The sequence below is a fragment of the Pempheris klunzingeri genome, chromosome 13 (assembly GCF_042242105.1).
Source record: "Pempheris klunzingeri isolate RE-2024b chromosome 13, fPemKlu1.hap1, whole genome shotgun sequence".
NCBI lineage: Eukaryota > Metazoa > Chordata > Actinopteri > Acropomatiformes > Pempheridae > Pempheris > Pempheris klunzingeri.
Genome location: NC_092024.1, coordinates 2,453,461 through 2,697,253, shown reverse-complemented (window position 1 = coordinate 2,697,253; position 243,793 = coordinate 2,453,461). Strand labels below are relative to the sequence as shown.

General features: G+C 43.1%; 8 protein-coding genes across 12 annotated transcripts in view; 4 read left to right on the top strand and 4 right to left on the bottom strand.

Annotated features, from left to right (window-relative positions):
- Positions 1-3,196: 3,196 nt before the first annotated feature.
- Positions 3,197-28,283, bottom strand: LOC139212381 (SR-related and CTD-associated factor 8-like). 2 transcript variants are annotated; one of them, XM_070842920.1, is made up of 20 exons: positions 28,162-28,283; positions 27,120-27,203; positions 11,565-11,609; positions 11,244-11,405; positions 10,687-10,843; positions 10,421-10,548; positions 10,050-10,226; positions 9,883-9,962; positions 9,654-9,774; positions 9,126-9,257; positions 8,830-8,939; positions 8,412-8,605; positions 8,202-8,302; positions 7,787-7,900; positions 7,368-7,524; positions 6,852-6,982; positions 6,522-6,663; positions 6,392-6,439; positions 6,037-6,252; positions 3,197-5,873 (listed from the first exon to the last, which is right to left on the bottom strand). In XM_070842920.1, the coding sequence occupies exons 1-20, from the start codon at positions 28,189-28,191 to the stop codon at positions 3,958-3,960; spliced, it is 4,245 nt and encodes a 1,414-aa protein (XP_070699021.1). In that variant the 5' UTR covers positions 28,192-28,283; the 3' UTR covers positions 3,197-3,957. The 2 variants fall into 2 exon arrangements, with proteins under 2 accessions (XP_070699021.1, XP_070699022.1); XM_070842921.1 differs by lacking the exon at positions 28,162-28,283 and adding an exon at positions 20,787-20,880 and having other exon boundaries at positions 27,120-27,184.
- A 1,062-nt stretch (positions 28,284-29,345) lies between these two features.
- LOC139211704 (connector enhancer of kinase suppressor of ras 3-like) lies at positions 29,346-74,781 on the bottom strand. The gene is made up of 25 exons (XM_070842033.1): positions 74,730-74,781; positions 58,654-58,817; positions 54,293-54,495; positions 52,984-53,071; positions 49,337-49,378; positions 48,332-48,451; positions 48,126-48,185; positions 47,257-47,325; positions 46,998-47,144; positions 45,473-45,597; positions 44,740-44,927; positions 44,552-44,638; positions 43,964-44,223; positions 41,576-41,613; positions 39,724-39,766; positions 35,483-35,536; positions 34,927-34,966; positions 34,211-34,380; positions 32,854-32,927; positions 32,537-32,608; positions 32,377-32,441; positions 32,141-32,265; positions 31,595-31,931; positions 30,961-31,151; positions 29,346-30,761 (listed from the first exon to the last, which is right to left on the bottom strand). The coding sequence occupies exons 1-25, from the start codon at positions 74,779-74,781 to the stop codon at positions 30,558-30,560; spliced, it is 3,018 nt and encodes a 1,005-aa protein (XP_070698134.1). The 3' UTR covers positions 29,346-30,557.
- A 2,567-nt stretch (positions 74,782-77,348) lies between these two features.
- Positions 77,349-83,938, bottom strand: qpct (glutaminyl-peptide cyclotransferase). Its single transcript, XM_070842785.1, has 7 exons — positions 83,797-83,938; positions 81,722-81,868; positions 81,080-81,361; positions 79,799-79,966; positions 79,125-79,224; positions 78,546-78,662; positions 77,349-78,461 (listed from the first exon to the last, which is right to left on the bottom strand). The coding sequence occupies exons 1-7, from the start codon at positions 83,926-83,928 to the stop codon at positions 78,280-78,282; spliced, it is 1,128 nt and encodes a 375-aa protein (XP_070698886.1). The 5' UTR covers positions 83,929-83,938; the 3' UTR covers positions 77,349-78,279.
- A 537-nt stretch (positions 83,939-84,475) lies between these two features.
- mocs3 (molybdenum cofactor synthesis 3) lies at positions 84,476-91,341 on the top strand. Its single transcript, XM_070842784.1, has 13 exons — positions 84,476-84,645; positions 85,638-85,770; positions 85,882-85,974; positions 87,332-87,452; positions 88,004-88,082; positions 88,312-88,425; positions 88,527-88,635; positions 88,735-88,797; positions 89,286-89,449; positions 89,654-89,701; positions 90,268-90,364; positions 90,490-90,597; positions 91,028-91,341. Exons 1-13 carry the CDS (start codon positions 84,553-84,555, stop codon positions 91,183-91,185), a joined length of 1,380 nt encoding a protein of 459 aa, XP_070698885.1. The 5' UTR covers positions 84,476-84,552; the 3' UTR covers positions 91,186-91,341.
- Positions 91,342-92,189: 848 nt separating this feature from the next.
- On the top strand, positions 92,190-126,529 carry prkd3 (protein kinase D3). Of its 2 annotated transcripts, XM_070842339.1 has the most exons (20): positions 92,190-92,295; positions 93,195-93,362; positions 93,487-93,856; positions 110,380-110,518; positions 113,895-114,026; positions 114,634-114,791; positions 115,643-115,835; positions 115,927-116,004; positions 116,095-116,281; positions 116,794-116,917; positions 117,144-117,221; positions 119,989-120,265; positions 121,466-121,518; positions 121,904-121,976; positions 122,100-122,206; positions 122,342-122,503; positions 123,355-123,453; positions 123,536-123,803; positions 124,238-124,323; positions 124,924-126,529. In XM_070842339.1, exons 3-20 carry the CDS (start codon positions 93,569-93,571, stop codon positions 125,095-125,097), a joined length of 2,676 nt encoding a protein of 891 aa, XP_070698440.1. In that variant the 5' UTR covers positions 92,190-92,295; positions 93,195-93,362; positions 93,487-93,568; the 3' UTR covers positions 125,098-126,529. The 2 variants fall into 2 exon arrangements, with proteins under 2 accessions (XP_070698440.1, XP_070698441.1); XM_070842340.1 differs by lacking the exons at positions 92,190-92,295; positions 93,195-93,362 and having other exon boundaries at positions 93,441-93,856.
- Positions 126,530-136,877: 10,348 nt separating this feature from the next.
- foxa2 (forkhead box A2) lies at positions 136,878-139,440 on the top strand. The gene is made up of 2 exons (XM_070842382.1): positions 136,878-137,162; positions 137,872-139,440. The coding sequence occupies exons 1-2, from the start codon at positions 137,091-137,093 to the stop codon at positions 139,042-139,044; spliced, it is 1,245 nt and encodes a 414-aa protein (XP_070698483.1). The 5' UTR covers positions 136,878-137,090; the 3' UTR covers positions 139,045-139,440.
- Positions 139,441-233,503: 94,063 nt separating this feature from the next.
- pax1a (paired box 1a) lies at positions 233,504-238,140 on the bottom strand. Of its 3 annotated transcripts, none has more exons than XM_070842531.1 (5): positions 237,940-238,140; positions 236,681-237,310; positions 235,454-235,587; positions 234,659-234,917; positions 233,504-234,151 (listed from the first exon to the last, which is right to left on the bottom strand). In XM_070842531.1, exons 1-4 carry the CDS (start codon positions 237,941-237,943, stop codon positions 234,660-234,662), a joined length of 1,026 nt encoding a protein of 341 aa, XP_070698632.1. In that variant the 5' UTR covers positions 237,944-238,140; the 3' UTR covers positions 233,504-234,151; position 234,659. The 3 variants fall into 3 exon arrangements, with proteins under 3 accessions (XP_070698632.1, XP_070698630.1, XP_070698631.1); XM_070842529.1 differs by having other exon boundaries at positions 234,704-234,917; XM_070842530.1 differs by having other exon boundaries at positions 234,704-234,860.
- A 1,255-nt stretch (positions 238,141-239,395) lies between these two features.
- Positions 239,396-243,793, top strand: part of nkx2.2a (NK2 homeobox 2a) — a 35,194-nt gene continuing 30,796 nt past the window's right edge. The window contains 1 exon segment of the mRNA XM_070842823.1: positions 239,396-239,447. Coding sequence (XP_070698924.1) covers positions 239,445-239,447 — 3 coding nt within the window. The 5' untranslated portion in view covers positions 239,396-239,444.

Here is a 243,793-nt window from a genome sequence, read left to right as displayed (position 1 = left end):
GGACTGAAGATAGATGGCCCTGTTTTCTGCTCTGACTCAATCTCTCCTGCTCATTTATTTGCGTGAGCGGGCGCACCAACACAGACACCGTCTCTCTCTCCGCTTGGCACAGACGCCACCATTTGAGAATATGATATCTGGGTATCTGGCCATGGCAGATAGAGGCTGATTTTAGTCTGGAGGCTTTGGGAGGCCTAATCAATAGCTTTAATCAATTAAGAATGCAGCAACTGAGAAGCTGCAGAAACGGGCCAAGTCTCACACTACAAGGACCCCATTCCATTTATCACAGCGCTCCTGTATCGATCGGAAAAAGGTTTGGAAAGAGGTATCTGATGAATTAATTTCAGCGCAGTGGTACCATGAAGATTCAGCATGGCAGCAATTTTCCATGCCCTTATCCTAATGCTGAGCCCGTTGTTGTTGTTTCAAAGGAGGAATTTTCAGACTTTGCCGTGGCACCAGTGGGCTTTTATTTGTCTCAGAGAGAGTGAAGCACAGAAGGTGAGAGAGGTGTGCACTGCAGATTTCGAGCTGTCGCACTCCAAGAACCCAGTCCGCACAGAGGAGTGTGCTTTGTAACGACGAGCGCTGCAGTACCACACTGACCCCAAATGGTCAGACACGGTACTGACACTACAGACACACAGACTGGAGTCCTCTCATGGGCAACAGGAGAACAGTATATGTTGTGGAGATGAACCACTTGTCTTTAATATCGCTAAATTAAAAATACTCCTTGTAGAGCAAATTATGCCTGGAAGTTGGATATCTTCAGTACATATCCGACTCAGACACTCACAGTTTTTATGATTTCCCCACATGCCATATTAAAACCCATTAACAAGCTAAATCCCAACTCTCATCATCCTGTCTAATTGACTTCCTCACAGCAGGGAACTTCTCCAGCTCTGACCTACAGTAGAAACCGCACATTAGCACGACTATCTGGGCATGAATTAGCAGTGTGTCATTATTTCGTGCCATTATGGTGGAGGTGCTCTCATTAGTTGCCCATTCTGGGGTAATCCTTCACTAAAGGTAAGGTCCTCTATGCTTTGTTCCCACGAACTTGGCCAGGGGTTTATATGGAGTATTACATGGCAGTAATGTGCAAACAGCCTGGCACAGGACAACCATTGGACCAGACTGGAGTCAGGACTGTGTCTGCTGGTTATACTGGCCGTACTGTGAGGCTTGCAGAGAATAAAGTACACAAAATCAGACCCTAACCCATCCCTAAGCTATGAAGATATTTCATTTTATCATGATTTCCAATTAGAACCGCCTACATTAGCAGACATGCCCTTTGTTGTGCTGCAGTTAAATTACTGACGGATGCTGGCCCTCCGTAGAGTGAGGATTTATTTTTATTGCCGTCCAAGGGAGAGCTAGCCAACTGCTGAGTGTTTGTGCGTCTGTTCGGGGCAGATAGTGGTTGATTCAAAGTCTCAGCCTGTCAAATCTTTCTGTGGGGAGGTCAGCAGGTGGCTGGACCTGGCTGACTGCCCGGGCCTTTGGGCGCTAGGTGCAAGCAGGGAATTTATAGACTTTATAGAGTCACACTAGGAGACACACAACTATACATTTTCAGCTCAGCTTTGGCCCCTAATGGGTCTCTAAAATGCTAAATCCGGAGCTTAACTATGAAATATTTTTTCCTGTGCATTAACGTTTGGATTAGCAGGCTAAGCTCAGGTGTAATTGAAAGCATTATGCAGCACACTGAGCTGCTCTTCTCTCATTGTTTTATTTCTATAAAAATAAAAAGCGCTGAAGCGGCATCAGTAGACACAGTAGATGTAGGCGACTGTTTTAATAAATCCTCCAGCTCGTGTTTTCTGACACTAGCTGGGCCATAAATGAGTATAGAGGGGAGCTTGGGGCTAGCTTGTGCTGAGCAATCACTTCCTCCGGCTGTAGCAGCCGGGTGTGTGGCAGCACAGGGTGGAAGGGGGTAAAGCATCGTCTCCTACTTCCTCCTCGTCTCCCTCATTTGTATGTTCTCTCCTTACCCTTTTGTTCTGCTGAGGTAGTGCCAGATGGCTGCTTTTGGGACTAGTTTTTTTTAAATACAGAAACTGTCCTTTGTGAGTAATATGCACTTTGTTTCAATTCAGCAAATAATTTGACTATTTTAGTGAGAGGGCATGGTAAATATCCGCACCTTTATTGCTAGGTGTGAAATACAGTATTTGTTGCAGTGTTTTGACAGTGTGGAATTGACCTTTGTTCAGCATTTCAGGTCTCATGGGAGCTTTTCTCAGGATAGCAGTATGTTATTGCATCTACGGCTGAAAGATTTAAAAAAAAATCTAAAACACGTCTACAGTCTTCGTGGTTTTAGTCTCAGAGACTAAAGGATATGTGCTACTTATTTCAATACATGAACTGGTATTCTAGACACACTTTACATATAGATCTAAATCTCCATGCTTTCATTGGTTTAAACTGCATGTTTCTGGTTTAAGTATTTAGGTTATCTCAGTTTGAAGCTGCAGTGTTGATGTGTGTGCAAGAGTTCATCTGATTGGCCTGGGTCAGCATTCATGACAATAAGAGGGGTAAAAATCCGATGCACCTTCAACTTTTATTCAACATCACAACTCCTGTAGTAGACATTTGGTCTGAGAGAACAGCAGACTATGGATTTCTAGTAGTATGTCTCAACAGAAAAGCACTACAAGTATGAAATGAACAAGAAAGACAGGAAGGTTAAAACATGGCTACAGGCCTGCATGCACAGAACGATGGAGTATAATAGACTTGTTCTCCTAGGTGAGTGCTGTACAAACCAGCCCAGCTACCATTCAAACGGTAGGCCAGTCAATTCTGTGCAGGTAGCATTGTGTTCATAGAGCTGTCTGAGACTGAGTTGCACGCAGTCTGGTGTACATCACACAGTAGTGTTGGGTAGCATCATGAACTACAAATCCATTCAAAAAGGCACAATCCCATCCTCAACAGTCACCCAGCAAAAGCTTAGGGAAACATACAGGCTGAAGTCATCAGAAACTAAAAACTACAAGTCCCACGGTTGCATCCAACAAAGTGCTCTGTGGATGGATGGTATAGCAGCAACTTGAGTTACGAGAACGTCAAATCGGCTGAGGTGAAAGCACACAATGTGTAAGAGTCTGTAAAGCAGTCTTAGTTTCCACTGGTCCTGGGTCAGAAAACAGTCCTAAAGCAAGTGTTTTAAACAGACAGAGCATGTTTATTTCAAACTAAAACAATGTACCCAACATCAGAACATCCCTCTGTTCATTTTTCTTTTTCTTCCCCCTGGCATGTAATTTTCTGTTTGTGTTGGAAACAAATTACAGACATTTATTTTGGGGACACAACATTTTCATGTTTTCATTTTAAAAATGTTCATTTTTCCAATTATAAGCAGCTGTACTGGTCTCACTGAATGCAGACTATTTGTTCTGCTTAGAAACATTGTAGGACACCACAAAAGCATTCATTGAAAACTTTGCAGCAGCAGTTTAAAAGAAGAGTAGACAGAAATGGGGCCAGCGACTGCCATTTTCAAGTAACCCTACCGTGTTCAATCCATTGTCTGACAGCCAGGATTTTTTACTCTCTTCCATAGGAAGGTCAAAGCTTATTTTCCCCATATACACTTGAAACATTTTGGTAGGCAATTCAATAAAATTCGCCAAGCTTAGATTAATTAAAACGGGTGGGGTGGCATTACAACTTAAAAAAGGAAAAAGGAAATAAAAACACAAACAAAATTGTCTATCAATAAATCAGCTAACGAGCCTTCTATTTAAGTACACTGGTATTTGTGAAAGATAAAATCATTTGTTATTGTTATCAGACAATAACTGGTGTGAGTCAGTATTCGCCATGTCCCGTGTGGTGGTGGTGGTGGTGGTGGTTTGCTGACATGAGTACAGAGAAGAAGAGACAACTTTACAAAATGATCTTTTACCTACTGAGTGATGATTATGTCCCCTCAGTGTCTGTGACAGTGTCTACCACTGGCTGACTCGCAGCTTCCTCCATGGTCTCACTCTGTTCACTGTCTACGTCCTTAGGAGAGGAGAGCTGCTCCTGCTGCTGCTCCAGTTCACTTTCAGGGAGCAGAGAATCGGAGGAGGGTTCTGGAGTGGGCTCAGGAGAGGGCTCGGGAGAGTCCTCGGGAGTGGGGTCAGCCACAGTGCTATTGTCCATCCCAGGTCCATTGACCCACTGGGGTTGGGGTGAGGAGGCCATGTCTTGTGACTCCTCCTCATCCTTCTGTGGGCTTTCCTGCTCCTCCAGAGAGGGAGTCATCTCTTCAGGGGGGCTGGCAGCTTGTGTGAAGGCCACAGGTGAGTCCGGGGATGAGGCTTCAACCAACAGTGAGGCTTGGCTTGGTGTCTCACTGTCTGGAGAAGCCGTGGTTTTGGAGGGGGACTGGGCCATGGGCTGGGATGGCGATTCTGTTTGCGGAGAGGTCTCAGATTGTGGCGATGTCTCTGCCTGAGCGAGAGCCTCAGTCAACAGGTTCTGGCCCTTGCTGTCAGGTGAGCGGTCAGGTGATCGGGCTGAGGGTGGTGACTGTGCCTGAGGTGTCTCAGACAGAGCTGGGGTTTCTGACTGGAGCTCGGCTGTTGCTGTTGGAGACTTAATCTGACCCTGAGGGGACGGCTGGTTCAGACCAGAGAGAGGGGGCTTGGCCTGAGCTTGAGGCAGGAGTGGGGATTGGAATCGAGGCTGAATCTGGGGGTTCAATTTGAGTGGTGCAAGAAGTTTGCCTTGATTCAGGGTCAGATTGGGATTAAGAGGTGGAGTTGGAAGCAGAGGTGTGGGTAGAGGGAGAAGAGGTGTCCAGCTCCCACGTTCACGTTCCCTCTCACGGTCTCTGTCTTTCTCACGGTCTCGGTCACGTTCTTGCTCTCTGGTGCGGTCTCTGCCTCGCTCCCTGTCCCTGTCCCTCTCACGGTCGCGCTCTCTCTCTCGGCTGTGGCGGTTACCATTCATCTCCCTCCTGAAGTCAAAATCTCTTTCATCTCTGTCTCTTTGCCTGTCCCACGGGCGTCTTCGGTCATCTAGGTCCTGATGTAGTTCACTTTCAAAAGGTGCTGCAGCACCACCACTACGATTCCAGGTCTGTGGCCCCCCAACAGCTCCAGCATTTCCTGGAACTCCAGCTGCTCCTCCTGTTGTCCCAGGACGGCTGTCAAAGCGGTTGGGGAAGTTCTGCCCAGGTGTCGGGCGCTCCTCCTGGAAGCCTTTTGGAACGGCAGGGGGCTGCAGGCCTCCTCGCATGCCATCTCGTTCATCAAAGTCCCCTCTGGTCTGGTTCCAGCGGTTATCAGGAGTGAAACCTGCAAGGGCCTGTAGACGTCCCACAAGGCTGGTTCTGGCTGGCTGAGTTCCTGGGGTCTGGAGCAACGGAGGCCTGCCTCCTCCTCCACCTCCTGCTCCGCCGCCACCTCCAAGGGGCTCCCTATGCTCAGGTGGTGGGGTCCTCAGCAGGCCTGTGCTCTGCTTTTCCATCGGAGGGAAGCGGTAGTCCTGGTCTTTGCCCTCATCAGCCCCAGAGGAAGACTCATCTTCTGTCTTAGATACATTTTCATTGGTAATGTTAGGGGCCCTGTTGAAGGGGTCCAGCTGAGAGAAGGGAGCCCTGGCACGGACTTGAGTCTGGAGGGAACTGTCGAGGAGGCCGACGGCCTGCTGGGTGGGGCCCTGCTGCATGAGAAGTGGGAAGCGGGCTGCAGCACCAGGTTGGATGAGGTTAGGTCGCACATCCAGAGGAATTAGTCCAGGCATTCTCTGTCCAGCCAGACCAGACTGGTGCAGCGTGTGGGTGAGGGAAGCTGTCGGGTGCATGCCAAGGAGACCCATCCCACTGCGGACTGCATTCTGCATGCCTGAGGACAAATCACAATGACAGAGATCAGAGGTAAAATATATTCTTGGCTAAATGCAAATAACTTTTCTGGCCACATATAAAACACTCTTAAATACAAATATTCTATAAGATACAATCAAAGTGTCCACCAGAAAAAAAAAAATCTGCAAGCAAAATGTTACCTTGCAGTGTAAGCTCTGCAGCATCCATACCCTCTGCAGACTGTGCTGTTTTCTCATTGGTGGCTTGCTGAGTTTGGACTCCCACTGGGTTAAACACACCGGCTCCAGGGATGGCTGAGGCCATGAAACTGGGGATGCTGGTTGGAGGAATCATAGCACCAAATGGTGATTCCTTGATAGCGTCTTGGCTGGTTGCCACCGAAGGCTGCACTAGAGCTATAGATGGGCACAGGAGAAACAACAAATTTAATTCATACTATTAAATTCCAGCTGAATGCCTTGAGAGGACACACTGTCAATATTCAAAACTATATGCAAGTCTTAGTCACAAGGGAAGCCTGTCACAAATACTCACAAGTAGTTGCTGAGGCCATGGCTGCTGTCTGTGCTGCCTGCAAAAAACCTGCACAAACAACAAAATAATTTGGTGTAACTGTGTAAAGTTCTGTATGGCTGATCTTTACATGACTGTTTGCATCATTTACCTGGCGGAGGCTGTGAAGCATTGAATCCAGCCCTTATAAAGGGGGGTGGTGGCCCATAGCCTGGTGGGGGTATGCCCATGGTGACAGGGAAGGTCGGAGGCACCAAACCTACTGCACTGGGAACAGCCTGGGCCACTGGCAGCTAAAAGTTATCAGAGAGTGTACATACGTTGGTTAAGTTAATCGTGTAATTGCAGAGTTATATGGTTCACAGGTTACTGACTATGTCCCAGTTGCCCAACTTCTTGGACACAAAGATGCACAACACCTTTTTACAAACTGTATTTCACCGGAGATTTTTTTTTTTGGGGGGGGGGGCCCGTTCAGTACCTGTACAGGCATCATGGTGACCTGCTGGCTGTAGGTCTCAGTCTGGGTGTTGGATACCGCTGTAGTCTCAGAGCTTACTGGCTGACTTGTAGCCTCCTTGGCTGGTTCAGTGTTCTTAGCTGCTTCCCACTCTGCAAAAACATACAAAAAGATGAAAACAAAATAATCTCATCCAATTCTTTGTTTAGATTTGGGAGTTTAGTTGCATTTTTCCAACTCAATCTTTGTCTTCGTTTTTCTATCTGGGTGGGGGCTTCCCGGTGGGATTTCTTAAAGGATTTTGGATTTACCAAAACAAAACAAACAACTGAGCGAATGGGGTGGAAAACAAATCCAGTTGGATGATCAAATGCCAAGAAGTGCCTGTGTTTGGATATCTGCATTATGCTTTCATCACATTTATACAAAGTTTCCTGTGTATCCTACTCATATTTAAACAAACATTGCTACTGAGTCAACAGACCAACTGTTCGTGCTAAAGATGGAAGCTAATAAGTAGATAGGGTTTCTTTTCACCATCATTAACGGTCTCCTGGTCAATAATTCCTCCTTCAGCAAAGCCATCCAGGTCGTCCAGCTTCACCTTCTCCCAAGGTATGTAGGTGACGCCCAGGTCCACGTCCCAAAACTGCTTGTACTCCTGCTTTACCCCCTTATTCAAAGCCCATGCAATCTGGATCAGATGCACGCGCACACGCACACACACACACACACACACACACACACACACACACACACACACACACACACACACACACACAGAGGTCAAGAAACAGCATTTTTTCAAAGTCATATGCAGGAGCATTCAAGCATCCATGTGCTTGGAAAGCTTAACTGTCTCTGACGTTTCACCATTGGAGGTCAATGGAAAATTACATTAGAAGAAACCACAAGGAGAATGAGAACACAATCAAATTATAAAAGGTAATGTGTACCTTGATGATTTTGGAGCCAATCTTAAAGGAGCCGGTGCTGAGCTTCTGGCGGGCGCGGTATGCATCCTGTCTGTGGACCATACAGATGTAGGCACAGCCTCTGGGAGGGATCATCTGCAGACACACACACACACACACACACACACACACAGATTACATTACACAGAACACTGGAAGGTTAAACAACCACACAGTAGAGAATGACAATAGACTTAAAGAGAGAGAGAACACAGCATAAAGAAATGACAAAGAAGTAAAATAGATTGGAGGGGTGGGGGGTTGTAACAGAAATATGGGAGATAGTTTATAAACAGCTTACAATCAGTTAATGGCAAAAACAAATTTTGGAGATGACAGAGATGGCTGACATGCTGTAACTAAATGGGAGAGTTGGAAGATAAAGAGGTTTACTTACATTGATAGACTCAATCTGGCCAAACTCTTCAAATAAGTTGGTGAGGTCTTGCTGAGTGGCCTTCTTGTCCACCTGGCCCACCCACAGAGTTGTGCTGCACACTGGGTACAGGTAGCAGGAAAAACTAGTATTACTTATCAAAAATACACTGACAGCAAATAACTATAGAAATATTCTAAAACAATGACTTTCACGACAACTTCTACTTACCACTTAGAGTCTTGGATCGTATGGGAGGCAATCCTTTCTTCTGCCGCTCCTTCTCCCTCTCTCGGGCGCGTCTCTCACTTGAGTAAGACCGTGATGACTTCCTTTTGCGGTCCCTGGAGCGTGAGCGTGAGCGCTTGCGGTGTTTACGTTTGCGTGAGCCAGAGCGTGACCTGGACCTTCTCCTCTTTGGAGACCTACAGAGGGAAAACGAAGAGAGCTTCCAGTCAGAATCAGTTTCATACAGTCATCTGTGACACTGCTGCATCGTCTGACATTCAGGGCAAACAGTCAGCACTTTTCTAATGAGGTTAAAAGATCAAAGCTTCTTCAACTGATAAAACAGCCAATTCAGCGATATGCCACACACATTCAGAAAATCTTGCCACAAAATATGGTTTCAAATATAAGTGGGACTGACCTTGAGCGTGACCTTGAATGTGTTCTGGAGCGTGTGCTTACAATCTTCTTCTCCTCTGCCTCAAAGATCTCCTCCTCCATACCGTCGGGGCCCTCGTCCAGATCCATGTCCTGAAACAGACGGAGTCATTTCAACAACTCTCTACACAGAAAAACAACCAGTTATATGACTGTAGCTAAATAAACATTACTTAGTGCAGTCATTGTGAAGAGACATTTAATCAATTTACAAAGGTAAATAAATACAGCCAGGGTATGAATGAATATGATTTGCATGTTTGCACAGGCCAGACATACCTGCTGCTGGTTGTCTATGGAGTCATCCAACTTGTTCTCTGGCTCAGGAAGCTGTGGCTGGCTGCTGCTCTGAGAAGTTGCAACAGAGTTCTCTTGCCCAAAGATTGAGTCCTGCCCATCTATGCTCATTGCCTGGAAGATCAAAAAGAGCAGTATACCTCTTGTTAGTAACGTGTCCTTTAGTAACGAGGCACCTAAGCAGAGGGCACGAACACATCCACTTAAATTTCTTTAACTGGGGCCCTTTGAGGAGCTGGCAGGTCTTGTGGTGTATGAGGGACATAAAGATTTGGGCTACTGTACTAAAGCCTATTGCATGTCTAAGTAACACTAAAAAAAATTTGTTTTAATACATTTTTGCACAGCTGAATGTATTTGTAAAGTAACTTATGCTAGTCACTATCCGGTATGTTTAACATGGAGCACCTTGGGGGGGGGGAATATTCATCTGTTAAATCATCAGTTGTGGAAAAAAAAAAAAACATTCTTTGGAAAACAGTGATCTGTGTGTGCAGTGTGTGTAACTACCTTCTGTTGGTGCTGCTGGTGCTCTAAAAGCTGCTTCTGAAACTGCTCCAGGTTCTGCTGTTGTAGCTGCTCAGCCAGCTGATGGAAGAGGGAGCTGTTGATGGGCTCTGACACCATGGGCCTGAAAGTGGTCAGCAGCAGGATTAGATCAGTGGAGGTGGCTGATACAGTGAAGATAGTTTTAGTCTCTGGGAAATGTCAGCATGATCATTACAGACAATCAACTCACAGCTGAGATGATGAGGTGTCCTTTTTAGACTCTTCACCGCGTTCAGAATCATTCCCAAAATCAAAAGGACCCAGAAGTTTCTGTGAGAATCCAACAAGATAATCACATTAGGAGTGATCAGATGAAGCAAGGAATAAGAAACTTTTGGTTGCTGGCAGCAGCATTACCTTATTAAAAGAGGAGACCCTCTGCTCCAGGGGGTTGAGGCTGTTCGCAGTCGCGGCTGCAGTGAGTTGAGCTGTCAGAGCCTGCAACTGCACCACCAGGCCAGCATCCAAGGCCTGCAGCAGGGACGGCTGGGGCTTCTGCTGCTGCATCTGAAGACTCTGCACCAGCTGCTGCAGCTACAACAGGTGATACAAGGAGGATTTGACACATTTCTAACACCAACAGCTACACAAACTGAAAGCTACTCAAACACAAGGACAAAGTATTTCTTTACTGGACATCAATATTCTTAGGGATTATTATTTAGCCATAAGCAAACATTTTCAGTCTTACAGTTTAACTGAGATGCTGGGTGGACATGATCACTAACCTGCTGGCCCTGGGGACTCTGTAGGATCTGTGCCACAGCAGCCACAGTGTCCGTGTTGGTAATCTGGGAGGCCCAATCTGGCAGACCCTGGACTATGTTAGCTGGGGTGGCTGGTGTAGCTGGGGTGCCTGGACACACGGACACAGAGGTGTTGTAGTATGAACCGTCAAGTAAACACATTACATTGTGGCGTCCAACAAGTTATCCGGCCACATTCCCAGTGTATGTATGTGTGTTTCACTGTGCTTGTGTGTGCTCTGACTGACCAGGTGTAGTGTTATTGACTGGGGCAGCACTGCTGGGCATGACTGGTGTGACGCTGGGAGGGGGGATCCCTGCTGCCATGTCCAACAGAGGCTGGATGATGTCACTCTTGAAGACCGCATTCTTTTGCCACAGGTTGAGGACTCGCACAATCTTACTCTGGAAACACCAATAAAGATTAAAAACACAACTGTCATATAGCAGTAAAATGTAGTCAAAAATAAGGGCAGCCTGACAATTTAAGAACAATTGTTGAACATATCTTCAATGTGGCCTTAAGAGAGCTGCAAATTTCCTTTGCCATTAAGGTTAAAATGTGTCCTTTCCTTTTCACAGGCTAATCAACAATTCCTCATATATAATGATATACAGACTGCCATACACACATCAAGTGAGGTAGAATTCCCTCACGTACTCGCAACAATGCAATAAGATGAGCACAATGCCAATCCCTGATCAAAAACACCCATTCCCACAAAACTGAGGCATATATCAAAGTGTCCAATATCAACTCTCATGAAACCACTGGCCACAGAAAACCTATTATAAACTGTCTGACCTTGTCATCTGAAGGGCAGCGGTAGAGGTGCTGGAACGTAGGAATAATGTTCTTGCTGAAACGTGGGGCAAAAACATCCTTCTCCGTGCCAAACTGGTGTCGAGACTGCCTTACAATCGAGTCGATGACGTACAGCCCTGGGACCTTGTATTCTGGTTTGCACTGTTGATAGTGAAACAGACAGTTGATGTTATGATATTTCAATAACAAACTTTTGACTGAATTCATCATCATACTTATTAAAAATTCCAAATGTCCTTAAAAGTTGTGTACATTCAGTATGGTTTAGCTCCCAGAATACTCATTTGACATATAGCACACCTTTTGTATGAACTTCTCCACACTCTGGACAACGTGCTTGTAGAACTGAAACAGAAGCAAAGGAAACATTGTGAGTGAGGTGAGCAGCAATATTTCAGAGCACAGTTTAAGGGTGTTTTCACACATATGGTCCAAATCAGGGACCAATTTGTGACAATGATGCATGTTGCCTCAAGTTTTGTTTGCGTTCACACACAGTGAGGAAACGGCTTGGTTGGTAATTGTCCGCATTTCCATGAGGGACAGTTTGCAGGAGTAAAGAATAACTTGTCACTTTCAAATTTCATAATGGTTGACAACTACGCATGTTGAACTTGGCCTAGGTCCTCGTTTATTAACGTTAAGAAAAGTATGAGCTTTAATATCATTTCATCTTCCAAACTGTTTTTATCATCAAACAGAGAAGCTTACAAAGGACAAATCAATAAGACTGAAGGTAAATTTTCAGTTGCAAAGATGCAAAGCATTGCATAATCAGTTTTTTCGAAGATATTTCTAAGTTGGGATCTAAACTGAACGCTTGGCAGGGAGTGGTGTTCAGCACTGTCATCTCACTGCTAGAAGCTTCTGGGATCTAACCCACCGGCCGACTTGGGCCTCTGTTTGGAGTTTGAATGCTCTCCCATAGGGATGTGCTGTGATTTTCAATTATTCAAATAGCCGTTAGATTATAAAAAAAAATCAAAAAGTTCATACGATTATCATCTTGTTTTAAAAATACACAAACAGTCTCTGACTTTTTGGTTGCTTAGGCAGCCTGAGGCTGATTTCATCCAGCTGGGCGTCCACGACCAGATATTAGCCACAGCCTCAGGTAGCCTGAGATATAATGGAATTCGAATAGTTCACAGTAACAAACGAATAATATTTTTGCATGAAATGCACATCGTCTTTCACTTAATGTCAGCCCCACCCAGTGACCCTCAAAGGATAAGGAAAACAGACAATGGGAGCCTGCCAATGGATAAATGAACACTCAGCATACATTGAAAGATGTGGGCACAAACAGTCAGTTTTTTGTTGCTAAGGCAGCCTGATCACATCCAGGATCCTGGATCACATCCAGCCAATCTTTTCACAACCAGACAAGCTAAGTTAGCTTAGTTCTGATCCTGGCCCTCACCCCTGTCCTCCTGGGGTGCTCACCCCTCCAGCTGCAGTGCTTGGTCGGGGGGGACAGAAGACGTCATAGCGTGCGTATGACTCAAGGTCTGCTCTAATCCTAGCACTTAAGTCAAACGTGTAATTCTGCCTTAAGTAATATGTATTTCAGCAATAAAGGCGAAAATATTGGCCGGTAATAAAAACAACAATGCAGCGAAATTTTAACTAACTGCGTCCGCTGCATCTGGTGGCAGTGTTGTGTATGTGCATGTGCAAGGGTGTGTGTACTATTCAAATAAACTTTGAATACTTCACAGTGACTATCAAATAGTATTTTAGCTTGAAAGACACATCCCAAGGTAATAGAAGCAACCTAAACCTCTGATGTACTAGTACTCCTAAACATGTACACAAGTTGTGTTCATTAATATAGTCTACAGCCTTACTGGATTTAGTCCATATACTCTTTGGTCAAATACGGCCATTACAACATCAGAGTTAGTGAGCAAGAGGTGACTGGACTCTCAGCTGGCAGTTAGAGAACGCTCCAGATACTGGCCTGTAATTGACAGACTAGTTAGCTCACATATTGGAGATTTATTTAAAAATGTATAATGTTGTTGTTGTGGGGAGTGAGAAGGAAAAGGAAGTGCAGGCAGCACTAACCACTACTCACATCCTGGGGGTTGGGAACCTTTGCTTTAATCTATAAACCTGTGACAGCTCTGCTGTACTGTCAAAAAGAATTCATACTACAGTAAATCAAGTGAGGATAAAATACATTCATGCAGTTCATACGATCTAGAGGGTATTTTCAGAGGTCAAAAATGTACAAAAGCACTGGAATTCATGGCCTAGCAGTGGACAAGAGACGTCTTTGTTGAACCTGTATACATTAATACATTGGCACTAGAACACAACTAAAAGAATACATGTTTACCCTTTTCATAAAAACTAACATCTCTTTAATCCATATCTAGAATCAAGGACTTCGACCAAGAGGGCTGCAGCACTTTGCAGTTGGATTTAAGTTCTATAATCAGCCAGCAGATGGAGTCAAAGTACAGTAGACTGAGAAGGCAGAGTTTAAGGTTGTTCAAGTAAGAGTACAGTCATTAAAAAAAAGAGAAGTCTGTAAAGAAACTGCATGCATGCTCACATTTTGTAAGCCAAGGTCCACATAAAAGGTAGTGAGGTGTCATTGTAAGTTGTAATCAAATTCCTACTGTGTATTTATGGCATTTGTAACTAAGTGTGCAGTGGTATTACATGAGTTAAGTTAAACTGACATCATGAACAAATCAATAATAATGACAATAAAAACACTAAGCTTTCAGCTACGTTCATCAAAGAGCTCAGCCAAGGAAACAACACATGGTCAGGAAAACTTGAACCTGGTGGCAGAATAGAACTGCACAAATAGTGGTGTAAAGTCTGAAGTCTTAGAAACATCAGACCTGTGGCAAAGCCAATACGCCCTTTACAGAATCAAACATTCCAACACCCATCAGATTGTTGCAAGTCATTTTTGCACTGCATTATATTTCCATAACAAAACAAATGTAACGTAACCTTGACACACTGGAAACGTGTCCCTTGTTATACCATTTAATTCTCGAAAGTCTGTGTGTGAGATTTGCAATCACTGAAAATTAGCAGTGTACAATAGTGGGAACTAACCCCTGAAAAGCTGTTGAGAACTGAAAAGGTCTGAGAACAAGAACTTGAGAGGACAGACCCTTTCTTTAAAGAAGCCAACTCAATGACAATGTTAGCAACATCCATAATAAACCCATACACACAAAGGAGATAAAGGTTACCCCCATTAATGTGGTACAATGTTCAACACTGACCAATATTAACAGGCAAAACATGACAGCTTGATAATTAAAAGTGACAAATGTATTACTTAAGGCAACCAGGGTCTGAAAGTGATTTGAAGAGCCATTCCAGTGCAGTCTGGGGATGGTGTATAAAGACTCTGAACTGAAGGGTCAGTGCAGAAGGACTGTCTTTTTGCTCCTCACAGAGTTGTTGTCTCTTTCAAAGAATCATCTTTAGTGTTAAAACACTACTGAGATGACTGCACTAACCAGCTTGCAGCTGCCACTAACAATGGTTCTTCACTACTATGCTCACTATCAATACGTGTCATGATATTTATAAATATCATCATAAATTCACACCACATCTTAGATAATTAGCCAGTGAAGTAGGCAGAATGCACAGCTGTGTTTAGCCTAGCTAGATAAAAGAAGAGCTAAGTTACTGTATCTGTGTATGGTGTTTATTTACAGATAGAGTGCATGAAACTGGCTGAAAGATAAGACATTGAGTAGAGACACAGTCTTGAAAAATGCAGATTATGAAATAAAATGCCACGTAAAATATCGAGCAAAAATGCCATCATGAAATAAACACGTACTAACATAAGAATACAATAGTAAAGTCTTATTTTAAAAATAATGGTTTAGTTTTAACAGGTTCTTTAACTAAACTGGTTACTGGCATGTAAACATACTGAGTCACAATGTGGATGATCAAGTGAGAAAAGCTGTGGATCCCGATGAGGAAACAACTTGTTGAAAGAGGAGTTGGTCTTTTTAAAGACGAAAACTGCATTGACTTCAAATAGTTAAGATTTCAAATGTTTTACATATTGTCAGTAAAAGCCTCATTTCTCTCACTGAATAAGACACTTTTTCATCCCTTCATATCAACATATATCATAAATTTTGATGAAATATTACAGTGTTACTGTAAATGTTCAGCAACATAGAGCTGCAAATCAATGATACAATGGAGATACAATTGGAGATTATCTTTTAAAATTAAATCCAATATTCCCTGACCATAAGCATGCGGTAACCCTAGTCAACACAAGAAAAACACATGCTCATACACTAGCTGCTGCAGTGTGAGCATGTCTCCAGGCAACTGAACCAGCAAACTGCAGAGCCTGATTAACCCTGAAATTCCACCAGACTCGTCTGTGTTGCGTTCTGGCTGCAGTTTGATTTTGTTCCATCCTACGCGTGGCTTCATATCCAACTGGGAGCGACTTGCTCAGATTTTGCTGATGATTTTTCCTTAATTCTTGTGCTTCTAACATGAGCAAGCAGGTTAGGTTTCTTGTTTTGTGTTTTGATTGTGTTTATTGTAGGCATTTCCTACTTTGTTGTGCTGTAGCCTACGGACAGCAGACTAAAGTCAAAGAGTTTTTCCACTTGCAGGACAAATCTCTCTTTTCCCTTTGTGTTAAAAAACCCCTGACAAGGTGGCGTCTGGCCTGGTGCCATGGGTTATGACAGAATATTTGATATAGTGATGGGATATACAACTGGGAGGAGACACGGGGTGTTTTATTTTGAAAAGCGACTGGATCCTCTTTTTTCTGTCCGACTTTCTGCCTGTCTGACACAGCCGGGCCACGGCTTTGGTTAAAACTAGAAAAAGTCAGGATTTCGAGCAGAGTGAAGAGCTGACCTGCATGTGGGACACTTCTGAAATGGCCACGGCACTTCTAGAGGAATTTGATTAACTGAAGTTGGCATGATCAGCTCTGACTGCCGTGTTGCTACACAATGGAGAGGCCCTCGTTGGGATTTGGTCTCAAGTTTATTTAAAAGGGGGAAATGCGCACTCTCAGAAACCCATAGGCTAAATTTCACAAACCTGACGTTAGGTATATTTACATGTAACTGAGTGCTATGACCAAGTGAGCAAGATGAAGGAACATGGAAAAGAAATAAACGATTTAGATAGCAGCACAGCTTAAAAGCAGGCCAATTACTTCATGCTTTGGTGGGATCTGTCCTTGACCGAACAAGTGGGATTCCCCCTACTCTGAAGATTGGGTTCATAAATAAACAGACCTTTTTTTTTTTTAATGGAAACTCTAGGCAAGGTTTTACTTTTAGGTTAAACAGTGGTTATAAAGCAGTAGGGTTAAACAAGCTGGCAAACATCCTCTGTTTGCATGTTGTTTTATCGAGTCATACTTTGGAATTTTTGAGTGCTGTGAGAACCCAAATTGTCAGACGGAAGAAATTCTCCGACAACCTGCAAACAATCTCTGCTGAGACATAAACTACTTATGAGTTACAACATGAGAATAAAATAAATGGTACTAATACTCTTTTGGCAGTGGAGGGGGTTAAGACAGTAGCTAGGGATGCACCGATTGACCAGCCAGTGACTGGAATGGGACGATTTTAAGCTTGATCTGCAATGACTAGTGACCGGCCCATCAGCCTCAGATACAGTCCATTCTGAGTCGATCCACTTGCACAAACGCACCAGGATTCACCTCATTCTCGTGTACAGAGCAACAGACTTGTCACACATGGGCGGAAACATGTCAGCAGTGTGGAGCTTATTCACCGTGAGTGACAGACATTAAACTTGCAATAGCACACTATGGCGGTGACATCAACCTTCTACTAGCAATGTGGAACTTGGACGTATGAAACAGCATCTCGTCAAAGGGCAGAAGGAGCTGATCTTAAAGTTAGTTAAACAGTCAACTGACAGCATTATCATATGTACAACAAATAGTAACCCACAACCATCAACCTTTTATGTGTTCCTTCAAATAATAAGTTGTAGGAATTTCTGTCCATCTGTGAAAATCTTAACTGTTCAGGCTCAGCTCTATGCTATGAATGTGAAGTTTCTATTGTTTCTGTTTCAAGTTATTTTAAGTTATTCTGGCTGATGACATCACTGCTCCGGCTGAACGTGAGTGGAACTATCCTGAGAATCATGTGACATCCAGGACATTAGGCACCACGAAGAACAACAAACCTGTAATATTTCTGTCCCAAAAGGGCCGGACTGAATCTCACCCAGCGAAATGTACGTGCATGGAAACAGGGAACAGTGTGGGTGAGGTTGTAGGCATTAATTGCTGGAGCTAGCCTGTGTTGCCGGCCATCAAGGCTAGACCACGATATCGTACATTACACAGCTATCAAAGACTTAATTGTCATTAAGCTCTTTCACTGTCCTTCACTCACTGTCTGTATGATTTTTTGAGCAGTCAAATAAACAAGGATATAAACTACAGGCCTTTTTTTGCAGCACACATTTCTACTTTTCTTTGTAGGAAACGCACACGTGTTGGTAATAACTTGTTATCGATGGCTTTGTTGTTGTGTCTGAGTAAGCAATGACAGTGTGACAGTCAGCCAGCATGCCCAACACCAGCATCCTGTAACCGATGCAGCTAAATGGAATTCAGCCATCACTGATTTTATCATTTACAATTGTTACATGTCAAGATGTCTATCAATATTTGGTGAATGAGATGTAAATCCCAACCCCTTTATAAACTGGCCTGTCATTTCGCATGTCAAAGTTCAATCAGACTGAGTTCTACACATAGTGACAGAAGCAGGTTAATAGGCAGGTTAATTTGTGCGTTTTTGCAAGGAGAGTCAAAAAGATAATGGCAATAAATCAGTGTGTACATGCTCACAGGGCCATCATCAGCCTTAATACGTGAGAACACCTTTGAGGGTGTACAATGGGTCTGCAGCACCTTCAAGGTCCTATCATGGACTAATGCAACGATTACTTGTATTTCTTAAAGAATATGGGAATTCAGTGCTGGTTATCTTGTGGTTCAAAGAAATTAATTACAAAATCCAGAAGAAAAACATGCTGTGCTTCCTAGAAAAAGAAATAATTGAATCAAATACATATCTACACATATCCGAGTGCATCTTAAGAGCTCCATTTGATACATCAGCTCATAGAAAACTAGTAATCATCAATAATTGCTCTCATGGTTTTTAGTCAATATAAGTCACATGGATTGTAAAGTTCTGCCAACAAATGGCACATGACAAAGGAGCAGATGCCCCATATCCCTGCTGACAGCTGATGCAGTAACACTGCTGCTGGTATTGTCATGGCTGTCAGTGCCCTTTAGAAGTCAGGGATCAAATCAAGTACATCTGGTCCTAAATGAACCGGAACATAAGCTGCTTACTGAAGTGAGAACTATGTTTAGTTTATTACTTCTAATGCACATAGGACTTATTTAAGTTCATCTCACCTCTTTGTACAGATCAGTCACACACTATTTACATATCATTCTAGGCAGCAATGGTTGCTACCATGTGTACTGTGTTTAGGACAAAAGACACATAATACAGAGGAAATTAGAGGTAAATAAAAAAGACAGATCTCTCTCAGTAGAGCTCAACAACACTACCAACAGCAGCTAGAGGCGGACAAATTGCATCACTGATTATTGATGGGAGATAATTTACTCCAACTTGTTGCAATAACAATTTTAATATTTCTGAGTTCTGTTCAATTGTTAGTAACCTTCATCTCCTCTTGTGCCTCTACATGCTTGCTGATGTTAACAAATACAAAACCAAAGGTACATTTGGTACAGGTTTAATTAATTTATCAGACTTCTACTGATGTCAGCTCATGTAATGGCTGTTGTATTTTAAAAAAAAGCATGACCAATGAGCACGAAAGAAAGAAGAATGAGATTGAGAAAATGTCCAGACAGTAGAGTGCAGTTCACTGCCACTACTTTCCTCTTGACTTAAGTTTGACCACCCGGCTGTTACTTTTTATTTGAAATTGAAAAATCCCAAAAATCTGAACTCCGCTGCCTTATCAGTAACCAAGTCTAACACAGGGAACACACTGCCTATCTCTACCTGTGTGTGACAGCTTCCTCTCTGAACAGGTGCAGCTCGCACGTGTGGCTCATACAAACACAGTGGTGGTGCTGCTGCACCTATATCATATTGTACAGGTACAGACACTGAAACTGTAGTGAAAGATATATAATGTTGCTGGTATGGTGTCAATGATCACGTTTCATTTTTACTTTCAATTTTTGCTGTGCAGTGTGCGTGGCACAGAAAGAATAAGCAAGACAAGCGGCAGCCAAGCCGCACTGCTGAGGCGGGCTGTGGCTGCTCTAGCCGGTCAGTGTAGATGGAGAAGAAATAATTGTCAGGTTCTGTGACGCACATGCGTTGCTCAGGTAGTTCCTGGAGTAATGCAAAATGGAGGAAACTAGTGAGGTGTGCTGAATGGATAACCATGACACCACACTGTCCAAGAAGTAATGTGTGAAAGCATTTAGGATTCAAGACCAGAGACGGAAAAATCATGGATAAAGATAAAGCTGTCTGTTGTCTGGTTTTTTTTGAAGAGTAACATTATAATGACAACACATCTAGAGTCATCCGTTAGCTCATCTCTCACATGAGGCAACAGAGGCTCAACGAATGAACTGGAACTACATCAACTCTACAAAATACTTTAGGATGCTACATCGCTTGTGGTAAAATTAATTAAAAGGAATTATGTGTGAGCTCTCATTTTTTTCAAACTTTGTTTTTTGAAAAAGCAACAGTTAAAATCAGCACTTGAATTGCATCTTGATAAAACTGGATCAAAACATTAGATATCTAGGTCCTTCATATGTGCCAACACAGAAAGTAGAGCCACCATGTGTGTGTAGACATGAACCAGAACCACTGCTGCTCTGTCAAATCAAACACAGAGTTTATGCACTATTAAAACAGACAACCCTCAGGGATGAATGTGATTAGCATGTTAATACATACTAATGTCCTATTAATGCTATATTGATAGTTTTCTCTTGACCAACTCTCTAACTCTAAAATTACATTCTGCACAACACCCAAAAATAATCTGTCTTGGACCACTCCACCTCCAGCAGCCTACGTCGTGTGAAAATCAAGTGTATCTATGTGACGTCCTTTATGTTGATTGATGTGATTGTTCAAGCTACATCAATATGCACTATAAAGCAACACAGAAACTATTCTGACTTGGCTACCAAGACAGAAAAGAAAGAAAAGGCATCAACTAGACCACAACAATACTGTCACCAGACAAATCAAAAACAAAATTAATAAGATTGCACCTTCAACCTCTAACACAATCAAGAGCTCAAAAGCCAGCAGCAACCACTGTATGACAACCAGAGGGGAAGTGTAGCCCACAGCAGCAGCTACAACAAAATCCCCCTTTCTCTGGGTGTGTGGGAGCAAATTAAGCTTCAATGATTTTAGTCTTCGTCCATCTTCCTTTTGAAACAACCCATACTCCTACCTAAGCTGGTTAGGGATTCTCTTATCTCTTTGTAACTCTCTCCACCCCATCCTCCTGCTTCACTTTCAGTGCTTTGGGGGAGCTGGGAGAGCTGCTGAGGGAAGGGGAAACGGGTGTTATTCACAAGCAACAAAAGGCACAGCAACACCAAAAGCACAGCAGTTCTTTTAGACACCAGAGTACAAACAGGACATGGAAAAAAACATCATCAAAAGATTTATTGTTAAGAACTGGTAGCCTGGACTGGTGCTGTCAGGCCTTGAAATCTTCAATGAATTTGCATGTTGTTATAATAAGGAAAAATATCTTCAAACTTGACCTGTATCCCTTCAACTTCTCAAAAAAAATGCTGAGCCGCTTTCATGTGAACTAAAATCACAGATAGTCATAGGGACATGGTCAGTGTTCATTGATCAACCTTTTTCCTCTAAGAGGCTTTTGATGGGCCTAGAGTGGAGGAAACCATCTGTGTAATGCAGTGCACAAATTAACATTTCAATATATTACATATACCGTTGCACCTGAAATTATTCAATATTAATATAATTATTAATCATTCAATTATTCAACACAATGTCACTTTTAATGACTACTGTGGTCTCTTAATTATTCAACCCCCTGAACAGAATCCCTTATTTGCACAAGCACTCATTTGCAAATCAGGTGTCTCAAGCACACCTGATGCAACTAATGAGGCCCTTGATTAGTTGCATCTTCAAATACCTGGACTGCCCAGGGGTTTGTTGGAAAAGTTAGTTCTAACAGTTTGCAAGTTCAAAGCTAAAAAAGACACTGGCTACAGTACCGGGATGTGGCAGAAAGAGGAAGCGAGGAACGGCTGCCACCAGATTTCTGAAGAAGCAAGTGGCCAAAAACCCTCGAGTGACTGCAAAAGACCTGCAGCAAGACTTGGTGGCAGCAGGCACTGAACATAATAAACGCTGAAGGCCTCCATGCCCAATCTCCAAGACGTACACCACTACTGACCCAAAAGCACAAGACAAGTCGGCTCCAACATGCTTGAAACCATATAAATAAGCCACAGAATTTTGGGATTCTGTTCTGTGGAGCAATAAAACAAAACTGGAACCTTTCAGGTCTATGGATCAGCGGTATGTCTGGAGGAGGAAGAACGAAGCATACGCTGAAAAGAACGCCCTGCATACAGTGAAGCATGGCAATGGCTTTGCTTCTTCTGGCACTGAAAACCTGCAGCATTAGGAGGGCAGGATGGATTCAATCAAGTATCAGGAAATCCGAGGAGAAAACGTCACGCCGTCTGTGAGGACGGGCGTCATTGCACCTTCTAACAGGACAATGATCCCAAGCATACCTCAAAGTTCACCAAGGCTCTGCTTCAGAAAAAGTCCTGGAAGATACTAGAGTAGCCGTCACAGTCACCTGACTTGAATCCCATAGAAAATCTCTGGTCGGATTTGAAGAACGCAGACAACACCATTATATAACAATATAAGAGAGCTGGAGGCTAGTGCCCATGAGGAATGGGCTGAGATTCCTCAGGAACGCTGTCAGAACCTGGTGTTTGGCTTTGAATCACATTTGCAGTAGGTCATAACAGCAAAAGGGTGCTCTACTAAGTACTAAAGATGCCTGTCAAGAAGGGGTTGAATAACTTTGTGACTGCAGTAGTCATTAAAAATGGCATTTTTATGTTGCTTCTTAATAAAAACACACTCATGTGCATTAAAAAGTTTGTATGTGCTTACAAATGCTCTGGTTACGGCTCATTCATTTCAGTGTTTAGTTACTGACTCCACTGTGTATCACACTGAGACATGTTGTCATACAGAGAATTGAAAATAAAAAGATGAAGCAACCGAAATATCACGATCTACCTTCCACATGTGATCCACAGACAGCTATTGTTAAGACGGCAGATAAATGCTTTTGTGGTGTTTTGTTCAGTCTGACTGTGGCGCCGTTGAGTTGCACTATCAATTAGACCATTTGCAAGATTTGAAAGGGCAGACCACCGACGAGGTGACCACAGAGTTCTCTAAGTGAAAGATGTTTAGTGTCATGTTAAAGAAAATTTTCAAGAAATCTAACTTCCAATGTCTTTGAAACTCCAATACAGCATTCAAACATAAACTAATGGCTGGGTTGCATCCATTGCCAGTGATGGATGCTGTATGGCTGTTATTCTGTCTAACAGGGTTTTTCAGCTCACTGTATCACGCCGGTCTGACGTAACAGCTAGGTTTCTACTTTAGTCAATTTAGTGGTCCACACAGGCCGCACAACAGCTCACGTCTCACTCCATTTACATGCATGACCATTACCCCGAGCTTTTTAAGTTTTACATGTATAACTACAGTGCTACAACAACTTGAGTGACCACAGAGCAGTACTGTGATTGAACATGTCGAGTGTGGACACTGGCAGAGGACTGAAGCGGCTGCTGTATAGACAGTGGTTCAATACTTGCAAAGAACCTGCAGTCATACTGTTTCTGCTCCAAAGATTTTTACCACTCATAGTTAACACTCGCATGTACAAGCGTTTCCACTGTTGTTCTCTCGTCTGTGGAGGCGCAAATAGACCTGCATGAAATCAACCAGTCCGCTCTAACAGAACACTGAGCCTTTAGCGTGGCTTTCAATCTGAGCAGAAGCTCATTAGCAGAGACGCTGTAGTTAGAAAGAAGTGCTGAGATTTGACATGTCACAGCAGCTAAACCACAGGTGTAAAGAGTACAATTTATCATGGCTGGAATCTGTACGGGAGCTTGGTTTCAGGGTCCTGCTATTGAGAATGCAAGCTCACTTCCACACTGTTCTAACTTAGTGGGACACTTGAATAGACAGGTGCCATCATTAATGTTAGAAACATCTGCTTTTCCAACCATGAACAGTCAAAATCTCTGTGAATAAGGCCCATTTCCAAAAGTACTAATTTATACTCAATATTTTTATATGGATCAGAAAGTTTTTGTATTCAAGTTTCAATAAATTAAGTTCAAATTTACAACACCATAGCTTACACATGAATTTCTGTGCAGCAGCAGACTCAGCATGTGAATACGCCAAACCAGCAGACTTTTCAGTGATCTGAGCCTTCAACTGCATCATCTTACAGACCATGATGCCTTGCTGTAGATTTAAGTATGTAACAGTATATAAAGTAGTTCAAATAAACACAGCCTTGAACATCTATAGCAGTAATATGCAACATACACATACTCGTACTCATACTCTAATGTACTTAATTGAAATCTTAATTTAAATATCTGTTACTAAACACAATGCCACCATATTAGTGATACATAGTTTTTAGATTAAAAACTAGTGCCCCGACAGATTCTGTGACACTAGAGGACCAACTTTATGAAAGAGACCATATATTGTCAGATGGGGTGTTTATTCTCTACAGACAGACCTACACGCTAGAGCCCATCACAACATTTAAATAATTTGTATCTGAGAAAATAAGGTCAAAATTCTTTGTTAACTCACTGTCCTAATACTATGAGGGCAGACAATTTGCCAATATGTCTACCCATGAAAATATATATGTGAATGAATGATGAGAACATTTATAGTGGTAATACAGATTAAATTCCTATTCAAGTCACAGGATACGGGTATACAGACTGTAGTTTCTATGATAACAGAGTCACTGATGGAATCGTGGCATTGAGAATATAAACAAGCTATAATACTGATTTCATAGGACCTTACATTAAGTCGGTGCTAAAAGCTGATAGGAGATTTGAATACACGACTATGTAATGTGTTTTTGTAAACGAGTCACTCATTTAACACACATTAAATAATGTTATCTACACTCGGCCAAGTATGTTAACAGTCTTGACATCATGGCAATCAACCCTAGTGTTCGCCTGGCTTTTACCTTTAAAGAACACTGACCTCAGACCTGCGGTGTTCTTTTATGGCACTTATGGGCTCCTCACCTCTACTCTACTCGACTCTACTCTGCTTGGTTTCGGTCGTTTTTCCATTACAATTGAGTACCACGTCAACGTGGGTGGGGTCGTCATAGCAAGGCGGCCCCAAACTCCAGTGGCGTAATTTGTATGCGACACAAACACAACACAACTAAGGACATGGAGTGTTTGGTTTGTATGTAGCCATTTACCTCGTTCACAGAAATAATAAAAATGTACGGTCGCTGTTGCCAGGGTTTTAAAAATGGCGGGTTTGATTATTGTGAACGAGTCGCTCTCATGACTCATCCAGTGACGTCACTCCCTGGCCAATCAGTGGCCTGCAGTCTGTTGATGTCACATTTTCGTCTTATCTCAGCTCGCTTGGAACCCCGGCTGAGTAGGTACTAAAAAAAATACCTGGTACCAGGTACTATCACCTAATGGAAAACCCTAAAAACCGAGTAGAGTCGAGCCAAGTAGGTGCTAGTAGTGTAGTAGCGCTATTACAGTGGTAATACAGATGAAATTCCTATTCAAGTCACAGGATACGGGTATACAGACTGTAGTTTCTGTGATAACAGAGTCACTGATGGAATCGTGGGATTGACAATATAAACAAGCTATAATACTGATTTCATAGGACCTCACATTAAGTCGGTGCTAAAAGCTGATTGGAGATATGAATACACAACTATGTAATGTGTTTTTGTAAACGAGTCACTCATTTAACACACATTAAATAATGTTATCTACACTCACACAAGTATGTTAACAGTCTTGACATCATGGCAATCAACCCTAGTGTTTAGTCGTCTGGCTTTTACCTTTAAAGAACACTGACCTCAGACCTGCGGTGTTCTTTTAGTGTGTTTGTATTTTAACCAAAAAATTGCTGCTAGTGAGCTTTCCAACCATTGTATCTACGTTTCAAACCAACAAGCTAATGTTAGCTGCAGAGCTGGAGGCTGCAGATCAAGTAGATAATTCATTTTTGACAGTTCCTTTGTTTATTTCTATGATTTCAGCAAAGATTTGTTGATAACAATGTAGCATTATCAGACAAAAGATAAGAGTGCATCCCCTGGACTTGTCAACAGTGAGTTTACTATGTCCTTTGTGTTACAGACACTGGACACGTACCTAGCAACATCACTAATTAGTACATACTTTATAATAAGTAAAATACCACACAGATCTGGTTTAGCTTTCTGGTTTTCATATACTAAAAAGACACAATTGCTTAAATATTGCTTAAACCCAAACATAAGAGTGTGATTTGGTGAAATAGACTCCCCCTAGTTACTACAGAGTCCCACTGGACCCAAGTCCTGCTGAAGTCCTCTACATCATGCCTCCAGAATCCACATTAACTGTCATTCTTGCCCACACGATGGGCTACGCTCGTTGTGCGGCGTAGCATCTGTGTCCCATATGGAAATTCTGATTTAGCAAAAGGCAGGCAGTACATGGGCTCATGTGCATCATACTAACATGCTCTAGCTTGCTCCTCGCATCTAAATTCCTTCCACCAATTCCACGATGCTTTCTTACTGCCTGCCTTATTTGTGCACCTACCAACTACATGCTAGCGTGACATGAGTTTCAGCCTCAAGACTTCACAGAAGAACTAGATCCCTTTGCATTTGTAGATAATACTATTTTTCCAGTTATTTGTGAAAGGATAAATCATCAGATGTTAAAAGACCTTACAAAAGCGATTCGCAGTCTAGCAGAAAACTGCATAATTTAACTGTTATTAAAAAACTAGATCATGTTTATTATCCGCAAGCCAAAATAGGTGTCAAACAATGTGCTAGGTTTTGTGGATGAGTTTACTTGAGCTCACATTGCTTAGTAATGGATCCACACACTGACATAAGGAGATCAGCAGACTGTAAAACTACAATGAGGGCAGAAAGCCACTCTCGACGTGATTTTAGTCTAGATCTGCATTTTTATCATCGAGAATTTACCCGTAGCTTGAATTAAGTCTTTTTGATTTCAACCACAAATTTGACTTCCTTTAATAAAATACTATTTAGATGTTTAAATGGTGATTAACATATATTTTGCATTATTCACGTGATGTGCTGCAGTGCAGTTTGTGACTAAAACAGTCGGATCTTTGTCAAAAATAAAAAGTCAATATCTGTTCCACATTTTGCTAAAAACATAAATAGATGCATGCATTAAATGTGCTTGTCATTTTTTTAAAATAATACATATTCAAATACTGGTTGTGGACTTAATGTCTCATGAGTAACTTTACCTAAGTTTAAACATAAAACCACGCTCACAGCTGGATGAGCACAGGCTGGAGCATGGCTATTTGTCTTAACATAAGAACTGGAGAGTTTTTGCCCTTCACAAGCATGTCTTTATTCCCCCATTACCTGCCTCTTCCTTTAATACTACATACTTACTTTTATAGCCTTGATTCCAGACTTGGTGATCTGGGTCATCTTGGCCTTGGAGATGGGCGGCTTGTACTCGTTCAATGAGTACAACTGAAAAATGAAATGGGACAACAGAGAACATCCTGTCATATGGTGTAATTATCACAGCATAACGTTTACAGTCATTCAACGCCTATATGAACAATCAGTAGTCCGCAGCATCAGCCCCTCTCGTCGCAAGTATTGTTAACCATCTGCAAAACCTTCATTTTGAATACAGTTGTGGTCAGAGAAAAACCGAGTCCATTAAGAGGCCAGCTACTGGGCTTGGCGCTGACTCGGGTTATTTGCTTTGGTGCTATCATTATGACAAAACAACCATTCACGGTTTAATTGCTTTCAACTATGGATTTTAATCTGCACTCGCTGTTATGTGATGATGAAGTTAGCATTTCCACTGATGACACCGAAAAACAGGCAGACTTTGGTGCCACTGCAGACAAATGGCTGCGCTACTAGCTAGGAGCGCTCCGACAGCTAACCAGTGACCCAGCTACATAACTGTGCGGTCTCAAGCCGTTTCTATTATGTGCAGATGTAAACCCAGAAGCTGTGCTAATTCGGTCCGAATTACATTCTAATTGTGGTCCAGTAAAGCGGCAGTGAGTGGGATATTTCGCCCACGTCCATGTTAGTTAGTTAGTTAGTTAGTTAGCCCAGCAAGTTATCACGCAACTGAGGCGGTTTTGCTAACTTGTAGCTAGCTAGCTAGCTAGTTACCGTTTTGCACCAGTCTGTGGAAAATATTTGCTCATAGTCTGGCGACCTCACACGGTGTGTGTTAGGAAACATGTTGTCTTCACGGCTACAGTCCAGACGGTTAGTATGAATTAGACTCGGAAAACACTGCCGCTGTATTGTTGTGTACAGACAGCGGCCTGGTGAGACTCTAACGTTACCCTCCTCTCCCTCTCTGCTACTTGATGCTAACGTTAGCCAACAAGCTGCCGCAAATGTGTAACATTGTCTAGTGTCTGTGTCCAGAATGTCGCGAGGGCTTCAAACAAACCTCATTGTTAAATGCTTTGACGGCCTCCATAGTGTTGTACTTCGGCTCGCAGGTGACTGTAAATATTCACAGATATCTCCTCAATAACCGGTTTGAGACATGCATGCTCGACGTTTAGTGAGATGGAGGAGACTGCCAATATGGCGCACAGCCTCAATGGGACATCTGCAGAGAGCCCAGCGACCCCCAGCGGCGCGTTCAGGGCACTACAAGCTGGACCACAGGGTGCCGTGCGTGTGTGTGTGTGTGTGTGTGTGTGTGTGTGTGTGTGTGTAAACGCACACACACACACACACACACACACACGGACACGAGTCAAAATAAAGCTGCAGTGAATAATGGACGTTTTAGTAGCAGACGCGTTTCCCTCAGGGGGAGGTGGAGACCAAAACAGAGCTAAAAAAGTGAATATTTCACTTAACATTCATCAGGTGGACATTCACCAGAATCCAAATGAATGCTGATGTTGCTTCATGTCTTCTAGATGTGTAAATAGGAAACTGTTGGCTCACAAATGACCAGTATTAACTCACTAAATATTAATCTATAAGGTCATAATATGTAAAAGTGGTGTTTGATTCTTTTCCACTGTCCACAAGGGGCTAAGAATTCAGATGCAGGTAAAAAAAAAAAACTGTAAAAAATGATACCATGCCGGCAATATTAAATAATCTGCAATATTTATAAGCAAATAATTATATAAAGTAATTAAAACTGAAATAAGGAGCACACTTTCATCTCTATCTCACCAAGCTTTAACTGCTCAACGACCTATTTTCATCACGTTATTTTAATATGTAAGATTAAAATGCATTTTGTTCCTTTTGTTATCTGATCCAAAAGGTTTGAATAATCTTTGGCGTTTGGTTCCCCCCTGTGTTAAAAACAGGAAGTACATCAGTGCTCTCCTGCCTGTGCTCCTCTTCATGACTGACAGCTTCACTGTTTGTGACTCTTCCTGCAGCTCATCCACCACCTCAGATGCTGTGAGGAATTCTGTGTTTTCATCAAACGTGCCTTGGCAGCTTTGCTGGTGCTCAGACAGCCCTTCATCATCTATCAAGTATGCTTGATGTAAATACTCATGCACCCTTTGTTAATTTTTCTAATAAAACCTTCATAGATTCTGACAGTCCACTGGCCCACCAGAGGGCCAGTGTGCCACTGGTGGAAGATGTTCACTCTTGTGATAATACTTTATTTCCCAGTATACAAACAAGCGCAATGACTTTCATACCAGAACCGACATCAAAGAAAATTTACATCACACATCCATGTACAACTATTTACATCAAGTTAATATTTAACATGCACAGCAGGTGAAATGTAACTCAGAAAAAAATGCACGCTGTGTGTCTGGAGTTTGGTTGGGCCCCCACCTGGAGGTGTTGACACCAGGTGTCAGAGGCCCCAGCTTGGTGTGAGTTTCCTAAATCTGTTGCCCTCTGTGGTTGTTTAACTGTAACTAGTACAGGGTTTGGGTCTACCATTAAAATAACATTAGAGTTTTTTTCTTCCTGAGAGTTATCCACCATCCATCCTGTATTAAAATGTAAATAAATCAATACTACTACATCTGTCTTTAGTCCAATAGACTGCAAATAGCATTGATATTGATTAGCGATGAGGTCTATCACATTTAAAATAAAAAGAAGTTGCCTGTTACTGTCAATGTTTGCAGTAAGGCTGGAATTACAGAAAGTGTGTTTCAGTTCAGCAGAATACATAATTACAACCTTGACTGCTGAAAAATGAGGTGATTTCTATTATCTTTAAATTACATTGCAGTAACAATGATTTGACACGTTGACTCTTAAAAGGTAAAATCTGAAATTAGCATTATGACAGGCACTGGTGTATGATGAAGTATGGCCATACAACTTCTACAGCGAACAACACACACACACACACACACACATCAATCATTCAAAATAGTTGCTATAAAACAGGTAACAGTGGTGCACGGCACCAGTAACTGACAGGATACAGCTCAAAATGTCTTCTCTACCGATGAAACCAAAGTAGATAAAACATACAGTAAAAACGTGTTTCCATGCAGAGAACAATGGATCCGTTATTTCAACATGCTCCATCATTCCAAATATCAAAACTATTTATGCATAGGTTCGTAAAATTACAACACAAAAACAATCTGTAAAATTTGCTAACCTTACAAACAGTAAAAGTAACACTAAGACACATTTCACATTTTAATGTGACCTGCTAATCATGTAATGCCTAATGGAACTAAAAACACTCTTCTTCATTGATCCAGCCACTTGCTGAATCAGTCCACTGATACAGAACAGTAACCTCAATTGAAAACAGCAGTGTGTGTGTGTGTGTGTGTGTCTACAAAGTTTACAGGTGGGATGTCCTTAGAGTCAAGTCAGTCTTTACAAACTGGTCTCGACCACTGGAGCGGCAGTGACTGATGCAGCTCCAGCTTTTGTGGCCTCCGGCGCCACCTGTTGGTCTTCTTCAAGGCAAATCTCCTGCATCAAGGGCGCATTGGCCTCCTTCCACTCTCTGAACTTGTCCGAGGTGAGCTCCGGGTCCGACAGCAACTGCTCTATCGCCTGTAGGTCTGCCTCTTTCGACTGTGCCAAAAAGGAAGAAGGCATAATGGGGGGAAAAAAAAATTAAGTGACAGCACAAAGCTCTCCGAGTTCTAACACAGAGTTTACACTGCTTTGCAATTCACATGCCAGCTGTACTGTAATAGTGTAATATGAAATCAGTAATGTAAGAACAGCAGAAGAGCAGTGGAGAAAACAGATTATGAAAGAGAAAATGTACCTTTAATGTGCTGTTGAGAGTCCTGATGAGGTGCAGTCTATTGTTGACCGTCTGGTTTTTACAGCGCTTTATGAAGGACGCCCTGAACTCCCTTTTCGTGGATGGTTTACGATCTCCTATTGGCGAGAGGCTGGCCTCTTTTAGATGAATATACAGCTTCTCCATCTCGTCTGAGCTGCTCCCATGAACCTCTGCAACAAGATAAAGTTACATTGTATCATCATTATGCATATCAAAAAGATTGCATGGAGTCACTGCATGTTCCCCAAGACGCACAGACAGCAAAATGCGGTGGAGTCAGGGAACTGAAACAACGCACAGATCGACAATATACCAGCGCTGCTTAGCAAAGCACAGATGGGTCACAGAAAAAACAACACAGGGAACAAAACGCATCACTGAAACTGAAACTGAATGAAAGTGTGCCATGTTCCCTTGAGAACAGAAGTTAACCAATGTGATGACAACAGAAATCTCAAAAATACTCCTTTACTTAAACTGAAAGTTTGCTCAATCATAACATAACATAACCCACTAACAGAAAATGATCCCACCGTTTAGTAGTGAGTGCAGAAAGTATCGTAGTAAGTAAACGAGTCCACAACCAATTAAAAGGAGGAAGATAAAATCGCACCTGAAACGACCGTCTGTGCCTCCCCCTCCGCAGCAGGCCTCGCCCCGTCGGACCCCGTTTCCGGAGAGTGCGGGTGTGACGAGCTCTCCGCCGCCTGGGTGTCATCCCCCTCGTCCGCCACCTCTTGCGGGGTTTGATGAGAGTGCACTTGAACCGAGCACACCACCGCCGTTTCCCCGGTGGGAGGAGACGCCTGTGAGACCAGGTCCAACCAGGACTGCCGGTGTTTGGCGAGAGAGGAGCCGGAGCTCTGCGACGTCATCGTGCTGACGGGCGACGAGGGCGAGCCGTTGGCTTCGCTGGGCACCGCGGACGAGTAAGGGGGAGGGAGGGTACCCTGAAAGACAAATCCAGCACTGTCAGATGGAATAATCCACCATGAATTAAAAAGGCTTTTCTGCGCTTCAATCGCATTTGGAGAGAAATAAATCATGTGCATTTTAAATATGCAGCTCTACCAGAGTTAATACAACAAAGTGATTCACTAACTACGATATTGAGCGAATGGCAGCTCCCTGTCTAGCTGAGACCAGAGAAGTGACTGACCTGATGTGTGCTCCCAGGCGGACCGGATGCATCCACGGAGTCCCTCAGGGTTTGTTCGGAGTATGGTGGAGGGGGAATCTCTGTGCTTTCAGCTTCTTCGTGGTCACTGGCTTCACTATAACACTCTGCATAGGTGACACACACACATGCACAAAGTCAGAATTCAGCCCTCGAATCAAAATGACCAAACTTTTCATTCAAGAGCAGCTAGCAGGAAACAGAAACACACTGCTCACCGACGGCAGTGTTTCGTTCTGCTGGCTCGTACTGAATGGAGGCTAGCCCGAGCTTATTCAACCATCTGGGGGAAAAAAAAAAAAGAATATTCAAATCAATAACATTTCCCAAAACACCCTTAGAGGGACGTATGCAAAGTTGTGCTTCTGTGCGACTTACAAGTTCATCTCCTCGTGGCTCTCAGCAGCAAAGTAAAACATCATGACTTGTGGGTGACAAGCTTTGAACGCGCTGTACGAGGAGAAGAGACAGGATTAGCACAGACAGAGCAGCATTTGTGAGAGCCGAGTTAAAGCCGATGCTCTGCTTCATTGATCATTTTGAGTTCTAGCGCTGTGAGTGGGAACACTTTCCATGTCATTCAGGTCCCCGAACAGATATTGATATAGGTCCTTACTAATTCACACAAATGTGGTGGGTGGCGCTAAGTGACTGACATGAACCAGGAACTGAATGCAGTACAGCTATGGGCTTACTGTTTCTTCTTGCACTCCATGGCTCTGTCAATCATGAAGTTAGTGAGGTCAATGTAGCCTTCAGCCTTTTCCGCCTGCAACACACAGATTGAACAACAGTGAGCGTTAAAACAGGCTAATGATTTCACACCACTTCCTGACAGTGACGCCCGTCGTTGAATTGCAGCAGGCAACTTCTTCCATTTTCTCCTGGCGTGCCCTGGCGTCATCATGTCAGTAAATCAGACACGTCGGCTGCGTGCGGCTGAATCAGAGCCTGACGGGCCATTAGTGACAGCGTCGCATTCAAGAAAACACACCGGCGCTGCTCTGCGGTTTCTGCTGTGACAGGCTGGTCTGGAGACAGCTGTGCCACAAACAAGGGTGACTCATCAGCAGCAGCCCCCCCCGCGGTGTAAGTGTGAAAATGCGTGATGTGTTAAAAAAGATTCAGTTTAGATTTGGTGTTTGCTCTACTTTGCAAAACCAACTACAGCAAAACTACTTTCTTACGGAGGTGCTAGAACTGAGTTAGATTGGATCTGAGTGTAATGGATGGAAATGGCTGCAGCTTTTTTTGGTTTTAGCTAAATGCCACAAATGAGCCACTCCAGCGATTTGAACATAAGTTAGTACATTATATTTTATTCTTTCCTTCAAAAACTTGGGTTGAATTTAAATTAGAATTTAAATGATTTAATTGGTTAAAATGCATGTCATTGTAAACTGTAAACTGCAGACAGAAGTGAGATGTAACCAATGCAGACTGACCGAGTTACTGCTTAGCTTTGGTGGACAAAGACCAAAACCATCATCACAATAAACGTGGTCATTGTGGTTTATTTCCCCTCCAAATGCTCTATTTATTCCAGTTGTTGTGCTGTGCAACATTACAAAAAAAAGTGAAAGTACTTTGATTGTGATCATTGTGATTTATATTGCTAGCCACCAAGCCACCAAACCGAGTGCAACAGACAAGCTGGAGAAACCCGAAAGTGTCGAGAGATCAACTAAGACATTGTTGGTTTTAGTCTTTTCATGGGGTTTGTTGGCAGTAATAATGATAACAACAGCAAATATCCCCAACTGCACAGTTTAAAAAGAGCACCATAGAGAGAAGGAGACAGAAATAACAGAGCATGTCACAGCCCGAGGAGAAACCAGCAGAATAACAGACGTCACTGTTCTAAACTCCTCTGAAATCATCCTGTTTTTGGCTTCTATCTATTTCCCTCTGATTCTCATTGTTCCATTTAATTGTTACACTCAATTTCTATCTTTGCATTTTTTTAAATGATTCTTTGGGGGAAAAAAATGAAGAGTTTTTCCCTTCAGACATACGGCTGCATACGTGTAAATGAAAGGCCATTTTACTCACCAACTGGTTGGTGTACCAGTAGAGAGACGTCTTCTTCAGCACAAACCAGTACTTCTTCCATTTGATGCCCAGAAAGCCTTTGCTCTCTTTCTTCCTGTACAGCCAGCCCTGGTGGTCTGGCTGACCGAGCTCCTTGACCGAGATCCGTCTTCTGCTCATCGTACCATTTCCTGCGCACAGAAAGCACACGGACATGAATGCGCTGAGACCTCCTGCCCTTTGTTCGCAGAGAGGCGAAAAGCCACAGCAAAGCGACGGCGTAGCATTAGAGGAAGCAAGTAGCTGCAGAGTCGAAAATCCTAAAACAGTCAAAACATTTCCATTCGGGTGGAAATAGGTCACTGGGTTTGGTCAATAACCAAATGAATTCTAAAAATAACACCGAACAAACCCACACAGCATCCAGAACAGTCAATTCAGAAGTGCTGCGCTGCATTCAGCCTACCTGTTCTTCCAGTGAGTGAGCCAGCGTGAACAATAACAACACAAAGTGTCACAACTCAAGTAAGCCTGCCTAAATGATCCGAGGCGCCGCCACGGAGAGCTAACATAGCAGAGAAGTGAAGTGAAAGCAAGCCAGCGTTGTCTAAAAAGCCCTCTGCACACGCCAATTGCCCTGCCACTTAACACACGCCCACAGAGGGTCCAAATTACAGCTGAGGGCGCACACAGAGACAGTGTGTGTGTGTGAGGAGAGCTCAAGGCTGACAACTCACCTCCCCGGCTCTTCTTCTTGGATTTGTGACGGAGGGAGACCTTTGGGGGGGGGGGGGGAGAGAGAGAGAGAGAGAAAAGCGTCAGGTCAAAGAGTCAGAGGCAGGAGAGCAGCACATTAGCAGTCTCAGACCCCACGGCTGAGAAGAAGAGGCTGTCTGGAACATCCTGTTTCGCACACTGAGTGTCACATGCATGAGTTTCTCTCTGCCCTTCTCTCCATCTCACACACACATTAACACACCCCCCTCTCCTCGCTGACATCCTCCTCTGTGACTTTCTGCCTTGTGCTTTGCCGCTCTCTGCTCTTTAGCCCCGAGCTCTTTTAACTCCACAACTAATTCAGCTAAGACACTAGCAGCAGAAACCGAGCTCAACAATAAGCCAGCGAGCCACCTGGGGGGAGTATAACCCCCTCCTTTACTTTAAATGTTTAACTTTGTCATCGTAAAATAGGAGAAGCAGAAGTAGTTCCACCACTAAAAAGGAGAGTAGCACGAAGAAGGCCGCCCTCTGCCTCAGTAAATGTCAGCCAGAGAAAAAGGAAGAAACACTTACAGGGTTGTAGTCATCAGCAGCCATAGAGGGGGGGACAGATATGGGGAAGGCAGCCTGTTGGGAGAAACCAAAAGAGACACCTTAGCTGCAGATGCACAGATTGACAATGTTAACACCCGCAGCTAAATGGGCAGAAAGAAGTGTGAAAAGAGGAAGTGACGCCATGAGCGAACGGCACAGATGATGTTTCTTCTTGTTTTTTTCTCTCTCTTTTTTCTCTTTTGCAGCCTATAAAAAAAAAAAACTGAATTGAATTGAAAGTGAGCAGCAAAAGCTGAATTTCCTCTTCCGCGGAAAGGGAAGGCGAGCGAGAAATGCTGTTGAAAAAAATGTGAAAAGTTAAAGCTTACAATCAGCACTGACTCACAGACGGTGTCCCTGTCAGCAGCTCAGCCTGTGACACACACACACACACACACCACCTTGAAGTGCTGAGGAGGAAAAGGCTTCTTTGTAGTGTCACGGCTAAAAAAAAAACAGAGCTTCTTAGTCGTGTCAGGCACATAGAAAAATATACGTCTTACAATCTAAATCATCAGTGACGCGACAGATATTGAGAAATCTAAGCTGCCATTATTGACTAACTTCCTCTGCATGCTCAAGTTCCTTATTCTGGCAGTGACAGAGCTGTATGGCACAGACAGAGAGGATATCACAGACGCACAATACTTAACAGTTATCATGGTGCCACTTTAAAAAAAAAAAAAGCCTTTCATGCTACAACACAGCAGAAACCTGCGGTCATGTCTCAACCACCCATTACAAACATGTCCCTGAGAGTCTAGTTATCATACAGCCTCGACATCACACCTTGTCGCACAAGACAAACCGGCCTCGAGGTCAGGAAATGTACAAAGCCCAGGTGGCGGTCTGGTCACCGGGGCTCAGGTCCTGCTGCAGTTGTTCACATTCAATCATTCGGCGTAAAAAAAGTCAATCTACAAATGTCACCGTTGAGAAGACAGACAGAACAGGAAGACTCATACCTGGTGCTCCAACACTTCAAGGGACTCACTCCAAGTCCAAACACACGGCAAGGTATCAGTGTCCTGTTACTCTAAAGGCTCACACAATGAGAGCAGGCGATGGCTGAGAGCTTTTATCTGAACTAAACCTCTGTGTATCAGTGTGTGTGTGTGTGTGTGTGTGTGTGTGTGTGTCTTGCACAACACAGCTGCATCATATCTTGTTTTCCGGGTGTTTTGAGTTTGCTGGCTGCCAGTGGGACCTACATGATGATCACCACAGAAACCACAGGACAAGCCTGACCCTGAGTGTTAGGTAGACCAAGTTCCTGTGACATTTTTTTATGCAGGTGTGAAAAACCAAGTGTCATTTTAGTTCTGGCATTGATAGAGGACGACTGTAAATGTAATCTTTGATTGGAGTACAGTCTGCACATGTTATCTGTGATACTTGTGTCATCTCCTCAGACTCACAGTGACAGCAGCTCCCTGCAGAGAAGTGGAGGAGGAACCGAAGCCCTGCAGGAGCACTTTGGTTGTTCAGGTGCATTTGGGGGCCAAATTTAGTGCTCACACCAAATAAAAATGTGAAATGGAATTTATACAAGAAGCAAATCAAGCAAAACAAAGATTGTTCCCATCAATAAAAAAATATTAAGCAAAGGCACGTTTTAACTCGTTTTGTTAAATGACGTAAATATTCTCTATATTTCATTTGACCACTCACACCGCAATTTGAACGTTCAAACACAATTTAGCCACAAGTTTTAAAATCGTTAAGGGCCACGGTTACGGTACCTGCTGCCACCACAACCTCCACGAGTGGAGCTTGGCCCGAAAGCTCTGCTCAAAGCCTGACCAAAACTCGGCGAGCATGTCGGGAGAAGACAAAGAAAAAAATTTCAAAGAAAGCCGGTTGGTTTCAGGTGAGTTCATGTCCCCTTTGGGTGTTACCCTCATTCTTTTCTTCACGGAGGGAAACACCCAAACTCAAGCCGAAGAGACAGAAATTGCGAGGGCACGTTTTTGTCGTTCACTGCAACAACAATTAGTGAGCTGTTCTTTATTTACTCACATTAAATCTATAGTTTGTCTCAACAGGTCCGCGCAGTTCTCACTCATCACCACTAGATGTCGCCACGTTCGCGCTATGTCGCAACCTTACGCCCCACCAAACTCAATGCAAAAAACAGAACATTTAAGGGACACAGAGGCACAGCAGATGTATGGGGGAATACATTCACAGTCTTTTCTCTTTAAGTTACAGAACCCCTACTGAATACATTTCACATATCTAAATGAGTGTGAGGACCCAGCAAGTTGACTACTAAAAAACTTTTTTTTTTTTCCTTTTATTGCCATGAGGCAAATTCACCAAATGCACTGTGGTTTCCCTCAGACAGGAGGAGAAAAATAAGTGTTTCATGTTACACAGTCCATTCAGGACGCTCTGAGGCTGCGGCCTGGCGATCAACACCCTTCGCTGTCTCTGTGGGGAGCAGGGTTTGTAGCCATAACACCGCTGAAGGAAGTTGTATCTGCACAGAAGCTTGGATGTTCTGGCCTGTGCTGGGATGGCGGTAAACCAGCAGACACATTCCTCAGTCCTGCGTTATTATAGTCTCCATTTCATTTCTGCTTAAATAGACAGGGGCCTCTTCTCTCTTTCCACTTGCTATTGTGCTGCAGCGAGTGGGATGAAGAGACTACGAAGAAGAGACCCCCCCCCACCCCCTTTATATCTCTCCCATTCTCACACTGTAGCTTCCTCCTTGCCTCCCCTCCCATTTGTCACCCCATCATTCTCATCCATATCAAGTAACTTCCTTGTATTCCCTCCTCCCCCAAAAGCTGCCCCTTTGACATTTCAATTAAACGTGTTGAATTAAATAAAAGATTTCAACACAATTCACACTCTTCTCATTCCTGCGATGAGGGGAAAAAGTCTCAGCATGCCACTTAAGGGTGATTTAAAGGGGCATTTCGCTGGAGCTGTGTTCGGGTGGAAGTGAGGTAATCTTGCCTGCGACTCATGTCAAAGCGAGTCGGGGGATTCATGGGAATGCAGATTGGTCACACCATTGTGGCACTCAATCTCCCATCACGATCCATGCTGAGAATTGTCATGGCACTTAGCTAATGCCCCCCCCTACCACACACACACACACACACACACACACACACAGACACACACACACACACACCTCCTACCCAGAGATTGTGTGTGTGAGGGAGGGAAATGAGAGAGGGGGCAAACAGAGTGGCTATTATTCAGCAGGGAAATCTCACACAGTGTAAAGGGGGAAGGGTGCAGGGCTGGAAATGATATCAAATTCTCCCCCGCGCTGCATGCCCCTCGCTTGCTGCCGGTTGTAACTGCCCGGTGGCCCCTGGCACTGGTCACCGCCTCAGTTTAGGATCTTGCTCATCGTAGCTCTAGATGCAGTACCGTTAATGACAATTTGGTTCTAAATGCACAAAATCCGTTCATGTATTCACACCAATAACCCACGGTGAAGCCGGTGATCAGAACAAAGGCTGTGACACACACCATTCATTCCCCCTCTCTATCCTACAGTGTGTATAAACACTGACAGCAGGGTCAAGGTTTTCTTGTTTGGTGCAACAACAAGTCGCCACTGGACCATAAATCTGTACAAATGTTATTTGCTCACATGCCACTACGGTATACGTGCCTAATCCATCTGACCCCTGTGGAGGTGTATGTGCCACTGAGGGATTGGCAGTAATTCATGGTACTGTGGTGTGTGTGTGTGTGTGTGTGTGTGTGCAAAGACAGCACAGGGATCCATAGTTTGCTCTTGCAGTTGCTTCACATGCACACTCAGTGAGGAACAAGACAAAGAACCTCCAGCCCTGCTAGCAGCTCTGTGCTGCAGTGCTTGGAGCTAAACGCTAACAACACAACCACAGTGCTGACATGTTTAGCAGATGCGTTACCGTACTGCTCTGGTGGTTTGTGTTTGATAGAGAGCTACACAGACTGTGTGTGTGTGTGTGTGTGTGTGTGTGTGTGTGTGTGTGTTGTCATATCTTGAGAAATGTAATGGGCCTGTAATTGAGGCTCTCAGTTACACCTCCCCCTGCCGAGGCTGAGGCCAGTGGCATTCCTCACATCACACAGCGGACTAACTCGGCCCCTCACACGGATGTATGCAAATGTACACACATACTGCACGACCACATACACATCGTTCTTCAGTGGGACTGATCACGTTCACCTCTAGACAGACTGACCTGACACAGTATACTTACTGCTTGAGAGAAGGACCAGGATCTTATTTGGGGTTGATTATACCTGCAAGAGACAAAGAAAGTCAGCACTCGCCGTTTGAAACAGACCACTAGAGCTGATGTGAAGCATTTCTTCATGGTTAAGTTGTCTTGTACAACCAAGGAGCTTTTTCTAACCGTCATACTTCAGATCAGACAAAGTGTCTCTTGAAAATTCCCAACACATACTTATTGCCTCCCAGCTCATTTGCAACCGCTCATTATCTTTATCCTTGCTCTGATATGGCCTCAACAAAACAGATTGGGGCTGTTTAAGGGTTGGCATTTAGTCGCTGTTCCAGTGGTTCTGATAATACCGTTGGCAACCAGCCACAGCAGCATGGGGAGACAAGAAACTCGTTCCCAATGCTCAAAATACTCGATGCACCTCAGCCGGGCCTCACCCTGCAATTTCAGGGGATGAAACTGTCTCCGGTCTCGTTTTTCCGGCCCTTCGATTGCTAGCATTTTGGTGCTCTCCTCCTCCTGTCATCCATAAATTTACACATCTTTGTCTCCTCTGTAAATTACTAGTTAGCTAAAGGAAATACTGAAGGTTTTCTCCTTTTTTTTTTGCAGGTGTTGCAACTTCAAATACCTCCGTAGACGTGCTCTGCTCTCCACCCGCACAGAACGGCCCCCGCTTTTTTGTAGTTGGTCAAATTGATGGCTTTGACAAATTACATAGAAATAGAATAGATGCACCATCACATTTTATGCTTTGTCATGAGGGGAAAATGAGGGGATTGTTTTTACGCATTAACAAGCCCAAATTATTATGACACTTGATTAAATCCACTGCCAATCAAATTCCCCTGCCTGCATCAGTGTTCATAAACCCCTCCAAGATTTATTATAGCATTTCTCTATATACTCTAAATGTGAGTAATGTGTTTTGATTGAGCGTGCGACAAACCAGATGCCATGGGTTTGTGTGCAGCTCTTAGAATAGAACTCCTGGGGAGGGAGGGGGGTTATTGTGCGAGGCGTTTAGTCATCGATCATGGCGTTAATGTGGGGAGTCACACCTCCTCAGGCCCTGCATACGAGACCGCAGGAAGCACAGGGGCCACGGATGAGGAACAGCGATCGTCGGATGTCGTCACGTTTCACAGTGGGATGGGGTTATTTATAGTCGGAGGCAGAGAGGAATCAGGATTTGTCATAACAGTGACATTTCTTAAGATTCTCGTGGCATGAGAGGGTGTCTTGGGGGTGGATGGCGAAGGATGGACACGTTGGCGTGTGGGACACGTTGGAACATTTTGCATATTGGGGCTCCTGAGAGATAATAATGTCTCAGAAAAGAGTGAAATATTTCTACCCATTTAGTCAAATTTATTTAGCATTCAAATGAGGGAAAAGGTTTGTACCGCTCTGACAAAATGGCTGTAAATGATCTGCAGTGGGTTGAGAAGGAAGATTTCTTTCTTTTTAACTGTTTAAGCATTGCTGACAAGCTCATCTCATAGGGAAGAACTCCTTTTTTCTTTATGTCTTATTGTCAGAGCGAAGCAGAGCAGTGACACAAAGCAGTTTTAACTATGCTGTTGCAGTTCCGAACAGTCACAGGCAAACATGTATAGTTTTCACCCCTTTGTCTGTCTCACTCTGTGCTCTGGAAGCACGGTTGTCTATGGCATATTTTCCCTGATGATAAAAGCAGGCCACCCACTGACCCACTGTTTTAACAAGATTCCACAGCCTGCTGACCGTCACTCCCTGTGGGAAAATCAGACCCACCCTGTTCTTATGTTTCTCATCTGACTTATAGACTACATGAGACTGTGTGTGTGTGTGTGTGTGTGTGTGAATAAGAGCAAAAGGTGCTTACCGGTTGAGGAAGTCACTGCTAGAGTGCCAGTCAGGTCCCTGTGATACATAAAGATTCATGTGTTAACGCATGTTGGAGATGGAGTCCAGTCCTCTGATACAGCTGCTGTGAAAGTCTGAGCTGGATTGAGGTGCACTAACACAGCCTCAAAGCTACTTGCTGTTCGTACGTCGTTTTAGGATTATTTTTGGTATTTTTGCTCATTGTTAACATCCAACATTTGACTTTGATGCGATGATACTTAAATGTTAACTGTAAAACTGAGGCATCTTCTCCTGCAGGACACATTTAACAGCATGTGACCTTGGATCTCAATTACGCACAATGTTTTGCTAATTTTCTGCTGTGGCAACATGGAACTCCACTGTAGGATGGGGGGAGAAAGAAACAGAACAATCGGCCCATTCACATTTCTCTGATTATGATTTGTGATCAGTGAACAAAAACACACTCCTCATGCACAATCTATCAATAGTCATTCCCATGTAAGCCATTTGTGATGTACAGCACGACATGTTAGTGGTTAGTAAACTTAGCAGTGGGTTAAACAGAGTGCAGGTAGTATTTAGGCAGGCCGCAGGTTTTCACAAAGTGCAAATTAGTGAGGACCGCAGGCAACTACAGCTTGGCAAGCTTAGGCAGAGCAAGACACAGGGAGGAAGAATGGAGGAGAGATAAGAAAAGAGGCCCATCTCCATCAGTAAACTGACGCACACAGAAACGCAGGCAAAGGGGAGAGGGGGGAGAGTGGTGGGTCGTTCTTGACAGCAGTCAGATCTTCAGCTCCGTGGTGAAAGCTGCTGATCCTTCGCAGGGAAACACTTCTTCTAAATCAATAAAAATGGCAAAAGCTGTCAGGTGAAGTAATCCTAACCTGACGTTTAAATGTTTAAAAGGCAACATCTGTGCGGGAATAAGATCCCCCTGATGGAAAACCTGCTTTGACCATATGGTCTCCCAGCTGGAATTTAAAGTTCATCAAAGCGGCCTGTAGTTACATAAGCATCACCATCTGAGACACAGAGAAAAGGTAACTTGACATTAGCTATCCTCTTTCACCGCATGCTTAAAAACAGAGGCAGGGTTCACCTCAAAGGTCAAAGCAGGTTAGAAAGCCAGCCAGCTCAAGAGTGGAAGGTAAAAACAACTAAAGCTGCCCTTCACTGACAGTTATGTTGTGATCAAATATTTTTTAAACTGAAACTACAGCAACGTAGTTCAGCAAGGTAGTTTTCAGAGAGAAATAACATCCCGCATGCTACATTATAGTTACACATTAAGCAGTAATTCCACACCCAATGGTAAAATGAAGACAATACAAAAGATCACTGAAACCAACTGCAATTTTTAATAAAACGCTATTCAAAACTTACAAAAGGCAGATAAAGCAACAATAGACACATCTTCCCTGTATTTTCTTAAATAATACTGTCATTCAATCTTCTGTGTTCTGTGGTCTTTCCAGCGTGAGCTAATAGAAGGCCATTTGACTCGTGTGGTTGAAAACACTGGCTTAGAAAGACCATTTATTACCGTCAACCAGCTGTATGCATAGGCCCTTTAGGTGGGTAATTGCAGAGTAAACTGAAACACAGGATATAAAAGTTTACTGAATAGAGTGCATAGCTTTAAAACCAGCACAAATATTTGCTAGTGACAAGATATAAACATCCTTTTACCAGCCAATGCAGCGTTGTCAACTCAAGTGATTATAAAAATCTTTCTGAAGTATATGCATAGCTTAGAGAGGCAACATTTGGCAGAGGGCAATGTGACTATCGCATCACAATGGTGGTGGAAAAGAAAACATGTATAGTAAAAGCACAGTTTCACTAACAAAACATGCTGTTTGCTTCACTTAGTTTTACTTTTATAACTTATTTATGCAGATAAAATCAAAATAAGCAAAATAGCTGAAGTGATATCAGGTAAGTTTTCTTTGTATTAAATAATGGTACCAGAGAGCATTTCAACCGAAACATGACATAACTTAATATGTACAGAAGAGTCCATAGACAGCACACAAGGCCAAAGTGTCCTAAACCTGAACAAAGTGGATCCTCTTGAGGCAGAGATAGGACTTGTAGTCAGAGACGAGGCGGGTTGTGGGCAGTGTTAAAGGGGCGATGATGTAATGTAGTGAGTACTAAAAAAGCAAGTTTGGTTGAGGAGTAGTAGTTGGTAGTAGTAGTGACACCAGGGAAATGGGGTTTTGGGAGAGAGGAGTGTGAGAAAGCCCGAAGCTGCCAAAAAAAAAAACAGCTGGACGTTAAAAATAAAAAATAAAATCAAAGGCACTGAGGAAGGACACAAGACAGGAACAGGAAGCCCCGGACAGGAAGCGCATCATCAGTGAGTCAATAGCTTAAGCCGCGTGATCCAACTGACCAGTAGTGAGCGTTCTGCCGTTGTGCGCTTGGAGCTGGGGGCCATGGGGGCCATGGGGGCCTTCCTCGTGTCCTCCTGGTAGGGGATGGTGGCGCTGTTGTGGAGGTCTGAGTTGGAGTAGTAGCGGCTGCCCCTGATGTGGTCCACTCTGATGAGGTGACGCTCCCCCGCAGGCCTGTAGGGTGGAGACACCGAGGGGACCTCCTCCGCAATGGTGGGGATCCTCTCGTTGCTCAGGTATCTGTACAGCAGGTCTTCACCTGAAGCACAGAGGCAGTGAGGAGTCAGCTTATCAACTGCATTAATGGGGAGGGGGGGGCACTGTTTTTAGTTTCTTTTCTTCAAAATCATCCTTTTATCATCTAGTTGGTTGGAAATGTACCATCATCGGTGGTGAATATGTAATCATCTTGATTCTCTTGACAACTTCAGTGTGCTCAGATGCCACTTGTAGGGGAACTGATGACAGTGTAGTGCGCCATCATCATTTGTATGAAAAAGTATCCGTGTTTAACCATGAGAAAGTAATCCTTCAATTGAGTTATAGGCATGACATTTATCAGAAAGTGAAAGCATGCTTGTACAAACCTTTCCTTCCGTGTGTCCAGGGCTTAGCGTAGGGATCTACAATTCCAACACAGGTGTCTGCTGGCATGGAGAGGGGCCGCGGCTTCCCTAAAGGCAAGAGTTTAACATTTATCAATGCATTATTCTGAGCTAATATTTCTTTGCAGTACCCGGAGGTAATAAGATTCCCTGAATGAGAGAACACTGACCACGTGAGGGCTTGTGCTCCCTCATTCTGGGCTGGATCACGTTGGCCTCTATGGGACAGCCGCCACTGAGCTTGTCGTAATCTGCGATGGTGCAGCGTCTTCTGCTCTCCTGGTCCAGAAAGGAGTTGGGTGACTCTGAGCCCTTTGGTCTTTTACTAATGCTGCAGAGGGACTCTGTTCTCCCTTCTCTGTGTGGAGAAACAAATGTTCATTTATTCATCATGCCACTCCACAGTTTACTGGACAGTATACAGCAGGATACCACAACTATTATAATACGTCTAACAGGGCTACAAGCTTTCATATTAGTATGAAGTCTCAAGCATTTGAAGTGAATGCAGCCACGCTCTGTCATCTTCCTGGAGGTGGAGGATGAAACAGCTGTTGCGTAAGGACTATGGTGGGACTGGTGGGAGCAGAGTGGGCTGAGGACGAGCAGAACAGAATGTGCAGTAGGAGGGGAGGGAGGTAAGGCGATCACGGGTCCAGGACACACTCATTATCCACTTCCCTCAAAGGCCTGGGTGAGGAAGTGTGGCAAAGGTTGACTAGGGGTGACTGGATCACTCACTGCAGGGGGGGTGAACAGTTGGTCTCTCTCCATCTTGCTACTACTTCTTTGAGCTGTGTCGTGGCTTGTGCTTTATGTTACTAACTTTTAAAACTCAACGTGGTGAATATGACTAAACCTCATAAAATGCCAAAGCTGGGCAGATGGAATGGGACAGCTCACCGCGGGGTGTATGGCATTTGTGGAGGAGGGGGAATGTACAAGTCCTGGATAGCCGGCTTCTCCTTTCTGGTTGATCCGTTAGCTGAGCCACAGGGGGACTGGGCTCTGATCAACGAGGAACTGCTCTGAAAAATACAGCACAATAACAATAGTCAATACTGTTAACTTCACATACACTAATTAATAAGTGAGGGTGGGTTTTCTGTTATCTCACTACTGCTTCTCGTGTACGTACACAGTATATCACCCTACTGTCAAAACAAATGAAGTCATTCCTTGCTGTTTTTTATCCCAAATTAAGACTAAATATGACTTGCTGGCAACTGGGAGGAGTTTACCGCATGTGGTGGGACTTTTAAGTTCTTGTGTACGCGTTTCCCTGGGTATAAGCTTTCTTGTTTGAGGTATGGAAAGATTGTTAGTGAAGTCCAAAATAGCCCACAAGACATGTACTTAAAACTGCACTCATTTACCACAGTTATGTTTCCCAACACTCAACAACTCTACGACGCTGCCATTCTCATCAGATGTAAATGATACGTCTGACGAGACAGTGTCGTAGATGTGATAAATCAAGGACAAGTTAAACATCCGATTTGGGATCTCATGAATCACCCCCCCCCCCCTTTTCCCTCTCCAAAACAGCTCCCATGTGTACAAATTATACAGTATTACAAAGCCAGTGTCATTCACTCCTGAATCAGGGTGTGTGATTTGTATCTGGTTTGCCTTCTGGAGCCTTATTATCACAGATAAACCGAGATGGCTAACTCTGATATCCCTGACTACTTGTTAAAACGAGATGCTGGTGGACATGTTGACATTGGCCACCCTTGTGTAAAGAGGCTCTGTGTTGTTCTGAGAAACCCACTCTTATCTGATATCGTCTCGTCTTGCCTTCTCGGGCTATAAAACGGGCTGTGCATGATAAGACAATGCCAGAGCCTGAAATCTGGTAGTCTTAGTTTACAACAGGCTTATTGTCTCCCTGTCTGTTTCAGGGGACTCAGGTGTGGAGATGTGGTTAAAAGCTAAGGCAGGCTTAATGTGTTCACATGAGGGAGCACGGCCAATTGGATTACAGTCACATAACTTCATTAGCTCACCATTTATCAGCTACCCCTGACCTTTCTTTTGGGGTGTCTTCTCTTGAAAAAAAAAAAAAAAAAGAAAAGAAAAGAGAGACAGAACCCAAATAACATAAATTATCTAAAGTCCTATAGTTTTCTTCTGACAGCACTTCTAATACACCAGATACAATCTAACCACTGTAAGCTGGCAGCTTTATCTCCCAGACTGAATGACATCATAGGACTTTGTTTTCCCGTGATGTTGCACATTAACAAAAACTCAATGTTGTCTTCAATTCAGCTGGCAGCACTTTCAGGGTGGCTCCGCGTCACTTGTCTGAACTTGCTGTTTTAGGACCAACTCCCTAAAAAGCTGATAATTGGTTGACAGTGACTACACACACAGGCTTTTGTTGATCTTCCGTAATGACAGGATGAAGCGTGGGTGCATGTACCTGTGGCACTGGGGGCTTCCAGCGCATGTTCTTCAGTGGGGCAGGTGTAAAACCTGTTGTGCCTGTGGGCCTCTTCTTCAGGAGTAGAACCACACCTTTGGGGTCTTCCCTTAGTTTGATGACCAGGTTTTTCAGCTGCCAGCCCACCTGGTTGACAGGATGAGAGCAAACACAAACACACAAACGCTCCATTAATGTGTCTACTCAAAATGTGTATGATCTAATATGTAGATATTTGGAGTCAAAAAAAGGTTCTTGCCACTGTCTGCTGGTTAACCTGGATCACCTCATCACCAGCATGGATCTTCCTGGTCAGGTCTGCTGGTGACTGAAGGACAAACCAAGTAAAGATCAAAGCTGATAAACACTGACACTTGCTAATACACAACCCATTATTCACAAAACCTTGCTGAAACTGGAGCTGCTTTACGGTCATTCCTGCCTGATTTCACCTGTATCTGCATGTGTGCGTCTCTATCCAAAAGGCAAATATCTGGTGAACAGACACTCAAAGTTCAAATCGTGAGAAAACACAGACACCGTCTGTGTGTATTAATATCAGTTGAATTGTTTTTCATGTCACACAGACATTAAACAGGATTAACTAGTTGCTATTGTGATGATGAGGTCCTGATTCACAATTAAGGACCGGAGGCGTGAGGATCCGACCGTGGCGGTGACGCTGGTGTATTAGTCACTGACAGGTTGTCACGCTGTGGGGAAAGGTAGGGCTTGTTTTTATGGAGGCTGTTTGTGATATTTATTGGCTATTGGAGTTCAGAAACAATTCTCTTTACTCTCTCTGATACCTCAGTGTTCCCTCAGTAGAGGAGGAGGAGAATGAAGAGGAAGATGAGGAGGAGGAGAGCACGATGTTTTTTCTACAGAATCAGATGCTTGTTCTTAAGAGAGAAAACTGATGTAGTAAAAGAATTTCAAAGTTGGTTGGCCATACAAAATGTAAAAAGGCATATTATAAATTACATAAAAGACATATGATGCAACTGGCCAAATGCTGCGTTGTGAACTACAACCAGTTTCTCTCACTGTATTTTCAATGGTGAAAAAACCCTCCAGCACAGAGAGGAGCTGAGTGTCTTCTTGTGGTCAGTGTTTTGTCATACTTACATGCTCTGTGGTTCCCGTGATGACATGTAACCCATCATAGGTAGACTTGATGTACATCCCCTGGGGCAAAAAAATAAAGCAAACCTCATTTGTGGTTTTGGTGAAAATATAATATTCCCAGTGGGAATGACAGAAATGGAGGAGGTCACAATTTGACACACATTGCATGCATTCCTGGCCTGCACAAATCTCCCAGCATTCCTTACCAGACCCTCTCCGGGTTTGATATTGGTCAGCTGGACTTCCTCCAAGCAGGCCGACTGGCTCATCAGGGGGTCAGAGGTGGTTCTCACGGTCTGATCACAGATGCTGTTCAAGATCTTAGACTGCAGAGGAAAAGGCAAACAACATGCAGCAATGAATAATACGAAAAGCTTATTAGAATGTGTGTAAACTGTGGTAAGTATTGTGGTGTTGCTCCTTCGATAGCCAGTGGTTGACAGGTTAGAACAGGTCAGCTTATGCCGATACTTGTGACACAAGCACCTTATCCTTCATTGGCTACCTGTCTTCCACCCTGTGTGCAAGGCTTAATGGTTAAAAAGGAAAAGGTGTGCTATTAACTGGATGTACCACTGCTCACACAACACTGAAATCAGGTCTGTGTCCACCAGCCATCTTTCTGCTTCGCCTATTGCTTGCTTCAGGATAAAAACTGTCATTTGTCATCATTTGAGGTTTTTTTTCTGTGATATCTCATTTTTGTTTTGAATTGATGTAGAGTTCAACTTGTGGAGAAAAAAGGACGTATAGAAATGAGAGTGACAAAGGAAATTAAAATACAGCTCCAGCAGAATAAGCAAAAGAAGGTGACAAAAGATGAGGACAAAGACCACAGCAGGACAAAGCAAAATTGGATGAAACAAAGGAACTCAGAACTCAGAACTCAGCTCTAATGTGGACTGAGAGAGAGACAGAATGCAAGGGGACGCCCAGTCTTAGGCCAAGGGGCCTGGAGAGTGTCAGCTACAGGAAACACTGATTGATGGCCTGGGCGTATTAGGACCGCCTCCTCTGCTGGCGACCGTATAGACCCTTCTGCTCTATTCACTCAGAAAATCGACCATGCAGCTGAGAGCGTGTCACACAATCTCTGTGTAAAAAGACATTTCACCCAAACGATCAGCCAGAGCTTTCCTCCCTATAGAGGGACTTCGGGCTCTCATTTAGTTTACATTAAGGGAAAGAGAGAAGAGATGGAGTATACTTACAACTTCCAGGATCTTCTCTTCCATCTCGTAAACACTGCAGTCCTGCGACAAAGAGGACAGTGATGACAGATTAGGCTTGTGAGCAGTAAACAACAGGGAAGAGGAAGAACTTATTCAATGGCTTAGAGAGAGAAAAAACATAGGGGTTGGGTAAATACGATATAATCAGCATTCCAGATATAGAACTGAGAAAAATGGAGAACAGCCACAAATAAACAGCTTTAAGACTCAAATTACCTCTCTGACTAAATTCTGGGGAGGCTATAATTGCATAATGCCCCGTGTGGTTCAGTAAACTATACTGGAACGTAAATACCACACCAACACTCATATAGTAACAATGTACGGATGGCGTGGTGGGGAAAAGCTCTCCGAATAGTGCTTAGGTTTTCTGCAAACATTCAGATGCATCGCTGCTTTCCACCATTGGAAGTGGGTGGGCTCGTGGAGGCGGGGGTTTCTGGAGGCAAAATTAGACCAAGTAGCTGTGATCTTGGTCGTCTGGGGGAAGGAACCAACAACAAAATCTGCAAAGTCAGCTGGGAGACTGACCACTGTCTCCTCCAAGTGTCCCAACACAGCACTCATAGACTGCAGCTGGACTGGACACAGCTGAGGCAACAGCCTACCCTGACAACTGTGTTGGTAGTGCTGAAAGGGCCTCTGGTTAGACAGGGGGAGGGGGAGGGGGGGGTCACAATATGTGTAAGGGGGCCCTGCCTGTTTATGGATTTGACTCTCTGCTAGGAATACCCCACGGGAAGCCATCCATCAAAACACAGGTGAAACGCTTCTGTCAAAACTAGAGAGCACACGGGGAATCTACTTCAATGAGTCTCTTATTTCCAACCCACAAGCTTTTGTCAGTGCAAAATAAAGGGAATATGGTGTTGTGGCTCTCACAGTATTAGTGACATGCATAGGCATGTGCCATGTACAAAGCCAGCTCTGTTGCTCTTTGTAAATCCATTGTGCAGACAGCACAGTGGGGGGGTGCAAGCTATGGAAATATTTTTCCATATTTCCGTAGCTTACACATTCCGCTGAGCTTGGCCTGTCATACTGCTGGTCTGTTTGTATTGACAAGATTTGCATGACTGTCTGTGGCCGTGAGCGTAGTTTCACATCAAAGCAGAACACATCCATTGCTCCCTAAATATTATTTTCAATCTGGGCTTCAGTGCCTGTTTGAAGGACTATACTTTTTTTGGTTAAGTCACACACATGTGACTTTGTCACGTTTTCCCTTACTAGGGGGGAAAATGAAAAGCCACTATAAACAAGTTAAGTTAAAAAAGAAACGATCATAAGAGGTTTCATTTGACATATATTGGTCCCAAAGACATGTTTCCATACAATATATTTTCTAAAGTCGGCCAAGAACATACGGTGGTTTCAGAAAGAATTTGGCTATTCTTATGTAAACATGGGACTGCATATTTCTCTCAGAGACTGGCCCGTGTTTGGATGACTACATTGTTGACTGAGCCAAGAGGGATGAACTAAAAATACAAATACATATTTCGATGTTTAGAGGTCGTGAAACAAAACAGTATCATTACATGCAGCAGACATGGATGGCTTGGCACATCTCCCACCAAGCTTTAACATTTATGGAACCGTTCTCTTGTTTCACAGTACCATCTAATCAAGTGAATACTATATCACAGATAATCCCTCCAAGATCTGCTCGTGATATCCAAATTAATCCCATATCTTTGTCAAAACCAAAGTCCCTCTGGTAGACAGGAGCCAGATCAGAACTAAGCGCTGAGAGAGGCTGAGGGACAATTCCCTGGGTGTACTGATCCCTCACGTTATGGACTTGATCCCACAGCCGGTGTGGATCAGATGACTCTGTGTACTGCTCTCTGGGCCTTTGATCTGCCACCAGAGCGGATTTGCATGGCCGAACAATGAAGTGGCCGAGAGAGAGAGCAGTGCTGGCACAATGCACAAAGCTGGACTGTAGCTGCCTTCACACTGCAGTGAAATACGGTGCACGGACTGCAAAACTTTAGACCTGGCCTCCTGTTATTGATAACGTATTAACATATGTATTTATACATATATATTTATAATTTAGTGTTTGGCTTGCATAGTGGAATCTGCTGAAAACAGAGAGGAATACACTGCACAGATAAAAGGCACAGGGGATTGATGAAAAATGCGTCCTCTGAAACAAAATGACCTCCATGCTGACAGGTCAGCCAAGATGCGCGATGCGTTCACAATTTTATGGCCGTGTCCCATTGTGTGTGTACACACAGGCTTCATTCAGGCAGAACACATAAATTGTGTGATCTGAAAAGCCCTAATTCTTGGCTGAAGTTCATGAACGAGCTGGGCAAACCTCACGCTGTCCTCCCCCATCACAAAAATAATCACTGGGGCAGTTCACTGTGCAACCCATTTTACCAACCAGTGGCTCATGCTCCTGCCTGCAGAAACCAAAGGGAGTCTGAATGTTCTAAAGAACTGAGAAAGGAAGAGAGTCTTCAAACTCTGTGTGTAAAGAGTTGGGAACAAGCAGTTGCATCCATGGCTAGCTGTTGCAACTAACACAGGGCCAAACTGCAACTCTGCTCGAGACGTTCGAGGAAAAACTAATCGCTCCAGTCTTACAAGACTCTTTCAGCACCTATCAGGAGTTTATTTTACACCATAACCTCTCCACTTCACAAGGCAGTGTGGGAATGTATACCCCCACTTCTCCTGGATGACCATGACCGAGACACCCACAGTAAATCACTGGAGGCGCTGAAATCCCACACTCTGGCGAGGAAATGGGCACTCTGGGAAAGGAATTTATTTTGATGCAATAACCCTCTAAAAGTGACACCTGCAGCCTCTGCAGCCACTTTCACTGGCTGTGTAAAATGAGTTGCTTGCAGGGCTTCGGTTGAGTCGAACCCTTCAGGGAGAACAAATTGTACATGCAGGCTAATGGCTTTACTGAAGAAGAGGCCACTCGCCAGCTGCCTTTGTTTAACACGCATGTATGACCAACCACTACTCATTGTATGAAACGGACAGAAGCAGCCATCCAATTGCATCATGATGCAATGCTAGAGCAATTCTCCGCAGAAAGTTGTGAACTGTAGAGGCTGTGTCCTGATGCTCTGTTTTAACCATCTATCTGGCAGTCAGATGGACCACCTCCTCATCCCTGTATTAAACCTACACACAGGAAGCACTTTCAGACAGTTTGGTCTCCCGCTGTGAGCATCTCGGAGAAGCAAAAACAGGAACCACATGGCCGAGGGAGTACGGCAGCCTGGGGAATGTTGGCAGCCATCTTTGTGTGCCAGTGGGTTTTATGAAACTGGAAACACAAAAGCAATGTTTACCATTAAACGTCCCCCGCACTAAGGGGGTCTCCTCATTAGCCTGTACGAGGAGGAAAAGATCCTAAGACAACATCAGCATTTGTAATACTGCGCTCAGACTTGGCTTCAGGCTTATGTCATGGCTGCCAGGCCACATTTCCAACAACTCTCTTCGTCTACACTTCATCCTGCATGTCTGTGCCCCCGGGCTGGTATGTGCTCAGTGGGAAAAGCTATTGTGTGTGTGTGTGTGTGTGTGTGTGTATGTTTCCCAGAGGCTAGCTACACGTGCGCTATTGAGCTAACTAGCGTGCAGACCTGTTGAACTGTGGTTGTGAGCTCCAGGCACAACTGAATGATCTTGTTCTTGGTGGCTGTGAAGTCACTGATCCCTGTAAGAGGCGTCCTGCAAGCAGACAAAGGAGGAAAGGGAGAACATTAGGAACCAGGGATGGACTGCAGAGTTGTACTGAGATTTGTTTTACTCACTCAAACTGCATGACCGCATCATTTTGAAACAGAAGCATATGACAACAACGTTTCATATTATCTTTTTAATATTATGCTTTGGTGTTTGACTTTATTTGATAGCTACAGTGAAGACAACAGAGAGAGGGGCACAAGGCTGCCAGCTGGTGTCGAACCAGCAACAGGTGCCACCATGTAGTTACGTGTTCTGCACTTTGGCTGACTGGTAACAGACACTCTAAATATGTAATATAGCTTTACAAAAAAGAACAATGTTCAGTTTTGATTGACACTGTCAGACAGGTACTAATTTAACTTTATTACTGCAATGGTATTGAACCGCACTACGTTACAGAAAGAATATAAGAGAAAGAATATGTGGCAGAGCTGTACTGGATTGCATTAGATTGTATAGGTGTAGCCGATAAACTGCCCCGGGAGCGAATGTCTACAGTGATATACTGATGTGGAGACAGCTATAAGCTACCAACACTATTCTTCATAATAGACTCAGTGAACCTTGCTCTGATTACTGTGTTTGGGTGACTGGCCAAAAACAGACTTGGTTGTAACTCAAGAATGTCACTGTTCTGGTGCTGTTTTCTCCCCTTTTCTGTCTCTTTTTGTCCTTGACTCCATCTAAAACATGTACTTATGAACCCATAAATAACTGACACACAATGACGTTTTGTACATTTCTTAATAAAAAGTGAACTTCACAGATGTAGTAATTAACATTTAGCACAGCACTTTTCAAGACTGTTACGCTGCTTTCATCTCAGCGTCACAACTCCCATTTCTATCATGACGTCACCTCAAAAAGCATAATTTTAGCCAGCTAACACTTAATCCTGGCAACCTGCTTAACCTGCTTTTATGGTGTAATGTGTTTTGGAGCGGGTCACCAAGAGGGCAGTGGGGACTCTACACTGTTAACATAGCCGGCAGCAAGAATATGTGCTACTGCTAACTTTTTTAAAATGTCCTTTGTGCCAAAGGTGACTGCCGTCATCTACCTGCTAAGAGAACCAATACAATTTTAAGCTTCTCTACATGTGCATGTGCATCTTGTCGAAGCAGTGGTCTTATATAGAGTCCTTCTCATATCTGATCTGATTCAGAGTGCACAGGTCGGCGGGGGTTGTAAAAATGTCATTACCTGTCGAGCCAAGCCAGGAGGCTCTTTGCAGCACCGATCAGCTCCACCACAGAGGTAAGGAAGTCGTTGGGTGGCTTGCGTGAGGTGCTGCCATCGTATGCGGGGCTTTTCCGCCGGTCAGACGTGGCCATGTGTAGACTGTTGGTGGCAGCTCTCATCCTCATAACCAGATTCTTCAAGTTGTCTGTCTCTACGCCATAGTTCTGAGAGGGTAAATTAATGAGCAGATTAAACAAGGTCAAACAAAAATGGGAAAAGCACACACTAATGATTGAAGCAGGAATGAGGTATATAATTATATAATGTCAATCAAACTTAAGATCAAATCATCCAGCATCCTGACCTGGGAGGTACGGAACTACTTTGGTACAATAGTCTTTTATTCCCCAGAAAACATGTTGTTTCCTGAATAATAAGGGGCTGCAGTAATTTCTTTGACACATTTGATTTTAGTGAAATTTCCCCTTTTGTCTCTGGGTTTGGCCCGGAGCATGGAGGGAGGGTGTGTGCGCGTGCCATCACCTGATTCCTATCAAGCGGAGCAAAGTTTGCATTCTTGAGCCTGGGTTTGTTCCTGCTTTTGCATTCCTCTAATTGATAGGTTATTCACATGCACAAAACAATTGCACCCTGAGCTTTTCAAGGGTCACTAAGTACAGTGCAGTCAAGCTATGAACTAAACTACGGGGTACTCAGCTGCAACCACATGCACATTTGTTTCTTGACAGGTAGAGTGTGTGTCTGAGACTGAGCATGACCACTTGTCAAATATTTTAAAGAGCTTAAAGTCTTTGCGATGTTTTGATTGAATGAATTGGTTTGGAATAATTTGTTGGTTAACGGTAAGTGGAGAGAGGGTAGCCTGGCTCCTGTCCTGGTAAATATCAGCTTACATGGTGTTGCATCGCTGCCAGCAGTGCTGCTCCATGTGTGATGTGCCAGGAGCTAAATGTGCTTTGCGAGGAGTAAAACAGCACGTGTTTGGGAAACAACAAAAGAGATCTGCAAGTGATTAGAGGCTACTTTTATTCCACTGCCTCTCTCCAACATGGGCACAAAAAAAAACATAGAAATCATTTCACTCGTGTCAGTCCCCAAGGAATCACTGGAAGAACTAAACTAGTCAAACGGTAGCTGTAGGCAGCCTTACTCACTTGACATGAAATAGATTGTTGGAACATCATAAAAGATAAACAAACACACTCTGGGGAAATATACGGAAAAAAAAGCAAAGAAATCATTTGATGGTTTGGTCTCTCAGTCAGTCACTCACACAGTGAAAGTGGAACTGTAGCACAAAGGCAGTGGGAGCATTTTCCAGATCAAACGTCTCTCCTGGCTTTTTCATTAGCAGGCTAATCACACAGTCACAGCAGCTCTAACTGGCCCACAGATGTCCGGCGAGCTTTTGTCCCACACTGCCAGCTGAGCTAGAAACCACGTCTGAGCAAAATCTGCGGTCCCAGTCCAATTTTTCATTCTCATAACAGCAATTCAAGCCAAATGTACGTTATTTCAGTGCCTTTTACGCAGATACTGAGTTAATCTAGAATCAAGATGGCAGTTTTTTGTCTCGGCTCTAGTTGGGGCTCTTTGAAGGGACTACATATTGGTATAAGTGTCCTCAGGAGAAATGGAGAACGGCTATCACAACACAGGGCTTCCTGCCCTCGCCACAGGCATTACAGGGATCTGACTTGACTATAAAAGAAAGATACAAATGCCCGTAGGCAAATGAGAGAGTGAGAGAGAGTGTGTGTGTTGGTGTAATGTGGCACTTAAGGTTAAGTGTTATACTATACCATGGGACAGATTACCCCGAGGCAACGGCAAAATACATTTCCAGCAGCTTGTGATGAGGCCCAGTGATCTCTCATATACTATATGTTCAATGGCTGCTGGAGAAAGCTTGTGTGTGTGTGTGTGTGTGAATATCACGTGATTCTGGTCACTGAGGTCGGGAAATAAATAAAAACGTGTTGGGTTTCAACACCGACTCTGCAGAAGACATCAAGGCTCAGAGAAGTCCAGTAAAATTAATTGAAATGTTCTCTCTTTGTCCCTAGACGGCCGTTTGCTCTTGATAGCTTTTGGGGGGGAGAGAAGCATGAGTACGAATGTTTCCTTCAGGGCTGTTGGGCTGTATGTTGGGCCATCAGTCATCATGGTTTAGACTTGAAACTGCTAATGGGAAGGCTTAGGTCCCTGAATGTGAACGGTACCACGATAAGGCGAAATCTTTATTATGCGCGCACATGCTTAAATGTTTAAAATTCAAGAGCAAAGCCTAATAAGCAAAGTGTCGCAAAGATGAATATGACTGCATCAGCAGGAAGTGTCTGACCGAACAGTAAACAAAGAGAAGAGAGGGGGGAGAGTGTGAGAGCGTGTGGGGGTTTTGGGTGCTGGTGGCCTGTGTTCCTGTCAGTAGCAGTGACCTTGACTCAGTTAAAGCTAATTAAATCGGGGGGCCTCACTTCCTCCCATGGGGCCTGTGGAAGGCCAAGGCCTCATTCTTAATAAGGAAACCCCTAACGGACAAAAAGCATTTAGCTGGACTGATTCAGTCAGAGGTCAACGGTTGCTGAGAGTCAAGCCTTTTTGGCCTAAATTGCCACAGTGAAGCCTCACCAAATTGCATAAGACTATACAGCACATACAAACACACACAGACAGCATTTCAAACTAACAGCATGTTTTGAAGGGAGACTGAAGTTCACATGCAAAGAAAGGGGTTTATTTAAAAAAAAAAAAAAAAAAAGGAAGCACTTTGAGGCCAAATTTATGAAGCAGCTTGAGAGGAATATTTCACTGTGCTGATGTCAAGGCTCTAGAGGTGAACAAAATATCTGAGTACCATATGGTACAAATTCTATGATGAGTAAATCTATCAAAGCAGAAAAGGCAACCATACATGTGCCAAGTGCTTCCAGGTGTCCTCTTCCACAGTGTTACAGGTAGAGGAGATTCTGTTAGCAGGTACAGGGCAGGGTGCTAATCTTTAAGAATCAGAAAAACTGGCAGTGTATAGAGTTAGGTCTGAGGGAATGAATCAAATCTTAATGTCCATGTCCCAGTTAAACCTGCACAGTCTGGTCTGTTGATTGTATATCATACTAGCTCAATATATGTGACCCCCAACACAAAGGAGCCACGAAATGATAATCAAATGCAAGCTAAGCGATGAGGTGTGTTCTGGCCATACACTAAATCACATGTGTTAACTGTTCTTGTTTTACTCACAGTAAATGTGCACTATGTTTGTTGAATGTGTATTTTTGCGCAGTCACTATATAAACTGTTCTGACATTATGTAAACAAAACGAAGCATGTGCCTGCTTCACGTGGGATGCTAGATACCCATCCATAGCTTCGGTGTGCTGAGGCGGGAGATCACTGAAACAAAACCCACCTTTTTGAGCCATAAAAAGCATTGAACCGAACCCATCTGACCTCCAGATTTCAGTTCAGCATCAATGCAAAATGCAGCCTCGTGTAGGAGAGAGAAGATTGGACTTCTGTGTTTCTTCAGGGTAAATATAATTATGTCCCAAACGGTTAGTGTAAAGCATTTTAAGAGAGCATAAAGACAGAAATGCTGACACTGATCAAAACACTGGGACCACAATCTGGAACTTTTATGACACAGGAAGTGATAAAACTCAAAATCGAACCCATCTGCTTGAAAACCTGGTTCTCTTTGAGTTCTCTTTGAGTTCTCCTGAACGTTTTATTTCTCTTTTCATGCTCACTAGTGGAAGGCAGAGACATTTTTGTTGGCAGTTCTTCTTGGAGCTGCGATGATGGACAGGGGGGTCAGCTGGTTCACTCACTGAGTGTCTAATAAGAGCCAAACGGGGTATCTATAATGAACAAAGAGCGATGGCTCAGGTGAGTAGATGGCTGCAGCTGTAAGAATGACCTGCATAACGTTTCTGTCCTGTTTGCTTAAGAGAACAGGGACTAAAATACAAAGACAGCCTGAGTATGTACATATTTTGTGCGTGAAGGAGACTTTCCATGGAAGGCAGAGTGGAAAGAGAGCTGTGGTCTTTTCTATCAAACAGATTGACCTGTCACGGCTTCAAACTGTCAAATCGAACCTTTCGGACCTGAACTCTACTCTTCTGAGTGACATAGCTACTGCCCAATGCTTCATGCGTCGTGGTGCCTCCACACCCCGCTGAGCTGTGGGGGAAATGATGAGCCTTTCCGCATTGCTGGTTCCTTTAGCTGCCGAACCAGAAACCTCAAATCCTTCCTGAAGAAACAGTCTCGTCCCACAATGGCGCGTTCACCTGCAATGTCCCTGCTACTGCATTTGGACACATTCAACAGCCTCACAGCAGAGATCTACTGACCAGAGCACAGAGAAGATCGACAGCCTCCAGCACCAGTTCCTGGTGTCCAATCCTGGCCACGCCGAGCTCCTCCAGGTCTTGATGTGTGATCTTAAGGAGCTGCTCCCCACTGATCTTCTCCCGCTCAAAGTTGCTCACATACTGCTGCAGGCTGTCATCCAAACCTGGGAGCACAAGATGACAAAGGCAAATACAGGGACTCATTAGACAAACATTGAAAACACAGATCAGTCTGTTACTCTCGAAAGTTTCAGTTCAACTGTCATTTGCATGGATGAAAACTCAATTTGTCATCTCATTTTGCCAACTTCAGATGAACAACCGTATTTGTCACTTTGATTAGCATGTGTGCTGCTAGGATGTGTGAGTGTGAACAGTGCAGATAAGGAACAGGTGTGACTGCTATCTTTGCTAGATAAACACACTATAAACAGAGTAACGGTCGAGACCTCTGAGTCTGTTGTGCTGGTTAAACAATGGACAGCTATATTTGTGAGTGTGTGGACGTGGGTGTGGGCGTTTCAATAAACGCCCCAGTGTCAGGGGCATCCCCTCACTACTATTTGAGTCACCGAAAACAAATGAGGTGGACGGTTACACCACCAACTGTTCTGGTAAACGAACATACAAGGATGTAGCTGACGTGAATATAGTGTGTACTGCGACAGGCTCCTCTCATACAGCAGGAGCTCTACAGCGCACATTGCCATAAACAAACTCACCAACATGCCCTCCCTGTGCACGCAATGGATCTTCATCTGGAGTACTGTTAAGACAGCACAGTGAAGGACAAGCCTTTGTTGTGTGTGCGCATGTCTTTGTATAGTTGTGAGAACAAATTTTGGTTTTAAACCATCGTTGTGAGGACAATCCTACATTGTGAGGACTATTTGCCTTTTTCTCACAGGGCTATTTGAGGGCTAAGACTTGGTTTTAAGGTTAAGATTAGAATTAGGTTCAGGTTAGGTTTAGGCTTTTAGTCGTGATGGTTAAGGTTAGAGTAAGTAGCTCGGGAATGCATTATGTCAATGAGCATCTTTACGACTATACAAAGATAAGTGTGTGTGTGTGTGTGTGTGTGTGTGTGTGTGTGTGTGTCTAGCTGTGGGTGTAGAAGAAAAACGCCATCTTTCTCCCCATCAAAGAGTGCACAGATAGGGGGCAGCTGCAGATACATGGCCCCGTGCCCTGCTTCCCTAAGAGACCTGTCAGCTGAAAGACAAACTCAACTCTCTCTACCCATCCTGCACACACACTTAAATTATATTCTTCAGTGCGAGACAGGATTTGGCAGATCTATTTTCAGTTTGACATTCACGTCACGACTTTTTTTTCTCATGAGCGTGTAACTTAACAGCAGATAGCTGCCTCCATATAAAATGTGGGGCACATAGTTGTCAGTGAAGAATCTCTGGGTGTGTTCTGTGGTCACTGAGCCATTTTTGTGAATGGCACCTCATATCTTCATGCCTCTGTGACACTAACTCTGGACATGTGTTGCAGGGACAGAAGTGTGTGTGTGTGTGTGTGTGTGTGTGTGTGTGTGTGTAGTAGTAGTAGTAGTAGTGCTGTAGCAGTATCATATTAGTGAACTTCTGACCAAACAAGATTATATTGCATGTATCTACATACATAGTAAGAACAATAAAGCACAAACCTTATATTGTGAGGTGGGTTGTTTTGTCACTGAGTTTTTGAGTTAAACTCTTCAGAAATAATATCTTAGTGTAAAGATTTTTATTGAACTTTGTTGCTAAATTACTCATGAATATCTAATACGATAGAAAAATAATATCTCAAGACACAATTTGAGGGGAAATAAGTAGGCATTCAAGGTTAGGTCAAACACAGGCTGCAAAATAAAGTGAATTAAATGCAAATGCAACAACACAAGTAGAACAAACCATTGTATCTAAACCAACCATGAATTCAGTTTCTATAGACGGCACTTTGCAGCCTGTGCATACAGCTGATAACCAATTCTAAACATCCTCAGAGTAGCCTCAGTAGAATTAACCAGAGGAGAGACAAAACTTTAAAAATTAAACAAAATAAGATAAATAAAAAACTATGGAGCAACAAGTATTATTAGGCTACATAAACAAAATGACTTGTTCCTTTTACACACTGGGAAGCATGGACACACACACACGCCCAACAGTCCACTCAGCCTTTCTGTCCCACTATGACCAGTACAACTGCCCTTATTATTGGCGTGATCCTTCATTTTCATGCATTGTTGCACTGTTCACTTGCTGATAACCCCACAGCCCGACTGCTGTTCTGGACCCCTCACTCCCTCCGACAACCGGCCTGTCAACATGTATCTTCTCCAGCGTGTCAGCTGAGCGCAGAGTGACTTCGAGCTCTCTGGAGCTCTGCACACCTGCAGCTGCAGACACACCATTCAGACTCAGCTCCTTTTTTTTTGTTCCTTTCTGAGAATCAGGATCAGCTTAACCTGCCAAGTATGGCAACAACAAACACAGTGCAAATACTACATACACATACATACTTGAACTGGTAGATCTCAGCAGACTGGCATGTGTAAAAGCAGATTCTGGTTCCAAAAAGGTTGGGCACACCTGGTCTACACTGAAGTTTTTCAGCTAACTTGGAATACTAAGTTGTTGTCTGATAAATTCTGGTGCACTTTTTTGTTTAACTGAATATTGCACAGGATGAGCAGACTCAAGTACCGTGCTAACACAGATGAAGAGCTGGATTACTTCCTTGATTGCATCCCTTTGAAATGTGTTTATTATAGAAATCCTCATCACAATCGTCCTACACATCAGGATATACTGCATTGTGTAGCCCTTGGGCTCTCCCTACCTGCAGACGACTGCCTTCAAGGCCATTAAAATTCCATTATGGCATCAAAGTTCACTTAGAAAGTGTTTTCAATCCTTGAGAAAATATCTGTGAGAGCTCAAGTCATCCCCACTGAATCAAAGGGAAATTCCATCATGACTTGTTAACCATTAGCCTTCACACGAGTCAAGTCCAGTTAGGCTCATTAGATTTTTCTCATTCCGTGGCATGCTAATTCCACGGCAAGGCTTCAGAGAATTTTAGAAAGCTTAACCCCTGACTGGCCAGCAGTCTGCAAGGGGATCCACTTCACATAGCAGGACTTAAAGGGACTGAGCGCTGCCCTGCACCCAACACAAGCCAAACACAAACACTGGGCCAGTCACTAAATGCCATCAGATGAAAACAAAGACTTGAATCCAGAGAGGGGCAAAGTTTCTCCTTCCTGCTGCGTAAAAAGGCATTTCCTGTGGAATGGTGCCACTCTGCTCACCAACCAGAAGAAAAAGGGGCACAAGGGAAGCTTGTGGTTCAGCTGACAATAAGACTGAGGCTTACATTGTGTGCGGTTGTGTGTGTTTTAGCTCTGTTATTCTAAAGTCTAACAATATTATCCAGAAAGAACAGATATGGGAAAACATTCTGCAAAGAAATGGAAATGGTGGGAGGAATGAATCTGCATCCGCTAATTGATGAATGAAGGGCCTGTCCTCTTCTCTAGGCTGTTTCCACTTTCATTCATTCATTCATTCATGAAGTGAAGTGCCCCCCCAGTCCTAGAAGTCACACTTTAGACAGCTTAGAAATTCCAGGTCACTCTAGGGTCCAGACTGATCTGCATTAGCTTTGAATTTGAACAATTGTAAGTGTGTTTCCGTGCATCAGAGAGGGAGAACTACCACGAAAACGGTACAAGTGATTAAGAAATTGGGTAAATGTGCACAACAGTGCAAATGTGTTATTCTCCCACTGAATTCAAGGGCCCCAAAAGGAAAAGTACCACAGGGATGTCTCCCTCTGGACTCAAAAACTGACACCTTCTGAATAAGAGTCTGCTTACAGTGAGGCCCATAAAACATTTATTGGGCCTCAATCAATGGCTGCTGGGGTGTGTGTGTATGTGTGTGAGACTATCAATTTCCATTAAAGCAAGAGCAACCAGTAAAGGAGATAGAGTGTCACGTTATTGTGAACTGAGCGCAGGGGGAGGCACATGGGAGGGCTGTGTGAATGCTTTTCAAAAGCCTGCCCAGGATGAAACGCTTTGGAGTTTTATGGCCTCTGTGAACCACTTGGCAAATGTCTTCGAACCAGAGTGACTGGGTGTGACAGTGTAGCAGACGCACACACACACACACACACACACACACACACACACACACACAAGCACACCTTCTTCAAATGCAATCTTCATTGCCTTCATTGCCCCCCAAATTTCATTATGATTACAAGTTGACTGAAAGGATTCAAAAGAGACTGAAATGACAAATGATATTACATACTACACATGAAAGCCTGGTGAAATAAACCAACTCTGAGTACATTAGAAAAATGATTATAGTGCCATCATTCACACATGGTTAAAAAGACCTTCCTTGCGTGAGGAAGAAGAAATCTGTCATAGTCTGTGACAAATAAACAAGCACAGAATCGGAGATGATCGGTAAATGCCTCTGTGTGTGTCCCAGTATGACACCTGCTGTTCACTGTGAGGTCTGTCTTACCACCCACCGTCTCCCATTCAGTAAACAGTGATTACGTGTAGAACAGGTTATCAACGCAACAGTTTCAGTGTATAGATGCATACTCGTACAACCGCAAATTTCTGGACAGCTGGGAAAGCAAGAACCCCAGATACTCCCGGCTGGATGCAACAAGTGGACCCAGGCCCCGTTGGAGGCCTTGGAGCTCTGCAGCCTACTTAAAGGCTGTGTAAGCACACATTTTTGGAAATGTAAACACCAGAGCCCTTCCGCTTGCAAATGGCTGGTCTATTCCTGTAATCATCTCAGCATCTCCCATCCTCACAGAAGCACAAAAACAGCAGACAGTGTCAAATGTGGCCAAGTTCGTACATGAGAGATCAGAACCCCTTTTGTTTGGGTGATGAAAAATTCATTAGGCTAGCAAACAGGTTTCAGCGCCATCCTCAGACAAAAATGTTGACCAATTGTGACCAACAATGCGTTCACTGCAGCTTTTAGTTGCCAACCTTTCGTTCTCAGGGGTCTGATTACACCAAAAAAAAAAAAAAAGGAGCGAACAGTCTTTAACCTCCTTCAGAAAGGAGGAAACAAGCTCCCTCCTCTTCACTTCCCCCGCCTTTCAACCCCTCCCTGTGCTCCCAGTGGGAGCTAGAGCCACCCTGTAACACACACACAAACACGCACAAACAAACAAAAACCAATATCCCCACTGAGGGGGCCAGTGGGAAAGCTACTGGGCGTAGAATAGCAAAGCCACTGTAACTCTGCTGTCTTTATTTGTCAGCCCGGCCTCTGAATCTGCAGGGAAAGGCCAGGAATTTGACTCATTGTTCTCCACTGAGCAGCCTCATTGTGGGAATTCACAGCACCCGGGCACAATGGTCTCTTGCCGGTCCAGGCCGTGCTGTAATTAGAAAGAAATAAAAAAAGCTCCTCTCGGCGACTGCTAAGCTATCCTCTAATGCATGACTTCACTGGATAACAAAGCCTGTACACACACACTGGGCTGGCTCCTCCAATGGGAACTGGGCCTAGTTACACAATGGTGCTCTACATCTCTCCATCGGGCATGTTGTGTCCTCATCTAAGAACACTAAAGAATGTCATAGCTTTCTAAGGGACACCTCACTCCTAAAAAACTGACAGTACGGCAAAGGTCTGCGTTATTGTGTCATGTTTTGAGATAATGGCCTTAATATCTACCCAAGATATTCCTGCAACAACTGAACCTGCACTGATAGCTTTGGGCAAATCTTGGAGAACTTACAGGCTAGTTTACCCCCAGTTCTATCGCTCTCTGACAGCTTAACTGGCTATGACCCTATGCGACCCAGGTTTTAATCTTATCGTCGCTTCCTTCAGCTAACAAAGAGTGTTTTACTTCATGTAGCCTAATCTTTAACACAGACAACTACAAAATGGCAGTGACATGTCCCTAGTGGGCTTCCTAAGTGAGAACAAGCAGCTGAGGCTAGTCTGTCCACAGGCAGACAAAAGCAGCTCTGTCTCTTACAGGGTGATGGATGATGACTGATGACGGAGGAGGAGGAGGGGGGGTGTCAAAGTTCACGGGGCTGTCGTCGTTGAAGCACATCAGCAGCTATGAGTGCCAGCCCCTGGGCTTGGTTAATCCTCACCTCTGGCAACACACAACCCCCGTCACCTCGTCAGATTTCCAAGTTTGAGGTTCACGGGGTGGGCGGCTCGGTTAGTATTGACTGGTTGCGAGGTGAGAGATGGGGTTTGGAGGCGTTGCAGGTCAGAGTGAAGGAGGCTATGAGAGGCATTTTGGCTGTAGCATGACTTGATACATGATGACTTCTGGTCACATGCAGATCAGATGAGAGAGGAAAAACTAAATATATTGAGAGAGAGCTACTAGACAGAGACATAAAGCAAACTGCTGCAGGCACATGAGTGAGTGTCTTTGCAAACCTGCAGCTACCAAAACAGTTATTGCTTAAGCTAAGGGTGTGGGGGGGAAAAAACTGAAAAACTGGTTGTCTGGGTCACTGAGTTTGCACCTGAAACATTCTTTCACATACAGTTTCTTAACACCAACCATGTGGCCAGTATCTGTTAGTTTCAGATCCTTGCACACACACATTCACATAATAGTAAGGATTCTCAGCTAGATTGAGTAAAACACACATTTGTACATGTCAATAACACGGAGTTTTACTGTTTTAGTGGGAAACCTGGCTAACATCCATGCTACTGAGCTGTATGAACATGTCCACCTTTTTATTCTCAGACCTTTTCAAGGCAGACATTTTAGCTTGTCGTCGTATGGAAAGCACAGTGAGGTGGAATTAATGACTTGAATGTATTCATTCATTTTGGGAGATACTCGTTCGCTTTCTGGGAGAGCTAGATGAGAAGTTTGGTGCCACTCTCATATCTGTCTATTAAAAATAAGGCTATAGCTTAACCTAGCACTTAAACCGGGGAAACTGCTCTGGCTCTGTCAATTGGTAATAAAAGGCTTTGCACTACACTAAACTGACCATTCCTTTAATACTGGCTCTGTTCCATTACGGTGGTTAACTCAGGCCATGCCAATGAACCAGCATGCAAACTAACAGGGTCCTGGACATGAACAGCTTACTGTAATGCAGGGCTAATTAAGGACATAATTACACCTGTGCTCCTCCTGTTATGTAATATCACAATGTCAGCTGTAAATCTCCATGTAGTTGCGACTCGAGTACTTATAATTGGTGACAAACAGATTAATTCAAGGACAGCACAGCAATATTAAGGGGCCGTTTTTAAAAGCTGCGAGTAAACAGCCTGTTCTTCCTGCAAAAGGATATGAGCCAGAGTCAGGAACAGTGTGTGCAGGTAAGTGGAGCCGGTGCTTGTGTGTGTGTGTGTGTGTGTGACAGGGACAGGAGCAGGGGTTGGAGCAATAACCTCTCAGGACAGCATAAACACCCGTCAGTCTCCAGCCAGTGGGCCGCCCGGCCACGCTGCAGCTTGTTACCACTCACATAAACACCCACTAAAGAAAGCAACTAAGACTTCAAAAATGTTTCAAACCACCCCTCCTCCTCTTAGTCCTGTTCCTGCTTCTCCACCCACCACGATCCTACGTCTTTCCTGACCCCCTCAACTGTTCATGCTGTTGTGGTTCCGCATGTTGATAAGTATCCCAAGATAGGCACAGCCTTTGTGTCTTGAAAGAGCACGATACAATAGTGACTGGAACTTTTGGAATTTGGGAATGTCCACTATATCAAGCTTAATCACAAGTGTGAGAAAACATTAACGAAAGCACCACGCCTGTGTGGCCGAAGAGTCACTGCTGAAGATGGGATGTTGTACAGCAGACTGTGCTCTGTGTGTGTGTGTGTGTGTGTCAACAGGACACTCACTTTGCTGCGACGTATAGATCATTTCCCAAAAGACAAAACTATAATTAAAGACTGTCCTTTCTTGCAAAGCGACAGAGATGGAGGGGAAGAGGAAGAAAGGCGGGGGAACAAAAAGGCAGAGACAGGAAAAGACAAGGAAAGACAAAAAAGAAAATTACCGCTTTTAAGAGGTGACATCCCCCCCCTTCAAACTTAGCCCTGGGTTCAAAGCCATAGCCACCGAGACGAAAACAGGTCAGGAACAAAACACAGCGAACTCAGTTTAGTGCTTTTATCCCATCACATGTATGGGGTAGGACCAGGGTGGCCCTGCGTACTGATTACAGAGCAATTTACCAGCAACGTAATAGCTGCCTATGGAAACCACAATAAAGATGAACAAGGCTTGGAGGAGGAAATGTGCCCCACTCATTTAGTTTGCCATGGGAAAAGTGTGCTAGCAGTCAGACTTACACTGCATGTGGATATATTTTCTTGAATGGCAAAACCTTGTGTTATTGTGCGATTATGTTGGATAATGATTTTATTAGGCTTTTATGAAACAGAAAGATGTGACAGACAGAAACAAGCCGTTAATTAAACTGCAGATAGCTTCATACTGCCCCTGTGGCTCATATGGTTGAGTGTAGTACTGGCTCGTTCCTAATGTGGATCCCCATAAGCATCTTTGGATAAGAACCTGCTAATTGCCATAAAGCTCCCAGAGGGTAAATCCCCCTGAAATCTTGTTAAAAAGCCTGGCTGAAAAAGTAGAAGGAAAGATTCCAGTGCCAAGCCAAGCAAGGATTTACTCGATCAAAACCGACAGTGGGTCTATCTCTGACCCTGGCACAGTGGAGGTCCGCTCCTCAGCCTGGCCAGTCCACACGCAAATCTGAGCTTGCTGGCTGCTTTCTACCCCGGCTGAACCCAGCAGGAGCACTTTGCTGTGGCAGCAGAAAGCGCTGCTGCTGGTCACCCCCACGGTTGCAATGGCTGCCAACAAAGAGCTAAATCACTGGCTGGAGCTGTAAATAAAATTAAGGTTACTATAGTGACAGGGGAAGTGGGAAGGCGTTGGGGAGAATGGAGGTTTGGGGAACATGGAGGAGTCTGGAGGGGAGAGAGGGAGAGGGAGAAGAGAGAGGAGAGTGTGACCACAATCCGATGATTTACAGCTGGCTTGTGTCCAGGTCAGGGGAGGAGGACACGGGGGTCAAAACGATTGAGAGCATCATTAGCCCGTCTATCCTCTCTGTTGCGGACCAATCAAAACAGCACACGCAGTTACAAAAAGACGCGTACACTCCATTCAAAACACAAAGCAACTAGACATTAGCTTTGCCCTGAAAATTCTCAATGACTCATTTCTCTTCGTGACGAGTGAGTGTAACAAACACGAATGAATGAATTATGCAATGTAAGACATCTCACGGCAGCCTACAGGCTGGAGGCAGCTGATCCCGTTCTCCCTGCTACGAGAGGGAGGGTGGGAGTGGGTGAGTCATCTTCAATGAAAGGTAGCAGTGAGCGACAGTGTGTCACCCGCAGGCCAGGACACAGCACCGATGACGAAGCCGTTCAGATACACATTCACACAGAGCATGTTGTGCCGTCTACTGACTCTCTGGCTTTATCGTTTAAAGATGTGTCCTTTCATTTAGTTTTAATGGCTCTAAGCCAATGATGGATTCCGCGTGGACACACACACACACTCGCACTAATCTCTCCCACCAGATAAACACACTCCGCCCATTTCCAGGTGAGGCTTGTTTGTCCTGTTGCCGGCACCTGCTGTGGGTCTCCCTCAGAACCGTGACAGATTAAGAAAGGGACAGTCGTGTTCCTGTAAATGATAAATGTGCTGTTGAGTGGAAAGACTGCTGCGTACAAACAGACACGAAGGGCAGGTGAGAGGCTTTTCCCAGGTGACTGCACCAGCGGAAACAAAAGGACGGATCCACAGAATCTCTCACGACTGTCTATTCAGGCCCTGAATTTTCTCAAAGCGGAGCCACCACTCCCTGCTTAAACAAATCCAAACCCCACATTCTTTGTGTAACCTATAGAATTGAGATCAAGAGAGCCAAATTGTTTTGTCTGAAACTTTCTGACACTCGCAGCCTCTGGCAAAAGCATAGATGATTTTTTTGCTCGGCAGGTTGAGAGCTTTCAAATGGCAAATGGCAAAGTACATCTGTCACGGCTGACTTTTATTCTCATAAGTCATCTGCATGTGAGATGCTTTTTTTTTTTAAGGGTAGGAACCTCAAATGGGAAATGGGAAAGTTCAGAGGATGATGAACGGCGAAAGAAAATCCCCAGAAAGGCATGACTTCACTGCTCGGTGCTTGTGGAATTTTCCTGTGGACTTCCTAGGTGACTTTCAACCATAACCAAATGAAAACAGAAGCTTGGCACAGTTGTGTCCCCTTATCAGCATTAGCCTTCTCCATAACAGAGTAAAATGTGCTTTTGTCTGCTGTAGACCTGCATGGAAAACCACGGGGTGTCCCTTTCATCGTCCAGGTGTTTTTTTTAGTTTACTTGTTAAAACAAACACTTTCATCCATCCCACCATTAGAGGAGAAATGGAGCCATGCTGATAGCGGTCCTCAGGGCTCATCAGTGCACTATCAATGCTGTAAAAACACACACACACACACACACTGACCCATTACAGCTGCCTTATCTATCAGCACTCTAATGTGACAAGTCAACAAGAGAGTGTCACAGCAAGTGAAACCACCAACACAAGAATGGAGACCTACAAACAATAACAGCCTCTATGCAATGTCGGCTTGACACCAAGACGGTGATTGAATTATGATGTGGCTATAAAAAGAATGGAGTGCAAAATAAATGGGCCACATTAGTTTATAGTTAATACTAAAAGACCGTATTTCCTATAGGGGCGGTATTTTTTTTAACTCTGTGAATAGCTGGACAGGAATCCAGCCTGTCTCTGTGGAGGACTGGGGAAATATGGACTAGTCTGAACATGTTCTGAACAAGCTCTGATCTGGCGTCCACCTAAGTGCCCTGCTAAACCCAAAAGTGGGTAACAGTTCATAAAACTACAGATCACTTCATAATCATAATGACATTACACTCCATTACAGTGTAAGCTGGTGGCAGGATGAAAGAGCTTTGTGTGTATTTGGTTAGCGAGCGGGACCATCAACTCGACTGAGTTCAGCTTTTTAAATCCGTTAAAAGCAACTGGTGGCCCCAAATGCAACAAAGGACATGTGTGACCTGTTTTGACTGCTCACTCACAGACCTGCTGGCTTGGTTTGGTAGTGGAAAAAAAAAAAAAACAGCAGTTGACTGCATTCCTCTCATGTTCTGTGGTTATTTGAGCATAACTGCATTAGCAGTGCTTTGATAGCTATACCAACACAGCCATTCGCTCCTCTTTTTCTTCCCTGCACATGTTTGAATCACCATACAAGCAAGCGGAGCCCTGGTGCGGTAGCCATTTGAGTCTTTAATATACTGAAAAAACTTCAGTCACATGACAGTGAGAGCGAGCCTTGAGGCACAATCACGGCACGCAATAAACCAGTGAGTGTGGGCAGGAGCCACACTTGACATCCCAGCGCAAGGGGTCAGTCAGCATGTGACCCATATTTGCACTTGCACCAGCTGTGCCACCTCAGGTTGGAGCTTTTATTCCCTTGGCTTAAGCGAGGCACTTCCCAGGCCAATGCTCTTAGGGTAGAGCAGGGCCAAATGGCTTGCAGGTCCTGCTAAGATGAGATCATCTGGGAGATTTGCAATGCACGTTTTAGATTTGAATGAAAAGCAAAGTGGTGTAGCCCAGGTTGGCAGGCATACGATGTGACACTTGGTCTCCTCTCCTGGCACTGAGAGAAGAACCGTTGATTTTGGTTTACTGGTGAAAACCATCACCCCGGTAAAGTGCTGCACACATGAAGGATCATCACTGGATTAACAATACACTAGTATGAAATTAAATTGGTTACAACACAGAGTCTTTGTCCCCTCTCGATTAGATTACAACAGCGACATTAACTATTAACGATTTTCTCTACAAGCCCCCATATGTTGGAGCTCCTGAGGCTATAAGGCCAGGACACCAGGCCGTGTGAGAAACAGGCCGGGGAGGAGCCGACAGGGATGAAACCATGACAGTCCCCTTTCAGTCTCCTCTCCCCAGGGGGAATCCTCTTACAGCACTTCCCCTGAACTCTAAAGGCCACTTTCTATGGAAAGGTAACATGGTTATCTGCCCATCAATGGAACACAATGGGTGAATTTTAAAAGCTGAATGACCAGAAACTGGTAAATGACAAAGAGGGGTCTTTAAACTTTTGGATGTCAAAGGAAGAAAGACTTTCAGTTAAATCAATTATTTCACATTGTTACTTCCTTGTATACATGTGTCCACTGGAAGGGGCATAAAGATTTCCACTGTTCTTGAAGCCAAAGCTTGAATAAATTTAACAGCAGTTTTCCCTGATGCATAGACACACAGCCTACAGACTATGGGTTGCTACGATAGATTAACGATGCCTGTGGAGGCTATCCAAACACAGAGCTCCACTTGTCTGATAGAGCCGCCATTAAAACAGAGGCAGTGGATGCCTTAATAAGGGTGAGGTGTCTGCACATCGTCTGTTCACACTCCAGTTTAGGGAAGTCTCTTTTTTAGCCCGATAAGAATCATGGGCCATCATTGCCCACACCTCACTATCACCTCTAAAGATAAGGCTGCTGAGGGTGCCCATCAGTGGGGTCATTCAGCATGTGCGGACTGAGACACAATGCTGTTATTTTTCCAAGCACACACTTTGTCGAAGACAAAAGCACATTCAGCACATGTTTGCCACCTCTCTGACAAGCTAACTGCCTCCTTAGCACTTTGGTGCCATTTGAGAGGCAGGATACAAGCACACACACACACACACACACACACTTGCTATCATCCACATGACATCAGGCAAGCCAGCTGTGTGACGTAGGTAGGAGCACATGTTGAACCTACATCTGAACGTTCATATCAGACTTCTAGTTACGGGACAGGTTCACACGCAAGACACAAATCCATAACTGTAGTTCCATACACATCGCTGATAAGCTAATGAAGCCAAGCCTTGCATAGATTAGATGTGTGTCAAACAGGAGTGTTTGCTCTGAAAAGAGGCATGAGATAGATTTAGGCCACTAGATCAGCAGGACTTTAATCATGGCCTCTTGCTCAAAATAAACCCATCGCTAAAATTCACATGCCTGATCCATGCCCAGATACAGGGCTTTGAAATTTGATTAGCCAGTATTTAAGTATAGAAAGTGCTGGAGGACATCCAGCGTGTACTGAACTGCTTGGTAAAGAACTGAAGCCACTCAGTCAAACAGTAGTTGTGCAGGTTTGCATGTTTGGGATGCCTTGTTAAAACCTGGCAGCCACAGCCCCAGTAACTACAAAGTGGACAATTGGGGAGGGAAAAAAAAAGAAAGCATGTTTGGTAAATGAGAAACTATTCAGCTGAGTTGGAGCTAAACATTCCCTGAGGAGTGCCAGCCCTCCTCAGCTGAAGCGGTGCCCATGTGGACTATATTTGGAAAATGACCAGCAGCATATGGTTTAAACTTTTGACTTTGTCAACACAGGCATGTGGGTCACTGTCTTAATGTGACTGGATGTAACCACAACAAACCCATAATTTAATTCACTTGCTGATTAAAAGACATTGTGCTGTGACATCTACACTGTCAGTAGGGCCTAATGTTCCCCACACATGACATATGGAATAACTATCACATGACACCACATGTTCAGCTGGAAGATCGGAGCTCGCGGTGAAGGAAATGTGCCCGAGGGCATCTCCAGTCCCCAAACAGAAAACAACAGAGCTTAAATTGAAAGAACCAAAGGCCCTTTCACTGGCAATAAACATCCACCAACCACCGCTTGATCTCCTTGAACAATGCAAGTGATTAACAACTGCCTCAATACACAAAAACAGTCCCTGTCCTGCCGGGGAAAACAACCTGAGGCGAATGAGAGCAAAGATCTTCATACAGTGTTGTCTCAGAGTTGAATCTTACTTCTTTCACACAGAGCAAAACAACTCCAGAAACACCCTTGTTTGCCGTTGGTGTAAACAGGTCAACACGAGGCTGTGACCCTGCTCTCCACGAGGTTTTTACTTGGGATCCTGCTGCTTGTGCTTGGTGCGATGAAAGGATTACACAAGTTGTTCTTCGGTCACACAGCATCAGTGGTTGTATGCTATGTTGTGGCTTTGTACTATACAGCAGTCGCTGAGGACACCACAGGCTCGTCTCTTTTCCACTGACACTGTTTGCGACCTCTGGCCCTCTCTTAGCCACATACTTTGCTGTTTTGGGACACTAAGATGTTAAATGTGACTGTGGAGCACAAGCTGTAGTTTTTATCTTTTCCAAATATACCCTATTCAGGACAAATTTCCCCTCCAGCTCTGTTGAGTGGTCCAAATTATGACAACGAGCTGAACTGTATTTTGACTTTTAGTTGAGAGCTTCATTCGTTTTGCAGGACTGACAGCTTAGGGGCAGATCCAACGTCTTGCAAAGTAATTGTAGCCTGCACCCTCTGAGTACGCCTCTGACCAAAGCAAATGGCTGTTTTGCCTTTTAAGACCACAATGGGGGAGAGCTGCATTTCGTGGGATGACTTTGCAAGACTCCATCATCCACTTTGCTGAATCCCAAGTGTAAAGACAACAGACCTGATATTTAGCCATTACTTGGTATGAAAGGTCAAGTGCTGACGTCCCGTGTTCAGGTCCATGTCCAGCAGGTTTGTATGTGAAAGGGATATCTGAAATATTCCCGTGAATGGTGTGCTGTCATTTCAGTTAGTTCTCTTCTACCATGTGTGTAGGGCTGTGCAAATCCACTGGTTTAGACCCACAGAGACAACTGCTGAGTCAGATTTGCAGGAGACTGACAGCAATGGGACCTGACTGACAGCAATGGAGCCTGTGTAGACAACTAATCCTCCATCCATGCGTGCCATGGCCGGGCTCTTTTCACTGGACGCACTCAAACTAACCCCTCCACAATCCCCTTTAGCTCCGAACTATGGATGAGCACTGGGAGGCATGCCTCAATCAGCAGTTACAGCGCTCCAACGCTGCCATAGCTCCAAATAATGACAAAAGAGCCTGGCCTTCGATGCAAATTATGACACAGAAAAGGAAATCACCGATGATTTGTTGTGGAGAACTTTCCAAATGTCTTTGACACGGTGAACTAAAGGCAAACAGCTTTGTTCCACTTCTGGCCACATAAACAGCCTGTTACTCTGTTTGCCATGTAATACACACACACACACTTGACTTTTTCTCTGCGTTTGGAGCGAAAGCGCTCGGACTATTTCCACCCATACTTCACATACCATCTGGTGTCCCTCAGCAGACATACCTACGCTGTGACTGAACTCAGATTCGAGGCGTGCTGATGTCATTACCATAGCCGGCATTCCTCTCAGCTTCTGAAGCCAGAGTGGGTTTTATGGAGTGTCAGATCTTAAAAAGCACTAACACAGAGCACAAAGTGGTTCATCATTATGACATCCTCAAGAGAGAGAGGGGGGGGTCACCAGGGCAGTGATTTCAAAACTGTGGCCAACAATCAAACAAGCAGTGGTTAACTTCCACATCAATGTTACTTCATTAAAACCAAGGAGGACAATGAGCCTAAAGACTTGGTGTCATTCCTCTCTGGTTGAAACATCACAGCCGAGGGGGGGGGGGGGTCCAGTGTTACTGACCTCTGACAGACACATCAGGAAACCAGAGTGTTTGGGACTGAATCTAACGATTCTGTGCCAACAACACAGAGCTGGAGTCGACTGGAGCTTGAATGCAACGCGTTAGTAAGACTGAAACAAGCTCTCCGAGCCAGAGGACGGGGGACACGGCTGATAGGAGTGACTTTGCCCAACTTGCTAGCATCTGTAAGGGGAGGGGGGCGCCAGAAGGAGCCGCAGTCCCATTGTTGAGCTCCCGTGCGGAGGTATGCTGACACACAGGAGCAGTTTCTACGAAACTAGCTGCAGGTAGCCGAGCAGGGACCGACAGCTGGGACACGAAAGCTCCCGGAAAGCAGTAATGTCGGTAATTAGCTACTGTTTCTGTGAAAAAACCTATGAATGAAGGCTGAACGCGGAGTGCTCCACACTTACCTTTCATCCACTCGACAACTTGCTTCGGCGTCCACTTGGTGATGGGCTCCATGGCGGCTGCGCCCCTCCGGCAGAGACACCGAGGCCAGCAAAGTTAGTTTCTACAGTTTAAAGAAGGAAATGTTACGGTCACATTCTCCGCAACAGGTCGATGCTGTTCGTCCGCTTGTGTTCACACACTAACTCCGCTCTGCACACGCGTGACTGGCTGGGGGCAGGACTGGACCCCCCCCCGCTGCTCCTCACCGCCCGGTCTGGGATCAATGCTGCGTTCACGATCTGCAGGGAGTGCTGGGAAAGAACACACTCGGGCGCAGAATATCAACCCAGCGAAACATGATACACCTTGCTTCTCTTAGACACGGACAGGCTTGAATAGTCTTATAGCTTATTTTGTATTCAAATAAACGATTAAAACAAAATAATCTTGTATCTTATTTTGTTTTCACATTTTATTTGAACAATTATATATTCATATTTCAGACGCTTATTGACACCATCATTTATATCACGATGCTTTCTATGCAAGTCAATTTAAATTTTATAAAAGACAATTTTATGATAATATCTGACTAAATCCGCTTTAACACCCATCACTTTATGGCATTTATCTCTTCGGCCGACATCACAGCAGGACTTTACGGGGAGCACCTGAATGTGCCGTGTAATGTTGGTAGTTTCTGTGTGATCACCGCTCTCGTTTGAAACTGGAGGTGTGAGAGCATGAAACAGTGTGCTGCCCGCTTCATAGTTTGCTGCTCCTGAAGAAAAAGCTATGCAAGAGCACACAAATTATGTGTCAACACGACTTAAAATTAAAGATGATCGGATAAGTTTGCACAAAGCGTGTTAAACGTCTCATTGCTTTCCACGGATGTGTCAGAGCTCAGGGAAATATGACATTAAGTCATTGGTGTGATTGCAGCTGAGTTTGTTATAATATTGGCAGTCACCAAGACACAATGCCTGTGAGAAAACCACCAAGAAGCCATCAGTGTAGTGAATGTGACTCACTGCTGCTCTCTGTTGGCTACTTGCTTCTTTGCAAAAGTCATGTAGCAGCAGGTTTCCCTACAAACCCCTCACACATGCTCACAGTAATGCTTCACTGTGTGTGCAATCTGAGTAACTAATCCAGAAAACACCCCCAATACAGTAATGCAATGCAAAGGAGTCAGACAGCTGTCCCAGCAGCACAGGAGAGTCCATCCACAGGCACAGGGATACGCAGGTAGAGAGCTTCCACTGTCTACATTTTTAAATAACTGACATAATTAGATGATGTGATTTTCCCTTGACGTGTGAGAAATTCATACATTTGACCAAACACCATGTTATTGCCTATTAAATGTGTAGCATGGTGAAGACTGGGACTAGTGAGAGCTACTCTACAGGCTTGTTGTGTGGCTGCAGCTTGCTACTGCACAAAAGATTAGACAGCAGAAAAAAAAACATGTCAGGTAGATAGATTGTTAGGGAATATTAAAAAAAAAAAGGACCTTCTTAAGTAGAAAAAAAAAGAGTTTGCATTGTAAGTGTTGAAACTCAAGTAGTTTTATCATTACGGTTCGTGACATTAAGTGCCCTTTCCTGGCTTATTGTTTTCTATGTGAAACACACCTTGCCCTTCCCATCACTCCATCACTGTACAGCTGGAGGCTGTTGTGTACCCTGCACTGTAATCAGCTGCAGATTAAAGCTTGGCTGTTATTAAACCTGGGCACGCATCAATTTAGTGTCAGGCAAAAACACAAAACAAAAAAATACTGGAAGCCTCAAATACAGTGCCATACAACAGTTTGTTCTGTCTCTCTCCTTTTTCCTTGTTCCAACATGCTGCTTGTCTCGCTGCTTGGACAGAACCGAGACATATTTTTGAACAAGTCTTTTCTTGGGATTAAAGTTAATTAAAGATGTTCTTACTTGTTCTCAACTGAGTAATTTTGTTGATTACTGACAAACAGAATGCCTGGAGACAGCTTTCATAGAAAACACGACATTAAGCTGACAGAGACAAAGACGGTAGAAGTACGGATGAGTATTATTATTACAGTGCAGTATAATACAGTTTACAAGTCAGTGAAAGCATTAAAACACACAGATTGCTCAACTCTCTGGCATTCGGGTGGAAAGCAAACACCACATAGCGATCTAAGGTGACTAATGGCCCTTGAGGCACTTATACTTTTAATCTCCTCCAGGTAAAGATAGACAGTATATTGGAGTGCGTTGTTGCCAGGCATCGCAAATATTTCCGACTGCAGCGAATGGCACGGTCAGATCCATGTTCAGTTCTCAGGGGCTGGATTGAAAGTGGATTTGGGTGGTGTGGAATTCAGGGTAGCCCCCCCCCCCCCCGGGAGGATTAAGTGAATCATGGGATTTGGTGTTGAGGTGAGGTGGAGGGACGGAAGGGAAGGGGATGGAAAGACCTGAGCATCAGATCCAAGACTGGTATCGGCTATTCTTGCTGTGTTAAGTTAGAATAATAGACAAAGTGAACACGTCCTCATACGACAGGTCCCCTTAGATAATCACACTGACCAAGCATCAGAACAAAACCAACATCTTTATCCACAGAAAAACAAAGACTTGTGAAGATAAGCAAATTCTCTCTCATATTCTTAATCAACATTTATTTCAGAGTGAAAACACAGGAAGTCCAGTTTTGGCACTGTATATTATTCTGGAAACCACAGTATAACTTGGGCTTATAATGTCATACAAACAAAGGCAGGCACATGAAACATCAGCACAGGAAGTTATCCACTTCACTATCTAAGAAGACAGGATATGAAGAGCTCAAGATGTTGTTATAATACAAAGAATCCCACTTCCTGCTGCTGACAGGCTTACTCTATAAACACTGAACAGATTCACTGCAGGAGAGGAAATGTCACACACTCTGCAGATAAAACACACAGGGTGACACCGTCTCACATGCGTCGCCCCCACATATATCATGTGGCCACACATTATACATGTGCAGAACAGATCAGGGATTCTGGATGTTATTCCTTCACTATGCTCCTGAAATTATCAACAACTTTGGATACTTTCATGTATGTATTTCAGTGTTGCCGGGGAAATCTGTAAAATAAAGGTATCACAGCATTTTAACTGCTCACAATTATATATAGTTTTTCCCTCTGAGCTCTTTTCCCTCCTCTTTGAGGCACCACGCCCTCGACTTAAGACACTAAGATGCCTCCTCGCAGTGTAAAGGAGGGGTTTTGGCTGATATAAAGAGAGCAGTGTAGTAAAAAACACACAGGAGATACTGTGTGCTGGGGCTAGAAGGGAAGATGAAACTTCAGTCTTTTAGTCTCTAATGAACACATTTGAAAAAATGTCACATACCCTTACGTAAGCAAAAATACGCTAAGACGAAGATTTCTAAATAAAAAATGTGTTCGTTCGTGTAGATCATCCAGCGGCTCCCATCTGATACAGTGTAGTGTGTTCTTTCGGTGTATAAAAAGAACAGCTGAACATCTTTACAACAGTGAAACATCAAAAGGAAGCTGTAAACTCTAAGATGGTTTTTTTCTTAGGGGGCGTTCTGTGGGTTTGCAGGGGGGGCGGGTCTGACGTTGAGGTACTCCAGAACAAAAATCTGCAGAATCTTGTTGAGGTTCTGAATGGAGGAGCGATCCAGGTTCTGCTCGTTGTCGTCGAACAGGTGCCACACGGAGGGGAAGGGGGAGGGGATAAGGTGGAGGATACGCACACCTGACAGAGAGGCACAGGATGAGGACTGAGCTACACCATGCATGTGATCAGAACCGCAGCAGTGGCGTTACTTGATGTGTATACCTCTGTTCAGGAACGGTATATGATCGTCTAGAATGCGGCCGACGGGTCGATCAGGCCAGAAATATTCCACGCTGTTAGGATGATTCACCAGCTGGTTCATGGAGTGCAAACGCTTTTCTGAGGACACACAACAATTAAAAAGTGTTGAAGTGTTAGTTCAGGTTGAGAAAAAAAACAATCCTTAGGTATTATCTATTAACAGGTTTATAAGTTCCCTTCATCAGGCCTGTATGGGTGTTATTTGATCAACTTTGACTGACAGTGTCGGCAACATAAGCAAACAAGCACACAACTGTCTTTTTCATTCAAATACTCATTGGTACACAGAAAAAGGTGAGATCAGTTTTTTCAAACAAGCCCCGCTCACTTGGAAAAGTGTTAAAAAGCATGAATAAAAACACAGAACATCTCCACAGTGCAGTGATGGCAGCACAGCCATGATGAAAAGTGTCTGGAATATGACAAATGTATTAATGACTAGTGATTCAGGAGACTGATGCTGTCTGTGGCACACCTTCACCAGCCTAAAAAGACCTGCATGGCGTTTGCAGTGAAACAGCGAAACCTCTGATTACTCACCAGTGTTCTGCAGTCTGGAGAGCCAGTGTGTTGTGCTGGGGAACTGGTTGCCGAAGCGCGGGCTGGGACCCCCGATCAGGTCCAGCAGCATAAACAGATCCTGGAGAGGAGACAAGGAGGGGCGTGAGGGGAGGGGGGGGGGGGGGGTGATGCTGGTGAGCTCTCGTGAGAAACTCTCTACCCATCCAGAAGATACGTCCCTGACAGGACGCCCATTCCCATTACAATCACACCTCAGAGCCGCTGCTTTGAGGCTGACGTGTGAACGTGCTTTTCTCTGCAAAAGGTTCCTTAAAATGTTGTCTGCTTTATCTCCGTCTGGAATTTGTTGTGCTATCTCTTCTGTGCTGGGAGACAGTAACACACACCACTTCATGTGACAGCTTGTTATCATAGCCTGTGTAATAAATGGTGCTTGATATGAAGACACCCAAGCCTCCCAGATGATGAAATGCGTGGCTTTGAGAGGTTTTTTTTAATGAAAAATTATTGAAGACATGCGCCTCCCCTGCCTGGGTCTCTGTGTGGGCTTTGTGTGTGAGAGGAGATCGAGGCTAAGCAGATTCTACTAACTTGATATGAGCAAACGAAGTGGTGATCTTGAGTGTGATTAAGAGATTATGCGCACTGTGGGTGTTTCGTGGCAGAGGAGAGCGAGCAGAACTGTGATTTACAATGCCGTGTAGCTGGTTGGTGCCTGTGGCTCCAGCCGGATGTGGGGTCGCCTCCATCTTCTGGGCCAGGTGGCGGGACCCATACAGGGAGTCTGTGTCGCTCCACTGGAAAAGAGCCTCCTCTCCATCAAAGAAGAGCAACTGCAGGGTCAGGTTGGGGCTGGAGCTCTACAAGGGAGGCAGAAGGAAGACTCAGTCACATGAAATGCATTCCCAGGGTTTTGCTGCCGCCTAGTGGCATTAAAGGTGAAGTGACACAAAGACTGCCTGAGGTTTCTTTTCCTCTGTGTGGAATATTCATTTGATTATTTAATATTGTAACATTTCTCCAAAAAAAAGCTTAATTCATGTTACAGTTTCTTCAGCGTCATTTATCAGCCGTGGTATTGACTATGAGTCCGCCTCCGTGGCAGCTAATGTATTTGTATTCAGTGTGATTCCTGCTCCCACAGTGACCTTTGTGACCGACAGCCGAGTCTGATAAACATGCCCCTTGGCTGATCTCTCCCTGTCACGGGCCCTGTCACTGTCCGCCCAATAGACAGGCGTCTGAGCCCAACAGGAAAAGGGCAGAGGAGCAAGCTGCATGAATACTAACCGTTTTCCCTTTGAATCACTTGTTTATGGAGCAATTAAACACTGTTAGCTGTTGACTCCTATAAAAGAAAACCAATAATTACAGCTTTTGTAATTAAAATGTTGTTGTCTATGAATTTGACATCTACAAAGGGATATGCACATTTTTCTTCTCCTCAGTTAACTGATCCTGCTAACATGTGTTAGTGTGTTGCACCTCAAGCCTGATGTAGTTTATTCACCTGTGTCCTGGATCCAACATGGACACTGCAGTGTTTTTTTTAAGGTAAATCCCACATGGATGCAGCTGACTTGTTACTCCAGTCTGAGTAACATGTGCTGAAAAATACAGTGCCCAGCTGTTTTTAGGAACATACTGTGTTTTTAGACAAGATGTTCGCTACATGATCAGTTTTAGTGACTTGAGGAAATCTACAATGATGTTCACCACATTCTGCGCACTAGTCTTGTCTGGCCTACATTTTCCGTGAGCTTACTGCCATTGCTGTTGTTGTTGTACGACTTGCCTGTGATTCTCAAGTCAGTGCTGACCACAAGCATGAAAGCTGAAACACACCCTCAAGTGGTCTGAGTATGGCTGAAAAGCCTATTTAATGCTCACAGACAGACAGATGGATCAGTAATGCAGATATATCCTTTAACTTGTTCTACGTTGTAGCTGTAAGTCACGTGCTACGTCACCACCTTCTGAGCCTTCAGCTCTTCATCCAGGGCTCGTGCCAGCTCCAGCATCATGGCACAGGGAACGGCAGAATCAGTGGCGCCTTGGAACTCCCTGCCGTGCCATTCCGGCGGGTAGTACTTGGAGTCGTAGTGACAGGCCAGGACCAGGCGGCGCTTGGCTGATGGGTTGAGGGTGGCAATCAGGTTATTGAAGGGCAGGACGCCATAGGGGGTTTCTGACAAAAACTTATCCTCCGTCACTTCCCAGCCTGCTCCGAGGGAACCGAGGGTTGTTTTGATGTGCTGTGAACACACACAAACACTCAGTCAGTGCCTCACCTTATCACCACCTCACTAATTAGCTGACTTAAGTCTGTGGCCGTTAAGCTTGTGTGAGGACGTGTTTCTGATTTAGACCTGAAAATGAAACAACATTTCTGTGATGACTCCCTGAATTGGTTGTATTTCTTACTGAACCATCATACTAGGACATAAAATATGAAGGAGCCAGTGTGCTGTTTATCGTGCCTTTAGATGCTATGGTGTTATAAATAAAATAGCCTTTTCCATTAAGGTAAAAGTGGGGAAAATACGTATTTCCTGTACAAGTGTTTCTGTAGTTGGAAGTGGTCCAGTCGTGATACTGTGTGTAAATAAACTCACCTCCTGCACTGCCTGGCTGCCTGCAGAGCCTGGGTACCTGGTAACCAGCAGTGGCCTCAGGTCCCTCTGCCACATCTGCTCCAGGTCAGTGTGAGACACGGCGGTCCTGATCTCATCTTGTGTTAGAGTGAGAGATTGGTGATGGAGCTGAACGGGGGCCAGAGGACACAAACAAGACGGTACAAAATGGATGAGAAACAGCGTAGAGCAAGGTAGCCATTAGGGCCAGTAAACATCAGCGCTGTGGTCAGATTACTGTGATCTAGGCTGCTGTTAATCACTGCAGTGTTGCAATAAGGATATGGAACAATTTCCAAATCAGTGGCACAGTTTCAGATCAACAACTTCTGAAGAAATAATGTGGATGACACATAGAATACATAACCACTGTCACAGCACTATGTCATGTTACTTTAAATCTGCCAGCAGAGGGAGAAAAAAAAGAGGAATTTGTCTATATATATAGACAAAAACATACAGCTCAGCATAAAAAAGCAGCGGTTTGATCTTGTGGTGATTGTATTAAACATTGTGTTTTAGACTCTAACACCTCCTCAGAGAGAGCCAGTGTGAATAGATGCTGATTGAGTGGCTTCAAAAACACACAAGGGCTACTTTAGAGATGCAGGGATCTATTGAATTGAGAGGCAGAAGAGTGAAGGCTGCTTGTTAACATGCTGTTAGTCTCTCTTGCTCTGGGAAATAGACATAATTATAGGAAGGAAAAAAAAAAAACTTTGCACAATTTAAGGAGCACAATATGGATTTGCCTTCAGGTTTCAGGCTGTAGGTGTCAATTCCATGTGAGCTAAATTGCAGCAACAGGTTAAAAAAAAAAACATATTGATCCTCTGATCCCAAGCCTCTTTTTCATTTGGTCTCAAAGTTCACCTGCCTAGAGCCACGGTTGTCTTGGTTACAAACTGAACTGAGAACAAGGACCGAGAGCGGGAGGGAGAGAGCTGATGGTGAATATCAGAGCACGGTCAAAGCCCATTTGTACGTTTTACACTGCTTCAATCAATTATGTTAACCATCCATTATTCTGTTGATTATTTGTTGATCAGTCAATAAAGGAAAATGGTGAGAAACAGCCATCACATACAAACAGCACACCCAAAGCAGCAAACAGCACATCATCACATTTAAGAAGCTGGAACCAGCAAACCTTTGACCGGTATGGTATGAGACTCTTCAGGTTGAGCGATTGTTATGGGAATTCATCGTTGGTATTTGCTCTTCCTTCTAATTTGGTTTCACTCTCTCAGACAATAGGGGAGGACACACTCCTTCAGTCATTACAACTGAAGCATTACCATCCACTTGCAAAACACGTTCCCAATACTGAGTTGGGCCCGAACTGACTCACCCTGTAATTACAGAGCAGCATACGGTGCAAAGGGCATCATTATGTGGTCACACAGACTGAATATAGTTATCCAAAGAGCAGGGGTTCACTGGGCACAGAGAGAGTTAAAAAGGGGGTCCACTTAAGGTCTATAAATACCAAGACCTGCAATTGGAGGATCAATGATGATGACTGTGCTACCATAGCAACAGGGCGAAGAGGAGAGGAGGAGAAGAAGAACACAGATGAGGAGCATGAATGGCCAGGCATACCCAGGTGGATCTCAGGAGAATTACACAACAGCACAGAGGGATGTTGGCATATCATGAATAATATATCATGCATATCAAAAACCGATATTGGGAACTTATAGCTTTCATTTTATCCTCATAAACAGTATAGGAACTTTGAATCTTCATCTTGAAAAGGAAACGCTTGCAGAGACAGAATATAAACAGAACTGAACTATTTTTCATATGATTCAAAATTATTTTTGAACAAAACAATTAAACATATTGAATTCAGATGTTTTTAAATGGTTAAAAAGGCAAACGAGATATTTGGAGTGGATCAGTGATTAGAGGTTTGTCAGAAGTAGGCAAAATGAAAACACAATCATAGAACACTGCATGTGGCAAGTTTGTAAAAAGGTTTCACTTCTTTAGACGGTTACATTTATGCCAGTGTGGCAGCATGTTAAAACAACAGACCCTCTTCATTTCTTTACCTTCTCTTGTGTCCAGGGGATTCCAGAGGAGCAGTGGATGAATGTCACCCACACGGCCACAGTGTAACATAAACGCATAATGAAGGAGCTGTGGCTTCGCTCAGCCATCGCTGCTGACGCTCCTCTCCACATTCCTGCCTGTCCTCGGTGAGAGCTCACGGATCATGTGAAAAGCAGGAGGGAGGACCCGAGGCTCTCTAAACCACCGCGCGTCACTACACTGCTATGTGTGTGTGTGTGTGTGTGTGTGTGTGTGTGTGTGTGTGTGTGTGTGCCTCTTCCACTCTTAGGAACCTCATGGGTGTCATGGGTGCAAATAATAGCACACCGACCCCACACCTTCCTTTGGTAGTTTCAACAACAGACCAGCACATTTATCACCTACAGCCTGCTGGTAATGAGGCAGACTAACCGGACCCACTGTGTTTTTTGATTTAAAAAAAAAAAAAAAAAGATAATAATAAAAATAAATAAATATTTTTTTTTTTAAATAAATAAATAATTCTTATTTTCTATTTCCTTTCTAAGAGTAAACCACACCACTAGATATTAACTTATTAACTTTTTGGTGAAAGTATGCGGAGCACTTTGCACGTCAGCTACCACGTGGTCTCGTTGTCACGTGGTCGACCCGGAAGTTTGTACCGTGTGTGTTCATAATATGACAACACGCTGCCGTTGTAGTAGCAGAATCACATCAGTAGCATCTTTTTTCCCCTTCAGAAGAGCGGTGTTGTTTGGTCCGTGGCAGCAGCCATGGCTCAGGGTGTGTGCTGTCTGCGGGCACAGCTCAGGGAGAAAGAGGCAGAAATTGCTGCTCTGAAGAGTAAACTGGCACAGCTGGAAAAGGTACGGAGAAGTCTTACTGAATGCTCAGGTTACTTTTATCACAACAGGTAAATGCTATTAGTTGTCCGTGTTTTTAATCCAGCGGTTTAGCATTTATGTTGCAGCTAGCTGAAACGTTACTGTAGCACCTCTGTAGTCCACATAAAGTCAGCACACCTTCCTCACAGTCTGTCCTGTAAGGTAACGGCAGTAACATTACCGTTACTCCTACCTTAAAACAAACCTGGGCACTGGGACTCACTGAGCTAACTAGCTTGTTAGCTAGCCAGTGAACTAGTGACTGTAACTGTCTTAAAGATGATGTGTAGCTGTGGAAAGATGAAACATTAAAGCACAGTTAGAAACAGAGAAACTCACACACAGTACACACAGACTTTAGTGTGGCTCCTTATAGCAGGGACACACTCATCTACGTGTGCAGGTGCTGCTGGGTAAAAACCAGCACTGAAAGCGTAATTAGGTAATTGATCATCTAAATCTGACAACAATTATTTAATTACTGGGAGTGAATGCACAACACCCACGTGAATATCCCATCAGCATTGCATTAGTAGTACAGCACTAAATGCCTACACACCTGTACAAGGAAATGTGTAAAAGCAATATGCAGTGTTAATAGATATTCATAGAGTCAGAGGATTTTGAGCTAAGAAATAAATCAGTGCAAAACATGCAAAAGAATAAAAACCTCTTTATCTCCCGTTATTGTCACAAAGGGGAGATAAAAACAGGCGTTTTAAAGTGTCCAGAATAAGCCTGCCTGAAATGCTAAAGAAGATATCAGTAAGCTCACTACCAGCGACGTAAATCTGTCTCTGTGAAGAGCTTTTCCCACATAGCTCCATATGTCAGACATATGGGCAGGAGACGGATGTAAAGAGAGATAGAAATGTAGCTCATCATATCCTAGAGGCAGATTGTTGAGGGCTGTGATGTTTAAGCATATGTCTTGTTTGATAATTGGTTCCTGATCTGATCTGATCCGTTCTCAGAGCCACACCTCAGTCCTCGAGCTGCATGGCAAAGTGATACCCCTAACCCCCCTGAAAGCCAAACCAGCCCTCAGCAATGAGGACATCATGCGGTATAGCAGACAGCTCCTCCTGCCTGATCTGGGTGTGCAAGGTACGGCTGGCTACACACGGTGTTATTCTCATATACACTACGGTAAGCTTTGTGCCCAGTGAGATCTATGACATGACTGAACACAACAGAGTGGATCTTGTGTGTCCAAAGGTCAGCTAAACTTATCCAAGACCTCAGTGCTGGTTGTGGGCTGTGGAGGACTGGGCTGCCCCTTGGCACAGTATCTTGCAGCAGCAGGCATCGGTAAGTATTCTAGTTGATTAATGCTCAGCGTGATCTTGTGCCAAACAAATCTTTAACCTTTCTGTCACTGTCCTTGTCATGAATGTGCTATATGGGCATCAGTAACAGCTGAGATGTCAACAATTAGTCTTTTCCTTTTATATAAGGAGTAAAATTAGTAATCTGGTAATCTCACCTCCCAGTAGCTGCTAACCTACAGCCACCTTTTGCTTTGATGACTCTTTGATGCTTTGCACACTCTTGGAATTCTCTTAGTCAGCTTCATGAGGACGTCACCTGGAGTAGTTTTCAATCAACACATGAGCCTTGTCACGAGTTAATTTGTGTAATTTCTTACCTTCTTAATGCATTTGAGACCATCAGTTGTGCTGTGCAGAGGTTGGCTTGGTGCACAGTTCTATACAGTGAAAATCCCTCTGTTCCAATCCACATTATGGAAAGAAGCACTCAACTAAGTAAAGAGAAATGACAGTTATTATTACTTGAAGACATGAAGGTCAGTCAATCCAGATAATTTCAAGAACTTTTAATGTTTCCTCGAGGACAGTCGCAAAAACCATCAAACGCTGTGATGAAACAGGCTCTCATGAGGACGGCCCAGGAAAAGAAGACCAAGGGTTACCTCTGCTGCAGAGGATAAGTTCATTAGAGTTAAATTAACAGCACCTCAGTTTAGAGCACATAAATGATTCACAGAGTAGCAGACACATCTCAGCATCAACTGTTCAGAGGAGACTGTGTGAATCAGGCCTTCATGGTCGAACTGCTGCAAAGAGGCCACTAACTGAGGAAGAAGAAGAAGAAGAAGAAGAGAATAGTTTGGGCCAAGAAACACAAGGAATGGAAAGTTTTCATTTATGTTTCCAAAAGAAATATATCACACCACCGCTTTTGAGTGCTATATAATTAATAAAATCAGGTGCACTGGCACAACTCTGAAGAGACAGAAGTAGATTCACAAATTCTAATTTAAGATTTACTTATTTTGTGAGTGTTTTTCTTTTGCAGTTAAAATGATACCACCTGTTACCTCAGGTAAAACTACAGCTTGGCTGTATCTAAGTGGTGGAAATGGAAAAACTAATGCAAGGGGTAGGGGTAGAAGTTTGTGTAGAGTCGGTGTACCGTTCAGGGCCACAGTCACTCCTTGTGTCCAGTGGTTAGTGGATACAAATTTTAAGAAAATGCAACAACCGAGAAGCACAGATAAAAAAGTGTCAGTAAAGTCTGCCAAAGAAAAACCAAACAAAAAAACAGTCCAGTTTATACCCTGGTTTAATCGTCAAGGTTCACCTCCATCTGGGTTTCACATTTATTCTAAAAACTCTGACTGAGTTGTTGGTTTGTGTCTCTGCAGGGCGTCTGGGTCTGCTGGACTATGACGAGGTGGAGCTCAGTAACCTGCACAGACAGGTGCTTCATGGGGAGGACAGCCAGGGCCAGGCCAAGGCTCTGTCCGCTGCGCTGGCAGTTAAAAGGTACTGACTGGCGCCTGGGCAGCAAACACTGAATGAAACATTATCCAGTACAGCCTGTGCACTTGTGGCAAACTTGCGCAAACAGACCTGAAACAGAGAAGTTAGTATTTTGATATTATTAGAAAATGTTCTGTAACTATGATAAATGGTGTATTTCTGTGTTTTTTGTGACCCTTTGGTTGCTGTGTAATGCATGTTGGCGCTCTCCAGTCTCACCACAGGTTATATTTGGTTGTGTATTTCTCCCCAGTCCGCAAATATTGTGTAAACATGTCATTTTACGGACTGTTTTTGGTGCCTCTCTCCCTCACAGTGGGCCTACTGTGGTTAACATACACACTGTATAACCATGACCACATGAGGGGGCCATTTCTCTGACTAGCAAATACCTCATACAGTTTGGATGCTGTGTCACCCATTTGTGTTTTTACGATGCCTCTTTGGTGATAAAGGTGATAAAGATCAGGAGGGGGGAGAGAATAATGGGGGGGACCAAACCAGACTTCTTAGGACATGCATTAATGTTTCTGAATGTGACTTTATGTGTGCAGATTGAACTCAACAGTAGAGTGTGTTCCCTACCACCTGCAGCTCTCGTCAGAGAACGCCTTGCAACTCATTCAACAGTATCCTGCTGCAAATGCCTCAACCTACATCTGCTACACAGACCTGCCTCTTGCTAGTTCTTTGTCGTGAGTCTATCTTACAGCTGCCGTCCACCAGGTCTCCCTCCGCCTCATGATTGCTTTTGTTGCATGAGGACAATTTCAGATATTCAGTTGGGAAATGTGTACATGTGACTTAGCAATAACCAATACCAATGATATGATTACACCTTGACTTTGCTGACCTCATGTATGACATTGTGGCTGATTGTTCAGACAACGTGCCCACTCGTTATCTAGTGAATGACGCCTGCGTGCTCGGCGGCAAACCTCTGGTGTCAGCAAGTGCCCTGAGAATGGAGGGGCAGGTACGGTAGAGAGGCCTCTTACTTGCTTCATTGTGGCAAGAGGACATGAGCTATTCTACATTTGTAATGTTACTTCACTTTATCTGACTCTGTGTGTGCAGCTGACAGTATATAACTACTGTGGCGGCCCCTGCTACAGATGCCTGTACCCGGTGCCCCCACCCCCCGAGACGGTGACCAACTGTTCTGACGGAGGGGTGTTAGGAGTGGGTGAGTCTTGTCCCCTAACTTGCCCCAAAAACTGTTACATTTGCACAGAGCACAGTCTGTGTAAATGATTGTTTGCAAAATGTTCCATTTTTCTTTTAGTTCCAGGGATAATGGGCTGCCTCCAAGCATTGGAAGTCATCAAGATCGCCTCAGGACAAGGCTGTATCCTTTTGGTTTTCCGTTCCCAACTCCCACATTACATACAGTACATCAGAGTCTTGTGTCGAGCCATCTGGGTGAATCACCAACGAGCTGCTGAAAGGGTTTTCGTTGTAGCAAAGTTAGGGGTGAGAAGTGTGTTTTGTGCCCATCTGATAAAATAAAGCAAAAAGAGGCTGTTTGTGTCTGCCGTTCCTACGAGAACCCTTATGAGGCTGAGGCTTGTGATTATAGTATTCTCTTATACTGAGGCTCACATCGGAGAATAGACTTGCCCTCTTCTTCCTTCTTCTCCATTGTTATACACAGACTAACACCTGGCCCTTATGCGTCAGCCGGGGGAAGTTTTGTACTATTTTCCTCCCAAAACGCCTGTAAGTAGCGACGGCGCTCCCTACACAAACGGGGGAGACGTGCCAGCCGATTCTCTGAATCTTGCAACTTGGTGATGCTTTTCGTAAAGTGGCCTTTTTCCTGACCCGGCCTGACAGCTTCCTGCGGCCAGCAGCTGGTGATGTTTGATGCTCAAGATGCCAGATTCAGGTCCATCAAGCTGCGTCCCAAGCAGGCCAGCTGTGCAGTGTGCGGCGAGAACCCCGGTGTAACCCAGCTGGTGGACTATGAGGCCTTCTGTGGGTCTGCTGCCACAGATAAGGTTGGTCATAGCAGGCGAAGATGACGGGGTACCTTATATTATGGTGGTCATGCCCATTTTCACAAGAATATTACTTTTCAGGCAATAAGAAGTGTGCCTTACATTGGCTGGATTTTGCTGTTTAACATGGCACAGTACAGTGTGGGTAATTATTCTCTAATCCCGGGAAAAATCTCTCATTGCCTGATTTCCCATGTGTTTCAGTGCCGCAAACTCAACCTCCTTTCCAGCGATCAGAGGATCACAGTACAGGTAGAGAGCACATGTCCCGGAACAGTCTGCCATTGCGTGCCTCCCCGTGTTTAGCGCTGTTTATTGTATGATTACTCACAATTTTCTCAGTTTTCATGTGCATTCATAAACTGATTACATCTCAGCACGGACCCAGCCCCAAATGGGAAATGACTTAAAATGAGCCTGTAGATTTTCTATGGGAAAGAATAATATGTTCTGTTTGGCACTGAGAGCAGTGGTAGTGGATTGCATCTGTTTATGTTTCTGCAGAACTGGCGCTTTCAAACCCGCTGAGTCATTAAGTGCAGAGATGGGGATCATGATTGATTGGGCCGTAATCAGGATTGTGCAAGGGGCTCCAGTTAGAAACAGTTTTGTTTCCTGCGATTTAAGGAAAAGCAGTTAAAATGTTCATATCGTTACACAAATACAAATCAAGATTTTCTCTGAGCAATTTTGGTTTCCCTCTTTTAACCGTTGATATAAATCTATGTCATTTGCCAAAAGATAAAACCACATTTCACACTTGCATTTTAAAGTTATTAATATTTGTGCACTAATGGGTAATTTAATGTAAATTCCAGGATTATAAATCGATCGTGGACAATGCAGAGCCCCATCTCTTATTGGACGTGCGCCCTCTTGTGGAGGTGGACATATGCCACTTACCTTTCTCTCTCAGTATCCTTTTCTAGTGATGGAGGCACAAAGTCAGGCTCGTTTTGTCACAATTCTGTATTGTCTGTTCGCGTTCATCCCGTTTTTCCCCCCTTTCTTTGTGATTACTCTCCTTATGCTGTCACCAGACATTCCCCTCTCGAGTTTAGAGGAGAGGAAGAGCGAACATATCCGATTACTCCAGGAGAGAATCAGCCAATTGAGGCAGCAGATGGCAGGTGACTGCCGGCCTCCAGGTAACATGTCAAAACACCAGACAGGGTCCGTACGTGCTGTTTGAAATGAACAGGCATGTAGAGCCAGTGGTGCATATTCACAGCCCACTGTGCAGTCTCATACTGGCTTATTTTGGACAGCTAGTAGCAGGTTGTAATGGGGTTGCTAGGTGACCCCTTTTCCAAAACACGTACGGTCAACCTGAGCAGCTGGCCTGCTTTAGAGAACTAAATATTCAGAGCGTTATTTCGGTGATGTCCTGTATATTCACTCTGATGAGCTTTCTTTATCAATGAGCTAAATTTAGCCTTGTGGGGTTTTAACTCTGCTTGTAATACAGTCTCACCGACTCTGTGGGACTGATGGGTAATATTAGTGTTTCTACAGCTCCAAATCTCAGTTTGTCTCAGATGTTTCTCTGTGTGTTCTCTCCACTGTTCTCTCCTGCAGTGTATGTGGTCTGTAAGCTGGGTAACGACTCTCAGAAGGCGGTGCAGGTTCTGGAGAAGATGAGTGGACCAGAAGTGGACAGTATGACAGTGAAAGACATCTGCGGAGGCCTCATGGCCTGGGCGAAGAGAATAGACCCCACTTTTCCACAGTATTAAAACTCTTGAAACGCTTTTCTGTTGATAAAATCCGCAATCTGCTTCTCATCCTTGATTTCTTTAATGTTATTTGTATCCGCACTAAACAGTGTGCTTTCACATAACTTGTCTTTGAAGTCATCACTGAATTGCAAAGTCTCACATCCCAAATGTAACAATGAGCCAGTTCTTCGAATTTGTTGTGTAATCAGTTCATTAAAAACATGAGCTGGCAGTTAGATAACACGTAAGCATCCTTGCAAAATCTGCTACCTCTTCCTGTTTTTCTGTCGATCCTTGGAGTTCAATAGAAGGCTTCCTCAAATCTAATGAATTAAACCCACACGCTCCATGTCAGGGTCCTGAAGCAGACACAGTGGCCCTCATACCCATGTTTCCCATGTAAACCCCTCCTAAGCTGTCTATATGTTTACAGACTGGAAGCTATGATCAGAAAAACTCCCACCTCTGCTGTCTTTGTGGCCTGTTCATCAAAGTGAGGAGAGATCACTGCATTCCTCATTTTGCAGGGGACACATAGGAAACCCCTTCACGGCCCCTGGGAACTTCTAGACCCCACGCTGGAAACGAGCGCATTCACAAACCGATCCAGCTCGTGCAGAATAAAGGTTTTTTTTTTGCTTGACACCAAGTTGAAATAACGGAAAAGAAAAGCACATGCGCATTGGTTGGAGCTCCGTCGGAGGCGCCATTGCTTCACAGCGACTGTAGTTCAAGTTTCCCTCCCCACACATGGAAAGTCAGTTATGCGGATATGATAAAAAGACTCCAAGCCCCAGCGACGGCTGCTGCTCTGTTCCTCGTCGAGCGGGGGGAGTAGTCACAGCTGGAAGGATAATAAGATGCGCATGAATTTACAATCTGGAGTAAAAGATAAGAGAAAAGAAATGGACAGCTCGGTTGGTCTCCGCGCGCCCGTGTGGGAAACTTGTGTCGGTATTTGTTACATGTAGGCTGCTGCGACGCCGCGCCGTGCCGGGCCGGGCCGTGCCACTTGTAGAAAGTGCAGAATAATAAAGTTCAGACTCCGCTTTCCTCAGTTGATGGAGTTACAAAGTTTCTTCAGCCCGCTCACAATGGAGAGAAAAGCGCCCTTCGCTGGCTGTGAAGGTAAAGTTGTGTTTCACGTGTGTGTGTTGGGTCAGTCGGGCTCCGCTACACCGAAGTGTCCCTGAGAGGCTGAACTCAGCTCTTGTATAACTTGTTTTGCTGGCATTCTCGGCTCGGGTTGTGTTCTGCCAGCGAGCCAGTCTGAAGTGGGAGGGGTGCAGATGTTCGGAAGCCTCGCTTCCAGATGTTAGCGAGAGGCTCGTTTCTTGTAAACCCCCAGAAATGATGCGCGTGATCTCCTTTTACCTGTCTGTGAGGCTGCTGCGGGACTGTTTAGCGCGCGGGCACGAAGGCCTGCTGCGGGGAGAAGTTTGTTAAGTTGAGCAAAAGTCAAAGAAGAGGTCGGCAGTGAGGTGAAAAGTAATGACACAGTTGATAAAAGTTGAAGTCATGGCTCCTTTAGCACGGTCCACTCGGAAGGAGCCACAGTTAGCTTAAAGCTAACCACAGGCTTAGCATTCAGAAGCCAAAACAGTGCAGGACAACAGCAGAGCAAGCAACTATCCAACAGGTAAGCTGGAGGTCACACTCAATGCTCCAGGTGGCAGATCCTGAAGAGTCAAACACTGATTTCATGGTCTTCATTGTGTAAATGATGAGCCTGGCTGTGACTCTCACATTAGTAGCTGAGATGGTGAAATCCATTGACTGGGTGCAGACTGAGGAGGCAGGCTGGCTGAAACGTGTTCCTCTAAATGAAATCCACTCAGAAGTGTCCACAGTGGGAAGAAAAGCAGCTCCTTCATTCATACGTCCAGCCTGTAACGCAACAGTCCTCTAATGTGCACCAGGCCTCTACTGTCTCTATTGTACACAGATACACAGACAGGTGAATACTTTTCTCTTTATAAAAATAGCCCTGTGTGTGTGTGTGTGTGTGTGTGTGTGTGTGGTGACAGGCTTCCTGTGGTCAGAGTGGATTACTGACCTCAGTAAGGAGAAGGAGCACCCCTCCAGGATATGAAGTTGTTTGCAGTGATTTTACTGCAGACGTCTGTGGATTGTCCAGAGACGTTTTCTCCATCACCTGCCCATCTAGTGCATGAGTGTGTGTTGCGTGAGCTCAGGTGGGCAGATCTGCTATTGTTCTTTTTAATTTATGAATAACGATGTCACTTTGATGAAAACGTACAGTGCTGACTCACTGCGGCTGATGAGGACCAGAGATTATTACCAAGAATCTATCCGCAGACATCCAACTGTGCTTTTTTCTGCCAGCCTTCGCTAAAACCTCCACTATTCCGCATTTCACGTTGCCATTGGAAGAAACCCAATGTCTGCCTCCTCTCCCCCGTCCTTACCTCGAGCCTTCCTCCACTCTCTCCATCCGCACCACCCACCCTCGCTGTCCACCCTGTCACCGAGCCCGCCCGGACCGCTCTACACGCGGCTGTCCAACGGCAGTCACAGCGTCCCCAGCCCGACCAACTCCCGCAGCTCTTTCCATGGGGTGTCCTTCCTGCTGCAGATAGGACTGACCAGAGAGACGGTGAATCTGGAGGCCAGTGACCTGTCGCTGTCCTCTGTCAAGGACCTGGTGTGCTCCATAGTGGACCAGAAGGTAAGGCTCTCCTGTCATTCAAGCTCCCTTACATGATTCACACTCAGTGAGAAAAGGACATCTCTACTGAAAACATGTTTTCCTCTAATGTCCTCTGAAGCGAAAGGTGTCCCACAAACACATGCAAGCCTGTTACAATTAGCCTGTTTTCAAACTTCAGCAGCAGTACCGAAGGCAGTAGGTGGCCAACATGATGCACCAATATGTGTTTTGCCATCTTCCACTATATTCATCTGTTTAGGTTTTGTTTTCCAAAGCGCACATCTGGGCCTTGTGCCCCGAAATGAGTCAAACACCGCAGAAGCATGCACACAACAGCTCTAACGCTCCTCCAGTTACAGAACACACTCTAGTAGTTCCAGCTATTTACTTTGTGGTGTAACGTTACTGGACTTATAGGATGCACGCACACACACACACACACAGACATACAGACATACAGACCTACTCGGTGGTTTTGCTCTGCCTGTGTGATGTTGGACCTGCTTTATTTTCCATGACACTGGTAATGTGTCGTAATGACACTGGAGAGTAGCCTCAGCATAAGAAGTGGCTTTAGACACGAGGGGAGGCTGCAGCGTTCAACGTCATTTGCCATCTCATATTTATATCCTAAGTGCAAATCAGCGGCGCCAGCTTTAATTAGCCTCCTCTTGTCCGTTTGTGCTGAAAGTGGTCGAGCAGGTTCGTGTCTGCCAGTGTGTGTGTGTGTGTGTGTGTATAACGTGCAATGTAAGAATGAGGGTAAAACGGTTAAATTTTTGTTTCTAATTTGAAGCACTCCCATATAATAAGCATTGTGAAACTACAACACCGCAGATGTCATCCCTTTTTATATGAAGTGGTTTTTTTCTGTCAGAGAAAATGTGCTCATTGTACTGCTACAAAAACCAAATAAGATCCAAAAAATATTTCACATGAACTGGAGCACTGAACCAGGAGTCGGTTTGTGCCGTCAGTAATACAGTTAATATTGCAGATTCAGATTGAAAGTTGATTATTATTAATTGACCAAATATACAGTCTATCTAAACATGTGTAGGTGCTCTAAACCTCTCGCTCAGGTGTCGTCCTGTGAGCCCATGGGTGCGTACTTCATAGCTGTGTGGGATTAATGGGGTGCAAAGCCTGTTGGACTAATGAAATGGCTCCTGTGTGCATCCACACGTTGCTGGTTTTTTTTACCTCATGTGTATAATGATGATTACTCCATTTGGGTCTGTAATTATCATTGACTGAGTAAAAAGAGGGTGATTAAAAACAAAGCACTTTCATCAGACACCAGGATCTGAGAATTTGGGTCATTTGCGTTGGAGATGATGATGATGATGATGATGATGATGATGATAATGGAAATATGGAGAAATGAATGAGGAACAAACTTGTGCTGAACTACAAGTGAAGGAGCTATCTGTACTGAGCCTGTGTCCTTTGGTTTCATGTTGTCCAAGCTGACATTCCAGAGGAGCAGGGTAATGTTGTTGTTCTTTACGAGGTCTGCTGATTCTCACTAGCTAGTTATGAACAGTTCTGGTCCGCAGAGCAGAAAATCTCATCACTGCGCATATTTACATGGATCCTGTAACATATTGGCATAGCTGCAAGAATCTGCAACAGGAAAAGGGTGGGAAATATGATGCTTTGAAGACTACCCTGATGTGAAAAATCAGCGCAGTGCAGTCGTGGTGAGTGGGTGCTGATGATCTGCCAAGATGAGATCAGGATCACCTATTGCCTATGTGCAGCTTTATCACCGTGTATCACTTCGTATCACATGCATTCATTTAAAGATGCCATAATGGAAATAAGATATGGCAGGAAACTGTATAATTTATGACCCCCATTTATGGGAACTTTGAAAAGGTTATATACAACAAACATCTGAACATCCATGTCATCGCAATATTCTGTACATCATCACCACAGAACATATCCAGCCCGTTCATCCACATTATTGTGCATTTCATCTATTGAACACTGCCAAATGCAGTGTACTGCCTCAACTATTTCATGAAATCCAGCCATATGGCTTTGATATCAATGGAAAATATGACTGTAGGCCTTCTGCGCTCTCCAGTCCATCCCTGCCTCACTTCTCGCTCTAAAATATGCATGACAATGGTAAGCCTTTTACAAAGTCCTCTCATCCTGGCCAACTTTTCCAGCTGAGGATCCCTGGCCCTAGCTTAGCCGTTGACAGTCGTCCCAGGATGTCTTCAGTCAGCAGAACCTCAGGTGCCTGTCAGCAGAGACGAGACAGGAAAAAAGCTTTAGACTTCATGTGGTAATATCTGCGTGGAGATAGAGTGTGGATGGAAGTGTATTCCCCCCTTCGTGCTGCTGTTTCCTCCGCTGAGAGCTGGCCTGCCTCACAGAGTGACTCACCACTCAGCCACGCAACAAACAGGGATGCTTGTCCTGACTTAAATCTGTCCATTCAGTGTCAAGTTTTCTGCTGTGTCAGCTGCTGTGAACTCTCAGAGGGTGATGTAGTTGTATGTAAACCATGATATTAACCATTGATATTTTGGTAGCCTTGCTGCTGAACAATTAGTCTGTCTTCATGCTGATTATGTGGGTCTGGGTCAGTGCAGGGCAAGAACAGCGACTTAGATGCACGTTTCTCAGCAGTTCTTTTCATGGCACCCCAGATTGCTGTCAAGCATGCTAGGAGATGTTGTTCCTCCACCGTGTCCTGTCTCTGCTCTGGGTTTTTCCCAGTATGCAGCCAAACTACTTCAACACCTTCCCCTCACTGATGTCCATGTATGTAAAATAAAGCTGCACAGGGTTAACGTCCTACTATACACACCTGCAGCATAGGTTTGGATTTAGATGTACACAGGTATCGTGCATGATCACGCCGCCTTGTGCTTTGATTAGCCTGTGTTTCCTGCTAGACGCTGGGCTACACACTGCGCTAATAAAACTTTGGTGAGCCGCTGTAGATATGCTGTAACCTCTTAACACAGATGTATAAATCCAGCCAACACTCAAAGATTTCATTGGCGACTGTGGGCCCAGCCATTCTGCAAAGAAAACCCATTTCTGCTGCTTGTATCCGCGGTCGAACCCTTTCACTATTTTCTCAAAGCTTGTGACCGTAGCTTAAGGACAGAAAGTCGGTTTTCTGGTGAAGTGAGTGCTTCACTTTGTTTGTCCGCACATTTTTATTGTCCTTTTTAGTATCCTCTTTGGAGCCTGTTCCTTAACTGTCTTGCCAGACTATAAGATGTGCGAGATCTTTTGGTGTACTAGACACCAACACCACCAAGTACAGCCTTTGTATTAAAGATGCCTGCACCTCCAAGAGAAATGACTTTACAAACCATGGAAAGAAGCCTGTGTGCCGTAGCAGACACTCTCTGGATGAAGTGGGACAGCTGTAAAATTTCCAGATGTTTGCATGTGCTCTCCTACACTGTGTATAATGTGTCATGGCTTCAAGGTTGATTCTTGATATCACTTCTGAACCCTTTAGTTTTGAATCAGTCTCATTGTTTGACAGGGAGTCATGCAGCCGTTATAAAAGCTGTGTATTGTATAGATTTTGTACGGCTCATTCCTCTTCCTGCTAAAGACTCAACCACATGACTTGGCCAGCATCCACAAGATAGATTTGCTTTCTCTCTTTTCTCTGTGCTGATCTGAAGTTGGTTTAGATAGTAGTGGTTTGGACCGCATTCACCAACTTTAGTGGTTAAGGTCAACCTTAGTCCGGGGCAACTTGATCTTGATACGTTCAGTCTCGGTCTCTTCGAGCAGCTATTGCGGTTACCGCTCCTGCAATCTACTGAATACATTTAAGTATAACTGTGTTAGTGTCACCACTTGGCACACGGGTTTGAACTCTGAGCCAGGCTCCTTGAGGACTGTGAGAAAGGATGAAAGGAGCCAGCCAGTGGGTGGTGGGGACCCTCCCAGTCGGGTACCATCCAGCCCAGATCTAACCCATGATGGCCCGCTGACGGCCCCCAGCGGTTACACACAGCTCCAAGCCGAGACGTCCTTGTTTCACTGGTCGGGTCCCGACTTCTCCGTCTGGTTTTTGGGCTTGATGAATGGTGCGAGATAAACATCCATAGCTTCCACTTGTTGAGCGCTTCCTGTTTGGTGTCGCCCAAGTCCTCTCGTGCAGCCAGCAAGGGAGCAGTGGCGGGACAAAAGTTCACGACTCCCTGAGAATGACTCCCAGTTAGCCAGCTGGTCAGCCTGGACAGCCAGCCAGCTACAGAACATTCCTCTTCACCCAGGCATTTTTGGAGGATGATGTGATGTTAGTCGGGATGGGTGGAATTAGACTGCTAGGAAACTGAAATATTTGAAGCTAAACACTTGCTTTGGTTGTACTGAACTTTGATGGATGCTGTAAAGGCATTCGCATAATCAACACCATTTAGTTTTCAGTCTTTATGTGACTGTTTGTAATATCCTGTAAAGACACAATTTAATTTGTAGTGGAGATGCTTTCTGGTGAATATTGGCAACAAACATGTGTGAAATAAATGGAGAATTTACAGTGTAGCTTGGCAGCAGTTAAAGGTTTTTCTTGCTATCAAAGGGGATGATAAAACTGAGCAGGAAGAAGGAAATTTAAGTTCTTTTGGCAAAGGTAATGGAAAAAACATTAAATCTTTGCTTCAAATGTTAGTTTTTAGGAATCATTTGATTTTAGCCCTTGTCCTTAGGATGTTTCTGCATTTCACCCCAGCTGGAAATGCTGTGAAAGGCAGCTGCCTCAGCCACAGGTTTCCCTACTGGTTCTGTCAGTGCTGTAACTCCCAGTCTCTGGTTGAGGGCTGCACAGCTGCCTCTGTAATTAGCGACACAAAGGCCTTTTTGAGTCAGAAACAGGCTACGTTGGACAACATACAGTAAAATAGCAGAGTATTATAAAAACAAAAGGATTTGGATTGTTCTAAACCTTAGAGTAATATCACTTGCATGATGCAAGGTAACGCTTGGCAGAGAAAACAAGATCGGCTCAACATTCCTTTTTCAAGATTAATTAGACTGTGTTGCAACACTAGGGAGAGCTCTTTTGTTTGCATTCATTGGCTTTAATAATGGTGATGTATCTGCCTTTTATATATATATATATGTGTTTGACTGTAGTATCACCAGCCCTTTCACTTAAGATGTGGTGTCACAAAGAAAAAGATCTATAGAAAAGAAAACTGTTATAAAGAAGAAAAGGAGAAGAGAGAATAGCACGAAAGAAGGGTGCAGATGGAAAATGGAGCGACTGGAGTTCACATCGACCAAAACTAACTGAAACACACGGGAAATAAATCACCACAATCTCCCTCCCTCCCTCCCTCCCAGTGTAAGCCCACATCTGCATGTTCCTATAGAACTGGCAGCCATATTTTACCCCAGAGGACGTCCTAACAGCACAGAGCTTTATGTGTGATATACATGAGGCCAGACATTTCCTGGAAAGCACATTCAGCTCCCTCTCAAGAAAAAAAAAACAGGTCACCCATGAGTCAAAATATTCACTGTTGGTTCTGAACACACACTGTTATGGCCTTAGCCTTTTTACAACTGAGAAGGTCTCAGTGTTCATTTGCAGACACACTGCTGTATTCCAAAGCCATGGACTTGACTAAATTGATATCACAATTGGAGTTGCTGGAAAAAAAATAAAAGTCTTCCATGTACAACTCAAAAGCCTACTTGCACGAGGAATCTATCAATTTCCCCAGTCTTGGAGTAATTTGTGGAAAAGGGAGAGAGAGAGAAGAAAAAGGGGGGAAAATATCTCTGAAGTTAAGTGAGCTAAGTAATTTCTACCATCTGTAGTGCACATTTCTGCCGCCTTGCTCTCCTTTAAATGTAAAGTGGCAAGGCAGAACACGGGGCCCGGCCACAAGAGTCAGAGAATGACAGAGTGGAGGAGCGTGGTCCTCTCCGGGGAGAGGGGGCAGGGGAGGCTGGGACAGCCCTGTTGGCAGAACTCGCGTGGGGCACAGAGGGGGTTTGTGGCCACCGTACGGCTGATGTCCAGCCGGTGCCAGAACCATCAATAGAACGGGCCGCTCCTGCCACCAAGTGTGGCTTTGCTTTGGATTTTCTGCTCCTCTGTGCTGCCCAAATGCCCTTCACCATACTTGACTTTTGCCAGAATCGGGAGATAATCTTGCATCACTCCAATCTCGGCTAATGCTGGCTGAATGGGCTTTGATTGTGATTATATTGAAGTGGTAGGCAGCTGTAATGTTGAACCATTTAATACTCGGCAATCCTGGTGACTTTGTCCTTGTGAAGCCAACCACGTGTAGTGATTTAGGAGCGCTTCCTGAGAGACTCAGCTAGTTTCCATTCATAAATTTGTAACCATAGCATAACACAGTCCGCTGAAAGAGGATATTCCCCGATTAATTTAATCATTAACGGCTAGAGTTTCTCCTCTCCTTAGACTGGAGTTCCACCTTCACTGTACCCGCAGACAACCTCAGCACACTTAGAGGACTTCAACCATGACAAATGCTGAAGAGGGAGGCGTCCAATGACATGGAAACTGCCCTCTCCAAGACATTAACCCTTGTTTATTTGACGCGGTTAATCACTAATGTCACTTTTGTGAAGTGAACAACTTCTCATCTCACTGTTCTAGTACAAACAGATGTTGTGATGTTAGCGTGCCAGAGATGTGTCCAGTGTCCTGCAATGAAAACCACATGGACTCTGTTGTAGCTACACAGTGTGGCATTATCGATCGTAGCGGTAGGAGCAGGTTGCAGAATGCTTTATTCCGTGCCGTTATCTCAGCACTGTTTGAGTTTCCTGTCTTTCAGCGTGGTGAGTGATCAGTCAAAGTGATAGGAAGGTGGCAGGGGAAGTACAATTACATGTTCATACACCAAGAATACAAGAAGAAACTTACTGTGTTATGAATGGAAAAGGTCTTAAGAAATGCTTTATTGCCACCACTTTAATGAGCAGCATTTGCCCCCGCTGAAAAAGCGAACCGGCCAAATGGAAAGGAAAAATCTTTGTACTACAAATCCACTTTTGTTTGATTGGTTTGTTTGAGCATTTTTAAACCCAAGGGAAGCAGTCAGCCACTCAGCATGACTCCCTTTGTCACAATGTCTCTTTCTCCAGGCGTGCTCTCTGTTCGGTTAGTTCCCCTCAGAGCCGCTCCCTGTTTCCATATTCTCCCTGCTTCTGCTCTCCAATCTGCTGTGGTCGGTGAAGCAGCAAAGCCTGTGTGCCTGCGTTCAAATGGCTTTTCTCTACACTGCACTTGCTATTATTCTTGTCTGTGTGTTTAAATGTTCGGAGAAATTGCCTTTTGGTGTCTGTGTTTTGAAGAAAGTGACAGCTTGAGTGTTGGAATTTGGCTTGACTGAGTGTTTAGCTCTTTTACGTAGGTACAGTTGTATTTCAGTGAAACTGCTAATTCAACAAAAGGACCTCTGTGAAACGTAGTGCTCATTATAAATCACAAAGAAAGAGCAAACCTCAAGCAGCTAGTGCCTGTCCACTTTCTGTAACACTGAACCCGCAGCAATTATTAATGTTTCTGTTGAGCAACAGCAGCGTGTTCCTACATCCTGCTATTAGCGCACACCTTATGACCTCCGGCTCCACCAGAACAAGAGAAAGTGCAGGCACCATCAATCTCGCATAAATTCCCCCCTGGTTCACCTGTTTATTTGCCCCGTGTGGAGGTGAATCTGGAGGCTGTACCCTGCTACTCCAGGCCAGAGAGGGGAGATGGAGTGTGTACTGCAGTATATCTCTGAGGCGGAGCTGCTGGCCGAGTATCACAGCGGGGCTATAACTCATCAGCAGTGTGCGGGGGCCTGGCCAAGCATGTCTTAGATCACACTGCTCTCTTCCTGAGAGGCCTTAGATCCTGTGACTCAGCCTTCCTCTTCTCTGCTAGGCCTCTGGACACTGTTAGTGCGTGCAATGCCCATGCACACGCATACATTCATACATGCACAGATGCACACAAGCAAACACCCACACATGTGCAGGACATCATCATCGCCATCGAAGAGAGATGAGTTTCTGTCATGTATGTAAAGAAAATTGTGCTATTAGGCGAGAAGACACCTGGCTCTCATTGGAGATACGGTGGCTAGAAACCAAACAGTGACCTCATCACCATTATTTCCACTTTACTTCAGGCCAAATCATCACAGAACAGCATTGTTTCTCTGGATTCAAATAATCACAAGCGAGATGAAGTAATTGCAGGATTTACTTTGGAGAGTAACGCCGTGTAAAACCAGGAAGAGATTTTGCTTGAAACCATAAGCTATTGCGGTTGATATAAATTGGGTAAGCAGTACAGCTTTGTTAGGGTCTCCTGGTGACTGAAAAAGGTCTAGGTTGACAGGTGCAGAGCCTCCTGCTACGCTGTGGTCTGGACGAGGAACTCGACCAAAGCTCAGTGGTTACAGTTGTGATTCCACCTTTTCTGCACCAGAAATGTAGACGCACACACATGGCCACATAGGCTGCAATCACACACACACACACACAGAGCTCTCATCTTACAGAAACCAGCAGTGAATTAATTGCATATGAACACATGGCACTTTTTTTAAACCCCCAAGTTTCTCATCTTACGAGCCAGCTATGCCTCAGCCAGGCTGCAGTGTTCACACTTCTCTGAAATATGCAGGAATAAAGACCAGAAACGAGAAGTGGTCCAGGGCTCTGAGATGTCCGTCAAACAATAAGTTGTTTTGTCATTGTGCTGCCTCTGGTCAGTACAAAGCAGCTGCATAAAGATTCTCAGCTTGTGTCGTGTCTTGTCTTGTGTGTGTTACAGTTTTGAAAGTGCATTGCTACAGTCTGAAGCACATTGAAACTGACTATAGCGCCACGTGTATTTTGAGCAAAGTTTCAGTCAATGCTTCCTTGAGATTCTGAGCGCTGAAAAGCGTCAGATGCCGTTCAGACTGGGTCTGTTTGTTTGAAAAAGAAGAAGAAGAAGATATTGCTGTGTTCCACGATGATACAGCCTCATACACCAAAAGCTATGAATGAACCATGAGCCATATTCTGCCACATGGAAGGAAACAAGTTAGTCAGCCCGTGGAGTGAGAAAGTCACAGCTTCTCTTGCTGCTCTCCCACCAAATGAGTTTCCTTTCCGCTGCATGTGGCTGCTTCGGTCGGCTGCACTCAGTGAAGTCGTCCTCTTGCAGTGGAAAAGAAGCTGACTTGACTTCAGGAGGAGCACATGTTATGAATGTGTGTATGTTCTGGAGAGTGATGGGATGAGTTTGCTTGATCCTGCAAGTGTACAAAGATGCCTGCTTGAATATAAACCATATGAGGGTAGTGCTTTGTCATTCAGCCCCCCCCCCCACCTCTTCCCCGGCTCTCTCTGCCTCCAGCTGTAGCGTGTTTCTCTTGGCCTGCGCCTGCAAACAGAGGAGCAAATAGTTTTATGTAATGTAACCTTTGAAACGAAGCATGCATTTCGTCCTGTCTTTTCTTGTACATGCTGCAGAGCGGAGGGCAAACAAAATATATACGGCAATATATTGGTTATATATAAATGGTAAAGACTTGTTTGAGTTAATATAAAAACAGTACATTACAACATTACATGTTTATTTTTCAACTGTAAAATGTCCCATCGAGTACATATTAGGGTCACAGCCATGAAAAACATCTTATATTATTTGTTATGTAAAAAACTATTTTCTGTGATGCATTGCCATCAGATTTTTTAAATGCCACATATCAATATATCAGTATTTGTTTGGCCAGATGTTAAAGGAAGAGTCCAACATTTTGGGGAATATGCTTATTCGCTTTCTTACCAAGTTAGTTAATTATATCTTAGCCAGTTAGCAGTGACTTCCTGCTGTCCTATCGTCATCTGGAAGTTGAGACTCCAGGAAGTCCTGCGGCACATAACAACTAGTGAAATTACAACCTGTAAGTTTTACTATTTGGTGTTTGTATGGAAACAAACAAGTGTTAGTTAGTGAACTTTAGAGGTGCTGGTAGGTAAAGAAGATGTTCCCCCCCTGGTTGCAGTTTTTATGTTTAGCATTGCATGACTACAACATTGTTGGACAGTTATTCTTTTGTATTCCATATATACTTCTGTCTTGTCAAAACCTGGTGCCCACATTACCCATAATGCAACACGACCGCCAACGGTTCACTTGGATTCGGGAGGAGATCAGGGTGTGTCTTGAGACTCCAGCCCTAAGCAGAGATGAGGGACGGGGCTACACAGATCAGGTGACCTCATTTCTTTCTAACTGCACACATTTTTTTATTTTCAAACTTTTAGAACTTTAGCCCTGAACCAAGTGATTATTTCAGGCTTCATGCAGTTCCCCTGCGGAGCCGTAAAAGGCTTCACACACCTCCTGGTTCTAGCTGCATATTGAAAGGACAGAGATTAGAGTGCTGTCAAACTTCATGAAACCCAAAATGTAGAACTGTTCCTTTACATTCCGATACGTTTCTCTTGCATGTTTTAGTTCAAGCAGCACATTTATTCTTCCGTTCTTCAGATGTGGAATTGCAGCTATAGTTTGCTCAGCGATCACGTTTTCACCTCCAGAGGTCACGACAGGTTAAGTAGCAATGCATTCGATTGTTCATGTGCACTGTTGTGGTTATGGTAGCACGTCAACGCACTGTGTGGGATTTTCTGCTCACTCTTGATTCCAGTCAGCTCATCAAGCCTGGAACATTTCCTTTCCTAAATAATAGGAAAAAAACAACGTCTTCAACTCTTGACGTTTCTTTTTAAGACAAGGTAGAATTTATGTTTCTACTGACTTTGCTTCACACCTACAGTACAGTGAGCACATCGGCACCATCAAAGTCAATTATTTAGAGATCATGCAGCCAAATTACATGGAAACTGTTAATGGAAGACCAAAAAACACTTGATGTTGAGCAAGACAGTGGAAAACCAGAGTGTTTCCAGTGTCTCCTCTTTTGATGCTTCACTCCAAGTGACAAATGAACTGTATTGATGTCCACATCTAGTGATTGTGCAATTCGCTGCGCATGTGTTTCTCCTAAGATGCTGTGTGGAAAACCTTTGCTTGGTATTACATTAATAATATGTCATGAAAACAAATGCAATTCCACTGTTGACTTTAGTAGATTAACACAGTTTTCCACACCGTGTTTGATGTGCCTTGAACAAAGTAATTACACAGTCTTCCCCCAAGGTTTGCGTGAGCACATAATTGGATTTTCCAGTGCATTCGTTTGACGACTTATTGAAGTATTTTTTCCTCTGTTGTGGGCATTAACGTGCACCTCAAATTCAAACAGTGGTCTCCCCTTGTTTTGACATAAAACTGTTTTCCTAGTTGAGAAACCCTCGCTATGGCTCAGTGGAACTTATGGTTTCATGACTTACGGTGGTGCATGTTGATTCAGCACATGTTGTCTGCTACATCTGCTGTAAATCAAAACTCGTCAAGTTGTGCTTCTATTTATTTACCAAGTTGGTATATAAATGCAATTTAATCCATCTTTCTTCTTAATTTTCTCCTTTTAAGGTGTTTTTAGGGACTCTCTTCAGATATAAAACAGAAACAAATAGTTGCAGGGTTATCAGTCAATGGACTTATTTATCCAGGGAGAAAAAGCACCTTGTATCATACTGATCTTGTGACAGTCTTAATCTTGCCACCTCAAGCTAAATAAACAACAGCCTTCCACCTCCTGACTCTGGTTAAATGTTTCATGAGAGCCCAGTACCTTAAGGAACATATTTAAGTTTTGTCCTCTGTACTGATGTTAGATAATCCTCCACTCTTATAATGCTATAGCTCATCCACAACACAGTATTTGTACGTTCACATCTGGGAGCGGACCGGTACAGCAGCAGTCTCCAGCCTCAGAAGTATCTGTCTTCAAACACCCACAGTCCACTCAGCTCACAGTCCACTCAGCTGCCATCAGGATTAAAACCCGTCCATGTTTTCCATCCTCACTCAGATTTATTTCTGTGGGTGCGCTGTCAGATGGGAATGCCCAGTGTTTAAATGCTAAAAAGTCATTTAAGTCATTTGTTGTTAAGTAATCTCCCGTCACACCTGGATCACAAGGGTCTGCAGAAAATATTAAAATCTAAAATTTTCAGTCCTGAAAGTTTGCTCGTCCTGGGTTGCTGTTTAATTAGCTGTGACACCCTTGATTAGTTTTCTCCAAGTAAACGTATTTCTTTACCGAATGACCGAATGGTTACTGTGCTCTTTTCTAAACTAATGTTTGTCTTGAATGTCTCTAGACCACCGTATGGTTCATACTGTCGGGGTCTGGCTGTGTCTGATTAGTTATTTACTGAGTAAAAATTAAGGATGGCATAAACCAGAGATTCAAGACAATTGGAAAAAAATCACATGACAGTGTGACAGTGCATCCACTCTGAAGAGTGTTTGTGAAAAGCTCTGCTGTCGGTACCATGGACCTGTGATTGGAAGGCTGACTGACAAAAGATGCCCACATTTTGAGCCCAATGAAACTTTGAATCAGTTGGTGTCAAAATGTCAGAAAATAGTAAAACAAAGATGAATCACAAAAGCCATATTATTAGTTGCATCTCATTAGTATGGATGTAACCTGAAACAGCATTTGCACCTCTTCTCTAAAAAGGGGTACATGTAGCGCCCATTTTGCCAGCCTGTTAGCTGTAATGTAAGAGCAGCACTGCTGCTGGCTGTGTTTATGAACAGCGTTGCTTACTGAGCTACACGTGCATGTACATCCTATAGCTCGTGCAGACTGATCTCAAGCCGCTTTACTCCAACTGCCCTCCACATCTGTCTGGCCAGATGCCAGACTAATAAAGGTGTGAGGCAGCCCGAGGTCAAGCAGCATACTTTTCCTTACTGTAATCACATGGCCATCTGTAACAGCCTGTGCACCGCTCAACACTGCTTCCCTTTTGCCACCCACCTCTGCCACTCATCACACATACGGAGAGAAACAAACGTCTGACCACATAATCATGTGAATCTATGTCGACAACAACTTTTATTGTCCTCTGTGACTCAGTGCCTTCACACGTTGGCTTTGTGTTATTTTACAGGGAAAATCACAGTTTCTCCCAGTTTTAATGCCATTAGATATAAATGGGTGAGTTATGACTTAACATTCATCTCCCTAATTTATCATTGTAAACTTTACAATGCAGCTGATAGTAAAAGCTATGCGAGAGAAAGCATCAACATTCCTCGATGCCAAACGGCACACTTAGTTATTCAAACCAGATTATCTTTTCATGGCTGTCTTGAGGTAATTTGTTTTTGGCTCTAAATGAAACAGGACCATATTTCAGATGTGTCCCTCTCCCACCGTCCTCTCCCCTCTTTCCTCTCCTCTCCTGCCTCTCACTCGCTTTCCTTATAACAGGATTTAGCATATCAATGGCGGATTAGTTCGTTTAACAAAAGCTTACTACTGCAAAGCCCCTTTCCACTCGTCTTTCCAGCCTGACTTGTGGACCTCACACACAGCTCCTCCGCGCCGGGGTCTTTGGTGTGCGTGTGTGGTCGCGGCTGCTCGGCTGAATGGATTTGCGTTTGAAGATGACAAAAGACATGCTTAGTCACTATGGGCTTCGGAGACGTATGCACTAGCATGTGTGGGTGATGGTGTGTGAGATGTGTACAGGAGCACGGTGGAGGTTTATTTTCACATGCGTGTACGCTGGGAGCTGAATAGAGAGAGAGAGAGAGAAAAAAGTTTTCTGTTTCATGCATGCACCCACAGGTTAGCCATCAACTCTCGCTTTATCTGTGTGATTTGAACAACATACTCTTAAAATGTGCCCTAAACCTCCCAATCTATTGTTCTTGCACTGCTGGCTTCCTCCTGCTTTAATGGGGCATGGAAAAAAGTAGTGTCCTCTGCCCTCGCAGCCGTTTCGTGCTGGCCTGCAGATGCTCCTGCTCTGGAATGGGACCCGTTCTGTAAAGTGGAAAGTGTTGCACGGGGTGCCAAGAGGAGGTGACTCCAGCTGTCTGGATTTGGGCATCGACCGCAATTTTTGTGCGTGCGGGTTTGAGAGCAAGCGAGCGGAGGAAAACCCCAGAGTGACACTGCAGCCGCCCCAGGAAGGATGCCCCCACTGCCTGCGGTGGTGTTGGTTTGAAGCACATTGCATCAATCACCTCATAGGCTGACAGAGTTTAGGATGTAGGTATGTCAGAAGGAGGGGGCGACTTGGAAATGTTCCATTATACAAGCACGTGCTGCTGATACACTGAAAACTTTCTCCTCTCTAACTGTTTCCGTAAAGCTATTAGCTTGTCATGTGTTTGCAGAAGTTGTGATGCCGTGGAAATCATCTTCATACAGGGACTGGTTGATGGTAGACTCCTATGTGACATATGGAAGGATGAGGGTGTCTCTATACGATGAACACCACCAGCCCACATTGTTTGAGGAGGATTACCGCCAGTCGGCATCACAGTATCATCTACTCATCAATATTATGATGGCAAGGTGTCTGTGTGATCATTTTGATACATTTTACATCACCATAAACTCGTTGCTCCTTGGTGAAGGTCCTCAGGTTTGACTGGCACCACAGGGATTCAGCTGAACGGGAGCTGAATTCATCCTGCAGGGAGTCGTGGGAGACCGGGGCTTTTCCCAGCATGCACAATACCGCTTTATCCGACGGCTGACACATACAGGCCTGCGTGCACTTCTTTTGGCTGAGGCAGAAAAGTGAAGCACCTGGAGGAAAACACAGGAATATGGACTTATCATCCAGACTGTCACTGTACATAGTGTAGAAAGGCCTCCAAATAAATTTAAGAAAAAGTTATGTTAGTATAGTACATAATTTTATACAAGGCCTATAGAGTATGTGGAAGCTTAATCCTCACATACCCTCAGCACCTCCATTCTGGAATGATTACTTGAGTAATTATTGAGCTCATTTTGGGATGGAAATCACTCAACTCTTAGTAATGATGGTAGTTTTGGGTTTGAGATATCTCCCAGTGAGTTATCTGCCTCCAGCCTAATACACTGGGGGGTGAATTTAATATATCATTATTAGAACGCTCAACAACATGGTCTCTTTCCAGAAACAATATCATCCCCTGATACTGCAACTTTTGCATCTTTTCTCTGACTTAACAATGCAACTGTTGCATGATACGAGCACCAAGGAATACTGATGCTTTCTCTGCTTGTTGTCTTTCATAGGAAAAACCCCACTGCTGTACAAGAGGTGATGTTTTGTGTTAGTCTCTGAGCAGAAGTTTTTCTCTTCTACAGGGAGATCAGAGTGCAGGTTGGTGTTAGGAGGACCAGAGTATCTTTCTATCCAGCCACTAGTCCACTCTGCTGTCTGAGAGACCAGAACAGGCTTCAGTAGTCATCAGTTTCTGTGCAGAATTACATTTTTGCCTTCTGACGGTTTGCTCGTCTGGCTTTGTTGACATGAGTCATCTGATACACCCATGTTTTCCTGAGCCATCAATCTGTCTTGCTGTCTCTGTATCTGTGTTTCTTGGCAGCTGAAAGGCTCCAGGTGTCTTGTGTGTCCCCTGCCCAGACGCTTTGCCAACCCCGGTGCTCTTGGGCCACACTGGCATTGTTCTATGTGGCCCATTGTGTGTGACCCTGGTTCAGGGGAAACAGCTGGTGGATCCTCCAGTACCAGTCTGCTTGGCACACAGACTGGCTCAAGCCTTGGTGTAAAATTACTCTGCTTCAATTCCCACTTTGATACAAGCCTTGCGGGACCGCTCTGGATTTTTCTTTTTCAGCACTGGCAGGTTTGCAAAGCGATGTTGTGCTGTGCAGGACATGAGTCTTCTTTGTGCATGCCGCCGTTTGAAGTGCATGTGTACATGAGATATTTGCATATATACCCTGAACATGTTGTGCATGTGTTCGTACAGTCTGATTGCAGCCCTTTCCTTGTGTCAAGAACGTTGCTCTCTAAGAGGCCATGGGCTGCCCTCAGTACAGGAAGTGAGTCAGTATTGACTGGCGCTGCACTTCCTGTGAGCTGATTCTCCGCTACTCCTCTCAGGATGTTTACCTCCTCCTCCACCGCCCTCCCCCCACCGTCCTCTCCGCCCATTCCTTGATCATGTGACCTTACGTCTGTGCAGCAGGTCAGACGTGGCTGTTCTAGGTTTGGCTTGGCCCAGACATCGTCAGTGACGGTGGCTGCTGAGTTGGCCATGCTTGAATCCAGATTACTTTTCATGTGGTACACTTATTAAAACCCAATGCATTCATGTGGAGTCGCCCTACTGATGATGATGTAAGCCATTGGACATGGCATAATATCTGTGTGTGCCTGTGTGTATTTACAGGAGGTCTGCTGCTGAAAAGACTCAGAATAAAGGGGCTGATCTGTATCTCTCTCTCATTGTTTGTCCCCACAGTATCAGCTGTGGACCCACCACAGTGCAGGAAGCATTCATGTCCATACACTCTTCTTTAACATTACCTCTGCCATTTCTATCAGATTTAGAAGGTCCCTAATCGCTTCACTCTTCTTATATCTTCACCTGTATCTCCACCTCTCTCCAGTTCCCAGAGTGCGGCTTCTTTGGCATGTACGACAAGATCCTGCTGTTCCGCCACGACTTAAATGACGAGAACATCCTGCAGAGGCTGACCTCGGCAGAAGACATCCACGAAGGAGACCTCATAGAGGTGGTGCTCTCTGGTATGTAAGCCGCAGTCAAAGTATGAATTTCATGCATAGTGCATTACCTTCAGCGTCTTACCGCTTTCCCCAGACACTTCAGATCAGCTCAGACAGCAACTAAGTCTCACTAAAATGAATTGCTACTTAGTGTCTCTGCAAAGGAAAGAAGAAAACATGACTCAGCAGACCTTTGTGAACTGTTGCTCTTGGCAAATACAAAAGTACAGCAGGCTTGAATCGCCCAGTCAACGTTTCTACTTGTCAGTGTGATGTTTTTGTATTTAAATGAGATATCCAAATAACACTATGGAAGCTAGGCCTCAGAGTCACGAGGGGGGTATTTGGATTTATTCTTAAAATGTTGAAAGCTAGAAAGCAGCTGTTAACATGAAAAGTACTAACTTTGGGGCAGAAACTCAGCAGGAGACTTTTAGCAAATGTGATCCATGTATTTAGCGGAAAGGGTATAGTGTGAGAGTTAAGACTGTTGCTCTGACAGCAGATGCAGCGTACTAATTGACCTCCAAAAACATGAAATGTTTGGTTAAGACTCCTGTTTGAAGAAATCACTAAGCAGTATAGGCCGTGCGTTTTAGTCCAAGCAGCAGTTTAAAACTGAAGGACGTGTTACACTTTGCTTTCCTGGTCATAGTTGACGCAGCTTCCAGTAACCACAGCCTGTCCTGTCTTGTTCGAGGCCACTTCAGTGAGTCAGGTGCTCGCTCTGAGAGGACTCACTGAAACACCACCAAATGAAACATCACTCTTGTGAAACTTTACGCTTTCGGTTGAACGACTATAAGGGAATTACTCCGCCCTCCGCTCCCTCACCTGTCTTTTGTTTTGTGCTAAACAGGTGTTTGATTTTTTTTTTTTTCTTTGTCATTTCCTGCGACACATGAATCAGCTTCCTGTGCGGTGCTGAGACCAACAAACGGCTCAGAGTATCTGTTCTGTTCTAATCTGTTCTCCTGCTCCATCTGTCTCCGCTGGGAAGCACCTGACACCACCTGTGATGAATACCCCCCCCCCCTCTCCTGGGCTGAGAGTATTGTTTGCGGGGATTTAGACTGGGGATGAATGTATAGGTTCAGGATCTGAGGATACTCCAGGCATCAGGGCTGAGGAATGTAGACTAAAGACTGGAGAACTTCCTTCTTTTTGTTTCTGACTGTCTGTGTTTGTTTTGTGCTCTCTTTTGTGTCAGTCTTTGTTGCTCTCTTTCCCTCCTCGCTTTCTCCCATTCTAATCCCTCCTGCCTCAACAAATCCACCTGCAGGTGTAAGCTGCATTTATAGCCTGAGATATACCTGATGAAAAACCGCCTCAGAGGAGTCGGATCTCAGATTTTCTATATATGCAACACATGCTGTTGCTGTTTTTTTTTTAATTTCATCGAACACTCGATGAACTTGGCCTTCTTCATGAGAAAGGCTTTGCATGTCAGACACTTGATCTTTGTTTGAGAAACACAAGCCGAGAGATCAGCGTTCCCAAGCCTTTCATTTGGTTCAGAGAAAATATGAACCTTTTTCTGTCCCGCAATTTGTCTCCTGTCATCTTCCGTTCGGTTCCCCTTAACCAACCTGTTGTTGGCTTCTGCGGCTGTGTGTGAGAGAGAGAGAGAGACGGTCTGAATATCTCTCCCACTGCGAGAGGGAGGCAGAAGTGGCTTTTTCTTGGCTGTGAGCTCAAAGTAGAGGGCTTGTTTTTCCTGCAGTAAGTGATTGTAGTAGACCCGCGGAGTGTAAACATGCTCTGATGTGCGGGGCGGCCCTGGACACAGCAGACACTGCACAGGCCATCTCGGCCCATGAGGTTTGAGGTTTGGCCTGACCGATTGTCCCTTTGTTCTGTTTTTCACTCTCTTAAATTCTCACCCACTTTCACAAGCTCCTTATTCACCACTGCAGCCAGTGTAAAATCGATATTTTTCACTGCCTTCTGTCAAACTTGTTTAAGGCAGATGGAAACTTGCGGCCCCCGAATGGAAACTTTGTGCCTCAAAGCAAACAGATAGTGCATTCATATGAGCCTCTCCGCTCGTGAGAAGTGCTGCGAAAAACAACTTGTCGAGTTTATGTTTGGTGTTGTCTGATGCCAATTAGCACGACAAGCACCACATTAACAGTGCGACTGCTAAAAAGCAGCCAGTTGTTTTGCAGACGTGTGCGAAAAAGCTCATGAATGCAGCCTTTCATGTGTCTCTGCCAGGGAGCTATGTTCACCCCATGACATGTGACCTGCTTGAGTTCTTTCTTCTCTTTCAAATCAAACCCAAATTGTGAGAATCAACCCAGCAGCCATCATATTTCTCTGAAAAATATGGCCTGAGTGCATTAATGATGTGCACAGATATGAAAATCTCAGAGAATTAACAGATTGACTCAATGTGACTCTTTTTTTTTTCTGTGACATCTAAGAGTTTTTTTTTCTTGCTTGCTTGAAGGCTTTTTCTCTTTTCTTTATATGGAGCATGTGCACATTTTTAGTAAAGGACATGCTTTTTTGTTACTGGCCACCACATGTCATATTTGCTGTTGAAGCAGGCATCTTCTCATCACAGCCACAACAGCTGAGAATGTCCTCTGTTGTCCAAGAGAAAATGTGTTTGATTGAATCACCTCAAAGGAAATGAACTAACACGCACGCGCAAGCACACACACACACACACACACACACACACTATGACATCACTACCGCACAGGTTTTGTTGCTGAACCCGAGTGTAAAGATTAACCATTCCCTCGTCGGTCACTGCGACCGATAAATGATTGCACTGGAGCAGCAACACAGGCTCTGAGAGAAGAGGAGCTTCAGTCACAGGTTTGGCAGCAGCCACCTCCGTATCTTACTCATCTTCACATCTTTGATGATTCACAGCCATGATTAACTAACTCCTGCTTCCAACAATGAGCTCAGTGCGGCCGTTGGGCTCAAAACAACAGACACATGAAGGAGAAATGAGAGAGAGACAGGAAGAGAGTATCCTCAGCTCGATTGGTTTTGATATTGTGTTTTTGATAACAAAGACGGACTGATATAACATGACCATCCTGCATTGCTCTGGTGTCTCATGGGTGTGCCCCATCACTTTGGTACATGGCATGATGAAATTGAAGTTGTGTCCTTGCAGAAGTGGCGCCCTCTACTGCAGCTGTGTGGATATAGCACTTGCATGTAGACAGATTCACAACAGAATCTCAGTTCTCTTACTTTACTTTTTTCTCATTTACATACATATAGTGAGACTGTATATTGTCTCCAGTGTTGGTTTTATATATTTAAAAAAACTGTGTCAAACACATGTGATAAATAGCTGCTCTCCTATCGTCTTTTTGATTTGTTTTGCTTTCGCCAAGTTTTAGTTTTATCATTTGTGTATTTTTTCTAGCTCAGGCCACAGTTGAAGACTTCCAGATCCGGCCCCATGCCCTTTATGTCCACTCCTACAAGGCCCCCACCTTCTGCGACTACTGTGGGGAGATGCTGTGGGGTCTCGTCCGACAGGGGCTCAAATGTGAAGGTCAGACACACACACACACACACACACACGGACACGCACACACACACACACACACACACACACACACACATAAACAAACATCTTGTTGAATACTTGAGAACTCTGCTCTGTCATTGCCAAGCCATTTGGCTCACCAGCTCCAAGACATTTTACTGTATCTGAGGGAGAAGATCCAGCCTCTTTCCTGCTGTTTCCACACGCAGAGACGCACAAACACACCACATCTCCGACCTCAACAATGTATCAGGGAGACATACAAGCAAACAAGAAAGATTTGTTTGCCAGTGAAACGCTTCAAATTCAGATTGTGGAGGAACTTTCTGTCCATGTTGGATTACATTTGAATTACACGCTATCATTTTCATGCCATTAGGCTGCGTTTTAAGGCCTCTCTGACAATGAATTCAATTGAGGAGTGGTTGATTTATTTAGCAATGAAAAAGTCATAAATTCTGTTTTAAAAAACCGACTCGTCAGTGGGGCCGCCGTGTGGCTTATTTGCAGAATAAGAATATTCTCTGCCTCACAGGTTAATGTTTGCTAGTCTGCAGCATTTATATCGCTTTAATTTTTGAGACTGATGTCATTTGTGTTTTCGTGTTTTCAGGATGTGGGCTAAACTACCACAAACGCTGCGCCTTCAAGATTCCAAACAACTGTACCGGTGTCAGGAAGAGGAGGCTATCCAATGTCTCACTGCCTGGACCCTCGCTCTCTGTCCCCCGACCGGCACCTGCCGAAAATGCCGTGGTCGTCCTGGATGAGGTGAGTTCTGATCAGTGATTTAAATGCATGAGCTTGGATAGGGACACGGAAAGTTAGAAAGACCTCAGTGTCTGCTTATCCGCTGAGTGATGAAATGATTTTTTTTAACCCTCACGCGTAAAGCGAGCTGGCTGGAGTTCAGGCATCATCCTAAACCAGCCCGGAGGCCAGGTGAATATGCCAAGAATGTGAGGCAGCCACTCCGCATGCTGCTCACGAGCTTTGTCTCAACTGTTAAACATGTCCGTCTAAACTTATCAAATTTGGCTCTCATCCATGGGTGAATCTCCTGGGCCCTGTTGTGGAATACCACCGATGCAGAAAATTGAATTGAGCTGCACATTGCTCTGTGGACAGATCCTCAGCGAGGTCTTATGAAACAGTTTTTGCATAAGCACTGGAATATTCCCGTCTTGTCTGTGTCCCCACAAAAGGTCATCGGAAAATCTAATTATGCTAATGACATTGAAAGCCCACTGAAGTCCAAGTTTATGCATCTAGTCACTTAAAAATGAAGAAAGAAGAAGACTTCCTTCCCAATGCTGTCAGTAGCTTCCAGACTACTTGATGTATCCATCTAAAATCAGAGCTAGATGCTCATATGTGGTAGAACGTGACAAATCTAATAATGTTTTTCGACCACAGGGACTGCGTTAAGCATGCAAAGTCAGTTGACAGATGTCTTTTTCCCTCTCTGCTGATGTCTTTCTCTTCTCCTGCTGCCATGCCATTATTCACTCTGTCTTCCCTGATCACTCACATTCTCCCTCCTCTATTATTCCCTTCATTTTCTTCCTGCATATGGTTTTTAATTCTCCCCGTCTTCTCTTGTTTTTTTCCAACCCTTGCAGCAGAGGTCCCATCAGGAAGCAGGGAAGCGGATACTGTCCTGGAGCGGCAGGCCCATCTGGATGGAGAAGATGGTGCTGGGGCGAGTCAAGGTGCCGCACACCTTCGCCATTCACACCTACACTCGTCCCACTATCTGCCAGTACTGCAAGCGTCTGCTCAAGGGTCTCTTTCGCCAGGGCATGCAGTGTAAAGGTAGGACTACGTCTGAAGGGTGTACAACATTTGATGCTTTTGCATAGTTATCATGTTTCATTGAGTCATTTTTTTGATTTTCATCTGGCAGATTGCAGATTCAACTGCCATAAACGATGTGCTTCAAAGGTACCAAGAGACTGTTTGGGGGAGGTGGACTTCAATGGAGGTAAGCTCTACATTCAGTGTCACAGTGATGACGTGTCATATCTCTCATATTTGCCTTTTCAAATATGTGCATGTGTACATACATGTGTAGAGCCAGCTAGCCCTGGCCCAGACTCCGACACCACCATGGATACTATGGAGGTGGACAGTAGCGATATGGATGGCAGCAGAGGACTGGACGACCCAGAGGAACCCTCCACCCCAGATGAGAGGATGTTTGACATGGATTCTCCCTTCTTGGACAGAGAGAAGGACGAGGAGCCCATCAAGACTATAAGGTATGAAGATGTCGGTTGAATTAGAGTGGCCTCATTTCTGGCACCCCATTCAGACAAACATTATGGCTCGTACTGTGCCGTCGAGGATTTTCTGTTGTAAAGAGTGACAGGAAACAAGCAGGAGAAGGAGAAACATGCAGCAGAGGCCACCAGCCTGATTCAAACCGGGGACTTTGCGGTTACGTTTTAAACCACCAGGTCAAACTTCCCAATTCACATGTTTATTCTACACCAGCAGCATGCGTTTTATGTTTCCAGTAGTGCTGCCACTGCTGCAAACATAAAATGCATCACTTCCTGGGCAGGATTTCTGTCAGGAAAGATGGACCAGACATTGGGTGGTTAGAAAAGCAAATATAAGTGGTTTCAAGAGCTGGCTACAATGAATGTGATTTATTTATTTATTTCTAGTCAATTCAAATGTAACCTGATGGTGTTTCATTACTTTCAGCTCCAAAGGAATAAGTAATTGTCGTACTAATCAATGATCTTTTTTGTGCATGTGTGTGCAGCCCTTCCACCAGCAGCAACATCCCTCTGATGCGGGTGGTCCAGTCCATCAAACACACCAAGAGGCGGAGCTCCACTGTGGTGAAGGAGGGCTGGATGGTTCATTATACGAGCAGGGACAACCTGGTAAGACTGATAACCCAAAAGCCCAACAGAGGAGCCCACTCTGACATGGGCTGTCTCAGCCTGTAATGCTGGGGAAAACTCCTTCTCCAATGCTGTTCACATGTGTTGAATTCAACACAGAAGGTATTTTCCTTATGAAACCAAATTTTAAAGTAGTGTAATATTGATAGGTCACATGTTTTCTGCCGTTTGGACTAACTCAGTGCTGGTTTTCCCCTTTTAACAGCGGAAGAGACATTACTGGAGACTGGACAGCAAGAGTCTGAGTCTCTTCCAGAACGACACCGGAGCCAAGTTCTACAAAGTAAGCACATCATCTTCTGTCTTGTTCTTGGAAAATCATGTCTCGTCCTCCACATCAAACACACAGAAGCTTTTAGTAAACTGTCAAGAAAATCGAGCAGCTTAATTCGTGCTGATGAAGTGTCGAGTCCATGTTGAATAACATCTACCAAGCCCTCTTTATGGCTCCGTAGTATTGGAAATTTACTGCACTGTTTTCTTCTGATTAAAAAGTGGTGATGTCATTTTCAAATCCACGTTGTGAGAGGTATGAAAAATAACATTTCACCAGTGGTAGCCGTGTGACTCAGCTTCAGGGCTGTCATGCTGCAACTGTAAACTACCCTGAGGTCAGTTCGGTCCACTGAAATTTCCCCTGTGGTTTTTCACGCTGTTGCCTGGTCTCTTCCCCGCAGGAAGCGAAAGGGTCGAGTCACTCACAGCAGGTACCTTTTGTATAAGATCAGGTGGGACATTTGAAGGGGTTTTGAAGAGAGTCCAATTTCTGGACATGGGGATTGACAAGTTTTTTTGTTTTTTTTTAAAAAGTGGATTTACAGGAGCATTTTGATGAGCAATTAAGTCCGGAATTCGTCTCAAAGTAAACGGTTGCTGTGAGCGAAACACTGCAATTTTGACAAGTGTGACACTTCCCGCTCAGTGCCAGCTCTGTAGTCAGTCATTACACTGCCGCAGGGGCTTAATAGCACAGTAATTACACACTGAGGGCTGAGGGAGGGACTACAGCCTTGCAAGGTAAAGGCTTCCACATGTGTGTTGGTGCGTGTGTGTGTGTGTGTGTGTGTGTGTGTGTGTGTAGGGTGGGGGGATGTAATCATTTTATTGTTCATGTCAGTTGTGTGTTTTGAGACTTTGACACCTCCTTGAGCTGTGGTTACAGTTGTGTTGCAGTGGGACGGTGTGTAGGATGCAGCAAACTTTCCAGTGTGAAAGGCAGCGCGTTCACATCGAGTGTGTGTGTGTGTGTGTGTCAAACAGGTGGTTTGATATGCAGCTGTATGTGAAGTCCTGCTTGTTGTCTTTCTCACTATCCCGCTCTTATGCTGGTGGTGCAACAAGCCTGAAAAAAACTTAATTTGCTCACTCTTCTCCTGCAATTACTCTGTCACACCCTGCATCCCCTGCCACTAAAGCCTTGGAGAGGAAACCTCAGCAGGGACCGACTCCTCGGGGTGTGTTTACTGGCAGCTTTATGTGGTTCTTTATTATCAACTTGGCAGTCAGCTACGTTTAAGACCTTCAAGAGGCTAATTGAAGGCTAGCTGTAAATGCTTTCTTTTTGTCCTGCCTGCTGCTTGAGAGTAGTAGATTTTTATCCATGATAGATAACGTGACATGATTTCCTGCACATAGAGTAGAAAAGGGTTTCTTTCAGGGGTTTCTTCTCCGAAACCACAGATTCTCCAAACGCTCAGCCTGTACCCAGGAAACCGTCTGTCTTGGACATTTTCCTTTCATTTCTCTGAAGTTCCTGGGCTGCTGCTCATCAGTGTGTGGCCGCTGTCCTCCCCTCTCCTCTTTTCTTCATCCCTCCAATCTGATTAGTGGTGGTCGCGTGGTGGCTTGCTTGCCAGGCATGGCAGCCATTTTCTCCATTTGGAAGCCATAACGGCTCCCCGTTTGAAGATGAGACCCCTGTACTTGTGGCTTTCTCTGAAGAACCTTTTATGGGGTGAGGGGGCTTCTCTCTGTCTCTGCCAGATTGAGTCGTGTCGCAGTCAAACGTTGCACCCCCCACACGCCTCAACCCTGTGGGGGAACGGTAGTTGCCGTGTCTTGCGTCCCAGTGGCTGGCGGTAGCGCCAGCGGCTCGTGCTCAGATGGGGCCTCTGGCCGGCCTCGCCTTGTAATCAGGGAACCAGAGCACTTCAGCCGCCGCAGGGCCCGCTCACGTGACCCGGCCCCGCTAACCACAAGCACTTCATATGATACTCTGTGGTGAGCCACGTGGAGGGGACAGCGTGTGCCTCTGCGAGCCCCCATTGGCTGGGACTTCTGTGTTTTTTCAGTTTTGACCCTCCCTCCTCTCTTTGATTTGACAGTGAGTTTGAAGGGGAAGGGGTTTTAAAGTGTCCTTTCTGTGCGTGCTCATAAGAGAGAGAAGAGTAAAAGAGAAAGTTAGAGCTGGGACTGTTTAATCAACACTGTGATTATACCAGACGAGTGTGGAGACTCTTGGAGTGTGTGAGTGTTACTACAATATTATTACTATTAACAGCATCAATATTCTTTACATCATGTGGCTGTGTAGGCGGTGCATTACATCCTTTGGCTAAACATTTTTTGCTTTAATAAGATTTTTTTCTGTTTAAATTTCTTTAAATGAGCCACTAAGATTAAGATTAATCACCATTAAGAAATTAGTAGCTTGATATTTTCAGAGGTGAAAATGAGACTTTTTAAAAAATAGTTTATTCTTGGATGATCTTTTCTTACATTTAAAAAATATATTTGTTTAATTAATCAATGACATCTTTTGTCTTCCTGTCTCTTATTGTCCTCTGACCGCTATAATACATGTTGGCTGAAATGTGGTTGAGCATGTGTGTGTTTTGGTCCCATCTGCTGTGGGACGCCTTAACAACGTTTTGTTGAGAGACAACACTCAGAGGAATAATGAAAAATTGAGAAAGAAAGACAAAACGCGGAAGCTCTTATTCTCACTGGATGAAAATGTTCTAGATCTTATTTATTTGAGAAAGGCAGAAAATAGTATTTTGTCTTCAGTTTGTTTTGAATATTACCTCCGTCTCTCACCCCTCCCACAGGAAATCCCGCTGTCTGAGATCCTCCAGGTGGAGCAGTCCAGAGACTACAGTAATCTGGCCCAGGGCAGCAACCCACACTGCTTTGAGATCATCACAGCCACCATGGTCTACTATGTAGGGGAGAACAACTGCAGTCCCTACCACAGCCCTGCTCTGGCTGCGTCAGGAGTGGGCATGGAGGTGGCTCAGGGCTGGGAGAAGGCCATCAGACAGGCCCTGATGCCTGTCACCCCTCAGCCCAGTGTGGCCAGTGCTGCTGGCCAGGGTAAAGATCACAGTAAGTAGAAGAATGTTGCCTATTTGTGACTGTGCACTTTGTATCAGACAAGATTTTGGGTTTCCCCTGTCAGTAACTACTTGTAATATTACAGGGTTATTCCTGACTCGGCAATGAGACTAAATTAATAACTATGAGGGTCACAATGATTGAAATGTCTTGCTTTCCTTCATTGTTTGTTGAACAGTTTGAGATGTGCCTAAATGGAGGGAAGGGCCCTGTTTGCACCACTTTGGCTGAGGTGAAAAACCAATTAGAGAGCTAGCCTTACCTTTAGATAGGCAGGGAAAACCCTGCATTAGTGTCTAAAGGCTAAAGGAAGTGAAGCTGTGTAGCAAGTCACTCTCTGCAGATGGAAGTAGTGACAAATGGACTACTGTGGCCATGAAGAATCTCGGGACAGAGGTGTTATTCACTCAGATCAAGAAGCTTGGCCCATAAGAACAAAGACAGGAGTTATTCCATAGCTTCATCTGTGGCCTGTTATTTGAGGTTCTATGGTTATAAATTCATTTGCAGATTAGAGATTCACATGAGTCATACAAAGGATTTTAAGCGTGGGCACGGTGCTATAAAATAGGTCGTCACAAAAGGCTGCAGACTTGAAGCAGGGACTGATATGTTACCCTCACTTTATCACTCATACATGACAATAAACTGTCCTCGTCTATAGATCTGGATTCGTTTAGTCATTAAGCATGGGCGGACAGATGAGCTGGAAAATAGTGTAATATTATATAGTTAATCTGCAGATATTGGTGGAATTAATGTGGTCCTTTCTCATTCAAACTTGATATTAGATTTTTGTGTGGAGCATTAGTTACATGATCACATCATGTTTTCTACTTGCTTTTATCTCTGGCTTTTGTATTCATTGGCTAGAATGCAGAATTAGCCCCTGCGGCTGTCTAAATTCCCAGTTATGAAATGCATTACATACTTGCACCACTCAGTCACACATAGCTTCCCAGATCAAATTTATAACCAATTTATTGTGTAATAAAATGCTTCATTATGTGGGGCTGTGACTTATTGCATGCAGCTGCGATAAGCTTGAAGGTTATGGAAAAAAAAAAACTAGCATTTGAGCAATATGCCTCAGACTTCTATCACTTAAGGATTCACTGGCTGCTTCATGCTTTGGTACAGTGGCGTTTCTCAGTTGTTGAATGTGGAAACATCATGTGTTTTCCTCTGCAGAAGAGCTGTCCATCAGCATATCTGTGTCCAACTGCCAGATCCAGGAGAATGTGGTGAGTGGGGCTTCTTTTTTCTTACAGATGCTGTTGCATAATTTCCCTCCACATGCATGCATTCGTGCGCCAATAAAGTAGCTGTTGTGGTAAAATCAGAAATAGTGTCCCACTGTTTCTTCACCAAAACCTCCAGTGGAAGCTTTTGTGCTGCAGAAATGGGGAAGCTGGAGACCAGTGTTTTTGGTCAAGGGATTTTCATCTCAGTTCCACTTCTGCATTGAGTGAAAGTTAAATATATATAGATATTTGGCAATACCAGAAGACATTTTGGAGGAACGGCATATGTTATGAGCTTTTGATGATGTAACTTTTACCCACTGGCATGGAATGTTTTTTGCAAAAGGGAAAAAAGAGCAGTAACAGAACAAATGATCTCTTATAGGATATTGCCTCAGTGTACCAAATATTCTCTGATGAGGTGCTGGGATCAGGCCAGTTTGGCATCGTGTACGGAGGTATGTTTCTGTTGGATACGGCCCCAATTACATTTTATTTAATATAGCTTTACTGTCGGTTGCATTAAATTTGATGAAGTTAATAAAAAGTTGTTGATTTCACCATGTCCCATAATATTTTAGGCAAACACAGGAAGAGTGGCAGAGATGTGGCCATCAAGGTTATAGACAAGATGAGATTTCCTACCAAGCAGGAGAGCCAGCTAAGGAATGAGGTGGCCATATTACAGGTAACACCCAGAGCCGATACACAGGTCATGCTACAGACTGTTTCGTTGCTTTAGAAGCAAACATACCAGTGTTTCTTCTATCCCCTGCTACCCCTACATCAGTGTAGACTCAGTGTCTTTTGTGCTTTTCTCCAGAATCTGCATCACCCGGGTATCGTCAACTTGGAGTGCATGTTCGAGACTCCAGAGCGGGTCTTTGTTGTCATGGAGAAGCTGCATGGAGACATGCTGGAGATGATTCTGTCCAGTGAGAAGAGCAAACTGCCTGAACGAATCACTAAGTTCCTAGTCACACAGGTCGGTGTCACAGAGACGGTGCTCCTCTATCTTTGTGTCTGGAAGCAGCTGAAAAGGGTCAAATACAATGATACTCAGTTAGATCTTCAGCATGTGTCATCGCCTTTCTGGTCTTTATACTTCAAACTTCTCCTTCACCTCTTGCTGGCATTTTTTTTGTGTTTCATTCTCTATCATAGCTCTCTGTCCCTCCCTCCCTCTGTCCTCCCTTCTGTTTTTGGGGTGTGTTGGCCCACTGAGCCTGAGCCTCTGCTCCAGCTCCAGGGCCTGTTTATTCTTGTGGTGAGCTGATTGGGGGGAATTGTTTATGGGAATTGGTCTGCATGGCATCACGGCCTCCTCCCTGTCCGTGGATTACAGCCTGCAGTGTGCCGGTGGCTTTGTGGCCTGATTAGAAGAGCAGCAGGCCCCCGGGCCTCCGTGGGTCCCGCGTCCCAAACAGGAGCGGGGCCATTAACAGCAGCCCCATTAGCTGCGGCGGGCCTGGCTATGATGTGGCTGGGAGGACTTCTGTCAAAGTCAGGGTCAGGATAGGGGAGCCAGGCGCACTGTGGTTTTGGGACATGGCCATAGGCAGACATGCGTGCAGCGCTAGCTTACGCCAGGCCTCGTGAATATAGATGGGATGATGAGATGAGATCATATGTCTTTATGTGAAGGTACTTGTCAGGATGGAAGTATTTAAGGGCATTTATATGCTTATACTGCTGTTATTTTTCCATATGGCAGCACCATAGATTCTACTATTTAGATTATACAAACATTTCCCTGTTTGTGCTGTAAGCTTTCTGTATTAAAACTTTTAGATGCTGGAGTTTCATCTGTGCTTTTTTGATTTTTGTTTTCAACAGATCCTAGTGGCCTTGCGACATCTGCACTTCAAAAACATTGTTCACTGTGACTTGAAGCCTGAGAATGTACTACTGGCCTCCGCAGAACCCTTTCCTCAGGTAAAAGAAAAAAGACTCATATGTGAGTTGATGCAAGTGCATGCGTGTGGATGCGTTGACCAGTGTTTCTGTCTTCTTTCAGGTAAAGCTGTGCGACTTTGGCTTTGCCCGTATCATCGGCGAGAAGTCGTTCCGGCGGTCTGTAGTGGGCACTCCGGCTTACCTGGCTCCAGAGGTGCTGCGCAGTAAAGGCTACAACCGCTCCCTAGACATGTGGTCGGTGGGAGTCATCGTGTACGTCAGCTTGAGCGGGACGTTCCCTTTTAATGAGGACGAGGACATTAACGACCAGATCCAGAATGCTGCCTTCATGTACCCACCTACGCCCTGGAAGGACATCTCCACAGAGGGTAAGAGAAACGACTGGCTTGTTTGCACCCGTCCTTGAAGTAAACATCCAACTATTGACCAGCGCTTGATCTAATCTGGCTGGTTACTGATGTGCTTCACTCTCGTTAAAGCTCCTTGCACCTGTAGTTCAGCGTCAAACTGATACTCAGACATGTAGCCTCAGAGCTGTCCTCCCCCACCCACGTGTCTGGGTCGTCTGAACATTGCTCTGACTTTTCTTTGTCTGTGGTCGAGGTGAATCACTTTCAATTCTCCCCAGCTGCCCAAGCTGCAGCTCCTCCTGCACAGTGTGCAGAATATTTCAATATTTCAAGCCAACTACAGTAACCGCTCCTCTGATTTTCATGTTTTGCTGTGTGAACTGCTGAGGAAGTCTTTGCTGCTGCTACAAACACGTACTGATGCAGTCTTATATTATTGATTTCTCGCACAGCCACTGATCTGATCAACAATCTCCTCCAAGTCAAGATGAGGAAGAGGTACAGTGTGGACAAGTGTCTCAGCCACCCCTGGTTACAGGTGACATATTTGCTTAATTTCTTTTACCCTTGAACCTAATGGATGCAGTTTGCATCATAAATCCCACTCCTCCTCTCCAGGGTTAGAACTCTCTCTGTTAGATTCAGTGTGACGAACATATGGCCTCATAATCATAACATTTTGGGCATTAAAAAAAGAAAAAAAAAAACTCCCTGTGAATTATGGGAACTGTAGTTCATGATTATCCCAGAAGAAGTCAGGAAAAGAAGAAGAATCAGAGTCACAAAATCCATTTGTAATCAGCTTTTTGTGATTGGCTTTATCAGTGCATTTTGTGATGTTCCCAAGGCTCAGAATATCCAGCACAGTTATCCCCAGAGCACTGACACACTCCTCTATCCAAATTTAGACCGATATACCCGTTATACCATACTGACTCGAACCATTTAGAGTTTTATAAAACTTTTTTTTTTTTTCATAAAAAAACTGCCATAGAACTGCTCAAATGCAAAGTGATGGCATTTCTGAGTCGCCCTACTTGAAAATAGTAATATGTGACATGTGCTGCTGAGACATGTAGTGACTCTGCTGAGGACAGTACACTGAATGCATTTAAAAGTCCGCGTCTCCTTCCCTCAGGACTATCAGACGTGGCTGGACCTCAGGGAGTTTGAGACGCGGCGAGGCGAGCGCTACATCACCCACGAGAGCGACGACGCTCGGTGGGAGGAGTACGCCGACGAACACAGCCTCATTTACCCCAAACACTTCATCATGGCTCCCAACCTGGACGACATGGAAGAGGACCCCTAGTGGCACGGGGGTGTCACTGCGCCACATGTGTTAAGCACAAGGATTGTCACAGGGACTTTTTTTCAGGAAGCTTTGGGAGCTGTGGGTGTTCCCTCCAGAACTGCTCGTTGTGGAAACAGAGAGACGCCGATCGAGGGGGCAGAATTACTCTCCAGAGGCTTTAAACGTGGGGGGGGGAAACCCGACAGAATTTGTAGCACGATGCACTTGCTACAAGCAGCGCGCAGGTGGAGGTGCGTGCCACAGAAAACGCATTAAGAAACTGTCAGGAGAGAAGAGCTTTCTTCTTCTTTTTGCACGATGTCAAAACATTCCAAGGATTCGCTCAAGTTTGGTTCATTTTTAAGAAACAAACCAAAACACACAAGGTCGACGTAATAGTTTAGTTATTGTACACATCATTTTGGATAACTTTGAGTAATAATATGAGTCTGTTCTTTATGTGAGAGAAGAGATCACAGAGAGAGCTTTCCCCAGGAGTAAAGGGCACTTTTCACAAGGGATTTACAGTCTGAGAATTTAAAACACACGAGTTTTGTTCTCATTTCCGAACTGTTTGTGAGGTTGTCCTTTGGCATGAAACTGGAACTATCACATATATTTGTATGTTTTTTTTTTTTTAATGTATTTCATAATTGTGGTAGATTTTTGCACTATATTACCATTGAACATAGCAAATGAATAGAAACACTATTCGCTGCTACAGAGAGCAAACAGTTTGAGTGTCCAAGTCTGAAGTTTTAACTAGTGATGATCAGCAGAAAGTTGATGCAACTCATACAGTATTGGCTGCTTTGTCACCATCTAGTGTATCGGACGTGTTTTATCCTCTGGATCCAACAGACCCCGAAGAAATATGTCCAAAGATCATTCACGTCACTGTTGTTAAACTTTTCCTAAATTAACATTGTGAATGTGTTCAGTGCTACAAGACCAGAAACCCTGAACTGTCCGTAAATGCAATAATGGAGCCAATTTTGTTTTGTGTTCAACATGAGGCTAAACCCGCATGGACTCTACGTTAGAGCATCATGTTTCTGTGTATCCTTTCCTGTCCTTTCGCAGTATTCTTGAATGTGACTTTCTAAGCACCCCCATTCTGGAATATGTGTCTTTGATGTGCTGCATCGCCAGATGTGGCCAACATAGATTTTACATAGAACAAAACATTGGTATCAGTTCCCTCAATTGTTATGTTGTCTGGACCATTTCAACAGCCCTTTTGTCTAGACAGTAGAAGCAAGGTATAGTCACAGTTTGGTTCACATGGGAGCTTATAGCACTACGGTTTTGTAGTTTGCTCTGTCGGTGTGTTTTGGGAGCACGTTTCTGTTTCCTGTTGTCCTTTTCCTGTCTTTGTTGCCGCTGGATTGGCAGGTGTCAGTGTTTTGTATATTTCAGTACATACCAATGGAATAAAAAAACCCCACTTCTTAACTGATAATGAAAACGTGTCCTCCGTGCTCTTAATGTCTCTGTGTTCATGCTTCTGACTTAAACAATGGATTTTGTATTCCAGTGCCTCAGCGTGCATGCATGCATGAGCAGCCGTGGCTTGTAGTATTGCGCATGTTGCATCACGTTGTGTGAGTGTGTGTGTGTGTGTGTGTGTGTGTGTGTGTGTCTGTGTAGTGGTTTCACATGTCAGATCCCATCCTCAGCAGCTGGATGTGATTGTTGCACCACACCGAGCAGTTTGCAGAGCCAGTCGCTCGCCACAAGGCAGTAATGACATAGTTAAAGAGGGGGGTGGTGGTGGTGGTGGTGGTGTGGGGCTTTGTGGAAGACTTTGAAATCACACATGATAAATGCTATCATAGGATCCCTTTAAGTATCAAACGTTTGTTCAGCTCCAGCCATTTGACTAAAATGTCTTATTCCTAGAGCGTGCTTCAGAACGGGACTATTGTTTGAAGGTACAGCTCAACACAAACTACAGCAAACAGGCAGCTGTCATTAATTTACCCAAATCTTTGAAGTGTCCTTGATTCCTCCACCAATGCTCCCTGCTCTTACTGTAGATACTGGCCGACCACTTTTGGCAATCACGGCTAGCATTATTGCAAACGCTATCCTCTAATAGCCACTGATGAGAAGTTGAAGATACTTTTTTTTCCCTCTAAATGATACTCAGTGCTGCTCCCCTTTATCAGTTGGTCTGAATGCTTTCAAGATGTGGATCCTCTCTAGAGGCCAGATGACCCCGTTAACCCCTGTGAGGGAGACATGTGCAGGCTGAGCAGCACTGTTAGAGTTCACCGAGTTGGTGCTCACACATTCAACTAAGGAAACCCTAACTACTATCCATAACATATCACGTGCTCGGTTGTAGCTTGTGCCAAACTCAAGGCTCCATTGTGGAGAGGCAGCTACAGCAATTTAGAAAAAACTGAGATTAGAACAAAAGTGGCGTTGAAATAAAGTGCAATGTCTCCCTCCTCTGGCTGCACAGAGGTGTAGATATTGTAAAGCACCGTGCCATTTAGATATACACCCACTGTCCACTTTATTAGGTACACCTGCACAGTCTAATGCAATCCAACACAACTGCCCTGCAGTAAAGTCAGCTTCTATGCTCAGGTCTGTTGTCACTGGCAGGGAGGTGTTACTTGAATTATATGTTTTAGCACTGAGGGCATCGAGGACGTAGTTAATATTCTGTATTACATTCAGAGGTGCTTCTAATATTCTGCCCCCCTCATGTATGTAAATGGGAAAGAGCCACCGCATGTGTGTTGTTCCACTTTAAATTAAAACTTTAATAGGGAGACCATTTTAAAGCCCCTTTGGCTCCAAAAATTGATTTGCTTCTGGCTGCTGCAGGATGATGCATGTGCAGAGTTTCAAACTAGAAGGCTGTTATTCACATTCATCTGCTGATAGAGAACTGGTTTCTCTGTGCTCGCTGTAAATCTCACTTTTCCATGTGTCAGTGTGAGCATGGTTCTGTGGCATCACAACCTCAAGCCTCCAATGCACCTACACTGACGATGGACCTTTTAATAGGAGACGTTTTGTGTTAAACTTTTGAAATGAACAATATTTCTGATTTCTTCAATGAAGGAAAAGCAGTAAATTTATCTTCAGTCGTAGATTCATTTTAAAGGTTTTTAATTAAAAAGGTAACATTTTTGTGGAAAGACCAAATCCTACTCTAACAACAGTTATATGTCTAAAACATGCCTGGGGGGATCTTTAAAATACTGTGAGTGTTATGACGAGGAAAATATTCAAGCGCTGCAATAATTCAATAGTTTATGATATTATGAGTCTACAACTCTACTATTATATTCACATAGTGTCACACAGTGTGGTATCTCTGCTCTGTAGCCACTGAGAAAGCAGTTCTCTTTGCCACCAGAGGGTGTCACTCTGTGTAGGTTAATCCAGTGACACTGTCATGAAACAGTCACAGTCTTTGTGGGAAGATGCTGAAACCCTTTATGTGGCGAAGCATCTGGTTATCCTAGGATTCATTTTTACATGTAGTGTCGTACAAGTGCGCTTTCATGTACAACTTTTGGAAGTGACCTGTGACCTGTTTCACACATTAGAAGTGGATACAGCCAAAGAAAAGTCCCCTAGAAGAGGTCCTAATGGAATTTACATGAACCAAGACTGTGCTGTCAGATGCATGTCAGAAATAACATCTGTAGAGGAATCAGGGACAGTGATCCGTCTTTGTTGCCCTGATCCTGGGGTCTCTGTGTATTTGTTGAGCAGCTTTGTCTGGTAGCTTCTCGGCAGGTCTCTCGTCACCTCAAGGGGAGGTCTGTGTGTCACACATCCACCCCCCCCCCCGCCCCCCAGCCTCTCCTCTACGTCCTCCATTCTGCCGCCATCTCCTCTCTACTTCATGCTGGGTATCCATGGGCTCCAGACCAAACAAGCAAACAAACAAAACAACAGAAAAAGCCATCACCCAGACAAGCCTGGTCTGGGCTTGGGGGAGAGATGTGGAGCGATCTTGTTTGCTCTCCGGGCCAGTTCCATTTCACTGTGATGGCAGAGAAGGCCTCCCAGGACACGGCGACCCACACTTGTGTTTGACTTCCAGGGGGGGATCAAGGTGGTCTTCTGTGCTGACACAACACCTTCAGACCCATACACAGCTGGCTGCTGTAGCCTTTACCTAAGCTGGCCCTGCACTCTGTTGCTGTGGTCTTTACCTGAAAAGTTGTTGATAAGGCATACAGCTGGTGGCCTTTAATCCTGACAATGCTGCCCCTCAGCCGTGACCAGTAAATATACTGATTCATTTGATGGCTTAAAACTGCCATCCTGTGTGTACACAGCATGCTAATACCTCTGAAGCTTTCCTAGTAAATGATGACTGGAATAAATAAACTAATTGCCAAAGTGATTCTCAAGATACAGTAAGAGCCCTGTACAACAAATACCTAAACTTTCCCAGCTTGTATTTAGTAGACCATCTTATCAGTTCAGTGCCCTCTGCCTGTAACTGAATACGACTCACACAGTAACCAGAATGTTTTACTTTTGCTTCCTGTGTCCTTTATGAAGGGCACAAGTCCCAAGAAACACTCTATCTCCAATCTCTAATACAATCTCACAGCACACAATTCTCCCTGTGTGTTTTTTCCACATTAAGTCCAGGGAGACAAATGAATGCAGCTGCAGAGGGCATTTATACCTTAAGCATGTGTGTATTGGAGACAAAGGTGTCCAAAACATGACAAGTGGTTGACAAGATCAACCTTTTCCCCTGCATGTTTACCCATTCCCTAACAGCCTGAGTTATGGCAGCTATGTGTTTCCATTTGCAAGGAAATTCTGGGGTATGTTGATGCAACGATAGCAAAGGCAATTATGCCAGATGTGCGATACCTCTAAATCACAGTTTTAAACTGTGTATTGCAGAAAAAAAAAAAAGGTCAGCGCTGCGTGTGTGGTGGCTGGTTGGGACATCAAGACATTCTTTTGTTGTAAAATCAGTGGAGAGGGGAAATGAAAGCTGGAAATGGTTTCCTAGTCTGGGAAAATGCAGATGAGCTATATGGGTATGTTTGATTTGCTGACTCCAGCTGTGCCTGGAGAATTCCCCTGACCCATCCCATGGACCGGTTGCTGTGTGAGGCCACATGTACCCCTGTTGCAAGGCAGTCAGGCGCAATACACAACCCCCCTGAAATGGCTGGCCATTGAACTCTCAGGCAAGTGGCAATATTTGCTCACCTGAAATACACACATCTTGCCAATTGGGGTCGGGGTGGGCTCGGGGACCGGGGAAGGACCCCTTGATGCAGCTGTGGCCTGGAGAAAGACCAGACCAGGAAGTTTTGTGGCTGGAGAAGGGTGGGGGCCCTCTTGGCGGGGGGCTGTTTAGCAGCGGCGGCTCTATTGTGTCCTAAAGGAGGCAGGGACCGTATTTGTTCGAAGCTGCAGGAGGCTGATGAGGTGCTAATCTGTTGAGTGGCTGTGTCATTGGGCCCCTGTTCCCAATAGCCTGTTAGCTGTCAGGGCCTGTAAAAAAAAAAAAAAAGCACAATTTACGGGCCCCAGGCCAGGACTCAGCCACCGGTGTCCACGGGTAAGCAAACACAGATTGGACACTTATGTTGTTGCTCTGGTGGGGCAGGCTTTACCACCAGGCTCCTGGGGTGACACATAGGCAGCCTCTTTTCAGCCCTCTTCATGAGTTGTCGGCCCCCTCTTTGCTCCTCTGTAAACACTACAAATTAGCCATCTGCATATGGATGGGCCCTCAATCCATACAGGAAGGAGACAACTGCCTGGCAAAGGGGAGAAGATATAGGCTCTCCTCTAATGTAGACCAGATATACATTCTCCACTATCAGCTTTTAATTTCTATCCTCATGCATACATACATGCGAAACAAGGATAGCACGTTCAGGCACAGGGATTTTAGATATGCCAGAAACGTGTGCCTGCTCAAGAGAGTGTGAGATTTTGTTGTATTGTGCTTTGAAGCATGGGGATAATGAAAGCGCAGGGCCGGCCAGTTGTCTGATGGGTTCGGGTCAGCAGTCAGAGGTAATCCCAAACTTGAATTTCCCCATCAGCCTGGAATACAGATAAGACAGCAGCAGATATGAACCTCACTCACTGACTGACTGAGTGACTGATGGAAAAAGGAAATGGAGCAAAAGCCTCTCTGAGATGTAGAGCTGAGATGAGTGTGTGCATGTTTTCTCAAGAGGCCCGTCAGAGATGGTTGCAGCCCAGCAGATTCGTAGAAATCGGGCATTGTGGTGATCAAAGGAAGCTTGCTGCAGTATCTGGAGGATGGCCCCCGTTCCATATCATTATATATCAACTCAACGCTAGATTACAATACTTGATCAATTAATAGAACTGTCATGGAAGGGATGCTGGCAGGTGATGCACACGTCTCCTGAGTCAGCAAGGACTGAAAAGACAATTACTGATACACAACTCTTTAATCACCGGGCCAGGTTTGCCCTCTTGTCCAACCTGACGTGAATCTGACAGCACGACGGCCGAGTGTGAACAGCAATAGCTCATCATGGATTATGGCACGGGCTTGATTGTGGTGATATTTAGACACAGAGCTTCCCATGGGAGCCTGGCACTTTAATTAACATAGCACTACTGGCCCCCCTCCTGTTTTAATTGCCTTCAGTCTGTGATTAAATGTGTATTGACTCTGCAGTTGGTCCACTAATGAATAACAATGTGCTGATTTGGTGATATTAAATCTTTTGGCTCTAATACACATCCCATCCACGTTGCTTGGAAAGTTCAGAAATTGCGAGGAAGCCTAGTGTCTGAGCACATCTATCACATCAGAATGGGGGGGGGGGGGGGGGATATACAATTTATAAAACACATCACATCATCCACATGAACTATTGGGTTTTCATCCTTTCACTCCTCTTTTAGTTTTTTCTGTCTACGGTTCTATTAATTATCTCCACCATTTAACTTTTTTTAATAATACATAAAACTTCACTTTATGTGCTTTCTAATAAGGTGCCCTTCATAAAAATGCTTCTTTGCTGCACCTAGACTATCTATTAATGGTTGTTAAATCATTATAGATCATTCTAAGCTATTTAAATGAACACTTTTTATGTTGCCAGGTAGCGAAAACCCCATTTGGCAGGTGTTCATCCTTTCTATTTGGTAATAATGTAGTTCTAAATGTTAGTCACCCATTAGTAAATCACAACCTTGGGACCCAAAGGTAAATCTTATTAATGCTTATAACTGATCAATAAAGAATTAGTAACTGATCTATTATTATTATTATCTGTTGTATTCATTAATAAAGTAATTAGTTTCAGCATACAGCCTTTATAAATGGCGCCTTATCAGAGTGTGGTACCCAAATAGGTGTGTGTTGCAACAATCGGAGCTCCTAAAGACTCTAAATTGATGTCCTTCTTTAGTGCCATCTGATCTGTGCGTCTCTCGGGATCCCTCCGTTCTCACTCCTCTCCTGTGGTCCAATAGATAAACTGTCACCTTGTTTGATAAATGAAGGCCAGCGGTCAACACGGGGTCCTTTAACATGACAAGAGAGAAGTATTGAATCTGCAGTGCCCTGGATACAGTCAACATAAAACATATCGAATGGCATTCCTCGCCACATTCCTCTCAGTATCAAAAGGTGTGTATTTGAGGATATCCTTAGTGCGTTTACGCCTGTGTTTGCGCCCTGACCCACTGGGGCCAGTGCAATAACTTTGGACTCCCTCCCACACTGCATCTCATTGCAATGACCACTCTCAGTTTTTATTTAGCCGGGTTGTGTGCCTTCCCAGTCCAGCCGCTTTTCAGATTCATTTCCAGGTAAACACAGTGTGGCCAGCCACAAACCTGCGGCCAACAGGCGTTGTCACAGCTGTGGCAGATAATGGCAAGTCCAAACTCCAGCCCGGCTCTGGAATGTTTACTGTCACCACAGGCAAGTTGGCAGCAAACACTTTTTTCCAGCACTTTCTAAGAGGAAGACTCTCTCGTTATTAATTTTATTTTGATGAATTACATGCTTAACCCTTTGCCCTGTCCTGTTCTGTGTGACTTTGTGCACTCAGATGGATACAAAGGCACAAAAAGAGACATTCTTCGGTGAATCCTTCAATCTCAGTTGAAAAAAAGAAAAAAAAATCCTTACTTTGAAAGTTGAAACTTAAAGTTAACACATTCCTGCCAACAACTCCTGGGTGTTTGAAGGGTTGTACGAGGAGTTCCGCCTTCCACCCCCCCACCCCCCATGCCCTGCACCCAAGAAAAGCCCCCCCAGACACCCACCAGCATCTGTACCAGCAAACAAGGCTTTGTGGTGTCCCATAAGGCCTCGCTCATGCAGGTGTTGTGCTTTCACCTCTCTAACTGACTCATTAAACTTTCATCATTTAGTGTTTGCCCTTGTCATAACCAGTAAAGGAATGACGCCTGAATGTGTGAAATGTGACACTGATCATCATTGAGGCTAATTGATCAATGAAGTGGCAAAACTAGCCCTGAAGGAGGAGAGATGTTGGGCCCTGGATATGTATACTCATGGGGAAAATGCCAACTTTCCATGAACGTAGTGTGCTACTTTTACTTTTGACTCATCCTTGAAAGAGAAAGTCAATGCACTTCTGTCCTCCTCTTGTGCACAGGGTTGTGGAGACATGAGCTAAATGCAGTGGCAGAACGTGTTGCATTAACGACTGAAAGGCTTTTAGAGTCACAATGCTCCTATCAAAAAGCTGATCTTCAAGCTTACATACAGTATTGCAATGGCCGAGTCAAATCTGGCGTTCATAAAATAGAACAGAGGATGAACAGAAGCTAATGAATGCCTTTATTTGACCCGAGACTCATTTTTCACAGATATTATATGAAGGATTCCACACGATATGACCATGACATAATAATGAAATGATTTCACTATGCAACACACCAAAAGGGCTCCAGAATTCTAATGTGAAGAAACAGTTTTGGCTAAAAAATCTTCCAGCATACTAAAAGGAAAAGACAAAAAATAATAATTTTTTTAAAATTCAATTTATTAGTGTTTCCTAAAACAGTGTTGCTGTTCATTTGCATTTCATCATGGTTTGTTCGAGCTGCAGAAGTGCAACCTTAATATTTAATCACTCAATAACAGGTCTGCTTACAGTGTGTCTGATTGCTTGTCTCTGTTATATCTGGGTATAATGCAATGAAGATTTCATGTGTGATACCTTTTATTTCATTTTTATTTTCACTAAAGCCTGTTCTTCACTACTAACGCCTGACTGTGATTTACTGAACTGACTATACAAATGGGAAATGACAAAGGAGCCAGGTTCCAGTTCCCCTTTAGCTCAGTAGAGATGTTATTTCTGTTGTCAAATTTTCTTGCACCCCATTTGAAAAAGTAATCAGGGTGATTATTGTTTTGGTGTGACTGAGAGTGGTAGCATGCACACCACAGGGGGGGTTATTAGGAATACATGCAGAATACGGTGACTGACACACACAAGCCCCAGTTGAAGTTTTTGTTTTTGACTAAATCCAAAATGTGACCTTCACCCATGTGGACTGTGGCAGGTTGATGATTAACTATGGAATTAGCAACATGTCTCAATCAGGAACATAATGTCATGCAGGTCAAGGTCCGTTTTAGAGGACTGAGGATTTGATGTCTGTAATTTGGGAATAACTATGATGTGCTGATGTTTTCAAGCCGTGCACACTATTGATTAAATTAGAGGAGACACGTTTTTTAAAAAAAAAATGTTTTAAATAATTGTCCACCAGCAGATTTCTGATCGGTTCACACTCCTCCTCGTGTGCACAAAGACATGTAACACTGGAAACACAGCAGACGTGTTCATGCAACACAGACAACACTTTTCCTCACAGAGATATTTTTTATTTTCATTTACGCAACAGAAATATACGTGAAAACTGTAAAACACTTTTGATTTCAATGATTTATATTTTTAGATATGAGCTTATTGTGCTTATATCTATTCTATATGAAGACCTGCAGCAGACATAGCCCTAAAATACATTGTCTGAATGATACAAATAATATATCAGTAAATGTCAGGTGGCTGTGAGTTTTAACACTGTGACACAATTGTTGTTTTTAATTATTAGAAATAATAATTATAAGTGTAAGTGTAATAAAAAGAAGTGTTGAACGCGTCAGGCAGATGTGACCATCTCCAGCTCTCTCCGGTGAAATCCCCAATCCTCAAACACACAGCTTTTTTTTTTTTTCCCCCTCATGATCTCATTTCCAAGTTAAGCAGACTCTGTTAGTCCCTCGTCAACACGACAGGTTTACTCGCCTTTACTAATGGCTCTCTATACTGATAGTTATGCTCTTGCGTAAATATGCAGTCAAATAGATGTACCAGCGCTGACACGTGGCTGGCACCGGACTGCAGCCTCACCTTGATGTTTGTGTCATACAAATACTGTACAGGCTGGGCCTCGGCAGCCCGGGCCGCGTCCTCTCCTGCTGGAACGGTAGGGAAAGAAAAAAAAAACCATGAGATGGAGATGGAGGTTCCATTGTGCAAAGAGAGGCGCAAAAACAATCTTCCCACACTGTGATACACACTCTAATGAGCAGATATACAAATATAAATTCACTTCAGCAAATAAAAAAGGTGTTAAGTGAGCGTGGGTTCTGGTCACTGACCACTACACCCCCCCCTCCATCCCACCCCCACCCCTGGTTATTGTGCCTTGAATTATTCTGCATCTACTTAGTGTCAAAAACTCATTTTCTCAAATCCCATCGATTCTAAAATGTTTCTCAGACGTTTGCTTCTGGAGGATCATTGTGCTCCACGTGCCTCACACAGCAGAGCCAGTTGGAGAAGTTAACCGAGAGAGGGCGCTCTGAAGCTGCGGTGCCTCACTCCACACTAATTAAAACATTTGGAAACAGTCTCTCAGTCTCTCAGCCTGCTGAAGCAGCGTGGAGCCGCACTTTTTTTGTTTTTTTTGCAAACACTAGTTGGAAAAAAAAAATATTTTGAAAAATTGTCCAAACTGAAACAGCGATCAAACCATCTGATTTCTATCAGAACCTAACTGTTGACCAGCTGGGACAAGCTGATGAAATGACTTCTAGCTTCGCTGATACGAACCCGTTTTTATTAAAGGAGCTTCAATCATTTAAATGGACCCCATAGGACTCCTGTGCACGTGCGCTCATGCAGCCATAACGTCATTATTCTCTTCAGGTTCTAACACATAATGATGCTACTGTTTGATTAAACACCTACATGTGGATCTACACCCTGACAGCGTGTTCTAATAGAATTATTAACCAATGATTTGCCAGAAAACATTCCTTTAAGCTGATTCCTACCTATGGATCAAGCTTGATCTGACTCAGACACGGTGGCATCTCCTTCAGTGTTGTTGGTGTGAAATAATGAACGGCTACAATAAAGGCTGACACTTTAAAATTCCTTGAATGCAACGCAATAAAAATTCAGATTTCAGCCCAGCTGAAGTGGAATAAGCGCGCTGGAGGATGCGCATAATGAAAAGCACACGAAGGAAGAGCGCCAAACATTCCTTTTATGGCTCTTTCTTTCTTTTTCTTTTTTTTTTTTTGTTGCTTCAGCCAAAAACACAATAAGATTAGTTTCTAATGAAGCTTTTCATAAGAAACTGTTCTTTTCAGTCAGCGCAGGTGTACAATTGGGGTGGTAGCGGTGGCAGTGGGGGGGAGGGAGCTTGAGGAGTCTCACGCCTAGGTGCGAGGAGATTATTCAAATAGGGCCCAAGGCGTAGAAGTAGGGATTGGAGGCTTGCCTAGCGCACGGAGCTATATCACAGCGTTAACAGGCAGCACGGAGCGTCATTTGAACTCCAGTCACTGACAGACGCATCTCACGGCTGGCTCCATAAGACACACATGCGCCAGTCCTCGACGAAGGGACACACCGACGACCCAAATACACTCAGTGGTCCCCAGTCACCTGCTATTAGAGAGACTTTTGGCTTTTCCTCTGCTGGGAGACGCTTTGTAAAAGTCCTCCATGATGCTCGGAGCAGTTAAAATGGAAGGACACGAACACACCGACTGGAGCACCTACTACGGAGAGCCCGAGGTGGGTACCTTAAATATATATTTTTTTTCCGTCTAAAGCCGATCCCATTTTATACAACTCAATATTAGCCCTGAGATAATATTAACTTTGTGATCAAATATTGACTTGAGGCGCCTCCAAATCCTCCCCCATCTCCACGCAGCGCACTATCCTAACAAAGTTGCTTGACATGTAGGGTGGGGGGGGGAGAGACTTTTCACTCGGATTATAATTTCATAAATCTAAACGTATCTTTACTAGATCAGATTATTTTTTTTTCTCGTGTTTCCACTCAACAAACATCTGGGCTATTTGGTTTTGGGGAAATTGATTCAAATATTTGTGTTGCAGTCGCAGTGTTGTGTGTGTGTGTGTGTGTGTGTGTGTGTGTGTGTGAGCACAGTCACTTTAGGTGTCAGTCTCTTCGACATTGTACATTTTTAGCGGATTGTTTAACTTGATTTACTGTCTTTAGCAGCGGCTTTAAGTGCTTTGTTAAACACATGCAGCTGCTTTCTTAATATCACAGCACGTCTCTGTTTAACCTTTACGAGCCAGCGCGCATTTAAAGTACCTCCAACCAGAATAATCCTATTTTGAACGAACGCAATCATTCTGATTTTATGAGGCTTAGAGAAAACCTAACCTCTGTGTTTAGTCATTACAGTTGCTTCTGGTTCCTTCCTGTAATGCTTGAGCCAAACTGATCATCTCTTTCCCTCACTGACAGTGTTACACCTCGGTTGGCAACATGAACACGGGCCTGGGAATGAACTCTATGAATACCTACATGAGCATGTCCGGCATGAACAGCACTGCCAACATGACAGCCAACTCCATGAACATGTCTTACGTCAACACGGGCATGAGCCCCTCCATGACCGGCATGTCACCGGGCACCGGAGCCATGAACGGCATGGGAGCGGGCATGACGGCCATGAGCGCAGCCCTGAGCCCCAGTATGAGTCCCATGACCGCGCAGCCCGCATCCATGAACGCCCTGACATCCTACACCAACATGAACGCCATGAGCCCCATTTACGGACAGTCTAACATCAACAGGTCCAGAGACCCCAAGACCTACCGCAGGAGCTACACGCACGCCAAACCCCCGTATTCCTACATTTCCCTCATCACCATGGCCATCCAGCAGTCTCCCAGCAAGATGCTGACACTGGCCGAGATCTACCAGTGGATAATGGACCTGTTCCCTTTTTACCGACAGAACCAGCAGCGCTGGCAGAACTCCATTCGCCACTCTTTGTCGTTCAATGACTGCTTCCTCAAAGTGCCCAGGTCGCCGGATAAACCCGGGAAAGGCTCCTTTTGGACTCTGCATCCGGACTCCGGGAACATGTTTGAGAACGGCTGCTACCTGAGGAGGCAGAAGCGCTTCAAGTGCGACAAGAAGACCATGAAGGATTCCGGGCGCAAAGGGGGAGACGGCGGCTCCTCCAACAGCAGCTCGGAGAGCTGCAACGGCAACGAGTCCCCGCACTCTAACTCCTCCTCCAGCGACCACAAAAGGTCCCTGTCGGACATGAAGACGAGCCAGGCCCTGAGCCCGGAGCACGCCGCCGCCTCCCCGGTGTCGCAGGGGCAGCACCTCATGTCTCAGCATCACTCGGTCCTTGCGCACGAAGCGCACCTGAAGCCGGAGCACCACTACTCCTTCAACCACCCCTTCTCCATAAATAACCTCATGTCCTCGGAGCAGCAGCATCACAAAATGGACCTAAAGACTTACGAGCAGGTGATGCATTACTCTGGCTATGGCTCCCCCATGGCCGGGGCTCTTTCCATGGGCTCCATGGCGGGCAAACCCGGTCTGGATTCTTCATCCATACCTGACACGACTTACTACCAAGGCGTCTATTCCAGGCCAATCATGAACTCCTCATAAACTCTTTGGGCTCCATCCGATGTGGACTTTCTTCCCCTTCAATTTGTACATTTGTAAAAAAAAATATAGAGTTTGTGTACAATATGTATTTCAGATATTTTTGACGTTTCCCACCCTTTTAGTTGTCGAGTTTGTTAGTAGCCTAATTATTTTGAGAGAGGATGTTGATAATGATAATTAAAAGTAATGATAATGTGACGAGATCTGTTCAGAAGTCGGCTTCAGGAATGGACTCCAAAGACAAACAACAACAACTTGCTGTAAAATAGCCTCCATCTGCATACCTGGATTCCTAAATGAATTTAAATGCCTCGCAGGATTTCTTCAATCATTTGTGTAATTCCTATTTATGGCTTGTATATGTGTATTCTTGTAGTGACAAGAACAGAATCTATATTAAAGTGTTATTGGTTTTGTTTTCTGAATATCATGTTGTTCGACCATTATTATTATTATTATTATCATTGGTAGTTTTATTATAATTAGTAGTATTAGTATTATTATAAATCAGGGGACTAGAATAAGTGGATCCACAATTAAATTATGTTAAATCAACTGTGTTCCCTAAATTAGTAGATTAAATTAATAGAAATCCATACGACAGGAAATAACGTCATGGTTCACATTCAAGAAAAACATTAATTTCGGTTAGTTTACGCAAATTTCCTGCACACACACACACACACACACACACACACACACACACACACTCAACGTTAAAAGTATTTCCACTTAGATGCCGTTTGGGTATTTATGACATCCATAATAACATTATTCACAATAATTATGGATTTTTTAAAATTCTAAAACATGTTCTCCTCCTGCCTGTGTAATTAGGCGCATGTTTCCAGCAGGGATTAATCGCTTTGCTGACACTTTGCGCGCACAATGCTTTCAGTTTGTCAGTCAGTAAATGCAAACAAAACAAGCACACGCTTATTAATCCCCAACACAAATTGGGATATTTATGGGGTGGGTGGGGGGTGGTGGGGGAAAAGGGGGCTTACCCAACACATAAGTCAGTTTGTAATATTTTGTTACCGAGATGATGAAGAAGAAGAAGAAGACAGCCCCCGCAGAGAAGGCCCAAGTCAGCAACACAATCCAAACGTACTGCAAAGGAAAACGTAGTGTTTGATGCAGAGCTGTTCTCCGTCATGCTCTCTCACTGGACCGTTTCATCTCGCCAGAATCCAGCAGCCGCGGGCCTACGTGTCAGATGATAATATACATGCATCAAAGCAGACATTCAGATTCCCACAGATACAGTCACACGCTCATTAGGATTCAAACCTATGGAGCGCTGTCACTCAAACACGGTGCCAACCTGCCTGCCAGTCACACAGGGTCATCCTCACGCACACGCACACGCACACGCACACACACACACACACACGCACACACACACACACACACACACACACACACACACACACACACACACACACACACACACACGCACACGCACACGCACACGCACACACACACACACACAGCAAAGTTTAGATCAGTGAATAAGATTAAGTGTCATTGTCACATAAAACAGCCTCCCGTGGCGCAGGAGAATAGTTGTTGGAAAAGGGGGCTGATTTGGGAACAGAGCAGCCTGAATGTGATGCTCTAACTTCTCTCCCCTCAGTCTGGGGGTCCATTGTCTACTCCCTATTTTAAAGTAGTTGGACCCTCCCCTCTTGTTAGATAAGATAGGCTAGTTGTCGTTCAAATGAATCGACCCCCCCCCCCCCACACACACACACACACTCTTCCTCCTCCCGCCAGCCCTTCCCTGCTGAGCTCAAATCCAAGGCCAGGGGAGTTTGGGGACATTTCTGCTCCCCTTAGAACCGCACGACACCCCTTCGCCTTCTGAACACGTAGGGCCTAAAGTGTGCGTTTATTCTCCAGACCCTCTTTACAGATCGCACTTTAAACAGCGTGATCTGCGAATAAACAAAGGCAGTAAACAATGGAGTGGAGGCTATGCCCACATATAGGAAGAGTACACACACAAACCAAATTGCACAAGTGTAAACTTTGAATAGGACGCCGCAGCTCAGTAAATTTACACAGACATTAAATTTCGTTCTATTCATTTTAGACATATAATGCTAAGCTGATTTTTTTTTATAGCACACTGATCGATATCTCTGTAAAATAATCATTTTTTTTTTTTTAACTAGCGGGGCAGTGAAATCTTTGCTTTGTGCTAAAGTCAACAGTGACAGAGTTTGAGCTCAAATAAATGCCGTGATGTCTGGAGCCCTTTGCAGAAGGCAGAAGGCGAGCTTCTACAATGGGCTCCTGTGTGGCGTGCCAACAACAAGCAGCGGCTATTTTGCGCAGGTATGAAGCTTTTTATTCTGTAAAATGCTCTCTTTTTAAATCTTTATTATTAAGAAGGGGGGAGAGGTGGTTTGATGGTCATTCCCGAACAGTCATTCATGGAAGGGTGGGGTGGTGGTGGTGGTGGTGGTGGTGGAGGGGTGGGTGGCGGAGGCTGATATCCTAGATTCATGAGAAAGGAGACGTATTGGATTTCACGACAGGGTGGTGCAAAGCTGAGGGGATCTGCACGTTGTGTGATAGAGGCTGCTTCAGGCTTCTGTGTCTCTCGAGTTGCGTGATGGAGAGAAGTTCCTGCTGCACTGCAGAAACAACTGTCACTAACAGGGGGATGTGGTCTCACTGCTCATCTTTAAAAGGTAACTCAGAGAATGGGGCAACTCCACCTGTCAGTGCGGTGACTTCTGAAAACTAAAAAATAAAAAAACCATCTGACAAGACAAGAGCTAGAACTCCTCTCCTGAAGCTTTGACACGGGGAGCAGGTGAAAGCAGCGGGTCTCTTCACGTGCTCAGAGAAATATGAGTGTCAGTATGGACTTCGTGACTTGTTGAGTCGGATATTTTTTGCAGTGTACGGCTGATTGGTATGGTTGTTGCTGCGCTGAAGCCATGACAGCGAGCTGAGCTTTGCTGACCCTGCCTCTGCTCTTATATGTCACCTCACATACAAATCAGTGTGGTGGGAATCAGAGTATTTATCTATTTATTTTTTAAATCTGCACTTGTAAAATATAGACACGTCTGATTGTGATGGCAAGCGTTTAATGAGTGAGGGTGATATGGAAACTAGATATCAGTAGCTATTGTGGTACGCCTTAAAATGTTCATTTGTAATGTATTGTAATAATGATATTAATAATAATAATACTAACAATACTACTAGTAATATTCCTGTCATTTGTATTAACATTAACAACATGTTTAATAATAAAAATAATAATAATAACAACAACAATAATAATGATGATGATAATAATAATAATAATAATAATAATAATAATAATAATAATAATAATAATAATGCCCAATATTTGATGCCGTTAGAAAATAATGCCTTTATTATAATTTGGAGGACCTGTTCCTCTAAATCCTAAGTAGATGGAGAGCCCTCCAAAATGTCCATTAGCCAATATTAAACAATTGTATCCGGCCGCGGCTCTCCTCCGATCCTCTGAAGGCGGGATAACCCCAGTGAAGCCCTCTCCAGCGCGCACTGAGATGGGAATGGCCTCTTGGAGCTTTGCCGGTTCAAAGGTAACCAACCCCAATCTGTACTGGCGGACAAAAGTGCGCCGAGGCCACATCGCCGCTCCTTCCCCATCTCCTAACTTTGAACAGCGGAGGAAACCTCTGCAGCTCCTGTAGCCGCACCATCATACACCGGCACATCTGTTGTTATAGCAACTGAATAAAGGCTGGTCCAGCCTGTTGATCCTTTTTACTCAGCTAACCTGATTTCTCTGCATTTCTTGCGGTCGCATTTGCATATTTCTCGATTAAGGCCTGGAAATCAGACCTCCTTTCTCACACGGGCACAAAGCTCCCAGACGCATCCTCTGCGGGAGTCTGACTCTGGCTGCAGCCTGCTGACGGGAAATCTACATTTATCAATAAATGGAACAGAAATGTCACAAATTCTATTAAAACATGGCATGTATGAAAACAGGAAATAATATCCTTCAGATTAAATACGCTTACTGCTCATAGTTCAGATTCTTTTCTTCTTTTTTTTTTTTTTTTAATTGTAACCAAACTGTTGTCATGTGCTTTCAGCAGCTTCTAACTGTAGCAGACCTTTAGGTGAGACATTTTCCCTACAGCGGTTCATTGTAATGCCTCTGGGCCTCTGTTTTCACTGAGTGACTCAGGATCCTAAGCCATACGCGCGTCCACCCATGGGCGTCAGCTGGATACCACGGCAGAGGAAGGGCACTGGGATTCCTGACAGAGGGAAAATGTATGAAAGAGGGAAAATAACTTATATAAAAATGTAAGAAATATTAAGACATATGAAAATCCCCCTCGGGGACGCGGCAGCTGCAGCACTCGGATGTGTGGAAGGACAGTTTTGTAATCACTCCTCCAACTGGCCATTAAACCCCCTCCGATCACCGGTAATTGCTCGGCTGCATTTCTGCGCTTTAATAAAGACTACAGAGTTATTTCCACGGATCGGATGGTGGTGTGTACAGCCGCGCGCCTGCCGCACCTTTAGGCTTCCTTCGCTGCAGCCCGCGGACTGGAACACCCAAGTAGATCTGTCTCCATGGCGACGGCGGGACACAGGTCCAACAAGCTGTAATTCTGTCTCAGCCTTTTGCAGGGGAGGGACCGTCCACACTAGCCCGACTTAACTCCTCTTTCACCAGAAATACTCCTAATCCCATATCTTAGCAAGGCAAACTGCCGTCCCTCAGTATATTAAAGGACCACAAAGTCAAAACTCAAAGCCACCCATGGTTTCTCAGCGGGCGGCCCGGCCCGGTGCGGCGCTCCGTCTGTCCGCCCGTCCGCCTCCACCGTGTGCGCCTCCAGTGTCCTCCGCACCTTATCCACTGCCGAGGAGCACATGTGTTCATTATTAGGCTATTATCATTTTTCAATTCGAGAAGCGCGTGAAAGAACAATACGATTATTGGAAAGCATGTTATGGTCCAATTTAGGTTTAAACAATTGATGGAAATGTTTGAAGAGATTGTTCGTTAACCTGATTTTCTCAGTGAATAATTATTTTCTCACGCTGCCTTGCTGTTTTATTACCACGCTGTCATTTTTGTCGATTACTGGCAATATTAGGAATTAAAGCAAACGGGAAAATTAAGTGTTTTGGTTTTTGCATCAGCCCCACACGCCGTACGTCAAACTGGAACATCCCAAAATGTAAATTGTTGAGTGAGTTACGTTGCTGTTGTGTAACTGAAACGGCAAAATGCGTTCTTAAGCCTGTTGATATATTATAGAGTAAAAAGACATTTGCATATGCGTGTGAAAATATACATATATTTGCATAGCCTGCATTTGTGCTGTCATGGTGGTGATTTTAAAAAATGTTCCTAGAAAAAACATCAATTAAAAATGCAGTATAAAGTAAACTAAAATTAAATAAGAAATAAGAATGGAGTTTTTATCCACATGATTTTATTGGGTATTTGGGTTTAATTGAGGCCTCAAATGCACCACCTGGGATTAGTTATTTAGCTTAAATCTCCCTCAGTGACATTCTTATTTTTAAATAAGGGAAGTGAAACAGTTGTAAACCAGGTAGCCTTCTACTGAATAAATCAAACTGGGCACTTGGCAGAGTTTGAAACTTGAAATGAACTGTTTGACTATGATGGCCTTAAAGTGTGCTCTTTGTGAAATTCATTTAAAATGTTCCGAATCTGCATTAACGGTGCAAATATCACACTCTTAATACCACGCAGTTAATATCTAAATGCTTGGTTCATATTTGATGTGTGGGGAGGATATTTTAAATTTGATGGAAGTGTAGAAAATAATCTAAAAGGAGATTTTATGGAGTATAATCAGGGATTTACAGATGCGTACCAAAGCCATACTTACTCTTCAATTATTTTTCTGTCTACCTCCCTAATGCTCAAACACAAATGTGACTCTCTGCTTTTCTGCTTTGGCCTTCACTCAGGTAGCAGATTTTGACCGCTGACTGTTCACCTCTCATCATTATTGAAGATGACTGTTTCACAGTCACTGTAGCAGACACGGCTGTTTTTTTTTTAATTTTCCCTAAATCTAGCTATCTGAAGGTCAGCTCGGGGTTATGTTATGATGGAAAGAAGGAGTGTGTGTGTGTGTCTGTGTGTGTGCTGAAAAAAGAGGGGGGGAAAGAGAGGCAGAGATGGCAGGATGGACAGGGTGAGAATGCAGCCGCTGACTGTGATGTGTCCGCACTCCTCTGACACGACTATGTGACATTCCAGTGTAGGACTCCTTCATGTCCTGAGAGAGAGAGAGAGGGAGGTCCGTCAACAATGGCCATTGAGTACTGTGAGGCAGCAGCTGGTGGGACGTGCACTGACCTAAAGGAGATCTATTCAGGCCAGGACTGGGTGCCTCTCACTACCCTGCTGCTTTTATATGCCTGGAAGTGGATGGATGGTCAGTGTTTATCCTTGTGAAGTATTGCAACACAGGTCTGTCATCATGCAAATGGAAGAGAAGCCAGTCCCCCACCTTACCAAACCAGTGGAGGTTTCTAAAGGGAACAAGTGAAAACGAACGGTGATGGAGATCATGTAAATGTCTGAAGGAAGAACTTTCCATCGTACGTATGCCAGTGTGATGGAGATAAAATAGAGATGACAGGCGAGGGCTTTGTTTCTCAGGGGTGTTGAAGTGAGGCTCAGCCGCACACTGGAGGAGGGGATTAGCTTCTCAAGGAGAAACATAAAGCGTACAGAAAAAAAAAAAAAAAAGCTTGCATGGAAGATAATAGATGTGTGATCATCCAGGCAGAAAGATACTATATTGGATGGAGATTAAAGATGCTCAAAATATGAAGTTAGGTATTGCACGAGTTGATTGTTGGAGACATTTGTGTGCATGCACGCACTCATGCCTCTAGCTCCTTTTTGGTAATCCCACAGGCATTTCCCAGCGGCTCTCATGCCTGTCTTCGAGATCAAACCTTGTTGGCAAAGCGACCATAAAACGATATGTCAGTCAACGGTGGTAAAGGGATGCCTGCTTGGCTGTGATTGATCTGCCAAGGTTTCTTTATTCCCCTCGAGACTCAGTACCTCCAGGTTTTAGATTCAGCAGTTGCCAGTGCTGATGGCTATCTGGGGCTTGTGCTTTTGGAATAGTACGACATTACATCATGTATCTATCCTGACCCATTTCCACCCAGTGTGGCACATTCGGCAGCACATGGCCATAACATGGAAGCCAACATGCTGCAATATCTCATCACTTCCCCCTCAGCTCCAGTTCCAGGAAGTGAAAGCAGAGGTTTGCCAACCAATCACAGCGAAGGACACCCAACTCATTAAAAGTTAATGAAACCTATAAACGTGGTGCGCCAGCGATTCATTTAAACCCCCAATCCAATCTCCTCTTCCAGCAAAGGCAAACAAGCCCGTGTGCCCCCAGTGCCGTCCTCGGAATAACAAACTACGGAATATTTTGTCCTGCATATGTTCTCCTATTCAGACATGTGCGCTGTGATAGGCTCTTACAATGGGACTTGTCCAATTTAGAGAATGCCAAGATGGTGTTCTGCAGGGGTGAATTCAGTAATCTGCGTCCAAGTCGAATTTAATGCCTTTACTTTACACCACACAGCTTGTCGGGAATGGCGGCGATAGATATGCCATTTCAACATTCATGAGAATCACTGACATTCAAATAATGTGCTCATTTTAATACGGTATGAGTGGGAGCCAAATCTGTGTGAAAAACCTGTATTTACTTCTTCACGGTCATGCGGGTGTCAAGAACTGTTGTCGATCCATGCAGATAGGCGAGGCCAACTGCGAGGGTAAGCCTTCTTTCCCCTCAGATAAACCCGTCTCTCTCCTTCCAGCATGGCCAGTTTAAGGACACTCTCACCTAATAGCATTGCTGCTCTCAATTTGATAACAAACCATCAACAGCAATAAAGAGCCACCTTACAAGTGTCCCAATCTAAAGTGTGGAACAATATCCCCCCTTGTCTTTAAGACCTCCATTTCAACGCAGCCCCAGTGCCCCATAGTGCTTCCCTTGGGGGATTCAAATTAAATTCCCCCCATGTATAGTGCCACTGTCAGACGGCTAATGAATTCCCATACCCTGACTTGAATCAAATTAATCCCCAATTTAATCCCATATAAATGGCTGTGTTATTTATAATGGAAAGGCGGATGCTCGGCTGAAGGATTGAGGAAAGCTGGGAGGTGTCTATAGGGCTGTTGAGCAGATTATGGTGAAAGATGAGGCCTGTATGTTTTCCCCACTGCAGAGTAGTCCCCTGATACACACTATTTAACCCTCGCCTGCTTGATGCTGACAGAAACATCACGGCGTTTGTCACTTAATATCCTCTCAGATTAAGGAGTCAACTGGCAGATTTATTGGTCAGAGCTGGGATGCTTATCTTGAAGTGCCCGAGAGAAAGATAATGCTGGGTGAAAGGGGCATCTACTACACATCATGATTCATTTGTCAGGGACTCGGTTGTAGTTAAATCAGCTGTGGGTTCAGACTCGTTACAACCAAGCAGGATTCATAGTGTCCATAGTGTCAGAGACAGTTGCGTCTGTGTATTAATGCAAATTTCACATGGACTTCCGTTCATATGCAAAAGCTTTCACATGAAAAGTGGTTGCACATTTTTGGGAACCGGCACCTTCGTTTGTTGTAGTCAGCGATGGGTGAACGATGTGTAGTTTGCTAAGGGGCTTATCTACACAAATAGCACAGTATCATGCAGCATGATGAAATATTGCTAATTCTTTTTTGATGCAAATATAATGGTCCACTACGCCGTCAGATGCATTTGTGTAAAGAAAAACCAAGTCCAGATGGTGGCTCCAGGTTCAGTTATTGATGGCTCTGAAGACTGGAACTGAACTGTTGGGCCGCCCGTTCCTCTGTTGTTTTTGGCCCATTCCTGCAGGAGCCAACAGAGAATGAAAACACAGCGTTCAGATATGCCAACAGAATGATGTGTACAAAAACTGCAGCAAGTTTCTTACTCAGAAAATATCTGGGATTGATACACTGGATTGGAAAGCATGCTGGGAGCCAAAAATTTATCAACTGTATCAATGGCGTGAACGTAACTATTAACGATACAGATGCATTTATGCATTCACTGCAAGGTAATTTAGGGCAAAGTTTTACTTAAAACTGGTAGTTTAAGATGAGGAAGTAGTTGCTATATGGAGTTAGGCTGGATATATGGCCTGCTTATATAGGAGTTTAGCAGATCCAAATGTTTGATATACAGTGTATAGTTATTAAGTAAGCAGAAGCATGGGATGGATATGAAGATGGCAGACGGTTCTGAAGTCAGTTTGGCAGTTCAGAAGACAGTTTGGAGCCTTTAAAGCTCGGTCCACCAAATGTCTGAACAGCTATGGTTTATTGAGGCATCTGTAAGCTTAGTCATTTTATTGCCAAGCTTGGCTCGTGTGCTCACCGTCATGGAGAGAGAGAGAGAGAGAGAGAGAGAGAGAAAACACACACACACACACACACACACACACACACACAAAAGTTTGCTGTTTGCCTTCATTCCACCAAATCCTTGACAGCCGTGCTATAGCCCATCACTATTCACACCATTGTGCTGTCACAACAACTAAACACATCATTTGTGTTGCAGAAACTCATCCTGTATGTATCCAATACCAAATGTTTGGCGACCGAGAGAGCCGGTGGTGGGGGGGCTGCATAATTTGCTAGGAAACATTTTACCGAACATTTGGTGATAAAAACGCAGGCGTCGGCCCTGAGGCTTAAAGCAATTAATTCAGGATCCTGACATAAACTCTCCAATCCTTTGACAGCTTGGAGCTGAAATAAAAATGCTAGTTCTCCTGGGAACGGCAGGAGATAGCTGGCTCTTTTCTGGACTGTTTGCTCACTGGCCCTGAGAGCAATCTTCCCCAGTCAGAATGAAATGCAAGGACACAAACAATGTACCGGCGAGAGAATGGGAGATGGGGAATGAACAGTTTGGACTATTTGCTCAGCAGAAGGGCAGCCACAATGGCCGGCCCATGGCTTTCCCATGCATCAAGCCTCTTAGTCTTAGGCCTCCCTTTGTTGCCTGGTTTCTTCTTCCCCGGCCAGATAAGAGCCCAGCTGCCCTATACTTTTAATTCCCATTGTATGCCATACTGTATGGTCATTTATCTGTCCACATTCTGCCCGCCATGACGGTGTTGTCTAATTGAACGGGTTATCGCGTTTGTATCTCTGTTCACCTTAGCATGTGTACTCGTTTAGGGGGTGAATCGCTCTCACTTTGCAATAAAAGGCAGGGTGTCTGCCTGGGAGGAGGGATAACGGCTGACCCCTCTTCTCTTCTTAGAGGAGGCAGCACAAGTCAAGCACAGAGTGCGATAACGATACCCAAGTGGTTTTTGCATAAGACTGAATTTTAATTTTTGAGCAATTTGAATCGTTTTTATTGAAGCAGGAAGAAAAAAAAAGAGATTCGGAAGCCAAGAAAAACCCAAAAGAGGAGTCCCACTTCTACAACAAGACATAGATGCACTTTCCCAGCCAAAGGCAAAACGCTTCCGAGGGCTCTTGAGGGAGAAATGAGATGCGGTCATTATATGACCTAATGGCAACTCCAGCCACAAGAGAGGGCAAACAGAGAGAGTGTAGTGGCTCTGGCCAAGAGAAGGATCCATATTGTGCTCTTTTGTTTTGGTTTGTTGGTTTGTGTTTGCATTTACATTGACCAGTTCTCTGCTGAATGTGTATTCACACTCAATACATGTAATGTTGTCTGTGTGGCAGGAAATGGAAGTAGCGTGCTTCCCTGCTGAAGTCTGCCGGGAATAAAATAACAATAGTAAATGGATCTGAAACAAACAAACAAACAAATAAAAAAGAAAAAGAAAAGTAGTGGGATGTCACAGGAGGATCAATACACATAAGATGAAGGAGCATATTCATGCATGTGAGCAGACCCTTGGCTAAACACAAACACGTGCACACACACACACACACACACACACACACACACACACACACACACACGCCCATCCCCCTCTGTAAAGGTTGCGGTGTCAGGGACCCCCTGGGTGGTCAGACCAAGGATGATTTCTACACAATATGATTCTGTGAATGAAAACCTTTGAGAAAAGAGATTCACTGGCTGCGTTTTTTGTTACTGTTACATTCATAGAAACACTTAGAAATACATACATTATAGCGGTAATGTGTTTGAAAAGAGTGACATCCTGGGCTACAAGCGCTCTTTCAAACTCAAACACAGATATAATGCAGGAAAACTGCTGGGTTTTTTTTGCCACCCGAGTGAAAACACAACCCATGATGATTCCACAATGGTTTATTCTAATGGCTAAGCTCTTAATCTATCAGATCAGATTTCAAAGTGCCAGTAGCCGTGCCAAGACAGGTCCCAGGAAGGAAAACCCTTTTGTTTGGGGCAGAATTTTTTAAATATAAGACTTTATTCACATGGGCCCTATTCACAAAAAAAAGTATGACCTGTTACGGAAGCAATACCACTAAGAGCAACATCATTAAGAAACAGTAAGTGCTTGTTTTCACATCCACCTTTGGTGCACCACCAGCGCTTTACCAGCATGTCAGACCTCAGGTATGGCAAGATAAATAGCTGTCTTACTTGTGCCTGTGAGAGCCAAGCTCCTTGTGGGGTGGTGCTCTCAGCTTCACGCTCCACCAGCGCTGAAATAAAGCTCTGTTCGAAGCATTTCAACACCGCTTAAGGTTGTCCGTGGCCGTGTAATTTATGAGTTGAGAGGACTTCGTTTCTAAGTTCACTAGACCTACAATCTTCCAGCATTCATGGGTGGAGAAAAGAGCAGTGTGAGTCATAGGAAACTTACAACACCCCTCCAATTACCTTAAACAATGGTGGTCTGAGTGATACGTGTAGCGTTCTGGTGTGTGGTGCAGTCGCTCAATGTGATGTGATGTGTAATTGGATGTATAGACACTTTAACAGGTTAGGTGTTCTGTCACCTGCAGGTCAGTATGAAGCTGGCAGGAGATGGTTACAGCCGTTCACTTCATGCCCCATAGTTCACAGTGGGTGGTCATGTGGACAGACAGACAGACAGACAGACAGACAGACAGACAGACAGACAGACATGCTGACTTGTGCTTGCTGGCACTGGCTGCCTCTTTGCAACCCTCGGCAGAAGAAAGGATAGCCTCCTCAAGGATGACTATAATTAACGTTTTGCATTTATATTTGAAATATAGAATAAAACATATAGTTTTATATATTTTGGCATGCATCTGCTTTTTAGAGTTGAAATACTTCACACAAATGTATTGTTACATATACTTACATTTTCAAAATGTAAAGATAATTAAATTACTACTACTTTTCTTTTTCCTGTCTGTGGAAAATATATTCCAATATTGTTTTTAACATATCATCTATAATATATACTCTTTCTTAGCTTTGGATAAAAAACATTTAAGTTAATAAATATCATGATCAGAAAACATATTTCCTCAGCACATATATTAAAACTGTATTTTTGAAAAATGTGTAGTTATACTGTTTGAAACTGTTAAACATTTATGTGCGTGCACTTGTGTTTGCCCTTTGTTATATGAGTGGATATACGACTGGATAATTGTGTTTTATAGCTGAGCCATCACATGGGGAAGGGAAATTAAACCACATATTATCAGGTTAGTTTTATCAGTGATCACACATGTTACTGAATCATGAAATTTACAATCAGAGCAATTATACTTTGTTTATATTGTAACCACAAAAACGAAACAAAAAATTGAATGGCTTTAAACAATAGGTAATTAGAAAGAAAATAATTTACAGGATATATATAGGATAAAATATGTAGGTGGAAATTATGTTTAAATTAGTATTTTAATGTGTCAGTGGATAAAATCAGCAATAAAAATCAAAAATGCATTTTGTTCAGTTCACATTATTGATTAAACAATAATCAAATGTCATGTTTCTTTAAACTGAAATTATAATATATAATGTAATTTATATAAGTTAAATAATGCAAATTATCTTAAGCTATATTAAATTCCACAGGTAAACACATTAGAGATTTTAAAAACATGCAAAACAAATAATAAAATATCAAGTAAAATGACTTTAGAAAAATATGATATCTAAATATGTTGATACATATATATATTTCTAAGATTCATTACATGTTTGAAATAATGATTTAATAATCTATTGACAAAATTTAAGCACAGGTTCATGAACCGCTGACAAATAATTAACAAAAATACAGAAACATTTAAATCTGCTATTTATAATGTATATTTTATGATTTACAATTACATGCATTTTGAAATGGAAAAGGAGATATTCATTTTAGTCTTTTTTTTTTTTTCCAGCTGAAAATGCTCGAGCATTAACAACATTTCTTTTGTTGCCTGACTGTTGGATTAAATAACAATGAATTACAGAAGTGAATTGCAAAAGCGTTTTCCACTTCTCTATTTAAATAACCACCTTTCACACAAGAGCGTTTCCACTACAGGTCCACATGTTCACGTTTGCTTTGCTTTCAGGGCCCAGCACAGCCAGACATGGCTATACCATTCACATTACCTCTCTGCCAATGTGTGAATGTCAACACCCTGTAAACACCTTTGACACACATGCTTGAATGCGACGGGCGAGTTAACTAAACATTCCTGGGTGTTCCCCATAAAGGTCCACCAGACTTCACTGACCCGTCTCCCACGCTCCAAACCGCACTCAGAGAGCGTCTTGGCTGGATTTTCCCCTTCATTTAATTCCATTTTTATTTATCTTTTTACTATCTATTTATCTTTTACATCACATACAGACATATACAAAACATTCTAGAAATTGTAATGATTCACCAGTCCATATCTATCACTTTTCTTTCTGTGTATGTGTCTTAAAATGCTGTGGAACAGTTGCTCTATAAGGATTTGGGAATTTGGGAGTATAATTCCGGCCCCGTGCTTATCGCCACACCCAGACTATTTGAGTGTTTTGAGATGCGGGCTCCCTGAGGACGGATCGAAGGCGTCCTAGTAGAACTGCACATCAAATAAATAGGAGGATGGGATTTATATGGAGGCTGTGTCTCTGTCAAATAGGGCTCTGCTGACTGAAGTGATCCCCACGGCCCGAGTGGAAGAGAGGAGGGAGAGGAAGCCTCAGAGGGAAGAGGGATAGCTGCAGAGGAGCTACACTGATGCACAAACACACACACACACACACACACACACACTCACTCCCTCAAACACTCACACAATGTCCCTCTCAGTCCTGGGTTGTGACCGGCCCATGGCATTGGCCAGGTATGTCAACTATGTTTGCCAAGCCATCCATCACCCATGCACCTTCGTTCCTGAAACAGGAACTTTTGTTTGAAGCATACACTTGTTAAGCCCATCCTTTGACTCCACTCAACCTAATTTATTTCCTTATAGCTGAGACAGAGGATTTATTAGCACCTATGTTTTGTTCTTTATTTTCCTCTTATTGTAGCCTGCACAGTGCAAATGTGTTGGTAGAAACATGGGCGTGTTGTCACTAAGAGAGATTGTAGGCTACAGTTTGGGGACACCGAGGGCCCTTATCATCGGTGACCAGGGTTGGCAAATAAACACACTGTAGTGAAGTCAAGCTGCATGTATGGAAAGAAAAGATTTATGGCTGCATGACGCTCAGACATGATGAGGATATGAAATGTTTTTATTTTCTGGTTGAGTCTCTGCATCGTGCTACAGGAGAGTGAAAAGAAAATGATGCTTATTTCCATATATGTCGCTTAAAATGTTAAAAAAAAATGGCTCTCCCTATTATTTCACATTATCTTATGTAAAAAAAAAATCATTATTCATACAATGGCCATTCACAAAAAAAGAAGGAAGTGTAAAACATTGTAAGAGAAACTAACATATTTGATGTTGGAAAGGCTGAGAGGCAAAGAGACTTCCATAGATTTCAGGAGGAGCTGCATTGATGTGAACACAAACAAAAACCTGAGTCATTTCTCTATTGTTGGCCGGCTTGAGAACATATTCTCTGAGCACAGAGACTCTGACATGAGAACCAGCCGCAAACGTCTCAAAAGAAACATATGTGTGGGCTGGCGTGTTTGCTAAAGCACCTAAGTTGGAGCCTTACTTCATTCTCTGAAACACAACCTTCATTTATCTTTTGACTTCTCTGAGCGAGGGAGCAGATATCACTAAAAGTGCTACGTTAATGATTGACTGTCGGCGCACCAAGCATCCTGTGTTGAGTGGCCACTTTGCCTGCTCTTGTGCTGCATTTTTAGCCGTAAATGTTTGTGATCCCACTATCCTCTCCAGCTCCCATACAGTATTATTAGCACTGGGGGTTAGGGCGGGGTCACCACTAACTTTCAATAAAGAACCATTGGCATGCTGAGGTAAATGGGAGATAAGAGTTTGTCTCTGACCCTTTTAGTGCTTTATAAGAATGCGGCTGTGTAAACCCAATCTACCCTTGAGATAAATTTGGCCCTGCTTTGTGAAAGCAAGTTCACGCATTGCTTTTTTTTTTTTCCAGTTCTAAAGCCCACTTTGACAGGCGTGAAATGAGTCCTGGACTTTTCATTGACAGTTCAAGATGGAGAGCAAACTGAGATTAGGCCATGTTAATTAATTGTGGGGTCGGTAAAGTGGCCTCCCATCCCATGAAAGGCTTGTTCTGTCTATTGCCATCCTGCCAATCAGTGACAAAAGTGTAATCAGGAATTTTTGGTCTGTATTCTAACTTTGTTTTTGCTTGGAAGTGGACGACTTACACTGTAATTAACCACACGTATCGAGCTTTTCTGTGCCATCAGTATATGCTGATGCAGCTCATTTCTACCAGTTAATAGTCCTATTATGATTATTATATTCTAAGCTAACATAAAATGAATGCTCTGTGAGACTGACCTGTGTGTTCTCCCTATCCTCTACAGATAAACACGGCTCTCATTTGAAGGACTAACTGCTAACGTCTACCTTCATCACTCTGCATCAAGCGACCAGAGAGCACTTCCCTGTTGATGTACTTGGCTATATCTATGTCTGACCTGTCTGCCATATGTAATATCAAAGCCTCTGTCAGCGTGGAGCTGAATGGGAACAAAAGAGAGGCCTCCATTAATGATTAACTGTTCTAAAAGCCCCGGCTTTTGTATTCCCATGGTGCCCAGGCTATCTGGCCACCATGTGACATGCTCGCAGCATTTTTCGAGCAGATTGGGGGAAAGCTAGTGAGCAAACACAGGTGCTTTGGAGCAGCGGTGCCGACGCTGTCAGGGACAACCACAAACAAGAGCAGCTATGCCTGGCTAAATGAATCCCCACCCCTCCCAGCACCAGCACCACCTCCACTCCCCACACCACCCCCCCACCCTCTCTGTCGCTAGCTAACTTGTTTGCTAGCTCCCTATAGCTTTCTTCCCGCAAAGCCTTCCTTCTGGAGAGTCCCCACGTCCCCCCCACAAGTCCAACGTCCGCTACAGCCGCGCTCCACAACTTCTCACACCCTCCAAAGAAACAAACAAATAAAAGTGAGGACGGCCGACCACTTCTTTGAGGTGATGGCATTCGCTGTGGTCATGACTAGTGGGAGAGCAAACAAATTAATGGTGTTCGAGTTTTCACTTTCCAAACCAAACTAAATGTCTTTTAGTTCAAGTGGGGCAATTCCACTGACCCTGGTGTCAAACGCTGTATAAGGGTAACACACTCTTGCACTTGAAGTGCTGAGAAGAGGCTGTAAGAAATTACTGGTCTCCACGAATCTGGTGTGTTGAAACACCCCAAAGTGGCATGTGACAAATAAATCTTGAATAAATTATGTGTGGAAAAAAAACCCTCCTAGTTTATTTCAGCTGTCTATGAATTTCTGACCATAAACTTTAGCAGGAGGTGTCTGGAGCACTTAACCTTTTCATCCAGGCTGACTGATTGTTCAGAGTGACTGGGGGTGCTGTGTCGCTCAACTTCGATAAGACAATCAGATGATAGGATGGCGTTATCTTAACATGGCTTTCCGGCTGAGGGACAAATGAACAGTGTGTGATAACAGGAACAAAGGCTTGCCTCTTATTGGCTGGCCCCTCTTAAGAAAGGAAAAATTATCAGGATGGAAAATTCACGATAGGTGCAGTTTATTTCATTTTCAATTTTCTACTCAGCTCGGCTCACAGGAGCAGCTTTTTTTTTTTTTTTTCTTTTTAATCACTCACATATTTATATCATCTCTTGTTGGCATTTTGGTTTCACAGTCTGCAATTACCTGCGCCTGTGAAGCAGTTATCGTCGTTGGAAAGCTGATAAAATATTTCAAAACAAACAATTCAAATCAACAGGAGAGGAAATTAAGTTATAAAGGTGACAGAGACCGAGGCAGAAAAAGAGGGGGAGTGTGTGAAAAATATATACTGTGGACCTTTATATGAAGAGAAACTGAAAGACAGAAAAATGATGTGTGTGTGTGTGGTGTGGTGTGGTGTGTGAATGTGTGTGTGTGTGTGAGAGAGAGAGAGAGCGAGAGAGTGGAAGAGATGGAAAGATGGAGAGGGATCAAAGGTCAAAAGTTGTTTCTTCAGAGACCCAGTACTGATCAGCAAAATGCCACTTCTGTCTGGGTTTTCTGACTTTTGCAGCCCAATTCTCAGAGTCAGAGAGGAGTGTGTGTATACTCAAGGATTCGCTCAGGGCTTTGTTTGCTCTATTGCCAAAAAATGATTGGAAAAAATATTGGCGCCTTGGTGCGGAATGTTAGAACTTTCTTGGGACTTAAAAAAAACGTTGCAACTGTGCATAAATTGCATGAATAAAATATTTCATTTCAAATAAAGGTGTGATGTGTTTTTTGAAATGTAATTATCTCCAAAAAAAAAAAAGATTTTAATTTTACCATTCTTTTGAATGCACAGTCCTCAACTGAGTGAATGAAACGAGCTTGTTCTAAAGTTGAATGTAACCTCCTTAAAGCATTCTTTCAGGGACTATCAGACAGGGTTTAAATGGGCAGAGATGGATTCGGAGAAGCTCATCTTATCCCCTGTTCTACTGCTGGTTCTCTACAGGGATTTAGCCTCTGCTGGTCGTGAGCTGAGTCTGATCAGAGGAGTTACAAATCCTCACTTTTAGGGATCTTACTGTAATTCACAGGCCCGTTGGCCGCAGTAAAGCGTGGGGGCCCAACATCTCGAGAAGGATTTGAGACGACATCTTTGTTGCCTCCTCATTGTGTTACGCTGAAAGTCGTCTAGCCCCATTGTCTGACCAAATTCTGCTCAGACCTCGGCTCAATCAAAGAAAAGTTTTCCAGTAATGAGGTAAGACATGAAAGCTGACTGAACACAGCGACATGTTGAAAGGGCCCTTTTGATCTTTCCTGGCACAATGGTAAAATTTGAAAAGAGCAAAGTGTGCTTTAAGCAGCAATGCACTGCATTAACCTTGTCTTTTAACAGGCCCACACCTAGAAAAAAGTAATATTTCACTTGATGGAAATTGTTGTTCATGAATAATGGTCTCCTTGATGGGACCTGCGCCCTGCAGAAATTGGCTAATCAAGAAACAGATAGAACTGGCCTGCAGTCAAAGCTTCGCCATAGCAACCCTCTCTTGGGGTCTTCAGGTATTATCTTATATTTGTCACTTATATATCAAGGTATTTCTACAAAGATTAGTAGTGATTCAAACAGCGTGACGTCCTTCAAAGTAGCATCACAATGAGTTGGGACGTAAAATTCAAGATCTTGAATTCAAGAGCACGATACTTCAAAGTTGCAGTTCTGGTTTTATGAAGAGTGATAAAAAACTTAATAGCAGTGCGTCAGAGCTGACAAATTACCCAGCAGCCAGCTATGTTGGTCACGGGTGAATGCAGGGACAACTCTGCCCCCACGCTGTTAACTAAGTGGGCCGGCACAATCTCTGCTCATCAGCCAGCCAGTCTGTCCATTCCCCGGAGAACGCTAATAAAATATACCTGTCTCCTATTCTGAGAAGCTGCTTTATTGTAGAGAACAGGCATCTATTAATGTCTGTAGGTTAACTGAATTATGCACCCAAGGCCTTTAAATCAATTCCCATGTTAAGAGACTTTGGAAGCTGCCCTGCAGTGATTTTAAGCAAAAGTCCATCAAAAAGGCAGCGCTGCAGTGGCTCTGAGAGCTCAATGCACTGCAACTTTATAAAACACATGGGAATAAGCACGAGCAAACTAGAAAAAAATCATCATCAATTTGCTGCAAAAACAGAAAACACAAGACATTACAGTACACATTACGCACTGTATTGTGTGTTTGTACAGTGTGAATGAATGAATGGACTTTGTCTACTTAGCAGCTGTCAGGTGTAGAATACAACTCAAAGTGCTCAACAATTCAGCAGCAAAGCTAAATAAGCAAAACACAAGTTTAAAACCATACACATGCACAAGGAGGAGGGGAGGAGATGAGTGTTACTATTTAGAAAATATCATTTACACAGAACACAGTTTGAATAAAATCATGAATTCATTAAGTTAAATCAAGTCATGAAATAAAAAATTAAAAATCTGAGAAAATTGTAGATTAGAATCATAGATTAAAACAGACAGCTACTAGCTATAGGCTATCTTAAAACATATGGGGACAGTTCAGAGAGCAACTGTGGTGTTGCTGTGGTGTCCTCATGGAGGATTATGAGATGATATGGAGTCTATGATATATCACCATTTAGTTTTGCACTTACTAACTAATAATATTTGTTTATTCCTTAAATAATCCTCATACAGACACCTACTACCTTGTGAAATTAACACAACCCCCCCACCACCACAGATGAAGGCAATGCCTATGTGATTATTATGCAAGCTACAGGTTAAGCAGTCTGAGTTTTTTCAACAGCAAAGCTGAGGTTGTCTCAGACAGAGTTCCACTTTTTTGATCTGCAAGGTCCTGCTAGTTGTGTAGTTGTGCACAGGAGAGGAGCAGCGGAGTCCCGCCCACAACAAAACATCACTTCAACAACTTCATGATCAACAAACCATTGTAACATCAAGCGTTCCCAAGTCGGAAGAAATCTGTTGTCCTTTTCTGGATTTGCAGTGCTTTCCTGTAATGTGTAGTATTGTCTTATTGTCTTATTGTCTAAATGGTGCGCATGTGTTGTCAAATGGATGAAGATATTTTCTTTATGTGCTTGTGTGTGTGGGGCCTCAGTAGCCTCATAAAACTACATTCTTTTTCTATGATACGATCAGATAAAAGAAACCAAGGGGCAGGTGCTGCTTGCCTTGAAAAAGATGTATTTATTTAGAAACCTTCAACAATGTTCTCGACCTTCACCCCCCAAAAAACCACAAACACACACTCCCTGTGACGCCTGCTGGCCTGGCCTACCAGTGTGTATTCATTTTCCACATGGAGCTATAAGACAAAGGTGGTCCACTCAGGTAATGGAGCGACTCGGAACACAATCTGCTCAGGTGGAAGACCTCTGTGCTGCCATCTTCACGCCTGAACTGCAGTCAATGACAGACATACAGCCTGACGCCTCTCTCAAAGCACAAACCCACGTCCAGAAGCTTCTTGCTGCTCTTCCAATAACCCTCTATTCACTGGATTGTCTCTCTGCCTCTTTTATGAATACAGCCTGTGTCCCTCGTGTTCAATTACCTGAGTCAATATGGATGTATTGAGCCCCAACATATGAGTCAAATCATAAAGTGTATATACAAGGGCAGAGATGTTATGACCACCTCAGAGGGCCAGTGAAAATTACACTGGTGATTTGCAGTCCAGGAAGTAAACAAAGTGGTAATATATGAGAGTAATAACACTCAAATATGGTGCAGAGAGCATCTTGGCAGCTCTGTTGCTTTTCATCAGTTTGACAAGAAGATGCATTGTTGTACTTCAGATCATCGCATCCTGTTAATGAACATCTTAAATTATATGATAATATAAAAGTCTATATGCCACAATAGCGCCTGTGTGAATGGGTTCATGTGAGACCATGTGTGTGTTGCGTGTATGTGACAGCTGCTGCTTTCTGGCACACGCACACACACACACACACACACAGACAGACAGACACACTCAGACACACACAGACACACACAGACACACTCAGGTAGCAGCTGGGCAGGCTCACCTGTCATATTAATAAAACCAGACAATCCCTTCCATCAGCAGCACAGCAGCAGCAGAGGCTGAAGCAGACAGAGAGAAGGAACAATAGAGCGCAGAGGTGGAGAGACGTGAAGGAGAAAATGAGCAGGAGTTGGTAACACTTTCTACGAAGCCCAGAATGCGTTATAAATATCGTCTTTTGGACACATGCTGGTCCCTCATGATGCATCATTATGTCTAATGGTGAAAATGAAAAAACAGCTGATTTAATGTCTTTGAAAATGAGCTCTGGTATCAGCATCTGCTGCTCTGTCTGTTCCTTATAATACGTTTAAAAGAAATCAATACGCCCTTTATTAACAGACACTTAGCAGTCATGAAGGCATGATATCACACTCTTCTTTCATTATGATTAAGCAAAGTCCAAGGATGTTCACAATACCATAGAGGCTAAATGGTTAGAATGATTATGGGGGATTGTTGTATTAGTCATTATGTCATTGTTATACACCTAATGTCATAAGACATGAGGGAACATACTGATTTTACATCCTGCATTACATTCATATATGCTATTCTACATTATGTAGATAAATGTAATATATTGACTGCATACATGGGCCCAAAAAAATGTTTGTCTTTAGTATTAAAAAGAAGTCAGTATATTGATTGATTGATTGATTGATTGATTGGTTTATTTAAATCTGGTGCACAGCCTGTGTAGGCTTGTCAGGCCCTGGGCAGCAACAACTAAAGTTTTTTCAAACAGTGGACACTTCAGATCACAAATTGACACAGATTATGGCGTTCAGGGATTAAACACAGATTGAAACCCATCCTCAATGACACAGAGATCGCAGCAGAAACGCCCACACACCACATGCCGTATCTAAGATCTGACTTACCCGTAAATTACATTTTATATATGTCTCTGTGTCGTAATCACCTTTAATTTGAAAGTCATTTCTAAGTTTTAGCTTCCTCCAAATCCCCTCCAAAGTATAAATTACTCCTTTTTTCGGGAGTCACTGGACAATCAGAGTATTGTCTGTGGATGATGGAGCGATGACAGTACTGATAAGATAAGAAAACCCTTCAGAGGCTCTCTGATTGTGTGTCTCTTGTGCGTCTTGGTCTCTTTTCTGTGTCTGTCTTTATGAGCGTGTGTCGATGCGAGGGTGCATGTTGCTGCTTGCTTGTGTGTGTTCTCTTGGCATCAGAAAGGGCCTTGGACGGAGTGAAGAGAGGGCCCAGGGGAGAGGGAAAGAGAGAGAGAGAGAGAGAGAGAGAGAGAGGAGGTGGAACAATAAAGGGTGGTGGAAAATGACGAGCCTGGTAAAGGAAGGCTTCCTGAGAGCACCACATCTAACAGAGGAGGCTGTGCCTCACAGACGAGACTGTCCTCCTCCTCTTCCATTAACCCCTGGAGTACCTGGCTGCGCAGGTAGGGTTGATTCATTGAAGCCACTGACAGCTGCTCCATGGGTGGGATCCCGTGTGTTTACTTTTACCTGTAGACTCAGAGGACTCATCCTAAAGCCAATGAAAGCTCTAATGTGTCATAACTGACAGCAGAATGAAAACACTGTCACGGACCCGCAAGATCATCTGACATCCTGGTGGATTTGAAGTTGATTCATTTAAATCTATTGCTGTCAGCACAAATAAAAATACATTATTTTCTTTATCCTCCTCATTCGCAGAAATTGAATTAGTGGAGCATCCATGCTGCATTGTGGGTGAGTTGTTGGTATCCTGGCAGCCTCAAAATCAGCTGACTGCGATTAGGCTGATTACCTACATGGGTGAATTGAGAAAACGTGTCCAAGGGAAGAAGTAGGAAATGCTTTATAAAGAATCTTTTGAGACAGACTGACAGGGCCCAGTGAGTGAGCACCAATTTATGGATGAAGGCACAAAAAAGAAAGTTCCCAGTGTTCATCGGAGGCCAGTGAATCCAAAATGAACTCTTTTTATGAGGCTGACTTTGCCTCCGTGATGGCGCTCGCACAAAGCAGCCAACAAAGGGCGGCAGTAAAGGGGGAGTTGTGACAAGATAGCGGCACAAAGAGAGAATCAACTTTCACGTGGCTGAATGCAGGCAGGAGCCCGGCCCAGCTGTTTTTAATGGCGATGCATTGACAGGAGGGCAGGCTATTTTTAATCGCGTGCACTGCTTTCAGGCACACACACAAAACCCCCCTTTCACTGAGCTTTGTCAGTAACCTGCGGTGACCTGCATTCAGAGCTGCGTCAGGGTCCCCTGCACAAAAGATGCTGGAGGAGCAGGGTACAGGGATGTCTGCCGCTGGATATCCAGTTCAGAGCCAGGAATACCTCACAGGACCACCACGGACTTCATGGAAGAGAAGAAAAAAGTGCAGTAAAACTATTGATAGAGTTGACATAAGAATGTTTACAGAGACATGGACAGTAATACTATGTTTGTTACATTTCAAACTAAATAAATGTCTATAATGTCTCTGCAAACACACACTCGTACACACACACGCACACACACACACACATGCACACACACAAAGAATGTACAAACAAGTCGGAAAACAAAGAGCTCTTGTAACAGGGCTTGGGATCTTGATGAAAAATTCAAACAATATTAAATGGGGAGTGTCAACAGCAGACACACTTCTGCTGAGGGCCCTTCAAACAGACAGAGTAACTCGGTACACACATTACGCCGCCACAGTTCAACCCCTTAGTGTAATGATGATGGCAGCTTTAACTGGGGCACAGCTTTTAAAACCCCTCTCCTGCAAACACTCTTCCAATGGGGAGGGAAAAGCTAAGGTTTCTGGCTTAAAAAAAGGGGAAGTCAGGAGTCGCTGTGTCCAGGCATGCCTTTTCATCCTGATTTACCTGCCGGTGAACATCACTGATCACCTGGCTTCTCCTCAACCTTTTACCTTCCAGTCCTGCCTCCCTCCCTTTTCTAGTGACCACTTCATCGGGAGTCGCACTCCTGAAAGATGCAGATTAAGATATCAGTGCTGAAGGATTCCAACTGTCCTCCTGCACGGCACGGAGCAGTAATGCCTCCTGACAGGCGAGCTTTAGAGCCAGGCCTCAGATTCTCACATCCGTCAGTGATCCCTCATCTCAGGCAGTCGGAAAAAGAAACAACTCACATAAATATGTGGACTTCATTGCACAAGTGAGGAAGAAGCATGAAGGATCACTCTTCTAAAATGTGATGCGTGTGTGTGCATTTGTAATGATCAAAATATGAGATCTGTATGTGCACCTAAAAAGCAACATGAATTATATTGATTTTTAGAACAATTAAATTCTTAATTTTCCTCTATCTATAGTAAGTTTAAATTAGTACAGAACACAAAGTATATCATGTACATTTCTTTCTTTTTTTTGCTTTGATTTTAGTTTCAGTTACATGCTTTTCTACATATTTGCATATTGCAACGCTGTTTTTTTTGTGCAGAATAAATTCCTTAAAAAGGTTAACCAACACTCCCAGTGTCATCAGGGTCACTCACAATATCAAAGAAGATTTAATGGCAGTAATACTAAAATGTACATTTTCCTTTGTGCTTGGTGACAGACTGCTTTGTGAATAATGGAGGGACAAATAAGCAAATAGATTCTGTGTGGGATTCCAAACAGGGGTAAGCTGGCCATTTGGCAAGAATTAATCTATACATGCTTCAGTGACTCTGAGCAAAGTAGAATATAAATAAGGAATATTATGACATTATTAGAAATAATAATAAGAACTAATATGCAAAAAACACAACAGAGACAGAGATAACCTGACTTTCAGTTCCTGTTATATTTTAAACTCTGGATTCTAAATATCCCATAATGCAAATAAATAAGGTTTATCAGTGTTATTTTTTCAGACTTTGGAGAGCTCTCTCCAGAGCCACAGGAGACATATTTTAACGATTCCGGCAGGCTCCTCATGACAAGTCACCTAAACTACATGTGCAAGTGTCAAGTGTCCCTTTGAGGCAGTATTTGGAATAACCTCCTTACATTTGGATAGGAAGAGGGCTACACACAGCTTATCCTAAATAAAAGCGCACTCATTATGAGAGCTACTTGCCATAAGTGTGTGCATGTGGCACTGCCTCAGGGTCAGTAGCTCCACCACCTGTAGGCAGACAACAGAGCTGACTGGGAGGAGCTCCACTGGCTGTGGTCAGACACAGGAAGCAGAGACAGCAGGTGCACTGTTATCACCTCCATAGAAAGGTAATGAAGCCACATCACAATCAGCAGGAAATGAAGCAGCCCAGCTGAGCCTGAGATCCTGCTCCACAACATCCAGCAACATTTTAAACATCTGTATTCAAACGTACATGATCCAGCAATTGATAGCAACTGATTCTCACTAGTGACTCTTTGAAGCAATCACGGAGGACTTAACGCTCGTGATAAAGAAAAATTTCCCAACCTCCGTGCCTTGCAGTTGTATCCCTTTTGTTTATGAGCGCTCCATGTAGACTCAAAGTGGTGTGACATTTATGGGCGCCTGCTTTGAAGAGGAGCCAACTGCTCTCCAAGCAGTAAAAGAGCCACCTGCCTCGCCTCACCTGCCCTTCTGTGAAGGCTTAGTGAATAAAATCTTCCAAGTTCCAGTGTCAGCTAGACCCTGCCCAGTAGCTACTGTACAGTGCAGCACACCTTCAAAATCCCCCCCCAATTTTGGCTCTTGCAACAGACAGAAAAGAGGATATAAAGAAGGAGAGCTGTTTTCTTTTCAGTGTCTCCCCTCGGCTAAGTCTGGGGTAAGCCCGCTAATCCTGCTTGGTGTGATGACTCACAACGGGTGTGGCCAATGTGTTCCCAAAGATATCTTTTGCACAGTCTGAATATCAATAGGAATGTTTATGTTGGCTTTGTGAATCATGTTGTGTTTAATAGTTTCTAATGGCTGTTGAACACCTCTCCTTCTTTTATATTTGCTTCTTTAAACCAATAAACTCAAAAAAAAATGCACGTCATTTCTCACATTTGTGCAGTTTGCTAAATGTATGCAGTGTTGTGCGGGTGGTGTGTGTTTCTGACATATGCGTGTGTTTCTGTATGTGTGAGAGGGAGAGAATTGGGCCAGTGTCCCACCTAATTGTTATTGCGTCTATGTTTGGCCTGGAGACAGTCGATAGGAATCAGCAGTGAGCCCGGTGGTGGTGGTAGGGGGGTTATGGAGGGCTGTGTCTCCCACTTCCCAGTGTCTTAGTTGTAATGCATCCCTCCACTAACAGGGATCAAGGTATTAGGGATTCAGGTTATTTGTATTGATTTTATGTGCTGTCATGCCGGGCTCGAGGACGCCCTCATATTTGTGGAAATTGCAAATTCCACCTCGGAAATGTCACCAGCGTTTAATCTCTTCCTGAGTGGTCAATACAGGACCCTCACTCTGGTCCGACCACGTTTATTAAACAGAGACCAAGCGTTCCCCCGGTTACCATGACACTGTGCAGTGTGGAACGGTATTGGTCCAGGCTGGACGGTAACATGGGAATGAGGAAGTCGAACTTCAACATTAATAACTTTTGATGAGATCTGTTTCGATGGTTATGAGATTGTACGAGGATAAGGAGAGCTGGCTCTGCATTGGGCTCAGCACAGGGAGGAGTATTCATAGACGGGCTTTAGGAATCGAACTGACAATATTATCAGAAGTCATTTTGAAGAGCTGCAAACTTACCTGCTACAACGCAAGTCACTGCGATCCGTAAAATCACAAATTTAAAAGGCTCCGACGCCTGTAAAATATGCATTGGCGTCATTGCAAACTGACAGCAGTACTACTAGAGCGCACAAACTAAGGTCAGTGTCATTATTCCACGAGGACTCTTCAAGGTCCGTATAAGCAAACTGCTTTGTTGCATTTGCCAACATTTGCATGCTATTATCATCTTTGCTTTATCCGTGTCATAGCAAATGTTTCTCTTTCTCCAGTGTTTACAGGAATGGCCGAGCCACCCCTCCTCTCTCCATTCAACACAATCAAATTTACTCTGGCTTGAGTACACGTTTAGTGGGGACCATTTGTTTGAGGCAAACACTTAGGGCCCTCGTATGTCATTGACCAGTGTCCACAAATATAATCCTATCAAGTTCAATCTTAGGATGTCCTATGCCGTTGTTTTCTTAATGCAATAAATGAAAATAATCACTTCTAGCTTGTTTTAATACAGACCTCTGTTTTTTTTTTGCTTATTATGAATTTCCTCAGGTCCCACCATTTTTTATTTGTTTAAGTGGATCTGGACAAACTCGTTGATGATATTGTGGTCTCACTGAAATCCTACTGTTGACATCCACCTTGTTTTAAGTATTTACAGTCCATGTAGAGGAACGGCACAGCTGACAAACATGAGCCTGCGCGGACGGCATGCGTGAACCCACCCTTTCTTGCTTGTTGATAAACCCCTGCTTCTTCCAAAAGCTCTCAGTTGACATGTACCTACAGAGAAAGCCTTAGCAAAACAAGCAGGACCCTTGTAAATATTCAGTGTCCAACAGTGGCACACGCAGTGTTGGCTTACAAACTGCTAGTGGTGTTTTTCTTTTTACCTCCAAATTTGCTCGGAAAACTAATCATGGTCTGATAAAGCCCATGGTAAATATGGGAGAGATTGACACCCACATGTCAAAGTTTACATAGCCGGACCAAGTGTACATATAGGGCAGGGGAACTGTGGGGCAGAGCGGGGCTGGACTGGCCTGACCTCAGTGAGTCTACGCCGGTGAAATAGATGCTTTGTGAGAGAAAACCACCAAGGAGGAAGAGACGAAATTGTTTGAAGGTACATTTTCTGTCTGCACATTATGGAATAACAGAAAACATGCACAACATTATTGCCATATAAGAATGGATGTTTTTTTTTTGTGCATAATGCTTCTGCTGTTGTCCTCTCACCTTTGAAATACATTAAAATGAAGGCTGTGAATAGCTTCCTTCTTGCCAGTCACTGTCAGTCTTCAAATTGGTTGATAATCCACAGCAAAGACAGTGCAGCTAACAGAAAAGGTTAACCCCTGACTGATGTGTCTGATGTTAATCTATAGATCAATTAGGGAGAGGCACACTGGGTCAAGCTACAGATATTGCAGTGGCTATTAGTTCCCCTATCTGCCATTATTACACAGTCACATGCTCAAACATTGCGCTGGGTTGGTATGCTAGGCACAGATGCCTAGGGTAAACAGACAGGCCTACAAGGCTTGCACAAAATATTGATCTGACAGCAGATGGGAACCCTGATATCAGCCATTCAGTTTTCCTGTGTCTGTGTATTCTAATGTGTGTGCATGCGTTGGAACATTTGTGGCAAATGTATTTGGGAAAATATTTTAAAGCACATACGTGTGTGTTTGTATTGTCTGACGTTAGTCCAGAATATTTTAGTTTTAATTTCAGTTTTAGCATATAATGTCATGCTCTGTTTTTCCATTAGTAATATTGGTGAATGCATGCACTGTTTGCAGTATTTCATCAAAAAAATTAATAGTTAACATGCAAAATTCCAGATAAACAAGCATTTTGCATTGATCATATTGAACATGGGATAATATTTAATTCATATTTTTGCTTTGCTTATTTCCTCCAAAACTGCTGCAACTTCACAGATTTCAGTATTCTCCCAGTATAATCCAAAAAATAGTTGTCAGTTTTTAAATTGATGTTGAAATGGGCCCTTTGTGCAATCTGATTCACAACATAATAGATAAAAGGTACTGCACATAATCTGCATCAAAGTCTGGAGCAGCCGCTCACATCTAGTTTTGAGATTTTATGTGTCGTTCTTTGTTTGTTCCAAATTGAACTTTTACTCCCCGTCCTGATGATCCAAGTGTAGAGGTGTGTTTTTTTTTTTTTCAGAACTACCAAACAAAGCATGAAACACGTGCATCAGCTTCTTTTGTTGCATTAAGCTGCGTCTAAAAGAAGGAAGGGTTGTCAGTGAGAAAAGATGGATTGAAATTTTCCATTACTTCATTCAAAGCTTCCCTTTCAGTTTCAGTGAATTAGCCTGATGGTGAAATAACTTAGGGGAGATGAAATGATACCTTGTCTATCAGCAGAATAAAGGAATAAAGTTCCTAAATCCTCTTTCTTGGAGTCTGAACTCGTAGATATTTTGGGTGATCAAAATGGCTCACGCTGGGAAAAATGTCAACAGGAGTGACCCGTTTATTGGCAAGGAATGGTTCTTTCTTTTCTAAAGCTGGCAATAACATTGAAGCATCACATTATAATGAAGAAATGCAAGTGCTCTGAGTGGTTATGAATAGGCAATCTTGATATGGATATGGATCTCTAGAAAGGGTTAGGCTGGGTCACATATTTCTTGGGACTATCCCCGGGCGCCACAATGCAGCCAACTTGTCCAAATAGCGCTGATGGGGTATCCAACATTCCTCAATCCTGAAATCTTAGGATCATCACAGCAGGGGCATAGAGGCATATTCATGACTAATTATGTTTCTATATCGTCTTGCTCCGCCTTTCTGTGTTCGGAGCTCAATGGTGTGCTCTGGCCCTGGGGATCAATCACTCTGAGCTGCCTGGCCAAACACCATTGACAAGGCGGAGGCAATGCAAAGCTGGTTCAGCGCCTCCATGGCATGCCACCATTCAATTAGTCTTGGTCAGCGGGAGGCATGATTATTCCAAAATTAGTGATTATTTCCCTGGGTAAACAGGCCAGATTGGGGTGTGTCATCCCTTGTGCGTCTCGCTGGTCACTGGGCCTCAACAAAGGAGGCTGGGGCCTGGAAGAGAGGCCAGGGTACAGAAGACTGCTTCCCTTGAAAGAGCAGCCCGCTCCCCCCTTCTCATTGCTGGACCTCGCGGCTCGACACAGCCCTCCCTGATAAAGTGGTATTTCCCGCATACAAAGGCGGCATCGGACTTAATCCTTAGCCAACCCACACCCCCTTCTTTCTTCCCAGCAAGAGAGCACAATGAGCGTGGACCTTGTCTTAATCCAAAGGTGGGCTATCACAGTAATCTGATAATACATGCTGATCAAAGTCTATTCAATGCTAATCAGGACAACAGATCAGCATAATGATCTAATTAGGGACACCCTGTGAAGCTACTACCGAAGTGAAATGCCAGAGCATTGTAAACAGCGAAGGATGGCATTGAAATGCTAGAGAAGAACAAAAGGCTGGATGTAATGCCCTGGCATAATCCTAACTCAAAGCTATACTGGCAGCGAGTAAAATGAGACAGAGCTGGATGGATTTCAGGATCTCAGGTTAAGATGCAAATCATGCAGAATTTTACATAAATCTCCTTTACAAAAAAAAATGACCAGAGATTGAGATTGCGCTTTTTTTTGTTTCTGCAGCATCAGCATTATGGTGGCAAGAGGCCACTCCTGACATAAGTAAAGGTAAAAAGGTCGGAGGTCACTCATGGAAGTGCACTGTCTCACAACATGTCATACGCTCCACCTCCAACCACAGCAAGAAAAAGAAGAGAGCTTTCTTCATCCGTTGGAAAAGGGATATTCATCGAAGCCTCTTGGTAGTTTTGACTTGCACACCCATTCTGTACTTTTGTTGATTTTGCCACTCATGGCATGCCCAATTAGCCATGAGTTATTAACAAAGTAGCAAATCAATTACCCACTTGCCTTTCGGAAGTTGTTGTTCTCCTCTGGGAGGCGCATCAGTCACGCCTTGCCTGCAGAGTCATCCCCTGCAACTCCAGAAATCTGGGTGGTCACGGCTCTTTCAAAACAGCACAACGCAGCTCTTACGTTTGGATAAATTAAGTCTACAAGGCTCCTAGCAAAGGGCTAATCCTATCAAAATTGACTGCATTTAGAAAAATAAGAATAGCAAGTTCCCACTAACGACAGTGATATGTTACGCATGGAATACAGGGAAGGCAGAAATCAGCGTGCAATGAAAATTCCTTGTGCAACAACGGCATCCCTTCCACCTGGGCCTAAAACAACAAAGCCGTTTTTGGATTCAGCACTGTTTAGATACTCCTTAGCTACGAAAATAAAGGCCAGATGTGCAGGCAGGAGTGTCATGTGGCTACATGTAGGCTACTTGTGTGTGACGACGAAAGGCAGCCTTGTCGACAGCCATTGCTTTGCAAACTGACTTTCCCTTTCAGACAGTGTACAAAGACAGGTTTAACCCTTTAGTCCTAACAAAATGTACAAACATCACTGACACTGTCACAGTTGAACTTGGCAGAACATCAGTTAGATGTTGTGTTTACCTGTGTTATAATAATATATCTATTGCATTTTTCAAAATATAAAATTTGAGGCCTGTGCTCATGACGTGTCTAGACAACAAAGTAGATTAACTGGATTAGTCATCGTACAAATCTGATGACTTTAAATGAGTCAAAGAGAAAAAGTGTTAGAGAGATTAAAAGACATCCCAACATTTCAGTTTAACCTCTAAGCAGCTTCTAAGTTGCTTGAAGTTTATGTGTTGTCCTGTGTGGGTCAGCTCAAGGCACTGCCCCCACCCCCACCCTTAGTCCAACTCCCACACACAGGCAGGAACAAAAAGACCCACCTCAGTGTGGCCCTATCAATGTCACCGCTTTGTGTAGCAGTCTTTCAGGGTACATGAAGTGTCTTTAGCCACAGTGAGATCAATAGCACAACCAACTGTGCAGCAGCTAGTGCCAGCAGCAGCCTCACAGAGCTGCAAGACAGAGGAGATAAAGCTGATCACACTCACCACATTGTCAGATCTGTATCTTTGATCTACTTGTGCGCACTTTGTTTTTTTGGTTTTTTTTTAGATGGAACTTCTGAAAATCTGATTTCTCTGTTGCGTTTGCTGAGCAGGAAATAGAATACTGCTACCGAGGTGCAATATTGATGTGGCATATCTCCATTTAGTTGAAAATGTCCCTGGGGACCTTTCAAAGTTTTCTGTGTACTCTGCTGAGCCAGATCTTTCCTGACAGTGACCTCAGTCAGCCTATAGGTACACTGGATTGGACAGGTCAGTGGCATTGATTTCCCATTCCCTCTTGGCACAATAAAGACTGTCAACGAACCACTGTGATGTGTCCTTGACCAAAGTGTAACCCATGCTGTTCTATCATGTCTACTTTAAAGCTTTTAACTCAGTAAAAAAGCTCGTTCATGATGCAATGATCCATTGAATAAAATACAGATTTAACTGTCCATTACTGTTTACTTTGATCGTTCCCTTCTGTAATCATGTAAACTGTAGGTGAATATATCATTATGAATAAATGGAGACCACCAAGTTAGACTTTAGAGGTTTCTCCCCTTTTTCCCAACAGAAAAAGCCAAAGCCTAATTTGCCATCATCAGCTTCTTTTGTTCAAACAGGGGCTGGTATTTGAGAATAATCCTCCTTCCATAGATGAAATAGTGTCTCGACAGGCAGCGGCAAGACTCTGTCAAAACCTTTTCCAGAGGCGAATCTTTGTGAGATCTGCAATGCTCAAGGCTGAAAAATGTCTTTTTAATGACAAAACAAGTGATGTAAACTTGCCTCCTGGCTTTGAATACAGGAAATGTGCAATTAAAGCAGTTAGATGTTTGCCTTGTTTTCTGTTATACCAAAAGCTTTCCTCTTCCGTGTCTTTTTTGTGTTCTTGTTACAAGTAATTAATGTGTTTCATGAATAATTTACAAATTTTACTGATCTTCTTTTATTTAGAAAGTCTGTTTGAGTTGACCCAACATAAAGGTGAAATAGATGCCTTTTGCTTTATATTCAGGGTCTAGTTATCCTTCCAAAATGCCATGTGTAATGTCATGCAATATCTGACAAAATGACCTTAATTTAAAGGGCTGCCATTGATGTCAACACCAGGTAAATACCAAGTTGCAAATGTGCATTGATTGTTTAGATGCTCCAGGTGACACCATGCCAGCAGAGAGAACTTTTGTTTACCTCTCAAATTTCACAGAATGTTGAAGTAGCACTAAAAAAGTATTGACATATTGCTAAAGTGTCTGTGCTAAAAGAGAGACTGAAGATTATAAAGATTCTATGACCAATTAAAATTTCTTTTAAAAAATGTTCATATGACGACATTGTTAAAAACGCTTTTCAAACGGTGAAAAATACAGCACGCAAACATACACGTGCCTACTAAAAACTGCACTTTTACAAACGCACCGTCAGTGACGTTTACGACCTCAGTAATAAACACACACAGAGTATTCAGGCACTCTCACTATTTCTTTGACTGTCTCACCACCAACCAAAATGGCCAGTGTGTAATTTTGTGCAATTCAATACGGAAATGAGATGCAAATCAGTCCATACATCTACAGCATATTTAAGGAACGTTATTCAGTGTTTTGATCTAGACTATCCTTTTGTTAGTTAAAATGTACAAACTATTCAAAAGATTTCTTTTGTTCTTAACCTTTGTAAGAAAGTGGAGAAAATATTTGGAATGCATTAAGTTCTGAAAACCGCCTGTCATGGCCGACAATAAAGGGTAGCCTAATAGATGTTAGCATTGATGGTAAAGAGAACAAAAAGAAGCGGCTCTCTGTTGTGCACAAACTGCCTGGCGCAACTAAAAATGAATCCATTTACTTCAGACTGTTTACTTTGTACTTTTGGCTGTAAAGGCAGAGAAAATAAAAAAAACCCAATTCACGAGGTGCAGGAGCCAAGGCCTCAACTTCTTTCACAGGCCACGTTTTTTCAGCTTTTTAAAAACTCACACGCCAAGCGCCCTGGCAGCCAGCGCTGACAAGATGCAGGGGAGAGAGAAAAGACAGAGTGAGGAGACAAAACCAAACACAAAAACAGTAACATCTGCAGCCGCTTCCAGCCAGACAGTTTGATGTGAATAACTCAGCACTTTGTGCCCTGACCTTGGCGAACAAAAGGGGGGTGGGGGGATGCCTCAGGAGCAGAGCGGGACGCCCCGGGAGGCGAGCACCCAGAGAGCACCCCTGCTCGTTTCGCTGAGTTGGAGTTATTGTCCCCCTGCAGGGCGAAGAGGTGCCACCAGAGCACCCAGCACTGCATGCCACTTGGACTGTCATAGTTTCCGCACAAAGATGGCTGCTTGACAAATGAAGCAGAGCAGCGCAGGAATAAAATGTCATTTTCAGAGTGGTGCATTGTTGGGATCACCATGCCATATGAATGCAGATCAGGGTCAGGAAAATAACTATAGGAGTGTCTTTTAAAGAGCCTGGTAAATGTAGAGATAAGTCAGTGCAAGGGGGAGTAGATGAATATTTATCAATCCTGCCAGAGGATGCTAATATATATACAGATTTATTTCACCTCAGTCCAAAGTTAGAAAAGGCAAATTCCTCCCCATCAAATCAAAGGGAGACACAACAAAGCAACTGTGTACTTCAAGACTTAAATCTTACAAGTTCCTAATCCTTCTGAAGTCCACACGGGACCTTTGGTCTCCATGGCAACAGCAGGGCATTCAACCAAGTGATTGCCTCCAATGAATTTCAGATAAGACAAAATGGAAGTGAATTGATGTGATTTTAATGCAGAAGTGAGCGGTGGAGGGGAGGTCCACTCGGTTCATATTTGAATAAAGCAAACAGAGCAGACAAAAGGCTGACAGCCGTAAATGACATTGTCAGTACAAAAATTATCAGCCAGTTTACAATCTGTTTGCTCATGTAGAACAAACAGAATGTGTGTGGCATCCCCGGGCTTTGTGAACGGCAGGGCCGGCAGCCGGCGGCGAGAGAAAAGCAGATATCAGCTCCCCCTGCAGCCCTGCAACAATTAGATAGCAATTTGACAGGCACACTCAAAATGTGAGTTTGTTGTTCTCTTCCAAGGGCACCACATCGGTTTTTTTTTTTTTTTTTTTATCAAAGAGGAAATACATAATTGAGGCATCGGCAACAAAGACAAATTGTGTGACCTATGGCCAGAGGACTCACAGGGTGGGATATCACAGGCGTTGGGAGACACATTCCAAACATTAGACCCTCAGTTACCTAGCAAGGACTCGAATCAAGGTCCCTTTTTCTGCCTTGCCCTCCTTTGGTGGTAGGGGACCAACAGGGGGATCCTCCTTAAAGACAACCCCGTTAGGCCCCGTTCACTCCATGCTGCCCTTTGTTGCATTTTGTCACTTGTTTTGTTTAGAGCTTGTTAACTTCTCTATAGCCGCATGGACAAGCAGCAGCTGGTGAGCTTGCGGTGGGCTGCGAGGCATCAATTTTATCCTGCAACAAGGAGGGAAAACTGGCCAGGCTTGCTTCTGACAGCACCTTGAACCTTCTCACTGTAATGCTGTCCGTCCATGTTGCCAAGCAGCCATAAGTCTCCCTGAGTCCGGCGCAGATTAGTGATCAGACAGTTGTGTTAAGGTGCTAAAGGACCACAAGCAATATCACCTCTCATTGGTGATGTTGCACACCGAGTCTAATGTTCTAAACAATGATGTTTCCAAAATGTTTTTCAATTCATTTGCGCAACATGTTTCCAAGATATGAGCTGAACATAAAAACTAGGTTTTGGACAACGTCTACATGGGTTCACCGAAAGTTCTGGTGTGTTTAAGTTATGTTTGAAAAATGCAAAGGGAAGGCTAATGTATTTAAAAGGTGTCAGCAGCACGGCCTTGCAGTAAAGGTGTGAAATCAGCTGCAGCAAAGCAGCTCTGGAAGTCGCCCATCTGAAAAGTCAAGTCCAGCTAAATTGAGTCTTTTCCTGCTGATGAGCAGTACGAAGCCTAACGTGTAGAGGCTGTGGCCTTGGGAATCACAGCTTGCCTGACAGATCTGAAAGCAGCAGACAAAGTCAGCTGAATCTTCTTGATACTGTGTCAAACTTCTCATTGCAGAAAAACAGCATGTCACAGTGTTAATTGATATTCATCCCAAGATTCTCCTCCCTGTGCTGTGAAGCCGTGCTCTGTTCTCTGGCTGTGGAGATGCCGTTTAGTCTTATTAAAAAGTTGTTTGATTAGCCGGCCCTGGAATGGAGGCTGTGGAAAGGTCTGGCAGCAGCAGATAAAAGGGGAATGATAAATAGGCGAAAAGCCAGCCGATTGCCAGTCAGCCACTAGAGCATCAAAACACATCCATTTCTCTGCAAAGTTGATCCAATTATTGTCAGCCACTCACAGATAGCTACTATGCTTTACTCCTTTCATTCCAGGCTAAATTGCTCTTCCCCTTTTTCGCCGATACGGCAATCGGTCATAAAGGGCCAGCCATCATTAGTGCTGTTTGAATTGGAGCCCTGTAGTGTTTGGTTAAGAGGGTAAATGCAAATTTGATGAAAGAATAAGGCTGCATTTACATATCAGCCTCAGCTCACATGGGGAGGGTAAACATTCTGTTTATCTCAAGTGTCATTTTATGATTTCAGCCGAATATAAAACCGACCTTGGCCCAGTCGGAGCAAAAGATCAGGGAAATTTACTGTTGTTTAAACACAATTTATTCAAGTAGAACTTGTCAACAAATCTTCCATAACTTGGCAAATATAAGGAGAAATATCAAGATGATTTTACCACAAATGCATCAGTCAGTCCCCATTTTTGGGTTCACCACGTACTTGTTTCTCTATATGAAAATTTTCCTAAATAATGCAAAAATGGTGATCATAGTAAAGTAATATTCTTAATCAATAGCTGTGAATAAAAAGGAAAAAAGAAAATGTGACAGTGCCACGTTAAAAAAACACTTTTAATTAATCATATAATTGACAAGATTGAACACATATCAATTTTATAAATAAAAAGCCTCGAAATAGACATTTGACACAGCATCAATTTATATTATTTTTGCTAAAAACAGTAAGTTAGGACAATTACTGCACCATGTTTGAAGCCATAAAATTACCCACTGCATGAAAAATAACTAAAAGTGTGAAAAATGTATGACCGGATGTAAGATGTAGAATTTAAAATTGTAAGGAGGCACACACACAGTTTACGAGGCATTCGTATCAACACACCATGTTAAAATCCCTATTTTGTATTACATTAAGTGTTTGATTAATTTCAGAAATGTACCTTCAGCAGTTTTTGAGAACAGCATAAAAACGATAAAATTAAAAAAAAAAAGTTAAATATACTCTCCGACCAGAAAACATATTCCACACAGACAATTTTTAATTTCTGCAGAGCCACAGAGCTGAGTGGGCTGTTAAAAATAAGGCAAAACACTGCCATCTATGGCTATATTCCTAGGACTGCTGAGGTCCTGTGCACCCAGCACAAAGGCAACTAACTATTCCTAGAAAAAAATTGTATGGCTTGATATCTGTAAATAAGATTAATAAAATATAATTGTAATCATAAAATTGTAAACACATGCCTGACAATTCTCAATCTATTAAAGTAAAAAAGTGTTTTGGAACGGTGTTTACACCAAAGTTTCTTGCATTGCTCACGAAGCTGACACGTTTTTGGCTTCCAAAATTGACAGATTAGACTGAAACCTAGATTTTCATCCAAATGGGCATCTGGTGGCCATATCCTTTAAGCAACACAATTCTGCACAAATCAGGGGTTCTGTCAGAGCTTTTCGTACCACCTGCTGTGTATCTTCCCCTCAAAATGATTGAGCCTGCCTTTATTGTTTCATCATAATTTTATCATTACAGTTTGTTGGCCAAAACGCAACACACATTGCACATTTTGTACTTAAATAGGCAATATAATGATGCTAAAAGTGTCATATACTGTATGCTGTATAACGTACTGTATACCTTATGGCAGATACTTCATATTAAATAAATTTATATTGGCAATAAAAACACATATCGGGACTAAATTTTGACTGTGATTCAAGAGCGCATTAAGGCACAATAATGAAGTGCATATAGCTGCCAGACTGGGGTAGCAGGTTGGCTGTGAAGCATAGAAGAAAGCCAGATGTCAGGGCTTCTATAGCTTAGGCCTTGACCAGGCCTTCGTCTGCGGCGGCCCTTTATGTAGCTCTCTGTGTGATGCACTGGTCCCCTATGGGAGCCCCAAGGCTTTACTGGTGATGAGACGCGATCTGTCCCGTCTGTCACCTCTCTCAAGTTATTCATACACCATCCATACAGTCAGTCCTCCAAGGCCTCTAATCCCTGTCTCCCGAGGTGGAGTACAGACAGGGAAGCAGACAGGAGGGTGGGTTGCAAGTCTGTTCATAAGATGTTTAACACGCTGAGCATGACAGAGCATTTCATATTTACAAAATTTCAGCAATGGTATCAGCATGAGGCTGCGAAACAGTGGGTTATATCTGCAAGTGGAAATCCTGGTTCACACAATAATGTACAAATGGATGAGTTCAAAATCGGAGAAAGGGACATATATTGAATTTCACATCTGACTTTGCAGATGCTGCAAAACTGGCTAAAGTGTTAGAACTGGGGCCGTTTCAAATTTGGCATTTGCACCCAAATTTTCATCGATTTTTTTTTTAATAGTGCTCGAAAACAGTTTCATATCTTTATTTTCCATTCACTTTTCAAACAAAAAGTTGTATTCTTCTGAATTTTCTATCAAACCCAACAGTGAGCTGGTCCATAATGTTTACAAACTCATCTTCAATGTATGAAAAACTGAGTTTAAGTACAATCTATAAATGGCAATATCCAGTCCCACATTCCCTGGCTGCTAGGTGGCATTGTGAATTGGAGCTACTTCAGCACCCCCGTGACCACACATGAGGGTAAATTTGCTCAGCACGTCATCTCCTGATGCTTACAAACAAATACAGAAAGAGTTTATGTAATGCATTTATTTAAACAAGACCTAAGAAATGAGCAAATAGATCATTCTTAGGGATTCTTTGCTTTGCAAACACACCTATTATGGATTAAAGTTTGACAGTATGCCAAAGTTATCAAGGTAAACGAGGACTGTGACTGACAACTGAAAGTGGTTTCTCTTTGTTCCAATGTGTGTGTGTGTGTGTGTGTGAGAGAGAGAGAGGGAGAGAGAGAGGCCGAGTCAGCTAGAGAAGCCATACATAATGAGGCTCAGCAAGTCTTTCTATGTGTCGCTTGTTTTACTTCCCTCCTTCCTTGAAGCACCATCAATTTACCAGGCACAACTTCACCACTCCCTTCAAGGATCAGCACAAAAAGACTGACCTGGGACAGACACACAGGGTTCACCTCAGAGCCCATTAATCAAGTGTCATGGCTGTGTGTGGATGAGGTCAGATTCTGGCATGTTGTGTTGCAACCGCTAGGTCACACACAGGGCAATGGAGCAAATCCACAATATCTTAATAATGACCAAAAAAAAAGAAAAGGAAGAAAAGAAAGTGTGATTTGTGTTGCTATTTTCCTGTTGAATATTGATTCACTATGTGTGATCAGGAATGTTTGTCAAACTCAAATAGTGTTGTTTTTCCTGCAGAGATTAACCTGTTTAATGTAGAGAGCAATCACCCATTGAGGTTGCAGTGCGGCATAGGTTGTCAATGTGTGTGTGTGTGTGTGTGTGTGTGTGTGTGTGTGTTAGTGGCGTGTTGTTGCGTGCGCATGTGTGCACACATGTGTGAGACAAAGACCACCTGTGCAGTGGAGGGAGCCAGTGAATTTGGAGCCAGAGTGCGTTCTGTCAATTGGCATTTGATTTGTCACTCAGCAGACTTGGGCTCCGGCTGAGTCACTTAACAGACCACACCCGCTTTTCTCCATCCCTCTCTCTCTGCCTTTCCCTTTTCTTCTCCCTCCACACAAGGTGTATCCAAGGGTTCACCTCCAGGCCAGCACCGTTGACACACATACCTTAATGCGCGTGGCTCACACCCATGTCTTTCAGTGGCTTGCGTTAAACTGCGGCAAGTAAAAATCATCACAGAATGCAAACTCTTCACTATCAAGAATCAGTGTCGATTATTTCTTTGAAAGCTCATCTGTGCCGAGAATATTACTGACAGCAGCTTGTGAGAAAATTCATGCATTTAAGCACTGACGTGTTCCTACCACACATTTGCAAGACCACAAATTTAGCAACAATGTGACCATCTGCGCTCTGAATTGCGGTGAGACTGAAATACTTATATTGTCCTCAAATCATGCGAGAGTGAATGTTGCGCAGAGGGATTTCATCTCATGCACACCTACCGATGTGAGGCACGTCTGGGTCTGACATGAGAGGATAGCGCAGGTATTAGTGGAAAGCCACATCTGAGCAGCACCACAGGGCTGCAGGTGGCAGACATCAGCACGCTCAGGAAGGGAGCCGAATGGATGCCGCAGCCAGAAAAAAAAAAAAAAGATCACAGATGCACACAGGAGCCTGTTTATTGTACACATCATGCCTTTGAGATGAGGAAAAGGCCGTGGTGACCAAATAACGTGAAGCAGTGGTGTATAATGAGTTAAATCTTCCTCATGTATTCTTTAATGTCCTGAATTAATGGATTTTAAAAGCTTTTCTAACTGAAATAGCAGTGCAAACATATTAGTCTCACGCAGAAAACAAAAGAAAATTCCTGACTGAAGTGGCATTCTGAAGTTGCTACAACAGGTTCATTCATGAAGGTTTAAAGGGTGTGGAGCACTATGTGAGTTCAACCACATCAAACACTTGATTAATTGCCAACATGATGCAGAAGGGGGTGAACCATGGATTGTTATGGTGAAACACTGTGACTGTAGTTCCTCTGAATTACGCCTGAACCTTCATCCCACACAGCCCAGCACCTAAACTTAATTCCAGTTCAACACTATTGGCTCGCCACTACTTTTTTAAATGACAAAGTGCATCCAGCTGTACCAGAGCAGTGTGACAAAGGGGCAAATCATCATCTCTGCACTGATGGGAGTCAGAGGAGCTCTCTGAGTGAGCTGAAACCTCCCAGGTCAGGTGAGAGTGAGTTTCTCGTGTGATATCATTTAGACAGTTAAATGTTTCCTTGTAAACTGCTCAGGGAAGAACAAACAAACAAATATAACTGGGACAAGCTCACGAGCCACATTACTGCTCCACTGCCAACAGATCTGTTGCTTGGAGGACTCGTTTTAAAACAGTCGGGTCCGTTTTCTTTCTGCCTGACTTTAAGAGGAAAGCGCAGACAAGCAAGAGGAAAGGTGTCCATTGCAGCAAGCAGCTAATTGATAGGGTCGTCCAGACAATAGGCGGGTGCCACCTGGTCACATTCCTCACATGCCAGTCCGTCTGTCAGTGACCCTGAAATGGAGCCCACTTTCCCAATTAGGGTCATTAGTTTGAGCCAGTAAGTGCCCCAGTCACACATGGCTGCAAAGCAGGCCCACTTTGGCACTGTGGAAACACTGCAAGCAAAACAACACAAAAAAGGCCATCTCAGTGTTTTCACCAAGTGCTGCCAAGATGTCCATCAAGGCGTTCAGGGGTTATTCATTGCAGATGCAAGTGAAATTTGTCTCCCATTTTGTGGACCTGATGGGGACGATCACAATTTTGAGCAACTGAACATTTTGTAAAAGAAGGAAATGAGCTCCATTAATGATTCTGCGCAGGCTGGCAGGCTGGAGAGAATGGGAATGAGATGGATGTTGGCAGTTAGAAAGCAGCTCACGGCTGAGTTAAAGGCACCAGACTGACAGTTGTGGCAGTTGCTTCATTTCTCACTGTTGTAGAAAACTGCACACCACAAGAATGACCATGGCACAGTGTGCTTTCATGGAGAGGACCCGGTTAAACACCTCCTAACCGCTGCTGCTTGTCGGACCATCTGCATGAGCTTGGGGGCCTATTATCATTCTCACGTCGTATGGAAATAGATATTGATTCCGTGAATGATATTTTCCTATTCCTCACAATAGTCATCAGAATGACGGAACCACTTTAAACCTGGGAAGTGAAAAGAAAAGGAGGCATTTACATCTGCGGTCACATCTTGTGTCTGCAAAATGTTGTATCGTTAACGTATAGCAGATGTTGTTGCTCATTTGACTGCTAATTTGGTTAAGTACTTTTAATGTAGCTTCAAAACATCCGTTTATGGGTCTGAGGAAAATGATGCTGCTGTTGTGTGGGCCAGCATCATCATGTATGTGATGTGACTGGCTGTAGTGAAGACAGCAGGGATGCTCTGTGTTGTGGCCTTCAGAAATCTGAGTGCTCACTCTGAAACACTGAAATATAGAATATTGCACTCTGGGAAAAAGTGTGTGTTCCATTATAACGCTGCAGCGTCATCACACTTACAGGGTGCTCATGTTCCCTGCACCCTGATGCCGCTGCCTCTGCCTTCAACTCTGTTGCATTGTCTTAGAGAACTTGACAGGGTTTCTAACCACTGACCGTTTAAATTAGCTGGTAGTCTTAATGTTGAGCTTGTTTGCTTTTGTTAGGCAGCATTTGCAGCACGTTTATTTCATGTATGTATGTACACCGTGCTTTAGGCTTTTTTAGCCTTTTGTTGTAAGGATTTACTAAACATCTTTTACTTCTCCCTGCTATGATTTGCGATGAACACTATGTGCACCTGCAGAAACTTCAGCCATTAAAAGGCACTGTGTTTTATCTTGAGATAAGGCACGCTGAGAGATTTGGAAGGTGGCAAAACACTAAAATAATCAGCCATCAGCTTTTACATTCAATAAACAATAGAGCAAAACAAGTGAAAGAGAAATCAGCAGGGTGAGATTAGTGCTAAGGCTCTTGCCAGGTTTGCTGGTGAAAACAAGCCTCTCTACTGTGCAGCTGGGAGCTGTGCAGATTCATCAGGTGAGATCGAGATAGCAAGTTGAGCCAGCTAACAAGGTGCTGAAAGGTGCTAAAGCCCATGCAGAAAAGATGGAACCTCCCTACGTGCTGTACAAACACTAAATGATTCTTCATGCTGCAAGTGTCAGGAAAGGAATAATGTCGGTGGCTTATGATCTTCTTATCGAGACGAAGGTGGGAAAAATGCAGAGAGCGTGTTCACACCAAATACCAGGGTGGTAGGAAAAAGCTAAAAATGCACACCACAATAAATAAATATGCAAATTTACCACATCAGCACTGTAGTGATCGAAAGCAAGTGGTAATATTGTACCAATGTCAATAAATGCTCTAATAACACAATTGAGATGGTACAGAGTGAGTGTACTCAGTGCCTTTAGTATGTTTGTTTGATGAGCTGTCTGGCTTGTAGTGTCTGAAGCCACTCACCTCGCTCTCTGTCATAAAGAGGCTGTTTGCACAGAGATCCTCAGACTTACTCCACATCACACTGAAAAAGTAGAGCACTCAAAAAGCTAGCTGTTGATCTGTTGATCTCAGTGGCATGTTGGTAAATCAGAGCAAAAATAATCAGCCAGCCCTGTTTGTATAACTGCTAAGCCAACCAAGCGTCTGCAAGTGAGCGTCTGCAAGCTGCGATAGCATGCAGACAATCTAGCAAAAATGGACAACAGGGAGCCATATTTGCTTCATGCAACCAGTCTGTGTTCGTATGCTGAAAGGAGTCTTTAGTTCCCACCTTTTCTCGTAACAATTTATTTGGAATTCATGAGGTTTTTACTTTCAAATAATACAAAAAAAGAAGAAGAAAAAAAAAAAGATACCATTGATGATTAAGAAACACTCAAATGAATAAATGATGAAGATACAATTTTGTAGTGAGCAACACTGCCCTCCAGTGGACACTTTGTCACATCGTAGAATGTAATAAAGGTAAAATGTGCATAATGTTCTGCAAACATAAGCAATAATACAACTTTCTTCACCAAACACCAATCACACACACACACACACACACACACACACACACACACACACACACTAATCCAACATGGTCACAACCATCCAAACACACACACACACACACTTTATTACTACAGCCATATCCAGTGCTTGCCAGGCTATCACTACAATCCCTCTTATTGTCTTATCATTGTTCCGACAGGTGGTCTTACCTGGCTGTGGCTGGGAAGCTGGCAGATATGAAGGGGATGTGTAGGGCAATAAAGCCATAACTGGCTGGCTGTATGGAGGGGACGTTACATGCGGAGCACCACCTGCTAGATGTGAGGGCTCTTTATCACCAGCTGGACAGTGTTTTATAGCACTTCTTTTACAGTGGCTGTGATTAGCAGAAAAGGTCAGGAGGAAAATGGAGAACCTGTCATCGTCTGGGTGTGTGATACAGAGTTCGTATCTGTTGAAACACTCAGATTATGTCAACCAAGCTTTAGTCTTTGTGTGACAACAATAGTGAGCTAATTCTCTCTCTGTTTTTTGAGCACTTCCTCCAGTGAGGGAGTGGAATGGGTCTGGTTACACCTTGATCTGGGGCGCCACCTTGTGTCTGATATGGTGCATTGCAGTAGTTTCTCTTTTAACAACCCTGTTGGGCCTGAAACACAAATGATCTTATTTCTGCACAGTAAAGACATCTACGTCTGTAAGATGCAAAGACGTGTGTGTTTTCTTGTTGACAGTGTCAGTAATTCCCTATTTGAATGATATTGATGATGCAAAAATAGAGAGTAGGCCATGCAAATGAAAGCCACAGGCATGTTCAGCACATTTCTGCAGTTAAAGTTTATGCCACCCACAGTTAACACCAGCTTGTAAATGACATACAGGAACACGAAGCAATTTAAAAAGCACTTATTCAAATGAAGTTGTTGATAACAGTAATAATTTTTATCTTTTATTGTTGGAGTTACATGGAAAACAACCAAAAAGTGCTGAAAAATGTATCAAACATTTTACAGCGTTGCAAAGATGTTCCCCTGTGTGTAACGCTCTGGTTCTTCAGGTGACTTCAGGGTAATTGGGCCGGCTGAATATTAAGCACTCGCTATAATTGAACATTGACCCCCAGATACATTTTGTTTTTGTTAACAATACTTAATGTGCCTTCTCTGTTCTCAAGGTCAAACTTTTCTTAATTTACGCCAAAACCTCTAATAACCAGTGTAACTGTGTAGCCAGAGACTTCTGTCTTCACTGTGTAAAGTACAATACAAATGTGTGCACTTTATGTTTTCATTGATCATCACTGCATCACTACATCACTACATGTTTAGTTATATTTTCTGGCTGTCTCCATTTACTAAAAGCTTCGAATTAGGTCATTTGATAGAACTGAGCAAATATAACCTCAATGAAAGATGTATTTTTCCACACATGGTTAAGAAAAGCACAGGTGTGAAATAAACAATAGCTGAATTCCACTGAGCTGTTTTGGCTTCAGGGTCCTGGTATTATTCCAGCTGACTCACTGCCATGCTGTCATGACTCACTGGGCCAGTTGAATAGGACTGTTGTTAATGTTTTAACCGTAGTAACACCTTGTGTGTTTCCTGCTATTAAATCAACTGAAGAAGAAACAGTTATTTGTCCGATAGGTGATATGGGGATGTTTTTTTTCACTCAGTATAACTAGACACACTGTAACGGTCGATGTCATTACGCAACTTCATGTTTAATATGGGAGTTTTTTCAGTCATGATTAATGCTAGATTAATGCCAGATTAATGCCAGATTAATTCAAGCTAATCAATCATGAACACTCCCCAGAAACAGTCTTTCCGTGGTTATTTTAGGTTGTTCAAATCAAAGAATTTGAATCTTTCTGTTTAATTCCCGCTTGTATTCTACAGACCTCATTCTGAATCTGAACTGAAAGCTCGTCGACATAAGTGTGAGTGCAATCCTGCATTAAGGATCATGTTTGAATTATAATCAGTAGGAAGCAATTAAAAAGCTCTTTGGTTCTCCTCCCCTTGTTTTTTTCCTACAGCCATGTTCTGCTAATGACTTTGGATCATGGCTAAGCCTTACCTCAAATGGCTCTTAATCCAGTGGGCCTGCGTTTGGTTACCTGAGGGAAATACTATCCAGGCTCTCTGCGACCCCCACTGCAAGCCTCCAGATTAGTCCAATATATATTAATCCCCCCATTTATCTTTGTCAACTAAGGGCCAAAAATAATTTGAGAGTGAGTAAATAAAAGCGAGCGCAATAAGGGAGGCATGCCTCAGGCAGAAGGCAGGTGCTTGTCACCTCATACAACTCGTCACTGGGATTGGCTCTCTAATGAGCCTCTCCATACGGTAAATACGGCTCTGCTCATTTTGCTCATCAACATTTCATGGGTTAGGTGATTATCCTTTTCAAGCAAACAAGGGATGTTTCAGAGTTTCTAAAATGGAAAATGGTCATCAAAAACACATGACTCCTTGAAGCACAAGTGTTTGCTCACGAAATGAAGAAAAAGGAATGGAGAATGTTTGAGAAAAGTGATATTTAGAGTAAGAACCACAAGACTGCTCTTGAGGAAAATAGGCAATAGAGGCAAGAGGTTAACCGTCCTGCTGGAAATTGACATAACATCACACCTTTTTATTAGCTAGACCTTTTATGTTGCCTGAAAGTTCTTCTCGTGTGCTTGTACATACTGAGCATCTGAACCCTACAGGAGACGTCCATAGTTTGACATTTACTGTTAGGTGGGAGACTAATAAATACAACAGCAGAGTCTATCACGGTGGGAATGTGTGTGATGTTTTGCCAAACGATCCAAATATGATTTCAGCATGATTTCAGGAGGTTATTAGCTTCAAACATATTTTTAAAAGGAGCTGTAAACTTCAGAAATAGGAGGTACAGACATCGGGGGTATTTCTTTACAGGAGATTTTTTTGGGGACGACTCAGCAGAAATGAAAGTCTCCCTGAGTCTACTGCAGGGATGTCCTTCTGTCCTGCCAGTGGAACTCATTACAAGTGGTATGCCTCTGCAACTCACCCACTGAGACGCTGGCGCAGCGCCACAGTTTCCTGACATGGTGCAGATGCATCATCAAAGGTAGCCTTTTACCCGTGTAAAAGACCTCATGAAGACCAAGTATGCTACTGGACTTTGCTTTCAAAGTTTCATGGCCTTCAGGATTTCCAAGGGATGTTTGTTGAAAAACTGGAAATGATTTCTTTCTGTTTCTCAGTGGTTCATATGGATATGATTGATATGCAATGCAGAAAGAAAATGCAAAAAATATCATTATTAGTGCATATTTAGTTATGTTACTGTTTAACAGATTATTGACTTTGTCAGTGGAAATACTGTAGGAATAGTATTGATTGGAAATCGCTAATCAAGAAGCCAGTGTAAATGTGCACTGTATTGACTGAATGTAAATAATGTCAGCTTTTGTTTATACATCCCCATTGGCAGCTTAACACTGACACTGCAAAATAATATGTTATCAATATTCACCCTTAGCAACAGGCCTTACAGGATAAACACCGAACTGTGTCTCGGCCAAAAAAATCCAAACAAGCTGGGTCATCAGAAACCATTAAAGCTGCACCAAATCAAATCTTCATCTGATCAATAGGTCAAATGAGCACAAGTATTATGGCAAACCCCAAATAATTATCTCCTGACTCTGCAGTTCAGTGAAAAAGCTCTGTTAACACATATATAGTACAGTATAGTAGCAGGTGAACATAGGAGAGCTAAAGAGCCAAAGGACTTTTCCTCTGGTGTTAGAATAAAACTACACAAAGCTAAATGAACAAGCAAAACATTAACATTGAATTTTTCGAAAAAGACTGCTTTGTTTCAGCGTGTTAAATGTAACTGTCCTGATACTAGAGACTGAGGTTGGGGCGAAAACACAGAAACAATAGTGTTGGTGGTGTAGAAAATATGTATTCAGCTGGATTTCTTATGATTACTGATGATTTTTGAGATCTTTCAAAAAAAGATTGCACTCACTAATGATAAAATCTACAGGTGACAGCTAAATGGGGCTGCTGTGGCAAGACACAAGACCTGGGGCAAGACACTGAACCCCAACTTTACCCAAAGTGTGTGAATGAGTATGAAAGAATAGTCTCCTCCAAATTAGATCCCTCCTGTATGAATGGGTGAATGAGCTTTGAGTAGTTGAAATAACTAGAAAGGCGCTATACAAATACAGACCATAGACCATTTAAATGTACTGCAAATGTGAGTTCATGAGGTACTTTGAATCTAAAAAATAATATATGAAATATGTATTTAAAACAAATAGCCTAACTTTGATTCATTCTTTTTTTTTTTGGAATAAAACTATTGAAATTTCTCTTGTTGCACATGTGCAGTAAAGTCCCCAAAAAGTAAACAATTTTTCCTTTTTGGCAGGGAAACCCCCTAAACCATCTTCTGTTTTGAAAAGTATTTGTTTTCTGATCCAAGATTTATAAGCTACCATCTGGGCAACACTCGGATGGATTATTTACCCAAAGGAAATATAGCGGTGAAAAATTCATGACTGCGTGTCATTCTGACCCTTGGTCATCTCCTGGCTCTCCCACCTCCAGGATGAGAAAAGCCCCTCAGTGTTGTTGAGTGATTGGGGTTAGAGAGGAGGTGGGCCAGATGGCCGTCTCTCTGCAGCCTGTGACATCCTCTCCTGCTTTACATTTGCCGCCTTTTTCACCACATCAGAAGAGAAGACAGCCGCTGACAATCAAACACGTACCTTCTCTCAAAATGCACTTCGGAACCATTACAGACTATTTTAAGTTTGTTAATCCCATGCATTATTTTAAGGACCCAGCAATTGTCCGGCAAAATAAATTATCATTTAATTCAATATTTAGTCATTTACATGTTTATTGAAATGTGGTTCCATAATATATTGGCTGATTATTAATAATCAAGAATTCAGCCTCTAGTTTTGGGTCTTGGGTCGCAACCAGCAATAACTGTCAAGTTCATAAGAAAGTCAAATATTCAGTGTGAGGAGTGAAAAGAAGCCCGGTGCATCTGACAGGCTGGAGGGGGGGTTTCGGCCTGCCAACAGATTTAAGTAGTCTCTGAAACCCACATGACGTGTTCTGTGTATTTCATATGAAAGCAGTATTTCCATAATCTTGCATCTCTCTGTTAGCCACTTGTCTAAATAGTCATAAATCACAGCTGAATTCCTGTCTTTATTTGGAAGGCAAAAGCTTCCAAAGGTGCAGTAGGAAACTTACAATGAGACAGAAAAATGTCCACTACATTATCTCTTTTCCAACGAAAAACATTGAAATTGTCTGAACAACAAAACATACAAGTGTGTACTGTACTGCAGTGAAATTACACTACATTATTGCCTTGTTAAACTTGTGTGTAAATCTCTATGTACCAGAAACACATGCATGTGCACACACCCAGACAGACATCTTTCTCACCTTCCAGTTCTACAGTTACTGTTTAATGTCCTTCGGGAAAGAAAATCAGCCACCAGCTAGACAAGAGGACCTGCTGAGTGATCCAGTTTCTCTCTCCCACAGCTGAGAAAGTTAATAGGTTATACCCTCATCCTCAGCTGGGATTGCCATTTCCTTTCCCTTTGACCTGTACATCAGAAGCTAGAGTCTTACAGGAATCAAGGTGCAGAAGAATAAACACGAACACTGGAAACTGGACGGCTGGGCCCTGTCTGAGGTCTGGGTCTGGAGCTTAAAGGGCCATGGGACTAGGGCCGCCGGCTCTGCTCCACTCCTTCTGCCAGCCTATGTGGGAGGATTGGAAAAGTCATCAGCGGGCCACAGGCCGCGGCCCTGCTGGAACACGGGTGGCCACCAACGCAAAGCCTCCAAACAAATGGCTTTACATGATGTGATCACTATCTGATGGGCTGCAAGGGAGGGCGAACGAAACATAAATGGCACCTTCCTGTTGAAAGAGAAATGTAGGGTGACGTAACAGCGCTGTGTTAGAGGGTGGCCAGAGAAAACAGAGATGAACAGGGCTCTGTTTGTCTGCTGCCCAGGCGGACGGCCTCAGTCTGGGTAGCTTTTTTGTTTTCAGAAAGCCAGTCCTAAGATTTTGTATGAAGTGAAGGACAGAAGTGGCTTTGAAGCTGTCTTCATGCTTACTGAGTAGAGGGGTTAGTCAGTGCGGTGTGTGCGTGTGGGGGGTAGACGTCTGTCAAGCTAAAGTAACTGCAGCATGCTGTCGAACAGCTATGAAACACATCCACTATGCATTATGTCATTTTGCCATTTGGAGCAAAACAGAACAATTACCAGCCTAATTTATGCATTTGGATCATTTGTCACGGGGATGACTGGTGCCAGGAAAATACAGAGCAGCTTGAATATGACTGCAATAAATATAATGCTTAGACTTGGCTCCCGTTCAGTTCCCTTCAATATGACCCTTGCTACAAGATTGACACGATTCCCCACAATAAGCTAACAGTGGAGTTGGCTTTGAGCAACAAATTTTTAGATCATATGATTTGTAGGCAGGGGATGCCACAACTTCTGCCCAACATGCCCAACATCATGTGGTGCAGCATATTTAACCGCTGATGTAAACCAGTTCCATATGGCACAGTAATGTGGAGGAAGAAGAGATACCACTAGAGGTCGCAACAGCCACATCAGTGATCACATGATTAGCCAGCAGCAGGCAGGCATGCACACTGTACTCCTTTATAAGGTTGTCCTGCATGACATATTCCTCAGTTCGGAGTCCACAAAAAATATCAAATTTGCAAGCTTATGGCAGTGAAATACACATCTGGATGGGGATGTGGGATTCCTTTTTTCCAAGAACGTTCAGGTTTACCGTTTTAATTATTAATGAAAACACACGATACAATGTGTAATTTTTCCACCTCTGGTGAGAATCCCCTTCTTTCACCTGCAGTCACATGTTGAGCCCTCCCCTCCTGCTGAAGCCCCCTATAAAGAGAAGACCCTCCGTCTGCTCTTTGTGGTTCACATCCCTGACCGTTGGTCCTCAGGTCAGACCACCAGTCCCTCAGGAGGAAGGTCTGCACCTTTCTTCCTTTAAAACAACAGCGGTGGCCGGGTCAGGGATCTGTTTTTTACTGACATTTCCTCAAGATGGCGACCAGCAGGAACAGCTGCAGGTAGAGGACTAACCACAGCTGGTGCAGAAACATTAACACTGATTTGAATGGTCTAAGACATTTAGAAAACTGTAATTTCTCCTCTCTTAACATTCAAAAAGGCTTGGCTAAATACACAAATTACAGCTTGTATGGTCAATATAAAAGCTTAATGAGAGGACCTGACAAGTCAATTCATATTTGTATGTTTTGGTATGTTGGTTTTACTATAAAATGCCCATTTGTATTTTTAGGTACCAGCGTAGGACCAGTATTGCACTGTGTGTCTGTCTGTCTGTCTCACACACACACACACACACACACACACACACACACACACACACGTGCAGACGTAGACAAATATGTTCACCCTGCTCTTTCTTATTTTTGGAGGCGCAGTGAGGTCTTTTGCCAAATACAGCTTTATACTGCCTGGCCTCCAATCCAAATGGCTCTATAACAGTTAAGAAACCTCCAGGGCCCACAAAGACCAAAAAGAAACAGAGGAAAAAGTGCAATTGGCAGCCAACCACACATATTCACTGAGCTCATCCCACCAGGCAGCAGTAAATCATTATGAAAGCAAAAGACATTGTGGTCGATGCTATCATCTAAGACCAATAAAGCGCCCATTTGTACGAACAGCCTCCTCACATAACTGTCACTAACTGTCATGTGAGTAGACATGTCTCCCTATGGCTTTCATCGGATCACAGTGTTTCGGGAAAAGGACAAAGGTGCAGCAAGGTTGGAACAATTCTCATGTAAAAGACAGAGAAATTAAGCTCCTTTGTCTCTTTAATTGGATTCATCCATAAAGCCAATTGACAGGGGTTTGCCTGAAGGACATTTACACTCCACTCCCACACAAAACAGGGGATGGAGATGATAAATTGGGAGCTGTACTCCTGATGGTGGTATTAATCAGCCTTACGTTTAGTCAAAATGGAAAATGTGTGTTCCTGTTGGTGGAACACAAATGTGGTCTTCAAAGACCTCCTGTAAGAGGCCAATTGGCTTTGCTTGTTTCTGTGCTCCTGGGATATTATTCCCTCTTGAAAAGTTTGATGTCCAAACAGCCCAAATAAACAAAAAAGAGAGGATATGATTAAGGGGCTCTGGAATGTAGGACACAAGAGATTTGGTTGTCAGCTCACTTGTTTTAATTCTGTATTCGACATACTTTTAGCTCTGCGATTGCTACGATCGTTGCTACTAAAGGAAGGTTACCAATTGTTTCAATACGTATCATCTGAGCATGTGGTGCCCTCCCATGATGCACTCTGCCTGACGTCCTGTATTAAAGGGAAGGAAACCGAGGGCGTCATCCTGTGACATGGGCGTCAGTAGGCACCTCATTCCCTCTGGGCCTCACTTTGCCTCCGGCTCCAGAGGGGCGTGAGCAGTTTGTCTTCTTCTTGAAAGACGTGGGGCTCTGCCAAGTTCAACCAAGCCCAGAGACAACGACTACTATTAGCTGGCTTCCTGGCCGGGACGGGGAGGGCAGAGAGTGGGGGATTCACGGCGGGAGGGGGTGCTGGCGTGATTGTCTTCTGCGCCTCAAGGCTCTGCCCTGTGATCTGGAGGCAAGCTGAGATAGCAGAGCCCCGCCGTTTGACCACAGTTTACTCTGCGAGCGAGGGAAGGGGACGTGGCCACGCAATAGTATTTACTTCATCACTGACTTCATGTGGGTGGTCCCCACTTGCCGGAATACAATGGCTGCACCAGACACTGCTCACTCACATACTGTCCTGGCTCATTGGAAAAGCCATAAAACACGAGTCGTCCAGGGCTCCCAGGCTGTGCATGATGTATTTTGAGTTTTCGGTTTCCTCACAGACTACCTTACATTCACTGGTTTTATGCCAGAGGACAGGATTCATCCATCTTTGTCTGTCTTTTCCAGAAATATTTTCTATACTGTAAATGTGATCTGACAAATTTAACTTATTCTAGTGCATTAATAAATGCCAAGTATCTTAAAGGAGAAACAATTCAGTCAAGATGTTTGGAGCCCGCTGGAGCATTTTGCTTCTGAAGGAAACAATCTTTTAGATCTGTTTCATGCAGCTTGTAAGGTGTCATTATTCTAGTTAGCTGCCATGTGAACCTGGAGGCTTGTGATGATACCTAAACCTGCCCCACAGGGTGTGTCTGATGTGATTTAGATGTGTGGATAAGAACAAAAAACCAGCTTTGTTGAGTGATCTGTGCATGACCTTGCTCCATGACCTGGGGCAGTGGAAATGAAGCAGACCAATTTAGTAATTCCTCTGAATTGACATCTGACCAGAGAGGAAATCTGGTCCAGTATGGTTTGAATTATTTCACTTCCATTTTTCACGCCTCACTGGAGATGGGAAGCTGCACTGTAAACCAAGGTCATATAACCGAGCATTTGACTACACACGTCAAGAATATCTAAATGAGTAACTGTCACTTGCATATTAAATCATCATTGTCATGTGTACGTCTAACGTATTACTGATTTCACTGTTGAAATTGCTCTTGTTGATTTAGTGGAATATTAAACTTCTTTCAGCAAAAACCTGTTTCAACACTAAATTTTCACAGGCTTCTTCCTTCATCTGTCTCTTAACAGAACAAGCACACATGAGTCAGACATATAAACATGTGCGCACGCACACACACACACACACACACACACACTCACACACACACACACACACACACACACGCACACAGTAATGGAGATGTAACTGGAAGAGTTCTCGCGGCATATGGATGCCATTTGTAAGCTGCACTGAGAATGTATAGGTCAGTCTTACCCTTTGGTATCTCTCTATCCATCTGTTTTCACATTACTTGCAAATTATAGTGTCCTCCAGACCCAAATGAACATAAATCAGGCCGGTGAAAGTGCAGAAGTTTTCCCATCTGTCATAAAACAATGATTTAAAGTACGGGTTGTCAAAACACGGCGCTGTGAATTCGCCCCGCTCCCCAGCAGAAGGAACACAAAGCACCATCTCATCGGAGTAATTTATGGCCTCTGAGGGAACGGAGGGTGATTAGGGCTTAGGCCACCAACAGCCAGAAAAACAGTAGGAGCTCCAATAAGGATGGCTGGAAAACCTAGACCAAATTTATCAAACAATTCAGCGAAATCTATTTCTGTTTAGAGAGGAGAGCGAGATATATGGCCTGTTTAGTATACTGGTACATCTCTGGAACATTTGGTCATACTGCATTTGTGAGTTTTGGAGATTCTACATTAAATAGTCGTAGCCCAGGACATGTGATGTATTGGTCAGCAGAGGTGCCAGAGGCCAAATCAAATATACAATGGGACGTTCTTGGATTTTAAACAACATATTCGTGTAAATGATGTCACCGCGTCTCTATAAAATTGTTTCTTTTAAAGGTGGAGTTTTAGGGTGAAAGCGGCTGTGTTCAACAGTGGCCTTGGGCGTTTGGCATCAACAAACAAATGGACTAGTTAAAAAAAAAAATGCTCGTCTTAACCGCCTTTACCTTAAATGGCCTTTCAAAAGTGAAAGGCGTACATGGTAACTAAAACTGCACAGTGGGACGCGGCTTCCTGTTCGGTCAGTTAATATATTATGATTAGCTCAGTACCACGGTCAGTGAGAGGAAATGCAGGGGTACGGCGCTTACATTAACAACAGGGTACTGTTGAGGTGAGGTTGGGTGGCTCCCAATTAATACTTTTACTTATTCACACTTTCATATGTCTCCAAATAAATGCAGATTTCCCGTGAACCTGAAATGGGCAATAAAATCAGCTTAGGTGGTCATGCAGCTATGAGGTGGCCACAATATCAATATGGTCTTTTTTCTGTTCCCCTCAATGATGTGAGTTTTACAAAGACATTCTTGTCTTCTAGGCCTGACACGACCTTCTCTTTCGCCAAGAAGCCTACATATAATTCCCTATTTATCCTCCGTGGCGATCAATTCATCTTCACCTGTTTCTCTCTCCACATGGGAGGCTTCTCCGTTGACTGCGCAGGTATTGCTTTTGCATCTATTTTTACAACTGCACTTCTGGGTCCCAGGCCAGTCGTTGGCTTTGTGTGGAAGGAGTCATGCCCCGGCCCCCACACAGCGTACATAGATCAGAGCTTCTGCGTAGACGACCACAGGTGTTTTGCCAGTGCAACCCCAGCTATACCTTCACAGTATACTATCACTCTAATGCTGTTTATTGCCCTTACTCCCATCATTTACGTGCCATCTCTAACATGAGATAAGTTACATTTGCCGTACATTAACATGCATCTCTCGTGAACTCCTGCAACAGTAGATATTCTCCATAATTTGTATACTCAGCAAGGGCCTGACGCACATTAAGTCATTCTCCACAAGCTTATTTGAGTTAATTGCGCGGCTGCCTCGCAATCTCCTGAACCACCCAAGCATCAGCTCCCTGGAGGATGTTCTGCATGTCCGCTAACCAATCAGCAAAAGGGTTCTGCATCGCTGCAGGCGGTCTACACTGGGATCCAAAGGCTGTTCTGGCCAAGTAGTTGCTTATTTCTCAAGAGGACTGCAATGCCCTCGCTGGGACTCTTAAACATCTGAAGTGGAGCGAAGTTCAGGGGCCTTTGCAGCCGTGGCCACACAGGCCCTGCTATCTGTTTAAACAGCAGGTAGTCCCCAACTCTCTTCTGTTTGTGTCCATGGCTTCCTCCAACAGTTGGGGGGGATTTTCCCATACAGTCTATCATTCCGAAAGGCCTTGAAATATGTCTGTTTTCCAGGATGGAGCTTGATGGAAACAAAAACACACATTCATAAGACGCACCAGAATATTATCATTTTCATTTAGTCTCTGCACCAGAAACAGATTCCAGTCAGTTAAATTGATTTGGTCAGATGTTTTACTCTATGCACTAAAGTAATGTTATGACAATTTCTGGCCCCATATTAACAAAGATGACAAATAAAAATGTAAATACTTTTGCACAACAACAATGAAGCGAAAGAGAAAGCAGAAGAAAGACATGAAGAAAAGATCCAACATGTCTGGGAGTGAATGTGTACACTGTGTCCATTGATGCTGTACTATGCAGCCTAACACGTCTGCTCCATCAAGGTGGCCTCAGCTAGGTTTCTATTGCATCCCACGTCAACACCACTGACAGCAAAAAGCACTTAGGGACCAACAGATCACTTTACCATTCCTCCAGCAGGAAGGGAAGCCTCGAGGTGGGCGGTGGGAGGTTGGGAAAGGGGCAGAAGGATTTGCAGGGCGGCACACTGACAGGTGGTGGCCAGTAGGTGGGAGTATTGATGCTGCTTTAATAAGCCAAACACTGGAAGGACTAGACAATGTGCAAAGAAGAGGGTACAGTAACATTAACTTCTATTAGCAGATAATCAAGTCATTAATCTTAAATAATAGCTGCTTATTATTTTATATCCCGTTTGAATTTGCTCCAATTTCATCCCTTTAATGTATTGAAATAAAAACTACAAGAAGTAGGGAACATTTTCTGTGAAACAAAATCTGAAAATACGTGCTGTGCTCAGAACCATCAGGTCAACGTAAAGATTAACATCTCTTTTGAAAAATATGCTCCAATTCGGTGTAATCTTTTTCTCCCAACATTTGTGCTTCTTTCAAGTTAATAGCATAATTGCCAACATTATGGGATGTTCCGGAGCACAACTGGAGAACGTTATTTCATTTCAATGCTTCATTTGCAGCTAGGTAAATATAAAAACACTAATTAAAATATTTCTGGGCATGTTGGATGTTTGCATCGGTAATACAGTTGTGGTGAAGTGAAGGTTCCCAGAAATAGGGTCAGAGTTGGTCACAGTTGGTCTAAAATTCATCAGAATAATAGAAACATTAGCATTTTATTTTATTAAATGCACTTCATTTTCTCTTTTACTAAATATTGTAAAAGAGCAACCGTACTAAATAGTGCACACACACCTACAGTAATCTGATTAAGGTCAAACATATATACTATATGCAATAAAACTTCAGGTATTTTTCCACACATTATAACAATAATACAGCATACCTTGAAGGAACAGGTAAAATGAGTGAAACTAAAATAGAATCTCCTGAAGTTCCCACTCACCATGGGGGGACCCTCAGCCTGCCTCAGCACTCACGGCGTGCAGAAACCAAATCTTATTTGTGTGTTTGCTTTCACCAAGTGGGGTCACCCTCAGTGGGTCTCACCAAGCTGTATAATTCAGCAGAGAGCGGCCCAGTGTCTGTGGCCCGCCGCCCACCGCTCCCTCTCCTTGTGGGTTACCAAGGGCGAGCACACTCCCTGTGGTACTACACACACACGCTGCAAGCACGAGTACAATACATGCACACACCCAGATCTTCTCATATTAGAACACACACACACACACACACACATTTCAAATTTAAAGGATTTTTGATGTCAGTGCACTGTCAACTGAATTTTGTTTGACAAAGTCACACTAAATACAATAATCTCCATCATAATTTGAAAGCAGTATTTAACATAAATAACATATACCCCCCCAAAGCATTTAGGCTTTCAGAAAATGTGGTATCACAGAAAACCATCAGACCTGTGAACCAATGGAAGGTATTAAAGTGTGTGTATTTGGCAGCACTCATATAAACAGTAGGAGCGTGTTCTTGGCTGTGGAGATTGTTGGCTTGGTGAAGTTATGCAGCCAGGTGAGGCCAGGCGCCAGTAGAAGTGACAGTCTCACCTCCACTAAGCCTGATTCTGAAGATGTCTTTTAACGTGGGGAAATGTGGCCATTCAGGGCCAGCCGAGCGTTTCAATGAGCCACATTAGCTGTTGCGCCATTGTTTTTCAAAAGGCAGCTCCGAACTTGCTTTGATGGCCGGGAAGCTGGTCCGTGCTTCACTTTGTCATTCTGATGAGTCTCTCTTCATTCTGATCTGCTGAGTCTTGTAAGCTCCATGGTATTGTAAGCCGAACCAGGGCAGGATGTGGTTAGTCAAATGTGGCTGAGTCAACTTGCTATTTTTGCTTTAAATTGATTTTAAAAAGCATGTAAAACTAGTATCTAGTTTAAAAATGTAAACACTGAGATGTGACAAGTGATAATTAAACCCTTAAATAATTAATTCAGCAATTATAAAGATTTAAAAGGGAAGAAGATTGATCCTCACCTTAAGAGGTTTATGCATGAAATATGACATTTGATGGTGTCTTGATAGTAAAATGTTTTAATACACTATGGTGGATGGGTATGTTCAGTGCATGTGCTTATGTTTCCTGAAAGACTTTGAGCAAAATTAATATTCCACAAAGGGGATGTTGGCCATCTCTCATGTCCTCCGTCACTCATTCACAGCAAGTCATTTGTAAGTCACACTTTGGCTTTGAAGGGAGTCAGGCATTAACTCGAGAGAAATTCCCTCTGAGGGCAAAATCCTGTGGAGGAGACCTATGATTATATCTATATTAATGGCTCTGTAAGTCTAGAAAGATGTTTTGTCTGCTAGATCTTGCAAATAGAGCTTTTTCACAAGGATGAGGGTCATCTTAAACTGATTAGGGTGCAGAAATATCAGGTTCTTTTTGAAAGCTTATGCTGTGCCTTTGGTCTTGTTGTGCGGACCCTGATGCCAGATGCAATAAATTATTAGTCTAAATCAGAACAGAATGCCAGCAGGATAGTGAGCCATGTCAAGGAAAAGAAACGTTATGTTTGAAGCACAGCAATGACCCAGTGTCAGGGTCTATCCCAGCTAAGTCCAAGGCTATTATTTACTATTTCACATCTCGTGGATTTGGGCCGTTCCTGAAAGAGTGCTGTACAAAAGAGCTTTGCAGGGACTCAAATGATTTAGTATGTTTGATCCACAGCAAAAACGCAGTACTGGCCGAGCACTGGTAAAAGAAATGCAGCTATGGTTAAAATGTATAATATAAAATCAATATGTTACCAAATGTCATGTCATATTGTAATGTGAAAAACAGATCACACATTTTGGGCACAATATAGAGAAAACGATAATTTATCTTCACAAAGATTAAAAACGATATTAAATTTCAGCCTTAACAATTTATGCGTCGAACCCAATAAACTAGGAAATAATAATAGAAAACATATCCAGCTCATATTACTCAAAGTTATAATCTAGATCTTTCTTATTAAAGTTATACTGTCTGGAATAAGATGCACTATTTTGCTGCCCCCTGCAAAGCCACAAAATATATAAGCTTCACTGGGCAACGTAATCACAGTGGATTTGTGGGCCTTATCTAAAGTACTGTGTCATTTTCAATATATCTGCAGACCATTTACTACTTCTGTGCGCCTGTTATAGCTGCAGCAGCACAGAGAGGCACCAACGGGAGATTTAAGTTTCTGCTCTCTTTAAAGATTTGTTTAAAACCTGTGCTCACTTTCATTTGAATATTTCTCTTTGTAGAAACGTATACGACTGGAGAGCAAAAAGGCTGAAGGGTTTATCTTCTAAGCCATAACACTCTTCATATGCATTCATATGTAATTACTATTGAAAGTGTTTGTGTTTGTAGGCAATTAAAAACAAGGTCTAGACTTGAATCAGCATTTGGGAATTTATAGGAAACTACAGTCTAATGACAATCTCTAAAATATTAATAATTTAATTTAAGAAAAGCAAACCATAGAGTACTGCAGCAGTAGTAACAAGCATAATGCACCGACAGCAGAGAACAGTGGAGTTTCCATTCTAGTATATACAAAGTCTTCTGAGCGTGTACCTAACACATACAGCTGAATACGGTCCTCCTACACCACACAGCCTAAATACAAGCAGACAGTCATGCTGACGTGTGGCTCAAGAATCATAGTGCCTGTCACAGTTCAATAGCGAGGCAACGCACCTTCCCTCTTATGTGGAATAACGAGTGAATAAATAGGCACTGCGCCAAACGCAGCACAAATTGCTGAACAACTTCCTGAGTGTCATTTTAGCAAGCAGCATCCGTATGCACAGAGCACGGCACTGTAGCGCTTCCTGGATGTACCTGTGAGCCCCGTGGGAGCTGTCAGAGGTCAGCGAGGACCGGCCAGGGAATATATGAACAAGATTTCCAATAAAACAAGGCAACTCTGACCAGCATGCAAGCTCCACAATCAAAACCAGGTGGGCTGCCCATGTTCAAAACTATCAAATGAACACCAGATCATGATGCAGTTAGGGTGTGTATGTTTTTCTTCCTCTCCATGTGCCACTAAAAGACACACATGTACACAAGGGCTACTTTTAGCAAACGACACACCTTTTTAGCATGGAAGGAGGATATGTGAAAATGGACAAGAGCCAGGAAGAAAGATTTCTTACTGCGTAGCTCAGTCTGGTGTCAGTCTAGGCCAGTTCGCTCTGAAGCAAACCTCAGAAGTGAAAATGCTCTCAGTATGTCAGCTCCACCACACTCTTATTATTTCCTCTTATGCCGTATATCATGTTAAGCCGTTGGCCTTCAAACATTTCTGTGCATTTGAAATGTGTGGGTATCACTTGTCCCAATCAGGAAAAATGTGATTTGAATAAAGTGAGGTGAGCTGTTTAAGTGATCATGCATTTGCCATGAAATACGTCCTCATTAGACATGAAAGATTAGGTTACCTTTTTGCAACAAAAACAGTAAACTGAGTCGAGAAAACAGTCAGCTTTCAAATGTTTTCCTGCCGGGACTGTAATGCAATTTTCTGCACTGGAGACGGCCATATTCAGAAATGAGCCTGAGGACATGCAGAGAGGTACACACAGAAATACGTTGCTCGAGGTCAGGAAGGAAGTACCTTGCCACCAAAAAGTGAGTTAGGAATAATGGAAAATACAAAAACAATCAAAGGAAATCTGCAAGTGTAGCAGGAAATGTATGCATGCTGTAGGCCTGTTTTTTTGAGGGTTGTTTCTTTTGAACCTCTCTTATATGAAGATAACAGACATGCAAGAAGACCGAAGTACCACAGATATGATGTAATGACACTTTAAAATCTCACTCTAAAAATACTGAAGAATCAACGTGAAACTGAGTAAGTCGGAGGCTCAGTAGTGTCCATGGCAATGGTACTGGTGCTGACAGCTTTCAATACAGTTGCCAGCTCAAGCATAGCTCACTGCTGAAGGAACAATATTCAGAATTCCTGGATGATTGACTGTTGGGCAACTTAACTGCTGCATGCAGAGCATCGATGCTAAATTCATCCGTGTGACTCTGCTGGATCATTCTCCTCTGCACATGCTAGCTATGTAGCAGGTCCAGTCATTACTCACAACTGTGGAGCTCAGGGGCAAAAACGGAAGTATTTTAACATCTACAAGGTTTTATGGGGGGTGTATTAGATGCTGTAGGACAGGGGTGTCCAAACTGCGGCCGCAGGAAATTCTAAAAATGTATTGGAACACGGCCTACACATGGAACCTGCTTTGGACTGTGTTGTACTTCTTAGTCTCACCGCTAGGGGGAGTAACGGTCTTGAACGAGGCAGCTTCTCTATAAAATGAGTAATAGAAGAAGAAATGTGCTACAGGTGACCCAAAATGGCAGAATAGTAAACGTAAGTGAGAGTAGAAAGTTTCAGACGCGGTGTGCGATGAGAGCACAGCTGATAACTAATGAAGATCACTTTTACATTACGGAGGAGCTGCTTGATGTTAGCAGGCTAAAGAGCACCAGGACAGGTGAGGATGTTTGTGAAGCTGTGCCAGGTGCAGTTGGCATGATGGGACTTAAATGGGAGGAGCTGTGTGGAGGTATGATGGATGGAGCTCCAGCTGGGACAGGGGAGCGCAAAGGAATCTACGGTGTCCGCCGAGGGCCAAGGAAGTGGAGGTAAGAGCACCAGGGCTGTAGCACAGACTATTTCAAGCTTCCTTCTCTGATGCTGATGCTGATGGTTGGCATTTTTTTTTTCTTGAATCATATTCAGTTATCAAGCAGAATTTACCTACTTTTGATTGATTTTGCCAACTTTAATCCACTAGAGGTGAGGAGATGTACATCACCTCTAGTGGATTAAAGTTAGCAGCATAGCTCACTTCTAGTGAGTGGCCCAGACCTTTGGATGTTTTTCTGTATGAGGCCCTCAGTGAAAAAAGCTTGGACACCCCTGCTGTAGGAGTATATTACACAAAGGTAGCATCATGTATGTTACCAAATAGCACCCACAAGTGCTCAGATGTCCTCCTTGTATGCTACGAAACTCAACTTTCAAAGTCTTAAAAGAGACCTTGAGGACGAGGAAACAAGAAAAAAATCAGCAGAAGCACGTTTTAGAGGAGAATACGACACACCAACTGGCATCATGTGCATGCTGAACTCTTTCAGGCAATACCCTTAAACATTTTCTACGTGTGGAGACGTAATAAGAATTTAGCAGATAGTTATATTTTAAGGGCCACTTATTTGCGCAGTTAAAAGAATTGTCATTGGCTAGTGGTAGCAGTCTGTGGTAGTTCAAAACAGTATGTCGGTCTTGTGCTTCATAAAACGGATCAGGGATCTGTTTAGCAGCATGTCATAGTAACTTTATCTCTGTGTTGTGTTTACAGCTTTATCTGCTGGCCCCAACTGGCCAAAACATAAATGAATACTTGTTGTATTTTGACCTTATTCATCGTCATTCAAGATTTGCTTCACCTTTCTTTTAATGTAAACCCATTCAGCAAGTCTATATCAGCAGTGGAATGGAGATGAATGAATGGTCGTTGCTCACATGGCTGTTTAACTTGGATGTTTAACAGCCTCTGTGCATTTTGCTTACACTATTTACTCATTGCTGGATAAGTTGCATCACCTAACTGTAACTTTACCTGTGCACGCACTGCTTTGTGGGATCGTGTTTGCATACTGAACTGCATTTCTGACAGGATGTAGGAGAAGTGCCCCAAAGCTAGGTGAAAAAACAGCAATCAGATTAGGACGTAGTGACATCATCATCAAAACAGTTTCTCATGGCTATCACTGCGCTGGGCGACACAAAGCGTTTGAGTCGAGGACATGAAAGGCCTGTGACAGCATTTTCTCATTTGAAGTAACTTAAGCTAAACTTTCACCTCTCAGTTGTGCTATTGGCTCTGCAAAAATACATGTTGTGAGAAGTTTGGCATGGTCTGTTTGTGGTTAGGTCGGCCATGGGTAACCCTAAGGCAATTTTATGTGTTTCCTTCACACTTCTGTCAAAGCTCGTAATATGTGACAGATTATACCCCCAAAGACGGACTGGAAGAAAAAGTACAACCTCACCAAATTTAGTGTGAAGTGTTGGTCTACATCCCACTGCCATCATTAGCCTTGCAGTCACATGCAGTCTCACGTTTGACTCCGATGAAGTCAGTTAGTCTGTTTGTGCTATTAAATGGTGAAAATTGATGTGCTCCAGCCCCTTTGTCTTCCTTTGGAAATTTTGATGTCCTCGAACTGAGAAGCACCAGATTTAGCTGCAGTTCTGAATGCAATTCAAATGACTGTCTGGCAGGTTTAAAGCTTAAAAGCCTGTTTTAGATCTTTTACTCTTCCTTTTATATTTGTACATATCCATTCAAAACTGATGTTCTGTGCTCAAAACCACCGGAATTTCTGCAGCTTTTGATATGGCACTGGGAAAAATAAACAAATCTTTTAAATAACTGAAGCAATTATGCTGACTGCGATATTAAACCTCTTTGACCCACATGTTGGCACAAAGGTAAACTATGCAAGTAACTGGGCAGTTTATGTAAACACGGGGAAAATGGCTGCTTTGCCCAGTAGCAGCAGCAAATCCCTAAATACTGGAGCCTATGATTAGACCCACTCAACCTTTGGAACAATAAACTTAAACTTCTGGTCGCCCTTAATTGGACATTTAATCTAATTTTGTTTCTAGATCAGGGTTGGTTTAAAAGCTCCTAACTGTCCTTTAATGCCCATTAAGTAGTAGAAGAGCTGTTCCACGTGCTTAGGTATGTGCCAGCTATTCATAGTTTAAGATTGGATGAAGCTACTTGTCCAAAGTGGGTGATTGAAGACATGTTAAGTTAGTTAGTTTCAGCACTGATGCCAGTTCAGACGTAGGTCCTTTTGTCTGCCAGTGTCAGTTGCATTTGTGCTTAAAGAGAAAAGAGATGAATATGGCAGTAGCCACTAAAAACTACCCACACAGACCAAATGAGCATGCGATTCATATCATTTCAAATAATCGAGTCTATTTTTACAATGAAACACATTTTTTCCTTGAGCAGCAGAGCCAGTATCTCCCCAAGAGACAAAAAAGAAAGAATATCTTCAACAGACCTGCTCATTTAATGCGCCTTTTATCATTTCCTGCAGCTGCACACCATCGTAATGATAATTAGTCCTATTGAGATGGGTCCACCTCTGCATTTTGTGTTGATTTAAGATAGTAAATTGGTTGCCGTGTTTGTTTGCTTCAGTAATGTCTAACAACTGAAGAAATATCTGCTGTCCCAGTCTGGAGCAATCAGGGTGTATTCTGTTTGGCATGCTTGAGTGCTCCTGAAGTCCACTGGGTGAAGGGAAACTACACTGGATCTCAGCCCAGCTGGAAAACTGTCCAGTGAGCAGCTCTTCAGCTGTGAAATAGACAGTCTGCATTTGATATAGCAAACTGTAAGAGCACAGATGAAATGACAAGGCAAACAGCCGTCTAAAGACTATCAACTAATCAAGACAGAATACTTCAAAACTGCAACGTGAAGCATTTTGAATGTAAAGCAGAGACAGAGAATCTTTCTGAGCGGAGCAGTGAAGTTTTGTTCCATTCATATCATGTTTATTTACACGGCGATCAATTGGTTGCAAGAGTAGCAGTCAGCTACAAATTATGTGTGAGCATGAATGCTTACCACGCCGCACTCACACTCAGCTGGTTTTGATGCTGGGATGGGATCATGGGACAACTCTTGGACGGCTGTGAAAGGGCTGTGGACTGTGGCGGTCTGCTGCAGTGCTCTGTGGGTGGGAAAACACACCAGTGTCCTCAGAAACCCAAAAGCAGCCCTACAGTGCTGAATAAGTAGGCCCGACCCCGTGGCCCGCGACACAGTGGTCCAACGGCGCCTGTCGGCTGAGCCCAAAACACCATTTCTGCACCAGATGTATTTCTAAGATTTGGTAGTGCAACGACTTCAAAGTCCGACTTGATTGTTTTTGATTGTATGATTATTCAACGCTGCCGTCTTTTACTTTTATTTCTGGGGGGAACAGCAGATATTATCATTCAACCACACTTATTTAATTGCAGCAATTGGAGCCACTCTAATTGGGCCTTGCCTTTCATCTGTAATGGTAATGATTATGAGATTGTGTTTGTGCTGAGCAGTCTAGTCTGATGAGTAAGAGTGGAATGATATGACTGCTTTAGCTGCGACTTCATCCATTTTTTGGAGTATTTATATTTACATAGCCTCCTACGCAGTAATCTATGCTAGAGATAATCTGATTTAATACAACATGCATTTCTGTTTTCACAGATATCAAACAAATCCTACGTGCACTCACATTGTACCTCATCTTGATGTTTTTCAGCTGATTTGATCTTTGTAATGGAGGTCTTGAATAAGTAAACAGTGAATGCCTGTGCACAATGTCAGCGTGCTTTGTCAGAGCTACGCAGACATTTAAAGAGCATCTTATCATGTTGATTTAAGCAATTAAACATGAAGTTGCCCACTGCAAGCTCCGACTGACTGTATCATCTTAATTATTATCTACAGAACCTTATCCTCAAAGCATTTTCTGTGGCCCGATAAAGGGGACTTATCATGGTCATTACGTGGTTAAATGTCTGGCTATTTGGGGGCAAAAAAAAGAAAGTTTGAATTTGGGAAAAGTAAGACACAGTACAACCTTAGCCTTTAATGTGTTTGGGTATGGTGGTTTACAAATGCTTTCGGGTTGCATGTATCTTAAACAAAGTAATTAATCCTTAAATGATACCTTCTACTCGAGTCTTTTCGTGTGACAAGCATATCTCGATGAAAGGAGTGTAAACAGACTGTGCTTTGACCCAAGGAAATTGTTAGTGGGGTCTGGAAAGCTATTAAATAGGCAGATAATTGTTTCTGAAACCTGGTTTAAAAGTTCACAACGGTACATTTCTGACTCTATGTTAATGATTTCGAAATGATTCAGAACTGGCTTTTACAAGTCTGTGCTGAAAAATCCATTTTAGCATCGGTAGCGTTTTGCTCTCCTTCCATGTGGCGGTTAAGTCTCAGCTCGATAGCTACAGTTGTGCATGAGCTTACTAATATTCATCCTGTGACTGCAGTCTTTTGCCCCTAAGTCAACCACATCCAGATCATGATCTAATCAAACGTGACAAAGCTTTGCAGGGAAAGATGGGCAGCGATCTGGATTCTGCCCATGCCAGTATGGGAGCTGTTTTGACAAGGATTATCACTTTCATCACCAGGTAATTTATAACAACCCCCAGCTTCTACTTTCCTAAAGAACTGTGCTTACAAATACGGGAGTGATGCTGGTAGCTTGGTTTCTCACCTTCTGCTGCAGTAGGAGGGGACAAAACCAAAACATTCAAACATCACGTTATCTTTGGCCCATATTGCAGGCTGACTCTTGCACAGAAGCCCGGGCCATGAGTGTCTTGGCAGAACAATCACCTGCATAGTGATGCAAAAGCCAAGGAATTTATCCAGAAGTCTTCATAAATCATCTCTTCAGGTTAAGATAAACTATGCCCACGCTGCTTTAATAGGCAGGAAATTGATTCAGGCAAGTGTCAAGTTTTGCAATCCTGATGTTGTTTAACAGTTTTTCTCAGTTGTTTCATAGTTTGTGACATCCTCAAAATATTCACATGAATTCTCCAGTAGTCCTGACAGGTACAGTGGAGAAGATACCATGACCTGCATGGGCACTGAAGTTCAACGCCTGTAAATCTGATGAATTACACCACACTGCATTTCATAGCAAGCCCCGTCTTGAAATAAATTACAAACGTTAGAGTTGAATCAAAAACAGCAAAAAGTTATGTGCAGACATTAGCCACAGTTAATGCAAGGATGTGCATTGTAAAAGCAGATCAGCCTGAGCTCTGAATCCGGACGTAGATATGAAGGATGTTTATGATGCAAGCACGTCATCTCTGCAGTTTGTTCAACATTAACCAAATGCACAGGTAAATGCAGTTCTACTACAGCACCAGCTGCCTGCAGAGCTAAGTAGTTTAGTAAATGCTGAAGTAGCACTGCTTTGCTTATTCTGAAATGAATTTGGTAAACATGTGTGATAATGAAATACTGAGCTCCTGCCTAACAGTATATTTTACCAATTACATTTCCAGTATATCAGTACCTTCTAAATACTTCAAATAAAAATATAAATGCACTTAAAACATCAAGAGTATACATAGAAATCTATAGAAGAAAGTATTAACAGCTATTTGTTACTGTGGTCCTGGCAGATTTACTTCAATTTCTCAATAGATTACTTTTAAACATTAACATTTTCAAGATGTCGGCTACATTTCAGATCTACCCACAGAGTAATGAGACTCAGTCCAATGGAATCCTTGTAGGAATGCATGTTAACATATAATATACAAAAATCAAAGACAGAGAGGCAACCAGACAAACCATCCACCAATGCTCTACTCATGTACTTGTCAGCCTGCCTGCTTTGGTTAAACACCGCTGAAAGGACACTGTGCCCGAGCGTTACAAAGGAAATCCTATGAACATTTTTTTTAGACATTAAATTGAAAATTATCACACAGAATTTGCAAAAAGAGAAGGAGAGAGAATGAAAGCAAAAGGAAAGAGAATCAAAATGTAGCCACATGAGGTTTTCCTCATTGCTTTTTTGTGTGTTAAAACTATAGTTCCAAAAAGCCACCCACACTTCACCACGTAGGGAGAAAACCAGTCTCAAACTGGCACCTATTTATGGACTGTGCTCCTGCCAGAGAGAAATTCCTCTGACAGTGAAAAAAGCCCATTGAATGTGTACCTCATCCATCATTCTAAAGCCATTGGCTTTAAAACAGAAGCAGCAAGGCTATGATTTGGTAACACACTTTACTTTGATTGGTTCCCCACTCATGCTTTTGACTTCCCTTTTAACTTTTTTTTCTCCAAATAAAGCTCTTCCTCTCTGCAACGCAACATTTTCATTTGCTGAAGTATCACATTCTAAACTTCAGTTGGTTTTTTTTTTTCCACGGCCTCGGTCTGTGTGCAGTAAGTGAGTGCAGAGGTTCACCTTGTGTCGTGTGACCTCCTAACTGGTGTGACGAGCTGAGATGCTGACGTCATGAACTCCACTTCACCTGTGCAGGCTGCTGCTCGTGCAAAGAAAGACGCGGTGGCTCCTGCCATACCTGCTTTGATGCCAATTAACTAGCCTTCTCATCGGTTTCTTCAAGTATGAAAACATTGTCGCACTATCTGTGTGAAAATCAGTCCAATTGTCAGAATGATGTCTATTCAGGGTGCTCAAAACCAAAACAGGAGAAACATTCCTCCGTGTGTCAGGGTAAGCTTTGAATACCAGTGTGATATCCATTCACCCTGTTATTCATGATCCACTAAGCCATTGTTGAAGCTGTGAATATCCCCAGTTTGGCAGTCAGACTTTGGCAGCCATGTTGTTATTCTAGTCATTTATCCAATTGTAATCAAGACTGTGTTGCTTAACTTCGCAAAGCGCTGGGAATCATTCATTTTTATTAGAGTGACAAAATGGATAATGGCTGCCTGGAAAAGGCTGTTTAAACACAATAGCTGAGGATGTTTACAATAGACCTGTTAGCTGCTGTTGTGGATATAAATATATTTCTGAAAGGGTTTTTAAAAAAAGAAAATCTATCTTATTTCTTTTTGGCAAAAGCCAAATCTCTCAGCTACTGTGAGTCACTGCCTAGTTTAGCTGGACTTTGATGCTGACCACTTTGGCTATGCAGCCCCAGTGTGCTGGAAATGATGAAGACAACAACATGCTCACTGGTAGATGGAGTAAGGATCTGTTGCATCCGTTTATGCCTTGAAATGCTTTGAGATCACATCAGTTAAACAAGGTGACCAACTGCAGAGAATGCATAAGACTAAGTAACCCATACTGACTCATGTTGTATAGTTTCTGGGGGAAACAGAGGCTCAGTGCATTATGGGGGACAGTTGGTTAGTTGGTGAAGGAACATTGTTCTGATCGAACCTTTCCATAACAGTCAATCTTAGACATTAATTCAATGAATATTCATCATAATGCCCTTTATGGAAAGCACTCTGAATTGTCTTTTTGTTGATAAAGGTGCTGTACAAATGAATTTGCATGGCCTTAAAGTGTTAAGGATTATTGTCAGCGATGACGGCTCTGAACACGAGGATCTGAACAGACACCGCGGCACACATACACGAATCATACATGATCATTTTCAGACGCATCACATATTATAACATGAGCCATCTAAACAATCAGTACTCTGCAATAAAGGTATGACAGCCAGAGACAGATGACGCAATAGTGACCGATGCATCTGGACCTTAAAGCGAAGCAAACAAATATTACCAGTCGGGGTCAGCGTGCTGAGGCTGGAGCTTGTTTGACGGCTACCAGCGGGGTCTCTTTCCTCCAGTTCACAGCTTTAACAAGTCTGATTTGAGTGACCTGGGGAAAGGGTTTAATGACGTGTTCCTTGAGTGTGTTTCAACACTGTGTGGGTGGGTGGTCTGATGTGACTGGGCAGGGAGGGAGCTCTGATGTACAGTGCTGTAAATGGATGTTTCGACAGAACAACAAACACTTTACTTTTCACCGTCCCAAGGAAAGCACCAGATTAGGTCATGTTGTGTATTTATACGATGGCTCTAAACTGTTTGTTTTCTGAAAAAGGTTATTCCAATGATTTCCCACAGACAATATTTGCTGTCATGCCTTTTTGATACCTGTAATTTTACTGCACCGCCAACATTTCATATTTCAGCCACATTTCTTCAAATCATTTTCCTGATAAGGATAACCTAGAAACACTTTCTTTGAATCTTATCCAGAGAGCTGATTTTGTTCCCCCTCATATGCTAATCTTCATGATGCCCTCTTAAGATACTGTAATCCTTTTTCACTGGCAAAGTCTTAATAACCATCGCAGACTTTTTTATGGGAGGCTCGGCGCCACTTCTCACATCTGTGCTCCTTGAGAACACTTCCTCGGAGCCCTGTGACCGAGTGTCATTTGTTTCATCTGCAATTAATCAACCATCATGTCTATTATGAGTTTGTTAGGTTTACCTCCCCATCCCTCCCCACGGCTCCTGCCAGGTTTATGGTCAACAGCGAGCCGACGGCAGGATTTAAGAGAATTCGGCCGCTCAACATGCTTTTCAAGTTTTTATTCCCCTGTAACACTACAGATAGATGACTGAGTAAAGCAATGAGTGATGGGACGTTTAGATGCAATATGTTATTTTCAAAAGATAAGATGATGAAAATGTCATTTCAGTAGATGTATACAATTGGAAGTTATTTTTTGATAAATGCATAATCCATTGAGATAATGACACAGCTGCTTTAATCAATGTGTTTATATCAACAGTGGATCAAATGACAATAGGTGACATGACAGGGCTCGCTCATAATGCTAAACCCACAGTTGCCACCTCTAAGTTGAGCATTTTACTGTATTTCAGCTCATTGTTTTAGTTTCACGACCCACAATTTAACTTATTCAGTCGTGTTGCTCTCATCAGTGTCATTTCCACGGTGCTCATTGTTTTTGTGAAAATGCAACTGTACGCTACCTGCCCAACACGAAACTACACACACAGACAATGTCAGTGACTGGCTGCTGAAGACAGTGGAATATTTCTCTGCATGAGTTAGAGGAGAATAAAACAGAGTGAATATTATTTGTTATGTGCTACATTCACCAGGTGGACAGAAAAATGACTTCAAATGAATGCTAAATCAGCCACTTTATGATACTTTGGCAATATTGTGTTTACAGCCAAGTGGCCAAACAATCAATTAATGAAGGTTAAAATGTTCTACTTATATTCTTTAAAACTGACAAACGAAAGCATATTACGAAAGAGTATTATTTGCTCGAACCTCCACCTGAAACTGACTAAAGAGAAATAAACGTGTGCAGTTACACGTCAGCTTCTCAACCAAAGCCTTGTTAATTTATTTTTACTTCCCTAATGGAAAAATATTCCCCTAATTACAGTAAACAGAAAGTTGCTATTTCATATGGAATCATTCATGTTTGATGCCTGACTCCGATAAGACACTTTTGAAGTCCAACTGTATATGTTGTAAATTGTTTCTTTGAGCTTGCTCAAGTACCAAAATCACCCCTGCTTCACCCATGGGAATAGAAAGCAGAGTGGGTACCACTCCAGCACTTGGAATCTGGGCCAAAACTTTCCAAACATCTTTTCCTGGTGCCTAAAATTAGCAGCATAATGAGGTAGTGGCTTCCTTTTCTCTGAACTAATACCCCATCCCTGTGGGACAGCATGATGTGGACTAACACTCGAGATCAACAGAAAAATCTCACACTGACACTTAAGGCAACAAGACTGAACATTTAAAGATGAAAAGAAAGGATTTAGCCCTTAGTGCTTTTTACTTGAAGAGACCCACAGTGCAAACTTAAAAAAGAAATATATTGTGCGAACCGTTTTACAAAATACGAGGTTTATATATCTTTTTCTAAGTTGCTGTATTAAAAGGTTGCAAATAGAACCCAGAGCAGTTAAAGTTTCCTCAGCAGTCTCCTTCACTGCTGTTTCCAGCGCACACCTTCACTAAAACAGTTTTATATGGACTCCAGGACGGCTGGGGAGAATGGAAAAGACATGCTTAAGTAGACTCCACTTCATTATTAAACCTATAGGTCACATTTAATTGCACTTGCATTAATCTGTTTTATTTCAACTAATGAGTACTGCCATAAATTTAACTGAAGGTGAGGAATTTTTATGACCTTCAGCAAACTTTTGATCAGGTGCTGAAGCTGTTGAAGGGAAAACGAGTTGGAGAATCTTTACTGTGTACAGTACAGTGTCCGATTACACAACGGTTTGATTTTCAGCTCTCATTAGAAATTCTCCATCACACATAGTGGGTGCCTTTTGGGTTTAGTGGGCTGCTTTCTTTGAGGTCCAGCTATAAGGACAGGTAGTCTTACACAAACACACAGATTGGTTGCATGCTATTTGCATCTTAAATTCTTTAAAATGTATTGTAGAAAACTGCTGGCACCCTAATCAGGCTGCGATTGCAATGTTTTTATTACTTTGTTAGGTTGGGCTTTTTAGCATTTTTGGTCATCTAATCTTTTACATCCTTATTTTGATTGAAAGTAACTTTTGAACAAACTCCATAAAAATCCAAAATGGTGCAGAACAAAGACAAATATTGAATTTCATATAAAACAGGAAAATAAAAAGTGTTATTTTTGTTTTACTTTTCACATGGTAGACATTTTCATGACATCGCCAATTTCCCACAAACTTTTGCTGTGCTGCCAAGGATTAGGATTGAATAAGGACAATGCTTAGGGTTACATTTAGCAGTAAGGACACATGATGAATCACCAGCAAATAGAAACTGGACACTCAACATTAGATTATGTCTCTTGTTCTCTTTGTATTCTGTGATAAACTACAGCACTGACTGGTTTGGTACAGATTAGTGCTGTGTGCAGTTTGCCAACAATATCTCTGTAAAGAAGTTGACGTTTGTAATTTTTCCAGTGATTTTGGGCTTTGAACAAGACAAAGACTAGAATTCTTTGATGTCAGTGTGAGGATTATTCTTATTTGTTAATTTTTATTTATATTTGCCATGTTTCTTCATATTAAAAAAATAACACTGAAGAAGTATTGCACACTTCATACAAAAAAAGAATGTTAGTTCCCACCTCTGTGAAACCGCACAGAGAGAGAGAGAGAGAATTATGCAATGGGTGGAGCTAAACTCAGACTTGGGGGTGACCTTACACTTTCATTCCTACATACCTCTGAGTTGTGTTTTTGCCACCTGCCGATGATAAGTCCAGTATTACCTCTCCTTTTAGCTCTGTGTTTGGTCTCCACCAAGTTTGGTGTTGTGTAGGTAGTGCACAGTGGGCGCATTTTTTGCTGAAAACAGCTGCCTGCTGCTTCTGGAAACAACACTAATCAGAGCAGTGAGACTAAATCAAACCAGTAAAGTTGGGGGCCGTAAAACTAAGACAATGAGCTAGATGATTATGCAATGTGAGTTTGGCACAATGAACTTTCACATTATACATGGCCAATTGATCCATTGTTAAAAATCCAATGTTATGATATCGATTTTGACTTCTACCTCCTGTAGGGGAGAGTGGGTTGAGTTGTCTCATGGGTCGGTTGTCACAGTGCTTATTACAGCCAAACTATGGGCTGCTGTTTCATCATGTTGATATCAAACATTTGCTGTGATGTTGTGCTCGTTCCTATCTGGCCATTTTGTGTAAGACACACACAACCTGAAGATGAGCATGTTTTTTCCATGTTGCTGTTGTTTTTGTAATAGAAGTTTGGAGGCGATTAGGCATTTCATAATCAATCATTTACAAAAGGAACCTAGAACCTTTAATTTTAGCCTCCGTTTCAGTTGCTAGCTAAGGACACGTGGTACGCAGCATAAAACCTTTGTTGGGAGGTCAGGTGGAGCTGGTTGTCACACTTGTGACCTCCATTAGATGTCACATTCATAATGAGTTGTTATGAAACTATGGCTTTAATAAAAGCTAGATTCCTTTCAACAATGTCAAGTCGATCATTTTACTTCTCATTACAGAGAATAATTCAAACGAATAATTATTCATGAACATTCATGATTTAAACAATTAGACTAATAGAATGAGAGTTATAGAGTCTATTCATTTTAAAACTGAGACACATAGTCACAATGTGTGGGAGTGTCTTGAGCAGGTAATAATATGCAGTTAAAATAAATTAGAAAAATGAATCCAGGACCATAAGCTTCCCTCTAATGTAGGAATGCCTATTGTGTGATGTGTTGATAATGAGCAATTCACACAAGAGTAAAAACTGTGACAACAAACCCTGGTCTCCTCCACTGAGTCGGTCCAAGAGAGCTTTGCAGTTATGTGAATCTGTGAATGTATGTCAAATATCAGCAGTTGCCTTGTTCATTAAGGGAGAAGACAGGAATGAAAAGAAGAAACAGTAAGAATAATGATGTAATTTCAGCTACAGCATGGATGTATCTGGATGTATCATCCAGCAAGCCATATGACGCCCAGGCACACAACATCTCTCCGTGAACCCTAGACTTCCTCCAGTCCATTGACTCCAGGACGCCTCTACAAGAACCAAGCATGTTCTCAAAACAAACAGCACAACCTGTACAGGAGTCCAGACCCGATCCTAAAGAGCCAGACGCTGGGATTGCCTCTGACAGCTGTTTCCTGTTATGTAACTACACACAGCTGCTATTTCTAAGAGAGGGCATCTTGGTGTTGTAGACATTTCCAAGGGTCAAGAGGAAGAAAAATAATGCAGCTTTAATAGTGACCAACAATGGACCACCAAGGTTTCCTCCTTTAGCATGCAACGTTCTGAGTCACCAAATATACCAATCATCTCTACAGGATTTATCTTTTTTAATGAAGTTGTTGCTAATAGAACAGATTATGACAACTTCATTAGAGCAGCTACTTTTATTATTAATATTGCACTGGCGGTGATATCATTGCTGTAATGGTTCTCCAGGGGAATGCTTTAAACTTGGATCAAACACAGATCTTATGGTGGTTCTTCACAGCTATTTGCAGCATGCAATCCACACATACAGAAGCTGAAAATTCTCATGTATGTGGTTGTGGATTGTGGCTCCAGAGTAAAAGGGTTCTAAAAGCATTCAGCTAACAATGGTTAACTAGTAAACTCTAGAAAACCACATCGGCCTAAATCATTCTAAGGATTTGTTGTTTTCCATCCATTTAACCTCTAATAAAATATTGTTAAAGCATGTAGACATGTAGTAATTAAAACATATTGTGTTCAACAATAACAATATAATTGGAACATGCTAAACCCAACAAAATAATAAGAATCTGCATAATGCGTTGTGGTGAACGGCCAATACATCATGGAAATGAAGTCTGTGGAATACTTAAAAATAATACAGAGGAAATGTTATAGTGTCCTTGAGGCTTCAGACGCATTAGTTTCCTTGTTGACATTTTGCTCAAGAGAATAGAAGACAAATGAGGGGGCAGTAATGTCTGGGAAAAGGCAGAATATTTGGCTGCCATTCTCTGTAAATATTGGTTCAGTTTGTTTGAGGTCCCTCCACAAAATAAACATTTTACATATTGGATAGATTATCATACTTGTCCGACCTGGATACTGTATGATAGCATGTGAACATGTCTTTAACCTCTGTGCATGACCGGCAGAGAGAGACCACCCTTAGAAAAAGAGGAGTGGAAGTCACTTTATGTAGAAGTTTGTGTCCTTTGAAATGCACCATTTGTGATGGTTATCAGATGCAGTTCAGCGAGCATCACAGTCCAACCTTCACTAAGGACTTCAGTGTGACCCTGTCACGCGTGTAGCTGGCTGCTAGTTTCAGAGTCACTGTTATTTACTTATTGCTGTTACTCCCAAGATCTCTAGATTAAAACATTTGATAGGTTGTGTTTGTAAAAAGATAATTCCAAGTTGGCCCAATTGACAGTGACATTGCATCACAACACTGCAGTCAAAGGATGATGAATCAGTATTATCACAAATCAAACCCTGCACGCCTGACAGCATACAACAGAACGCCAATTGACACACGTATAGTGAAATGCCACATTTCATAGGACCGGTTTCAAAGCCAATGGAAAACTGAAGACATGTCGCAATAAAGCACAAGAGGACATGTAAATCTCCCCTTACAAATGTTTGTGGAAAGATTAGGATGGCAAGGCGATAGGTCATAACTTAGTAGCAGACCTTGTAACAGGAGGCATATTGTAGCCGCTCTCACACTGCTCCCATGGGAGCTGCCAGTGTGTGTAAGCTAAGCTGTTACTTTACCCAATCAGTTTTTAAAGTGTTACTGTTTCTCGAACACCTATGCTTGGGAGTACACGAAAAGAGGCTTTACACATCTATATTGTAAACTTTGCAGTTTGGTCAGGTGTTGACCAGCTAGACAAGCCTCTCTAGCATGCTACAAAAAAAAAGGCCTCGATCACACGCTGGAATGTCTCCATGGGTCAGGGGTATTTATTGATGACATCTGTTCTAGGTTAAAGGGCCACAGAAGGTACAAGTACATATGGAAGTCTCTTTTCACAGTAGAGGGGGCTTTTCCTCCATGACTGCGGATGTCCAGGGTGTGTGTCCCCTTTAACCACATACCAGCTCCTGCCTTACACTGCAACTCTGTACACATGTCAAATGACAGCCGTCCATTGAGATTTATCAGGGCAAGATTTATGTTTTTAGCAGCCAGCTCTCGCTTCTTAGTAGCCGTGCTCGCGGCGGGCGGTGTTTTTCTTCCTGCACATTCTTATTAGTTTAGTTTATTACAGCAGCACGTCTGGTGAGGTCATTTATGGCCAACCATGGTGGTATGACAAACTCATTTATAACGGTGAGGCTTCAGCACATTGGATGAGATCACTTGTGCCTTCCTCCCTCTCCGTCCCCGCACAACACCAAAGGTAATGAAATCATCTGTTTGTCTGTATATTTGCTCAGGACTACGATGGACCAGGGATCACTGTTGTTGGTGTGCAATCGCTGGCTTGGGTGCCATTTCACATACTGCTGAGTTTCTTATCCCGCAGTTCACACTACTGAGATAATATGAGGCAGGCGGCAGGTTGGGACCACATGCTGTCGATGTAGATCACCAACGGACCAGTTAAGAACCTAATAGCAGCAGTGATGGAAAACACTGTTTCTTTTTAACTTCTGTGTGAATAGGTTAATCACAGGTGTGTCACCTAAATTTGAGAGGATTTGATTGCTTCATGTTTTTTTTTTTGGTTTTTTTTGCTAAACGGCTTTTGCTACAAAAACAGTAGGACTGAGGGCCCCTTGACAGCATCCCCTTACTGGTTAAGACTTCAGGTGTTGCTGCTATTATACATTTGCATGCAACTGGAGACAAAAGGTTTTTCTTTACTTATTTGTTGTTTTTAAAAGTAAAAAAAGTTAGCTGTATTAGGAGGAGGTGAAGAGATGTTGAAGGATAATTAGCAGCTCAACAGCATGTGTTCCTCTCAGCACAGGTTCCCTACTGCTATTGAACTTCTGACCCTGATCCCAGAGGGACTTGTTCAGACAAAGATAGAGGGCAGCAGAGAGATTTAGACATGCTTATGGAACCTGTGTGGTCTCCAGATATGCAATGTGCAGTCCAACACACACATTCAGACCTTGGCTGAAACTTAGCCCTGATTCATACTGAGGATCCATCTGGTAGAATACCCAGCAGTGTTGTACCCAGGTCTCTGCAGTTCCCATCCAGAGGAGAAAGCACGCCGACAGAGAGAAGCACAACGGAATAACGCAGTCCAAATGTCAAAATCCCAAATGATGGAGATGCCACATAATTTGCTTATTTTGAAAAGGAAGTGCTTGCTCCAATAGATGTGTATATTTAACATTTTCAGAATGAAAAATGACTCTAAACAGGCAGTGTGTGAAGACTGGAGCCTTTCCACTTAAAACACATCTCTGTGATCTGCCACAAACGTTTTTCACATTAATATTGGAAATAATTTCCTTCAGTTAAACACACAACTCAAAGTGTACGTCCATCCAGTTGTCATATATGTGAGGTAGTCAAACCTTTTAATACGGTTATTTTCTGTATAAACATGTTATATAATTCAATAAAAAGATTTCATGAAGATGTGGCATTTCATCTGTTTTCCTTTTGCTCTCTAAATCACACAACACTTCATATCCATTTGTTCGAAACAACTTAAATGTTTGTTTTATTAGAGGGGAGAGATTAAATTGCACCGCATGGTTTGTATTTTGGAAGGCAGTGGAAATTCTGCCATTGTGAAAGTGGAGATGGCGAAGTTTTTCTCATGAAGACTGCACTTCACTATTGCTATCCTTTGGTCGCAGAATGTAACGGGAGTCGTATCTGTGGCAACAACTTCTCACAGTGCGGCATGGGGTGCAAGCGACAATAAGGAAATGTTACTCATCATTTCATAAAAATGGATCGCACCCAGACTCTTAACAGATATTTATGTTTTATGAGAACCAGTCTCGCAATTTCACCAACAGAGTCAGTGATGGGGCGTCTTTTACCAGCTCTGAATGAAGGCAGCTGAAGTGGATTAGGCTAAATGTCCTTGGAAAAAAGGGCTCACCACAAGAGTAAAGGAAAAAATTTACAGCACAACACTGACCGCTTGGTGTGTTCCAGCAGATACAAGAACCGAGTTTGCTCGTCTTGTCTTGCATACAGAACAACAGAACAAAAATTCTCCTTCTAGGGATCATGTTTAAATTAACAAGATTAAGAGTGTTTGCCATTTTAAACATCAACTCAGACAGTATTGTAGTAGTAGTTTAGTACCTCCTGGACTGGTGCCACGAACTTGAAACTGCACATATAGGCAGTCTATTGTGCAAAAGAAATATTATTGTCATATACTGAGAAGAAATCAATTTTGGTGTTGACATGTTACCCGTGTGTTTGCCTTTCAGCATGTGGAAAAGTGAGCGTGGATACCATTTCCATTTTCCTCCTTTACCACCCATGTGGATGGCTCCTAGATTGAGATACCTCCCTCCACTGCACACAGTCAATGTGCCCTCATGTAGGGTAAACCCAGCACAATCAGCTGGACCGCAGCGTTCAGATTTGTCGAGATTGGTGTGGAAACACATTTTGGCAGTTTTGCTGAGTAAAAGAATGACGCTGAGGACGATGACACTAAAATGCATGGGTGGCATTTTTCTGCTGCAGATTTTAATTGACGTGCATTAACATAAGATTCCTTTTGAACTGCTTCAAAGAATTGCTGATGGCCCTTGACACGATTAGAAATTAAAGTATGATAGGTTTGCTAAGAATGCCAAGGAGTGATAAGGTTTTACAGTTCACATAGATGAGGAAGGAATGTTTAAATATCTGAGATTGTAAAAAAACATGTCAGCTGCTCTATGCTCCAAAAAAAAAAAAAAGAGAGAGAGATCATGTTATACAAGTTCGTGGGGATGTGCGTTGGGCTTTTTTTTGAAAATCATCAGCAATCATCTCAGCCACATCCATCCAAACCAGTGGAAAATAAATGATGAGGACGTGCTGACATGTTGAAGTTTACTCTAATTCTCATTTTGGCTCATGCTACATTGCTGTAGCCACAGAGGACGATCTTCGCTCCCATCTGGCTCACTGTGCAGCACTGAAGTGCAGGCCAGCTCAGTTGGGTCATTGCAGAACTAAATCCAACTCACAACAGTAATTGCTGAATGGGTAATATTGGAGTAAAGCCTTTAACTGGATTCAGGAGGCCGTCTCAGTTATGATACGCAAAGGTTCCAATTAAATTAGAGGGATTGTCAAATATTACATACTTTATGAAACTAGTTTTATATTAGCTTCAATATTTTATCTAAAATTACATATATTACAACATATTATAGATTCAAAAGGTCAATATCCTATCAAATAAAGCAATTTTGTAATTTAAATTCAAATTAGCTGTGAAAACATAATAATATTGGAGTTTTCTCTTGAAATTATCTCTGTCTCACCTGGGAAATGGGAGTCCCCCCACCTGCATGCAGTGTTGATCCTCTAATCCTCTGGATCTGAAGGTAAACAGACAGTCTCTGGGATATAAAGAGGGACACTCACAATATTTAGTTAAGAGATTCAGGCTGGAGGAGGGTTACTCACCTGAGCGCTGGGAATGGCTTTTGTGGACAGGTCAACAACATATCCATTTTCACTAGCGGATGGGAATGTGTTTGCTCAGGCCTATCTCCGGTCTCATGGAAGCCCAGGCTGTTTCATCCTGAATGGATAATCTATGGTTGATATTATCTTCCATCCATTTTTCACCTTTATTATCCAGAAAAGGACCTGTTTGATTTTAAATTACTTTTAATTAATGGAGTTTGTGTTGCCCACTTTGAACTGAGTGCCACAAGACAAAATGCTATCATGAAATCAGAGTTTAGCCTCTCGTACTTACCGAACCCTCATTAGCTGTAGGTTGAGGCGAGAGGACTATTCCTTACCTGTTCAGGGCAGGTCAGCACCTGTCACACTCAGTAAAGCTCTTCTCTCAGCAGGGCCTCATCTCCCGCTTCATCTGCTCTTTACTCAGATAAGCCAGACTTAGGCGGATATATGAGAAACTTAATATTACGATCTCATTAAGGGAAACGAGAAACGAAACGAGACATGCACTGGAAAGGGGTATGAGAGATAATTCACTGGAATGCTTAAATGAATAAGGCACAATGATCTATGTATGCTTCACGTGAGCCAGCTGAAAGAAGGCAACATGCTGCTACTGTTTTTGCTTTGTCTTTATTCTTAGCCTCTAAAACAAATTTTTATTAGGCATGTTAGCAGTGTGGCTTGGAATGTCAAAGATGGTTTGTTGGTCGGTCTGTATCTCAACAGCTATTGGATGGATTACACTGTACGTTTTTTCTGAAATTCATTTGGGTTACCTTGCAATGAGTTTTGCATTCCACCTGATCCATAGGGAAATGTTGAGATGTATTATGATACAGTACATAGTTGTGACCACAACTCGAGTGGGCGTGCCCTCTGCTGTGCAGCCATAGGATGACATAGCCTTGCAGTGATTGTGGCTGTAGCCGTGGCTGTGCTATGCTTGATATGATTATGGCTGTGACGCATTAGTGTTTACTCTTTAGTTAAGGGGTGGAACACTAACTACATGCAGGGGTTGTGAGTGTTGTAGTGAAGCTACTGTATTCCTGAGCTCCTGTGGCATATTGGTAACACATCTGTCATATCCGACGGATGTGAAGCACCTTGGGTTCAAATTGAATCTCTCTGACTTTGGCGAACCCCTGACTCTTTCTCGAGCACCACTAGCAGATTGTCATTTTTCATTTTTAGTGTGGCAACCACTGGATGGATTGGAAAAAATGGAAATGGGAATTTGGCACATACATGAATTCTACTTTATTCATCTGGTACCATCATCAAGTCAAAAGTTTACGTTTTATGATCACGCTTCTGCAGAATGAATGAAATTCCCATCAGTCTCAGCTATGCTCTGTGTTTTGGCCATATTAGTCCGAATATGTCCAAATGCTAACATGCAAAACTAAGATGCTGAGCATGGTACACATTGTACTTGCAAAACATTGGCATGTTTTTTTTTTTTGTTTTTTTTTTGACTTGTCTCCTCCTACATCAGATGTCAAATCACCAGAAAGAACCATCTTTTATTCTCTGTTTTATTATCTTAAATAGTTTGGTTGGATATCAGACAATAGATCTGTAATTGGATGACAGTCACCATCATCATCATCCTCATCATCATTATCATTAAGCCCAGTAAATAGGCTGCAGGATAATTCTGAAATCAATTCCAAGAGTGAACAAAAAAGTATGACTGGAGTCAAAAAAAAAACTCTGCCGCATATTACAACATTTCAAATGCAAACAAGAATAGATCACCGCAAAGTAATCTTTTAATTTTACATTGTTTAACATCTGATGTTGGCAGATATGTTCTCTTAAAATCATAGCTGCTTAACGTAGATTTGGCTTGGCATGATTGATTACTGTGATGACAGCATCAGCCATGATTACAGTCATAAGTCATTTTGTCGCAATTCATTAGACACTTTTTAGGGGTTAGGTTAGGTTAGAAATTGGCCAACAGAGCCTTGGGTGTTACAAAACACAGCAGTAGGACTGACAGCCTGTCAAAGTGAGGCTTGACTAATTATAGTTCTCATCTACCCTGCAGGAAGAAAAACGTACAGAGCTGTTTGCTTGTGTTGTTCATATCTAATTACTTTGTCAGGACAGGATGAGCAATCCACGAATATCATTCAAGTATGACAGCAGACACCCACTGACTGATGCTCTCACGTGTCTTGTCTTTTTTTTCTTTCCTACAAGAAAATGTCTCTGCTACCGGTTATCAAAGACCACAAACTTACATTATGAAGCTTAACTGGGCCTCAACAGCTATTAAACCTCATTTGCAGTATCAGCATAGTGTTTTCCAAATTATACAGAGTCTACTCTGGATCTTGCAGACGATAAGGACCCTCCCCAGAGATTGGGGAAATGACTCAATTTAGGTCTTTCAGACGCACTCACAGGGAGCTGTACTTGTGCTTTCAGTCGCCAGCCTCGCCATCCCGTCTTTTATAAGGCGGTTAGCTCTGCGGTATCTCCACCTCAGATCAGAAAGCACCAACAAAGAGTCAGCGTTCACATCGACAGATAGATCCTGGAGCTGGGAGGGGGTCCGGGGTGTTCAGACTCAAGAGTTGTTGAATTGGGTAAGAATGCCTCGCTGGTGCCAAGTTTTATTTTGGTGTAGGTCCACTGCAATAGCAATCTCAGAGTGTGTGGCATTATGGAGGACATCCAAATGGTTAAGATGGAATTCCCTGATTGTTATTGGGACCTGAACCCCACTGTTCCTGAAATGATCTCTATCATCCAGCACTCCTTGAAGCACACAGCTATTCATTAAAGATGGCTATCGGCAGGTCTGAGGCGTAAGCAGGGTTTTCAGGGGCAGTCAACGAGGCGAGATCATTGGGTTGCATCTGAGATTGGCTCCGCTTGGCATGTTTCTATGTGTTCCTTCACAATTAAGACAACTTCAAACAGTCTCACAGGTATCCTTTCAGCTCCTTAGTTGTCACTGAGAGAAAAAAGGGACTAATGAGTTTGCACGCACAAAGAGTACAGAGACACCAAATTGCCCAGCGTCCCATAACAAATAAACATAAAATACCTCGCAGATGCAACAAAAGATCAAGGCAGCACTGCAAGGAATTAGCCATGCTCAGCTCCCTTTGGACGCAGCGTAGCGTGAAGCAGCTATTATCTCTGCAAATGTCATATCTAGACCCTATATTTTCCATGACTGAGTAGATTGCCTATCTTGCAGCTGGAAATCTGCAAGATTTGTCCATACAGCAGCTCATGCATGTGTGTGTTAGCTGGATCTCATCGTTTTCGGTTGCTTTCACGGTCGAAAGATTGCATGTTTAAGTTAGAGAGCAGGGTCATTTATTTTTCATGGATTCAGTTGTAAATGTCTGAATGTATCCTCACTCTGTCAATGTTATGTGTTCTTTGACCTCTGGAGATTGATTCAGAATGGCTTTTGTGTGTAAGGTCTCTGATCTTTCTGCAGCTTGTGTACTCTGACTGACCTAATGAAGCAGCAAACACTTCCTGGTTCATTATAGCAACCAGACAGAGGAGAGTGTGTTCTGAGCTGTGTGGTGGCTTGACTAAGCAGTAGAGGGCTCCCTTTTCCCTCTGAGCTTCCAAACTGACAATGGTTATGGATATCACACAAATAACACTTTCATTACTCGAGCTGTTTTTCATTCCACATTTTAACCTTTGGAGGGTCGGTTCATGACTTCACTATTATAAACTCTACAGGACCAATATCCATGCATACTGCACATTTCTTAACAAAAGCATATGAATTAATGAATAGCAGTTGTTATTTTTATTCTTTTGAACAACATATGTGCGCCAGCTCTGTATCTGAGGGCCATTGCTCGAACCAAGTTATCTGTTTTGATTGAGTAGGATGTTTGCCAGATAGGAGTTCCCCTGCCATTAATCTTAATGTGGGCCTGAGTGACAGACCGGATTATCAACTAAAACTTTCAGCCACTTGAGACTGCTACTGATGTTTGGCTTTCAAGAAGAAGAAAGAGTGAGAAACAATTCTTCTGGTGGAAAAGAGCAGACACTGGTGTAACTTAACCATTGTGGAAACCCTCAGCAGCCCCGTAGCATTATCTGGACAAACTAATATTTACTCCCAGACAGAGCAAACACACTCATTTACTCTGGCTTTATTTAGTGCTCTGGCATTGTTGATGGATTAACTCTAATGATGAAATCTAAACCGATCCTCTCGGTTTGATGTAAAAGCTTCACTTCTGAGAGAGCTATGCATCAATCACTTACAAGTGAAATTACTAGAAACAATTCCACACAAAGGAGCGGACGACAAAAACTAATTATTGGTTGAAGTTACTAACCAGTTGATGGCAAATAGAAATTCAAGTTAGTGAAGCAGTGGCAGCACGAGACAATATTTTTGCTCACAAATTGCTGATCAGCTGCTGCATTATTAAGGAGGCAGCCTCCCACAAAGATGGAAACAAAATCAACAACAGTCTGTTTCTTTTTTCAGCTGTGTTCAGAGGGATTGGAGATTTGCAGCAGTCTGAACATGAAAAAGCCAAGTAATGAGTTGGTTTGCAGTCTGACCACAGTGTGGTGAATCTCTGTTTGAGTCAGGTCTGCTTCGAATAAAAACTGATTTGCCTCCCCCCCTAAATTTAGTCTCCAAAATTATACACTCTTCAGAGCATTGTCGGAATGCACGAGACTTGAAGGTCCTCCTTTCTCACCAGAGTGTAATGAGAAACTGCTTGTAGAGGACGCTGGTCATAAAGGCAAACACCTGCAATGATGAGACTGAGGGAATCAATCTTCCTTTATCCCCCCCATCAACACCAAATGGAGGAATTAGATTCTCCTGACCTGCCCGACCCGTTGGCTTCGTGCGATGAAAGTAGAGACAACTGCTTCACTACTTGAGCCAAAAAGACAGATGGATGTGGAGAGAGCCGAAGATCTGAACATGTGCCATGAACACTGAAGAAAAACACAATAGCACATGCAAAAATCCTTATTTGGATCATTTGCTAGTGGTAAAGTTTTAGGATTTAGTCATCAGTTCATGTAGCTTGACGAGTTAGCCTGGTACCATGAACGACAGTGAGTAATATGTCATGTTACATAGAATTTATGCAGAATGTCAGTATTTTCAATGTTAATATGTATGTGCAAAAACTTCATATCTCCCCCACTCCACTCACAAAACATAAAATGTACTCTTACTTTACTACTACATTTAATTTACTAAATTATTGTAGTGATGCACATTGGTCTTAATCGTGCAGTAGAGCATGGAGGGTCAACACGCTCAAGATAATGCTAATTTCAGTGGTGGATGAACTAATCAGATCCTTCACTTAAGTTAACGTAGCAGCACAACAATAAAACCATGCTCCATTACAAGTAAACTCAAGTGCATAGCTAAATGTAGTTAAAGTAATAGGATTGTTGATGCTGTTGCATCAATTTGTAATTTGTAGCATCTTCTGTTTCAGCTCGTGAAGGTGGGTGGAAATATTTAATGGGGTATGAAAGAGGAAAAAAAAACATGTTTGACTACTTTTTCAGACTTTTTTTCTCATACCATTTTTAATTTTTCTAATTTTTGAAATATTGGATAACTCTCAATGTATTATATTTTAATTAAGATTATGGTATGTTTTTTTTTTTTTTTTTTCAAATCTGAAATCGAACCATAAACTGTAAAGTAAGTGGTCAAATAAATGCAGTGGAATGAAAAGTACTATTAAGCAACATTTCCCTCCAAAATGCTGTGGAATTGAAGACAGACTCAAGTAAAGTACATGTGCCTCCAAATTGTACTTGAGTACCTTACTTAAGTAAATACACACTCTCTCTGCCCCTGGCTGAATTCCTCAATTCATATATATTAAGGGCTGTAAATGTATATCGCTGGTTTATAAACAAGGAATTTCTCTACATAATTTAGATAAATTTAACAAGCTGCTTTTTGTTGTAAGCTCTTTGAAAGTGGGGCAGCATAGAGGTGCTTCACCTCGCTTTTCTCAACGTGTTTTCATTGGGTCAACAAGTCGGTCTGGCAGGAACAAACTTTTCTTTGGGGGAAATGTAAGCCTTCCTCTAAGAATTTCCCTGTTTGCATTTGCAGGTGGACCCAAGATGGCATGATGGTGTATCCATACAGTGTCGTGTTTTTAATGGACAAAGGCTCAGCATTCTTTGGCCCCAGACTTAAACCTTGACGAATTCATCTGTATGTTTATTTGTTTTTTCTTCCATGTGACGGACAGACAGCCAGCCTTGGATTTCACTTACATAGTAGCCGAAACCTTGTTAACTCAGTAATGGATAGCCCTGGTGTACATGGAGACGTCCTCTTCATTCCTGTGCCACTAAGAGCAGGAAGAGAAGACAAGCACTTCCTCTATCCCTCTGACACTCTCCTTTTGTCTGTCTCAGCTATAGCGAGGCACTAAGAGCTGCCTTCTGAGCAGTGGAGACGCTTAATGGCTTTTCTTTGCCATTTCCCATGAAGAAATGCAAAGGAAATGCTTTTCATTTATTGTGTGATGCTGCTGTGTGACAAACAGGACCATACTGTTAAGTTACACAACATGCAGCCTGATGTGTGTGTATATATATATATATATATATATATATATATATATATATGTGCTTGTATACCTGAAAATGTAAAATAACACGTAGGTATGACGTACTAGAAAACCTTTCTATTCTTTTTTGTGTAAATTCATGCATAGTTTATAGTTTACATCATATCATTTGTTAATTTATGAGGCTGCAATCAATGTTGACCTGGACGCTACAAAGTTTGCTAGCATGGAAACAATTGTTGGGATAAAACTCGAGTCCACACGGCTTCAACGTAAAGAAGCATTCCAGCTTCATTCTGTACAGTCTGCCAAAACATACACGCTTCCTTTACCGAGCTACTGAAGTACTCCTCAACCAGAGAACAAAAAATGATTGTTTCTCATTAGGGCTTCACACTGTGACAGACAGACTATTGGAGCTGAAAGACAGAGGGCTCACTAGACAATTGAATGCAGTTTAAGCATTTCTGCAGAGGCCCACCTTGCTATTGTGGCTTGGAAGTGTGACTGGTGGTTGACTCAGTCTGCAGTGGAGGGTGATGACTGAGAGGAGCTCCAGTACAGAAGCCACCCGCATTGCTTTGTATCTTGTCTGCAGAAGCGTGTGATACATTCTATAAACATATTTTTATTTTATTTCATTATATTTTATTTGATTTTGTTTTGCGCTCATAGCTTTTCTCACATGGATTGCTTTCGGGGTGTCCCTCCGCGAATTTAAGCAGTGATTTCATCATTGAAACAAATGAAACAAAATCTAAACAAGACTGACAATATGTGTAGAAATAATCATATGACATTATATTATAGTATTAGCAGCATCAACTAATATTTTCAACAATTTAATTGTGTTTACAAGTAGCATTTAACATGTGATAATTGTGACCTTTGACGTATTATGCAGTATATATATTTGCAAATATAATATACAGATTACACAAACATATTTATACACTTCACCTCTGCATCAGTGGAAAGTAACTACATACATTTATTCCAGTACCGGAGAAATATTTTTGACTGCGATATACTTCTACTCCATAAGTACAGTAAGTTTTACTCCTCTACATCTATCTTACAGTTTTAGTGACAGCTTACTCTGCAGATTAAGATCTGAAATACAAAACTATAATCATCTTATGAAAGATGATACAGTGTTAAAGATGAAACTGACAATTAAGTATTTAAAATTTTCTCCACTTTGACAAACCACGACATACAAATGCTGCTCACACATTAACACATCAGTAAATATGATTATATAAATTATGCAACGATGTAACACACTGAAGGTGGCCCCTCGCGTGATGAATACGTTTACTGTGAATGTTTTAAGTACATTTCGTTGATAATACAACTGTACATCTCTAATGTTTGGATTTGCTGATAATGGAGAATATTTTTTACATTGTGGTATATTTCTACTTTTGTACAGAATAGTTGATCCAATATGTTCTAGCATACAGCTTTTTGGTTTAAAGTTTTGACATGCTGAGCAAACTTATTTGGAATTTAGAAGCGTGTATGAGGCCACTATTCAAACACAAAGCCCACATCAGCTGGCTAGTTTGCATCTTAATGCCTTCCTCATTTAAAGATATAAACATCAGTTTAAACAGCACAACCCTGAACTACTGCACTGAAGTGACAATTCAAATGATAACTAAAACATCCCCCTGTGTTGGTTATACTAATTTCAACAGTTCAGACAGTTTTCTTCATTTCCTCTTCCTCTTGAATTGCAGCCATGCCGTGTTGTCTTTCGGTTATTTCCATATTGGTGTGTGATGTCATTTGGTCTGGCTTGTGGAGCTGCACTCCCTTCCCAGCGGAGTGACTATATCAGACCCTTCTTTCCGTTAAAATCCATGTTTTCGCCATGCCAAATTAACAGCCGCCCTCTGGGTCAATGCTGCGTGCGAGTGCTGAGATGGGAGAGGCGTGTCTGACTGAAAGGCACCAATAAGAGCAACACGCATGCTCCTCCACAACTGGCCCCACTCTGCTGGTTTGTAGCAGCAGTCGACTGCATGAGTTTACTGGGCCTCGGTCCTCAAGAACAGACCAAACAGAAATACTGGCTGTTCAAACCTGATGATACTGTCAATACGGAAAGGTCAAACAGTTATGTATATGCTTTATTTCATCCCGGATGTTGCTAAAGTCAATAGGTCACGTAAGTTTGTGTTGATTTAGACATAAGCCTGTCTTGGTTATCGGCCAACAAGTTGCTTAAAATCAGACAACTGATAGGGGCTGGCAGGTCTGACTGGCGCTGTTGTCACAAACGCTTGGGGAGTGGCAGCATGAGGACATGGTCAAAAGGTTGATTAATGGCTGTCTGTGGTGTTTATCTTTCACCCTTTGTTGCATTATCTCTTCAACTCACTACATGGCGACAGCATTCACTGCTGGTCCGGCTGCGGTTTTCAGGGCAACAGGTTCTGCGTGCTTTAGACCTGTCCAACAGACCACGGTGTTCTACTTCCTGTTATCTCATCTAAATACTGAGGTGATGCCCTTGCTCGCCCTGTTTGCTGCTGAGTTGATGATGATGTTGCCTCAATCAAATTAGTAATTTTCATAACCAGATGAGTTGGACATGTATTATTTAAAAATTCTGTAATGTAAAGGAATGAGGATGAACGTTTCATAAAGGAAAATTGGTTGTCTCATACTAGTGAAAGGGATGTGTAATTAAACAGAACAAATTGGTTATTTATTTGCATTTTAAAACACACTTTCATTTGAAAAGCTGTAGTAAAAAGGTTTAAAAGATGCTGAGTTTACAATCTGATCACATTTGAACGTGTGACAGGTTTTCATGGTGGTATTTTTTTTTCTTTGTATGACAATCAGTGTGTTTCTTACTGTTGCTTCTCCCTTGGACTGCAGGAAATCTAGTTCTCCGATGTCCTTATTTAGCCCTAACCTGATGAATTAACAGCAGCAATCTGCTTTTTTTAAAAAACCTTTTTGAAGATACAGTTGCCAGTTTATAAAAACAGTGTTTGTGTTTCCACAAAAGTTGAATTATTCAAACAAGAGGTTATGACTCCCTGAGCTCCACTGTGAACCGCTGGACTCTAAACCGAGCCCTGATCCATGTACAGGTGTCAAATTATTGTAATGGCATTGTAAAGGAAGGAAGGAACTATCTTTGGTCATTGACAATCGAGTAAAAATAAAAAAGAGGAATCTCTGAAATTTGCTTTCACTTTCAATAAAAAGACCAAAACCAGCAATTGATTAATTGGTGCCTTACACACACTTCACTGTAGCACCAATTATTAGTATTAGTTCATGACTGAAAATAGTTCCTAGCAAATGCTTACTTACTTAATGGTTACAGTATCCAGTTGTTGAAGAACATTATTTCTCTTGATTATTTGGCCTTTTTTAAAAAAAAAAAAAAAAAGAGAATATATATTTGTGACCCATTTTAAAGATTTACACCTTTATATATAAATTCACTTATATTGTTTAAACTAAGTAGTAGTACAGTCCAGTGCTTCAGGTACAACATCCAATTAGAAGGCACGTTTTATTCATCTTCTCTGTAAACACAGAAACGTCTCCTCACTCATTTCAGAGGTCCAACTGAGTTTCGAGCAGGATTTTCTTCCCCAAATCAACAGACAGTACGGTGGTCTACCGCTCACATTTTTGGGAGAATAGTCATCATCTTATTATCACCTAATAAGAATTTGAGCCAAAAATTAACTTGAATACAACCCTTAAATCCACACCACATAGCTATTTTTTTTTTTTTTTTCGCTGGTCGCATTTGGCATGTGTGTGGCAACATTTAGCACAGTATATGTTTCAGCACACTTTAAATAAGTCACAGATGGGCAGTAGGGCAGAAGATTAATTCTATAGTCTCCACAAATTAGAGAGGATCTTCCAGCACTGAAGATTGTGTGTCTGTCTGTGCCCAGATCTCACTAAAATAGACTTCCACTACAAAACTGCTGACAAATTTCCATAATGAACGTCTGTATTCTGGCTTTCCAGAAAAGAGCCGCACACTCCTCTAGATGGTGATATTTACATACTCATTACTGACAATACGCTTAAATTGCTGCTTTTTGGCTTTGTGAAAATATGCCTGCTTTCATGGCAGTCTTTTCAAAGGGTCCATTTTAATTGTGTTTGCAAACATAATTTTATGCTCTTTTAGTCATCTGTATATAATAATCAAAGCTGGGCTCTGCAATTCAATGTGATCCTGTGGTTATTCTCTTTATTGCCATATCCTTGTATCCTCTGAGGACCAAAAAACAGCGGCAGAATCTCCTGAGAGCAAATGTGAAATGATACGTTTTCATTTAGAAAGCCAAATGTCATCATCATGTCTCTGTCCCTTTTGCTTTTAGAGCATCTGGTTGATGTGGTGAGCTGGCAGAGCAAGTAAGAACATGGGAGGGAGACATTTATCATCCTCTAGACTACAGAGCTGTAACTCTGCCTGCTTGGAAATCCTGTGGACAGTCAGCGGAAAAAAAAAATTCAATGGTGATTCCATTACAAGGATGACATCAGCACGGATCCACTGCTTTGGTGTTTCAGTTTAGGTTGGTAAAAACATGAATGCATCACTTACAAATTTGTCAGATTACAACACTGACTTTCTTATGCTGTTGGTGTCATTACATTTTTTCTTCTGTTCATACAGTGTAAACACGAGGCTGGCAGCTATGACCAGAATTTGAATTCATGGCTTTGTTTCTCACATGCTTGTCAAAAAATTAGATCTTGCTTGTCAGAGACTGTGACAGGAACATGTTGCAGCGTTGCACATGTTCGCAGGCATCATGGTTTCAATGGCAAGGCGATTCATTTTAAAATTTCAGACTGCTGACACTGGCCTTCTTTTCACTGCTTGACACTTTGCCAGCTTGCCACTCTCTTTTAAAAGGTTTCTCATGTATCTTTCTTTGCTTTTTCTCAGACCTGTCTGGCCTGCCATGCCGCCTGTTCTGAGATGCTCTCTTGTTGACTTCGAGACATGCAAAGGCAGAGAAAGTGAGCGGGTGAGCGAATGACTCCTGTCCAGCCTGGGGTAGTTTCCCCCCTCAACACAAATAGTACAGATAATGTAAAATGTATTAAATCATACCCAGCAAAGTGTCCAATACATAAACTGAACTTGGTCTTTAAAGAACACTCAATCCTTCCTGTACACATGGCAGACATTGATGAATTGTTACAGTTGAAAATAGGAGCGCCTGTTCTTGCTTTTTAAGGAACCTCTGTCACCATTTCACTGCTGCTTGGATTATTAATAGTGCTTAATATCATATCCATTAGGATCAAGGAGGCCAAGTCTCCTATCCATCTCTCCAAGTGTCTGTTTAAGCTTGTGGCATTTGAGAATCCTTTCAAGTTTAAGTTGCAGAGGTAACACACTCAAGAACCTGGAGATCAGAGCACGGCTCGCTGTCTGGGCATCTGCACTCTTTGTGTCGCTGATTTCATTGAAAGTTTCACAGTGTCACAGTGCAAAATGTCCCATGAGCAGTTTTTTAAGCCATATTTAATAGATAAGAATAAACTGAAAGGGGGGAAATGTATTTAGCAAAACTATGTTTACAGACCTAATAACGTTGCATACATGCACCCATAATAATGTAAACCAGAATATAGAACAATGAAATGTTGGCAAATCATTTTAGAGTGAAATAGGGTGAAATGGTTGACTGAGCAGTTGAAGATATAAATAGTGCAGGAGTTTTACCTGAAATTACAGCATAATTAGAAAAAAAGCCATAAAGCGATGGATCAATGGGAAGCATCCAAACAAGGTTCAAAACACACCAAAACCTGCTGATGGTAATGATGATGATGATGATGAAAAACCTGCCCTCACTAGCACATCGCCGTGCTGCACCTATCTCAGGAAATACTCCCTAAGAATTGAAGAAATGCTGTGGTTTTGTGCACTGCATCAATAGGAGACGACCATCTAAAAGCAGCCCACCTGCTGCCCTACAAGCACAGAGGGTCTGCTGCAGACGCAGTGGGGGGTATCACTTGCTGCCCTGATTGATGACCATAGGTCCCGCAGGAAGTAACCCCGCCACCATGAAGGAGTGTTTTCTGAACCCCAAGTGGTATCCGGGAAAACACGACGACTCCAGCCAGGGAGCGTGTGTACTCATAGGCCATCTTAATGTTTGGATACACTGAGTCACTTGGGATTTTGCTGCAAAAAGGGAAACGAAACGAATCAACGGCTGCAACACAGAGCTCAGAGAGCACCCGGAGAGCTTTGTGATTTAGACCGTGTTTGTAGGATTAGAGCACCTAGTGAATACGTTACTTCCTTTCTTCTGGGATCCTCTGTCAGGACTCCAGATATACTGCTCACCTATATGTCAGGTTCGTTATTGCTGGTATATTTTAATTTCTGGACTGCAAAAATTAGACCCTAACCCAACTACTTTATAAAGACCAACAAAAACACATTGTTACCTAATAAATAAATCATTTCATGAAATAAAACTTTGACAGCAACATTTCTTTGGTTGAGGGTGGAAGTGGCTGTAAATCCAATTTTTTTTTTTTGATGAAGTGGGTTTACAATTAATTACTGTCCATAAAGCACATAATTAAAAGGCACTATTTGCTTTTATGATAAATGCACAGATTATAACAACTGCATAATAACAGTCTCAGGGCTGCTTTCATTGACTTTTTAGAGGCTTCAGTTTTTGTAGGGACACTATAATACTTATTATTTTAACATCATTCAGTACTAAAAACCTTGAAGCTGATTTGGCCGATCAGCTTAAACAGATCCAATCAATAATCTCACTGAATGATCCATGCCTCAGCATTTCTTGCTCTCCATGACAGTCAATGGGCCGATGTGTTCGGAACTAGAAACAGTGTTGTTTAGGACTAATAACTTCTGAAGACCTGCTGAACACCAAAAAAGGGAAGAAAACTCTCTGTGTAATGGCTGAATCTGTCTTGAAAGGCATAAAAATACCACCATGAAATATTTTTAGCTTCCTGATTGCACCCACACCGAAGGTGCTGTTAAAACCACAGAAATGCTCAGTCTTACTGGACCAAACTGTACTTGGGCGCAGACCAAACCAACTGTGCTGCACACATTCCCTCTGACCTCATCACCCTGCATCAAGGCACAGACACATCAGTTTCTGGAATATTAAAAGATTACTAATATTCATGTCTTTTAGACATTTCCCCCCTGACCTAATGACGGTAGAAATACATTTTAAAGTTGACATTTTTGAGGACCTAGACGTGTGTATTTTTATATTTTGGGCTGCTGATATTAATGAGAAGAAAAACAACTTCTGTATCGATGTCGGCAGCAAACAAAACGCACAGTTGAGTCTAATGAGTGAAGGAGGATTTTGGTGAGAGCGAGCAGGCCACAGGAATAAACAGATCAGAGAGACAGAGCAGAGCCTTGAGGCCTGTATGGGAACATTCTAGCAATTTGTACACGAGAAAACACGTCCGTCAGGCTGCGTGATTTTGGACTGAACACACACCTCCATTAACCTGCATGATCAGATCTCTGATTTCCATGATGGCAGGTATCAGTTACAACTGAGATTACATCAGCGGAGGCGCCCGGCCTGTGGAGAGCACGGGGGGTTACATCTGAGTAAAGAAGTGACTTTCCCACTAATAACTCACTATATTTCACTTCTAGTAGGATTAACTGGTTCGCACACGATTATTCACTAATTGTCGTCTAATGTGTTTGCACAGCCTCCGGAAAAGCAAACTGACGCACTTCAATTCACACGTCCAGTTGGAAGACGGACGTCTGCCATGAAATAAATAGGCGGTCTGAACCTTTAAGACCAAACGTCACTTGTTTGGAGCTACAGAAACTGGAGGCCAAATGAGCAAAGATAAGAGAGGGTGGTTTTGGGATGTGGTCCTCACTAGTGGCAACAAAACTGCAAACAACTCGAGTTAACAGAAAACTCCAATTTCCCGCATTCCTCGGTCTTTAAACTAATCATCAACATGAATTAGTCCTCAACCAGCGGGGTGAACCAAACAACACCTCCCAGGGATCTGCACTGAAATAATATCAGCTACAACAACACGTGGCATTCAAGAAAGCCTTTATTTTTGAATATTTACAATGAAATTATAAAAATATATAATTAAAGCTTTGGCAAATATTTTACATTTAGACAATTTTATCTCTTTGTTCACATCGTCGTTGGTCACTGTAGAGTCGAGATCATGGCCACAAATTAAGATCATAGAATAAATGGCGGATTACAGAATAGCCCTTTAGTTTTATAATTAAACATCAAGGACAGACTGGACTTTTTTTTCTTTTTTTTTTAATCCCGCCGTCTCCATGAGAGAATATACAGTTTAGCAACATGAAGTATTTCAATGGAGAGAAAAAAAAACTATCAACCAATGAGAGGAAACACCGATACATCCATGCAGGCTTACATTCATGTGGCCACGAAGGCCAATAAAGCTATACTGTATTCATAATGCATGTGAATAGGCCTGTGTTTGACTGTAAGCTACAAACAAGCCGTTAGTGTTCACACTTACTGTTGGAGTTGTTGAAATGAGTTCAGTTTAATGGATCTGGTTATTAAGGTGGTATAAGTCCCGGTTATGATGATGAGGTAGGGAGACTGAGTCCATGCACACTGTTCAAGTCTTCGTGTTGCTGCTGCTGCTGCTGCTGCTGCTGCTTGCTCAGGGGACTGGGTGGTTTTCTGTCTCCTGCACGACACAAAGAGGAAACACAGCTCGAGTCAAATGATTGTTTACACCGATAAATGCATTTAAAGTGGGTTATTTCACCTGCGAGTCAAGGCGGATCTGACCGTGCGGTATCTTCAGAAATACATCATTATAAAGAAGCCATCCTTTTCTAAATGATAATAATAATAATAATAATAATAATAATAGGCGTTTTTCTACTATTTGATATGCGTAAAAATGTCCTCGGATCACATTGCAGGCCTGGCGTTGGCCAAGCCTGGAAGGTCAATAAGTAATAATTGACTTATAATTGGGCTGCATTTGGGATTTGGTAAGTGTTTACACTCGTCACGGTCATTGCTTATTGAAAAAGCGCGTGTGCGTGAGAAAGAGACGGAGGAGGGACAGAGAAAGCACGACTTTACATAATAATAATAATAACAATAATAATAATAATAATAATGCAGAAAAAATACATTCTAATAAGAAGCAGCAGTATCTCAGAGAGATTACAACATTTCTCACATCAAGCTGTGGGACCCGGCCTCATCTTATCTCCATGCTCTGTACCTTCTCGGGCCTGGTGCTTGAAGGTCATCGGTGAGTGGATCTCCCCTGCGTGCATGCTCATCCCGCCGCCCGGGTGGGACAGGGCCGGGCTCTGCGGCTGCCAGTGGTGGTGGCCCGGGGCCACGTAGCCGCCCGCTGGCCCGCTGTACACCCCGTACTGGTTGGTGGGAGAATAAGCACACGCTGAGACGTAACTAGACAGTGTCGAGGAGGGCTGCAGGCAGACAGATAACACATGGACAAAGTAAGCACAAAAAACCTCACAGGCTACATAATTGCATGTGACAGTGGCACGTGGCCTGCAGCAGTGGTTCTCAAAGGCTGTCTGGGTGGTTTAGAAGACGGAGGAAGCAATCCGTAGAATACATGAGTTCACTGTGGTTAAATGTAGCATACATAAGACTAATCAGAGTGGGGATAAACATCGAGGTCTCCTCTGTCTGTCACATCACTCCTAAAAAAGAAGTAAACATTTCCTGCCCAGTAGTAAAAGTTCTGGGAGCCTCAGGGGCAAAATGTTATCAAGCAGAGGTCTGTGGCCTTCTGTGACTCTGTTTGAGGCTCCCTGGTGTGGAAACGTTCTCCCAGCTCTGCCACAGGCCTTTGTAGAGACAGTAATAATTTACTAAAGGCCTCTGCCCATTTTGGCACTAAACATTTGGACCGTGTCCCAAAGAGAAAATGTGAAAATACAGTGTGAATACGGAGTGTTCGCACATTGCAGCTGTACAGATGTTCAGATATTTTTACCTGAGCGTATTTTATGTCGGCGTCAATGGCAGATTTGTCGATCCCGTTGACTGTGTGAGCCGCGGGGAAAGCTGCTCTGTTGACGCTACTCCACTCCTCCATTTTTGGTGGATATCCGTCCGCCCCAGCAATGGCTGATTTAGAAACAGTAACTTCATGTCAAAGATGTGTAAAAAGCAAAATGGCTAAAAAGCAATAAAAAAAAAAAAGAGGAAAAAAACCAGAAGAAAGAAAACCAAACAAAAACCCAGTGCCATTTAGCTTTATAATTAATTCTGTGGATTATAGACAGAGTTAAAATGCTTTACGCACGAGCCTGTTTAATTGTACAATTCTATTTTCAAAAAGCAGGCCAATCCAAAATAGTTTCGAAGTTAAGGTTAATCAAATAAATGCAACATTTAATATCCAAATTATTGTAATTAATTAAATAGCACTTAAATGTTTATAATTAGGGTGCATTCTAAAAATAGGCCCTGGTTTTATTTCTGTCTTAAAGACAAATACAAGTCAAAACAAAACACAAAACAGATAAAGTTGAAAGCATGCACGAGCAGCTTATTACAAAAAATATTTTCCTAATTAATAACTAAAATTAAAAATAGTTTATTTCTTATACCCAATAAAGCCCTACGTTTATCATATGTCACCTTTACGCATATGTGTGCGTAAAAGACGCAACAATCTTATGGCGCCGAGCTGTGCCATTCAGAGAAAAATTAAAATATATGTAAGGGTATATAACTCTACATATATACATATATATGTATAGTTTAATTAAATTATGTTGGCCCTTCTGGCAAATAAATGCACTAGGCCAGGCGACTTAACAGTGGATGAAAACACTGACGAAAGGCCCAGAAAAGCAAAGAAAAATGCCTTTAATGACTACTTGAAGGATTAGGGGGGATATAGCAGGTGAGCGAAGTGTTTGCAAATGCATCATCCCATGAAAAGGCCTATTGAGAGTGGACTTACTGCTTTCTGGCTGAATGGTGAAACGGAGGCCTGTACAACTTCTAATGGACACATTGTGCTGTCCGTTGCCAGAACAGGTTGTAAGGAATGATACGGCAATTCATCATGCAGAATAACACAATAATAACCAGCTGCACGGGTTTATTAGCTCTATACTTGAGAGACCTAAAGGCTTAAATGTGTGGCACGCAGACGCACGGGCCTAAGATTTCTCACAGGGCAGAGAGTGGTTGTGTTTGTTTTCCTCACCTGCAGGATCCATGAAGGCTCGTATACCGAGGATGTTGCTGACGGTGTGTGCAGAAGGCCAGGCCCTGGATATGCTCATATGTCCAGCCGACACAGGTACTCCAGGAGGACTGCCCATTTTAGTGCCAGTGGGCGACATGGTGTTGGGGTAGGAATAGGGGTATATGTGGTTGTAGGAGAGCCCGGCCTGCGCGGAGGCTTGCTTGCTGCTCTCGTACTGGTTGGGCTGGGAGAGATTTCCAATCTTGTTGCGTAAAATCCTGCTGATCGAGCTAACCGACGGGACGTTGTACTTGTCACAAACTCCATCTGCTAAAAGCCTGTCCCGGATCTCCCAGGCGAAGATCCCGGGGTCGCCTTGTTTGTATTCCCTGATATTTTTCACCACGTTAGGCGTCGTGACCCGTGGTTTGCTTCCACCGATGGCACCCGGTAAGATGGAGCCCGTCTCGTTGTACCTCGCCAAAATCTTGCTCACGCAGCCGTGTGAGACTCGGAGTTGTCTGCTTATATCGCAGGGTCTGATCCCGAGCTGAGCCAGCTCCACTATTCTTAACCGTATGGCGTTGGGCAGAGGTCGCCCATTGACGAACACGCCGCCTAACTGGTTCACCTCTCCATAGGTTTGCTCTGCAGGAGAACAGAGGCACACAAGTCACGCATTTACACTGGGAGTACACAGGCTTTTCTGACACACATGGTTAATGAAATGTAATGTCCTCGTAATGCACTTATTCTGCCACATAATACAATCTCATTTCAACTGTTACATGAATGTATTAATAGGACTGCCTGCCTCAGTTTGACACAGACATTTACACCAGAAGCTGAGCCTGCAAAGTTGTACAACGTGTGTCTGCCTACACAGACAGCAAACCTCTGGCTGGTAACCGCTATTTTGCAACTTTATAAAAGTGTGTAAACTGCGTACACAAAAAAAAAAAAAAAAAAAAAAAACAGCATTAAAAATGGCGAGCTTCAGGAATTGACACCCAAGAGCCCCTCAGAGACACACGGTTAACAGGATAATTGCTGGTGTGGTTTAATGTCAGATTTAAAGCTCTAACCAGGCAACAGTGACTGCTGTATACAGCTGGAAAAATTCACCATGAAATAAACTTGACAAGCAGCACATTATCTGAACTTGGGGAAAAAAAAAAGCAAATGCTCCATTCTGTCTTTACGCAGGCGTGGTGAGCGCGGATACGCTTCTATAAGCTCCCTGCCAGTGAAGCATGCAGATGGTAGCGCGGGCTTACCCATTTGCCTATATGTTTCGAGATGCTGGGAAATACAGGCGCCCCTTCGAATGGCTGAATGCGTCCGAGCGAAGGCAGAGAAGGAAGGGGAACAGGGTGGAATGAGCCCCAGAAGAGGAACAAGAGACCTCTTAAAATCTCCTCCGAGTGCAGCGCGCCCCCTTCTTTTTTGGAAGCAAGTGACTGCAAGGTACAATGGCACCAAAGTGATCTTCATCCGATAAAAGCAAATTGGAGTTATCCCGGGGAGTCCGGAGTTTGCTGGAATTAATTTGACGCGTCCTCCACGTCAATCTCCGCTGTTATACGCCGAGCCCGTGCTTTGGTTTCATTGGTTGTCCTGCGCTGGAAACGCTGTCAGCCAATGCAAACCCCATCCGGTTGGAGCCGTGCAGCCTCCTTGAATATTTTGCATAGGGGAAGTAGCAGAAAGGAAAACTTCTCATCCAACATGCAGCCTTCTGGTAAGAACTAATACATAGTAGGGGATAAATTCAGTGGGACGACAGCGTAGACCCTCCTGCTGGACTGCTTTCCAATATTTTCAGCTCTAAAAAAACACTTTGACCTCGTTTTACAGTAGACGTGAATATCAGGGACAAATACTTTTAGTTCGGATCACTGAGAGTAGCATCAATTTGACAACGAATTATAAACCGAGAGGATGATTGAGATTAAATTGCTTCAATTGATCATTGTAAAAAAAATATTCCTGCTGGTTGTGATGTTTTTAATTACTTTGCTTCACAGAATTCTCAAGAATCCTGGGGGAGCTTGTGGTTTCTGATGGACTGGTAAACACACGAGCAGTTTAGTAAATTGCATGATAAAATGACAATTTATTCCTATAAAATAACATCAGTTGCTCTGAAAGTGTCCACCTGTGGATGAGGCTGGTGTGTTGGCTAGATTACAGTCCAATCCTATTAAATCAATATTTGTGAATACTTTAATAAAAGAGTCATTTTTAGCTATTGAACGTGTTTTCCTGGAATAGTTCATGTTCATGTATTGATCCTTTAACCAAACAGCGTTAGACAAACTTCAGACTCGAGTCATTTGACCATGAGAGCAAAAGGGAAACGTGCACACCAGCAGCCTGAGTCTTTTTATAAGCCAGTGTCAGAGCATCAAACATGGGAAGGGGCTCATGTAATCGATACCTCTGTAGATCGCAGCGCTCCCAGACTATGGGATATCCACTGGATGCCACAGACATACATTATCACAGCATGTTTTCGGAGTTTCCTGTGCAAGTTTAGAAGGTATCGTTTATAAGCTCGCAAAACGTTACTTGTAAAACTTAACAGTCGACCCAATGGTAACAAGGTGCAGTGTCCTTATCCCCCCCAGCCCCACCAGCACCCCCCCTACCCCTCTCCTCTCCTCTCCTCTCCTCCTGGCCACTTCACCATCCAGATCTGGGAGCAGGACACATGGAAAGCATCAGGTTGGGTCAGAGGAGCAGAATCTGGGTGCTGGAGAAGAAAGTTAAGATACTAGTGATGGTGATGTTTTTTTTTTTTTAATCATGGATGTTATCATTTCTGTGGATATCCGGAGAATTTGCGTGCTGCATTTCAGTGGTGTAGGGGTGTGATTGTCTGTCTGTCTGTCTGTCTGTCTGACTGTCTGTCTGTCTGTCTGTCTGTCTGTTAGCCTGACAGTCTGCCTGTCTGTCTGACTGTCTGACTGTCTGACTGCCTGCCTGTCTGTCTGTCTGTCTGTCTGTCTGTCTGTCTGTCTGTTAGCCTGACAGTCTGTCTGTCTGCCTGCCTGCCTGCCTGCCTGCCTGCCTGCCTGCCTGTCTGTCTGTCTGTCCCTGTCTTCTGGCTGGCAGGACCCCCCTCATCTGGACAGCTTTGGAATTGCATGATTCTCTCAGTGTGACTCCTCTGACTATTTTCAGGGTAAGTAAAACTTTTGAATGTTTCAACAGAAAACAAATGACATTAGGTTTAATCTGTAATAATAATAATAATTATAATAATTATTATGACTATTATAATAATTATTCTAATTATAATAATAAAAGAAAGTGCGCTGCTTTATGTTTTATACTCATATCTTGTGCACAGCTGTCAGCTTTATTATCTCACAGATTCTGTGAGTGTTTGCACAACATTTCCTGTATTTTATTTCTTCCTCCTTTACTTTACATTTAGCCTGTTAGTGGGAGCACTGTACCACCTGACCAAAGGCTTTGCAGTTAACGAATGATAAGTCTGCTTAGACTTAAAATCGTCCTGGGAATATGTCGATGCATTAATGCTTTACAAGCAAAGTGAGTGCAGTCTACGTATCGTAGCCGACCACAGAGGTTGAATTTGCAGATCTTCGTTGTTGTTATTTTCATTAATTTTTTTACTTAATTATTATTTTTTTCTGATCCGTTCACCTTCACACGGTAGATTAAAAAGCAGCAGTCTCAGTCACTGGCTTGGGACCGAAATATTCTACTCGTTTTTACTTCTGGAGTTCAGATGTTTTAAAAGATTTGAAAGCCAAAATAAGCGCGGCAGCAGACTGGATGTTCTCCTGTGTAGGTTAGATCCACAGCGGAGAGCCACGATGAGGCCTGCGGGCTGGATCTATCAGGGAAAATCCTTTTCTATAAAACATGTTTTGACTTATCCGTTTGGACGCCGGGGAGTAAATAAACGACTTCAAGAATAAAGGGAATCTAAAATAAATATGACTAAATCATCGGCAGTTGTGTTTTTCCACGTGCATCAGGTGGCGGCTTTGCAACCGTCTGTTTGTCACGTGTGACTAAACAAAAACAGTGTTGAACGGCTCCCCTCGTTTCTCCACCATTCTCACTGTATTCATACAATATTTGCCCACATAAATACTGCAGCCTGAACACAAACACCAACCGCACAGGGCTTAATATTTCATTCATGACGCGGATTTAGCCACCTATCTCCACCACTGACCGGCGCCTTCATTACTCTGCAATACCCCTCTTTTTTTTTTTTTTAATCTTGCACGGTTTCACTGTGAGGTAGTTTCCTCACATTTTTTCATCTTTAAATGACAAACGCATCTAACGGCAGTTTGCATGTCTGAGGCGGAGAGCACAAGTGAGGTGGTTTATTTCCCTGTAACAGATCATTGACTGTAATAATGCTTGTTTTGTCTGCTGATGACCACTGAAGGTCACGTTCTGAATATTACTGCTGAGAGGCTGCAGCCTTCCATGGAGCATCCTAGTTTTAAAAAGAGCAGGCTCTAATGTCTCCCTCTATCGCTTACTCCTCTATATTAATATCAATATTAATACTAATTAATACCAATATTGGTACAGAGACTGTTCCAAAAAAGATGAGGGTTAATTCCAATACACGGACTATACGCATGGCGCAGTTATGGCACGAGGCGCATTTGATGCGTATTTAAAGATCTTAAATTCATTTACATAAATCTGATTATTGTCCTTAAGGCCTGTGCTTCATTCCAGTGGCTCAGAGTGTGTCATCCCACATGTTCTCAGATATGGACATAGATTACTCTGATAATTGTTTAGTGCTATTTTCATTGCTTGCTCAGTTGCGAGATGATAATTAATAGCCTACAAATACACGTCGGTCCTTTAAGTGTGAAATTTGCTCCCAAATCGCTCCTGGATCAGACACAAGTGAACTCATCCCATCGACACCTGACACCCGCGAGCTGCACCGACCCCCGTCGGTAAATATTGACGTTGGTTTTAAGTGTCATCAAAGGCTCCACTTCCTCAAGTGTGCTTTGTCTTTAAAGTCTTTAAGTTATTTTTCATTGTCTCAAAGTGAGCCGATATAGTAAGTGTGTGTGTGTGTGTGTGTGTGTGTGTGTGTGTGTGTGTGTGTGTGTGTGCGTGCGTGGATCAGCTGCAACTGACTATTTCAGGGATTTTTCAAGTGCAATTACACTGATGTTATGTCATAAAGTTTCTCTGTGTTAAAAGAGATGAAATCAATAAAGGGTACCAGTCTGCAATCAAGTGTTTGTGTGTGTTTATGTGTGTGTGTGTGTGTGTGTGTGTGTGTGTGTGTGTGTGTGTGTGTTTGCAGACCTAATGCAGCCAAGGCCTTCTGCTGGCTTCTTGGTATGAGGAAAAAATGGCAAAATAACTAGTAGCTGTCATGCATCAAGTTTCAATTAGTACTAATAACGTGCAGCATTTTGGACATCAGCTTCTCATCTCTCATAACCATGAGCAGATAAACGTGTCTTTGCCATTTCAACAAAAGCAGAATCTGTGTATATTTTTTGACATGGTTTCAATTTTCTCTCCACAACTGGATGAACCGTAGTGTTTTATTGAAGACCCTTTCTTGTGCCTACGTTTTTGATTTAGTGTTTGTGAGTTTAGTGATCTCAGGGCTCAGTATGGAAATTATTAGATGGGCTCCAGATTGTGTGCGTTTAGCACACCAGGACCAACATGAGGCTGTAAGTTTAAAACAAAGAGTGTCAGAGAAAACCTTCCGCTCCTTGTATTTCCACAAGGACTCCAACAGTTTAGGCTAAACACTCATTTGTTACTGAGGCTCCTCGTGTGAACACGTGGAGCAGCTATTCTGGCCCTCACCTTTTTCAAACTGTTATGTTTGTAATGGTAGAACCATTATTTAAACCTAAAGTTTTACATTAAGTCTAAAAGGTAATAAGCCCTTGTTGCTCATTATTAGGAGGGAGGGGGATCAATGTTTATCCTGTTGAAAGCCAACCAAGCCCAACCTGTAAAGACGCACACTGATTCCTTCTTGGTGAAGTAGCCCCCACCTTCCTCTTAAAAAAGGTTTGTCCACTCCTATCTGATCCAGAGGTGGTGATGTGTAGTTTCTTTGTGCTCCTGCTGATGAGGTTCTGCTAAAAGGAGGCTTGGAAGGCAGCGAGCTCAGTTCTTTTATAGCCACAAGACCCACTCTAAGCTGCAGAACACGCCTAATGAGGGCGTGCAGCGGTGCCATGTGAGACATGCCAGCTTTTACCAGGCTGGGTAATTGCTTGTGACCTTCACTAAACACGTCTCATGTGTCTTCATGTTCTGAGTGTACTTCTAATTGTTACATTAAGGGAGATGCTGGAGGATTATACACGCACTTTGACTTCTCTCGGAGAGGCGCAGACAAATATGCGCTGCTAAATCTGTAGGGACACGAGAGGTATTTGTCTTTTTGTTGTTGTTGTTTTTTTTGTACATGATGAAAACTTGTTGTTGATCCCTTCAAATACATAACCAGCCTTTTTTTTATACCATCTAGTGAAAACTGCTCCATCAGAAATGGGTGATTCCAGTTTATTTGATTTCATACTGCTGACTGTCCTTGGGAATCCATGACAACTTTGTTGTGTGTTGTGGGCCAATCTGGTTTTCATTTCAAGTGGAAACATATTAGGAAAACAAAAAGAACTTTTTTTCTCTCTCTGTTGCCGTGATTCAAAAAACTGTCATCCCTAAAATGTGAGCAGACTTGAGTGTTAGTGTTCACAGGCAGACCTCTAATCTGGAATTATGCATTGTGGTAATATTTCGACCGACACTTACTTTGTGTTTGTTTGCCTTTTGTTGGTCAACACACAAACACACTCAAAATTGCACCTCTTTATAATATTAGCAACAGTCAGCACGGGCATTACATCATTACATTAGTGATGTAATGTAGTGGCGACCAACTGATTGTGACAGGAAGAATTATTCCTTCTCATCCTACTTTGTAAAATGAACGGAGCATCAACACGAGGGACACGATTGAAACAACAAATTTGTTTTAAAATGTGCTCAGATGACACGTCTGAGGGGAGGATCACGTTATTTCACATGTCTCCTGCACTTCTTCTTTGGCTGCAGTGCCAAGTGGGGTAA

Excerpts from the sequence above, each read along its gene's own strand:
- LOC139212381 (XM_070842920.1), bottom strand. The coding sequence starts at position 28,191 with ATGGAGGCCGTCAAAGCATTTAACAATGAG. Across the intron at positions 11,406-11,564 it reads TGGAGAAGTTCATACAAAAG|TGCAAACCAGAATACAAGGT; the intron begins GTGTGCTATATG and ends CACTATCAACAG. Across the intron at positions 6,983-7,367 it reads CCAGGAGACCGTTAATGATG|AGTGGGAAGCAGCTAAGAAC; the intron begins GTGAAAAGAAAC and ends ATGTTTTTGCAG.
- LOC139211704 (XM_070842033.1), bottom strand. The coding sequence starts at position 74,781 with ATGGAGCCCATCACCAAGTGGACGCCGAAGCAAGTTGTCGAGTGGATG. Across the intron at positions 35,537-39,723 it reads CCTGGTCCTTCTCTCAAGCA|GCTGCCTTCCCCATATCTGT; the intron begins GTAAGTATACTG and ends TTCTCCCAACAG. Across the intron at positions 30,762-30,960 it reads CTCTCAACAGCACATTAAAG|TCGAAAGAGGCAGACCTACA; the intron begins GTACATTTTCTC and ends TTTTTGGCACAG.
- qpct (XM_070842785.1), bottom strand. The coding sequence starts at position 83,928 with ATGTGGAGAGGAGCGTCAGCAGCGATGGCTGAGCGAAGCCACAGCTCC. Across the intron at positions 79,225-79,798 it reads CCAACCAGCTACACGGCATT|GATCTGTTTATGCTGCTGGA; the intron begins GTAAATCACAGT and ends TCTCCTCTCCAG. Across the intron at positions 78,663-79,124 it reads CTCCAGACTGCAGAACACTG|AAAAGCGTTTGCACTCCATG; the intron begins GTGAGTAATCAG and ends GTGTGTCCTCAG.
- mocs3 (XM_070842784.1), top strand. The coding sequence starts at position 84,553 with ATGGCTCAGGGTGTGTGCTGTCTGCGGGCACAGCTCAGGGAGAAAGAG. Across the intron at positions 87,453-88,003 it reads GCTGCGCTGGCAGTTAAAAG|ATTGAACTCAACAGTAGAGT; the intron begins GTACTGACTGGC and ends TTATGTGTGCAG. Across the intron at positions 88,798-89,285 it reads GATCGCCTCAGGACAAGGCT|CTTCCTGCGGCCAGCAGCTG; the intron begins GTATCCTTTTGG and ends CCGGCCTGACAG.
- prkd3 (XM_070842339.1), top strand. The coding sequence starts at position 93,569 with ATGTCTGCCTCCTCTCCCCCGTCCTTACCTCGAGCCTTCCTCCACTCT. Across the intron at positions 115,836-115,926 it reads CCAGGGCATGCAGTGTAAAG|ATTGCAGATTCAACTGCCAT; the intron begins GTAGGACTACGT and ends TTCATCTGGCAG. Across the intron at positions 122,504-123,354 it reads CTAAGTTCCTAGTCACACAG|ATCCTAGTGGCCTTGCGACA; the intron begins GTCGGTGTCACA and ends TGTTTTCAACAG.
- foxa2 (XM_070842382.1), top strand. The coding sequence starts at position 137,091 with ATGATGCTCGGAGCAGTTAAAATGGAAGGACACGAACACACCGACTGG. Across the intron at positions 137,163-137,871 it reads CCTACTACGGAGAGCCCGAG|TGTTACACCTCGGTTGGCAA; the intron begins GTGGGTACCTTA and ends CCTCACTGACAG.
- pax1a (XM_070842529.1), bottom strand. Across the intron at positions 235,588-236,680 it reads AGCCTTCATGGATCCTGCAG|CCATTGCTGGGGCGGACGGA; the intron begins GTGAGGAAAACA and ends TTTCTAAATCAG. Across the intron at positions 234,918-235,453 it reads CCGACATAAAATACGCTCAG|CCCTCCTCGACACTGTCTAG; the intron begins GTAAAAATATCT and ends GTCTGCCTGCAG.